The sequence below is a fragment of the Odocoileus virginianus genome, chromosome 7 (genome assembly GCF_023699985.2).
Source record: "Odocoileus virginianus isolate 20LAN1187 ecotype Illinois chromosome 7, Ovbor_1.2, whole genome shotgun sequence".
NCBI classification, from domain to species: Eukaryota; Metazoa; Chordata; class Mammalia; order Artiodactyla; family Cervidae; genus Odocoileus; species Odocoileus virginianus.
In genome coordinates, this window is record NC_069680.1 from 4,934,548 (window position 1) to 5,216,686 (window position 282,139).

The window sequence follows — 282,139 nt, forward strand, 5'->3', positions numbered from 1 at the left end:
CCCCCGAGATGGAAAAGTTTGCAAAGCTTGGAAAAAGAAAAGTGGGCCTGCTAGTCAGTCTATAAATTAGAGACTCATTAAGAAGAGGCGGGAAGGGCTTTGGGGGCCTGTGCCTTTCGATTTCTTGTTGAGCTGGTTTATTGCTATTGTTTCTATTTCATACGTTTATTGCAAAACCAATAAAAATTATCTATTAAGAGCAGGAAACTCATCTTTTGACTTGTTGGTGGAGGTTTCTACAGAATAACCTTTAACTGGTCCAACATGTCTGCAGGAGAGGAGCAGGCCCTGGTAGATGCCTCCAGAGGTCAACCAAGAGGCAATAGGGAGACCTGGTCTTGGGGGAAGGGAGAGCACTCCCTCCAGAACCTGCCAAGGGCAGCGGGTGGAACTCTACCAGTGGAAGCTATACAGTGTTTCATTCATCCCACTTTTAAAATGTTTCAACTGATTGAACACATTAAAAATTTGAGAATTTTCTCCAAAAAGGCTGATATCTGGCTTCTCTTTAAAAAATAGAAGATCATACTGGGGCCTCATTTTCACTGTTTCCAGCAGAGAGATAGCATCTTGTCTTCACAGGGCTCAGGCCCTCCTGTGCCCCCACCATGCTCAGACAGATTGCTATGTATTTATATTACATGGATATTAACATATTTATATTTATATATTGCTCAGTCGCTCAGTCGTGTCCGACTCTTTGTGACCCCATGGACTGTAGCCCACCAGGCTCCTCTGTCCATGGGATCTCCCAGGCAAGAATACTGGAGTGGGGTGTAATTTCCTTCTCCAGGGGAACTTCCTGACCCAGGGATCGAACACCAGTCTCCTGCATTGCAGACATATTCTTTACCATCTGAGCTACCAGGGAATATTACCTGCCTGCCAATTTTAATCATGTAAGCTTGCAACTCCTACTTTAGAGGATCAGGTCGAGGGAGGGGAACAGCTAAAATTTCACCTACTCTTGAAATAATAGTTTCTGAGAAGCCTTCAAAGTCAAACTGATAAAATTTTTCTTCCAAGAGTCCAAAAGAAGGCCTGAGCCTTGTTCCAGCTGGATGACAAGGGAGCTAACATGGGTTGCAAGCCTTTGTGCTGGGCTCAACACTCCTTTTTTTTTTTAACATGCAGTGCCTCCATTTCACCAAAAGGGAAGTTGAAGCTAAGAGATGTCTGTGACGAGCCCAGGGGCAAAAGATAATATAACCCTCAGCCCAAGAACACCAGTCCAAGAAGAACCCAGGAACCATCTCACTGGTTTTTAAGGAAGAACAGAAGGTCCACAGTGTTATTTTCACAGGCCCTGAGAGTCTGCCCTCAGGGAAGATTCACAACCAATTGTGGGAAAGCCCACCCAACTGTGACTCAAGTTAGAACTTGCCTCCAGAGTTACCAACACCCCTAAATCTAGTGAAAAGGAACCACAGGGTCTTTAATAATCACTCTGTCAGGTCACGGGATGGTGACTAATGGGCCTAGAGGAGGAGACACTGAAAAACACTCTAGGAAATAAATTTGGGTGATTAAATTTCAAGGCAGTTCATGGAACAGCAACCTGAGGCCTAAACTAAGCCATCAAGTTACCAAGAGAATCAAGATTTCAATTTAACCTCTGCTGCCCAGGAACCAAGTCTGAGTCTGCAATATATTAGTGGGTCATGAGAAGGTATCCCCCCTCAAAAGTTACACAGTGATCCTGGGATCTTCCCAACTCCAGCCATGCCTTCCCAAAGGCCAGCCAGCAATAAATTGGGGAAATTATTGCCTTTCCTTGGTTATTACATAATCTCAAGTCTTTAAGGAAAAAATTCATCGTTCACCAAATAAGGGAGGTGGGGGTTGGGAAGGGCCTCCAATCAGGCACAGGCCAACACCGTGCACAAATCTCTAAGAGACTCTCAGTTTACTAAACTAACAGAAGAGGCCCAAATTCCTCCAGTTCTCCTCTGTTTCAGTTGAATGCCATGTGCCCTGATTGGATCTCATCCCCAAACAGTCCCGGTCTAGAGTCTGGGGCATAATCCCCCTCTGAATGAATCACACCCCAGCTGTCCTTAAGCTTTGCAGGTGAACAGACTCTAAGGTTAAGAGCCTTTGTCGGATTCCCTGTCAGATACTGGCCATGCCTGCTGTTTATAGTCCCCGGCGCATCACTTTAACTTGTTTGTTTCTTTTCGAGTAAAGCCAGGCTGGGGAGCCTTAGAGCTGGGCTGGCCTCTGTGATGGAGGAGTCCAGGCGGGAAGGCTTAGTGACTGCAGCTGCTCCCATCTCTCTCCCTTACTCAATCTCTTCCTCTCTCGAGGTTTCACCTCTCTCTGCCCTGGCTCCACCAGCTGTTTCCTGCAAATCCAGCTGAGACAGCTGCTGGCCCACCATGCTAAATTTCCAGGGGCCCTGGAACCCCTTGACTCTCTTGGCCCAAATGCGGGCAAATCTCAGGCGTCCAGACAAGGCTGAGACTGTTCAAAAAGTACTTCACTAGGAAACTGGGGGGGAAGCCAAAAATGTAAATTACAAAAGCAGAGAAACAGACAGCTTGTGGAGCACGGATTCCTTCTCCCAGAAAGATTCAAGTCTAGACCCAGGAAACTTTGTTGCAAGAATATGTGAGTAAGCAAGATGGGGGAGAAAGGAGGCTAAAAAAGCTACAGCTTGTGGGACACCCACACCTCCTGCCCTTCACTCCTCCTCAGTTCTTTAAGGGTTGGATACAAAACAAAAATGCTCACAGTTTAGCCAGAGCCAGAGGTTAGCAGAAATAAGAGGGGATGGCCATGCCTGATAGAGCTCTTAGTTGCTTTCAGAAACTGCCACTCAGGACCCCTGTCTTTTTCTCTCTCTCTCTCTCTCTCCTTTTTTTTTTTTTTTTTTTTTTTTTGGCCACACAGCTTCAAGCCCTGTCTTGATTTGTCTCCCAGATCAGAACTATCTTCAGGTTTGCCCTGCCCATTAATAGGATCTCTTGACAAGGCCCCTGGACAAGGAAGGCACTGCACTTCTCTCTCCCCTTCTTCTTAGGCTCCAGGTTGTCCCTTCCAGGGAGCTCTGTGAATACCACCTTCTCCCCAAGGCTGCTTCTGCCTGTCCTTGAAGTAAGACCTTGGTCTCTCGGTATGCTCAGATGCTGGGCCTCTTGAGTTAATGGCCAACTGGCAAGATGGTGATGAAACTACTATCCCAGTAACCTTTCCCCTTTGAGCTTCTAACCCTGGCAACTCCCTCAGGTGCCCGTGCATGCTAAATCACTTCAGTCATGTCCGACTCTTTGCAACCCCATGGACTTTAGCCCACCAGGGTCCTCTGTCCATGGAATTCTCCAGGCAAGAATACTGGAGTGGGTTGCCATTCCCTTCTCTAGGGGATCTTCCTGACCCAGGGATCAAACCCAGGTCTCTTATGTCTCCTGGATTGGCAGATGGGTTCTTTACCACTAGCGCCACCTAGGAAGCCCTTCAGGTGCCCTGTCCTACCCAGTCCTGGGTGAGCTTCCTGCTTTCTGTCACTACAGCAGAGTTAAAAAGCACACTTACCCACTACCAGTAAGAATGTAGAAGCTATTCTCTCAGAACACTTCCAGAAGGGGTGAAGCATATGTTGGATGATGCCTCTAATTTTCATCTCAAGATCTAGGCTCAGCAGAGCTCCACTTCAAAGGTCACTTAAAGGAAATTTCCATCTGGCCAATTCATCAGCACCTCAGTATCCATTATCCAACTTGCCCCCAACCTAATTTGTCATCTCAACACTGCCAGGGAGCTGAGATCTATTAGTCCCACCATGGGCCTTGAGTTCCAACCCTGGATTTGTCACCTATTAGCTGGATGACCTTAGGTAAGCAATCTAATCCAAACTGCTTTCTTTCTGTGAAATGGGGATGAGTGTTTGTAGCTCCCTCTCATGGCTGATGTGAAGAATTAGTAGAATTACATCTATAAACATCAGGCATTTTGCCAGGCATATAGTAAGGATGGCAAAAACAGATATAAATAGGTGGCTTCCCAAGCAGTCCAGTGGTTAAAACTCCACACTCCCAAGGCAGGGAGCATGGATTCAATCCCTGGCTGGGGAACTAAGATCCTGCATGCTACACAGCATAGCAAAAAAAAAAAAAGGAGGGGGGGAAATAAATACACTCCCTTTCTTAGGCGAAATGGTGCTCCACATCAACTCTCCAATATCCTTCAGTGACATTACCGTTTTGAGACAAGTCTGCCTCCTTAGAGAGACCGTGATGCCTGCAGGAGCATCCTAGTTCCATGTGACAGGCTTCTTATTACAAATTAATAAATTCACATTCGCATTTTAGACATCAGTCTTTCAAGCCTAATTAATATGCTTTTGTTACCAGGACAAGGATCTGTTTTTAGTTGCACACAAAATGAGTTTTCTGAACCTGTAACGCTAAGGGTCAGACCCTGGACCAGGGAAAAGTCTTCAAGTTAGTGGCCATCCCCTAAGAAGCTTCCCAGAAGACTGTCTGATCACCACCCCAGGATGACTGGTCACCCCCATCTCTGCCAGCCCTGGGCTTGCCGCCTCTTCCCCCATTTGGAACTGCTCCACACTGCAGGCGTTCACGTATAGCAGGTGTTTAGGATTGACTTGTTTCGTCAAGCGTGTGGCTAAGTGGGTAGACTGTTGAGGGGGTCACCGGGCATTTGTGCCTCTTTTTGAGGCTGGGAAGAAGCAGTTGTGGCCTAGCAACAGGGGAATCTGCCTAGCAACAGGGGTGGGAGGAGGGGCCTGTTGGAATCCTGTAGAATGGCTGAGGGAAAGGCAGACAGCAAAGAGACCTTTCTGGATCTTGTCAAGCTGAGGTCTCAGGCCAAAAAGAGAAACCAGATCCACAGAGACCAGGAGAGAAGCGTGGGAGGCCAGGCAGGAATGGAGGCAGCCTATCTGGAAATGCTACAAAGTCAAACTGGAAAAAGCCCAGTGCCTTTCCCAGAGACCGCTGAAGCAGAAAGGAGCCCTCGCCACCCCCGCCCCTAGTGAACCGATGCCCCCACACGGACATCTTTGAGGAGGCTAGCCACTTTTTCTGCACTCCAGTTTGCATGGGTACGACAGGACACACTTTCACACGTGTGTCAAGTCTGGAATTTGTTCAAGTCAGAAGGCCACAGCCCACCCACCCACCACCACCACCACAGAAAGTGTAATATAAAGACCTAGATACACTTAAAAATCGATCCAGAGGGAGATTAAGCAACTTTCCAACATAGTCTGTCTAAGGCAAAGAACCATTAAGAACTCAGACCCTTCTGGCAAGAATCGCTTCCTTCTTCCCTCTTTTCCACCCATCACAGGACAAGGGCTGGGACAGCCAGCCCTTGTCCGGTGAACTTTCCAGACCCTCCCCTGAAGAGAAGAAAAATTGTCGTCAGCCTTTGACCTGATTAATAATTAAAACTGCTGAGTTTGAGCTGCCCCTGACAGCGAGGTGCTCCAAAACCCCAGCAAACTTTAACAAATAACCAGCCCGCTCAGGGGAGAGAGGAAGCTTTCTTCACTAGACAAACTGACAATTAGCCGCTATTCAAATCCCCCTCTAGTCTTAGCATATTGGTTCTCCTTTGAAAGTGGCTCGGCATGGGGTAGAATTTTTGGCCTTGAGTTTAGAACTACTGTGCATAAAATCAAAGCAAGGAAGCCAGCGGTAGAGAGAATAGAGGTTATTTGGGGATTAGTGATTTCGGAGTTAGATTTCTAATAACTTGGTGAGTGGTGGGTTAGGAATGTCCTCCAGGAGCATCAGACAGTCAACACCGTGGGACATGTCCCCACATTGAACTGGAAAGCAGTGAGTCACTACCCTAGAGGGCGGAAATAGAAAATGGCACGAACGGCAGCTCAGCAGCGCTGCATGGTAATCTGCCTTTTGTAACCGCTGCAGGCTGCATGCGATGCTGACAATCTTGGGGTTACGTGTGAAACCCCAAGTGGGGCTCAAAGTTTTCTCCCCGAAGAGCCACAAATACATGCACCCCCACATCGGGGAACCATTCATCGAGAACAAAGGGAGGAGAGTGGGTGAGATGGGAGAAGGGAGGAGGGGGCAGGCATTCAAACTGCTCATTTTCCCCTAGGAAGCATAAGGCCCAGCCACTACGGTGGGTGAGCAAAGCAAATTGGTAATGGGTGATCCAGATTGCATCGCAGAGTCTTGCCTGCTTTCCAGGCACTTACTGAACTTTATAACTCTTTTGGGGGTAAGGCACAAAAATCCAGGGTTTCTTATTGACCAGTAGGGGAGAGGGAGTTCGAGCTGGCTGCTTTGAGCTGGTCCAGGTCTGCTGCTTTTCCACAATACTGTACCGTATTCTATCAAGAGATTTTTTTAAACATATTTTTTAAAAGGGGGGAGGGAGCTGGAAAATCTTGAAGCTGACAGCAGCTGCATGCACTTCAAGACTGCAATAGCCAAGCCTAAAAAGTACTAGAAACTCAGTTTTTCAGCGATGGAGAAGGCAGAAAATGGGACTAGGCAGATGGTTGCTCACCCTAGGCACCTGAAGAGGAGGAAGGCAGTTCCATGAGGATGAATTTCCCTTTTATTTATTTATTTATTTATTGGTTTTAATTGAAGGAAGACTTAAAAACAGTAAAGTGGATGGTGCATAATACATTGCTTGATAAAAGTATATATGTATTCACGTCATCAATAGTCAGATCACCCCAGAAGTTTCCCCTTGTGCCCCCCTCATTGTCAATATCCTCTAAAAGTAGCCATGTTCTACTCTATCTCAGGATAAACTTTACCTGTTTTTGGACTTCATATAAATGGGACCATAGAGTATATACTCTTTTGTGTTCATCTCCTTATGCACAACCTAGTATCTCTAAGATTCATCTGCATTTATGTATCCATTCTACTGAAAAAACATTGGTGTTACTTCTAGGTTTTTTTCTATTATACATAAAGCTGCCATGAGGTTTTTTTTTTTTTTTTTTTTTTTGCTTGTTTGCTTTTTCTTTTTCTTGCATGAGTATTCTTGTACATGCATTTTGGTGGATTTTAGCACTCATTTCTGTTGGGTAGGAGAGTGGAATTGCTGGGCTGTTTATTTATTTAAAGAAAAAAAAACCTGAACTCAAAGAGAACAAAGCCATCTGTCTTCTTCACTGCTATATCCCCAGAGCTTGTCACAAAGTAGGTACTCAGTAAATATCTTTGGAAAGAATATTGATTAAAATGTCACTTTTTCCAAAATTAATGTACACATTTGATGCAATTTTAATTAGATAATAAAGTTCTGATTGGGGGGGGAACTGAATAAAATGATCTTAAAGTTACATAGAAGAATAAATGCTTTAGAATGGCAAATAAAAACATGGAAAACAAAAAAGGGTGAGATCTGTCTTACCAGATATGAGTGTACTATAAAACTATTGTAATTAAATCAATTCAGTATTGGCATGGAAATAGATAAATGTATCATTGGAATAAAATAGAGAACCCAGAAATAGACCAGTATGTATATATATATATATGAGAATTTACTGTATGACATAGTTGGTGTTTCAATTCCATGAAAAAGGATAGGTTATTTAATAAATGGTGCCATGACAACTTCCATCTGGAAGAAGATAAGACTGGACACCTATTTTATACCACATACAAATATAAATACCATATAGACTAAAGATAAACTAAAAAATAAGACAATAACCATCTTGAAAATTTTAGGAGACTGCATGTTCAATATAGGGGTGAGAGTTCAGGGGGCTTTGTAAACCAAGACTGGAATCCAGAAGCCATAAAAGAAAATATAGATATATTTTTCCTTGTGACTACAAAAAATTTGTATGGCAAGAGAGAAAATAAAGTCAAAAGAAAAACAATAGATTTAGGGGGAAATATAATGTATAGGACAGAGAGATAAATAAAAACAACAATAAGCAAAAAGGTTTTGTAAATGGACAAGAGGGAGACAAATAACCCAGAAGAAATATGAGCAAAAGCTATTAGGAAGCATGCCACAAAAGAGCATATTTAAATGGCCAATATGCTTAGGAAAAAAAGCTCCAAATTATTAGTATTCAAAGAGGTGCAAATTAAAGTACAATGAGATATTATTTTATAACTTTCAAATGAGCAAAAATTAAAATGAGGCTAATTTCCATTGCTAGCAGGGATGCACAGCTTTTACACTGTTGGTAGAAATTTCTACAGTCCTTTGTAATCTGGCAACATCTTTTGAAACTGAAAATATGTATTCCCTTGATCCATCAATTCTACTCCTATATTCCACAGAAGTAAAAATACCAGTACATAAGGAGATACAAGTGTACACACACATATGTGTGTGTGTGCATGTGTGTGTGTGTGCTTCAGCATTGTTTATTTGTACTGGCTCACTACACCTCCACCCCAGAAAGACAAAAACCAAAAACCTGGAAACAAACTAAAACCCATTCATAGAGATCAGTAATTTGCTAGTTAAAAAACCACTGGAAAAAGCCCTTATTCATAGCTTTTGCATATTCCTATCATGTGAGTATTCCCACCTTGCCCAATCTCAAGCGGCCATCCTAGTGTCACTGAACACCAAACTGGGAAGAGATGTGAGCAATCAACTCAAGAAAGCTGAGGTCTCCAGCACAGCCTCACCTTGAATGAATTATCACAAAGCCACACCTTACACTACTATGCAGCTATTAAAAATAACAAGATCATCCTATAGAAGTTTACTTGGTAGATTTCCAAGAGATATTGTTGAGGAAGCAAACCAAGGGGCAGAAAATTTTTCAAATGACACAATTAAATGTTTGTAAAACATCAATTGACAGACACAAAAAAACAAGTATATGTGTGCATTCTAAAATTAATATATGGTCATAAGAATATGGGGTTTCCGAAGTGGTGCTAGTGGTAAAGAACCTGCCTGCCAATGCAGGAGGCATAAGAGACTCAGGTTCTATCTTTGAGTTGGGAAGATCCCCTGGAGGAGGGCAAGGCAACCCACTCCAATATTTTTGCCTGGAGAATCCCATGGACAGTGGAGCCTGGCAGGCTGCAGTCCATAGGGTTGGACACAACTGAATCAACTTAGCACACACACATGCATAAGACTATGAGAAGAGGGGGAGGGCAAAGACAAAAACAGTAAACAAAAAGGACACACTTATGTATAATATATCTGTATAAAAGTAAAACTATTTTTAATTCACAAAAATGAATATATATATATATATATATATATATATATATATATATATATTGAGCCTCTGATACATGCTCAGTTCTATATAAGGCTCTTGATAAGATAGGAACATGTGAAACATGGTTTCATTCTAGCTAAGTGTATAAAAGCAAATAGTCACAGGGCAAGTTATTTCCTCCTATGAGGTGTGAAATAAGGGCCACAATAGAGGGATAAGTAAAATGGGGTAGGGGCAAGAAAATCCCACAGGGAAAGCTTTTTTTTTTTTCATTAAAGGCCTCCTTTGCACAAGCTTAATTCTAGGTCTGGGTTTTCTCCATCTTACAGTGGACCTAGGAGACCAGCAGGCTTTTCTCTCTTTGGGGTGGTGCCTTTGCCAGCCCCCCCAGCTCCCCACATCCTTGCGACCCCCAAAGACAAACTCACTTCATTTTAAAGCTTTTGCTGTTCTACTGCTACTGGTTTATAGCTAATCACCTGAGAAACTGACATGGCAAAATATAAATACCACACCTAGGGAAGTCACACAACAGTTCAGGAAACTAAAGTCCACATTCCTATTTGAAATTAGAACTGAAGGACAGCTTTCCAAAAATTGTAAATCCTGAAAATATCCTTGCTGACACCCTTAGAAGATTAAAAAAAATTTTTTTTAATTATAAATATTTTTAAACTTTCAAACAGAATAAAAATTACAAAGTTGAGAGCAATAATTCCCCAATACCTCTCCTAAATCTCAATCCCACAGGTGGGAAGTGGCACAATTAACTTTTTAACATATTTCCTTCCAGACACTGTCTGTATACATAAAGTGCAGATACATATTACATGCCTCACCTTATAAGGAAACACCATATAGAAATGGGATTTTTTGTATGTATACTGTTAGCGCTTTGCTTTTTTCACTAACATATCTCAGGCATCTTTTTATATCAGCACATTTATATCCTCTCCATTCTTTTTAATAGCTGAATGGTATTCCATAGTAAAGCTGCTCTATATTTAACAATCCCCTTTTGATGGACCCTTGGGTTATTTCCAATTTTCTATTACAGACAGTGTTGCTATGAGCAACCTTTGTTCACACATGAAATTGCTGCTGCTCAGCTGTTTTTTCTTGGGTGAAATGTTCCCTCCCACTATGTGCATGTGTAAGATCCCCTGGTGTAGGAAATGGTAACCCATTCTAGTATTCTTGCCTGAAAATTCCATGGACAGAGGAGCCTAGCAGGTTAGAGTCCATGAGGTCACAAAGAGCTGGACACGACTGAGCAACTGAGCATGCTTGCACATTATCATGCCAAGAAACAAACACAGAATAATAAGAGATGCAGGGTGGTACAAAGCTTATAAAGTTTTTACTTTAATAGTTTCTGGCTCTAGTTCCTGACTACCTTAAAACACAGTAAGTGGAATACCTGATTTACAAGGTTTACCAACCCTTGATCCTCCAATTTGGGAAAGTCATATTGACTCTTTTTTTCCATCATATTCCTTCTTCCCCATCCTGCAAATGTCTTATTTCAAGACAACTCTTTAAGGCTCTAAGGACCCTAGCCTGAGTTCCCAATTCAGCAAGTCTCTGTCCTGTGTGGTCACCCCTGAGCATCTGTTCCAACTATAGTTTTTAATTATTATGCAACCTCTGTAGGTAGGCTTCAATGTCCTCTGACTAATAAACAGCTTGAAAATGTCAGAACTTTGAGTCCTAAAGCCAGCTAATCCTGGGTGAGTCACACATAACCTCCTGGTACCTGTAACATAAGGCCAACAGAATGCATTTCCCGAGCCCTGCGGAGATTGGGTGATGGGAGTCAGACTGAGGGGGCAGATTTCAATGAAAGAATTCAATCTCAAGGCAAGCTTTGAGTATGAGTGCCTTGCGGGTCAGTACATCTGTGGACACCTGTTGTTTTGCCATTTGCTCTGCTGAATTGGAGCCACCCAGAATCCCCCAGGCTGAGCACTTGACTTTTACACCTGTCTACATCTGAAATTTTCATTTGTGATCTAAGCTAGCAGCACTTGAAGGGCCTCTAGAAAATCAGGCATGGCATTTCTAGGTTATGCTCTAAAAAACAAAAACAAAGCATATTTTCCTGCTCCTAATCTATCCAGAAAAGTTTTGTTTCTGTTCTGGTTATAAGAACACAAAGTGAGAATTTTGTGCTTCAAAGAGTTCAGAGAAAGAACATTATGGTAAAGACTATTTGAGGCCCTAACATGGGAAACTGGATTCTGGAGGAATCTTGGAATGGATGGCTTGGGTTTACCACATGTTGAGACCTCAGGCGGAAGCTTGCTTCATGGATGAAGAGAAGAGGGAAAGTGTGGGCTTGGTGAGTGGCTTGGAGAGGACTAGAACGGAATTAGCACAGGTTTTTAAAGTGCAAAGAATATTCTCAGATTCATTTAATGTGCTGTATTTTTTTAATGGGCTTCCCTGGTGGTTCAGTCGGTGAAGAATCTGCCTGCAATGCAGGAGACTTGGGTTCGATCCCTGAGTTGGGAAGATCCCCTGGAGGAGGGCATGACAACCCACTCCAGTATTCTTGCCTGGAGAATCCCCATGGACAGAGGAGCCCGGTGGGCTGCAGTCCATGAGGTCACAAAGAGCTGGACACTACTGAGCAACTAAGCAGAGCACAGTACATTTTTCCAATGCCTCCAGTTATTTCTATGGTAGCTAGGTGCTTGGGATGGATGAACTGGGAAAAGAAGGGAGGAGGCAGGGGCCACTACTGACCAAGACTCAAACCAGGACTGAGTGCACAGTGGGTGTCACTCCTGAATTTTCAGTTGGGGGATACCCAAGTGTCACCTAGGCTAGCAAGGCTCCTACACCAAGTATATCCTCTTGCCCTGGAAATCTCCTTCTGAGGAACTGGCCTTGTGTCAGGAAATCAGAGGAAATTAGGGTTGGACAGGAGACAGACTAGAGGAACTGACCCAGCTGTAGGAGCTAGCCCCACTTGAGGATACAATAACTCAAGGACAGTGAGAATAATGAATGATTTTTAATAATGTGTTGTTAATAAACAGAATCAGAATTAACCTTTATTGAGCACCCATTATTTACTGGACATCATTATAAGCACTTTTTTCATTTACTGTAACAAAGTATACATAACATAACATTTACCATTTTAATCTTTTTTTTTGGCTGTGAGGCATACAGGATCTTAGTTCGTCAACCAAGGATCAATCTCAGGTCCTCAGCAATGAAAGTATGGGGTCCTAACCACTAGACCACCAAGAAATTCCCTAACCATTTTTAAGTGCACAGTTCCATAGCATAAAGTATGTTCAAACTGTTGTGCAACCGTCACCATCGTCCATCTCTAGACTTTTCATCTTCCTAAACTGAATCTATATCCATTAAACACTAACTCTTCATTCTCCCCTCTTGGCGCCCCTTGGTAACCATCATTTTACTTTCTGTCTTTATGAATTTGACTATCACAGATACCTCATATAATTGGAATTATATAGTATTTGTTCTTTTGTGACTGGTTTCTTTGACTGAGCATAGTCTTCAAGGTTGATATAAGTTGTAGCACATGTCAGAAATTTCCTTCCTATTTAAGCCTGAAAAACATTCCATTGTATGTGTATATATATATGTATATATATGTATATATATATATATATATACATATATATACACACATTTTGTTTATTAATTCGGGTTTCCTTGGTGGCTCTTTGGTCAAGAATCTGCAATGCAGATATAGGAGACTCAGGTTTATCAACACCTGACTTGCTTCCACCTTTTGGCTATTAATAAGTACTTTATATTTATTAGCTGATTTAATGAAAGCAGATGAGTTAGGTACTATTATTATCCCTACTTTACAAATGAGGAATCTGACACATGGAGAAGCTAAGCAACTTCCCAAACTGTAACAGAGCTAAGATTCAAACCCAGGCAGTTTAGCTTCAGAGCCCACATTCCTAACCACTCTGATACACTGCCTCTTGAGACCAAGAGACAGAGCCCTGTGCTATCGAAGCTTCCAGTCTAGAGAGAAGACATACATACAAAAATCATTTCAATGTGAAGTCACAAAGAGTATTGTGGAGTTACTGTGACACGGAGCACAGAAAAGCTGCGTTGAACTGCTGAGAGTGAGACGCTGCTCAGTGCTTTGCTCTACACACTCCCAGCCTTTAGACTTACCTAAGTCTAAAGCAACTGGGGCCTGGAGAAAAATCACTCTTCCTTTGGGCTTTCCAGGTGGTGCTAGTGGTGAGGAACCCACCTGCCAATGAGAAGATGTAAGAGACATGGGTTTGATCCCTGCATTGGGAAGGTCCCTGGAGGAGGGCATGGCAACCCACTCCAGTGTTCTTGCCTAGAGAATCCTATGGACAGAGGAGCCTGGTGGGCTCTAGTCCATGGGGTCCCAAAGAGTTAGACATGACTGAAGCATGTAAGGATGTGAGAGTTGGAGTATAAAGAAAGCTGAGCACCGAAAAATTGATGCTTTTGAACTGTGGTGTTGGAGAAGACTCTTGAGAGTCCCTTGGACTGCAAGGAGATCCAACCAGTCCATCCTAAAGGAGATCAGTCCTGGGTGTTCATTGGAAGGACTGATTCTGAAGCTGAAACTCCAGTACTTTGGCCACTTCATGAGAAGAGTTGACTCATTGGAAAAGACCTGATGCTGGGACTGATTGGGGGCAGGAGGAGAAGGGGACAACAGAGGATGAGATGGTAGGATGGCATCGCCAACTCAATGGACATGGGTTTGAGTAAACTCCAGGAGTTGGTGATGGACAGGGAAGCCTGGCGTGCTGCGATTCATGGGGTCACAAGGAGTTGGACACGACTGAGCGACCGAACTGAACTGAACTGAACTGAAGCAAAGCAGCATGCATAGTGCATATAAGAGTTGAGCAACTAGGTCTTTTTAGGGATGTCAGAGAAATTACAGGTGGGTGCACAAAAGCCAAGAAGCATCATCGAGGCTGATGTATTCAAAGAATGGCCAATATCATTGTTCCGAATGGGTAAGAAGTATGGGGAAGAACAGGGTGATGGCCTCTCACAGGTAGAGTGGAATTGGATCATGGAGTACCTATATGGTATACCAAAGAGTGTAGGCCTTTAAAATTGGTTTGTTTGGTGATTCTGTTATGGATGGTGACGTTTTAGTTTTTGCTTCATTTCCCCATCAGTAATGAATTTGGGAGTGACTTGCTCAGATGTGCTTGTTAGAAAGATGGTTCAGGCTGCAATGTGAAAGATGGACTGAAGAACGGCAAACACAAGTCAGACAGACCAATCTGGAAGCTGTTGCAACATACTTTGCAAAGGACAATTAGGGCCTGTATCGGGGTGCAGAGGGGGAATAGAAAGGATTTTTTGAGTATTTAAAATATGCATTTTTAAAATTTTATAAACAATTAAAAAAGATGAGTTTATAAAATGGGTGAAATATAGAAATAGGTAGCTAACAAAAGAAGACTCTAAATGCCCCACTACCAAATTAAAGTTAAATTAATTTGTTAATTAATTTTGTTTAAATTTATTTGTTTGTTATTATTTATTTGTTATTTATCTGTTATTGTTATTGTTTATTTGTTAAATTTATTTGTTTAAATTTAAATTAATTTGTTGATTAATTTTGTTAAATTAAGTTAAATTAAAGTTAAATAAACCAAATTAAAATGCCCTACTACCCACCAAAATAAAGCAGTGAGAAATCATTTTCACCCTTCAGATTAGCAAAAATAAAAAAAGGATGACAATATCAAATATTTGAGCAGACATGAGGAAAACAGTGCTCTCATATATTGCTAGTGGGACTGTAAATTAATTCAGCCATTTATGGAATGCAATTTGGTAGCACACAATAAACTTGATAATGCAAATACCCCATGACCCAGCAATTTCCATTCTGATTATATAACCCATAGAAATTCTTACACGTGGGTGAAAAGAAACATGTACAGAGATGTCCATGAAGTATTGTTTGTAATGGACAAATATGAACTGCATACATAAATAAAATGAACATATTTTTAAAACATATAAAAAATCATCCTCTATATTTTTATGACTAGATATAAATACATGTGAACTGAATATCAATAACCTCAGATATGCAGATGATACCACCCTTATGGCAGAAAGTGAAGAAGAACTAAAGAGCCCCTTGATGAAAGTGAAAGAGAAGAGTAAAAAGTAGGCTTAAAGCTCAGCATTCAGAAAACTAAGATCCTGGCATCCAGTCCCATCACTTCACGACAAATAGATGGGGAAACAGTGGCTGACCTTATTTTTGGAGGCTCAAAAATCACTGCAGATGGTGATTGCAGCCATGAAATTAAAAGACTCTCACTGTACAGGAGACAGGGATTAAGACCATCCCCATGGAAAAGAAATGCAAAAAAGCAAAATGGCTGTCTGAGGAGGCCTTACAAATAGCCATGAAAAGAAGAGAAGTGAAAAGCAAAGGAGAAAAGGAAAGTTATTCCCATCTGAATGCAGAGTTCCAAAGAATAGCAAGGAGAGATTAAAAAAAACCTTCCTCGGAGAAGGAAATGGCAACCCACTCCAGTATTCTTGCCTGGAAAAGTCCATGGACAGGGGAGCCTGGAGGGCTGCAGTCCATGGGATTACATGACTAAGCATGTGTGCACGAGAGTGGAGGGAGATGGGTTGGTAGCAATAAAGTGGTAGAACTAAAAAAGAAAAAAAAGCCTTCCCCAGTGATCAATGCAAAGAAATGGAGGAAAACAACAGAATGGGAAAGACTAGAGATCTCTTCAAGAAAATGAGAGATACCAAGGAATATTTCATGCAAAGTAGGGCTTGATAAAGGACAGAAATGGTATGGACCTAACAGAAGCAGAAGATGTTAAGAAAAGGTGGCAAGAATACACAGAAGAACTGCACAAAAAAGATCTTCATGACGCAGATAATCATGATGGTGTGATCACTCACCTAGAGCCAGACATCCTGGAATGTGAAGCCTTAGGAAGTGGGCCTTAGGAAGCATCGGTATGAACAAAGATAGTGGAGGTGATGGAATTCCAGTTGAGCTATTTCAAGTCCTGAAAGAAGATGCTGTGAAAGTGCTGCACTCAATATGCCAGCAAATTTGGAAAACTCAGCAGTGGCCACAGAACTGGAAAAGGTCAGTTTTCATCCCAATCCCAAAGAAAGGCAATGCCAAAGAATGCTTGAACTACTGCACAGTTGCACACATCTCACACACTAGTAAAGTAATGCTCAAAATTCTCCAAGATAGGCTTCAGCAATACATGAACTGTGAGCTTCCAGATGTTCAAGCTGGTTTTAGAAAAGGCAGAGGAACTAGAGATCAAAATGCCAACATTCGCTGGATCATAGAAAAAGCAAGGGAGTTCCTGAAAAACATCTATTTCTGCTTTATTGACTATGCCAAAGCCTTTGACTGTGTGGATCACAATAAACTGTGGAAAATTCTGAAGGAGATGGAAATACCAGACCATCTGACCTGTCTCTTGAGAAATCTGTATGCAGGTCAGGAAGTAACAGTTAGAACTGGACATGGAACAACAGACTGGTTCCAAATAGGAAAAGGAGTATGTCAAGGCTGTATATTGTCACCCTGCTTATTTAACTTAAACGCAGAGTACATCATGAGAAACGCTGGGCTGGAAGAAGCACAAGCTGGAATCAAGATTGCGGGGAGAACTATCAATAACCTCAGATATGCAGAGGATACCACCCTTATGGCAGAAAGTGAAGAGGAACTAAAAAGCCTCTTGATGAAAGTGAAAGAGGAGAGCGAAAAAGTTAGCTTAAAGCTCAACATTCAGAAAACTAAGATCATGGCATCTGGTCCCATCACTTCATGGGAAATAGATGGGGAGACAGTGGAAACAGTGTCAGACTTTATTTTTGGGGGCTCCAAAATCACTGCAGATGGTGATTGCAGCCATGAAATTAAAAGACACTTACTCCTTGGAAGGAAAGTTATGACCAACCTAGATAGCATATTAAAAAGCAGAGACATTACTTTGCCAACCAAGATACATCTGGTCAAGGCTTTGGTTTTTCCAGTAGTCATGTATGGATGTGAGAGTTGGACGGTGAAGAAAGCTGAATGCCTAAGAATTGATGCTTTTGAACTGTGGTGTTGGAGAAGACTCTTGAGAGTCCCTTGGACTGCAAGGAGATCCAACAAGTCCATCCTAAAGGAGATCAGTCCTGGGTGTTCGTTGGAAGGACTTACGTTGAAGTTGAAACTCCAATACTTTGGCCACCTCATGCAAAGAGTTGAGTCATTGGAAAAGACCCTAATGCTGGGAAGGATTGGGGGCAGGAGGAGAAGGGGACGACAGAGAATGAGATGGCTGAGTGGCATCACCTACTCGATGGACATGGGTTTGGGTAGATTCTGGGAGTTGGTGATGGACAGGGAGGCCTGGCGTGCTGCAGTTCATGGGGTCGCAAGGAGTCGGACACGACTGAGTGACTGAACTGAACTGAACTCCTTGGAAGGAAAGTTATGACCAACCTAGACAGCATATTAAAAAGCAGAGACATTATTTTGTCAACAAAGGTCCATCTAGTCAAGGCTATGGTTTTTCCAGTAGTCATGTATGGATGTGAGAGTTGGAGTATAAAGAAAGCTGAGCACTGAAGATTTAATGCTTTTGAACTGTAATGTTGGAGAAGACTCTTGAGAGTCCCTTGGACTGCAAGGAGATCCAACCAGTCCATCCTAAAGGAAATCAGTCCTGGGTGTTCATTGGAAGGACTGATATTGAAGCTGAAACTCCAATACTCTGGCCACCTGATGTGAAGAGCTGACTCATTTGAAAAGACCCTGATGTTGGGAAAGATTGAAGGCAGGAGGAGAAGGGGACGACAGAGGATGAGATGGTTAGATGGCATCACTGACTCAATGAACATGAGTCTGGGTAAACTCTGGGAGTTGATGATGGGCAGGGAGACCTGGCGTGCTGTGGTTCATGGGGTTGCAAAGAGTCAGACGCAACTGAGCAACTGAACTGAACTGACCTGAAAAAATGAGGAATATGAGGCTTGCAGACTTGAAAACCATAGGAGTTGGAGAGAAGAGAATTAAACTGGAGTGTCAATAAAAAAAAGACTTATCTACTCTTATAAATAATGTTATATGTTGGTGGGCTGCAGTCCATGGGGTCACGAAGAGTGGGACATGACCGAGCAACTTCACTTTCACTTTTCACTTTCATGCAGTGGAGAAGGAAATGGCAACCCACTCCAGTGTTGGGGGAGCCTGGTGGTCTGCCATCTATGGGATCGCACAGAGTCGGACACGACTGAAGCGACTTAGCAGCAGCAGCATGTTTTAAAAACATATAATGTTTTATTATGAAATTAAAGAAAACCAGGAACTTGTTTGGCAGCCCAGTGGTTGGGACTCTCCACTTTCCAACCCAAGGAGTGTGGGTTCGATCACTGGCCCGGGAGCTAAGATCCCACATGACTTGCGGTCAAAAAGCCAGAACATAAACAATGGAAGCAATGTCGTAACAAATTCAATACTTTTAAAAAATAAAGGAAAACTAAAGAAAACCAGAAAAGAGAAGGAAAAGATTAAAATTTTTTAATAGTTGTGAATTCAGAATGGTGAATATGTTGTAATATTATTCTTTGTATTTGCCTATATCTTTGTTCTAAAAAGAATCAGGTGTGTGGGGGGGTTATGGCTAAATTAATTTACAGTCCCACTGGCAATATATGAGAGCACTATTTTCCTCATGTCTGCTCAAATATTTATTATCATCCTTTTTATTTTTGCTAAGAAAGGACACAAGTTATATTTAGATGGCAAAATCACTGATATTTTTTTTTAAATCACTGATTTGATGACATAACAGGTGGCAGCTGAGGGTGACAGAGGGGAGAGATTAGTAGGACGCCCAGGTTTTTGGTTTGACTGACAGGTGAGGGAAGATGATGAAACCATCCACTGAGATAAGAGATACAGGAAGAGAGAACCTTAAATCTGGAAGTCAGGGAGGGAAGATAATAGGTTCTGCTAAAGACATGCTGAGTTTGAGAACCAAACCACAAATGTTTTTACTACCAAATCCCTGGTCAGGGAAGGTAACTTAATGGTCTCCATATTGCCCTCCAATAGAGGCAGTAGGAACAAGGGTGGCAGTGGCAAGTGGAAGGGAAATGAAGGAGAAATGAACAGAAGCTAATAGAAATAGTGGAGGATATATGGTGAAGTCTTCATGGAAAGCAATTGATGTAACGCAGTGTAACTTTTCATCCAAAACCATTGGTCCTTTTATTTTATGATAGATAGACGAAAGATATAATAGATAGGGAGAGATAGGGATATGTGTTTCTTTGGAAAAGTAATATATGCACTTGATAAAATAATTTTCACAAATAGGGGAAATAGTTGCCTTCTCTCCAGAGGCAACTGCTCTTATGAGCTTCTTTACCTATGCTCAGGTTAGACACTCAAAAGTACCAATGGCTGTGGTCTATCAAAATATAAAACATACATATCCTTTGACCCAGCAATTCCCTTCCCAATGTATAGAGATATGCTTTTATGCTCACAAAGGTAGGTATAATGGTATTCATTGCATCATTATCAGTAATATAAGGCTGAAAGGGAACTAACTTAACTAAGTTATGGGCCAGTCCATACAGTAGAATACTATGTTGCATTAGGAAGTTACTTGGAAAGCACAGCATCCTTCCAGAGATAGTCTTGGCACATACATACAAATAAATCTTTTTATTTATATAAGCAATAGCACATGTATACACTGTAGTATACACTGTTCTGCAACTCAATTTTTCACTTAGGGTATCTCAGAGATTGTTCCATACTAGTTTATATTGTTAACAAGGGTTGAGTGCATGCGTGCTGCACTCCAAGGATTGTAGTCCACCAGGCTCTCAGTCTATGGGATTCTCCAGACAAGAATACTAGAGTGGGTTGCCATTTCCTCCTCCAGGGGATCGTCTGGACCCAGGGATAGAACTCACGTCTCCAGTATCTCATGCATTGGCATGCAGATTCTTTACCACTGAGCCACCTGGGAAGCCATCACAAGTGTTGAGAGTTCAGCTAAATTACTCCATTTTATTGCTACCTTAGCATCCATGTTGTGTGGCCAAGCAGGCTTTGGTGGCCTTGAACTGACCTGATTCACATACTTATCTATCTAGCCTCTGTAGAAAGAAATATGAGACCCCTCTTTGTACTTCTTGGAGCCAGAAATCTAGAATTTTCTGTGAAATCTCTTGATTTTTAAATGTTACCCCATAACTTTACGAAAGAACTCTTAGGAAGCTTAAAAAGAAGGTGATGAAAGATGGCTCCTTCAGGAGGCCATCTTGTCACACCTGGCATAGAGGGTTTAGTATTTTGGTGCTGCGCGAGTTCACAGCTTAAGGAACAGTGGTGGTAGAATGCCTCTGAAGAGGTAAGTCATAACCCAATAAAGAAAGGTCTTACAGGTGTGTTGAATTCTGGGAAGAGCATTGCAAAAGTATGAGATCAGATGTATTATCCTCAAAGAGCCTTCTTTGCAGGGTGGTAGGGTTTCACGTGAGGGGTGAGTTGGACAAGGTATATAAGGTCCTTCTACCTCTTTTGTATCATTTCCCCTTTCCTCCTATTTCTTCCTCAGTCTCAAGATTACTGAAGACAAGGAGGGGTCTGATAGGGCCACTTCAGCCACTCCTCCCCATCTTAAAGTTCTTACAGCCTGGGAGGGGTAAAGGCACGCTTCTTTGAAAAGACAGTCTGCCTCCCTCTTCAAGCCTCCCCCACTCTTGGAAAATATGGTCTTAAAAGGGCAAAAGGGGAGCCCGAGTTATGTCTCTCCACCCTCCCCACCAGCAGGAGTGACCAAAGAAAGCCTATCTTTTGCCCTCCAAGCAGCTTCTGCTATTCTATTTCACCAATACACAGAAGTGTGAAATATGAATACGGATTACAGCAACAACTTTCACAAGTTTCCACTACTGCCCACAGTAGGGCCACAGAAATACCTGTTACATCATTGCCATAGAAAATACATATGTGCAACTGAAATAAGTAAAAGTCTTGCAAAACAACACATACTCATACACTATGTGCACCCTCTATTCCGTTGTCTCTCTTTCTCTTTTCATGTGGCCTGTGACTCATTACATCAATTTCAAAACCCTCTAATGAGTGGCTACTAACCCAGTGTGAAAAACACCTGATTCAGGCTGGAGTTCCAAACCAATATTTACAGTCTCTTATTTTTTAGATAAGATGAATGATATCTATGCCTACAAAAGTAGTAAACAAGATGTCTCTAGAAAAAACAGAGACTTCTCTCTAGTTATTATTTATTAGTTTTTAGAACTAGATTTCATTTGGAAAGTTGTCCCTAAGTGGGAAAATAATTTTTAAGTTTTCTTAAAAAGTAAATGTTTAAATTTTAAGTGATTTACAGAAAAATATTAAATATTAATATAGGAAACATTCAGGTATGTCAAAAATTACAAATATGTCACTCATGTTCTAAAGTGTGGGAAACAGTATCTTGCACCATTCCATAATGAAATAACAAGACTTTATGTTAACTTTCCTTAACATTAGATCTGCTTCCGCAGTTTTTCTAATTAACTCTCAGGAAGTTTAAGTTTCAGAACATGACATGATATCATATTACATTTGGTTTTTCCCCAGCAGCCCTTTAAAACCAAGCTAGTGGGTCAGGTAGATCCCCTGAAATAGGAAATGGCACCCCACTTCAGTATTCTTGCCTGGAAAATCCCAAGGACAGAGGAGCCTGGTGGGCTATATAGTCCATGGGGCCACAAAGAGTCGGACACGACTGAGTGACTGAGCACAGTGCTTTTTCCAAGCCCTTGTTGGGCGGTTTTGAGTTCAGCATCTATTTGCAAAGTGATTCCTGCAAATCTTAAGAGGCTGGAGGTCGCCTTCTCTCCTTCAGATCATCACGTGGTCTTTCTCAGTCAAGCTTTCAAGTTAATTATTTCCTGTTTTTCAGAGCCTGCTCCTTATCCCCGTTCCCAGGTCACCCTTTATCCTCCCCTCCACACACACATTCTTGGCCACCAGCAGGCAGTTCTGCAGCAAACCCATCTTTGTCTCTCAGTCTGCCCTGGAGCACCCTCCATTAAGAGCCTTGGGGTTTCTTCCAGAGTGTAGCAATGTCAGAGCAAAACTGTGTCATTACTGTAGAATCAAAAGAGCTCCCAGCTTGTTAGTAACATTCTGTGTAACTTACTGACCTTTTGTTCTCAGAGTCCCTGCCTGCAAAGGTACTTCATAAGCCCGGCTCCCTAAATCGTTTTCTCTTTTTGTGACTTTGTATCTCTGTCATCAGCTATGCAGTCACTACTCTAAGGATTCCCACTGGGCTGGACCCTCCCAACAGATTCGATCTGTTTTGCATGAAACATTGTTTCTCTGACTGACTCTCCCTTCCCATCAAGGCCAGGGTCTGTGCTCCTCTATTGTCTTTAACAATACAGGTTGCTAAATTGTGCTGAATACCCCATAGAACCCTCATGCCTAGAAGCCACTTCCTTCCTGTGGTCTTTGTTTCCTCATCCACAGAAATATCAAACTAGCCTTTTATGGTCATTGGCCTTCAGTTCTTCATTTACTTTTCCAATCTTGGCTGAGGTTTTCTCTCTAATTCAGTCTTGTCTACTTTATTCATCATCCTCTCGCCCCAGCCGTTTTTCTCTCCCCTGGTCTCCTCACCAGCAACATCTTTCACCTAGTACAGCTTCCAGGCCATTTATGTACATAGAGATATATACACACACTAATTCAAAATAAGAGAAGGGATTAAAAACACATAATAAGACTAACACTATTTACAGGAGGCGGGAAGAGCTTCAGAAGCTCCCAGCTGTTCTGGTTGATATGTAGAGCATATTTCACCCTGCAACCTAAATCTTCATCATTCTCAAACACAGGTTTTTTTTTTTTTTTTTTTGCATGTTGCTATTACAATTGGTATTTATAGAGTATAAACACAGTTTAAACAAAGAAGAGCCTTGATGCTTATTGAGGATTTAGATAACTACTTCCCTGTTAAGAAGAGATTTTAAAAATTGTGTTTTTATTATGACTCCATCTCCATTTATTGATCAGGGGATTTCTTGCCTCACTTAACTCCATAATCTGTTGCTCAGATTAAGAAAATTCGAAAACTATTGTTTGGTAGCATAAGTACAGCCTTTAAAGTGATACCTTGGAGGCTGGATGATTCAAATACTATAATCCAAGAAAAGCAACTGATCATGCAGAACGTGCTTTTATGCATTACTCTTTTTTATGGACTGAGCGTGCAATGAAACGAATCAGATTAAATGTTTTATAGATATGTAGTTACAGAAATAGGAACTTGCTAGTGTAGTAACATCCAGAACACAGTTATACAAGAGGTTGGAAATAACATGTAAAAAACCCTTAAATATATGTCACTAACCATCCAACACATTTTGAGCACCTATTATATTCTTTTTTATCTAAGAAACAATGCTAGGTATAGTAACTTCTCAGATATTGAGAGCAGAAAAATGCCCCTTATTTCAGTAGCTCCTTTCCTATATCCCTACTACCTAGTATCCACCTATGTATATATACTTTGGGGATGAATGAGAGACCTGTATGTTCAGTTTACCTTCTACCCTCCACTTTGCCCTCCCTGCTAGCCACTTTATTCATTAATTCTTTCTCCTGAGGGCTAACAGGTGAGGGAAGGAGGTGAACTTCAGGCCAGTCAGGCATGCTTAGCTACAGAAGCAGTTAAATCTCAGTACAATAAACTTGAAAGACCTGTCTAACTTCTTCAGTGTCATTTAAGATTTTGTTCCATCCAACTGATTGAACAGGCCTAACAGTTATGGCTTGAACATCATTAAGACTGATATTTTGGTTAATAGTTATTATAACAACATCAGACCCATCTCTGGAAGATTTTATAGTAAGTTAAACAGTCTGTTTAAAGAACAATGGCAAGGGAACATTAATTCACACAGTACTTACTACATGAGAGAATCTGAGCTGTGCACTTTGCATGACTTATCATTTTTATAAGCAATTACCCAGAAAAGTAGAATGCCCATTTTATAGATGTGGAAACTGAAGCTCAGAGCTACTCAGACCAGCCTCTCAGTTTGTAGGGAAAACCCTAGCTAACAGCCTCCAAAGCACAAACGTTTTACAAAGAATTGGAGACTGCTGGCACTTTTCACTAATCTATGCTGTCCACACTTAACATGAGTAATTGAAAGCTGACCTTATGTTCCTTTCAAAAATCTCCAAGGAATCTGGCTGCAGAGACTTTATGGATAACTCATCACAGCAACTGAGAAAAAAAACGCGTTTGTGTAATTAAAAGTCTTTATTTCAATGAGGTTTTTTCCTTCTTATAAAAAGAGAGGAGGCACTCCAGCACTCAACAAGAACCCTCACACAATGAACAAGTCTTCACATTGGGTTGTGCTGACTACCGAAGAAATGGTAACAGCATCAGGACACTTCGGCCTAAGATGTTAAGAGAACGATGTAATGAACAGCTGGGGATTTCTGAGGCACAATTGTGTGACACAAGAAGACCAACTATTGACCATCTTCATTGAGGGAAACTGCTGGGCTCGGGTTTGCTTCAGCAAATCTTGTCCCTCGCCCTCCTCAAGACGGGTATGGCCAGCTACCGCAACGCCCTTGGCAGCCCGAGCCTTCTGGCCCCCGCGTGCCCGCCAGGGCGGACGCGGCCCGAACGCCGAGGCGCCCCACCCCCACTCCGTGCACGTGACGAGGGGGGGGGGGGGACAGTGTTCCTTCTCTCCTCCCCACCCCCCTCCCCCGAAACCCTGCCTTCTCTTGAGAGGCTACGGCTTTCTATTGCACCACTACTGGAATGACCCCCGTGCCGGCCAATAAGAACGCGCCGCTTCAAGTAAGACCCGCCCCCTGTGGGTCCTCAGGTTCCTTCCCGCTCGCACCGGAGTCACTTCCGAAGAGAGAGAACCGCCATGAAGAGGGAAGGGTGTGCCGCCCACCTCTGCTCCGACAGCATCCCCGAGTCCCAGCAGCAAGACGGCAACCACGCATCCAACTTCTCCAGCTACAGCTCATGCCGCCGTCGCCAGCGGCGCCGACATGACAAGGCGCTGCATGCCCGCTAGGCCAGGTTTCCCCTCATCCCCAGCCCCGGGGTCGTCGCCCCCGCGCTGCCATCTGAGACCCGGTAGTACCGTCCCTGCTGCAGCGGGAAAGAAAACAGAGAGTCCTGGGGACAGGTACCGTGCAGAGGGCTTGAGAAGGGGCCGGGTCGCGGGGGCAAGGGTATGAGGGAGGACTGCGGACGGTCGCTTTTCCAGTTCCCGCCATCCTCCGCGAGCTCAGGCCTCCGCGTCCGGGGCCTGGCAAACCCCTGCCCCGCCTCCACGCGGGGACTGCTGGGAGCTCGTGTCTTCTTTTCTGTAGTTGGGACGGTGTTCTCGGTATAGTGACCACAGCCTGGATGGCTTCGAACCACCCGCCTTAGGTAGAACGTGATTTTTGTCCTTTATTTTAGCTGGACTCTGGGCCCTAACTGCTAAATGCATACTTAAGTGGTTTTCTCTGCATTGTCAGTTCTCCTGATCCTAGTGTTGAATGGTATAAGCATTTTCTGTGTTGTGGGTGAAATTATGTAAGATGTGATGAGGGAAACACTTGCACGAATTGCTTTAAAGTCCAGTATACACGATAAGTCTTAAGTTAAAGAGCATGCAGGTTAGGAATGTGTTGTTTTCTCTCCAAGAGGCCAGGTTTTCTTGTAAAGATTTTGTTGGAGCTATGTAAAAAGATGGAGAGTTTCATCAAATGACATTCTCTGCCAATAAAACATGTTTAAATTCTCTTCGAACTTGGTACTGTCTTTTTTAAGTTTGAAAACTTGTAATGTTAGTTTAACAGTAAATTTATCTTCTGATATTGTGGTACAGGTCCACAACCCCTTATCTTAATTCTGAAAGCCAGAAACTTAAGAAAACCAAAAGTTTCCAGTAAGTTTGGCACCACATGTAACTTGGCAGCCAAACCTGATCAGAACTAGAGGAAGGCTGTAATTGGTCTTCTTCCCTTTAAATGAGAGTCTAAGTTTTTCTGGAAAAACATTTACCTATTTGCTTACAGAGTGCAATCTCAGACCCCACTGGGGGCTTTCCATAATGCGTCCAGGTTACCGCCTTTCTAAAATCCAGTAAATTCAGAATTCTAAAACGCATTGGTTCCCAAAAAAGCCTCAGATAAGGGTTTGTGTGCTGTTATAAATAATTTTGTTTAACTAGTTATAAATAAATAATGGACCTTACTGTGCATTTGAATTTAGGGGATTGTTACTTCTTGAAAGTTACATTCATGGTTATTTTACATGTTTCTTGTGTTATACCCAAAGCCATTTTTCTCCCAGGTGTAATGAACAAAAAGATGTAGTACTTTAGGGAAGAGATACGGTGTTACTTTTAGTAATTAATGTAAAAACATTCAGTATTATCTTGTTTTAAGTTAATTAGCTGCTTTTTAGCTCTTTCTCACCTCCCTGTATTCAACCAATAGCAAGGCATTATCCTTCTCCCCTTTGCAAAACCTGTAGTATTTCTTTACTCTGATGTAATTTATTTCATGAAGAAAAAAATGCATAGATTCTCCTTTAGCATTCATTTCAAGGCTGCTTAGCTTTTCTATTAATATCTCAAACAAACGTTGTAGACTGTCAGTAAACCCTTAATGATGGGCATTGCTATTCTGATGTGACTAGTAAAGAGTGCAAGATGTAAAAGCAGCATAAACTTCAGGGACTTACATTGTTCAAGTTTTCTCTGAGCAGTCCAACCTTCATAGTGGATAAATGTTTAGGGGAACTTGTCTACCGATTATGCTTATTTTCTTTCAGCTAAAGCGAAGAAATTTTAGCAAAATTTGCCAGAAGGGTGATTTTTTTTCTCTACTTAGTAGTAACACCGCTCTGTGCAGTTGGAAACTGAATAATGAACAAATCAGAGTACAAAATTCTGGTAATATGGACCTACTTTGTGTTCATTGTAGAGTGCAGAAATCCTTAAAGATTAAAAGTTTGGTTTTTGTTATCCTTTACTCTTTAATGTCTTTTTCTCTGTTTTGTTTTTTTTCCCGGCAATGTGTTGATTTTGTAAATATCTTAAGAATTCTTAGTAAATTAAGACTTTGAAACACTCCTCATTCCAGTTTTTGCTATTTAGATTAACATCCCACTGTATAGTGTATAAAGAATATAGTATAAGGTTAGAACTTTTTCTGCCTTCTGCTCAGCACACTCTTTAGCTGCCTCTCCAAACCAGCAAAATCACCCATATTTGCCATTCTACCATCTACTCTTCTTAAGAGTCTGCTCAGGTTTTAATTGGTTTTTATAATCTCCATTATTCATTCAGCAAACATCTCTAGAACAAATTTTGTACTTGTCACTGGAGATATCAAGGAATAGGATCAGATCCCTTCAGATTCTTCTCTTCTTCCACATAGCAGCAAGCCTTTCAGTGCTGAAAAGCTGTCTACCAATTCCTTAGATCCACACTCCAGTCTTATCATTTTTGTACTAAAAAGTATATAAACTTCAGTTTTGCTCTTATAAATTTACTCCTACAGGAACTATATTTAAAAAAAATTTTATAATCAGCAAAGTAGTATTGTCAGAACATGATTAAGCCAGATAGTGAAATTAAGCCTCTAGTCTGTAAATCTACTAGTATTCTCAACTTAATCTGAATTATTGAAGTTTTAATATTTGCCAGTGTGATTCCATATTAGTTATGCTTTTATTTTCAGGAAACAGTCAATTATAGATTTCTTCAAACCAGCTTCAAAACAAGGTATGTATACTGTTCATGCATTTTTTGTGGGATCTTTTGGGGAGGGAGATGGAGTCAGTTTTTAAATCTACTATAAACTTACTAATTTGATTAAACAGGGTGTTCAAAATTGAAATTATAAAGAAGATACAGTATTGTTTACAAAGATAAACAAGTTCTATACTCATGAAGAAACTCTTTGCTGTTATGCTTTCTTACATTTAAAAGATTCAAGTCAATAATGTTCATTAAGTTTACTATTTTGATTCTGGGTTAAAGTAACTTCATAAATAGAACCATGGAGAACATGATGTGGTGAAAGAGAGCTTTATGAAAGTAAGGCTTTAAAATCATGTCTTAATTTCTCCCCCCATAAAATGTGTATCATTATTTAAATATAAATTTGAAAACATTTGTGATAGCTTAATATTTTAAGTGTTAATTTATAATATTTATACAAGTGTAATAGTTTGTGCTATTTTTAATAACGTACAATGTGCATTTGTTTTAATTGGCTATTCAGATAGACGTATGTTGGATTCTCCACAAAAATCGAACATCAAATATGGAGAAAGTGGATTGTCCATCAGTGGGACAGAGCAGTTTGAAAGGAAACTATCCTCACCAAAAAGTTCTAAACCCAAAAGAGTGCCATCAGAAAAGAGCCCCGTCTTAGAGGCATTCATAAAAGGTGTTAAAAAGCACCATAGAGACCATGGTGTACATGAGTCACGTCAGCCTTGTGTGTCACTGGACACCAAATATTCAAAGGCAGTTACAAAATACGTTCCTCCTTCATATCTCTTGTCAAAAGAGACCAAGAAAAAACATCAGTCTTCAGAGGGAAGGAAGTCACATTTCATTCATGAAAATAGCAGGGAGAAGAATGATGGCAATCGAGGCAGGATCAGTGCAGATTCTAAGAAGCAGGCCACGGTGACAGAAGCTGACATCTTCAAGAACAGCTCCCGAAGTCTTAGCAGCAGGAGCAGCCTATCCAGGCACCACCCAGGAGAAAGCCCACTGGGAGCTAAGTTCCAGTTATCTCTAGCTTCTTACTGCAGAGAAAGAGAACTAAAGAGATTGAGAAGGGAGCAAATGGAGCAGAGAATCAACTCAGAAAATTCTTTCTCAGAAGCAAGCAATCTTTCCTTAAAATCTTCTAGTATAGAAAGAAAATGCAAACCAAGGCAGGAACTGAGTAAACAGAATGATGTCACACCTGGAAACAGTAATCTTTCAAACCTGGTATGTGCAATAAATGCTAAATTTGCTTGCTACTGTTTTATCATATTTAGAATACTAAATATAAAAATGTTTGATAACAATATGGTGCCTTTTGTTAGGGAAATACTGACACAGAAGCTAGTTTCATTAAGTTTCCTCCAACTGTCCATCAAAACATTTCTGATGGCTGACGTAAAGCAGTGTTTTCTGCCCTTAATTTTTTCAGACCAGGAACAAAGATGTTCCTTAATCAGGAAAATAAGCATTCTTTTTTTTTTTTTTTTTTTTTTTTAAGGTGAGTACAGTTATTTTTAAATTAGGCTGCCCTAAAGTTTGAGAATCACTGGTTTATGTTATGTATGTCTTAAATAATTAAGTATGGGCCCTGGAAAACCTACAAAATGATGGCATCTTAGAAAACTATCCGAATACATCTTAAGCTTATCAGATTTCTCTTTTGAGAATAGACCAAACTTAGATTAGCGTAAAAACTGTCCCTCTCCCCTGGAAAGTCAAGTTGTTAAGTGTACCTGTTTCAAAGAGCTTCTCTACGTATTGAGCAACTAAAGGAATATGAGATAACAAAGTGCTATGTTAATTAAGATGCTATAGTTTTAAAACCAGATGGACCAAAAATAAATCGAACTATGACTTTATAAGAGTGAATAGCTGGAAATATATTTGTAAACTCATGGGTTTATTTGCAAGGACTTTGGTGCCTTAACCAGTGAGATTTGCTAATGATCAATAGAGGTAGTAATGTTTGGTTCATTTTCATAAGATTTCAATGTTTGGTGATGCATTAGTACCTAAACAGAAGTATTGAAGAGGGAGTTGTACCTGTTTGATTGGCAAATATTAGGCTATTTCTTTATTAAAATAAATAGTACAGTGCTCTAGTTTTAACCTTGAGCTATTAATAAAAATTACTAAATTTACATTATGAAAACTGACATTTTTACATATAATACAGAAGTACTTCATTTTTCAGAAAAAAACTTGAGTTTAAAATATTTTGCTGTAGAAGTTTGGATTTATCTCCAAATTTGATGCTTACTTTATTCAGTCTAGAAATCTTTGTTTAAATATAGTGAAGAAAAGTTCATATTCTTGACTGCTCTCAACTCCTAATTAATATTTTCTCATTTTGCTAATAGGAAAACGGACATCTCTCAAGAAAAAGATCGTCTTCTGATTCATGGGGACCTGCTTCAGGTAGAATCAAAATAAATTTAAAAATTCTAAATAAATTTGTGTCTTAATGGCACTGGTTTTTGCTTTGTTTAAATGTACAGTTTCCTTCCTAGAGGTAAATTGGGCGTCTCAGGTTAAAGTTTGGGAAAGTTATATTAAGAAGGAATAATTCTTGAATTCAGTATGTATAAACAGTAGTTTGTCTTGACTCTTCTCTGCCTTCTTCAACAGTTCCTTACAATGTGTTTCTCACATTGGAATTCAGTGTTCTGAATCTTTGGCTACATTAAGAAGCATAATCTTACATTCTTGAATTATGGACTGAGGTCTTGATATTGCAGATGCTTTGTTTAAGTGTGAAACTTAATGGTTCAAGACAATGTTTCTTAATATTTCAAATATAAAGACCCCTTTTTATTATCAAATTCAAGGACACCTACATGATACTCGTTTATACTTTCAGTATCTGTTGATAAAATACATAACAAACAGCTACTGTTAATTCAGTAGTTCTTAAAGTATTCTTTTTAACTAGAAGATAAAACCCTGTGAAATTCAACCACCACAAAAGTTTATAACATAGAAAAAGAAAGGCCCCCCAAAATGCCCACTGTTAATAATAATCTGGTATATCTCATTTTTTTCTGCTGTGACTGCAAACTTTGGAAAGCGGGCTTTACAGATTTCCACAATCAGTAAGATACATTGGACGTACTGATAATAGCCAGCATTTACTGAGCACTTACTGTGTGCTTTGTGAATCATCATTTGATTCACATCCTTGCTTTTAGAGATGAAAAAACAGGTACAAAGAGACAGTTTTGACTCATTCTTCTTCTGGTTTCATGTAAAACTCTGTTTTCTGTACATTCTAGAAGTGTATTGCATTTTGACCAAGTGATCTGTGTTGTTTTAATTTTTACAACAATTTTGGTTTTAGTGATCACATTTTAGTGGATTTTAACATTACAGTAAAAGAACAATAAGTTCTCAGCCGTGAGATTGCTTGTGTACTCACTGTTAACATATTTGTTGAAGGGAAAAACAAGATATCTTTACACTAGCTCTGTTAGTATAAGGGGCCACTGGTGATGATGTTGCCAAAAAAGCTGTTCAGCATTTTTTTCTCTGATAATGACTAAGATAGTAGCTCTCTTCAGTTCATGGGTTTGCAGATTTCACTAGTGGTGACTGAAGTGATTTCCTTTTATATAATCCCATATACTGCTCTTCTTGAAAACCGCTTGAAAAAGGTTCTTTCTATTTTCAGAGGCAGGTTTAAAATTATTTCTTTCACTTATATTTTTATTTTCATAATCCCCATTAATAATTATGGTATAATAACCTTAGTATACATTTATACTTCAATTGAATATCAATAGACTATAAAGAGAATAAGGGGATTTTTTTTTTTCCTAGATAACATGAAGCATGTTTATCTGGTAGTGAATTTGTGGTTGTTCATTCAGTAAATCGTGTCCAATTCTTTCCAACTCCATGGACTGCAGCACACCAGGCTTCCTTGTTTTTCACTGTCTCCCAGAGTTTGCTCAAACTCTTGTCCATTGAGTTAATGATGCCATGCAACCATCCCATCCTCTGTAGCTCCCTTCTCCTCCTGCTCTGTCTTTCCCAGCATTAGGGTCTTTTCCAATGAGTTGGTTCTTCATATCACATGTGAGTATTCCCTACATAGTGAATAGATATTAATCCAGATGTTATGCTATATTTATGTTATTGTTGTTACACTTAATAGTTGTGATGATATACATAATCACACATTCATTAATCACATACAAGTTCAGGGACTTCAGAAATGTTGGTAGGATGGGCATTTAGCTTATTGATCTTGCAGAGCCCTGTCCTATGGTTGAATTCTGAGGATCAACTTAATCCCTCCGTAATTTAGTCTATTATATTATTTAGTAATAGCCAATCTTCTATTGAGCATTTGGATTTTTTCTTTTTACAAACTCAGTCCTTGTCTTATCTGAGTATTTTCTATATTAATAGGTATTTGAAATGTTGTAAAGCATTCATTCAACCTAAAGATTATACAGGAAACACAAAAAGAATGATGAAGACTTGTCTTCTCCAAGTCTTCTCTTTTCTTGGTTATTTGATTTGTCATCCCGCCCTATAAGGGATCCCTGTCATTTTAAGACATTTAACCCCAGAAAACTGAGAGCATGGAATGATTTATCAGCTAATAGGAAATACCTGTAGAAGAATGCAAACAGGAGCTCTTGGGGATTGAGTTTGTCTTTGTTTAAATTTATTAGCTGTACCAGTCTTAGTTGTAGCATTGTGGGATCTAGTTCCCTGACCAGGGATTGAACCCAGGCCACCTGCATTGGGAGCCCAGTCTTAGCCACTGGACTACCAGGGAAGTTCCCCTGGGTTGGTTGATTGGTTGGTTTTATATAAATTTGCTAATTTATGACTGCACTAGGTCTTCAGTGCTGTGCAAAGGCTTTTCTCTAGTTGGCAGCGAGTGAGAGCTACTCTTCAGTTTTGGTGCTTGGGCTTCTTATTGCAGTGGTTTCTTTTGTGGAACACAGGCTCTAGGGCACAGGGGCAGCAGGTGTGGCAGCTGGGCTCAGTAGTTGTGGCACACAGACTGTTACTCCACAGCATGTGGAATCTTCCCAGACCAGGGATCAAACACATGTCCCCTGCATTGGCAGGCAGATTATTAACCACTTGGACTGCCAAGGAAGTCCCAGAACATTTGATTATTAATTAATTTTTCATTCTTATATATTGATTTTCCAGACTGTGTATTGATAAGCTTATCCAAATAATTGCTTAACTCTTGAGTTTTTTTGCTTTTTAAATCCAACTTGAGATGTGAGGACATCTGTCCATATGTAGAAACTTGGTTTAGGGAAATTTGATTTTGAGTATGCTAATTATATAAATAGTGATTTTTCAGAATGAATTAATGAAACATCACATTTTAAAACGGAAATTAAAAAAAAAAACTGGTTAATTCATGTACATGTGATGTTTAAAATTAAAGTGCTTCTGGACGGAAGCTTCTGTGTTCCTAACACAGAGTCAAGTTGTATTAGTTTCCTCGAGCTGCCATACAAAGTGTCTAAAACTAGATGGCTTAAAACAACAAAAATTTATTGTCTCATGATTCTTGAAGCTAGAATTCTCCAACTAAGGTTATCAACAGGGCCATGCTCTCAATAACTCTCGAGGAAGAATCCTTCCTTCCTTCCTTCCTTCCAGCATCTTGTGTTTATCTACAATTCTTGGCATTCCTTGATTTGCAGGTGCATCACTCCGGTCATACGGCATCTTCTTTGTATGTGTCTTCATATTTTCCCTCTGCATGTCTTTCTCTGTGTCCAAATTTCCCCTTTTTATAAGGACACCTGTTACATTGGATTAGGACTCACCCTAATGACATCATTTTAATTTGATTGCCCTTATAAAAACCCTGTTTCTAATTCAGGTCACAGTCTGAGGTTCTGGGAGTTAACACTTCAGCATATTATTTTGAGTTAACACTTCAGCTGAGGATTAGAAAGATAAATGGGGAAGAATAAAATAGTAGGGGGAAATACTTACAGGAATTTTTTAATTGAGAACTTACCTTTCCTTGATACAGATACACAGCTTTTTAGTGTTTTGGCAAATAACACCTTTAATTCTATTTAGGTAATAAACTTTTAATAGCTTTTGAGTGAAAATGAGCATTTGTCATTAGCTTTGACATGAGTATGTCAAAGAAATAAATACATTATTAACTTTTTCCTCATTCCATATGTGATATGGAATATAATATAAATATAATAGTAACTTTTTCCTCATTCCATATGTGATAATCTCAGCCTAAGCTTTTAGAATTTAAATACTTTGTCAGGGTGTTCTAGACACTCTTTGAATAAACTTTAATAAGATAGAAAAGTATACTTCCACTAATCTGGCAAAAATTAAATTTTAGCAGGCTCTAAGCAGAATAAATTCCCTGACAAAAGAAAAAGGAACTCTGTGGACTCAGATCTGAAAAGCACAAGAGAATCTATAATGCCAAAAGCAAAAGAGTCGTTCCTTGAGAAGCGTCCTGATGGACCACATCAGAAAGAAAAATTTATAAAACATATTGCACTGAAGACACCTGGTGGTGTATTGCGCTTGGAAGATATATCCAAGGACCCAAATGAAGAAGCTGATTGCTCCTCTGCAAACTTGACACCAACAAATTCTGGGCACCATTCTTCCAGGAGTAGTGACCAAATCCGTGTGGCAAGTACCAAAGAGACTAAGATACCGAAACCCCACTTATCTTTACCTCAGGAAAAGTCTGCAGTTAAAAAAGCTAGCAACCTTCAGAAAAATAAAACTGCTAGCTCTGTGTCATCACAGGAGACAAAACTTCTACCTTTGCTTTCCCATGTTCCAAGTGCTGGTTCCTCTCGGGTTCCATTAAATGCTAAAAATTGCACTCTTCCAGTTCCTAAAAAAGATAAAGAGCGTTCTTCACCTAAAGAATGTTCTGGGCATTCTACAGAGCCCTCCACACACAAGGAACACAAAGCAAAGACTAATAAGGCTGATTCTAACATATCTTCAGGGAAAATTTCTGGGGGATCTTTACGTTCAGAATATGGCACTCCTACAAAGTCTCCCCCAGCTGCTTTGGAAGTTGTGCCATGTATTCCAAGCCCACCAGCACCTTCAGATAAAGCCCCTTCAGATAAAGAGAGTTCAGGAAATTCTAATGCAGGTAGCAGTGCACTGAAAAGGAAACTAAGGGGTGATTTTGATAGTGATGAAGAAAGTTTAGGTTATAACCTAGAGAGTGATGAGGAAGAGGAAACATTAAAATCACTGGAAGAAATAATGGCTTTGAACTTCAATCAGACTCCTACAGCTACAGGAAAGCCTCCGGCTCTTTCTAAAGGGCTTAGATCTCAGTCATCAGACTATACAGTAAGTAGTTCTACGACATCTATCTTTACTTGAAGAGAGAAAAATGGATTGACTAGTGAAAGAGCGATAGATTTGTTAGAATTTACTTTAAAATTCAGTGTTTGTTACAACTCAGACTGATAGCAGTATAGTTCGTTTTTGGTGAATGGGTTTCCCACATTTTTAGCTTTATAACTGTAAATCAGTGGTCTCCAAACTTCTTTGATCAGACACACTTTTATTAGTAAAACAAATTTAGAGCATGTACCCCAATATATATGTATACTTATAGATTATATACATGTACTACTATACTACTATGTACTTTCTAAAGTATATGAAAAAAACAGAATTTGAAAGGAAGAAGAAAAAGTATTTTTCTATAGAAGTTATATAGAAGTTACTATAGAGTAAGTTCTATTGGAGTTTCTATAGAAGTTCCATATAAATAGAAGTTCTATTATTTTCTTCCTGCACCCCAATGGATCACCTTGCACACCCCCTGCTTTGGAGACCACTGCTGTAAATGAAGGTAGAGTGTAGAAATGTTGTTAATTGTGGTGTGCAATTTTATTTATGAAGTGCTTCATTCTATCTTGGGAATAAGCTGAATTAAATTTTCATATGTGTGTAAAATTTGGTGGGGAAGGTGTTACTGTTTCATAGTAACACCTAAAAATTAGTAGTTTAATTCCAGTAAAGTAGAATTTAAAAATAAAGACAGGGTAGCCATGGAGCCCTTGGGTGTTGGCAGTCAGTTCCTAAGACTAGCAGGGTTTTTATAAGTAGTGCCTTTTCCTAATAGATGGTAAAATCAAATTGCCTGCACTACAAAATTCTCAATTTAAAGCATGATGGTGAAAATAATTTAAAAAATATATATATCCTCCTGGCCCAGGTTATTGAAAAAGAAATAATTTTTTAGTTTTTGAGTAACTTAAAGCATCCCAGTTCTTCTGCTAAGATATGTTATGAAGTATTCCTGAATTTTCTTCTTATTTTAGGAACATGCTCATAGTGGGACTTACACAAATACTTTAGAGCGTCTAGTGAAGGAGATGGAAGACACACACAGGTAGGTTAGCATCCTCACTGTGTTGCTAAATTTAATGTACTGTTTGTATGACTGACTTTTAATTTACCTTTAAAAAAAAAAAAAGAAATTAGCAGGTATTTTGAGCTAGTGCTATTAAAGTTTCACGGTCATTTGTGTTAAAAATAAGGTGTTTTTGTTTACAGGCTGTATCAGAAGATCCTGGTTTTTATGGTATACTGCATCAATTAGTAGTATGAATTCCTTTCTGCTTACCAGAGCTAGTATCTGGTAGCTAAAATTCTTGATCAAAAGCATGGGTAGAAAAGATTTTTTTGTATTTTGTGTGTGTGACCAAAAATAATAACACATAAAATTGACCATTTCAATTATTTTTAAATACTCACAGTCGTTACCTAGCACTCATTTGCATTGTTGTGCAACCATCACCACCATCCATCTCCAGAACTTTTTTCCCCTCCATTTTCCCTAACTGAAATTTTATACCCATTAAACAGTAACTCCCTAGTCTCTCCTTGCCTCTAGCTCCTGGCAGCTACAACTCTTTCTTTTACTATGAAGTTGACTGTTCTGGGTACCTCATGTAAATGGGATCATACAGTATTTGTCCTTCTATGACTGGCTTGTTTTATTTAGTGTAAGGTCTTCAGGGTTCATCCATGTTGTAGCATGTGTCAGAAATTCCTTCCTTTTTAAAGTTGAATAATAAAAAAAAAATAATAAAGTTGAATAATATTCCATTGTATGTATATACCTCATTTTGTTTATCCATTTATCTGTTGATTGACACACTTGGGATGCTTCTATTTTTTGACTACTGTAAATTTTTCTGCTATCAACATGGGTGGACAAATTCTCTCGTCAAGTCCCCACTTTAAGTTCTTTTGCATATGTATCTAGAAGTGGAATTTCTGGATCATTTGGTAATTCTATCAATAATTTTTTGAGGAATTGCTATGCTGTCATTCATACTGGCTGTACCATTTTGTATTCCTGCCAGTAGTGCACATAGGTTTCAGTTTTCCCACATACTCACCAACACTTGGTTTTTCTGATTTTTTAAATGATAGCCATCCTCTAACAAGTATGAAGCAGCACCTTCATACTTGTTAAATGTTTGTATGCCCACCTAGTCCAAGTTTTGAAACCAGTATAACTAGACATGGTGTTTTCACATCAAGTTACTCTTTTGAGGAAGAAGTTTAGAATTATGACTGATACCCACCACCACCCACACATATACAGAAATCAAAAAGTTTGAAAATTATAATAACCCTAATGAAATTTATGTAACTAGTTGCAAACTGCATTTGCTTATTAGAGAGAAAAAATAATATTCCTTATTAATTCAAAGACTATCCTTAAAAATAACTCAGAGAACTTCACTAAAACCTCAGCTGGCCTGAAGTTGGTATATATGTGTCTCCAAGTACCTAAGTATAGGAATTACAGACAATTAGTAAGTAAGTACTATTCCCCTTTCTGAGTTTAACAGAGAAATAAATTTGTCTCTACTGTAAAAGTCTTTTGATGAAGGAGTGGTGTGCATTGCACAGCATATAGGATCTTAATTCCCCAACCAGAGGTTGAATTGGTGCCTTCTGCAGTGGAAGCATGGATTTGTAGCCACTGGACCACCAGGGAATTCCTGTCTACTATAAAATTCTTTTAAAGTTTCATGATTTCATGTGATTTCTGAGGTCAAATCTGAAGTTTCTCATTTAAAATTGAACATTCACAGACCGAGGGAAGAGATTCTGGTTTGATCTAATGATTCTCCTGTAGTGATAAAGCAGTGCGTTTTCTCATGTACTGTGGGGCTGGAGCTAGGAATAAGGACCTTGGTTAAAATAACTTAATCTTGGCAAGCACTCTGAGCAAGGACTCCAGAACTGGCCTCTCTAGTTGAATCCCAGCTCCTTTACATTGTGAGCTTGAGCAAGTTAGCTTTTCTATATGTGTTTCCTTGTTGTATAAAATGGATAATAATAAACTACTTCCTGGGGTTGTTGTGAGGGTTAAGAGTTAATAAAGTCCTTAGGACAGTGTCATAGTAGCTGCTTAGTAAGTGTTGAGTGTTGTGATTATGACAGTGACAATGGTAAAGACTACTGCTTCCTGAAAGGCTAGTTAACTGGAAGTCAAAGAAGCATTTAAGATTAGAAGGGGTAATCAAGTCAGTAGTTTTCATTCTTTGTGATTTTTTTCTTCTCCTTTCTCTGAATGATTTGGACATCATTGCTGAAATCCTGTGTGGGTGCATGCTTAGTCGTGTCCAACTCTTTTTGACCCCATGGACTGTAGCCCATCAGGCTCCTTGGTCCATGGAATTTCCCAGGCAAGAATACTGGACTACCCGGGTTGCCATTTCCTTCTACAGGGAATCTTCTTGACCCAGGATTGAACTCTGGTCTGTTGTGTCTCCTGCGTTGGCAAGTGGATTCTTTACCCACTGAGCCATCCAGGAAGCCCTCTTAAAGTCCTAGCCATAAAGAAATAGTAAGTCTGTTAATGAGTTTTTGTAGGTACTGCTTTTAGACATAAACTAAAGATTTTTTATTTTTAGGTTAAGCCATTTATTATAACGTTCTTTTGATTCTCAGGCTAGATGAACTGCAGAAGCAACTACAGGAAGACATCAGGCAGGGCCGAGGCATTAAATCCCCAATCAGAATTGGTGATCACGACAGTACTGATGATGAAGATGGCCTCTTAGAAGAGCACAGGTATGTGGGGAATTAGTGAACAGCTAGAAATGGTGGTGCATAACTAGACTTGTCATGGTGATCATTTTGAAATGTATAGAAGTACAAAGTCACTATGTTGTGTAACAGGAAGTAACGGTGTTGTAGGTCAGTTTTACTTCAAAACAAACCACAGAAGAAGATCAGATTTGTGATTACCAGAGGCAGAGGGTTCAGAGGAGGGAGGGATTGGATGAAGGTGATCACAAAGTACAAACTTCCAATTATAAGATAAATAAGTACTAGGGGTGTAATGTTCAACATGAGAAATAAGGTTAACACTGTTGTATGTTGTAGTGAAAGTTGATAAAAGAGTTTTTGTACCAGTATAAGATGGTGGATGTTCACTAAACTTGTGATAATCATTTCAAGATGTATGTAAGTCACATCTTTATGCTGTATATTTTAAACTTATACCATGCTGTATGTCTATTATACCTCAATAAAACTAGATAAATAAATCATTCAGAGGAAAAAGCACTCAGGTAGTGTTTTTCATAAATACACTCTATTAAAAATACATTTAAAATTTTGTTTTTCATAAAATAAATGGACCATAGGTGGTGGTTTACTTTATGAATAATACATGGTGGGTTCTTAATCCATCTGGGGTGGACTTGAAAGGCAAATGTTAAGGCTAAGTTACATTTCTTTGTCTGTCTTCCTAGTTTTTCCTTTTGCACAGACACATTTAGTGGCTTTGCACTATTAACTACTAGCAAAAAGTGGGAGGGCCAGAACATGTGTTCTCACGTTCGCCTTCTAATCTAGGGTTAATAGTGGTCCTAAGAGAAGGGTTTTTTGCATCCAGTTTTTAAATACAAAACTGTATGCAGTATAACTGTTCAGTACTCAATTTTTTTTCTTTTTTCCCAGAGAATTTCTAAAGAAATTTTCAATTACAATCGATGCTATTCCTGATCATCATCCAGGCGAAGAAATATTTAATTTCCTTAATTCTGGAAAAATTTTCAGTCAGTATACTTTGGATTTGAGAGACTCTGGTTTTATTGGACAAAGTGCTGTAGAAAAGCTTATTCTTAAGTAAGTAGGCAAATAGACATTTTACTTTTCCCTATATAAGAATTAAAAGATTACTGACTTGATGCACTTCCTCTGAAAGGTTAATTTCTATTATGACTTATCCCGTTTCTTAGTCATCTTATTACTGTTGCTCTTTGTGTTTATTATTTAATTACAGGAAGCAGTGTAATAACAAGAGCTTACACGAGAAATATAGTCTTTCTTCTTCACCATCTTTAGCACTTGGTTGCTTCAGGCGCTACTGGAGCTCCAACCTTTACACTTAAATTCCCAGAAGCCCCACACAACACTTTAACTTAGGTTTAGTTGGGTAGAACTTGGTCAGCATGGCCACACCTAGTGGCAAGGAAGCCTGGGAGTGATTTATTTCAGGCAGCCAGTGTGCCCAGCTAAAAACCCCAGAATTCATTTACCAAGAGGAAGGACATGAATAGATGTCAGAAGAGGCAACTGACAGTCTCTACCACGATACCCAGACTAGTCTAATTTCTCTCATTGCATGGTTGTTCAGACCCAAAGAGAGAGAGCACTAATTCTGGTGCTGAACTTTTTGGAAGTACAAACCCAGGCTGGCAAAAGCAGTGTTCTGAGACTTGATAAGCTCTTTAACACTGCCGGCTAATGTAGATTCATCCACCAGATAAATCTGGAGCCAGGTCAACAGGTTGGTTCAGTGTGAGGGCATTGATTGAATTTTTTAATGAGTAACCTATTGACATTAGGGCAGAGTCCACCTCCACAGACTGCAGTGGTTTGCTTGTTCATTTCCCTGATGTCAGATGTGGTGGTACAAGTTTCTTGCCATGAATATAGCAGTCATATTGATTTCACTGTATTTTTTCAGATCAGGAAAAACAGATCAAATTTTTTTGACAACACAAGGCTTCCTTACCTCGGCTTATCACTATGTCCAATGTCCTGTACCTGTGTTGAAGTGGCTATTTCGGGTAAGAAAAATGTTTTTGAGACATCGTCTCTTGCTATACTTTTCAGTCAAAAGTAAACTTTTAAAATATAATCTTATTTGCATATTGCTAAAGAAAAAAAATCCAATGTATCAAACCCATGATTTTAGTGGGTTAAAAGGAAGCAAAAAGACTGATATAAAGAGGTTACCAGGACTTCTTGGGTGGTACAGTGGATAAGAATCCACTTGCCAGTGCAGGGGACATGGGTTCTGATCCCTGGTCTGGGAAGATTGCACATGCTGCTGTGCCACAACTGCTGAAGCCCACATGCCATAGAGCCTGCACGCCTCAGCTGCTGAGCCCAGGTGTGGTGCAAATACTGAAGCCCAAGTTCCTAGAGCCTGTGCTCTGCAACAAGAGAAGCCAGCAAAATCCAAGCATCACAACAAAGAGTAGCCCTTGCTCACCACAACTAGAGAAAGTTCTGCATGCAGCAACAAAGACCCAGTGCAGCCAATAAACGAATACAAATTTAAGGAAAAGGTTTGCCAAAGAAATGCCAATGTAGACCGTGTGCAGGATAGGCAGTACTGCTAGTTGTGCCTAAGACATTTCATCACACTGGTAAATCACTATTGTAGTTCACTGTAGAAAAGGTCTTCTAATGCTTATGTACCTGGAGTTTTTCTCCTTTTCCCCCTATTTTTGTGCCAGCAGTTCCATACATTGTTAGGATTTGAATTGTATGCTAATATTCCCCCCATTCATATTTGGGGAGATGCAAATCCAACTGAATATTTCTCTCCCCTGTTCATATTTAACTTTTAAATTTATTTTTGGCTGCACTGGTTCTTTGTTGCTGTGCGGGGTTTCTCTAGTTGTGGTGAGTGGGGGCTACTCTTCTTGATGTTCGAGGGCTTCTCTTTTGAGGGGCACAGGCTCTAGGGTGCACAGGCTTCAGTATTTGTGGGTCGTGGGGTCTGGAGCACAGGCTCAGTAGTTGTGATGCACAGGCTTAGTTGCTCCACGGTGAGTGGGACCTTCCTGGACCAGGGATTGGACCCTTGTCTCCTGCATTGTTAGGTGGATTCTTATCCACTACACCACCAGGGAAGTTCCATATTTAACTTTTAAATCCACTTAAATAATTACCTTAATTCTGTGATAGCCACATGGTAACTTTATAAATATCAGTGGTATCAGAGAACTACTATATGTATGATGCGAGAAGTAAGGGAAACATGCAGTTTCTATTTTGGACTTTTAAGATTGCATTTCAAAAAATCTCATATTTGGCAAGAACTAGATACTTCAGTGTAGTTTCTCATTCATTTTTCATATAGCTGGCATATTTGAATGCCAGCTGTGCCAGGTACTGGAGAGAGCAGTAATAAAAAAACTTTCTGATTTCTTGAAACCCTTGTTCTAGTATAGAGGAGAAAGACCGTAAATGTGTGTACATTTATACTAATGGATATGTCAAATGATAAATGAGAGAAGAGCATTCTAGGCAGAGAGAATAACAGGTGGGACAGACTATGGGGTAGGAACATTTGCTTCCTGTGGTGAGTTGCTCACTTCTTGGATACCAGTGATTTTTTTTTTTTTAAACAATCCTAATTAAATCAAAATTTGCCTACAAATATTTTTTATCTAGTAGTACTAATTATCTTTTCTATAGCTCCCCACAATATACCTCATCTAACAGTCCTTCAGTTATTTTAAACAACTATCATGACTCATCACTTCCCACACTATACATTCTCAAGTCCTTTTACTGGTCATCCTTCTGAATGACCTTTAGCTTGTCACTTTCACTCCTAAATTGTTCTTTGTTCTCCCCAATAATGAACAAGTGCTCCATATAAGATCTTTATTGCCAGCAGTTTCCGCAAGACTCTACACATCAACCCCCACCCCCAGATATTTATAACAATTCAGAACCTCATTTGTTGTCAGGCCAGGACTCCATTATTCTCTGTGTAATATATTTTTTCTTAAACTTACAAGTAAGACTTTGCATTCATCTGTTTTCATCATGTTGATGCGGGCCCATCATTACAGCCTTTAAAACCCTAATGATGACATACAAACATACCTTCATGTAAGCAGTTTTTTACACTTTTCATATTTATTCTTTGAAAAGCTAATCATTTGTGCTTTTTTCCATGTAAGACACTTTGTCTCATTTCTTCTTTTCAATTCCAAGTCTGTTTTTCATGATGGAGAGACTTACCAACTTATATATATATATTTTTTTTTTTTCCAGAAAATGTGTCAGAATTCATTTTAATCCTATAATCCTAATAGTTTGAATTGTTAAAGTAATTGAAATGTTTGCCTCTTCATGATCTTATCATGTGTCTAAGTGTAGTTGACCAGAAAGACAATGTGAACAGAATATGGGCTGTTTTATAAGGTTTTTTTTTTCCCAGATAACTATAAATTATTGAGTTATTTTCATCTTGATATAGACATGTTATCATTCTTATTAATCGCTTTATAAGTATTCCTTTGTAGTGCTATATCATGATTGATTTATTTAACCCAATCTCAATTGACAGACATTAGATTGTTTTTTATATATATCTCTCTACTTATTTATCTCCAAGTTCTGTATTGCCACCAGGCTTTCCTGGTGGCTCATCCAGTAAAGAATCCACCTGCAATGTGGGAGACCTGGGTTGGGAAGATTCCCTGGAAGAGGGAATGGCTACCCACTCCTGTATTCTGGCCTGGAGAATTCCAAGGGGTCGCAAAGAGTCGGACACAACTGAGAGCTTTCACTTTCACTGTATTGCCCACCTTAAAGTTCATCACCCCCTACAAAAAGGTTGTTTATCTAGAACTTGTCCTGTAACCAGGAGGCCTTTGATTCTGCCGCTGCTGGCAGAATGTAATGACTCAAACATCATAGCAGAGACTTCTTTTCACATAGGTTGATTTTGAAATGACACAAGTTATATGCCTGACTGAAACCAGAGTTTAGGCTATTCATTCTTACATTTTAGATTTAAATTTAATATAATCTGTGGTTCCAAAACAAAAGAAATAGAAGCATGATATGTGTCCTCTACAAAACCACTTTAAAATAACTTTCGATATGTTATGGTTTTTTTAATGTCTGTTAAACTTGAGATTTTATTCCCAAAAGTTGTCTTGTAGAAATGACACTAATTATATGCTTCCGTATGTTAATTTTTGTACATAAAAAAGCCTGAGTAGATCAAAGTATAAGGACAATGACTTTGCATAAACATTACCAAATTTTAAAAAAAAAAATTACCAAATAGCCTTTACAGTTTTTACCAAATCACACTTACATTGGGCATACTACCTCTTTCCTAGTACTCTTGTGAACACTGAGTATTAATTATCACAACTCCTGATTTTTACCAATCCTGAAGTCAACTAATGATATGTCTTTTTTTTTGCATTTCTTTGATTATTAGTGATATTGAGTAGCTTTTAAAAATTCACATTGACATATTAATTTGTATATTTATAGAATATTTTTTACTAGTTCATGATTTGATTTTTGCCCATGATGTGATGATCAGCTTAGTAGCCTCCTTTATGGTCTTCTGGTTTCATGGTATGATATGAACTAGAAATGTACTTTTGATCATTTTAAATATTATATTTAATTATAAGTGAAAGTTGTAAAAAAAGGAAAAGCAGTGTGTTAGAATGGAAAGGGCTCTGACTTATGAATCAGATATGTGTTTAAATTCCAACTCATATATTATGTTGGGTGGAGTATGTTAGTCTCTCTGACCCTCTTTGTTCATTCTTCTCTCTCAATACACTTTATTTACTTTCAACAGATGATGTCAGTTCATACAGACTGTATTGTATCTATGCAGATTTTAAGTACATTAATGGAAATAACAATAAGAAATGGTGAGTATACAAATTTACTGTGATTAGTAGCATGAATTTTTGGTTGCTTTCTACATGATCTCTTTCATATTACTGAACGTTAGGATATTTGGAAATATAGAATAAAAAATTATTTTTAATATAAAGTCTTTAATAATAAAATGAAACTAGTAAAGAGAGTGCATTCTAGTTGCATTGAGAAAAGAGGTATAAGATCTTACAAGTGGCAGCCCTTACCTAATTTTTACCAAGTCATGGCCTACTGTAAAGAGAAATAGTTTATTATTTAATTAACCAATTAACTTTGATGGCTTTTTGGTGAGCAACAGTATTGTACTGATTATGCCTGAGAACATTGAAAGTATCCACTGTAAGAGTATGACAGTTGCATTCTCACCTTTGGGATCCCTTATAATGAAACAGGCATTATGATTTACCTGTAAGACTTGCAACTGCATAGACCCTGTACATGATAAAATCTTTGTGTTAGCAGTATTTGGTTTCTTACTGTTGTTTTCCAGTCTTCTCAAAATGTTCCTCCTATGTTACACCTTTTTATCATCCATCACTCAACAGATTTTGTTCATAAATGTCATTTCCTTCATATTTATTTGAAAATCTATAATTCCTTAAAAAAAATCTATAATTCCTATATGATTATTCTAAATAACTATATAGTTGACTTATTACCAGCTGCCATTTCTATGAAATCATGGTAATAATCCATGTTTCACATGCAAACTATCATCTTAAAACTGAGGGTTTGTGAATGCAGGATTTGGGATAAAATATTTTCTTCTGTTAACTAGATACCTTCAGTGATTCACCAATTTGGCCCTGGATTCCATCATTGTCTGATATAGCTGCTGTGTTTTTCAATATGGGAATTGATTTTAGATCTTTATTTCCTCTGGAGAATCTTCAGCCAGACTTTAATGAAGACAATCTAGTGTAAGTGTTCTTTTCACTATTAACTCCAAAAATTATCTTTTAAACGATTTATATAACAACAGTTAATATTCATTTGATAAATTCAGTATTCTTGATTTTTTAAAAATCTCTCAAAGTTGAAATGGATCTTGAATGAGAGACATTCTTAACATCTAAATCTAAATGCCATCATCATATTTAACAGGGAAAAAATGGAAACATTTTTAAATTAAAACAAAATTTTTTTTTAATGAGACTGTGCATTGTTATTTATGACTATTTGGGGGTTACTGGCCAAAACAATTAGGCCATGAGTAGCTACTGCTGCTCAGTCACCTCAGTTGCTTCAGGCTTGGTCGCTTCTGGCTTACCCCCATCCCCACCCCAGCCACCCTCCTGTGGGCCGGCCTGAAGGCACGCCCTCTGCTGCAGAACAGGGCTGCCTACAGAGAGAAGCTCTTCACGTGGTTCCATCTACCTGATCATTTTCGTATCTGAACTCATCAAGTAAAATACATGGAGAGGCCCAGGACTTTGGAGAGGCTGAAGGGAAGATATGGTGGGAGCTGAAGGAACTGCAGGCCTAGTTGCTTGCCCACACCAGCAAGGCTCTTCTGTGTAGTGGAGTCCATGATCTATAAGAAGAAAAGGAACTTTCTCCATCAGCTCCCCTTGGAAAAATTCTGAACTACCGAATCTTCATATAAATGCTTTCTCTATTCTCTGTGGAGAAAATTGTTTAATTCAGGGGGAGAACAAGATGGCAGAGGAGTAGGTGGACATGGAGTACATCTCTCTCCACAGATACATCAGGAATACACCTTCAGACACAGAAGTACATGCCAAACACCAAGAGCGGACAGGAGTACCTGACCAGCAGAAAAGAATATACAGGGCCCCACCCAAAACTTGAGATCAAGCCCTGAGGCTTTGGAGTGGGAGCATTGACTCCAAGACCCTAGACTACCAGAGAACTAACCCTAGGAGGTATTAAATAGTGAGAATTCACACAAAGGAAACCATTGGAATACAAGACCTGGCATCACCCTACCACCAGTGTGCAGGATACCTCATCTAAACAACAAACAAAACAAATATACAAACCCAGTCATCAGCAGACAGGATTACCACCTCCCTCATCAGAGGAGAAACAAACAAACCAAAACTCAGCACAGATCTAACCCTATAAGAAGCTTACACAAACCTCTGGACCAACCTTAGAGGGCAGAAACCAAAAGGAAGAAAGAATTCAGCCTTGAAGCCTGGGGAGAGGAAAACTCAAACACAATACATCAAAATAATTAAGAAAAAAAAAAGATACAAAGATTGAAAATGGTGAAAGATTCACTGTTTGCAGAAAAGGTGATTTAAATGTATATACATAGAAGCCTAAGAGTCAACTGAAAAGCAATGACAAACTAGTAAGAAAATCTGGTATGGATGCCAGGGTACAATGTTAAAGAGACGTTACTGACCTTTGGATATATGAGCTAATTAAAAGATATACTTAATTTACAATAATAAGAAAGAAAAATATGTTAAATACCTAGGAATACGCTTAAATAGAAGTAGTGTACATGTGTGTAAAATTACTAAAGAACAAAAAAGAACAGTAGGAAAATTCATCATAAATACATTAGAGCTCCCCCTAAGGTAAACTGTGAACTTGGTAAGATCTTAATTAAAAATTAAAACTAACACAACAGTGTAAATCAACTATACTTCAGCAAAATTAAAGAAATGCCAGTCAGGTTTTTGTTGAGACAAGGGGAATTGGGACTCTACAAGTGATTCTAAAGTCATACAGAAAAAATAATACCCAGGAAAGTTTTGGGAAAGAAGTTATGAGGCAGGACTGACCTTAGCAGGTAATAACATGGGACAGGTATAGAGATTCAAAGCTGTATCAGTGGAAGAAAATAAACCGGAAAAGAAGCAAATACTTGGTAAATGCTAAAGATAGTGTTTCAAAAATTAAGGAAAAGGTGAGCTATTCAGTATCTGATACTCCCCATTATTTGGGAAATGAGGTGGCTTTCTGGGGAAAAAAAAAATGTTTCCGTACTTCAAACTGATACAGTAAAGATTTAAATGTATATAATGAAATCACAAAGTAATAGAAGAACTTTTAAATAATCCTAGAGGAAGGGAAGATGATTTTGTTTGAATGTGCAAAATCCATAAAAGGAGAAACATATTTGACTGTTTCCACTGTTCCAGTCAAATATGTTAAATACAGTGGAACTGTAGTGAGTCCCTTGAACTGCAAGGATATCAAACCAGTCAATCCTAAAGGAAATCAGTCCTGACTATTCATTGGAAGGACTGAGGCTGAAACTCCAATACTTTGGCCACCTCATGTGAAGAGTTGACTCATTGGAAAAGACCCTGATGCTGGGAGGAATTGGGGGCAGGAGGAGAAGAGGACGATAGAGGATGTGATGGCTGGATGGCATCACCAATTTGATGGACATGAGTTTGAGTAATCTTCGGGAGTTGGTGATGGACAGGGAGGCCTGGCGTGCTGTGATTCATGGGGTCGCCAAGAGTCAGACACAGCTGAGTGACTGAACATATTTGACCACTTTTTTAAAGAAAAATCTCTATGACAGTAATCACCATAGACAAAAGTCAAAATTGAGGGGTGGAAGGGAGAATATGTATATCATAATAGTACTGTATTATTTACTAGTTTTAAAAACCCACTTTTAAGTAGACCTGTGCTGTTCAAACCAGGTTGTTGAAGAGTCTGCAGTACTATACGATCATCAGTTGATTAAATCTGCAGATGTATACAGGGCCAATTATACCTAATACAAGGATTTTAGACTTTGTGGTGGGTGGGTGCCCCAACCCCTGTATTGTGTAATCATCAGCTGTGAATGGAACTCTGGTCACGGATAAAGGCTTAATTTCAAATTAATAAGAAAAAGTTCAATAACTATTAGAAAAATGGGCAAAGGAAGTAAATAGAAAAGGAAAAACAGTTCTTAAACTTCATGAAAATATACTCATCTTTATTTTTTTTAAATGCAAATTTTTGTTATTTGGTATATCCAGAACGAAAATCTTCATCTCTCCATCTCTTTCCACCACATACAAGATTCCTCTTTGTTGCTTAGATGTAACCTGTATCTGAAAGTACGTTAGATAGCAAATTTTCATATGAAGACTGTATTCTATCACTTTAAATAGAAAACATAATGCTTTATCAGACCATTTAAAAACCCCAATATTTCCCCCCCCAAAAAATGACCAAAATATTCAAATACCTATATTTAGAAAGTTAATACTATTTTATTATTTAACATTTAATGAACTGAGTAGTATGTGATGGTTTTGTATGTATGTAACAGATTTTAATTTTTTCTCTTCACTATAGTGAACAGGTACTATAGTGGGTATAGTGAAGTAAAGATAAAATGATTTCATTAAGATATAATAAATGCCAATAATAATTTTTCTGATTGATTATTTACCAACTGAAGAGTTGCCTCAGTCAGGTTTGGTGACTGCAGTCAGGAGGTGGTGGCTGTAAGTTACTGTTGCTGTATAGTGGTAGGCAAAGATGAACACAGATGAGCAAGAGTGAGCTGGTGAAGGAATGAGTGAAGCATAATGAAATATCTGTTTAAGCAGCATGGAGCACGAGACTAAATCCTGTTGAGATATGATCACAACTCACTCTTCTCTTACTGGGACTCATGTGCAACCTATCTATTTTTGCTGTTATGTGTATGCATATTCACAAATATGCATCCAAATAGTAGATTTGAAAGTTGTTAGAGTATATATTCAGATAGGGAGAGTAAGACATTAAAGGATCCAAGTAACAGTTCGTTAGCATTAGTCTGCAGGATATACAGACTTAGTCTAACCCCTTTCTATTCTACATTCCATTAATTGCCTCACATCCCTGTGTTCTCTTCCTGTACCTATCTCACAGCTATTCTTTCCTTTTCATTCCTAGCATCAGCCTTATTTAGATCCTCCTCTCATGTCTAGAATGGCAAAAATCTTCCTCCTGGGAGCGTCCCACCTCTAATATACTTAATCTTTTCACTGTTACAGGCTTCCTTTTATGAAAATTTTCTTCTCCACTTCTAACCAAATTGACTCTCTTGCTCTTCCTTCACATTAGCCATTGTTGCATTGGATCTTCCTCCTGCAAGTCCCTAACCTCCATCCTCAGTGTCTGCTTATCAAAATCTTATCTGTCTCACTTCTTGAAGCACTGTGAACATTTGAGTGGAGCTACCTATACTTCATATTTTTACTGTGTGCCAGACATGGTTCTGGGGGCTTAATATATAGTACTTCATCTGATAGTCACTACAACTACTCAGATATTTCAAAAAATAAAAAGGTTTTGCACATTGTAGTTATAGGAGTATCTCCAAGATACAAGTATTAAAGCAATGGAGAGAGGTATATTCATATTTATGTATATATATATAAAATACCTATGGGAGGAAGGACTGAAGCTAGTAGTGATTGTCCATGGGAAGGGGAAATGAGCAGCTGAGGGCCTAGACTGCAAGGACCATTCTCTTCAGCACACTGTGCCTTAGTATCTCTTAACCTTTTTTTAATCCATATGAAAGGGTTATTTATTTTAAAAAAATTAAACAAGAAAATATTACCTATATTTTGAGGGTTAGGTTCATTTGTCTCTCTGCCATGAACCTTCACTGATTTTCTCAACCAAAATTGAAATGCTTAGAATTATTTATATTGCTGTGGCAGTTTTATTGGGCCACTCATGAGTCTTCTAAGTATTTTGAGTTCTTTGTAGTCAGAGCCACCTTCTACATAGCTCTCAGACACCAAGAGCAACAGGGAGGTTGCCTTATAAAAAGCAGCTGTTTGAGGGAAAACTAATGTATAGATGGAAATCAAATTTACCTGGAGTGGGAAATAGCTGATTAACTCAGACCTGACAAAGACTCTGGGAAGTAATAGAATTGTTCTATTTCTTGGTTGGGATGGTGGTTACACTAGTATATACATATTCATCGAAATTTTAAATGTGTATATTTCTTTTATCATATGTAATTATACCTCAGTAAAATTTTTGTTGTTCAGTGCTTCTCAGAATTTTATTCCTAATTTCTCACTGCTTTATTCACTTTTCTATAGTTCTGAAACACAGGTGACATTGGGAGTGAAAGAAAATGAAGATTCATCTTATAAGCCAATTTTTTCATCTCTCCCTGAAACCAACATTTTAAATGTGGTTAAGGTAGGAAAAAAACTGTTTTGTATGTCTTTAGCACAGGACTGGAACCATTTAGTTTTTTGCTTAGCAATTTTCAAACAAAATCACTAGTGTTTTACCATGGCATTTCTAGTGTCTGACATTCCTTAGCAATATTCTTTGTATTAAAACTTGATTTTACTGTTTTTATTTTTGTTTTAATATTATGAGCAAAAGGGAACTTTAAATCAGCGTTATGTGTTTAAAATAGTTCTAGGAATACCTTTACCAAGAAGCTTTTTGAAACTAATAATTTTCTAGAATTAGAATATACAAAGAAAAATTGTTTACAGTATACCTTAGTGACCAAGAATTAATAAGTGTTAAAACATCTTTAGTGACTAAATCGAATCAATAGTGATATTGAACTGTTAAAGTCTTGAAAGTTAAAAATGGAGAAGAAAATATTTAGCAATTCAACTATTAACATGAATGTTTTTTGCCTTTTCCTAGACAGCTGATGTTTTGGTTTCTGTATAGTTCCTGTTTGCATTTTTTATCAAAAAGTTTTTATACTGTAAACTCTTCAAGCAGAATATATTTCCTAAAGTTGTTTTGTCTCTGATGTATGTCAGTTTCTAGGCTTGTGTACATCTATACATCCAGAAGGTTACCAGGATCGTGAAATAATGTTACTGATCTTAATGTTGTTTAAAATGAGTTTGGAAAAAGAACTGAAACAGATTCCTCTAGTAGACTTTCAGAGCCTCTTAATAAACCTGATGAAAAACATCAGAGATTGGAACACAAAGGTAACATTACTTAAAACTTAAGTGCATGCAGAATTGACAGTTTCTAACCTAAGTTGAGATCTTCAGCAGATGAAAACTTAACTGAGGAAAGGATTGTCTTTGCTGGAACTGTATTTAATTCATGAAACTGAATCTTTTCTAAAACTGAAGCTGTTCATTCAAAAAATGTGTTATGTTTATTGGGGATTAACTGTGAGCCAAGTGTTATTAATACAGGTGCTAGAGATAAAGCTGTGTGAAGACAAAACCCTTGCTCTCCCTGCACTTTTTAATCAAAGGGTTAGGTTATAAGCAGTGTAAATGTAGATTATAATATCATTAAGTTATAGTAAATGCTACAAATTACAGTAAAGCTGGACAAGGCAGTGATCCTCTGCTATTTGATGTGTTAGGCTTTTTAAAATTACGCTTTTCGACCTTTTTTTGGTAGAAAGTGTCAAACGTGCTAAAGTAGGGGAAACAATTTAATGAACCCCTAAGTACTTATCACCCAACTTCAGCAATTATCAAAATGTAATCAATCTTCGGCTTCCCAGGTGATGCTAGTGGTAAAGAACCTGCCTGCCAATGCAGGAGACGTAAGAGATATAGGTTCGATCCCTGGGTTGGGAAGATCCCCTGGAGGAGGCCATGGCAACCCACTCGACTATCTTGCCTGGAGAAGCCCATGGACACAGGAACCTGGCGGGCTACAATCCATCGGGTCGCACAGAGTTGGACATGACTGCAGCAACTTAGCACAGTACACAATCTTATCTCTTACCCTTATCCTATACTTCCTTTCCTTTTTTTTTTTTTTTTTTTTTTAAATTTGGCTGGCCAGTTGTGTCTGGCTCTTTGGGACCCCATTCACTGTAGCCTACCAGGCTCCTCTGTCCATGGAATTTCCCAGGCAAAAATACTGGAGTGGGTTGCCATTTCCTTCTCCAGGGGATCTTCCCGACTCTTACTAAGGGATTATTTTGAATACTGAAATAATATTTAAACTTGAGGATTCCTAAATTCAAAAAATTCCTGGTCAGGAACCTGTATTGTGCAACTCTTATTATATACCTTTGGAAACTGGTATTTGTATTTAGATTATTCTTTGAAGGACTGTTAAAATCAACGTAGATATGATGTAGCACAAAAGTTAAATAAAATTCTGATAAATGTATTTATTCAGTTTACTCTAGAGTTTAAGATAAAAGTCTGTGTGCTCTTTTTGTAATCTTAAGTCAAGAAGGGACATGGATGATCTGTTAGATACTTGATTCCACTAACTTATGTGAAGAGTTTTGCTCATGGTTTTTTTTCAGGTGCCTGAACTCTGTCTGGCCATAAATGAACTCTCCACTCATCCCCACAACCTTCTCTGGTTGGTACAGCTGGTCCCTAACTGGACATCACGTGGAAGGTATTGAAAAGTGAGAATGAAACATTAGAAAAATACATGTTTACATTAATGAAATGCTTTTAGGTCCTTTATTTCATCATTTCTTGAATGTTAAATCAGAGTCTTTTATTTGATATTAAATTTTAAGAAAAGCCATTGACAGCCTGATTCTGATTCTCAATTCAGATCACTTTGTAATAGTCTTGATTGTTAATTTTAGCTTTAGCTTATCTGATAACTTAATATAGATGGCATATACCACAAAAATGAATCAAGTTGCTTTTTTATTTTGCTTTAATAAAAAGAAATTCCAGCAGTAAAATAGATTTTCTAACAGTAAATCATCAGGGTCAAAGGTAAAGGCTCTCAATGGTTTTCCTGTACTTCAGACAACTTTAACTTTGTGTACAAATATTTTACATGAAAATGTTACTGTTCTAATAAAGTTTATATATTCTTATATAGCCTTCTCTTGAAACATTAGCAGTGGTGCAAATTAGAAGAACTTCTTTTGGCTCTTTCATTTGCTTCTTAAACAGTATTGATTAAATGCATCCTAAATACTTTAAAATTCTAATTTCAGGCAACTGAGACAGTGCCTCAGCCTAGTGATTATTTCAAAGCTTTTGGATGAAAACCGTGAAGATATCCCTAATGTGAATAATCTGCAGGTATAAATAGCACTTTTTTTTTTTAAGTAAGTGGGAGAGACGTACAGAAAAAAATGATGGGGAAAAAAAAAAAAGTGATGGGTCCTGTGTCAAAAGTCCTGCAGTTAGAGCTTAGCTCTTTGGCCAAATACTGTTCATGTAATTTTTTGCATGGTATTTAACCAGTGTGAGACCCAGTTTCTTTATCTGTGAAATGGAGATGGTATGATACCATCTACCACATAGGATGGTTATAGACAATTAGATGCATTAATTTATAAGAAGTGCTGGGAAAATCATAATATGCTATATAAATGTGACATTTATTATTTCACCTTGTCAACGTTAGCAATTTTATCACGAGATTAGAAATTGCAAAACTATTAAATGTTAATTACATCCTGTACCTATTTTTATATTAGTCTTTAAATTATGGGGCTTAAATGTGGTTGCCCTTTAATTAAGTACTTGTTCAGTAGTGAATATATCATGTATATATGAGTGTATATAAACATGTCATATAGAAAACCCATTCTGAGAAGTCCTGAAGGCAAAGTGGAGATAGAGATTCTGGCCTTGAAAACAAACTGTACTGGTTGAAACAATTAACCAATCATTGTGGTACAGTGTAGCAAGAACAGTGACAGAAGTATGCTCAGGGTGCTGTGGGACAGAGAGATTGAAAAGGACAGCTGTTCCTATATTAGTAGAGTTGAAGTAGATTTGATTCTATATTTATGGGGGGACCACACTTGAGCTACCAGGGTAATTAGAAATAGCTCTCGGTCCTTTCAGTGATATTACTGCCATCAAAAGAGAATTCTTTCCAGAATTCAGTGACTTCTGTTCACAAGGATGAAGATTCAACTTTGCTGACGTTCAAATAATTTTTCATAAAAAGTATTCACTTTGACCTGTTTGGTAATGCAGTTTGGTCTCGTCCTCAAGTTTTCATCCTCAATTAAAAGTACTAAATCTTAAATTTAATATCCCTTTTAGGGAATTTCCTGGTGGTTCAGGGGTTAGCACTTGGCACTTTCACTGACAGGGCCTGGGTTCAATCCCTGGTTGAGGAACTAAAATCCTATAAGCCTCAAAGTGCAACCAAAAAAATTAAAATTAAGATCCCATTTAAGCAGTTGACTTTTTTTTCCCCTCTCTCATTTTATTACAGTGAAGTTTAACAGTACATAAAGGACACATGAACCTTGGTGGGTCAGTTGGAGACTGTTTTTTTGGTTGCACCATGTGGCATGCAGAATCTTCCCTGACTAGGGGTCAAACCTGCGCCCCCTACCTTGGGAGTGTGCAGTTTTTAACCACTGACTGCCAGGGAAGTCCCTCGGTTGAGGACTTTTAAGTAAAGAATAAATGGATATCACTGAACTTGAAGAAGCTAAATTAAGAGACGGCAAAATGAACAGAGGACACTGAAAAAAAAAATGCCTAAGAAAGAGCAAGTGTATTGCCTAATATGTTTCATTGTCTCCTCTTTCCTTTGATAGATATCAGTCTTACATCGCTATCTTGTGCAAATGAAGCCTTCAGATTTGTTGAAGAAAATGGTCTTGAAGAAAAGAGCTGAACAACCAAATAGCACTATTGATGATAGTCTTCATTTGGAACTTGAAAAGCAGGTATCCAGGGCTAGATCATCTCAAAAGAGTACATTTGAGCACAACTTGTGATAGCTTCCTAACCATAGACATTTCTGAATTTAGACACTGGATACATTGTAGCATAGTTATATGGTGAATATTTTTGTTTATTGCTGTCATAAAATCCTTCAGTTAACTTGAAGATTGAAATAAAAGGATTGTTGGTAATTTAATACTGAGTATTTTTCGTAACCCTTTACTAGGGCAGTCATGAGGTGGTAAAAGGAATGAACTTGAAGTAGAAACCTTAGATAAATACTTGACTTTTGCTTGCTTACCAGTCTAGTTAACTTCAGCAAATCCAGTCCTTCCTGGGCAACTTCCCTAATGTTTAAACTGGGATGACATGTATTCTACCTAATTTCATCCATGGGTGTTGACTTTATTCATTTCTCTACCAGGCATATTACCTGACCTACATTCTTCTTCATTTAATCGGTGAGGTTAGTTGTTCTCACTCCTTTTCTTCTGGACAACGGGTAGGTATTTTTTCATCCTTTTTGTTTTTAATAAATGTCACTATTGATGGAATAATGATCATTTTTTGTATATGAGAAAATATAATAACTTTTATCAAATTCACTTTGGATTCACTGTCGAAATAACAGTGTACATTGAAAAGGGAGAAGTGATAGTAACCTTGCAGCCTTTTTTTTTTTTTGTCTGTACTGAGTCTTCATTGCTGTGCAGGCTTTCTCTAGTTGCAGCAAGCAGGAGCTACTCTCTTATTGCAGTGTGTGGCCTTCTCATTGCGGTGACTTCTCTTGTTTTGGACCACAGGGCCTAGGATATGTGGGCTTCGTAGTTGCAACTGGCAGGCTCCATAGTTAGAGCACACAGTCTCTAGAGTATGTGGGCTTCAGTAGTTGTGGCTCACAGGCTGAGTTGCCCCATGGCATGTGGAATGTTCTTGGACCAACCTGTGTCCCCTGTATTGGCAGGTGGATTCCTAACTGCTGGACCACCAGGGAAGTCCAAACTTAACATTTTTTTTTCTTGCCTTGCTATAAGACTTAAAAAATCTTAGTTCCTCAACCAGGGATTGCAGCCAACAAACGTTTGTTCTGTTTATTGGAGTGGAACTTAACTGTGATAACTTGGCAGAAGTGTAATATATTAATATCAAAATCACCGAATACTAAATGAGCTAGCTCTTAGCTCCATTCTTCCCATGTCTGCTCCCACTCTATTTCCTTTTTTCTTTAGAAATAATGTTTGCCTTCAAAATTAAACTGATGGTAAATCAGCCTACTCTATATATATATATACATTCCTAAATTATCTCCCTATGTTAAGATTTTCATTTTGAATTATTTATTCTTCCTGTACTATCATGTTCCTCATTTGTGGGGAAAATTCTTGTTTAATTCTCCATGTTTCACACTTTAGGTAATCCAACCCCTGTTTAAAACTTTGTATCTCCTTAGACATGATTAAAAAGGACCCACGACTGCTTCCTGTGTTTTTATAAACACTATTGTACATAGAGCTATCTTTGCTCTCCTGATTGGAACCTAATATAATCATCTGTGGGGCTTCCCTAGTGGCCCTAGTGGTAAAGAACCTGCTTGCCAATGCAGGAGACAGAAGAGACGTGGGTTCCATCCCAGGATCAGGAAGATCCCCTGGAGAAGAGCAAAGCAACCCACTCCAGTATCTTGCCTGGAGAATCCCATGAACAGATGAGCCTAGCAGGCTACAGTCCATAGAATCACAAAGAGTCGGACACAGCTGAAGCAACTTAGCATGCATGCAGTCATCTATCTGTTCTTATATATGGTCTTTAAATTTTTTAATTATTCTGATTAGAAAACAATAATCATTGTGTTAAAACTCAATTACTATAAAACCATGTAAGGTAGAAAGTGAAAGACTTTATAATCTAGTGCCCTCCTGTAAATGCTCCATAATTTATGGATATCCTAACATAATTACATTTTTAAAAATTATGTCATGCTATTCACATTATTTGTAACTTCTTTTTTGCTCCACTGTAATTTACTTAGCACTTCTGTCTAATTAAACTATAGTATTCCAGAATCTCTACTGATGAACATTCCTTTTTTGGTGATTACACACAGTACTAACATGAACCTTTGGAAGCATTTCTGTTGGGTAAATTCCTAGAAGTAGAAATGCTAAATCAAAATTTGTAAAGTTTTCAAATTTTAATTATTGTAAAATGATTGTTATCACATTTACCTCCTCAAAAGTGTCCATTTACATTCTCACCTTAGTATATATATAAGTGTGACTCTTTTAAACTGTGCACTTCTAAAACTTAGGACACTTAATTTTTCAGAAAACTATTAGTAAACCTTGTTTTGTAAAAATCTTTATTTTTGTGTATGTTTTATGCATTAACTAGCAATAAGCTATAACTGTCTGATTGTTATGGCAGTCACTACATTTTACTCATATGACTGCTACTGTGTTGGACAGTTAATATCAGAAATTGCTAAGGTAGATTTTTTTAAATGATTGTCAGTTCTAGCTACATAATCTCTTCGTTGTTCATTTGTAATGCCTTAAAGTTGTTTTCATCCTTCATATTTGTTTTACACAGAAACACTTTGTGCACCTCTGTGGAGCTTTGGAAAAGCACATTAAGTGTGATATTAGGGAAGATGCAAGACTTTTTTATAGAACTAAGGTAAGTATGCCTTTTTCTTAATAGTTTTGTTGTTTATTTATCGTTGGCTTTATTAATATTTGAGTAAGAGAAGCCTATAAGCCTCTTTTTTAAGAACATATAACATTAGAAATAAGACTTTCTCCTTTAATTACAAATTAGGTTCGTCTGAGTACTTCTAGATAGATTGAAAGTGAAGGGGAAAATCTCAAAGCAAAAACATTTAAGACAAGAAGCTGAACAGAAAAGCTGAATATAAGAATATGGAGTTAGGAAAGCAACTTTAGTATTAATAAAACAATTTGACAACTTTTCCTGAAACATAAACACCACTATTTTTAAAACATTTTCTTCCAAGGATTTTTTTTTTTTATTTTATTCTTAATCATCCTTTAGCTTTTGCAGTGTAGGGGTGATTCTTTCTTGCCATTTGTGTTTCAGTCAGTTCAGTTCAGTCACTCAGTCACGTCCGACTCTTTGCGACCCCATGAATCGCAGCACACCAGGCTTCCCTGTCCATCACCAATTCCCGGAGTTTACTCAGACTCATGTCCATCGAGTCGGTGATGCCACCCAGCCATCTCATCCTGTCGTCCCCTTCTCCTCCTGCCCCCAATCCCTCCCAGCATCAGGGTCTTTTCCAGTGAGTCAACTCTTCACATTTGTGTTTAGATAGTCATTAAAAGTGAGGTTTCGGCTTTGTAATTAGCTGTAAAGTCATTTCAACAATGCCCGTTTAGATTTAGTATCTGTATTTGTTTTAATAGATCTAAGTTAAATACCAAAAGGAGTAGCTAACAAAATTATATTAGATTGCAGATTTTCAAATGCAGGTAGGAGATAGCTCTTTGGCTTAGAGTGAAAACCAGTTTCAGAAACACATTCTTTTGAACACCGACTAGTTACTGGCCTGTAGAACTTGGTGGTGGTGGCTGCTGCTGACAGACATGCTACAGGGGACCACCCCCAAGTTTTTTGCTATTTAAAGCCAAGAGGCTGGGCATAGACTGGTGCCAGGGCTCCTCTTACTTAGAGTGGAGAGTGACACAGAGATCTATGGAAATTGCTTCAGGGGGCGGTCCTGCTGAAATGAATGAATTGCATGCCTCTCCACAAGCCTCTAGTAGAAAAAGTGCTGATTGTTTTGGAGAAACTGAATCTGCCAAACTGTAAATGGAGAAAAAAGCAGACCTTACAATTTACTTTATAAACTTAAAGCAACTGTAAAATTCCTGACCCTTCTAAGATATTTTGTTGGGACTTCCCTGGCAGTTCACTGATTAAGATTCCACATTTGCACTTCAGGGGGCACGAGGTCAATCCCTTGTCAGAAAATTGAGGTCTCACATGCTGCACAGCACAGCCCAAAATAGACATACGTAAATACGTACAAACATTTTGTCAGGCAATTATGTCCAAGAACTAATTGAGAATCCTCTAGTGTGGTAGGAAAGTTTGAGTTTCATACAAAGACTTAACTAAAGCTCCAAATGTAGGAATGCGTCAGGTATTTATATATAAAGAGGATTCATTGTGCAGTCTACCTTTCAGCAACACAGATTCTATCCAGACTATCTCAGCTTCCTGCTCTTAAGTGAGTCATTTATCACTTTCTTTGTTTTTGAGGCAGAGATAGCAGAGTTTTCTATGGTGCAGGGGCTTGGCACCACTAACCCCCACATTGTTCACGAGTCATCTATACTTTGCAGAATCCTAGAGGGACTTAACACGCAGTTTTGGATCTCCTGTTAATGTGAAAAGGAGCAAATAACAACCCTCTTTTGTGACCTTGAGTCAAATAGAACTTGAAAGGCAAGGAACAGCCAAAGCCTTGGGTCCTGTAAGTGTGGGAAGCCCACTCTTCAGCTTTCCTGTTGGGTGTTCAGAAGCCAGCGAGTTGAAAATTGGTGTCTTGAATGCAGAAAACATGGTTTTTGGATGATCTTTAGTTAACTAATGGGAAAATGGAGTCCTAAGCATTCAATATCTTAGACATGATGATGAAGAAAGGTCTTAGTTAATCACTGTGACTTGAAAACCCCTCTAGAAGTTGAGGAGTTTATTCTTTCTTGACAGAAACTACATTGAGTTGTTGGGGGTGGGTCTGTCACAATTATCAGGTCTTTTGTGTCAAGTCTTAAATTGTTTTGATCTGATCTCTTTTCCCCTTCTTTGTATTTTTAAGGTAAAAGACTTGGTTGCCAGGATACATGGAAAATGGCAGGAAATAATCCAGAACTGTCGGCCTACTCAGGTGTCATTTTATTAGACAATTTTTATTTGTTTTCAATTTGTTGTTGTTCAGTCACTCAGTCGTGTCTGACTCTTTGCAACCCCATGGACTGCGGCACGCCAAGGTTCCCTGTCCATCACCATCTCCCAGAGTTTGCTCAAACTTATCCATTTAGTCAGTGATGCCATACAACCATCTCATCCTCTGTTGTCCCCTTCTCCTCCTGCTTTCAGTCCTTCCCAGCATCTGGTTCTTTGCCAGCGAGTTGGCTCTTTACATCAGGTGGCCAGAGTATTGGAGCTTCGGCTTCAGCATCAGTCCTTCCAATGAATATTCAGAGTTGATTTCCTTTAGGATTGACTGGTTTGATAATATTATTTCTTCATACTGTTCTAAAAAAGCATGACAAAGTACTTCTAGATATCTTATGATAAACTGAAAATTCCAATATAGTCCTTTATATATGTTTTTTAAATTTTTGTTCTTACATTCATTAATTTATTTTCAAAGGTGGTTGACCCTATTTTAAAATGTTACATTGCATCCAATGGGGCTTATTTCATGTGGAGTATTTCTTAATATCTTTATTGAGATAAAATTCACATGTCATACATTTCACCCAATTAAAGTGTACAGTATTTTTTAGTATATGCACAGTTGTTCAATCATCACCACAGTTTAACTTTAGAATATTTCTGTCACTCCAAAAAGTGACACTCATACCCATTAGCAGTCACTCCTCATTCCCCAAGCACCTGCACTCCCATCCCCACTCCCCACAAGCCCTAGGCTACCACTAATCCACTTTCTGTCTAAATATATTTGCCTATTGTTTATATCTCATACAAATGGAATCATATATGATGTAGTCTTTTATGACTGGCTTCTTTTACATAACGTAATGTTAATACATGTTTGGCATGTTGTATGTCCTTTGTATTGCCAAATAATACTCCACTATATGCATATATCACATTTTATAATCTACTTATTAGTAGATTTATATAACTACTTTTATATATCTGCTTATTACGAATTGTTTCCACTTCCTGGCTGTTGTGAATAATGCTTCCATGAACATTTGTGTATTAGGTAAAGTGGTTGCACTGTTTTACATTCCCACCAGAATGTATGAGGTTTCCAGTTTTTCCACATTCTTGCCAACATTTGTTGTTATCTGTTTTTCAAATATAGATGTAGGGAGTTGGATGAGGAATGTCATTGTGATTGTAATTTGCATTTCCCCAATAACTAATGATGTTATGAGCACCTTTTTATACATTTTCTTTGAAGAAGTCTCTACTCAGATTCTTTGTCCATTTTTTAACTATGAGAATTCTCCATATGTTCTAAATACAAATTCCCCCATTAGGTACATAATTTGCCAATATTTCCTCCCATTTTCTGTGTTGTCTTTCATTGTTTTGATGATGTTATTCAAAGAACAGAAGTTTTTCATTATGATGAAGTCCAGTTTTTTCCCTCTTGTCACTTGGGGTTTTGGTATTATATCTAAGGAGACTTTCCATAAGAAAGGCATTATTTAAACACTTGCTATTGAGTTTACCAACTACAGTACTAAATGGGATTGTATGAAAGTAACAGGAACACAGAAGTCTTTGAGAAATATTATGTTAATGTTTTGTTGTTCTTGTTTTAGTTACTAATCTCCATAGACTTCTTTTAGGCCAGCCTTTTTTGCTGATGTAGCATTAAAATAGAAAAGAATTTAATACCAAAACTTTGTTAATCAGCTTAACGATTTCATTAATCTTTTTAAATACATCCCTCCACCTGTGTGTGTTGCTGACGAAAACAATTTATACTTAAATTGTTAGACTATAAAATGTGAAACTTGAATCCGATTATGATAAATTATCAGAGAAATGTACTATGTCAACATTTTATTAATTTCATTATTAAAGCCCATTGTCTGCTGATTAGCAGTTTTATAAGGATTAATTTGTAATCTGATTTTCCTTTATCCTGTTTTTTTTCTTCCCTTCCCTTTTCTAGGGGCAACTTCATGACTTTTGGGTACCAGATTCTTAACAGAAGTTGCAGCAAAAAAATTTATGAACCAAGAGAAATTCAGTAAGAGCCTTTCCTAAAGGAATACTACAGAATCCAATGGAAATCTAAGAAAATGTGCAGCAGATGTGCTACTTGAATATCTAGAATGAAGCTGGTAATGAAGAAATTGCCATTTCTGAAGCAGATATGAAATATAATCTGATTAATTAAAGCAACTGGCCTTTTAAAAGAGAAGAATTCCTTAAGAGGGGAGAGGTAGAAGCAGCTGACAGTTGCATATCTAACCTTCCCCTTTTTACTCTTGTTAAATTGTAAGCCTGTTATCTTTTTTGGGGGATTGTATTTGCAGCACTTGGATAATCACAGGAAGTATGTAAGAAAGGGCTTGGACCAACTTGAAAAGCTGGACCTGGAAACCAAGATCAAGTTCCAGTTTGATTTAATTTTCTTTTTAGTTATTTTATGACTCAAAGGGAAATCTTAGAACTGAGTTTAGTAATTGAAAGGATAAATCTTTTCTGTTACTCCTGTAAAACCACTGGGGTGTTTCAATCCATGCATTTTTCTTCACTATTCAAGATTATAAATCTGTCGGGTTTTTAAAATACATTTAAACAAACAGTTGAGAAATAAAAGTTTGGTACATTGTCAGATCCCCTTTAGGGGAAGAGTTTAAGCTATAAAATAGTGGCTTTGTTTTTATTCCAAAACATACATATGCTGTTTGTTTTGGATTTATTTTACATGCATTTATATATATTTTAATACTGGTAAAAGCTTAGCATCTTGGCTAAATCTTAGAATTCTGGCCCTTCGTAGCCATATTACAGAAGTCTATTGTAAAAGCTAAAGGTATGAACAGGTTTCCAAAAACTTTACTTTCATGAGTATATAACCTTAGCAGAGACCTGAATAACATTTATTCTTCGGTACACTACGCACGCGTGTGTATGTATGTATGTGTGTGCGTGTGTGTGCTTATATTTTAAATTTGTTGCACTTGAAAACCACAGCTGCTCTAAATTCTTAAACACTGGAAAGCCATCCTTTGGTTTCATTGGTGGAGGGTTAGGAGAAATGCACATGCTGGTCTTAGCCCAGGGCCCTTTGAAGCCTTCGGTAGTAATAGACTCTTACTAGCTAACTGAAGAATTCTTTTGTTGACTGAGTGTCCCTTTAGGAGGGTTGGTTTCTTGAAAGATGATGCCAGCTTTGTTTTTCTTTCTTTCTATATTGACTTGGATGACACTGCTCTCCTGAGCACTCTGCTGCCTCCAGTTGTGGGAAAAGGATGAAGGGAAAGGGATTTGGACTTGATGTTTATAGTTTGAGAGGGGAGAAAATAAATTTGGAAAAATAGCTTTCTACCTCTAATTGAGGCTTAGCAGTAAAAAGCATTTTATCTTAAATTTTCATTTAAAATAGTAACTTTTGAGCCCATGTCAAACATTGAGCAGTTAGAGATTTTATAGGGAAGACTTAAGTTAATCTAGTCCTTAAGAACCCTGACTGAATGAGGCTTCAAGAGTCAGACCAACAAAAGTTTTATTCTGTGTTGCGTTTACTGGTAAGAATATTATTATCTTGATACTACCTCTCAAGGGTATTGTTAGAAAATGCCACTTACGGTTAATGAGATAGATACAAAGAGTTATATTGACAGAAGCTTGAAACTCTGGCATCTATCTGCCCAACAGTGGGGGCTTTCACTCTCTGTAATTTAATATTTTGTAGATATACATTATTTGTGTGTAATTTTATAAGTGTTCATATTTTTCTCATTTTGCATTGTGTAAAGTGTACAATATCTCAAAGTATAAAATACTGCTTATTATTGCTTGTAATTACAGTGTGTAAATATTTTCTAATTGTGTACATTGAAAGGGGGAACGAGTGGGTTATTCAGGTTTTTTTTTTAAGTGACCCTTTTGTATTGCAGTTTCAACAGATAACTGCTCATCAAATTTAAAACCACTTTGATAGATTTTATTTAGGAGTTCCAATAAGAAAAGTCTCTATTTTTAATTGTCTCTCTCCATTGGAAAAAAGTTCATCATCTGTCCCTTTAAAATAAATAACTAAACATCAATTTGAACCGTTACATATATGACTTGGTAGATATCCTTAGTCTCCAGGTCATATTCCAACAGTATTTTCACTGGGGGCTCAAAAGTTTTTGTGAGTCTCTTTAGCACAAGTAGCCCATGGTTTTTCTCCCAAGTCAAGTATTACCCTTCACCCTCTGAGTCCCCATGCTTTGTCTCCCTCCTGCTGCTGTTGCCCTGTGAATGGGATGGTAGCGGGGGCGAACATGTTCGTTGCACAGAGAATGTCAAGTCACTTTTTGGACTTGGCAAACAAAGCTTGCACTGAGTGGTGGTGTGTTTGGCAATATTACTGTGTCAAAAATCACCTTGTCTAATTTTCTGGATCTGTATGTCAAACTTATTGCCCTTATTGCAAGCTGAAAATTAAGGTACTTGCAAGTGTTTATGCTTTTGTGTGTAACTGTTTGCCTTATCTAAACTGCTTTTCTTGTTATCCTAAAGTATAATTCTGTTGGTTATATCATGTTAAGTGAAGAGGCTTTCCATGCACAAAATGCATCTATGTAGCAGTAAAGTAACATTTGTACATTTTCTGTTTGTCTCCTGATGGCAGTGGTGCCTTTGTCACCTTTAAGTACAAGTAATAGCTTGCTTTTGACTTCACAAAAATCTCCCCGGACATAGAAGAAAATGGCGTGTTGTCATCCAGGCTCAGTTGGAGTATTTGCATATTTATTTCTGTCAAAATAAGGATAGTTGGTGGGGATGGGCCAGTAATAATGTGTGGAGTCTTTAAACCAAGAGTAATTTTGAAATTTAAAAAATAAAAATTGAAGAGGTGACCCATTAACGAGTGACTGAGTTGGAGAAGTAGAGGAGGACCGCTCTGGTTTGTCTCTTTAGGAGGCACGTTGGAGTACAGGTGGCTTGGGCATGTAGCGTGTGATCTGCGGTTATTTCTTACTCATTAACAGTGTTGGTGCACCTCATTATCTGTGCATTTGTTTTCCCTGGGCAGTCCTGTGAGCCAGGTAATCCACCAGCTTTTAGGAAGTTTACAAGTAATTGCAGATTTCCTTTTTCTTCCTGTTTTTTTTTTTTTAACAAATTTTATACTACGTCTTGTTTAAAGTCCTATGAATGTATGTGTCTGCTATTAAAATGGCTTTTTCCCAGTTTGAACACATGTTTGGTAATATTTGTTTGGGAGTGGGGATGGTTAAGTATCTGGATCGTCCTGTTTCTTCCCTTGCCCCACCTAGTTTTTAAACCTATTTCTTCCTCTTGGATTCGATTCTTCAGTTTTTCAGTTTGATATTTCCTGTTTCTGGAAAGGAACCATGTTGAGCCATAGTTGTACACAGTTCACTGTTACATACCCAGTTAATAATTTGCTGTATACTCTGCTATCGGGAATGTGGTAATCTCTTTATTACATCACCTCATTCAGTACAAGCATTCAACAGCTGTACTGCTACTGCATGTCAGGCACTGTGTTTAAGATTCAGTGGTGAACAACACAAACAGGTAGCTCATGAATCTTACCTTTTGAAATCCAGGTGGAGGTATTTTCCTTTATTAGGCAAAGAGGACTGGAAAAGAATACTTTTGGCCTGGCTTCCTTTTTCTGGAGCTGAGGACAAAGAAAAGGGAAGCCATACAGAGTAGAGGCAGAGCTTAGGACCACTTCCAACCTGCCAGGCAGATGCAGCTCTGGATATGCCAGCTGAGGGCTTCCCTTGTGGCTCAGCTAGTAAAGAATCCGCCTGCAATGCAGGAGACCTGGGTTTGATCCCTGGGTTAGGAAGATCCCCTGGAGAAGGGAAAGGCTACCCACTCCAGTATCCTGGTCTGGAGAGTTCCATGGACTGTGTAGTCCATGGGGTCACAAAGACTCAAGACACGACTGAGCAGCTTTCACTTTTTTCATGCCAGCCGAAGGGAGACATAGGTTGAGCTGACCTCACAGGAGAAACTGTTCTCCTGAGCTCATAGAAGGACTAGGTGTGGTTGCCAGAGGCCTCGGGTTCCAGAACCATGCCAGTGTTTCCTTCTCTCTTCTGATGGGCTGATTAAGAGGAAACTGACCACCTGTCAAACCAATCGATCCTAAAGGAAATCAGTCCTGAATATTCATTGGAAAGACTGATACTGAAGCTGAAACTCCCAATCCTTTGGCCACCTGATGCGAAGAACTGACTCATTGGAAAAGACCCTGATGCTGGGAAAGATTGAAGGCAGGAGAAGGGGACGACAAAGGATGAGATTGTTTGGCATCACCAACTCATTGGACATGAGTTTGAGTAAGCTCTGGGAGTTGTTGATGGACAGGGAAGCCTGGTGTGCCGCAGTCCATGGGGTTGCAAAGAGTTGGACACGGCTGAGCGACTGAACTGAACTGACGACCTGTGAGCCCTTTTCTCCCTCTCCTGGCATATTCAGAGCCACAGCCTAGGCAAAAACAGACAGTGCCTCAAGTACTTAACTGGGAGGCAGGCAGCACAGCCTTGTCCAAGATAAGCGCCTTGACCTTGCCCTTAGTCCTGACCTCAGATCCCAGATTCACAGTATCAGCCATGTGATCTTTGGCAAGTTACTTGTCTTCTGAGCTTGCATTTCTTCATCTGTTAGTGTGTACCTCAGGATTAGTGAGAGCTAAGTAAGCTAGTGGAGTGAAAATTGCTTAGCCAAGTGTCTAGCATATAGCAAGAACTTAAATAAATGATAGCTGTTATTATTTAGCTTTAATCTGAGGCTTTTCTCAGATGAAAATTAAAATTAATCTTGGTACTTTGGGGTTCACTGTCATCTGAGCAAACCACATCTCTTAAAATTATAGTGTATGTGTTTATTCTGATACAGGAAGCTCCAGAAGCTGCTCTGTCTTGCTTTGTCCCTGTTGGCAAAAAATTGAGATTCTCCCCCCGGCCCCGCCAAACTCAGCATGCTAAAGCTGAGGACAGGGTGGTGGGTGATGATTTTCCATCCTATGTGGACATGTCCTGATACTCCCTTTTCCTTGCTAACCATTCCCCAGGCTGGAGTCAAGAGGGCAAACCAGAAGGCCCAGCTTTGGGTTTGACTCTCAAGATGACCAGCTGGGAGGAAAAGCAACAGGCAAAACAGGCTCCTGAGGCAGTGGAATAGTGAGACTACATCATTGTTACACTGGTGATAGTGCCTACTGAAGAAGCGCCAGAGCTGTGTGCACATACAAAATAAAGGTCATGCCACCTAAAGGGAGAACGCTGGGCAAACTAGAGGTGGAGATGGCAAAACAGGAACAGAAGGGCTGCCACAGTGAACAGAGAAGCAGGACAACTTGACTAGGCAGAGTTCTCTCATCTCAGGGAAACTGTGCTCAAGTTTCAGGATTTCATACCTATCCCCTTTACCCAGGATCCCTGCTACAGTGAGTATCTTGGTCTGTGCAAATCCTGGAGCCAAACACTGTGTATATATAGGTGGCTAAGGACAACCAGCACTGGCCTCTGCCACTTTTTTTTACAGCCAAGTTGGGGAGAACTAGCAACAAGACCCACATTTGTGTTCTGTGTGAAGTACACTAGAATGTTTTCAAGTGGGGTCCTCTCAGCCACGCTTTGAAGCTATGAAGGAAGCTATGAAGCTGCCAGGGTAGTGACTTTTAAGGGTAAGTAATAATCCGTGCAAAAATGACTCCTGTGTTCCCAGATTCAGATTCATGTCTAAGCTGAGGTTAGTTTCTTGGTTTGATTTCTTGTCTCTCCCATTGTTACTATTCCCTCATTCATATTTTATCAACTTGATTTGCCGAGAAGAGTATTATCAATCAAAAGGGCTTCCTATAGAAAGTTCCATTAATTCTTGTCACACATTAAGTTCAGATATTGAAGTGGAAGGACAGCAGAGAGAGATGGAATTGGTCTGAATCTATATTATCAGAGATAGTGAAGTAACTGCCCAGCTACAGTTTAGCAAGTGCCATGCTAGAATTCAGCATTGTGATTTATACATTCTGTTTATTTGAAAATGTGTAAGATTCTGAGTTAGCCTTCAGAGCACCTTAGAGGAGAAAGGCTTGCCTCACAGAGTTTAGGTGAGTTAAATGCTGAACTGACCACCAAACTATTTTGGCCTACTTGCCACCTCATGAGGTACCTAAGTCGGCACTGAGTTCAATGTGAGCATGAGAAGCTATGTCCCTTAGCCACCTGGGCCCCTGCACTTTAATTTCTCTCCTGTCTTTACCATGAGGTGGTAGTCTTCCTGCCCTCCCTCTACTATCCCCCAGCCCACTTTCTCACAAGGACTGCAGATTTACTTTTCATAGCCATGTGTGTCTCCTGGTCTTCCCAGCTTGCACTTACTCAATCCATCAGCTCTTTCAGGATATTTTCTGTGTTCTTTTCTGAATTACTTGCTGACTTTTCCCTTCTGTTTCATACTAGGAACCGTCTTATCAAATCAAACTCACTTTTGTCTTTCATGCCCCTTCCCTTCTGCCCACTCCCCCAACACTCATCTGTGCACAAACTTGCATATTTCTGCCTTTGCTCAGACAGTTCTTTAGGTTTACCCTGCTTCTCTCTTCTCTACCTTTGCTCAGACAGTTCTCTACCCTGCTTCCCTCTTCTCAGGCTTTTCCAGTCCTGATTTCAAGGCAAGTCACTTAACGCCTTAGAGCCTGTTTTCCCATCTAATAAATAGGCCTGATAATCCATCAGGGTGGAATGAAACTACAACGAAAAATATTTAAGTTGGACACTCTTTGTAAAAGTTTGTGTACACTTTAATTTTTGGCTCCACCACGAGGCTTACAGAATCTTAATTCCTCGACTGGGGATTGAATCTGCCCCCAAGAATAGAAGTGCAAAGTCCTACCCACTGGGCTGCCAGGGAATTCCCTATGTACACTTGCATGTAAACATTTCTTCCCAGCTACCTCCCCTTCCACATACACACACATCCTATTTACGGAGTGCTGGGGGTGGTGGAAGTGGGACGTGGGCCCTGCTGTCTAGTGATATGTAGTCTCACAGCCGCACAAACTACAGACTGTATGTGATGAAGTGCCAAACTGAGCTTTGGGGAATTCTGAGAAAAGCGATGATGTGTTTTCCAGGGTCCCTTCAGTTAAATAATGACAGCTACCTCAATCTTGTTGAACCTCTCTTAGGCCAGTGCTCATCTGCCTGTCCCCCCACTCCCTGCTCCAGAGCTCAGATTCCTAGGCACATGTGAGGCTCAGTTACCTATGACCCTGTGGCTCTCAACATTTTGGTCTTATTCTTTGACCATATCAATACTGTCACGAATGAGAGAGGGAGGATAAGACCAGGTTGTGGCTAGAGCTCAGGTCTGATTTGATTTTAAACCCTAAAGGGAGATTTAATACGTGTTGGGAAGGAAGCATGACCCGAGTTGAGGGAATATTGCGGGGCCAGGGTGCATGGGAAGACTACCCTAGTTGAGTAAGGAGCTGGAGAGTTGATTCTTAGGAGGCTTCTTAGATTGCTGCTGGGTAAGGTGATCAAGTCTAGAAAGGGAGGGATATTTGCTCACCTAGGAGTTCACTGTAAGATCTGGAATAAGAATGATATTCAACATGAACTGGAAGGGAACGCAGGTGTCTCAGTGACCCAGTCCCTGAGGAGGTAGACCTCAGTTACATCTAAGAGTTGGTCTGACTACAATGTTGTAGAGTAATTGGCCTCCAATTAATAAAAAAAAAAAAAAAAAAAAAAGAGTTGGTCTGAGTGGACAAGTGCAAATGTTTGTGGCTTCTTTAGTCAGAAAAACAGCATTTTTTTGTATGCACTCCCGGTCAAATTTTTATTCATGCCTTGAAGCCTGACCCCCTCAGGCCTCAAGCTGAAAGAGCAGGCGGCTGGATACACTTGAGTTAGAAATCAAGACCCTCATCTGGGTTGAGAGCTGCCCCAACACTTGGTGTCCACCTACTCTGGCCCTCCAGCCTAGGCAGAGAGCAGAAGCAGGTGGCAGGAGCGCAAAAAGTGAGCTCCACATTAGAGGACTGGGCAGAGGGCCTTCGGAGAGTTAAGTCGGCCAGAGGACAGGTGTGCACATCCCCCGGAGAAAGCAAGCCCAAGGGGTCCGAGGTCTGAGGGGTAGGAAGGTGGGATAAGTCCTTACAGAGCGCACAGGTTGATGAAGCCACCACTAGGGGGCGCTGCCCTAGGGGCGGGGCATGCCAGACGCCCGAGGGCACTGTGTGAGCCTTGACCTATAGTATAGGGTGGGGGAGCGAAAGCCGAGAGCGCCTTTCCCCGCGCCCCGCCTCCCTGGCCCCTCCTTCCAGGCCCCTGCCCCACCCCCGGCTCCGCCTCCACCCGCCCCGCCTCCGGCCGCGGCCCCTTCCTCCCGCAGCTGGTGCTGTGGGGCCGCGGAGCCGCGCATCGCCGTCTGCATGGCCGGGGATCTCCTAGCAAAGGTGAGACAGGCGCGGAGTGCGGGAAGCGGCAAGGCCTGCGCCGGGGGCCGGGGGCCAGGCCAGGCCTTCCCTACGTCTGTTAAACCTTCCAGGCTTGGCCAGGCCTTTCTCACCGCCAAGTCCCCTGGTCCCGCATAGAAGCTCAACAGGGGCGCGGGCCAGGCCTCCGGCGGCGCTGGTCGCAGACCTGTCACCGCAGAATCGGGATCTGGAGTGGGGCGGGGGCCCGCGTGGTGAACAGTGTTCCCCGGGATCTGGGTCACGTCTCCTGGCGTCTGGCGGGATCGAAGGAGAGCTCGTCCTCGAGCTGCAGCAGTAGAGACTGAGGTTAGATCAGAAGAGAGGAGAGAACCGCGGACTGTCCAGGATGAAGGAGGGAGAGGGTAGCGGGGGAGGGGCTCTCAGGCCAGGAGAGACCGCCATCCTACTGGGCAGAGACGGATACCGCCTACACTGGGCAGGTGGGCATCTGGGATGAAGGTCGATAGCCTGCCTATCCTACATTGATCCTGGTGGCTACCCTCCTCAGTTCCCTCCTCCCCAAGATCTAACAGCGGGAAGGTGGTCAGAGTTCAGGGGGCCGGCCCTGGGGGAGGATCGCAAGCTTTGGAACCGGAGATGGTGTGTGGGATGTGGACTGGAGACCTTGAAGCCTTGTGGTCACTGGGGGAAGGGGGGGCAGCTCCACCTGTCCCCCCCGCCCCATTTAGCCCCACCCTCCTGCCCAACAGGTTAAATGCAGGCTGAGCGCTCCGGCCCAAATCCCATATCTAGAACTGCAGTAGACATGGGAGTAGAGGTGGGTTAAGTTCCTATTCCATTGCATCTTTACTTTGCTAAATCAAGGGGCCTCCTCCTGCCTGGGTTATGTAGCCCCTCCCTCCCTTGCCAGACTGGCCTTGACCCATGCATGCATCCTATTTGAGCATCTGAGATCAGAAACTTCCCTCCTCTTTACACACACACACTCACAAACACAAACTTGGATTCTAGCCTTAGAATTAGGACTATGGGGAAGGGAGGCAGGGTTCTGCTCTGCATCTCACCCCCAGTGGATACTGGTAGCCTCCAAGCCTGCCGTGAGAATTGGACCCCTGTCTGTACATACACTTGTCTCTGCGTAGATGTAATTGTATGTTTGAGGACTGTGTGCATACAAATGTAGTTGATCCTTTTGTGGACATGATGGTGCCTGACCCATGTATCAGTGGGATTGTGTGTGTGTCCCTACAGGTGCAGGACCCTCCTGTGAATAGGTGTACAGTTTTCCATATATGTGTGGGTATATAATCCTCCTTGTTAACCCCTGAGACTGGGTGCCTTGCTAATTGAATGGGCATGTGAATACAACTTTACATGTAAATATGTAAAGACAGGTGGCAGGCCCTTTAGGTAAACATACATGTACCGACCTTGCTGTGAATGTGTGTGCCTGACTCTTCATATGTATGTGTGCTCATAGCCCTCCTATGAATATGTATGTGTGTGTGTTTCTATGTGCAAGCCCATCTCCCTCCTCTGGACATACGTGACTCATTTAAACCTCTGTTGGTGGGCCAGGCACCACACTCTGAGTGGTTCCTCTGACCTGGGGTGTATTCCTCTTGCCCAATCCTAGAGACTGATCCCTCCTAGCCTTAGGGCTCCCCCCGCCCCTGCCCCACTTCTGCACTAAGCAAATAGGAGGCCCCAAAGGTAAACAGGTGTGCCTCCACAGTGAGAGATGGGGCCTGGGCAGTTTGCCTGGGGCCTCTTGCTGCCCCAGCCCCCAGACCAGGATCCAATGCCCCTCCTGTGGTCCAGGGAGCCTCTTCAGTCTACTCATACTCCATTCTCCATTTTTGGGCTCTGCTCCAGAACAGTAGTGACCTTTACCTCTTGAAAAAACCCTCCAAAGTCCTGTTCTCCTTCTGGCCAATTCCCAGTCCCTCCCCTCTCTTCAAGGCCACCTAGTTAATATTTGACCTGGAAGGAAAGGGAGAGGCCAGTGGCCCCTCTGGTTTTGTCTCATGAGATTGGGTAAGGCAGGTTTTCTCCACACCGAGCCCAGTCAAGGAACTTCAGAGATCAGGCCTGAAGTTCGGGGGTCAGATCAGACCTGCCACCTATCCCAACCCCATCCCCAGCTGGTTGCCATGGGGGAGGGTCCAGGTGTGGTAACAGTTTCCAAGATGTACCAAGGGAGGTGGCCACCATCTCAGGGATCCTGTCGTTCCCCTTTTCCATGTTGCTCATGTCTCAGCTGTGTGACCTTGCACACTTAAGCTTCCTGTACCAGTATGACAACTGCACGGCTTGGTGGGGGTGGGGGGGCAGAGGGGGCAGATACCATCTTGGTGCCTGTGAGTGCCTATTTGCAGGTAGGGGCACGTGTGGATGCTTAGCCAGAGGGTACAGTACAGACTCGCTTGGGCAGGGCAGAGATGTGCACCCCCTTGGAGAGGAATGCTGAGGAGGAGAAATATCTAATTAAAGACAAATTCCAGAGGGAGCTTTCAGGCCAGGGAAAAGAAAAAACAAAGGGAAAACAGGACAAACTAAACAAAGGCCCATTAAGCATCTCTGCCCAGGCCTTCCTGCATAAGGCACCCCCGCAGGCAGAGGGGCAGCTACTGCCCGAGTTGGGCCTCACTGCTGGGAGAAGGCTTCTTCCTGAGAACCTGGGCTTTACCAAGATGGAGGCCTAGTTGAGCTTCTGACTAGGTTACAGAAGGGCTGTCACCTGAGATTTGAGTTGAAGGGAGTCTAGGGTCTTGTAAAGCGGGCAAGCTCCACCCAGCTTCCTGCATCTGAACAGCAAGGACAGAATGATGGGGTTCATTCCTCTTGTGGGAGTTTTGTAGATGCTGGGCCTCCTCGCTTTGATATCACCTGAACTCAGAGGGGAATGCTATCTACTTTCCATCTACACACAGATGAAAGGACTTTTTTTCTGTTTGTTTTTTTCTTTTCTTCAGAAAACAGACCTCAGTGAACCAGAACTAGCCCTGCTGTTGGGGCAGGGTGACCCCACCAGTGACCTACAACCCCTGTGTGACCCCACCATGGAGTTTGTAACTGATGCTGAGAGGCAGCCTGGAATCCACCCCTCTTCTTGACCTCTTACCTGGGATTCCATGGCGGCACAATCATGTGATTCCATGTCTTCCCAATTCCAGGACCCTCCCTGGCCCCATGACCTCTGACCTTGTGAGCAACCTCCCTGGACCTTAATCCCTGTGACTGTTCTTCCCATCATCCCCCAGCCTCTGGCCCTGGCTCCCTCTGGGGGTCTTGTTGGTCTGAGCCTCCCCAGGAAGATGTGGGGGAGGCTCTGGCCCCTCCTCCTGAGCTTCCTCACAGCAACTGCAGTCCCTGGACCCTCACTGCGGAGACCATCCAGAGAATTAGATGCCACCCCGCGGATGACCATCCCCTATGAAGGTTTGACATCCCCAACCTCGAAAGGCAGCAGGAGCCAGGGGCTGAAGGTGGGGAGGCAGTCCCAGGGCTGGGCTCACAGATCCTGCTCTCCCCAGAGCTCTCTGGGACCCGGCACTTCAAGGGCCAAGCCCAGAACTACTCAACACTGCTGCTGGAGGAGGCCTCCACAAGGCTGCTGGTGGGAGCCCGAGGTGCCCTGTTCTCTCTCAATGCGCACGACATAGGAGACGGGACTCACAAAGAGGTCAGCCCCTGGAGCCTAGACCGCCCAGAGGGTATCCAGCTTCATTCAGCATCTTAGGACCTCAACTTCCCGGAAACCCTGTCAGTCTTCTGTAACCCCCTGGTCAAACAGCACTGCCTTTCCTGGCCCAGGTCTCCTTTACATCCAATTCTCCTTCTGACACTTACCTCACCCTGGGGTCCTATCACCTTGTCCCACAGGTAATGGGGAAAAGCAAAGGGATTGTGTTTGATGCATCAGCCTATTCCCTTTACCACCCCCTCCAGATTCACTGGGAGGCCTCCCCAGAGATGCAAAGCAAATGTCATCAAAAAGGGAAAAACAACCAGGTATGTGATCCACCCTGTTCCCAACCCCTTTCCTCTTTCTCTTCAGTGGGGGTTCTCACGGTTGGTGGGGATACAGAGGTACAGATGGATAGGTACAGATGGAGAGGTACAGATCAGTTCGTCAGTTGCAGCAACCACAACGGACACTGTGAGTGTCGCTGGAGTGGCAGGCCTGGGAGCAATACTTGTAATGCAAACATCTGGTGACCTACTAGCGTGGTTTTGGATATTATCTTAATCTCCTCTGGGCTCCCAAATAATAATCATGATAACAATAGGTAATCTCTAGTAAGTGCTGACTTAGCTATTATCTAATTTCATTCTAAAATAATCCTAGGAAATGGTGTTATCCTCCACTATCAATGAAAAAAATGAGGCTTTGGTCAAGGAATAGCTCAAGTACCCACTTTTCTGTAGGTATTAGTGAAGTGTCGGGCTTCCTTGGTGGCTGAGACAGTAGAGTGTCTGTCCTCAATGCGGGAGACCTGGGTTCAATCTCTGGGTCAGGAAGATTTCCCCTGGAGAAGGGCATGACAACCCACTCCAGTACTCTTGCCTGGAAAATCCCATGGATAGAGGAGCCTGGCGGGCTACAGTCCATGGAGTCACAAAGAGTCGGACAGTGGACATGACTGAGCAACTAACACTCTCTAGTGAAGTGTCAGCCCTTTCTAGCTAAAGAACAGAAAGTCTACAGGGGTCCTATGTCTGGCTATGTAACAGATTCATCTGGAGAGCTTTTTACACAGTGTTTTTGTTTTTTTATGGTGTGGCACATCGGAATCTTAGCTCCCCAACCAGGGATCAAAACGGCACCCCCTGCAGTGGAAGCACAAAGTCTTAACCACTGGACTGCCAGGGAAGAACCTGGAGAGCTGTTTGAAAATACCCCAAGACCCACAAGCTGGGGGATTCTGACTTAGTGGGTCTGCGGCACTTAAAGGCGTCTCCAGGAGATTTCATCAAAGGATGCCTCTAAGTGTAACATGGGTGGGAAATGGAGCTGGTGAAGCATATGGAGTCCAATTTATGGAGGGCTATTAACACCCAGCTGGGGGTTTGGATTTTATTCTATGACAGTGGCACCCTCACCATTTGATATTTTAGAGACTTTCAAACTTTAACATGCACTTAAATCACCTGGGTGTATTATAAATGCAGGTGCTAATTCAGAAGATCTGGGGAAGGGCATCCGATTCTGCGATTCTAATGAGCTTCCAGATGAAGCTGACACACTGCTGGTCCCGGACCATTCTTTGACTTTAGAAGAACATTTCCCAAAGCATGTTCTGAGAAGCAATAATTTTCAAAAGAGATGTTTAATGGTTAGATGAGTCTGGAAAATGCTGCATGCTCAATCCTACAATGCACAGCGATACCCTTAAGGCTTTTGAGGTGTCCCCAGTAAAGGTAGCTTTTACCTGTGGTTTTCTATTCATTTGACCACAGAACTAACCCTCCCTCCTTCCCCCTTTTTAATGGAAACATCTTGAGGAAACACTATTTTAAGAATATTTATCTGGTCTCAGGCACTAAATGAATTAAAATAGAGTGAGTCTGGAGACAAGAAAGGTAGTGCGGAGGTGGGGGGCATATGGGTCAGAGGAGGGAGGCCTGAGCAGGCTGGTGGAGAGGAGGGCTGAATGCCAAAGTCTGCACCTGGTGAGGGTGGGGTAAAGACATAGAGGCCTGAATGGACTCAAACCCTGGGTAGCAGGCAGGAAGAGGAATCATTAACAAGGCAAAGAAGTCAAGAGGGCATCAGCTTAGGGCACTTGATGGGCAAGAGAAGCCCTCTGTGGCTGCAGGAGGGTGAATGAGGCCACAGGAAGGGGCAGGGCTCTGTCATGTAGGGCCAGGAGCATGTGGGGCCCTATGTTCAGGACTCTGGTGAGTCACAGAAGGGTTTTAAATACAGCAGTGACATGATCTGGTTTACATTTTTAAAATATGCCTCGGAAAGTGGGTTGCAAGAGGGTGCTGACTGGTAGAATCTCTCTGAAAGGAAAATCCAGACAATGGTAACAGCAGTCTCCTTTGAAGGCAACAGGATAAAAAAAGAGACTGTTTACAACATATCCCTTTGTACCTTTTGAATTTTACACCGTGTGCATGTATTCCTCATTCACTGAATCAATAAACAGCTTTTGTAAAGACAGGCACAGAGGTGCGGGAGCTGGCAGGTGGTCGCTGTGGCTGTCCAGGGAAGGAATGACGGTGATGATGTGGACTAGGGTGGGGGCAGTGGAGGGGAAGTGGACCGAGTCATGGGACGTGTAGGAAAAGACCTAATCACGGAGAGAGACTGAATGTGGGGGTGAGGGAATGGGAAGCAGCAAAGATGATGCCTGGTTTCTGGACTGAGGAATAGGATGGATGGGTGAAGTGAGGTGGGAAAGACTGGAAGAACAGGTTTAAGAGAGAAGATGCACAGGACGGAGGAGGGGACGAGCTTGATTTCTGACAGCATGAGTTCGACATGTCTGTGGGCTAGCAGGTGGAGCAATGGCTGGAACCTGGGGGGTAGGTTTGGTAATGCCACCCTGAAGCGGGTGTGGGAGCTCCATGACTGGCAGATGGTGCTGAGAAGATGCAAGAGAGAAGCATTTTCAGGTGGTGAGAGCCCTTGGAGCCCCCAGACTAGGGAACTGCAGAAGATGCAGGAGAAGCCAGCCAAGTGTGTCAGGTAAGCTGAGCTAGCCAAGGGAAGAGGAGTCATGCCCCTGGGAGACCAAATGACAGTGAGTTCCCGGGAACAGTCTGTGTCCTGAGCAGTGAGAACATCCACCAGGATCTTAGAAGGAATTGTTTGTCCTGTGGGTGGGGGCAAGGGCCAGACCACAGAGCTGGCCTAATGGAAGTAGTCTCTAAGGAGGCCCAGGGCTCACAGCCTTCCTCGTCTATCCCACAGACCGAGTGTTTCAACCATGTGCGATTCCTGCAGCGGCTCAATGCCACCCACCTCTACGCATGTGGGACTCACGCCTTCCAGCCTCTCTGTGCAGCCATTGTGAGTGTGTTTGCCCCTGCTCCCTGACCCTGGACCTGTCTGACCTTTGGCGAAAACCCCGGCCTGTCAGGATCACTGACTTTGGGCCCTTCCTCCCCCAGGATGCTGAGACCTTCACCTTGCCAGCCAGCTTCGAGGAGGGGAAGGAGAAGTGTCCTTACGATCCAGCCCGCGGCTTCACTGGCCTCATCATTGGTAAGCATGCTCTCCTCTCCACACAGGCCCCTCAACCACAGGCATGCTGTCTGTGGGGCATGGATCTCATTGCTAGGACTTGTCACCCATGTAGTATTGTGTCTTGTGTGTGACATGTCTCTCACGCTAGACATGTTTGTGCCTCAGATGGAGGCCTCTACACAGCCACTCGGTATGAATTCCGGAGTATCCCTGACATCCGCCGGAGCCGGCACCCACACTCCCTGAGGACAGAGGAGGCACCGATGCACTGGCTCAATGGTTAGGGGGATGAGGCCCAGGGTGGTGGGGGGCAGGGGACTGTTTCTGCATCCGTACTCCCTTGGGCAGTTGACCATCATCCCATCCCCAAATCCCCAGGTGAGCCTATCTCTTCCTGCGTGTGGTTGAATAAGGGCAGTGTGGTGGGGGTAGGGGCGGTGGGTGGAGATCCCCAATCTATCTCAGAAGCCACCTGACCCACAGATGCTGAGTTTGTGTTCTCCGTCCTGGTGCGGGAGAGCCAGGCCAGTGCCGTGGGTGACGACGACAAAGTTTACTACTTCTTCACGGAACGTGCTGCTGAGGAGGGTGCAGGCAGCTTTGCTCAGAGCCGCAGCAGTCACCGTGTGGCCCGTGTGGCCCGCGTGTGCAAGGTGAGGAGGACTGAGGTCAGGGCAAGGATGTAGAGGGTGAATCTCTGACCCTGGCGATTGACCCCCTGCCCCTGCTTCCCCAGGGAGACCTGGGAGGGAAGAAGATCCTGCAGAAGAAGTGGACCTCCTTCTTGAAGGCGCGCCTCATCTGCCACATCCCACAGTACGAGACGCTGCGCAGTGTCTGCAGCCTGCAAGCTGATACCTCAGCATACACACACTTCTATGCGGCCTTCACGCTGACCACACAGTGGTCAGTTCAGGGATGGCGGGAAGGCGAGGGATGGGGACAGCATAGGGGCTGGAGCAGAGGTCAGGGGAGATGAGACAGGACCCCCTGGGGGGAAGCCAGCCACAGAAGGAGAACTTCAGGCACATCCAGGGGTCTGCTGCCACTCAGGAGAGGGCTTGTGGACTTGGAGCTGGGATTGGTCAGGGCAACAGTGGGCTCCAAGCTGGGCAGGCAGGCAGGCTCCTTTCAGTGTGACTCAGCCCTCTCCCCTCCATCTCATCCTCAGGAAGACCCTGGAGGCCTCAGCCATATGCCGCTATGACCTGGCCGAGGTGCAGGCTGTCTTCGCAGGCCCCTACATGGAATACCAGGATGGTGTCCGGCGCTGGGGCCGCTACGAGGGTGGGGTGCCAGAGCCCCGGCCTGGCTCGGTGAGTGCTGAGGCCTGGGGTCAGTGCTGAGTAGACAGGACCCCTAAGATGGGGAGGAGGTCTAACCTTGTGGGGAGGGTGGGCCAGTGGTAGAGTTCTAAGATTCACCACCCTATTCCCCACCACAGTGCATTACAGATTCATTGCGAAGCCAAGGCTACAACTCATCCCAGGACTTGCCATCTCTGGTCCTGGACTTTGTGAAGTTACACCCACTGATGGCTCGGCCTGTGGTGCCCGCACGCGGACGGCCCCTGCTGCTCAAGCGCAGTGTGCGCTACACACACCTCACAGGGACACCTGTCAGCACACCCGCCGGACCCACCTATGACCTGCTCTTTCTGGGCACAGGTGCTTCTGACCCCTGGCCTGAGCCCTTTGGTGACTGCTGGCCTGAGTCCTTGATCCCTGTTGACATCCAGTCCCCTGGATGACCCCGATCACAAAACCCTGGTGACCATTGATGTTGATTCTTCAGTGAACACTCACTACTGGTCCCCAAGGACCACTAGCTCTTGGTGACTGCTGACTCCTGTCACCAACCACAATGACATTTGACCCTGGTCACTAATGCTTCTAAATCCAATAATTCTTGCCATGACTAGCTTGGAGTTTCCAATCTCAGGAGAACCCACTGCTACTGGCTGAATCCTTGTCCCTGACCTCAGGACTCCAAGCTGTTCCCGTTAGGCTATTTATTGCAGGGGGCTGAGAGTAGATTCCACTGTTGGAGTCTGACCTTCTGCCATTCCCATACCAGCTGATGGCTGGATCCACAAGGCTGTGGTCCTGGGCTCTGGGATGCACATTATTGAAGAGACACAGGTGTTCAAGGAGCCCCAGTCTGTGGAGAACCTGGTCATCTCTCCGATGCAGGTAGCCCCTGACTCATGACCCTCAATATTCTGGTCTTGCCAGAGTAGACAGAGGGAGGTGGAAGGTTGGACACTGGCTGCGTGTGTGTATGTCTGTAAGTGGGAGTGAGGTGCTGCCAACCAGCTGTTCTCTCTGACTCCTAGCATAGCCTCTATGTGGGGGCCCCAAGTGGCGTCATCCAGCTACCACTGTCCAGCTGTTCCCGCTACCGCTCCTGCTACGACTGCATCCTGGCCCGGGACCCCTACTGTGGCTGGGACCCCAGCACCCATGCCTGCATGGTGACCACCACCGTAGCCAACAGATCCCAGAGTAGCAGGTGAGAGGCATGGGGGTTGGGGGGCAGAGTTCGAGGGTCCCATTTGCCCTGGGGATCAGGGCCGAAGGGGTGAAGGAGGGCCTGCCAGCTGCGAGGAGTAGGGTCCAGTGGTTAGTAACAGCTTTGCTGACCCATCCACTGGGCAAACTACAGCCCAGTTCCCCTTGTTCTTGAATCCCAATCCTCTGTCTCCAGGACAGCACTCATACAGGACATGGAAAGAGGAAACCGAGGCTGCGAGGGCAACAGGGACACAGGTAAGTGACATCATGGCCATGTGTGGGTCTGGTAGCATAGTCTGTCCTCTTTACCATTTGATGCCATTTGTATGTGCATATATATATCTGAATGACTGTTTGTGCTTTCAGTGAGAATGACCCAGCACAGAGTAAGTATTCAACAAACATTTGTTGCAAAACGCAAAGTTATAAATAGGAAAACAGATTCAAGATGTGAAGTTTTTCCTTACTACTGGAGCTTACAGCCAAGTATGTGCACAGGCAATTAAATGATCACACAATAAATTACAATTATTTTTTTGTTTTTTTTTTATATAAAAGAAATAATTACAACTATGACAAGGGTTTGAGAGATAATAGGTTCTTCCCCAAGGAAGATCAGATGACTGAGCTGATATCTGAAGCAAGAGCAATAATCATAATAATCATAGCTAATATGTACCGAGGATTTACCATGCCGCGAGCACTGATCAAACACACACATTTCATTTGTTCTCAGAGCATTCCTATGAGAAAGGTGCCATTACTACCATCTCCATGAGGGGCAACAGAAAGAATAAGTAAACTACCCAAAATCGATCAGCTCTTAAGCAGTAGGGTCAGAATTTGAGCCTAATCCCAACCAGGCTGACCGGAATCTGTGATTTTGTTCACTGTTATGCTTTCTCCTCCAAGTTAACCTGGCTAATACAGGGCACAAGGAAGGGGACGACACCCAAGTAGAGGGAAGAGCAAGCTTGGTGTTTGAACAAGAGAAGAGGCTGGAGAGATGGGCAGGACTGTGCTGAGGCAGGGGGATGGCATCATCAGCTTAGTGTTTTTAAAAGGTCACCCCACTAAAAAAAAAAAAAGTCACCCCATTGCTGTGTAAAGAATGGATTAGGTGAGGGCCAGCAGCTGGGGAAGGAGAGACGTGATGGTCTGAGAAAGATTCTGGAAGCAGAATCTTAGTGAGGGTTAGATACAAAGGTGAAGGGGAGAGAGAGACAAGGGAGACTCAAGTTTCTGGGAAATGGCTGGTGGTGCCATCAAGAAAAATACAGTGTAGTCTAAGAGGGAGGTTTTGGCCTCAGTTCCTGTGACATGTCCAAGAGGTGCACGGCACGTAGAAGAAAGTCAAGTCTATGCTCAGTAGAAAACTCTGTTGGAGACAGAGATGAGGAATCACTAGTAGATGTCAGGAACTGAAACCACTGACATGACCAACTGAACCTTGCGTGGGAGCATGAGCACAGAGGGTTTAGTCCTATAATTCGAAATTCTGTGCTTGGTGCTGGGGACCTAACAGTGAACCACCTGGCTTGCCATCTCCAGTGCCCTCCCAGGATAAGCAGGATAAACTGACCACATTCTCCTGTCCCTTGCTCCCTCCAGGGCCACCGCCACCACTGAAGACCCGTTCTGTGCTCCGGGGCGATGATGTCCTATTGCCCTGTGACCAGCCATCCAACTTGGCCCGGGCCTTGTGGCTGCTCAATGGGAGCATGGGCCTGAGCGATGGGCAGGATGGCTACCGCGTGGGTGTGGATGGGCTGCTGGTAACAGACACGCAGCCTGAGCACAGCGGCAACTACGGCTGCTATGCTGAAGAGAACGGCCTCCGCACCCTGCTGGCCTCCTACAGCCTCACGGTGCGGCCAGCCACTCCAGCCCCTGCTCCACAAGGCCCTGCCATGCCTGGGGCACAGCTGGCTCCGGATGTGCGGCTGCTCTATGTGTTAGCCATTGCTGCACTTGGTGGCCTCTGCCTCATCCTGGCTTCCTCCCTCTTCTACGTGGCCTGTCTTCGGGGAGGTGGACGAGGGCACCATCGAAAATACTCACTGGGTCGGGCTGGCCGGGCAGGGGGCTCTGCTGTGCAGCTGCAGACGGTCTCAGGCCAGTGTCCTGGAGAGGAAGAGGACGGTGATGATGGGGAGGGGGTTGGGGGCCTGGAGGGTGGCTGCCTCCAGATCATCCCCGGAGAGGGGACCCCAGCCCCGCCGCCCCCGCCCCCCCCACCGCCACCAACTGAGCTGACCAACGGGCTGGTGACACTGCCCAGCCGGCTGCGCAGGATGAATGGCAACAGCTACGTGCTCCTGAGGCAGAGCAACAATGGAGTGCCAGCGGGGCCCTGCTCCTTCGCGGAGGAGCTCAGCCGCATCCTGGAGAAGAGGAAGCACACACATCTCGTAGAGCACCTGGATGAGAGCTCTGTCTGAGCCCAGGCTCCCAGGACAAATGCTCTTTCAAACCAGCCTGCCTGTACCAGGCTGGGCTGCTGCCTCCCCAGCGGACAACTTACCCTCATCCCCGCAACTCCAGGCCCTTCTCCCAACTTTGTGATGTCCCTGTAGGGCTGGCCAGCGTCAGGCCCAACCAATGCCCCCTTCTCAGTCTCTCCACAGACCCATCTGTGAGCAGCCCAGGTCAACCGGTGCTCCTCAGAGGTAAGTGCCCCTCAGGCTCTGCAGTCCCAGCCCCCACTCCTCTTCCCTTTTAACCTAAGCACTTGGGAGGAGAGGATGCCATCTTCCTGCCCCATTCACCTGCTTACACCCTTCCTCTTTCTCCCAGGCAGGGCTCTGCACGTCCAGGTGGCCTCAAGGTCACCACCCTCTGCCTGGCCCTATGTGCTGGATGGTCCTGGAAACAAACCAGACCTCTGCCAGTCACCAGAGCCACCTGAGCCCTGCGTGCATTCACGTGCGCACGTGGAAGAATACCCATCAGCTGGGCTGCAGGGCCCCCACCCCCACCTCCTGGTGTATTCCTGCGTCTCATCCCTTCTTCTGAACTTTGGGTACCCTCTCAATTGCCACCTCCCATCCTATCTAGTCTTTTCCTGTAGTCCCAGCCCCATGTGATGACCTCTTTGGCAAGAGCTTGGCAACAGGCCAGCCTGGGAAGGTAAGACTACTACATCCTTCCCTCTTCTCCCCTAATGTGTAGCCCTTGTGAGTCAGCCTCCCTACCCCTTGGTCACTCTCAGGAGTGCCATAGACAGCTCCAGGCATGGTCTTCCTCACACACATGTGCTTACATTTCCATTCACATGCACCTTCTGAGCCCCCCCTTGCCGCACCGAACCTGTGTCTGTCAGATTTGGTCCATGAACATTTCAGAGGGAGAGCTGTCTCCCATTTAGCTGTCCTTGCAGACACTTCCTTAGGACGGGTGACCAACACTGCACTCAATGAGCCAGCCTCCCTTTTGCGGACCAAGCATTTGCTGCCCCTAGATCAGAGCAGGGGGAGGAGAGATCTGATGTCTCACCTGGCACTGATGCCCGTTCTCGGAACTATGCAAAGGGCAGAGGTTGGGAGTCTGGATGCTTGGCTCCCACCCCTGTCCTACCTCACCGGGGCACTTTCAGGGTCCAGGGGCCTCTGAAGTCTCCAGGCCCACATGGGACAATCAAAACCTGACTGAACTCCCCCATTTCCCTCGGGTGAGGATGACTGTTATTTTTGTAGCTGAGAACGTGGAATCCCACGGATTTTTACTGCCCTTCACCCAACCTCTCCTTCCTCTACCCCACAATGAATGTATTTATTGTAAACTGGCTACACTTCTTTAGAAATGCCCCTACTCACCACGAAGGTAGGCGGGACAGGCATGTGACAAGAGTGGGGAGGCTGGGCTCAGCTCCTCCCCCTACTGTTGGTTAATAAATACCCTTTTCCCCACAGCTACTATGAGTGGTCTGCTTGGTCTAGGCTGGTCTTCCCCTGATCACCAGGAGACAGGCTTCTAAGCTTATGATAAAGATGTTTCAGGGTGGGGTTTGCTTTCCATAAACCATTTTCAAGGCTTCCCTGGTGGCCCAGTGGTAAAGAATTCGGCTGCCAATGCAGAAAACACGGTCCGGGAAGATCCCATAAGCAACTAAGCCCGTGCGTCATGGCTACTGAGCCTGTGCTCTAGAGCCCGGGAATGCAACTACTGAGCTATTTGCCACAACTACTGAAGCCCCCATGCCCTAGAGTCTGTGCTTCACAAGAAGAGAAGCCACTGCAATGAGAAGGCTATGCACAACTAGAGAAAGCCAGTGTGCAGCAATGAGGACCCGACACAGCCAAAAATAAAATTACTAAAAATTTTGCAGAAGTTGGGATCCTCAGCTTTCATCCTGATTGTCCTGAATGGGCACCCAGTGGCTTTTTTAAATGATCACTATTTACTGATCATGGTGATAAGGGGATGACAAAATTAATGACAATTCAAGAATTCATACAAAAGTTTCTAGGTTTTTACCTCCTGGCTCTTTTTCTCATCTCCTCCCCTCCCTAGGTCTAGAAGATGCTGCCTATTAATCAGATGGTCTGAGAATCACTCTTTGCAAGGGTTAAACCTAGATTAATCATATTGCCTTTGATACTACACCATCCTGAAGAGTTGTTATTCATTTTGCTTCTGGTTTTAGGATAGTAAAAAAATGGTGTTACAGTTTAAAATGCACATATTTTGAAGCAAACTTCAAGTGTGACCTTGGCAAATTTATTAACTTCAGTTTTCTAATCTGCACACAAACATTCACATAGATATAAAGGGCCTAGCCCAATGCCAGGCTCACAGCAGACTCTCTTGGTCACTGGCTACAGAAACAGGCCAAAAGGAATTCTTCAGAAGCCAGCCTTGAAAGCCCTCACGGTGACTTGAGATCACTATTATTGATTTGGATTTTAGAAATGAAGACCCAGTCAAATCTCTGAAGATTCTTAGGTTTCAGGATGCCAACTGGCTAAGAATGAGGAGACTCACAGTCCCTGCCCCTCACAGCGGACATCGAAAGAGACAGGCAGCTCTTCTTTATCCCAAGCAAAAGTACCCACTGGTGGACTCCATCTGTCTCCCGTGAAGCAAACCAGGAGCAGGAACCACTTCTGCTGGAGTGAGAGTCCAAACTCTGGGTATTAAGTTGGTCTTCAATAGGCTGGCCGCTCGGTGGGGGCAGGATTCTGGACCTCTCGAGGGCGCAGCCCGCCCAGTGCTGTCGGTTTGTTGGTGAAGGGGTGCCACTGGCCCTGGATGCTAGGACTGTCTGTGTGGAAGGGCTTGCGGATGCGGATCACGTCCAAGCCCGACTGGTCTGCCAGCTTCTGCATCAGCGTGGCGATCTCCTCGACCGACTTGCAGTTGAGGCTCTCCTCGCGCACAGCCCCATTAACTGGTCGAAAGGAGATGGGGATAACAGAAGCGGAGCAGGGGTCAGACGAGCGGCAGGCAAACGGGCCGAGCCCCCCTCCGACGGTGCCCTCTAGCCCTCGCCCGGCCCCACTCACGGTATTCGGCCACTACTTTTGGCACACAGCACGGCCGCGGGTTCACATATATGACGACCCCGGGATTCCGGCGGGCGAAGTCGGCCACCTCCCGTTCCACGAACTCCCTGAGGGACCCGAGAAGGGTGAGCAAGGTGACCCCTGACCCGGGGCGACAGCGGCTGGAGTCGCACCCCCACCCCCTTCCTCGGCTCACCTGGCGCCGCGGGACGAGGGCGCGTCACGGCTGAGGCTAAAGCTGAGGCGCTGCAGCTGCTGCACGTAGCGACCCAGCCCATTGTGTAGGACGCTCGTCAGGAAGCGGCTCGCGGTCCCGCGGGCAGTCATGGCCACAGCTCTCCGGTCGCCAAGCCGGGTCTCGCGGAGTCGGGGCGGGACGAACCGGAGGCTTCCGCTTCCGGTAACACTTGCAACGCGGCAGTTTTGCTTCCGAAGTCACGGCTAGTGGCTCGCGTGTGACCCATGTTGCAGGCGATCGGGGTTAGACGAGAGTGGTGACCCGGGGTCTGGGGTCAGGAGCGGCGGAGCTCCTAGCCGTGGAGCCGAGGAAGCCACCCGGCGGAGGCACAACGGGCGCCCCCCGGAGGGAGCGGCGGAGCAACACTCTAGTTGCCTGGAGTCCCCTTGAGAGGAGCGGTGGAGCGGTCTTTAGCAGGGGGCCCAGAGGAGAGGGACCACGGAAGGGATACAGACGGCCGCAGAGATGAGGACGACGAAGAGGGGCAGTGGAGGGGCGGTAGCGGCGAGGAGATGATCGAGAGAAACCGCGTCAGGAAGGGGCGGCGCTGAAGGTGGCAGAGGTGAGATAGCTGCGGAGGGACCGGCCAGAGGGACGCGGACGTGAAAAAGTCGTCTGGCGTGGATGTGAGGTGGCAATGTAGAGGAGCTGAAGAGGATTCAGAGGGAGAAGAGAGCTGCGTGCAGGGTCCCTAGGGTATGACCTAGTAGTGAAGGCACCCGAACCAGGCACCTAAGGCATTTCAAGCTGTAACTTCCTCCGTTTGAGTAGGAATGTGGGTCCTCCTCCGAAGCGGATACCCCCTCCGCATCCTGCTGCCCCTGCGTGGGGCGTGGATGGGACGGAGAGGCCTGCCCCGAAGCTTCGCCCCTGGCCCGCCTCGCAGACGGTACAGGAAGGAGGCTCTTCCCGCCTTGGAGGCACCAGTGTTGCCTGTAACCACAACTGAAATCCGCCAGTATTTGCGGGCCCGTGGGATCCCCTTCCAGGATGGACACAGCTGCCTGCGGGCACCGAGTCCTTTTGTGGGGGCCTCAAAGCTCAAGGACCAGACTGGTGCAGCCACTTCTTTCAGCCTGTTCATTGACAAGACCACGGGCCGCTTTCTCTGCATGACCACCCTAGCAGAGGGGAGCTGGGAAGACTTCCAGGCCAGCGTGGAGGGGCAAGGGGATGGGGCCAGAGAAGGGGTCCTACTCAGTGAAGCCCCAGAAGCTGAGGACAGTGAGGAGGTCCGGAGGATCTGGGACCGAGCCATACCTCTCTGGGAGCTGCCTGAGCCAGAGGAGGCCCAGCTAGCTCGCATGATGTTTGGCCTCACCAAAGTGACAGATGACACACTTAAGCGGTTCAGCGTGCGCTATCTGCGGCCTGCTCGCAGGCTTGTCTTCCCTTGGTTCTCCCCTGGAGGCTTGGGATTGCGAGGCCTGAAGCTACTAGGGGCCGAAACCCAGGGCGGTGGGGTGCAGTATGTGGAGACCACCATTCCCCGGCCTGGTGCCTACCACAACCTGTTTGGGTTACCACTGATCAGTCGACGAGATGTTGAAGTGGTATTGACGAGTCGTGAGCTGGACAGTCTGGCCTTGAGCCAGTCCACAGGGCTGCCCACTCTAGCCCTACCCCGAGGAACAGCCTGCTTACCCCCTGCCCTGCTTCCTTACCTCGAACAGTTCCGACGGGTTGTGCTCTGGCTGGGGAATGACCTTCGGTCCTGGGAAGCTGCCAAGTTGTTTGCCCGAAAACTGAACCCCAAACGATGCTCCTTGGTGCGGCCTGGGGACCAGCAGCCCTCTCCCCTGGAGGCTCTGAACCAAGGCTTAAACCTTTCTCGTATCCTGCGTACTGCCCTGCCCGCCTGGCACAAGTCTATCGTGTCTTTCCGGCAGCTTCGGGAGGAGGTGCTAGGAGAACTGTCAAACGTGGAGCAGGCAGCTGGTGTTCGCTGGAGCCGCTTCCCAGACCTCAATCGTCTCTTGAAGGGACATCGGAAGGGCGAGCTGACAGTCTTCACAGGTAACCTTTTGGGACCTCACTGCTTGGATGGGTTTGGGGGCAGAGGATTAGATGACTAAAGCATGTGGGTTTGGGCCATAGTAAATGTTTAAAAGCAGCCTTCCCCTCCCAACTTTGAAGCTTCTTGTGGACCTTGGTTTCAAGGTTAGGGCTTTACTCCCTCACCCAGGTCTGTGTTCAACCCCTGTGCAGGGCCAACAGGCAGTGGAAAAACAACATTCATCAGTGAGTATGCCCTGGATTTGTGTACCCAAGGAGTGAACACGCTGTGGGGTAGCTTTGAGATCAGCAACGTGAGACTAGCCCGTGTCATGCTGACACAGTTCGCTGTGGGACGACTGGAAGAGCAACTCGACAAATATGATGAGTGGGCTGACCGCTTTGAGGACTTGCCCCTCTATTTCATGACTTTTCATGGGCAACAGAGCATCAGGTGAGGTTTCCAGGCCTGGGGCTTTCAAAGAACAGGAGGGCAGGAGAACAGACTCCCAACAGTCTTCAGACTGCCATGATCTAGAGATTACTTGTAACTGACTCTTGAATTCATTGTCTCTTCCTCTTCCCAGGACTGTAATAGACACAATGCAACATGCAGTCTATGTTTACGACATTTGTCATGTGGTCATCGACAATCTGCAGTTCATGATGGGTCATGAGCAGCTATCCACAGACAGGTGACATCCTCCTCTTGTCTAGCTGTAACCCACTTAAACACACATCTTCTCAGGCAGCTGGCCTCTGGGTAAACACTGTACTCTTGTTTTCTGACATATGTGCAGGCACATAGCTCTCTATATGTATTTCTGTCTTTATAGAGGTGTGCAGTATGAACAGTGTTAAGTGTGGACAGGGATTTAAATGTGAGTCCTTGGGTAAAAGGAAGTAGAGTGATGTTGTGGTAAGATGTGAACGAACCAGGAGTATGTGTTCATTCTTGTCCTTCTGTGTCTGATAACCTCTTTGCTTTGTTGGGCAGGATTGCAGCTCAAGACTACATTGTCGGGGCCTTTCGGAAGTTTGCAACAGACAGTAGCTGCCATGTAACACTGGTCATTCACCCCCGAAAAGAGGATGATGATAAAGAACTACAGACAGCATCCATTTTTGGCTCAGCCAAAGTAAGTGGACTTTAGAAGATCTCAAGCTGTGGAGAGTAGAGGGGGCAGGTATGACCAGGGACAGCCTTCATTCAGCCTTAAATCATCTTGACTACCCGTGTGGAACAGGCAGGAGGCAGCTGCCTCTGGAGTCATGACATGAAGAATACATATGCCAGAATAAGACAATGAGGGACTTCCCTGGTGGTGCACTGGTGAAGACTGTGCTTCCAATGCAAGGAGCGAGGGTTGGAGACCTGGTCAGGGAACTAAGATCCCACATGCCATCTAGCACAGCACACAAAAAAAGAAGACAGTGATTACAACTCAATATGATAATACTTGGGGCTTCCCTTGTGGCTCAGCTGGTAAAGAATCCGCCTGCATCGTGAGAGACTTGGGTTCAATCCCTATGTCGGGAAAATCCCCTAGAGAAGGGAAAGGCTACCTACTCCAGTATTCTGGCTTGGAGAATTCCATGGACTGTATAGCCTATGGGGTGGCAAAGAGTCGGACATGACTGAGCGAGTTTCACTTTCATGATAATACTAAGAACTATGATAGGCAGCACAGGTGTTTGGGGAGAAAAGGCATCTGAGTCAGCCTGGGACATCTGGGGAGACTTCTTAGAAGAGGTGTCAACAAAGGTTGGGTTGGGTTTTGGCCAACAATAGGTATGAAATAAGCAAGTAAGTGGGAGGGCCCTCTGGGCAGCAGGACTAGCCTGGGATCCTGGAGCTTCCATGGCACACTGAGTGAGTGCCTATTACATGCCAGGCCTGGGCTGGGCACAAGGAAGACAGGGCAAGGAACGCAAACTATGTGCCATAATGAAATGGACATGGAACTGAGGAAAAGAATGACAAGTGGAAAGATGCTGGTGCCTTTTTTATTTATGGGTATCAAGAATGTTCTCTCCAGGGAAGTGACACATTTAGACTGGGACCTAAATGATAAGGAGTTCAGGTTGAGTGAGGTAGCAAGCCCAAGGAGCCAGATGTGTTAGCAGCAGAGGGAACAGCATGTACACAATCTGGGACAGCAACAGGGTTGTCAGGGAACTAAAATACTCAAGTGACCCCAGCATTTTGGTCAGTAGTTTGGAGAGCTTTAGTGACAGGGGAAGTACTTTTCCCTTCCCACATTCTTGCTATTCCTGCACGCTCAGCCTTCCTATGTGCTTCTCTCATATATCTTCTTGCTCCTTTCTTCTGCCCCTTATCCCCCAGGCAAGCCAGGAAGCAGACAATGTTCTGATCCTGCAGGACAGGAAACTGGTAACTGGACCAGGGAAACGGTATCTGCAGGTGTCCAAGAACCGCTTTGATGGAGATGTAGGTGTCTTCCCACTTGAATTCAACAAGAGTTCTCTCACCTTCTCCATACCACCAAAGAGCAAGGCCCGGCTCAAGAAGATCAAGGATGACAATGGACTAGTGGCCAAAAAACCCTCTTCTGGCAAAAAGGGGGCTATGCCCCAGATCTCTGACACTTGTTCCAACCAGGCCCGCAACCCCAACCAGCCAGACTTCTCCAAGCCTTCAAGATGAAGACACTGCATAACTGGGCATTGAAACAAGCTTAGCAGGACAGTCTGGGGTAGAGACTCTTAGTCCTCTGCTAGGGCTGCCTCTGTCCTGTAGTTGTGAGCTATGGGCCCCTGTCTCAGTCTGAGGGGCCTAGCATAGGGAATGGTTTCATTGTGAGAGAATTCAATTTAGCAAATATTTGAAAACCTACTATGTGCTGGGCTTGGTTCTAGATTCTGGGAGTATAGCACTGACAAGATAGATGAGGTCCCTGCTCCCATGGAACCTGTAATCTGGTAGAAGAGACAAGCAATGAGCAAACACACACAAAACATAGTTCTCCATAGTGAAAAAATGCTCTCAAGGAGAAAAATAGAGTAATGCAATAGTGCTTACAGGCTAGTTTAGAGTAGGATTTGAAAAGGTATCTCCGAACAGAGGACATTTGAGCTGGGACCTCTAAAGAACTACGACTGAGCCATGTGAACATGTGGAGAGAGAGGAATCCAGGCAGAGGAAAAAGTAAACACAGAGGCCCTGAGGTGAGAACGAGCAAGTTGAGGTCAAAGCAGGGGGGTCAAGCTCCCTGAACCTGTAGGGGAACAGGGGAACTTCTTACCAAAACTGCAGCCCAGGCTTTCAGAGCCAAGGGGTGACATTGTAGACACCAAACTCCTCTACCCGCCACTCTGAAGCCTTCCCTGAAGTGGTGCTTACTACCATCTGATCTAGGTGCTTCACCCTTGTATTAATAATACCAGGGCTAGCTACAAAGGTGGAAGTCCGGAAGAGAGCCGTGGAAGGGAGCTGTGAGCCCAGAGTGCCTGCCACCTAGACACTCATCCCATGGTATGCTGCCTCGGACTGCTGGAGTGGATGCAATCATGACTTTTTGTAGAGCCTTTTCCAGTTTTACTGAAAAAAAGAAAATATATTTTTTTTCCCATTGCCTTTGTTACTCTGCTTTTTCTTATTTGACCACCAGGTGTCTCCCTAGTCTTTAACTGGATTTTCCTTGAACTGAATTGTCCTCTCTTTTTGAATTGGGAATGGATAGTTTCCCTCCCCCACTCCATCTGAGCTGCATGCTCCCAAGAAAGCAGGATCTGCAAGCATGCACACCCTTATACCTCTTCATGGCCCAGGGAAGACAGGATGGTGCTTCTTTATCCCTGTCTTCCCTGAGGATCTCCATGTTATCCCTGGCAGAGGTGTGGGTCACTGGGCCCCATGCCTAAGACCTTGCCTGACCAGCTGTCCCTCTGTGATATGAGTCACTCAGTGGCCTCAATCATTGTGGATTCAGGCTCAGCATATTCTTATCTGCTCCCCACCCACTTCCATTTTCCTCTCCTTGTACCCTCTCCGGGTTTCTCCTATGTTAGTGTGTGTTAGAACTCGGTCTCTTGTTTAAAAATGCAGAACCTAGGCCCTACTCTTCCCCCAATCCTGACACACAGGCATTTCTGACTCTGGAGGTTTCAGGAGAGGTGCAGGACTCCTTGTTTTTAAGATACTCTGAAGGATATCGTAAAATAACTTATGCAGAAAGAGACCATGTCAGAAATATTGCTAAATGATAACACTTTCCCATGTTACTTCCTCTGATTTTCTAAAGTCTGTTTCCCTTTAGATTTGCCTGCAAGAGTAGTGAGAATGCAAGATGTTCTAGGGCTGGGGAGAAGCCTTTTGTTAAGGGGGGTATTGTGGGGGGGGGGGGGATGTCCTGCTTCCTGGAAGCAAGGCTGCCTTATCAAGCATTCCCTGTCAACCTAAGAGGGAGGTCTAGAACCCTGTGGAATGGTTTGGGGTCCCTGGTCTGTTGTGTGTGAGAACTGTGATTACAATTGTCTCCTGAAACAGACCCTGGAACAAAGCTGTTCTTTGGGGGGAGGAGGGGGACCTCCTCCAGGGCCTCCCTTCTTGGGGGTCTCTCCCAGACTGGCTGGAGCCAGGCCTCTTAATCCCGCAGTAATCATTCCCAGCCGCTGGCTGGTCTAGGCCTCATCTAGGGTCTATAACGTTGAACGTCAGCCATGCCTTCCAGATGCACACTACCAGGTCAATCCTACCTTTAAGGATGTGGGTTCCACATTCTGGTCTTCTGTGCTCAGGAAATCCTTCAGGGATTTCCATTAGGGGACTTTTATGAGGTCTATGAATTGGGGACAGAGGGATAGATACACACTTGCCTGTCTTGCCCCACCCGCCTAGCAAACAGCCTACACAGCAAACCAGAATGGTAGCGGGGAGGGGAAGCTAATGATCCCCCCCAGCCCCACCCCCTACACACACACATTCCATTCCACACCTGTCTTAAACTCCTCACGTGAAAATTAGCCCAAAGTATTTCAGGAGCCCCTGGAGCTCAGAAAGTAGCAGTTAATCCCTGGTTCCTATGTAAGGTCCCTGCGAGTCACTGTTTCTGTACCTCGCCAAAGTGGATTGAGGCAAACTGCCTGGGCTAGAACCAGTACTCAGCCTGTGCCCAACTGGAATCTTCCTCAGAGCTGAGGGACAGTCTGGCCCAGTAGAGTCCAACTGGATCTGCAGCCTTGTCCTCAGATTCACTAACCCACTTGGCTGTGAGGGGGCAGTTTTGGTCCTCCATCCCTTCACTGGGGATGGGTGTGAGAAGAGACTCAAAGGATTCCTGCTGCCCAAGTACTCAGGCTGCAGATATGACCCAGATACCTGTAGACATCACGGTCTGCCCTCCCACAGGCTGCCTTGGGTGCCATGAAGGGAGGGAGCCTTTGGTGCAGTACAGGTCAACTTCCTGTTTGTGCCTGTGGGTGGAACTTTATAAGTCTAACAGAAGCCTGGCCACACTCTGTGGGGGGCCAGAACTGGCAAGCCTGCTCACCTGGGCAGACACCTACTCCAGGGGAGGGGGAAGTGTTGGTTCTGCTTGAGCAGCCCCAACCTCAGAGGTGTGTGAGAGAAAGGGCGGGGTCTGTTTTGGTGAAATCCGAGCTTTCTTTGTCTGCTTCCCAGGGGTTTTCCCTGTGTCTGGGGAGTGGGCCCAGAGTGGACCAGGCTGGGCTCCCCATAGACCAGAGGATAGTGGCAGTAAAGCCCTATAGCCAACTTGGTTAGGGCAGCCAGGCAGCTTAGCTTAGCTGTAGCGCCGCTAGCCCCTTCCGAAATCAAAAGCCAGTTCCAGAAGCTGCGAAGTCAGAAGTCCGAGGGGCAGTCTTGGGCCACCGTCGCGACACTGCTTGGCAGGGTACCAGATCCGCTGCTGAGGGGGTGCTGGGCAGACCACTCCCCTGCCTCGGTCGGGGGCGCGGCTTCAGCCGCCCCGCCCCCTCCACCAAGCCCGGGCCGAGCGCGCTGGAGAGCCGGCGAATCTGCGGCCAGGAGGTGCCGGCCCTGGATCAGGAGCCTGGCGGGAGCTGGAACGGCGGTTCAGGTAGCGCTGGGTGAGTGAGTGGGGGCGCCGCGGCGGTGTAGGAACTCTCGCCTCCTGCACACCCCCGCCCCGGAGTGAACTTTCCCAATCCCGGGAAGCGGGGGATTGGGGTGAAGAGACGGGTCTTCAGTCCAGGGTCCGCGGGCGAAGAGTCTGAACAGGGAACGTACACGAAAACTCACACCGACGGGCGCACACAAACGTGCACACAGACCCACGCACGTACTGGAGACACCCGAATACACGTGCACTGCGGGACGGACGCGCTCATAGAGTTTCGCTTGCTGCCGGCGGATCGACGCCGCTGGCCCGCGCGGACCCCCAGCGGACAGGGTTTGCTGCCGTCGCGTACTTGACGAGGGTGGGAGAAAAGGGCCTCCCAGTGACCGCGGACGGGGGCGGGCCAGGTGGGACGCCTCCGGAGGTTCCGGCTTCCCTGCTTCCCGCAGGTGAAGATTAAGACGTAAACAGACGTTGAGCACGTGATCGCTTCGCAGACCCATGGGCTGTACAAGGGGAGCCTCGCGGCGGGAACCTCCCTCCCCCATACTAAGCGAGTTTTAAAGATACCTTGCCGGGCTGTATTCCACTCTCCACCTGGAGGGGATAAGCCCTTCCCCAGGAATGGGAGCACAACGCCCCCTGGAGTTGGGGTAGCACAGGAGGACTACCTGGGAGGGTTGGTTACCTGGGAGGCTTGGTTACCTGGGCTCCTCACCTTCCTTCTCCGGAACATGTTGCCTCCATTCCTGAAGGTACCCGAGGGGGGGCGCAATTCTGCATGGCAGTGTACAGTAGCCTCCGCCGGGACCTCCAGCCCCGGGGAGCAGCTGCGCGAGCGCCTGTGTGTCCTCTTTCTTACTACACTCCTCCTTGCGGAACTGAGAGCTCCTCCCCTCAAAGTAGGAGCAGAAAGCCCACTCACGCAAGAGTGGGAGCCCCCATTCCCCAAAGAATGCATGACCGTACACATCCTCTCTATACCAGAGTGGGCCTATCTCCCTCTGATAGAAGGGAGCACGGCCCCCTCCCCCCAGCGAATGAGTGAGTGGGCAGCGGCCCTCGGCCTCCCCCCCCCCCCCCCCACACACACACACGCTGAGCCCAGCTGCTGCCTGAGCTTCTGGGCAGGCTGCCAGAAAGGGGAGGAGGCTCCTGGTGCCCCAGGAGGCTGGGATCAGGGCAAGGCCAGAGGAGGGGGTCTCTATGTGGGTGGGGCTCAGTCTGTACTTGTGAGGCAAGAGGGTCTAGGGTGAGCCTGAGGGTGGCTGGGCTATGTTTCCCTTTCCAGGGAAAAAGAAAGAAAACAACTCTTTCCATGGAGCTAAAAATAGAGCTGAGAGCCGGCCAGGCTGCGGCCTGGAAGGGTGGGGGGTGGGGGGGAATGCTCCTTCCTGGGGCAGAGGAGCTCTGGCTGGCCTTAGTTCTGGGGGGGCGGGGTTAGGGGGCAGGAGGCTGTCCTTGCCCAGGGATGCGGGCATCAGCTGACCTGGCTAGGTCACAGAGACCCCTATGGGAAAGTCTGTGTGATAAAATGTTTGTGAAATACGACGTGTATGTTTAAGAACTTGTCTTTGTGACTGTGAAAAACTGTCAGTGTGAAAAATGCTTGGGAGACAAGTATATTCAAGATTGTGACTGGGTGCAAAGGAACTTGAGCTGTGAAAGCTTATGCACAACTAGCCGTCACACCGAGTGTATCTCTGTGAGTTGGCCTGATTATGGAAAGAAGGGACATGGAACTTTCTGATGTACCAGACAGACTGAGTGATTGTGTCTGAGACTGAATGTGGGAAAGGTCGTGTGGGTGTTTAGATTGTGTTGTTTGCCAGAGGGTGAGAGTATCCCTGACCCTGAGAAGACAGTGGAACGTTGTCTGCTGTGAGGCTGGCGTAAGCTTGGCCTGTAGGTTTGGACCAGCTCACCCACTGGGGTGGCTTTTGGGGGCCCAGGGGACGTCTCTCTGTGAGCACTGACCTCTTAGCAAATGTCTCTGAGGGAAGGTTGAGGAGCAAAGAACCGCCTCGAGGAAGGCCTGGACTCTCCGGAGAGGGAGTACAGCACTGGGGAGAAGGGTAGGGGCCCCCCAAGGTTGGGGGTGGCTGGGTGTGTTCTCTGAACGGGCCGCCAGGTGGCGCCGCCTCCGCAAATCCTAGCGTGCCTTCTGCTAGCCGCTGGGGGTGGGGCAGGCACCCACCAAGCTTCGGCCCCCGACTTGTGCTGGGACGCAGGGCCCAGAGTTGGGTGCTGGTGACCCTCAACCTCCCTCTCTGGACTCTGAAGCCGGAGAGTGTGCCTGGGGGTGAGGCATCGACTGGAGGAGCGGAGGGGGAAGGGCGGCCGCCGCGGCGCCTGGCCCTTTGTGCTCGAACAATGACCAGCTGCCGCTGGCCCCGGGGCCCAAGTAGGGGTAGAGGGTGATTCGCCGTCGCCTAGTCCTGAGCCGACCGAGCCCCAGACACACAGTCATCGCGCCTCGGAGGGAAGGAATCTGAGTCCCGCTGCGTAGCTCCAGCGTGCGCCCCGCCGGACACGCGTGACGCCGGGTGCCTGCGCGAGTCCGCACCCCGGGGGCGGGGTCACCCCTCGGACCCTCCCCCGCGCTGCACCGCCCACTTGGGCCGGGCGGGGGCCGGGCCGGGCTGGGGGCGCCGCGGAGGCGGGGCCGGGTCGGACCCGGCCGCTCCAAGTGGCCGCGCACGGCAGGCTGGAGCCGGGCGGCGCGCCTGTGGAGCGCTGGGGGCGGCCCGGGGCTGAGCATGGAGCGGCGCGGTGGAGGTGAGGGGGGGGGGGCCGGGGCTGGGAGGCGACCTGGGGGCGCCCCCAACTTCTGCGCGGCGGAGGTCCCGTGGGGAGGCCGCATTCCACAGCTGCCCCCACTTTCTGGAAGAGGCGGAAGGAGGGGGGTGAACTCCGGAGGGAGGATTGGGGGCTCCCGGCTTCCTGTCTCGTAATGGAAACTCGTGATCCCAGACTTGATCCCGCTGGATGGTGCTGGAGTTTGGTGAGGGGGAGACTTTCTCGAACTCTTCTGCCCCCAAAACAGGTCTGTGGGAAACTCAGACCTCGGCCAGACCTCCCTCGGGCCCCAGCTGGATCCAGCCCTCAACCGCCCCCGGCCCACCGAGCAGGGCAGTGTGTGCTGTACCGGAGCGGTTTCTCAAGGATGTTGGGGAGTGCGAGGGGTTCCCTTCCCACAGCCACAAACGCATTTCTCAAAATGGAGCCTCCACTTGCCCCTCCTTTTCTCTCAGGCTCCAAGAGCGGGAGCCGGGCTGGCTGGGCCTGGCTTTCCAGGCGCCTGGCTTTGGCTCCGTGGGTGTCTGGCTCTCAGGGCCCAACTCAGCGTCTCTTCTCGGTTTAGGGGCCCCTGGCTTCGCAGGGACCCCGGCTCACTGGGTCCGCCTGACCCTGGAGCCGCTCTTCGTCTTTGTCTCTTGTCTTTTGGGTCCCTGTCTGAATCTCTGTCTCCTCCCCTCAGTTTCCACTTTCTCTGTGTTCACTGAAGTGGGGAAACACACCGAGATGCCAGCCCTCTTGGCCCCTTAGGGGAAGCCCCTTCCCCACGGTTTCCTGCATGCCCTGGATGGTCTGGGAGAGGGCAGAGGAGAGGGTGTTCTTTCGCCTTTGCTCAGGACTGGCACTTGTGGGGTGGACTCAGACCCCACCCCTGCTCAGAGGGCACCAGTCACCCCCACCCCTGGCTCCCAGCTCCTCCTCCCTCAGTGTGGACACCTTCCTCCAGATCTTTTGACTTGAGTGGGGAGGTGGGGGAGGGTGGACTTAACGGAACACCAGCAAGAATGAAGGAGAGCAGATCAAGCAAAGAATAATGTCTCTCCTCTCCACACACTCCAGTGAGTGACAAAAACCAGGCTCCCACTCACCCATTTGGCCCTGCGTGCCACCCAGACTCTCACCCTCTCACATGCACACACAACCCTCTGTACACACTTGTGCACTATTTCCTGTTCACACACTTGTGTAGGATACATAAACTCATGTATATATGAATGGACATCAAACCATTCTCTGACATAGTCACACTCATACATCACAGATTCACTAATGTATGCATTTATAATTTTCACGTACTTTCTGAGAGAGTTGCACAGATTTTTGTAAGGTATGCCCATATGAGTTCATATATATATATACATGTATATATCTGAATGTATTGATACATCTGTCCAAACATACATGCATACACTCATGTTTTCACACACAGTGCTCATGTTCATGTTCTTGTGCAGTTTCACACGCACAAATAAGTAAAGTGCATACACTCCTACTCCTACGCAGTTCTCTGTCCACTTCTTGGCCCCCGCTCTGCATGATGACTTCAGCAGATGCCTGAGTCCTGGTCTTCAGCCTCAGGACTGGGGAGGGAGTTCCGGGTGGAGGCTTGCTATCCCCTTCCAGGAAGGAGCAGGGCCTGGGGAGGTGGAGCCCTCTTCCCTGGAGCAGCTGCCAGAGGTGATGGTAGAGCCTCTATCCTCATCCCTTTGGAGTTACTCTGGGGAATGTCGAAAGCTAAAAGGTTTCATAGAGGTTGGCAGTGGGCCTGTGGAGGCTTCTTTAGGCCTGACTGACTGGGTGCGGTGAGGCTAGGAATTGTCATGGAAATAGGCATGAGCCTGCACCCACCTCTGGGAAGCAGGAGACCCCAGAGGGCACCTGTGGGCTCCCTAAGAGCTCTGGTTCTTGTTTGACCAGCTCCACCCTTGCCGCCTCTCTGTCTGGGAGAAACTGAGGCCCAGCTACATGAGGCTGGGCACTGCCTGGCCTTAGCTCTTTGTTCCCTAATTACCATTTGAGTTGCTGACTGCACCCCTGAGTTTGCCGAGACTGCATCTAATGAGTCCACCTTTCCCAGGGGGCCAGGGACCAGTGCCAGGAGCTGGTACAGAGGGCTCCCTCCATGATTCCTGGCCTCTGTGGGACCCCCATTCCCTCATCATCCCTGCTTGATAGATTCAGTCCTCACCCCTATTCAGCCCAGAATTGGGCAGTGGTCTGGGGCCAGGGAGGATGGAGGTTCTTGCCAAGATGCAAGAGGGGATATGTTAGAGGGAGGAGATCAGTGCTTTTCACTGATTTCGGGTGGACTGTTTGACCTGAGACTAAGGACCAGGAGGGACTCAGGACTTTATCCAGGGAGGGAGCTCAAGGTGGAGAGACTCTGATGCCACTTCTCTGCTCACAGGTTTCCCTGGAGGCCCTTGGCCAGGCCTGAGCCTCTGCTGCCATGGCCATTGTGCAGACACTGCCAGTGCCACTGGAGCCCGCTCCTGAGGCCGCTACTGCCCCACAAGCACCAGCCATGGGCAGCGTGAGCAGCCTCATCTCAGGCCGGCCCTGCCCTGGGGGGCCGGCTCCTCCTCGCCACCATGGTCCCCCTGGACCCACCTTCTTCCGCCAGCAGGATGGGCTGTTGCGGGGCGGCTACGAGGCACAGGAGCCACTGTGCCCAGCTGTGCCCCCCAGGAAGGCTGTCCCTGGTACCAACTTTACCTACGTCAATGAGGACTTCCGGACAGAGTCACCCCCCAGCCCAAGCAGTGACCTTGAAGATGCCCGAGAGCAGCGGGCGCGCAATGCCCACCTCCGTGGTCCCCCACCAAAGCTCATTCCTGTCTCTGGAAAACTAGAGAAGGTGAGGACCAGCCCTTCCTTTGAGGGTCTGGGTGGAATCAGAGGTCCCCTGGAGAAGCTGAAATTTGGAGACCTATTTATAGGAAGGAGTATGGGCTCCAGATTCACCAGACTTGGGTTCTCATCCCAGCTCTACCTCACTCAGGGAAATCATTTGACCTTTCTGAGCCTCAGTTTCTGTGTTTGTAAAATGGAGGTAACAGGTCAACTCTCATAGGATTGTTGTGAGAATTAAATCTAATAATATGTGTGAAGTGTTTAGCCTAGTGCCTGGCACATAATAGGTACTCAGTAAATGTTAGCTTCTTAGAAATACTGTTCTATATAACTACTGTGTGTTGGCATTTGAGCAAGGCCTGTAACTCCCTCAGCCTCCATTTCCTCATCTATGTATGCAATAGTGATAATATTTTGCTTGCATGGATTTTGTAATGACCTGAGAGGTACATTTTAAGTTGCCTGACATAAGTAAAGCTGACACAGGAGGCCCTCAGCCAGTGGTAGCAATTGTTATTACTATATGGGGGTTGGGGGCCCCGGATGGGAGGGCAGGGAGTGTGATAAGGGCTTCGAGAGATTGGGCGGCTCATCCCCATTGTCAAATGGCACCTTATTTCAGAACATGGAGAAAATTGTGATCCGCCCAACAGCCTTCAAGCCAGTGCTGCCCAAACCTCGAGGGGTACCATCCCTACCTAGCTTCCTGGGTCCTCGGGCCACCGGACCGTCGGGGAGCCAAGGCAGCCTAACGCAGCTGTTCGGGGGCCCGGCCTCCTCCTCCTCTTCCTCCTCCTCCTCGGCTGCCGACAAACCCCTGATACTGAGTGGCTGGGCCAGCGGCTGCCCATCGGGGACTCTGTCTGACTCCGGCCGAAACTCATTGTCCAGCTTGCCCACTTACAGCACCGGGGGTGCCGAGCCGGCTACCAACTCCCCAGGCGGGCACCTGCCCTCCCACGGCCCTGGGCGGGGTGCCCTGCCGGGGCCAGCCCGAGGAGCCCCCACCGGGCCTTCCCACTCAGACAGTGGCCGTTCTTCCTCCAGCAAGAGCACAGGCTCCCTGGGGGGTCGCATGGCTGGGGGGCTCTTGGGCAGCGGTCCCCGGGCCTCCCCTGACAGCAGCTCTTGTGGGGAACGCTCCCCACCACCGCCCCCGCCCCCACCACCCCCTTCGGACGAGGCCCTGCTGCACTGTGTCCTGGAAGGAAAGCTCCGAGACCGGGAGACGGAGCTGCAGCAGCTGCGGGACAGTCTGGACGAGAGTGAGGTGACCATGTGCCAGGTGTGGTCAGTGGCAGTGATGGGGGTGGCATGGCAGGACATCCACAGGTGCTGGGCATACAAGAAGCATTTCTGTCTGCTAAGAGGCAGGTGTTGGGCTGGTGACCCCCATCCCTACCCCAGCTGTCTGGTTTAAAATCTAGAATGGTGGACATGACACCACCATATACTGTCTTTCAGACTTGAGCATGCTACTCGGTTGTACTGAGTCTCAGTTTCCTCACCATAAATGAGGATATTCCTGGCCCCAGGGTTATCATGAGGATTAAGCAGGGCTAAGGGTGTAAAGTGCTTAGATCAATGCCTGGCACCTGGGAAGTGCCACACACATGCTTGCTATTATTGTAGTAGTAGCAAGTGGTTGTTACTGTCGGTCTCCTAATTATTGTCACTGTTGAATCCATCTTCCCTGAGCCCAGGACAGTGGGCCACCAGGGCAGTTGGTAACTGGGGTGCTGGGGGTGGTCAGGGTTGGAGGTGTGGGGGAGCCTCCGGGACCCAGGCCTGCCCTCTCGCCCGCAGGTGTACGAGGAGCGGCAGCGGCACTGGCCCCGTGAGCGAGAGGCTCTGCGAGAGGATGGCGTGGCCCAGGCCCAGCGGGCCCAGCGGGCCCAACAGCTGCTGCAGCTTCAGGTGTTCCAGCTGCAGCAGGAGAAGAGGCAGCTACAGGACGACTTCGCGCAGCTGCTGCAGGAACGCGAGCAGCTGGAGCGGCGCTGCGCCGCCTTCGAGCGGGAGCAACGGGAGCTCGGGCCACGGCTGGAGGAGACCAAGTGGGAGGTGAGCTGTACCAGGAGGGGCAGGGAGCAGGGCCTTCAGTGAGGGGGTAAGCCTTGAAAGGAGGGGCCCAGCCACATCCCCTCACCTGCCATCTCCAGAGGGCCTCCCCTTCCTCACTTTTGTGAGATGAGGCTCCCCCCTCTGACCTCCCTTTCTGGGTATGGGTCGTCTTGGGGGCCTTCACATTTGGTCTCCTCATGGCTCTGCTCTAAGTGCTCAGGTAGCCAGTGACATCCCCATCCACTGCCTTCCCACCAATAATGAGAATGTAGTGCTTATTCCTTGACAGGTACTGCTACTCGAAGCATGTAACGTAGAGTATCATCTAATCCTTGTAATAACCCTGTGAATTGGGTGCTGTTCACACCCTCATTTCATCAGTGAGGAAAATGAGACCCAGAAGGGATGGAGCCTGAGATCACACCTAGTCAGTGGCAGAGCTGAGATCTGAACCCAGGCAGTCTGGCTCTAGTGTCTGTGCTTTCCACCAAGACACTATAGTGCCTCCCAACTGGAAATGCAGGCACTGCCCTTTGCTGCTTCCACTCCTGCCAAACCCGCATGAAGCTGGTGCTTCATGATGGTTTAAAGACCCCAGCTTTGAAACCAGAAGATCTGGGCCTATATTCCACCATAGCTGCCTCAGTGTCTTCATCTGTAAAATAGGTACAGTGATCAAACTGGCTCTCCCCAAATGCCCAGCTTGATGTCAGGGCCTGGCCACCTGGGAGAACCTTCTCACCATCTTTTCCAACTGTCTCCTACCCCTAGGTGTGCCAGAAGTCGGGTGAGATCTCCCTGCTGAAGCAGCAACTGAAGGAATCTCAGGCAGAGCTGGTACAGAAGGGCAGCGAGCTGGTGGCCCTGCGTGTGGCACTGCGGGAGGCCCGGGCAGCGCTTCGGGTCAGTGAGGGCCGGGCACGGGGCCTCCAGGAAGCAGCCCGAACACGGGAGCTGGAGCTGGAGGCCTGTTCCCAAGAGCTGCAGCGGCACCGTCAAGAGGCTGAGCGGCTGCGGGAGAAAGCTGGGCAGTTGGACAGTGAGGCCGCCGGACTCCGGGAACCCCCTGTGCCACCTGCCACTACTGACCCATTCCTCCTGGCAGAGAGTGATGAGGCCAAGGCACAGCGGGCTGCCGCCGGGGTCGGGGGCAGCCTGCGGGCCCAGGTGGAGCGGCTCCGGGCGGAGCTACAGCGGGAGCGGCGGCGAGGTGAGGAGCAGCGGGACAGCTTTGAGGGGGAGCGGCTGGCCTGGCAGGCAGAGAAGGAGCAGGTGATCCGCTACCAGAAGCAGCTGCAGCACAACTACATCCAGATGTACCGACGTAACCGGCAGCTGGAGCAGGAGCTGCAGCAGCTCAGTCTGGAGCTGGAGGCCCGGGAACTCGCAGACCTGGGCCTGGCAGAGCCAGCGCCCTGCATCTGCCTGGAGGAGATCACTGCCACTGAAATCTAGGGCCTTAGCTCCCCCCTCTGCACGGAGGTCTACTGAAAGCAGGCAGTAGCCTCAGATCCACCGAGGGTCCCAAAGTCTGAGGGCCCAAGGGCCGTTAGTCCCTGGGATGCAGGCCTCTGGGCCTCTGCCAAGGACTCAGGGCTGCCCAATGACTTGGATCAGACTCCCTGAAGGTCCCCATGTTCACTGTCACCCAAAGGCTCCTACTCACTCGACCTATTTCATTCACTCCCCAAATACTGCCATTGCTATTTTGCCAACCCCACACCCTCCCAGCGCTCCCAGCCCACTCACCCAGGGGGCTCGGAAAAGGAAGGGGCTCCCTCATCTCCACGTTCTCCCCACCATCCCAAAGCTAGAGCGAGCCATATAGCGCCAGCTGCTCCAGATGTGCCTGCCCCCAACCCTGCCCATGTTGGGGAACAGGACTGGGACTGGGGTCTGATCCCCAGGTCCCAGCTCTGCAACCCCTCTCCTGGGGAGAAGGGGCTGTAGTCAGACCAAAGGAAGAACTCAGAAATGTTTATTTGTGTTTGTGACCAAGTGGCCCCTCCCCATATCCAGGTTTTTGGCCTCGTTTTTCACTTGTATATTTTTCACATTGTAAATTTCTTGTACAAACCCAAAGAAAAAAATTAAAATGTTTGTTTTTAAAAAAAGATGAGTGTGGTGGATAAAGATTAGGGGAACTTTGACCCCCCAAGCCCTTTTATTTGATGGCTATTCCCCTACCCCTCATAGAGATCTTAGGGAAAGGGTGATGGGGAAGGACAAATCAAGTAGAAAATCTGATGTCCTAGTGGACTACAACATGAAATGGGCCCTCAGGGTTTGAGAAATTAGAAAAGAACTTCCTCTCCCTTGAACAGAACACAGCTTGGGGCTGGATGCAGTGACCCCCTTGAGGGCCATCTCTGAGAATCCCTGTCCCTCACTGTTTCAGGGAATCATGAGAAAGTGCACACCAATCCCCAGCTCCAGACCCTGGGTATCCCCTTCCTGTCTTGGGAAGTTGGGGTCAGTGAGCTGGTGACCTTGTCCTTGACACTAAGTTTATCTGGAACGGGCAGAGCCTTAGTGACAACTGGGGAGGGAGACGTGAGGGAGGGGATCTGAGCCACCAGTGTGGAGGAGGCAAGGCAAGCAGGAGTGGAAGGTTCCTGAAGCCTGAAGAGGTTAGTAGGTGAGGTCTAGGGGATGACAGGAGGATTCTCTGAGGTCAGTGGGGAGAGTTATGGGATAGGATAGCTGGGGAGAATCTGGGATTAGTGTCAGGAGGCAAGAGGGTTGGAGAGAGGGCTTCGGGTCAGCTGGAGAAGGTAGGCATTAGCAGGAGGGGTCGGGGTTTGGGTGGGAAGGGCATTAATGGGAAGTTTGGGAGTCAGTGGGAGGCAGTTGGAGTGCCATCAAGGGGTCAGCGGGCAGGGGAATGGTCAGCAGGAAGCTGCTGTTCATTGAGGGCTGACAAGTCAGAGGGCAAGGGCAGTGGGCCAGGCTTGGGGACCCTAACCACAAGCTCCATGGGCTCCCGAGCCTTGTTTCGATAAGCCCGGCGAATGGTATCTACCGCCCGCTGGTGCGTCACCTGCTCCAGGCTCTCTCCATCCACGGCCACAAGCTCAAAGCCAGCCTGGAGTGGGGATGGGAGAGTCACAGACCTCCCTCCTCAGGTCAACCCCACCCCACCCCGCAACCTCTCACCTCCACCAGCTGGGACACTGCTCCCCAACTGGGCGGAGGGGATGGACAATGGGACTTCTGTGCCCGAAGCCCAGTGGGGGCAGGGTGGGGCACAGACAATGGCCTTTTGTTCCTTGGGGCTAGGGGTGGAACAGGATGGGCCACCCTCAGGCCCAGGCTGGCATGAAGACACAGATTTTTCCCTAGGTCTGCTCAACCTGCAGGTTAACCCCCTGCTCCAAACCTCCTCCCACGACCTGGTCTACACATGTCTGGCTGGAAGATGGGCATGCACTGGTCCTGCCCTCTGCCAAAATTCAGATCTGGGCCTAAAGAGTGGGTCTGGGTGCCCTTCACCCACCTGAAGGGCCCCGCTGAGGAAGGCAGCGCCCCCGGGGAAGATCTTTTCTATCTTCACCATGGGTTGTACCTTGGACTCAATGCCCCCAGAAATGCTGATGCCTAGTGAGAGGGAGAAACGCTGGGTGACAGTGCAGCCACACCACTAAAGCCTAGAGCTCTCTGGAGAACCCAGCACCCATCCCCAAATAGAGACCCCCCCAAGCCAACCCCCAGATCCTACTACTGCTCCATCCTCAACCCACTCTAATCCTAAGCCTCCCAAATTTAGACCTTTCCAACTATACCCTGATTCTTTCCCTTGTCCCAGGTCCCCAAGTCACACCCCAAAACCAAGCCCACCAACCGCACCCACACCCAAGCCCCCATCCCCCACCAGGCCCAGTCCTGCCAAGACTCACCCAAGGACTGTTTCATCTTAGACAGCGTGACGGTCTTCAACTCCCCACTGGGGACCTTCATGACTGTCTCCTCAGCTGTCCTGCCAGTTCCATTCTCAGAGGGCCCTTGACTGCCCCCTGCCATAGGTCGTGGCAGAGGGGGCCTGGCTTTCCGAGGCTTGTGGTAGCGCCCATTGGCTGTGCTGGGAGTGGGGATGGGTGCCGGGGATGGGGAACGCCTGCGGCCGGGGGACTTGCCTTGGCCCCGGCTGCGGCTGCGGCTGCGGCTGCAGCTGCGGCTGCGGCTCTGGGCTGGGCCCTGGCTCCAGCTCTGCTGAGGGTCCTCTAGGGTCAACGGTTCAGTCAGCAGCCAGTTAGGCCTCGGGGGCCGAGGAGCCACGGGAGGTGGCTGAGGAAGGGGTGTGCAGGCGCTTCGGCGTGGGGCGAAGGCATCTACTGGCACGTCTTGGAGACGGGGGATTCCTTTATGAGGGTGGCAGGAGGCAGAGGCACCCAGGGAGACCTGGAGGCCCCCCAGCCGCTCCCTCAGCTCCCCATCATCTTCCTCTTCTGAGAAGCCATTCACAGGAAGCAGGTAGAAGCCGCCACGACTGTCTGGGGAAGAGGGTCAAGGTCAGGCTGCCCTCTCCTCAACAGCCCAAACTGCCTGGCCAGAGCCCAGTCCTCACTGCGTGGGTGTAAGGAGACCTGGGTGCGCTCAGGCTCTTACGGCAGTGTGTCCCACGGTGAGGGACACTGCCCCAGTTCTATTGCAAAAGTATTTTAATACTTTCTATTGGAATAGTTACAGTTTTATTTTATCATATCTGAGTAAAAATATGACTCCCACACCAAGCTGGTTATTTCTCAGAGATTATTTCATAGAATGAGATGATTTAACAAGTGAGTGGGTTTTAAAACCAATTAGTAAGTAAATAATAGTACAGATGGTTAGTGGACGTGATAAAAATGGTCCTGGGAGATGAGGGATTCCCTTCAGGGAACCACACCACACATATCTCTGAAGCCATAAAGTCCTATGTGGAAACAGGGATGGAATGCCCATTCTCCCTCCCCGAGTCCCCCTGGGGTGTGCCCCCTCTCTGCACTCTGGAACTCTGACTGACCAGGCACAGGGGTGATGAGGTGACGCTTGGGTAGTGTGTCTTGTCGGGTTGGTCTCAAGGCAGGAGGCCGAACTGGTTGGAGAGGAGAGCAGGTTAGGAACAAGGCTCCCTGAGGGACACAGCTGAAAGGGCCCAGGCAGCTCTGCCCCTCTCCCCTGGGAGGCCCCCACCCCCAGCCACACCTGGGGCTCAGGAGCCTCAGTCCTGCCCCCTGGCTGCTGACCTGCCTGACTCTTGAGGGCCTCAAAAGCCTCCAGCTCCACAGGCATCACCATGCTGTCGAAGCGACCCAAGTCTGTGGGGGCCACCACACTCCTGGGGGAGGGTAAGAGATGAGGTGTGGGCAGGGCTCAGTTCCGGGGGAACCTGGAGGGGCTTCAGCCCTGGAGAGGTTAGGGAAGGTTTCGGGGGTCCCCTCCCTGCCCCCAAGCCCTCCCCACCTAATGTCCCGCAGCAGCAGCAGCTTGGCGGGCCTGTCCAGAATAGCCAGCAGGGGCCTCACTAGGTCCTCCACGCCGCCCTCATGCACGTACTGCAGAGAGAGGTACCACAGGTCAGATAGCAGCAGGGGCCTCCAGAGCCCAGTGAGGGGGCATGCGGGGGTCCCCATGTTTAGGAAAGGTTCTCCCCCAGGCCCGGGCTGTCCACAGGATTGTCTTACTCGGTGACTGGGTAGAACGTGCAATAATAATGACAGAGCAGTAACAGCAACACCAATAACAGCTTTGGGCCTTTTTCTAGGCCTTTTACACATGGTCTCCCACTTTGAGAAGTGACATCAGTTATTCTTGTTTTCCAGATGAGGGAACTGAGGCTCAGAGAGGACTTTGCCCCAGGCCACACAGATGAGGAAGTGTGAAGAGAGATTGAAAGTTGAGAAATCTGGCTCCTGCCTACTACTGTACCGGAAAAGGATATGCAGGGAGTGGACTCTCCTCCCCACCCCCACCTCCCAGGCTGAAGGAAGGAATTTGAGCCAAAGGCAAGGCTGTGTGCCTGGCTGTCCCAGCTTGTGTTTACATACAGCCCGACAAATTAAGCTTTGTTCAAGGCTGGAATGGGGACTTTGGGGAAGGGGTGGCCCTATAGAAAGCCTCTCCAGTCTTTAGCTAGGGTAGTGGAGGCATTTCTGCCTGGCACTGCCCAGATGCCTCCAGCCACACCCCACCGTCGCAACTTGGATAGCACACTGCCCCCTAGTGCCACAAGGGGCACACACAGAGCATCCCTGGCAAGCACAGGACACTGGCAAACAGCACATCCTGGTGGCCAGAGTGAGACATTCATAAAGAGCTGGAAATCAAACGTGTGTGTGTAGCCCTAAACCACACACAAAGTTGCAGGGACTCACATACACATACCGACAACACACCCCCTTTTGTCTGGAGAGAGATACACGTAATGGCAGAGAACCAGTCACATATGTGCACACACTTCAAGTCCACAATCCTGCGTTCAGCATACACTAAGTGCCGGGTCCTATCCTGGGCAGTAGGGGCACAACGACAAAGAGCCACAAGCCCCAGTAAACTACAAACCACTGGCGATGACCCAGAGGGAGTCTCAGAGGAGGGTGGGAAGATCAGAGTAAGCTTCACGGAGGTGGTGGCATTTACACTGACTCTTACGGATAAATGAAAGGAATACAAGAAAGTTGAGAAGAAAGGGTGGTATGGAGTAATGCGTTCATAGAAGTTTAACTGGGCTTCCCCTATGGCTCAGTGGGTAAAAAATCCACCTGCAATGCGGAAAACGCAAGACATGGGGGTTTGATCCCTGGGTCAGGAAGATCCCCTGGAGGAAGGCATGGCAACCCACTCCAGTATTCTTGTCTGGAGAATCCCATGGACAGAGGACACACACCCATGCTCACGGGGTACATGAAGGGGCCCCCATATAGGCTGTGCGGGTTGTGACTACAGTGCAGGTGGTGCTCCTAGAGTTGTGCGATCGTAACCTGTATAAACCAGGTTACATGTTATACCTGGGGAAGATGAAATGGTGACCATGGGAAAGCAGAGGTTAGTGAGCTGGGGAGTCAAGTCAGGGAGCGCCTTGAACGTGAGGATAAGGAACTTGTACTCTATTCTGCCAGACAAGAGACTGCAAGGGGGTTGCGGGAGTTTGTAGAGTAATCAGAGAGGTAGTTTATAATGCCTGGTCAGAAGGCTGTGGGGAGATGGCTCAGAGTGGGAGCTAGAAGGGAGGCTTGGGTTTCAGGGAGCCTACGGGAGCTTTACTAATCATTCCAGCCAGGACACTACCCCGAAGGTCTGATCTATTGGTATGGGTGGGGCTTGGGTCAGACTCGGGTGGTGGGCATTGCTCCCTAGGTGCTACAGGGCTCTGGGAGAGGCCTTCCTGGTTAGGGCACGGTGGGAGGAGCAGAGGGATGGGGGAACAGCATCCAAAGAAACTGACACAGAGCTCCACCTGGTGGCCAGAGCCTAGAGTCTCAGGCTTACAAAGACGGTACACTCAGCCCCACTTGGCACTCTAAGCTGAGCATGACACTCAAGTGAATTTAGCCCAGAGGCCTTTAGCTGCCCCCAACATGCATCTCCATATGTAGCTCTGATGTAAACCAAGCATTGGGAAAAGGATGCATGAATTATTGTGCCTCAGTTTCCAGGTGACATGCACACAGGTACAATCATACAGTGCTGTTGTTCAGTCCCTAAGTCTCGACTCTTTGCGACCCCAAGGAGTGTAGCCCGCCATGCTCCTCTGTCCTGGGGATTTCCCAGCAAGAACACTAGAGTGGGCTGCCATTTCCTTCTCCAGGGAATCTTCCTGACCCAGGGATCGAACCTGTGTCTCCTGCATTGGCAGCTGGGTTCTTCACCACTGAGCCAACAGGGAAGCCCAAATCATACAGTTAAGTCAACACAAACCCAGATAAACAAAGGTACACATCACACAGACATAACACAGCCCCACCCTGACCAAGGTGAAGGAGTAGGGGAAACCACAAACAATTTCCTGAAACTCTTCAGTTTGCCCTGGTACAGAGGAGCACGCATGCACTGATGCAGATGCAGCATAGGGAACCCATTACAGGAAACCTGGAGCTTCTTGAGACAGAAGGATAGGGGAGGGACTTCCAGTTCTCCTGGAGGGGGTGACCTGTGTCTCCTACAGTCTCCCCAACATTCAGGCTACAAAGACTCCCTTAAATCTACCCTCAACCCTACTGTGGGAACCTCTGCTTCTGTCTGAAGTGGAAAGGAGTGATCGCTTCGGCAGCACATATACTGAAGTGGAAAGGAACAGTGAGGAACAGTGTAGATATTGAGGGAGGCTTGGGGTATGTTGGGAGAACAAAAGATTACTTACTTGGATAACAGGAGAGAGGCCAGGCCTGATGGCTGACCCAGGAGTGGAAGGAGGCATGAGCTGGGGAAGGCTGAGGTTTAGAAGAGAACAGAAAACAGAGCAGGTGACTGCAGGGACTCAGGTCACAAACTCACCTATCTGGTCTGGCGCCGCCTCTCCTCAGCTTAAATATTACCTCCTCTGGGAGGCCCTGGCAGACCACACCATCTAGTTTGTGCCTCAGGTTATTTTCTCATGTCCTTTTCCTTCATAGTACTTCACATGATTTGTCTCTATGGGTGCTTAGGTTCTAGTTACTATCTATCTTTCCTTCCTGACTGTGAGCTCAGTGTGTGTGTCCATGTGTCTGTGTGCACTCTTGAGCAACCACATCACAGGGGTGACTTCTGCTTTCCTTACCACTGGGCTCACAGCATTAAACCCAGATACTGGCCAGCAGTTAGTGGCTTGAATGAATGAGGGGTTGGGTGACTGAGTGACCAAGTACTGGCGCTGAGAGTGGGCTGGAGGCTCACCCGGGAGCAGTGGCGGGTGACAGCCAGCACTTCGTCATCAGTCAGCAGTCGCCGGGCCAGGTCCTGAATTAGGGGCCGACGGCTCTCCCAGGCCTGCACCTGCTCATCCACATTGGGCAGGTGGCTGGAGGGGCTCCCAGACCTGGCAGAGAGCAGAGCCCGGCCCCTCTCCCGGTCTGCAGGGCAGGAGCAAAAGGATACAATGAAGGAGCCAGGAGCCATCAGAAGTCAAGGCAGGGACTCCCCTCAGTGGGGTCAGACTCCAGAATAGACTGGCTAAGGGTCCCAGGTTCCCCCGGTGGAATCCCAGCCTATTCCAGATGCTCCCCACCATGGTCTCCCATAGCAATCTGTCCATCACTGGAGTTCCAATTCAGGCCCTTCAGCCCCCATCCCAGACCCCTAGCCCAGTCTGCTCCTTAGTTGAGCCCTGGCCCAGAGCCCCTGTGCCCCCTGAACATGTACTGTCATACTAGTCTGTCCACATTGGAGATCTAGCAAGGCCCCCTCCGTCATCTCCCCAATAATCTGTCTTTGGAAGTCCCAGCTTAAGCTCCCAGCCCTCAAAAATGCACCCCAATATCTATCTGTAACCCTATATTCCTAGAAAGCATAGTCCAATTCTTTTAGTTGCCCCTAATGTGCACCTCTCAATCTGTCTGATACTCCATGCTTGACCACGAGTTTAGCCTAAAGTCCCTTAGCACCCCCAATATGCACCCCATCTGCAGCTCTATTGTAGACCAGGCTCACAAGGGGGAAGCAAGCATTACCGCGTTTCAGCCTCCAGGTGACAAACTTCTGCACGGGCCCCACTCCCCCTGCTAAGAAGAAGAAAGAGGCTCAGTTATAGCCCTGGTCTCCCAGCTGAAAATGGGGGTTGGGGGCTCAGAACTGGCTGGATCATGGGCTGGAATGGAGAGTTCAAGGCTGGAATGTGGTGGGACTAGGAAGCAAGAGGCCAGGCTATTAAGGCAGGTCTTGAAGGCCAAGGTCAGGCTAGGAGCTTCATTCACAGACAGCGGGGAGTCAGTGAAGGCTTTGGATCAAGAGAGGGCCCAGTCTGTGCCCTGCTTCTAGAAGTCCGTTGGGAAGCAAATGAATGGATGGAAGAATCCTAAGGGCAAATCACCTACCTTCAGGGCACAAAGAGAAAAAGAGGAGCCTTGGAAGGAGGGAGAGGAGCAGCCAGAGAAGTGGGGAGAGAACCAGGAGAGAGAAGGGCCTTGGGGGCTGTGAAAAGAGAGACGAGTTTAGGGAGGGGGTTAGGCTGCCCTGATTTGAAGGGATTGTCTCTCCCATGAGACCCAGGGAGGGGCAGGGCCCAGCCCCTCTTTGCTTACCCAACATTCATTCTCTTTTCTAGAAATGGCACCCTGATTTCAGCAGGAGACCCATCCCATCCCCCACCCCCAGCATTCTCAGTCTCCATACTCCAGGGTGGACACATGACCCAGGATGGCCAATGAGAGCACCCTCTCTCTCTCCCAGGTCACAAGCGATATGTCGGGCATGTGATCCTAGCTGGGCCAACCAGAGCCTGGGACATCATCTGGAACTATTTAAGGAGAGGCTCTTTCCCCCGGGTTGCTAAGCGACAGTGGCCTTCTTACCTTTAAGTGGCAAAGCCAGCAAGATGATGAAGACACACCAGGGGAAAGAGGAAGCAAAAGATGAAGAGTACAGATGGCTGAGGAGACTGTTTAAACCTTTAGACCCAGTTTGCATCCATAGCTGAGCCAAGAAGTGCTTTTTAAAGCTAGCTTGAATTGTTTTTCTCACAGATAACCCCAAGAGTCTCAACTCATCCACTTTTGGTCCAGCCTTTGAATCTCACCAGAGAGATGAGATGCCCTCTGAAGGGTACTCAGGAAGCCTTTGACATGAATGAAACCTGTCTAGGCCTTCCTGCCTGGGCCTTGATCTAGAAATGGCCTTGCTCTAGGTGGTTCTAGAACTGGCTAGAGCCTGTGGAGCTCTGGCCAGGGGAGGTGAAGCCAAATGCCCTAAGAAAGAAGTGTCCTGCCTCCCAAGAGCACCAAGAGCATGGGAATCTGACCCAAGGTCTTCTTGTCTGTGCTGTGACTCTTCTCAGTTTTCCCTTCTGTAAAATGGGAAGATGAGGCAGTACAACAAGGACCACTACATATTCTGAGCACCAACTGTATGTCAGACCATGGACTAAGTGATTAACATACACTGATTCACTGATTCATCATTATTCCCAAAGAAATAGTATTGTGTGTGTGTGTGCGTTAAGTCGCTTCAGTTGTGTTGGACTCTCTGCAACCCTATGGACCATAGACCACCAGGTTCCTCTGTCAATGGGATTTCCCAGGCAAGAATACTCGAGTGGGTTGCCAGACCCACTTCCAGACCCAGGGATCGAACCCACGTCTCCTGCATTGGCAGGCAGGTTCCTTACCACTAGCACCAACAGGTATTATTACTCCTGTTTTACTCATGTGGCTCGCAGGGGAAGGTGGTGGCTCACAGCTGGGATGAGGCAGTGTGGGATTTAAACTCAGAGCTGTGGAATATCAAGTAGACTTTTCCTCTGTCCTCGCATCTGACCCGCCCAGTACCTACCTTTCTCCAGGTCCAGGCGAGGGCGAGGCTTGGCTGGGCTCCTGCTGTCCAGTGTCCAGGCCTCTCTGTGCCCATCCCCTGCCAGCCGCCCCTGTCGCCCTCCCTTGAAGAAGAGGTTCATCAGGGTCTTGGAGCGCTGCAGGGCCCCCTTCTCCCCAGGGGACCCTGGCTTCTCCTTCCTCCGCTGCTGCTTCTCCTCTGCAGACAGGAGGGAGGGGTGGGCAGAAGGGAAGGACTAGGGGCAGGGGTGTGGGGAGGGGCAGAGAGAAGGGAGGGTTGGGGGCAGACAGGGTCTGCAGCCATGTGGGAAGGTGGGGATGAAGATGGGGGTGGGGGTTCCTCTTCCAACTTCCCACCCCTCCCCCACCCACAGCTCCAACTACGTGAGGATTGTGTGTGTGTGTGTGTGCTCGTGGACAGGTCTGGGAACCCAAGGATGGAAGGTCTGGGTTAGGGCTGGTTTGGGGTCCAGGACTAGTTTAAAATGGAACCCAAAGCAGGATCTGAGTATGTTCTGGAGCTGTGGTTAGGGCAAAGCCTTGTGCGAAGGAGTTTGGGGCCCAGGACAGGGTGCAAGACAGATTTTGGACCCAGAGCTTTTAGTGGGGGGAGCAACAGCCACCTGTCCCTCACGTACCCCACAAGGTCAGGTGGCTCTGGGAGCGGGTGATGGGGGGCCGGGGTCGGCTAAGGGCCAGCAACAGAGCAGTCTTGGGGGACTCAGAGAGTGCAGAGTCAAGGTGCCGGGTGGGTGGTGGGCCGTCGGAACGGATGGCAGTGTCCCTGAGGATGACCGTGGGCCGCACGCTGCACCAGGTCTCCACGAGGCTCCCCACATCAGGCTCCGTCTGCATGGCTGTGTCCGCCCGCCCCCAGCCCGGGCCCCAGCTGCTGGGCTCCTCAGGCCCCAGGCAGACATCCATGCGGTCCGAGGGCAGGGAGCCCTCGGCCGAGCTGTAGAGGGCACTGGAGGTGAAGGAGGAGACGCTGGAGCTGCTCTCCGAGGTGGGGGACAGCTGCTGCAGCACCCCGTTGCTCACTGCGGGCGGTGGAGAGGGCAGGGGCATCTCAGAGGTCTGGCTGGGTGGCTCTGGGGCCCTGCCGGGGCTGCAGACCACTCGTGGGCTTGGAGGGGGAGTGCTGGGCAGCGGCGAGGTTGTGAGCACAGGATCTCAGGAACCAACCACTACTCAGCAGTCCTGCTAACTGGCTGTGGGACCTTAGGCAAGGCACTTCTCCAACCACCCCTGGACTTGCCCCTGGGAGAGCCTGGATCAGAACCTGCAACTTCTTAGAGGGGAGCCCAGAGACAGAAGTCCTGAGGAGATTTTGGTGCCCCTCCCATTTATTCTTCAGAGATCCCAGTCCCACTTAAGGGCCCTTTCCCTCCAGCCTCGGGAAGCTGGTCACTTACGCCGGTCCAGCCAACAGTACTCAGAGACCATCTCCTTGTAGGCAGGGTACCGGCCAGTCTCCTGGGGAGGGTATGGTGGGGACAGGAGGGCAGAGGGGAGTGAGTGAGCACAGAGCAGGAAGGGAGGGTAAGAATACAGGAGCAATGGGATAGGAGTCAACTTTTCAACCCAATTACTCTGCTCTGAGCTCATCATACTCCAGCCACACCAGCCACTTCATTTCTGAATGTGCCAAGTCCCTCTACGCTTCAGGGTCTTTGCATGTGCTGTGTCTTCTGCCTGAATTCTCTTCCTTCAGCTCATCTTATGGCCAGCTCTTGAGGTGTCTCCTCCTTAGATCCCCCTGGTTAAAAGGGCCTTCCCAGATTATCCCATCCCACCTCTCCATCAATTTCCTTACAACAGTCGTCACAATCCACATGCATCTAGTCTGTCTGTTTCCCTCCAGCAGCAGAGACCTTGTCTATCTTTTTCAGTGTTGTCACCCAGTACCTGGTACAATGGCTGTCATATAGTAGGTACTCAAAAGAATCGAATGAACGAATGAGGGCAGAGTGGGAGAAGAGGAATGTTTGGGATAATTTCAGAGGAAGGAAAGGGACAAACGGGATATGGGAGAGGTGGGAAGTATAGGTGGGAGGAAAGCAGAGGAGGTACTGAATGGTGAGAGGGATGAAGGCTCGGAAAGGAGAGGACCAGGGCAGGGGTCAGGGCTGGGGGCTGAAGAGAGGGAGACATCACCTCCTGTGGGAGCCAGGGTGAGAAGGACTTGATCCTTAGGCAAGTGTGAGATCCACATGAATAATGAATTCAGCTACCTCCCCTGAAATCCAATCTCTGTCCTGCCCTGTGCCCTAGGACACCCACCATCCAGGTCCTGGTCCTACCGCGTGCCCTTCTGGGCAGAACATTTTCTCCTTACCCTCCAAGACCTTAACCACTCATACAAAGGGGCACTGACCACTGCATCTGGGTGGGGCGGGGGGGCAGGGCTGAAACCAAGTCCTGCTACTGATCAGCTGAGTATCTGACTGTGATTCCTGAGTTACTTTGCCTTTCTGAGCCTCAGTTCCTTCTTCTGTGAAGAGAGATGAGGACAATGCCTGCCCTGCCTCTCAGGAGGCTGTGGAAACTCATAAGTCACACAGCAATGGGCAGCATTAAGTGCTAGACTGGTCTGGGAAGTCCTTCCTAGAGTCTGGCCTCTCCCTGACTCCCACAGTCCTGCCCACCTTGATGGTCAGCATGATGTGCGTCTGACCCTTCAGCACCTCCACGGCCTGGCTGTGGCTGATGTCGTCGAACCTGACACCATTGGCTGCCAGGACCTGGTCTCCCACCTTGATACCATTCTCCTCGGCCAGTCCACCGTGGTCCACTCTGGGGTCAGGAAAGGGGTGATCTGATGCCTTCCCTCACCCACCCATTCCAGACTCTTCAGTTGAACACAGGGATGACCTGGTTAAACTCCTTGACCCTCCTCCTGGTGAGCCCCGGCCCCCTCCAGACCCTATCCCTAACCTAGGTCGCCGGGACATGCCTCTGGCCAGGACCCACTTGCTGATACATCCCCAGGTCCCAGCCCAACTCTGTTTCATCCCCTGCCCCAGTCTCACTTGGACACATAGATGCCCAGGCCAAACTCCTTGCCCCCGCGGATGTTGAAGCCCAGGCAGAAGTCATCGGAGGTTGTGTAGAGGTGGACAATGCGCCGTGCGCCGTCCTCTGAGCTGCTTTCGGAGGGTGTTGAGCTGCACTTTTCTACCACCAGTCGCCGATTGACTACATCCACCCTGGACAATCACACGGGGCCCTCAGCCTGGGCGCCCATCCACCACCACCCACCCCTCTCCTCCCAGCAGCCAAGACAATTGCACAGGAAAGGAGAAGCTGCTTTGGGGGGCCTGAGATCTTCACCGGGACATAGATTTCGTCAAGTTAGGGAAACCACGGAAATCTTTCTTTATTGAGCAGCTCTAACTGCCAAGCCGCATTTTACATCCTCCCCAGGCCAAGGAGGGAGAGATAATATATTGTTAGGCCCGCAGCAGCAGCAGCTTGGGCTTCCCAGGTGGCACTTGTGGTAAAGAACCTGCCTGCCAATGCAGGAGACATAAGAGATGCAGGTTTGAACCCTGGGTCAGGAAGATCCCCTGAAGGAGGGCATGGCAACCCACTCCAGTATTCTTGCCTGGAGAATCCCATGGACAGAGAAGCCTGGCAAGCTGTGGTCCATGGGGTGGCAAAGAGTCAGACACGACTGAAGTGACTTAGCAGGCACACATGAAACTGCCAGGCTCCATTTTAAACCCTCCCTGGGCCTGGGAGAGAGATACTGCCCTGTCTCCAGGTCTGCAGCAGCAACAGCATAGAGGGGCAGGGTCACTGGGGTCTGAGACAGCAGTGTTGGGAGGAAGGCTGGGAGAAAGACACAGCCTTTTCTCATTTCAAGGTCAGGCCATTAGATTCCTGTGTTTCCAGTACCAGGGGATGGGAAGAGCAGAAGCCCTGGGCTCTGGGTCTCTCCCACCATGGCTCTGGGTGGTGGTGCTGGGCTGGGGGTGGAGGCCAGGCCTGCTCACCATGTAGTCTTCTCCTTGGAGAACTTGATGCCCGGCACACGGCCCATGCGTCTCACCATCATATGTAGGCGGCTGCTGCCCGTCAGCACCTTCACAGCGCTGCCCATTGTGGTGCTCTCCAGGCTCAGCCCGTTCACCTCAGTAATCTTGTCCCCCACGCACAAGCCAGCCCGCTCTGTATGAGGGGAGAGGGTGGTGGGCAGGGGCCCCTGGGGAGAAGTCCCCCAGGTTGAGGCTGAGTCTCTCCCGTCCCTGAAGCTCCCTGGGATATAGCTTCTTCAGTGAGACTGGGATCCCCAGGTAGGGTCTGAGTATCAGCCCATCGGACCAAGGACCTATTCATTAGCCCCTTTCATCTCCCCACTGGATCAGTCCCTCCAAAATTGAGGGTCCTCTCCTCTCATCCCTGCCAACAGCATTTCCACATACCACCGAAGTGGGGGGGTCACATCCTAAGCCAGGATTTCACCCCTGGGGTCCCGCTCACCTGCACTGCTCCCCTCCTCCACTTTGCTGACGAAGATGCCCAGGCCGTGCTCAGAGCCGCCCCGCACACTGAACCCCAGCCTCCCAGCTGGACTCTTCTCCACTCGAACTGCATGGATGATGTCACTTTCATCACTGTTGGCTGATGGGGGTGGGGACACAGGCATGACTCCCCTGCTCATTCTGGGCACAGAGGGTCCCTGAGTCCCCTAACTTGGGGCCTGCAAAGGCTGGGTTGCTGGGCACAGCCACCCAGGACCCGAAATGTGGGCATAGGCAGCTAATTTCTGAGTTCTCTCTGGGTGATTTTGAGATCATGGAAGGAAGGGTATGGGAGCTGGCAGGACAGGACTCCATGCTAGAATACACTGTTTTCCTTCCCTTATAATGTAGGTGTGGGTGTGTGTGTGTGTGTGTGTGTGTGTGTCTAATCCTTACTAAACTTCCCATACCCACTGGGACAGGCCAAATTCTAGAAAACCCTGCCACTCAGAGTCAGATGGATGAAAAATATTCCATTCTACGAGGCACAGTCGAGGGAATCTGGGCTCTCTGGCTTACAGCAGAGACAAGCCTATCCTCAAATAGTTGAAGAACTATTCTATAAAAGGCATTAGATATTTTTGTCTGTGTATCCCCTAGGGCAGAACCAAGCCCACACAGTGGAGTTATATGGGGATTTAATAAGGGAAAACTTTCTCTAAAACCTTTAGCTGGCAGACAATGGAATGAATTTTCCATGAAAGATAGTGAATTCCTCATTATTTGGAGGCATACAAGCTGATAGTAAATCTCTGTCTGGGATGTTGTGGAAGGATCCCTGAGGCTCTTTTTACCTTGTAGACTCTGTGATTCTGGAGGTGAGGGTTCTAGGAGCTAGTTGACTACACGAGGAGAGAAACCCAAAACACCACCATGCCTTAGTATGCGCCTAGAGCACAGAAGTGGTTCCCTCCATCAGTGACAGGGAAAGTCAGGAGGGGAACTTTAGGGACCAGGACTATTAGGGAAGGCTTCTTGGAAGGTGGGATTTGGGTGGGTGGAGGGGAAGGGGAAGGCACTGATGAAGGGATGGAGTGAGCAAAGGCTCAGAGGCGGTCTTCTGGTTAGAGAAGAGTGAGAGGACTGGAGGGGTAACTTGGGTTCCAAGTGGGAAGGTGAGAGTTCTTGGGTGAGGCTTACTCAGAGGTGTTTGAGAGAGGAAATCTCTCTCTCTCTCTCTCTCTCTCACACACACACACACACACACACACACACGATCTAAGAGAAATTAAGTTACAGTGCATGAGCAGAGCGGCTCTGGAAGAAACCCCCAAGGGCAGCCTGTAGGCAGGGACAGTGCAGGACAGAGGCATGAGAGGCACTGGGGTTTCCTAGCTGATTCTATCTGCACAGGTCCCAGGACCTTCTCCGCCCAGACAAGGAGACTTTTGCTCTCCTGTCCTCCAATGCTCTTTCTCCTCATTCCCTCCCAGAGAGCCAGCTCCCTGGGCCAGGGGGATGTCAAAATCTGGGTTTTGAGCCTACGAGCTTGGAGCCCCTGAGGAAGGAAGTTTCTCTACCTCCAGTGCCCTAATGCTGCCAACAGGCATCTCTCCAGATACCCAGCAGCCTCACTATCTCCTCACTTTCACCTCTGTGTCCTTTAATCCATTCTATACACAGTCATGCCTTTGCCCTGATTAAAAACCTCAATGCCTGCCCCTGCTTCTAGAAGGAGCTCCACATTCCTTCCATGCCCAATAAGGCCCTCCCTGGTTTCCCTCTGCCCACCTCTCTACACTTATCCCTGGCCACCCTCCCTGGCCTCATGACCTTGGGCCACACTGACCTCCTCCCTGTTCCTCTCACCAGCCAGTCCTTTCAGTGTTCCCTCTGCCTGGGGTGCTGTTGCCCAGACCTTCATAAAGCCACCTCCTATTTCCTCTTCCTCCTGGCTCGGGAGCCACTTTCTCAGAGAAGACTTCCTGGGCGATCCTGCTGAAGAAAGGCCCCTCCCCCTCCTCCCAGGGAGTCTCAAAATTGGTCTCCAAGCGAGCTCTCCAGATCAGCATCAGCAGCCCTTGGAAAGTTATTACACATGTGAATTTGGAGTTTTACCGCAGACTCACTGAATCAGATGCTCTGAGTGCGGGATCCAGTAATCTTTTCACAAGCCCCTAGGCAATTCTGATGTATTCTGAAGTTTGATAACCACTACTCTATCCTATCATCCAAGTTAATATCTTTAAGATTATTACCATACTTTCTCACTATTTACTCATTTGTAATATTATTTATTCTCACTCTCCTTTCACTGGACTATAAGCTCAATCATCATAAAGTGAAAAAGTGAAGTCGCTCAGTCATGTCTGACTCTTTGTGAACCCAAGGACTATAGCCTATCAGGCTCCTCCATCCATGGAATTTTCCAGGCAAGAGTACTGGAGTGGGTTGCCATTTCCTTCTCGAGGGGATCTTCCTGACCCAGGGATCAAACCTGGGTCTCCCTCATTGCAGGCAGACACTTTGCCATCTGAGCCACCAGGGAAGCCCTCAATCATGGTGAAATGAAGTGAAGTGAAGTCGCCCAGTCGCGTCCTACTCTTTGCGACCTCATGGACTGTAGCCTACGATGCTCCTCCGTCGATGGGATTTTCCAGGCAAGAGTACTGGAGTGGGTTGCTATTTCCTTCTCGAGAGGATCTTCCTGACCCAGGGATTGAACCCGGGTCTCCCGCATTATAGGCAGACACTTTACCATCTGAGCCACAAGGGAAGTCAATCATGGTAGGGACTTAGTAATTCTTTCAAACAAGGTATTCCCCAGTATGTGGCACAGTGGTTGATATTTGCTAAGTCTTTTAAAGAAATTTTTTTTGGCCACACTGCACAATATGTGGGATCTTATTTCCTCAACTAGGGATCCAACCCATGCCCTCTGCAGTGGCAACATGGAGTCTTAACCACTGGATCTCCAGGGAAGTCCCTGCTAAGCCTTTTTTTGATGAATGAAATAATAAGCAGAATAATGAGTAAATGAATGAGTTGGGAGAGTGAGAAGAGGGGCTGGTTGGGATTAAAGATAATGCCATTTCTCTGGGACCCAACGAGTTTGAGGAGCTGGTGGGAACTCTCGAGGACAATGTGAGTAGCAGTGTTCCCCTTTCTACTGTGTCTTCCTCATCAGCTATGTTAGGTCTCTGGAAGGGTCTAAATAATAACATATAAAATAACATGGGGGAGGGGCTCCAGCCTGTGGTGAGTTGGGAGATGTTTGTGCTCAGGTAGAGGGGACAATTCTGAGCTCACAGGCTCCCAACCCAGACAGACCAACTGGTTGACTGATGCCCCAGTCCTTCCATCATCGCTAAGGGAGGATGCTCTCCTGACTGCACTGGAGCATAGGGTGAGGGAGAGAGCACTCATGAAACTGCTGGAAGAGGCTCTTCAGAGGGACAGTGTGCACAGGCCTTGCATCATCGTCAAGCATGGAGTGTGCGGGGGGGGGGGGGGGGGAGGTATAGGTGTAATTCTAATACAACGGGATTTGCAAGGACTGTACTGCAGTGTCACCCTTCTGCTCCTCCGTGTCTCCTAGTTCATCTGAGGACTCCAGTTCCATGTCCAGAATGATATACTGCCTTGCTGCTCACCTGAAAGTGAGGCCAGTATGGTGGATGAGCATGCTGAGCCACTGGTGTGGGAAAGCCTGCTCTCTGAGCAGAATATTCCACCCCTGCCCCTATGGCAGGGGATAGAGGGGGCCCCGTGGGTCAGAGGGAAGAGCAGGGTCTGAAAAGTCCAGTCTGATAGCCAGCCAGGGGAGCTCTGCTGGCTGAGAGAGGAGGGGAGCTGGAGATACTTATCTGGTTCTGCTCAGGGAAAGCCCAGGCCCAGGGAGGCCCCCTCCCCTGCTGGTAGGCAAGGTCCTGCCTGGTTCACTGGCTTTTTGTCGCCTCACATCTGTCACTGCACCAGGCTGTCTCCTAAGTGCCCACCTGCCATATTCCACACTTACATTTCAGCCTTGCCTGTGATATCTCTACCTCACTACCAGCTGTTACCATGGCTCTGTCTCCAAGCCCTGCTACACTGGAAATTTCTGGAAGGTGAAAATTGAGACTTAGTTCTCTGCAGGTTCCCCTCAGGACCTAATGAGAGCTGGTATAAGATAGGTGTGCCATGAAACAGCACTAAGCAACTGCCTAAGATTAGGTGCCCCCCTCCCTCAGGGTCCAGATCTGGGACTCCGTGCTGACCCTCGACCCCTCCCCATTATTTGGAGCATCTTCCAGTCTACCTCTGTCTCCATCCTCTGCACCTGAAGCCTTTAATTTTGTCTGTCCATCTGGACACTGACTCCCACAGCCCAGCCCAGAGCTGGGCACACAAAGGGCAGGCTGATGAAGAATGTCCTTCTCCATGCTCCCCCAAAAGTCATGCTCAAATGAGCCTGGAGAAAGGAAGAGTCCACAGGGGGGAGGGGGCCAATTTAATACTTGGCCTTGCTTACTTGGGGGCTAGCATACCACACACCCCTTCTTCACCTCCATGCCCAGACCTCCCAGCTCTGACCTCTCCATAATCTTGCAACACTAAAAAACCGGTCTGAAGATGAGAAAAGGATAGACAAGGAAGAGTCTATGGGTTACCAGAGGCCCTCTCTCTCCCTGCATTCCTAGGACTCCCCCACCCACACTGGCTCTTCAACTACTTAAGCCTGCTGTCCCCTACCCACTCTGGTAGTTCCCAGCCCTGCCCCCACCTTCGATAGGGGAGTTGATGAGGATGACTCGGCCCATGGGCGATGAGGCTCGGATTCCGCGGGGGGGCCCATTCAGCAGCCGTTGCTTTCTCAGCAGGTATCGCGTTGCGGAGCCCGACTCGCTGCCCAGGTGGCCTCGGGAGGAGAGGGAGCTCAGAGAGCTGGAGCTCAGGTCTCCAAGACCCAGCGGGTCGAAGCCCACTGCAAATCCATGTGCCATGCTGGCTAGATTGGGGTGGCGCCCTGCAGGTCCGAAAGGAACCTGCTGACCCTCGAGGGGAGGGCCCCCCACGCCTGGGGCTCCATGAGCCTTCTGTGCCAACCGGGGTCTCAAGGACTGGGAGCCCCAAACCTCTGCTGCTTCTCAGGAGTGTGTGCTCCAGGCCTGCACAAGGAGATCAGGGATTGGGGAAGGGGTGTAAATGCTGCCCCCCAGGACCCCCACGCCCTCCCCCTGGCTTGAGCACCCTGTTCAACCCTTAGGCCTCTCACCTCTCCCAGCTAGAGAACTGCCCATTTCAGGCACCATCGTGGACTTTGGAGCCATTTATACAACAAGCTGGGTGAGAACCTCTCTTTTACCCCTTGTTCCTGCTCTCAGCTGAGTCATCTATTCAGGTAGGTCTCCAGTCCTCAGTAGAGGCTGAGAGAGTGGAGGTGGGATTATTGCCAGTCCTTGGGCTGCAAGCACTGAGAGAGATTTGGGCCAGGACAGTTCACCGCACCACCTCTCCTGTGTATGTGGGCTGCGGCCTCCAGGGACTTCAGAACCTGGGACAGCTGCAGCCAAGGGCCCCAGAGATCTCCAAGCCCCAGGCTGCAGTCTCCTCTGTCCCCCATTCCCTTGGGTCTAAAGAGGTGTATGAACCTCTCCCAGCCTTGGGGACAGGACCTGCTGCTGAGAATCCCACAATATCCCACGCAAAACCTCGGGCCAAATCCCGCATAGCAGTTCCAGAACCCAGAATGCAGCAGCCCACCCCCGGGCTCCAACCTTCCCGTCCCCCCTCACCTGCTCGCACCTGCGGCAGTCGCCGGCCTCGCGCGCCTGCGGGCGAGAAAAGAGCGCTGCGGCCTGGGAATCCCCGCCCTCGCCCCGCCGAGTCTGCAGGAACAGGGCTGGCCAGCTCAGCCTCGGGCTCCCATTGGCTGGGAATGCCGCCAGTCACTCCCTCCCGCCACCTCTCCTGGGTGCCTCGGGCTGCCGTCTGTAAACTGGGCTAGGGCCGGTGGGTTCTACCCGCTCCAGTTCGAGTTCTGATACCCCATCCTGCACTACGAACTTAAAGCTTAGATCTCGGCTCGCCCAGCTCCCGCTACTGGTTCGGTGCAGGCGAGCCTAGAACCGCGTCGTTTCCAGGCCAAACCAGCTACTTACTAGGGTAGGGCTTATGGAATTGCCACCTCCCTGCGGTCACCCCTGAGGCCTCAGCGAGGGAATGTCACCTGGACAGAGAGAGAAGTGAGCCTGCAGTGGGCAGGAGCTCGAGCTGGAGCCTCAGTGTGCAGCATGGATGTTCTGTATGATGACTGAGTTGTGAGTGTGTGAGTGTGTGTGTGTGTGTGTGTGTGTGTGTGTGTGTGTGTGTGTTTGAACTTTGCCTTCACATGCATCCTCCTTCTATGTCAGAAAGTGTCTCTCTGACTTTCCAGTTCTGGAAAGGACGCATAGCAGGGAAGCTGGTTCCGGGCCACCAGAAGGAGGAAGAATGTCTGATCCACTTGCTTGATGCAGAGAGGTACCTTGAGCTTTCTGCTCCTTCACCTCCGGGACAGGGCCAGGGGCCAGGGTCTGTGATGCAGGGATAGGGACTGGAGTCATAAGGAAACTGGGGACCCAGCGGAGCTAGAGGTTACAGAGGGGAGGATAGAAGGGACTGGAGGATGGAGGGGAGGATAGAAGATACAGAGGAGGAAAGGTGCGGACACTGAAAAGACAGAGGCGCGAGCAGACCTGGGCTGTGAAGGGGTAAGAATGTCCAGATGCTGCGAGAGGACCTTATGGGAACCGGGGTAGGAGCCCAGGGGACCAAGTAGGCAAAGGCTACGGCCAAGGAAGCCATCAAGTAAACAAGCCTGGAGGTAACCTGAGTCCCTCTGGGCGCACCGTGAGAGGATGCCCCTCCGCGCCGCCGGCCTTCGCCGGGGGCACCTAGACCCCTTGGGCAGAGGCCGGGTGCCTCCCGAGGCCAGCCAAGGGAATGCAAGTAAATGGGGCAGCTCCTCCCCTCCTCTCTCGCGCTGGGGACGCGGCCAGAACTGATTCCCGAGCCAGGATTGGCTCTGGGAGGCCGTGGAGGGCTGGGTCTCGGTAGCCAGGGCTGGGGGCGTCGCCCTTAATGACACCCATCGCCCCCAGGCCCTGCCAATCCCTGGCCTCGTCGGGCGGAGCCCCCGCCCCTCAAGCCGGTGAGCGTCACGCGTGACGTTACGCGTGATGGATGTGAAGGCGGGGGGGAAGCCCGGGGAGGAAGGCGAGTTTGAGAGCTGCAGAACCGCGGAGCCCAGGAGTCTAGGAAAGCGTGAGTGCTCGCTGTACCGGGTGGGGTTCGGGGGTCAGGGGAGTAGAGGGTTGAGGGCTGGGAGTCAGAAAGGGAAGCTGCCCCTGTCCTATAGGATTCAGTGTCTTCGACTCTAGGGAGATCCATGGGGCAGAGGGGAGGTTGGTTAGGGAGGGAATGTTAGGGTGGGGCTCTGTGTGGTCACACATTCAAGTGTCTGCTGCTGATGGATGTAGGCTGTGTGTGTGTGTGTGTGTGTGTGTGTGTGTGTGTAAGTAACAGTCTTGGTGTACAGGGTGTGTCCACCCTGTCTGCAGGTCTGTGTAGGGCGAGTATGCTGGTGTCTCTGTGTGTGGCTATGTGAATGTGAGTGTGTGAGAGGGGAGGGTGTGTCTGCCTGTGAGGAAGTGTGGTCGGAGAGGATTAGTCATTTTGTAGGATTTTGCCCAACATGGCCAGACGGCTGCTTCAGACTTTCCTCTCTATGCTGAGTGAAGGGATCACTTACTGAATCCTGCTCCTTTAGAGGCAGGTGGCTCAGGAAGATGTGAGTGGGTGTCCATGCCAGCCCTGCCCACCTGGGGAACAAGGAGAACTTTGGGCAATTCAGTGTGGGGTTGAGGAAGACGGATCTGGAGAGGGAACTTGTGAATGCCCCTGAGTACATCTGGCTGGCTGGCATCAGTCCCCTGTTTGAGATCCAGAATAGGTAAGCCCTGGAGCTGTTGAGCCCTTGCTCACCTCCGTTTAGGGCCTGGAGTGTGGTACAGCTTATGCCATTTTTCCAAACAGCCTCAAGTGTTTGTATGTAGGCTGTGTGTGTGTGTGTGTAAGTAAGTAAGTAACAGTCTTGGTGTACAGGGTGTGTCCACCCTGTCTGCAGGTCTCTGTAGGGTGAGTATGCTGGTGTCTCTGTATGTGGGTATGTGAATGTGAGTGTGTGAGAGGGGAGGGGCCTAAATCTGACATGAACGTGGATGTGTGATGCATATAATCTGCATTTTTGTGCATACAGAGCACAAGAGTAGCTGCATGGGATTAGTTGCTGCTCATGCGTCAACCACACATGTGTAAATCCTCACTCATGAAAATCTGCAGCAGGCCAGAGCACAAGGACATCTGCTTTCCTGGCCCTGTTCTCTTCTGTCCCCTCCTCCAGGGGCTGTAGGTCCCTGGGCTGGAATATTGCCTAGAGAACAGCTCCTCCCCCGCTTGCTTACCTATCTGAAATCACCTTGAGCTCTAGAAGGACTGGCAATAGGCCCAGGGACCAGGGCAGCACCACCGAAGTCTCCCCGATGTGGAACCCTTGGACCCCCTCCTTGGAGTCCTCTGACTTTGGTCCCTGCCCTGCAGAAAATGGGTGAGTTGCCCTTAGATATCAATATCCAGGAACCTCGCTGGGACCAAAGCACTTTCCTAGGCAGAGCCCGGCACTTCTTCACTGTGACGGACCCCCGAAATCTGCTGCTGTCTGGGGCACAGCTAGAAGCTTCCCGGAACATCGTGCAGAACTACAGGTGACCCCTGACCCCATCTGACCCAGGGGCTCATTCCCTGCTATTCATACAGTACTTTTTGTACCTATCTCTCCTCACTTGAGCATGACCCTGTTCTACTCCTCCACCCCCTCACTCCTTGACTGTATCTGTCAGAATCACTGACAACTAAGACACAGAACTTCAACCCAAAGGATTTCAGGGTGTTTGGGTAGAGGAGGTGGTGTTTATATTTATGGGTAGGCGGCTGTTCTATGCTTCACACACCCTCTACAGGGACCTGTCCCTCTGCTGGGCCACCCTCTGCAAGGATGGAGGGGCTCAAAGTTGAGTCCTAAAAAATTAGGAGGGCAGCCTCCTTGTTTCCAGGAGGAAAAACCCTCAGAGTACCCCAGCCATTTTTGACCCATTGGAAACCACCATGACCCATGACCTAGCATTAGACAGAAACAGAAGGGTACCCCTCTTTGTGTGGCTAGAAGGGAAATAGAAATAGGAGCCCTCTTTCTGGAAGATTTGATTCTTCCCCAGAGACAAGGAGCTCATTTGTTCTGAGACTGGGAGCCAGAGTCCTCTGCCCAGATCACCCCTGAGCTGGGTGGGCAGGGCTTGGGAGGGTGGATCTGCCCCCTAGAATTGCCTGTCAGCTCCTTGCCAACTTCTGCAGGGCTGGCGTGGTAACCCCAGGGCTCACTGAGGACCAGCTGTGGAGGGCCAAGTACGTGTACGACTCTGCCTTCCATCCAGACACAGGAGAGAAGGTGGTCCTGATTGGCCGCATGTCAGCCCAGGTGCCCATGAACATGACCATCACTGGCTGCATGCTCATCTTCTACAGGCAGGTCCTATCTTGTGTGTCTCCTCCCTGGTACTCTGTTCAGGCTAGAGGGTAACCTGATGATTAGGCATGTCCTCTCTGGGCCAGTTTGGGCAGAAAATAGTGGGTGGCTGAGAGCTTGTATTAGAATCTCTTCCATTCCTCAAAACTCAGGTGTGTTTGTGTAAGGAGGATCATGCACAGGTCATCAGAGCAGGTTCACCGGGGCCCCTCTAGAGGGTTTGGGGATAACCTTTGGGGTTTTATGTCAGTGTCCAAAGATGTGGGACACTGTGGAAATAAGTGCCTTTGTTCCCTCAGGAAGACCCCAACCGTGGTGTTCTGGCAGTGGCTGAATCAGTCCTTCAATGCCATCGTGAACTATTCCAACCGCAGTGGCGACGCTCCCATCACTGTGGGGTGAGAGCTCACCCCAGGAACTCTTCTCCCAGCTCTCCATTTCTCTCTCTTGTCCCTCCAGGCCTGTGCAGCCAGTGGCTCAGTGCCCTCCTCTAAGCCTGTCACTTTCCTGGCCTGACTGATGGTGTGAGGTCTTCTTGTGTATGCTTGAAGAGTACCCAGCCCTCTTCAAGTGGAGGGATTGGGGCTTCCAGACAGGTCTACACTGGAGCAGGGGAGACGTTTCTTTGCAGTGAGGCCAGCCTCACATGCCTCAGTTACTGAGGATTTGGCATGTCCCTGAAGCAAACAGCCACATGCTGGGTTGTTCATTTCCACCTCATTTCCTGGCTCTTCCACCCACAGGCAGCTGGGAACAGCATACGTGAGTGCCACCACCGGGGCTGTGGCCACGGCCCTGGGACTCAAATCCCTCACCAAGGTAAATGCCGCCCCCCCATTCGCTCTTTACTTACCTCCTTCTTCCCTTTCCCCTTCTCCACTCAACCTACAGGCTCCCGGTAACTCTCCTCGGAGTTCCCCACCACCCCATGGCCCTTAGGGCCGCTCAGTGACACCTTTTCTCCCCCAGCATCTTCCCCCACTGGTTGGCAGATTTGTGCCCTTTGCAGCCGTTGCAGCTGCCAACTGCATCAACATCCCCCTGATGAGGCAAAGGTGAGTGGCCCCTGCCTCTGGCATGTGCACGCACAGAGTGCTTGGAGGCATACCAGCTGGCCTTGCAAACTGCCGGGCCTAGTCTCCATCTGGTGCTGGGGGGATGCTGGGGTGGGAGAATCAGCCTTTGAATCTAGGCTGTCTGAGGGGACCCCAGGGACCAGCTGCCTGTGATCTGATCCCCACCCCTTTCCCTTCTCAGGGAGCTGCAGGTGGGCATCCCAGTGACCAATAAACAGGGTCAGAGGCTTGGCCATTCTGTGGTTGCAGCCAAGCAAGGAATCTTCCAGGTGGTGATATCAAGAATCTGCATGGCGATTCCTGCCATGGGTGAGGCAGGAGTGGCTCTGTGGGGCATGGGAGGCTCTAAGAGAAGGGATGCCATTATCCAGGGGGTGTGAGGACTCTGGGAGCTGTAAGATTCTGGGGGGAATGGGAGGAGCTGCTAAGGGGGATCGCCCCTTCCTGAGGGTCCTGACTTTCACTCCATTCACTCCCTCCCTCCCTGCCCTGCTCTTCCCTCAGCTATTCCCCCGGTGATCATGGACACCCTGGAGAAGAAAGACTTCCTGAAGGTAGGTCACTTTCACTTTTCCCATCCTGGAAGTAGTGGTGCCTGGGGGCAGAAGTGACCAGTCCCCAACATCCTCTCCAGCCTGACCTAAGACTTGCTACCTGTCTGCACCCCTGTGCTCCGCCTCCCTCTTTGTTAATTCATTCAGCAAGACTAAATTGAACTGGAGTGAAGGAACACTGAGGGTGAAGGAGAAGGGCAGGAAAGGAAGGAAAGAGTTTCTGTCCTGAAGGAAGCTGGTGTCACTCCAGAGACACACATAGTGAGGGACCATCACAGTTACACCTGGTATCATGCTCATGCTGTCAGCTGTGAAAAGCATTGAGACACATGCATACGTACACACAGGCTCACACATGTGTGAACAGGACAGAACATCCCGTACTTTACAGCATAGGAATATAAGCTCTGACTCATTTGATGAATCCTTTATTCGCAAATATTTATTGAGTGCCAACTACACACACACACATGGAGCAACAGATTGGTGGTCTCTATGGCTGGAGCAAATCAAGAAGGGTGTGCAGAGCAGGAGGTGAGTTTGGAAATGGACAGATTCATGCAGTGGGATGGGAGGGAGTGAGTGGAGGGTTAGAGAAGGCTTCCTGGAGAAACGCTCCTGGAGGAAGTGTAAGAAGTGATTCTGAGAGGTAAGGGTTAGGATGGTATGCTAGGGTGGGTGTCGGCAAACATGCCTGGCTGGAGTGGAAGGTGACCAGTCACTGCTATGGGATAGGGGGAAAGAAAAGGGCCATATATCACAGGCTTAAAGGTAGAGCTGATGGGATAGAACCACCGTGGTATGGGTATACGGATGGGGCGGGGGGGCAGGGGACACACAGTTATATTCTCTCTCTCCCCCAGCGCCGCCCCTGGCTGGGGGCCCCACTGCAGATGGGCCTGGTGGGTTTCTGGTAAGTATGTAGGAAGATAGCTAGAGTATGTGTGAGTGTCCTTTCTGTGGTGAACGTGGGTGGATATTATTGCTTTTAAGATGTTTATATATGCCATTCATTCATACAATCAACTGGTAGGGCTCTTGGACACCTGTAAAGCACACTGTGTGTGTTAAGGGGTGAGGCCTGTTCTTGAAGGTCAAGAGTCTAGTCGAAGGGGTCCCACATCCACCGTGGAAATAAGCCTTTTGGTCCCATCTCAGAGTTTCATGCACATTTAGTTCTTGGTTCTGTCACTGGCTGGCGCTCTGGATCACTGCTCTGGAGGCTCTTTCCTGAGCCAGAACGTACTGTCATCTGTCATCTCTCATCGTTGGCTTTAATCAGTTTCCACCCGTAGGGGCTGTCTCCAGAGATGGAGTGGGGGACTGGGAGGGAACACTCTTAGATCAGCGCCTCACAAACCTCTCTAACACTCTTCTCCCTCAGCCTGGTATTTGCCACCCCACTGTGCTGTGCCCTGTTCCCCCAGAGAAGGTAAGTGCTGTCCCTGGGCTTGGCTGGGGGCTTTGGACAGGCCCATAGGGTTGCAACGAGTTGGACATGACTGAGGGACTAACACTTTCATTTCCACTTTTCCACACCTGTGGGAGCAGCTGACCTTAGGTCCCATCATTGTGTTCCAGGAAGGGGCCTAGTGGGCATTCAGCTTATGCTGGGGGTGAGGGAATGACTGTGATCTGGGCCTCTGGCAGTCGGAGGAGAAGATTCTGCAGCCTGGGAGGATGAGGGATGGTGGTCCCTGAGAGTGAGGGGTGGGCTCAGGGGACACTTAGCCAGCCTGCTCTTCTGTTACAGCTCCATACACGTGAGCAGGCTGGAGCCGGAGCTGAGAGTTCAGATTCAGGAGCAAAACCCCAGCATCGAAGTGGTTTACTACAACAAGGGGCTCTGAGGCAGGGTCAGCCCCTGGCCTCCTTCCTCGCCTCCTTGGGCTGCTGCTTAATAGAGCCTTGCTGTCCTTGCTGCTTTCCATCTGCCTGGTGCTGGGCAGAGGGCTTGGTGGGGGAGCAGCCATTGAGACCAGCGATCCATAGGCTGAGAGGTGCCCCATCAGCCTTTTACTCTCCTCTGATTTCAAAAGACAGGGTCATATAATCCCTTTCTCCTACTCCAGTACATCTGTGTATGTACATAAGTGATAACGTGTGTGTGTACAGGCTGCCCTGGGGTGTCCTCATGTCTGGCTTCCCTTCTTGGCTATCTGCCAGTCAGGGTACAGGGCTTTCTTGCCTAAACAGTTTCACCAGCCAAGTCATTTCTGATGGGACCTTGCCCCTTCTGGACATAAGAGGAGCCCCAGGATCTCATGACAAAGATTGAAGGACACTTAGCAGGCCAAACTGGGCTGAATCCTTCAGATTTCTGCTTTCTGGCTCCCAAAGCTGACTCGAGAACTGGGCTGGCGGAGGAGGACATGTGGGGATAAGGGAGGCAGGAGGCTTGTCCCATCCCCCTCATCCTGGAATGGGTCATTTCCTCTCTTCTTCTCTATAGAACAAACGAGTGTCAGCATCCTGTACTGCTCTTGCTGGCTTCCCATCCTCCCTCCCTCCCACTACAATAAGGCCATCTTAGGGCACAATCCCAGGAGTTCTTGGTTCATTCTGACTTCATAACCTCAAAGCTAAACTTAAATCCCAGCACCCTCCCACAACCAAAAAGTCATGAAGGCATAGCAAGCATTCCTTTCTAAGAGCCTCCGCAGCACCCTCTGACAGAGGGAGGCAGCTGTGGGAATGGTGCTTACACTCCACAGGTGTCTGAGTGGCTGTGAGACACCTCAGGGCGACGAAGCCTGAGTGTACAATTTTAAGACAGGGGATTTTTTGTTGCGCTGATCTTGTTAGACATTCCACAGCATCCTGATCTTAGTTCCTTCTCTTTCTTGAGGGTTGGTTCTGCTCCCACCCCCACCCCCATCTCCAAGAGGCAGAAGGGCCCAGGTGTCAATGGCTGGTCCAAAGGGGAGGTGGGCTTGAGGATGTAATATGTGCTGGTGAATTCACAGAGTGAAGAGTTGGACCTTGCCTCCAACTCCTGTGACCTCTGGCTGAAGTGGGGTGAAGGCCCCAGTGTGATCCTCTAAGAGCACCTTCCTGCTTCCTGCAACCAACCACCACCAGTAATAAAAGCTATGGGCCATTGTTACTCAGTAAACTGAACACCTGTCTGTTTCTTCATTGTCACTCAATTCCACGTCCTGAGTGCCAGGGAAGAGCCTCCTTTCTGCAGTCTTCTGTAGGGAGCCTTCTCTCCCTACCGAAGTTCGTCTTAGTCTCTTCCTTCCCCATTTGTAGGGAGCCTCAGATCCCAGCAGAGGGCGCTCTGAGATTAGAAAATCAATCTTCCATCAGCACCCAGAGTACTAAAGTGGGAAGGACGCTGGTAGATGGCTCCACCTCCTATTCCCTTGGAGGAGAGGAGAGTTAGGGTGGGGGGCGGGGATGGGAAGGGGCTGATCACACACCTACAAATCAACTCAGGCTCTGGGCTTCTTGGTTGTCTTCAGGCATGTGGCATGGGATGGGGTGGTGACCTCTAAGAGAGGAAGGCTAGAGGGCTAAAGACTGCCTAGCTCCATCAGAGAAGTTGTTAGCGTGTCACATACTTCTACACACTCTTTTTTTTTTCAGCCTAAAGCTCTCACAGTAGGTGGTCAAGAGAAATCTTTAGGAATCTTTAGGACTGAATGGTCCCACAACAGCCTCAGGTGACCTGTTCCCCCGGCCTGAGCTCACCCATTCCTTGTGGAAAGTAGTTCACTTGATGGGCAGTAGGGAGCGACACTAGCTACTGCTCATTGAGTCCTTCCAGTCATGCCAGGCAGGCTTAATGAAACTAAGTGCTTTAAGTCCATTGTGTCTTTGGAGCTCCACAACCACCCTTGTGAGGCCAGCAAGGCCATTCATAGCAAGAAAAATGCAGGAAACCCATGGTTCAATCCCTGGGTTGGGAAGATCCTCTGGAGAAGGGAATGGATACCCACTCCAGTATTCTTGTCTAGAGAATTCCATGGAGAGAGGAGCCTGGCAGGTGACAGTTAATGGGTCGCAAAGAATTGGACATGACTAAGTGACTATCACTTTCACTATAGCAAGAAAACAGGCTTATTTAAGACTTTAAGAAAGTTGCTTACAGCTACACAACTATGTGGTGGTCAAATCAGGATTCGAGCCAAGTTGAGTGACTCTGAATCATGTTATGCTTTCTCCTCACCCACCAGTTAACCTGAGGTCATTCTTCTAGTCGTTTTGACATTCCAGGGCATCTCCTCCCTGGCCCATTTTGTTTACAGGACAGAAAAAATTGACAGACCTTTTACCAAAGCCACTGAAGAGTTTCCAAGCTTGAGGGTTTTATAACAAGGAGTATAAGCAAAGATTTCCATTCTTGACTAACTATGGGATGACAGTTAGATAACCAGTTTCAGTTGCGTCCTGCCAGGGAACAGTGTCTCCCACCAAGCCCAGCTGGCACCCTGGGTTAAATCTTGAAACCTCTTTCTACAGTTACAGCTTTGGCCATTAGAAATCCCCTTGAAAAGAGGCCTTGCACTTCACTGGAAAATCTAGGCAAAAGAAATCCACTTAGGGAGTGAGGTGCAGGAATCTTTGTAAAACAAAATCATTAAGAATATTTAGTAACAATTATTGTACTCTGCAGATAAAACTAAGCCATGTTAGAGAGAAGACTGGCCAGGGCACCAGTGGGCCAGTTAGTAGGAAGGCTTTTCTGCCACCAAAATTCCTAGTTTCACACCAACTTCTCAAAAGAAAAAAAGTTTGGTTTAGGTTAACTTCACAGGTTCTTTAGGGGCAAATCCTAGTGAGGTATGCTTTCGAGACTGCTTCCACATGCTTGGAATTTTCTTTGGAAGCTAGCATTTGGGCAGAGATAGCACTTTACTCACTGGAAAGTAATCTGCCCCATTCTTGGGTCTCCTGTCTTCCTCCCAGTGCTCAGACTCTGGGTACCTTCTCTGGAAACTTGTATCAGCATCCTTGGCCTTCCTCCCCAGCCTTCTTCCTCTCTCCTGGTCCATGTTCTAGGGGAAAAAAATGGCTTGGATCTGGAGACCTGGCTTACCCTGGCTCTGAGGGGGCCAAGTAGGCATATCCTGCTCTTTTCCTTGGCCATTGGGGCTAATGAGTTCAACATTTTTTTTTAAATGTATATATTTCCAATGGAGGCCAACATCTTTTTTTTCTTCTTCTTTAATTCTTTTTTTAAATTAGAGGATTATTACTTCACGGTATTGTTATGGTTTTTGCTACCCATTAATGTGAATCAGCATTAGGTATGCATACATCCCTTCCCTCTTGAACTCCCCTCCTACCTCCCTCCCTATCCCCTTGAGGTTGTCACAAAACCCTGGCTTTGGGTTCCCTGCATCATACATCAAACTCCCACTGGCTATTTTACATATGGTAATATTATATATGTTGGAAACAGTGGCAAACTTTATTTTTTCAAACGTTATTTTTTTGGGCTCCAAAGTCACTGCAGATGGTGACTGCAGCCATGAAATTAAAAGACGCTTACTCTTTGGAAGAAAAGTTATGAAAACCTAGACAGCATATTAAAAAGCAGAGACATTACTTTGCTAACAAAGGTCCATCTAGTCAAGGCTATGGTTTTTCCAGTAGTCATATATGGATGTGAGAGTTGGACTATAAAGAAAGCTGAGCACCAAAGAATTGATGCTTATGAACTGTGGTGTTGGAGAAAACTCTTGAGAGTCCCTTGGACTGCAAGGAGATCCAGCCAGTCCATCCTAAAGGAAATCAGTCCTGAATATTCATTGGAAGGACTGATGCTGAAGCTGAAACTCCAGTACTTTGGCCACATGATGCGAAGAGCTGACTCATTGGAAAACACCCTGATGCTGGGAAAGATTGAAGGCGGGAGGAGAAGGGGACGACAGAGGATGAAATGATTGGATGGCATCACCGACTCAATGGGCATGAGTTTGAGTAAATTCCGGGAGCTGGTGATGGACAGGGAGGCCTTGGCGTGCTGCAGTCCATGGGGTCGCAAAGAGTTGGACACGACTGAGCGACTGAACTGAACTAAATATATATTTCAATGCTATTCTCCCAAATCACCTCACCATGCCCTTTCCCCGACTGTGTCTAAAATGTCTGCGTAGGACAGGTGGCTCGGGCTAGCTTTAAGCTCCTGCCCTGTGGACTTATGCCTATCAGACTATCCTAGTCTCGCCCTGGCTGGTGCCCTACTTGTTAAAACCAAGTCCCATTTCCTCCCAGTCAAGCTTGTCAGTCTTAAGCCAACCCGCCCCAGCGGCCGCTCGGCCGTAAACGAGCCACGCCCCTCGAGAGGAACATAACCAGTCAGAAGCAGAGTCCCGCCCCTGCTGTGGCTGCTGTCTGTCCAAGTTCGGTTGGCTCCGCCTCCTCCCCGTTTCCCGGGCAACGGCTTTAGCGCCGTTGGCTGAGGATACCATTCACTTCGCCTACCTGAGCCTGGAACCTGCGTCACAGGTCACAGATCCGCTTCGTAGATCATCTGGGTCCTGGGCCGTTAAACCCGCCAAATCCCCTCCCTAGTTTTCAGTTTCGAAACCCACAAGCGCCCCAGCGTCCGCCTTTTGACTTCCCGCCCAGAAATACGCGAGGTTTTCGAGGAATCGAGGCCCTTCCTGGGTTCCAAGGCCTCTTTCCCCCTCTGCCCCTCCACCCCTCAGCGGCCTGTGAGGCCGTTGACTCTGCATCTTGCGCCTTCCGCGGTCTCTCGGTCTCTACTCTTGCGTGCCACAGTTCAGTAAACTCTGCTAAGTGTGGCTCTGTGCCCAGCGCTGAGTAGAAATGGACTGTTGGGTGAAGAGTCCCGTCCCACCTGCTGGCACACAGCCAGTGCTCGGCAGGCGGTCTCCTCTTCGTCAATCTCCTTGCATGTTGCACTGATCTCGGGTCCTGAAGCCGAACAATCTTCTGCTAGAAATTGTGGAGGAACCTCGAACCAGTTGTATCATTTTCCCAAAGAGAGCCTCTGAAGCTGCCCCCTTCACTCTTTTATAAATATTTTTTCCTCACTGGCAGCTCCAGCCCAGGCTGCCAGAAGGACAATAGCAGCCGCAACTTCAGGCCACAGCCTCCTTAAGCTTTCTCCTTCCAGTCTTCCCAGCAACATTTCACAACTGAATAACAGCGACCAGGAGAATGGGGGAGGAACTGTGAATAATTTAGGCTATTCACACAACTCTGTCCTCCCCGCCTTCCCTTCACATCCAGTAGGAAAATAACTCCGTCTGTAACAGGCAACACTGCAGCTCCTTCAGGGTAAAGTGCTTATGAAACAAGAATTTGCTATTTCAATCTATAAATTAACCACTTATGCTGTTTTCTGACTGAAGACCTCCCCTCTTCTGTCACCAGCATATCTTCAACTGATAACTTTTATTTCCCAGATGGAGCACTACTGGTTTGTGTTATGGTTGAAGTTATTTGTGGACAGCAGTAGAGAATGATTGTGGATAGCTTCATTAAATTGAAAGGATTCTGCCATAGCTCTCAGAACCAGAGATGGAGCTAATCAACCAGGCCTTAGAAAGGGCAAGAAGCTGAGCAGTTCCGGAGGCCTCAGCAAGGGGAGTACTCAGACACTGTCAAAAAGGTAACAGCTTCAGTCTCTCTGTTCAAGTTTCAAAAATTAGTGCAGCTTAGATCAGTTGTCCGCCCCTAGGAGGTAGCCAGAGGTCAGGGTCAAGTTGCAAGGGCATTGTGCGTCATACTTCAGGTCCCTCTCTGTGGTTGGGGCTGTTCTCAAAGAAGGGCAATTATCGTGAGCTGGGAATTAACCTGAGTGGTATTTGCTACAATATGTTTTCCTATTGATCCTATACAAATGATTCTCTCCAATTTAAATGAAAAAGCTGAGGGCAGGCAGCCTACCTTCACCATTTTTTAAATTGTGATTAAAAAAACATGTAATATAAACCTTACCAATCTTAACCACGTTTAAGTGTACAGTTCAGTAGTGTTAAGTATATTCACATCATTGTGGAGTAGATTTTCGTAACTTTTTCATCTTGCACGTCTGAAACTCTATACCCATTAAGCAACCACTCATATCTTCACTTTCACTGCACCTGTAATAGTGCCTGATCCACAGTAGGTATATGCTACATGTTTCCTGAATAAATGAATGTGGAATCCAAAAGTGCTGTAAACCCCACTCACATATTTGTCCAAGGTTAGTTAGTTTACTGACACAGTGGCTCTCAATCTATTTTACTCCTCAACAAACTCAAAAGACATGACATATTCACAACAGAAACAGTGGCTCACAGCTTCAGGGATTTCCAGCCTATCCTCCCAGGGAGGTATGTCAGAATCTTGGGAGTAATGTGACTTGATAAGTCCCCTAGGCAAAGTGAAGCTTGTTCCTAGAGATGTTCCAACATGTGATAGCCAGCAAGAGAAGGAACTCAACCCTCCCTCTCTGTGTCTCTCTAGGAGTCCTAAATGCAGGGAGGTGAGGGACAGAATATCTAACATGTAATCAGAGCCACTGTCTCCAACTCTGCTGTCTATCTGCTTCCTTCTACACACCTTTTCCTCTTGGCAGTTTCTGTGGTGTTGACCTGCCCTCTGCCTCTGTCACTTCTTAGGGCTGGCTCTGAGCTGCCATCTTTTAAGATATGCTGGGAAAGAGACATCACCTCATTCTTGTTTGGTTTCCCACAGCAGAGTTCCTGGTCTCTGGTGATATACTTTCATTGTCATGACCTCCTTTCCAGGGTATCATGGTACAGTAGGTGGTGGGTGGTGGTGATATAAGATTAAGGAACTGCTTTTTATGATAATCAAGCCTTCTGTGTCTGGTTCATCCTGCTTGACTTGATCATCACTGCTAGTGATTTTCTTTCAGAGCCACATTCTGCATTCTGGCTTCTAACACCTGAACCCCCAGGCTATCAGACTTCCCTGTTAATATGACCCACAAGCTCTGGATAAGATTTTAGTTCTTTTCCTTTGGCTAAATCAGATGACTTCTTACCAGTCCATCCTAAAGGAAATCAGTCCTGAATATTCTTTGGAAGGACTGATGTTGAAGCTGAAGCTCCAATACTTTGGCCACCTGATGCAAAGAGCTGACTCATTTGAAAAGACCCTGATGCTGGGAAAGATTGAAGGTGGGAGGAGAAGGGGATGACAGAGGATGAGATGGTTGGATGGCATCACCTACTCAGTGGGCATGAATTTGAGTAAACTCTGGGAGTTGGTGATGGACAGGGAGGCCTGTCTTGCTACAGTCCATGGGGTCGCAAAGAGTCAGACATGACTGAGTGACTGAACTGAACTGAACTTTTCTAAGACCACTGAGAAGGCTTTGTTTCTTAAAGAAAACAGGTAGACTCTCTAAGTCTGTGGTTTCCAAACTGTATACTGAGGCACCCCAGAGTGCCACACTAAACTCAGGACTTCCAGGGAAACCCCAAAATACTCAATATTTCTGGGACACTGCACAAACTACTAGCTCAAGGTAAATTAGATTGTGCTACCTTACTTTTTTTTACTTACTTATTGCCAAATTCAGACTTAAACTGAAAAAAGTAGGGAAAACCACTAGACCATTCAGGTATGATCTAAATTAAATCCCTTATGACTATACAGTGGAAGTGAGAAATAGATTTAAGGGACTAGATCTGATAGACAGAGAGCCTGATGAACTCTGGACGGAGGTTCGTGACATTGTACAGGAGACGGGGATCAAGACCATCCCCATGGAATAGAAATGCAAAAAGGCAAAATGGTTGTCTGAGGAGGCCTTACAAATAGCTGTGAAACAAAGAGAAGTGAAAAGCAAGGGAGAAAAGGAAAGATATTCCCATTTGAATGCAGAGTTCCAAAGAATTAGAAAGGAGAGATAAGAAAGCCTTCCTCAGCGATCAGTGCAAAGAAATAGAGGAAAACAACAGAATGGGAAAGACTAGAGATCTCTTCAAGAAAATGAGAGATACCAAGGGAACAATTCATGCAAAAATGGGCTCAATAAAGGTCAGAAATTGTATGGACCTAACAGAAGCAGAAGATATTAAGAAAAGGTGGCAAGAATACACAGAACTGTACAAAAAAGATCTTCACGACCCAGATAATCACAATGGTGTGATCACTCACCTAGAGCCAGACATCCTGGAATGTGAAGTCAAGTGGGCCTTAGAAAGCATCACTACAAACAAAGCTAGTGGAGATGATGGAATTCCAGTTGAGCTATTTCAAATCCTGAAAGATGATGCTGTGAAAGTGCTGCACTCAATATGCCAGCAAATTTGGAAAACTCAGCAGTGGCCACAGGACTGGAAAAGGTCAGTTTTCATTCCAATCCCTAAGAAAGGCAATCCCAAAGAATGCTCAAACTACCGCACAATTGCACTCATCTCACACGCTAGTAAGGTAATGCTCAAAATTCTCCAAGCCAGGCTTCAGCAATACGTGAACCGAGAACTTCCAGATGTTCAAGCTGGTTTTACAAAGGGCAGAGGAACCAGAGATCAAATTGCCAATATCCGCTGGATCATCGAAAATGCTAGAGTGTTCCAGAAAAACATCTATTTCTGCTTTATTGACTACGCCAAAGCCTTTGACTGTGTGGATCACAATAAACTGTGGAAAATTCTGAAGGAGATGGGAATACCGGACCACCTAACCTGCCTCTTGAGAAACCTGTATGCAGGTCAGGAAGCAACAGTTAGAACTGGACACGGAACAACAGACTGGTTCCAAATAGGAAAAGGAGTAACTCAAGGCTGTAAATTGTCACCCTGCTTATTTAACTTATATGCAGAGTACATCATGAGAAATGCTGGGCTGGAAGAAGCACAAGCTGGAATCAAGATTGCCAGGAGAAATATCAATAACCTGAGATATGCAGATGACACCACACTTATGGCAGAAAGTGAAGAGGAACTAAAAAGCCTCTTGATGAAAGTGAAAGAGGAGAGTGAAAAAGTTGTCTTAAAGCTTAACATTCAGAAAACTAAGATCATGGCATCTGGTCCCATCACCTCATGGGAAATAGATGGGGAGACAGTGGAAACAGTGTCACACTTTATTTTTGGGGGTTCCAAAATCACTGCAGATGGTGACTGCAGCCATGAAATTAAAAGATGCTTACTCCTTGGAAGGAAAGTTATGACCAACCTAGATACATACAAAAAAGCAGAGACATTACTTTGCCAACAAAGGTCCATCTGGTCAAGGCTATGGTTTTTCCAGTGGTCATGTATGGATGTGAGAGTTGGACTCTGAAGAAAGCTGAGCACTGAAAAATTGATGCTTTTGAACTGTGGTGTTGGAGAAGACTCTTGAGAGTCCCTTGGACTGCAAGGAGATCCAACCAGTCCATCCTAAAGGAGATCAGTCCTGGGTGTTCATTGGAAGGACTGATGCTGAAGCTGAAACTTCAGTACTTTGTCCACCTCACTGGAAGAGTTGACTCATTGGAAAAGACCCTGATGCTGGGAAGGATTGGGGGCAGGAGGAGAAGGGGATGACAGAGGATGAGATGGCTGGATGGCATCACCGACTCAATGGGCATGAGTTTGAGTAAACTCCGGGAGTTGGTGATGGACAGGGAGGCCTGGTGTGCTGTGATTCGTGGGGTCGCAAAGAGTTGGACATGATTGAGTGAGCGACTGAACTGAACCTTACTTTCAGAGATGTCTTTGCAAAACTGGGTTTTTGATGGTTGCTATGACAAAAAAACAAGAACTACACAAAAGTCACTGTGGAACAGGAAATGATGGCAGTATCCAAGCTAATTCCAAGGTTTGAGAAGGTATGCAGAGTCCAACAGGCACATACTTTCCATTCATTGGTAAATAATCGGACTTAAGAATAATGTAAAACCATTCTATTTTTCTTCCAAATTATGTGTGTTAGGTTTTCAAACAGCTGCACAAAGAAGTTAGGATGTAAATATTAAGTTGTTGTGGAACTAAGTATTTAAAGGGAATTGTTAGATATTTCTTTTGGCCTAGAGTACTGTGAAAAAAATTCCTGAAAAACTAAGGGCTCCATTAATGTAGAAAATTTGGTAACTCCTGCCCTAGATGAATGAAGGAATATCACTGGGTTGCATTTGGGTCTCAGACTTGCCCTCTCTAAGCTCCCCTAGTACTGTGCCTTGGTGGGAAAAATTTCTCTTATTGAATTCCTCTTTAAAAATTAATTTAAATTTAATTTTTAAAATTTATTTTTAATAGTAAAGCTGTTTTTTTTTTTTTTAAATTTCTTGTGTGGACTTTCTCTGGTTGTGGCGAGTGGTGGCTACTCTCTAGTTGCAGTGCATGGGCATCTCATTGCAGTGGCTTCTGTTGTTGCAGAGCACAGATTCTAGGCGTGCAGGCTTTAGTAGCTGGTGTGGAGCTTAGCTGACCAAGACATGTAGAATCTTCCCAGACCAGGGATCGAACCCATGCCCCCTGAACTAGCAAGCCGACTCCCAACCACTGGACTGCTAGGGAAGTCCTCTTACTGAATTCTTAATAATTCCTTCTGGGGAGTTGTAACCTTGTTTCAGTGATCCAGTGGTTCACACTGATCAGAGGGTGGTAGAGTGTCCCTAGGGACTGGGGATGGTGCTGCTAAAGTTGGAAGCCAGAGCTGCGTTGATGGGGTCAGCTCAGATCAGAAACAAAGGAGAGAAGGGAGGCTGAAGACAGCAGGGTGCCCTCCTTGCCTGGCTCTGCTCTGTACCTTCAGCTGAGCTGCATCAGGTAGCCCAGCCTCCTTGGTAAAATCCCCAGAGACCTGCCCTACACTAAGCCCCCTGGAGGCCACGCTGGGTCCGTTGGAAGAATGGACGCGCTATCTCGCGGTCACTTGAAATCTGCTGGCCTTTAATCCGCCTCTATCCCTGGGGAGGGAGCGGGTGGATGCTGGTAAGGCCCGGTGCTGGACTACTCTTCTTTCTCCTTCCCCTCCCGCATCCTTAGGTGACTGGTGGGCGCCTTCCCGGCGCGAAGACTGCAGAACCCGCGGGTCCCTGACTCCCGGCTCATACATTAAAGATGCGGAGGCGCCGGGACTGCGGTGCCACAAACATGAAGACAAATTTTTAATCCCGAGCAAGAAGATGCCGGGAGATGGGGGGGCGCAGGAGAAAAATGAATTAGGTTTTTATTATGTGTTTTATTATGCTGTAATTGAACAGGATTAGGTGAGAATACAATATACTTCTGATGCGGCTGGAAGAGGGAGGGGGCGGGAAAGAGGCTGACAGCGAGTGAGAGACAGCGAATCCCGCAGAGAAGCGCGGCGGGCCCCTAGGGAGGGCGGAGGAGAGGCGCCCACCCGGTTGCGTGGGGGACACCTCCCCCTCCACCCCGCCCCGCTTCTCTTCCTCGGGCAGTTTGGACCAGGATGGGGGCGGGGGTGAGGAGGGCTGCATTGAAAGGATTGGGTTAGAGACAGATCCCGCTAGCAGGTGCTGGTGGAAGAGACGGGCTTGAGAGCTGGAGGACTGAGAGCTTACCAACCCTCCCCAGAAGGGAAAGTGAGTCACCGACGGGGAAGGGACACAACTATGAAAAGACCAGGAGCTCCGGAGTTATGGGGTCCCAGAGGCCCGCGAATTCACACTTGCACCTAACATCTACTTACCCGCACACGTAGGGCCCAGGCCTCCTAGGTCAACACACATCATGAGTGCCCACTTCGTGCCCAGCCGTTGCTTACGGTAGAGGTGCTTGGGCTTTCAGACCCTCCTCCTCCCCGTGTATATCCTACCCAGCTCCTGTCGCCTCTGAAAAGATTCCTATCTGCGCAAGGCTAACCCAGCACCTTCACCCCCAACACTGAGCCCCAGGAGGTCTCCTCAGCTAATGTGTGCCCAAGTGAGCCTCGAAGCTGGGTTGCCGGGCGGTAATGGGCGACCTCTTCTCTCACCCCCGGAGCCACCTCCCTCCCCGGCTCCCTCACCGTCCGCCGCCTCTCCCGCAGCTTCGTTAAGGGTCGCTGCCAGCCCCGCGTCTCACCTGCTGAAGCGCCCCTCGCTCTCCGCCAGGGACTCGCTCCTGGCGGTGATGAAGAGGCCCATTAGCTGCTTCTACCTTTAGGGCGGACTGGGCCGCTCTCCCCACCTACCAATTAGGACATTAGAAACCGTCAACCAAGATTAATAGTTGCCGGGCTCCGGGGCAGGGAGATGAGCCCAGAAATCGCTGCAGCGCCGCTCGCTCCGCGCTGGCCAACCTAGTGCCTGCTGCACCACCCGCTGCCATCCCTCTCCACCTCCTTTCCATCAAGTGAGCCCCACAAGAGGGTCAGGAGTGCCTTCTCCATCTCCGACCTGGGCAGAGGTCTGAGGCTAGGCCAATAGGGGAGGAAAGTGAGCCCTCTCCCTTCCTCCCGCGGGTTTGATTGAAGGACTTTCGATTTTAAATGATGGACTGATCTTTGCTTTCTCAGAGAGGTTCCCTTGACCCCCTCTTCCAAATAAATTCCTTTTCTTATTCTCACTCATATCCCCATGTCATATTTTTCAGTATAGGGACCATGTGTGTACTTTTACCTTTATCTGTTTATTATGTCATTGTCTCCCTCCCCTACTTGAAGCCGGCCTCCAGGTGGAAGGGACCATTGCTTTACTCACCATGGGCTCTGGAGCCTCGGCCTTTTGGCTAAGATCAAGTGTGGAGCACCTTCAGTAATTTTGTGGTCAGTGGATGAGTGGGCAACAGGCTTGTTCCGTGTGTGTGTGTGTGTGTGTGTGTGTGTGTGTGTTTAATGGAAATGTTTCCTATGTAAATTCCACCACCCTCTTAAAACACCCTCACAGCATCTGTACTCTTCTAATTCTTTTTTTTTGTACTCTTCTAATTCATATCATAATTGTGAATTACTATTTCTGTGATTATCAGTTTGATATTGTCTCTCCATTGAGATCATAGCTTGTGGAGTGTGGGCAGAAGCTGGGCACTCAGCTGCCTCCCTAGTGTCTACCTGTGGGTTCTTGTTGTTTAGTCACTGTCATGTCCAACTCTACTGTGACCACATGAACTGTAGCCCACCAGACTCCTCTGTCCATGGGATTTCCAAGGCAAGAATACTGGAGTGGTTGCCATGTCTTCTAGGGGGGATCTTCCCCACTCAGGGATTGAACCTGAATCTTCTGCATTGGCAAGTGGATTCTTTACCACCGAGTCACCTGGGAAGCCCCTACCAGGCAGGAGCTCAGCAGTTCGTTGGTCAGATCATGGTGTCTGAGGACTCAAGAGCCATAGAGCTCTTTTGATTCCATTCCTTAGAGGATTCTGTGGCCTGGAGAAGCAAAGTGACTTGTCCAAGATCACACAACCAAATTAGAAGCAAAGCTAGGATGAAAAAAATTCTTGTCTCCAACACACTGTGATTTTTCTCCAAATGTCACATCATCTGGGATCCTGAGGAAATGTCTTCTGAATTCTGAGGTTTCTAAGCATTGGGAAATCTGTGGGGTGGTCCCAGGTGTCTCTGCCTTTGGTGATGGTGGTCAACCAGAACGAAGCCTTTCCCCCTCCCTCCAGGGGCTTGGGGCCCAGAGGTGCCCTGTACGCTGTGTCAGCTGGGGCAAATTCTTTCCATGAAGTTTCAACTCTAGTTTCTCTTCCTTAGGTGTAAAACTAGGGGAGTCTCATCTCTCCAGGCCTGGAGGGTTGTGACTTACCTCTGACCTTCCTCTCCAGTCTCCACACCTACAACCACGCCCCTGGCCAGCACCAGGGTGTGAAATGATTTGGGAGCAGGAAAGGAAGGCAACTACAGAGAACGAGCTAGGACAGAGAGAGTGGGGGGCCGAGTTCTTCCTCCACCTTTTCACACCCCTAGTGTCACCTCTTAGAACCCTCATTCTAGAGGCAAGGGGTGGGACGGGGTTTGGGACCAGATCGATACTTCACTAGGTGTTGATGACCGCAGGCTTTCACCTTGCAGATAATGGGGTGAGCCGCGGTAAACTCTCGCCGACAGACAGGGCTCCCCCGGCCTTAATGAGATAATCAATACTTGTTCTCGGCTTAATTTCCATCTAATTGCTCTTTAACGACGCCGGATAATGGGCCGCCTCCTGTGAGGAGAGAGCTGGCTGGGAATCCGACCCGCCTCGGACTCCCGCGCCTCCTCCCGCGGGCTAGGTGCCCTCACGCAGGTGGGACGCGGACGCACCCGGCTCCCCAGCGGGGCTGGAAGCTCCCTCCGTCGGCCTCCTCGCCAGGCGCTGCCACCTGCCTGCGGCGTTCTCGGCTCTCGCAGGGGCCGCTCCGGGTCTCGCATGTGGGACCTCAGCCGGGCTCAGGGCTCCGGGTCACCCGCGGAACCGCTTGGTGCCCTTACCCCCAGACAGAGCCTCTTCCTGCCTGCTCCCCGCCGGGCCAGGTGTGTGGCGTCCCAGCCCCCTGGGCCGAGCCGAGGCGCCTTCGGACGTGACCTTTCCTCCCTTCCCGTCCCACTTCCATGTATTATTGCACGTGGCCGTGGTCCGGAGGCCTTGGGTAAATTGCTGTGTTTCTGCACCTAAGGAGGGCTCCAATGCTATTTTTTCTCTTGTGAGGTAGCTGGGCTGCCTCCTGCAAAGGAGCCTCCTGGTCACCACAGACCAACCACTCAAGCAAGGAGAGTAGAGAGGCCCTGAAGCCCCATGGCTCTGAGGCTCACACTGCCCCCCAGCTCAGGAAACCACCTCATTACCACTCACCAGGACCTCCAGCCCGACCACATATACCCAGGATGGTTCCTGCCAACACCAGCAGCTCAGGTATCAGCCATCTGTAAATGCTCTCACCTCCCACTTGCCTTTCCCAGCACTAGGAGGAGCTGGGGGTTCTCTCCAAGGCCTCTAACAGGGGACTAGCCGGCCTTTCCTCTATTGCCTCCCCAGAAACCCAAGCTCATCTCCCTTGTCTTCTCTCTTTTGAAAAAAAAATATTTTATTTGATTGTGCTGAGTTTTAGTTGCAACATGTGGGATCTAGTTCCCTGACCAGGGATTGAACCTGGGCCCCAGCATTGGTAGCAGGGAGTCCAAAACACTGCCTCTGGGAAGTTCCCCCTCTTGATGCCAGCTCTGAAGCACTTTGGTCTCAGGTGACCAGATGCTGTGACCAACGAGGTTCCCCATCATCTCCCCATCTCCTGATCGGCTGTCTGGGCACACACTCACCTGCATTTCTACAGCTTGGCTCCTGAATATGGGGTATTTAAATGATAAGACACCAGCTGCAGTTCCAGCTCCAGCTGCACTGGAGTGAGGCTGACAAAGATACAGTGATAATGTCAGGATAATGTGATGGTTAGAATCAGGCCTTGGATGTTGTTAGCCCCAGGTTCTAGTCTTGGCTCTGTTGCTTACTGGTCAGTGTGATAGTGGGCAAATTTACCTCCAGGTCTGTACCTCAGTCCTCTCATTTAAAAAGTAAGGTTAATAATACCACCTTTGTAAGTCTGAAACTAGCTGATGTATGTATATTGCTTGCCACAGTGCCTGAAACACTGGAATGGTTTGATAAGCGGTAACTATTGTCATTGTTATTACTGCATGTTAGAGCTGAAGGAACCATTTAGTTCGAGGATCATAAACTCAAAAGCCAGATGGACCAGCAGGAATCTTAAATGAGGGAGGTGAGCCTGGTCAGGACTGTGGTGAGCTGCGTAGGGCCAACCCCACTGCAACAGCAGCCAATGCTCATCTTGAGTGGTTGCAGGGTGGACCAGATTCCCTGGGTTTTCTTCTCTTTCCAAAAAATCTGGCAGCATTCACAGCTTAGATACTAGATCCAACTTTTCTCACTTCCTAATCTCAGCATTAGGAACAGCACTAGGAACTCTCCCTTAGGCCTCTCTGAACATCCTGGCCTGATGACTCTGGCCCCTAAATTTATACAAAATTTCTCATTATTTAAATATTGGCAGTTAAGAAGAAAACCCACTATGCCAAATACAACATGTTGGAAGGCTGAATTCCTTGTTTCTTAGAATAAACTGAGGTTCAGATGGGTCACAGCTGCTGGACAAGCTGACTGAAAGCCTGAATTCTATGGTAAAATAAGAACTTCTCAGAGGCCCTTCCTAGATTATGGAGCCTTTTAAGCTGCCTCCCACTGCAGCTGCTGCCTGCTTTGCAGACAGCACCCAGCAGCTGGGAGCTTGACAGTTCCCAAAGCACAAGACTGATGTACAGCAGCCTTCTCTCTTGTGATAAATCTAGATTCTAGATTCTTTTAAAATGTTGTAGAAGGGGCTTCCCTGGTGATTCAGTGGTAAAGAATCTGCTTGTCAATGCAGGGGGACACAGGTTCAATCTGTGGTCAGGTAAGATCCCACATGCTGCAGAGCAACTCAGCCCATGCACCACAGCTAGAGTCCACGAGCCTACAGCCTGTGCCCGGCAACAAGAGACCACTGCAATGAGAGAAGCCTGGCTACTGCAACTAGAAAGTAGTCCTGGCTTGCCACAACTGGTGAAGGCCCTTGCACAGCAACGAAGACCCTGCATAGCCATAAAAAAATAAATAAATCTTTAAAAAAAAATGTTGTAGAGGGCAGGCAGTGTGGCAGCAAATCAAGTCCCAGGGCCCCTAAGATCTCAATTCTTTAATTTAAAGCGCTGTATTTCTACACAATTCTTGAGCTCAACTTCGGTGTGAATCTACTCAACAAATTCCCCCTGAGGTGTCCCCCAGTTAGGGGACAGAACCAGCAGGAGGTTTGTGAGGCAGAGTTTGCCTGATTGTCATCTTTAGGTGCCACTCTTCCTGTATTTTACACCTGGGGAGAATGATGGAAAATATACTAAGGAATTGGGGATTTGTAAGGCTGTTTCACATTGACTTGTAAGGTTTATGGACTTTTTTTCTTTTTATGGTTTATGGACTCATGAACATGCTCTAAGGTTTATGCTGACCCTCATGTTTAGTCTTTCTAGCCCATGTTCTAACATGTTTGTTCTGTTAGTAGCAAATTGTCCACACTGAACAGAGGTGGCAATTGTTCTCTGCTCAGCATTATATATACCATATTGTGATGATCTCTGAGCCCAGGATTCTCTGTGATTTGGTTACCTAAAAGCCAAGTAGTTCCTGGCTTACTGTTAGGTCCTCTCCATTTTCCATCGGCCCGTGAAAAAGCCTCCCACCAGTTTTTCCTTGGAGTTCTAGCATACATTTCTCAGCTTCTTCCTTGGCTTCAGGGAAACAACCAGCTCAGGAGAATCTTGGATACTAACCTATTGTCTAACTTGCCACAGAAGCCAATGCTAAGCTCTATTTGAAAGTGGGACATAAGCAAGGCTATCGCCACTAACAGATGTAGTTTGGAGTCCAAGAACTTTTGCTGGTCCATATGGTCTTGATGGGACTGTTCAGTTGGCCTCCTCCCTCTACAGAACCTATCTTAATTTCGGTTCCCCAGAAAGCAGAACCTGACCTAAGAGGTTATCCACGAAAACAATGAGAGAAAGAGGAAGTGAGAGAAGTGAGGGAAAGCAAATAAAGGGTGCATCAGTGAGGGAGAACCCTTCTACATGCCTGGACAGAATACAGCATAGAATTATCCCACTGAAAGGAAAGGAAGCAGGGGTATTTATCCTCCAACTCTTGGCTTCACTGGCTACAGCTTGCTCCTGAGTTAACTCTGGCATTTTTAGCCTGCCCTGCTAGCTGAGCTCAGTCTAAGGGCCAGAGGACTCAACAGAGAAACCCATGAGATGGTACAGGAACCATCTGCAGGTAATCTTTGGGGTGGTCAGTGGTAAATGAGTGGGGCATCGACTGCCCCTGATGCAGGGGGAACAAGCTCCAGGCTGGTCAGGCCTTGGCCATGTGATTAATTTCTTTTGAGCACATCATCCCAGCAGAGTCAAGAACATAGTTCCCTGCAATTTGATGTTGTTCTTGTCATTCAGTCTCTCAATCGTGTCTGACTCTTTGTGACCCCGTGAACCACAGCACGTCAGGCTTCCCTGTCCTTCACCATCTCCCGGAGCTTGCTCAAACTCATGTCCATTGAGTCTGTGATGCCATCCAACCATCTCATCCTCTGTCGTCCCCATCTCCTCCTGCCTCAATCTTTTCCAGCACCAGGGCCTTTTCCAATGAGTCAGCTCTTCGCATCGGGTGGCCAAAGTATTAGAACAATTTGATGTACTAATGCTTTTTCTGGGGGTCATAAGTATAATGTAGGCTGGAACTGCTTATGGTCTTCTTCATTGGCTGCTTGGAAGAAAATATGAGAAATAGATTCATCAGTTTGGATATACTGGTGTGACTTTCAGTATAAAGGTCTGTACCAGAGATAGTTTGGTAATCATTTGGATGTTATATAAAATAAAGGTGGGAGAAATGAGGGATCACTGTAGAGGTGTCAGCAGGAAGGTGTCTCACTGGCCTCACACAAAATCATCAAGTAAAAAGTCAGGCAGCACTGAAGAGCCTGCTACTTTGGAGAACATCATTTGTCATCACCAGATCTTCCGTTCTGAGTGTGCCGTAACAACATGTAGTCTTCAGTTAGTGAACCTGGGACTCATCCCAGCAGGTAGATGTGGACTGTGAAATGTGTGAGAGTGTCTAGCTTTCCTGACAATTACCTCCCTTCCCTTCAATGACTCTGGGTAATAATTGGAAAAGCAACTTACATATTAAAGGACATTTTGTCTGGTACTGCAGATTCTACTGGCTTTTCCCTTAGCATGAACTTTACCTCTCAAACACCAGAAGACCCATTAACTCACCTTAAATTTTTAATTATATACACACACACATACATGAATATATGTAAAAACAGGTAAAATCTAAATTAAGGCCCATAGTTTATAGTATTGTAGCAATGTCAATGTCCTGGTTCTGATAATTATATCATGGTCATATAAGATTTATCATTGGGACAGGGTGAGTGAAAGGTACATGGGAACCTTCTGTGCTATTTTTGTAATTTCTATGCAAGTCTAAACATTTCTCAAAATAAAGGGGAGGAAATCCTTGTGAACTGGCCATCTTAGAATCATAATCTCTAATTTATTTAAGGGCTAAAATGAAAAAGACTGATGATAGCAAGTGTTGGCAAGGATGTGGCACAATGGGAATAAATTTTGGAAAAATAGTTTGGTAGTTAACTACAGTTGAATGTAAGCATATCACATGAAGCAGTGATTCTATTCCTAGGTGTATCCTGGTTTATATAAAAGTCAAAACCAGGTAAAATGGAAATACAGAGTTTAGAAGTGGTTATCTAGGAGGAAAAGGGGGGACTAATCATGATGGGAGCTTCTGGGCGTGTAAACAATGTTGTATTTCTTGACCTGGAAGATGATCATGTGAGTGTTCATTTTGTATTAATTGAACTCTACTTTGTGCACTTTTTCTCTTGTCTGTTATACTTTGAAGTGAAATAAAAAGGTTAAAAACAAAGTGAACAGAAATGTAGAAAGATTCAATGATTTTAACATCTTTTCTAAGTTTACTAATACAAAAACGTGGCCAAATTATCAGGTTAGATGGAACTATGATTTCCATCTCAACGGTGCATGGGAAAATGGGAACCTGGGGGTAGGAGTTGCCTCCCCTGACATAAGAAAAGTAAACTGAAGAAAAATTTCACCTGATTTCTTTCTGCATGTCTTAAAGCTCATTCAACTTGCCTTAATGCTTCTGTTCTCCAGATAGCTAGTCTACTGGATAGCAGCTTTCATTTGGTACCATTTTTTGCAGCTAACTTATAATGCCTACCTTCTCACCTGGTTATCCCAACGTTTTACATTTATCTTACCATCCTAATTTACCTATAAAAACAGCTTATACTTTATTATAAAAAATAATTTTTCAAAATAAAGGACTGTAAGCATTACACTCAACCATATGCCTCATTCTGAATTCTCTTAGGGTGTTTGTTGATGATATGTGTAATAAATATTTATACAGCTGTAATCAGTATTCATACACTTCTCCTTTTCACTTAACTCTATTTTCCTACACAAACTTTTATTTTGACTGAGTTCACTTATTTGTCATAGTAGGTAGCTACAAGGTGCATGCATGCGTGCTAAGTCACTTCAGTCATGTCCGACTCTTTGCGACACTATGATCTATAGCCCACCAGGCTCTTCTGTCCAAGAGATTCTCCAGGCAAGAATACTGAAGTGGGCTGCTATGCCCTCCTCTAAGGAATCTTCCCTACCCAGGGACTGAACCCATGTCTCTACATCACCTGCATTAGCAGGCAGGTTCTTTACTACTAGGTGCCACCTGGGAAGAACCAGCTAGCTACAAGGTATTCTATCTTAATTATCTATGCTGAGCCTTTTTTGACTTAACTGATTCTAATGTTCACGGGAAGCAAAATTCCTCTGTATCCATCTCTAATGGGTCAGTCTGGACCAATTGTTTCACTTCTGCTTTTTCCTCAAAGTTGCAACCCTATTATTTTCACCAGTCATGTCAAAACAGGGTTCAAGAAGTGACAGGTTAGAATGTGTGAGTCCTCCCAAGTATCTTATCAAGAAATTTTTTACCTCATTGATCCTTTAAGCCTTGTTTCATCTTATGTTGCTCATCTGTCTAGGACCCATTTCATACTGTCATTATATTTAAAAATTATCTCATGGGTCAGGGACTGAAAGAAAGTAAAGGTATGATAACCTGTGAACAGCAGGCTATGATTCACAGTGGAGAGCCCAATATATTCTATACCTCATTCCTTCTTTCAGTACAAGCATCTACAGGAAAAAGTGAGGAGGGGTAAAGAGGCAGGTTAATCTGTTCTTCAACAAATTTTAACTTAACCCTCCTCTTCTGAACTAGTCTCCCTCATGCTGATGCAAAAGGATGCTGCCACCCAGCATCCTTTGCTGTAGCTACATCATCTGAATTAAGACAATCCTTCCAGAAAGACAATCATCACATAATAACACATATATATGGAATCTAGAAAGATGGTACTGATCATCCTACTTGCAGGGAAGCAAAAGAGATGCAGACATAAAGAACAGACTTTTGGTCACAGTGGGGGAGGGAGAGAGTGAGACGACTTGAGAGAGTAGTATCGAAACATATACACTATCATATGTAAAAGAGATAGCCAGTGGGAATTTGCTGAATGATGCAGGGAACCCAAAGCTCTGTGACAACCTAGAGGGGTGGGATGGGGAGGGAGGTTTAAGGAGGGGACAGTTGTATTCCTGTGGCTGATTCATGCTGATGTATGGCAGAAACCATCACAATATTGTAAAATAATTATCTTCCAGTTTAAAAAAAAGAATCCTTTTCTTGTGGCTCAACAGTTTTGCATGGTCTGGTCAAACTGAGTCAACATTTTCAAAGTATGAGTATGCACATTTTTTTTTTTTTTTGCTATTTCTTTACTATTTATGATGCAAATAAATGTTACTGAATGTGTTTTGGAGCCTTAGTGGACAAAGTGTCAGATGATAAGGAAATGGAGAAGAATCTAAACTTTCAAATTGTGTCTTAAGCAAAAAATTTCCTTCTGAAAGGATTTTTACAATATGTGGATTTTTCCTGGAACAAATCTCTACTTAATAAAATCAGATCTCATGGGAATTCCCTGGTAGTCCAGTAGTTAGGACTCAGTGCTTTGGTGGCAGGGGGCGGGGTTCCACCCCTGGTCACCTGGTCCCATAACTAGGACCCCCCACAAGTTGCGCGGTATGAGGCAAAAAGAAAAAAGAAATAATGAAATTGTCCACTTTGACCCCTCTTCCGATTTAAATCAGGTCCCCTTTATAACCTTTAAAAAAGAGCCGAGGGGCAGGCTGTGTCCACGTCTCACTCCTGGGGTCGGGTGTCTGGTGAGCCTGGAGCCAGCTCCTCAGACTGCTGATCTTTGCATGTCAGGAATGACCCCTGTGGGCTGGGCCAGGTTGCTGGGCTTCCTGTCACTTTTAGCCAGAAGAACCCAGGTGTGTTGATACACAGATAATGTATTCATTGTCTTCATATCTGAGACAGTAGGTTAGTAGGTGGGAGACAGGACCAGGGGCCTGAAATAGCAGCCTCCCAGATGTATCATGTGTGTGCCTCCCCTCCATCTGCCTCAGGCAGCCCTGGAGTCAGAGTTCTCAGCCCTGCCAGGAGGGGCATCAGGGACCCAGTTTTTGTTACCAGAGTTCTTGAGTATTTGTCAGCGTCATTATTGTGTAATTCATGTAATAAGAGAATAATGGAAAATGAGCACTTGACAAGTTGCTGAGACTGCATGAACCTTTTTAAGTGGCTCTGCCGTGACTCCTGGGTCCCATCCTGTTTCCTGAGCAGCGGTGCAGCTCTGCCTGCGATGCGAGGAGACTTGACCACGCCCGGAGCAGCACCCCTCCAGAAACCCAGCCTCAGCTCTGTATGGGGGCCAGGTCCTGGGGCTGTGCCATCTCCGCTCTCAGCTCCTATGATGTGGCCACGTCGTGGAGCCTCTCTGGGCATTTGTGTCCTTGGCTTTATAGCGAGAGGGTCAAGTGTGTTGTTTCTAAGGCCCGGCCAGTTCTAACATTCTGTTTCTTTTGAGGTTCACTGCTCGCCATCACTTAGATTTTTCCATTCTGGAAGTCTGGGGCTGTCAGAAGTATTGTACAAAGGGGGTCATTCCTCACCCCACCGCATAAGCAGCCTTGACACTGCCTCTTATTTACCTCTGGTCTTTCCTCTGCACAGTATTGAAACACAGCTAGCATTAACACGTGTGCTTCAGAACTACACAGATTCGGCCAAGAGCATCCATGTTACTGCTGCCAGGTACCTCCTCTCTGAGCTTCCACGGGCTTAGCTGTGAATGGACATAGTGATGGGATCGCCTCTAGATTTGTTGTTTTGAAGGGTGAACAAAGCAGCTTGGATTTCTAAATCGTTCAGTCACTAAGTTGTGTCCAACTCTTTGCGATCCCATGGACTGCAGCACACCAGGCTTCCCTGCCCTTCACTGTCTCCTGGATGCTTGCTCAAATTCATGTGCATTATGTCGGTTATGCTAAATCATACCACATGTAAAAATAAATTCCAGGCTAATTAAATATCTAAACATAAAAAAAAAAAAAGTAGATAAAAGCAGATCTGTAGAGTCAACACTCTTGCCTGGAAAATCCCATGGACGGAGGAGCCTGGTAGGCTGCAGTCCATGGGGTCGCGAAGAGTCGGCCATGACTGAGCGACTTCACTTTCACTTTAAACTTTTATGCACTGGAGAAGGAAATGGCAACCCACTCCAGTGTTCTTGCCTGGAGAATCCCAGGGATGGGGTAGTACAGAGTCGGACACGACTGAAGTGACTTAGCAGCAAAGTCAACGTTTTTGATGCTTACTGTATTCACGGTCATGTTCTAGTCGCCAACCACAAGACCACCAGAGGGCGCTCATTCCCTGTCGATCCAGCCTTTGTCAGCAACTCTGAAAATTCACTGTAAACTTGACTTTTACACTCTGGAAAATTTTTACATTTAATCCATAAATATTTACCTAGAATTTATTGTGCTGCCAGGAGAAGGGCTAGGTTCCCAAGATCAGAACTGTGTTAGTCACAATTTCTAAAACCAGAAGCTAAGAGCATAGCAAAGGCTGAAAGTAAATAGCCGGCAACGAGGTGGGATAAGTGAAGTTTCTAGATCTGTGGTTTGCTATTTAAATACTGCCTCCTGGTTTTAGAAGCCAGGGGCTTCCCAGGTGGCTCAGTCGTAAAGAATCCGCCTGCCAAAGCAGGAGACGCGGCTTCCACTCCTGGGTCCGGAAAATCCCCCGGAGAAGGAAATGGTAACCCACACCAGTATTCTTGCCTAGAAAATCCCATGGGCAGAGGAGCCTGGCGGGCTACAGTTCATGGGTTTGCAAGAGTAGGACACGACTTAACGACCAGACAACAACAACAATTCATTAAGAGATCCCAGATTGCTCGCGCTCTGTAACCAGGACATCGATCTCCGCCCTCAAGGTACTTCGTAAACCACAGCCAGAGACCTGTCCTTAGGTGGCTCCAATAGTCCCGCAATTTCAAGTCCCCCATCCTCTCCTTTTTTTCAGGGCTTCCCGCAGTTCTCTTACAGTTCGCTTCTGCTCCAGACCAACACTTCAGTTGCCCCCAGGCCCAAGGACAAAGAATTACCCGTAACAGCCACACCTGGCTCCGCCCATTCTTTTTCCGATTTAAAACCCGCGGGCTTTTCCTGTTCTGCATTCCCAGACTTCCTGTTTTGATTCTCGCGACAGCTAGGAGGCCTCGCGTGAAGTTTGCTTCGCGACCCCTTCTGCATTTTATAGACCTGCATGACTGTGTGTCTGCCTACGCCCCCCCCCCCCCCCGCCCCATTAGAGTTCCTCTAGTCAGGAGTGGCGTCTACGCGGCTAAGGAACCCCTGAATGAAAGGGCTTGGCTGCGTTGAGAGTTACCGACCGCTTCCGAGAACTCGACTTCACGAGCCTTCGGTGCGCATGCGGATCCTGTTCCTCTGGGCGGTCCAGAGGCCCAGGCGGAGGCCGGGCCCCCAACCCCGGGTTTGATGAAGAGGCCAGCCCAAGCCGCTCTATCTCGGGCCAGCTCCTTCTGGACCGAGCCTGACTGAATAACGTCCCCTCCCTGGCTGCAGAGCTCAGTTTCCAACTCTACAAACTGTACAGCCGCGCAGCTTCTGTAGGCTGCTGGGGGCAGGCCGGGGCGGGGTCTGGCAGACCCCGGGTACCGCGGGCAGGCCTCCAGGAATGTTCTCTTCCCCGCCCCCAGCCCAAAGTGCCACGTTGGCGCTTGTGGCGGCTTCGAGACCGAATGCCTCCGGCGCTGCCTGCCTCGCAAGCATAACCTGTAATTCCGACCCGGAGCGCTGCCCATTGGGGTGTTGCCCCGCCCACCTCTCCCTGCGGCCGCTAGTCAGCTGGGACTTCTAATCACCCGGCTCCTGGGGTTAAAGCACCTGCCGGATGTGGGCAGGGAGGAGGCGGCCAGATGTGAGGAGGCAGAATTAAGCGCCGAGTCTCTTGGCGACTTGGCAGAAAAGTGGAGTGGACAGGCCTGCAGTTGCCCCTATGCAGCGGGGAGACGTTAGTTGGCTTTGCCCTGCAGGAGCGCTCGACTTGGCACCAGAATTCCTACTGCTTTGCCATTATGCAACTCTTCTAGCGGATGGGACTGTAAAGTCAGATGCTACAGGGCCTAGCCTTTCAACCTAGCTTCTCAACTACCCTCCTCTCCCATCCTACCCCCTAGTCCCTACGTCCATCCCAGCCCACCCCACCCCAACTCTAGTCCTTTCCAGCTTGGGTGTCCGGTTACTGCTCTTCTGTTCTGTGACTTTGGCCCACGCTAGGGGGAAGTGGCCCAGGAGGGTCCCGTGCGGCTGCATAAAATTGGCAGCTTCAGAACTAGGGGAGGGGGTGGGGTGTGCGACGTCGAGGGGGCGGGGAGAGGGGGCGGAGGAGCTGATCTCCGAGTGCAAGTCCATGGGCTCTGTCACAGATTCTGAAGTCGGAGCAGAGGTGGCTGACGGGCCCTTTCCACTGCCTGCTTTTTTGAACAGGAGACACGGCTGCTCTGAGGGACATAGTCCCGGACACTAGGTGAGCTGCTCTGGGCCCCAGGGCATCACCCCACCCCCCACCCCCCGGGCAACACACACGCGCGCGCACACACACACACAGACTCCTCCGCCCTACTCCGTTTCCACCCTTGTTAACAACTCCTTTTCCTGGGACCATCCGTCCGCATCCACCTCTGGGGCAGGAAGCTTCAGTTAGATGGGTGGTGGTGGTGATGTCTGTGTGTGCTTGAGCTTTACCACTCCTTCCTTTCACCTCTCCCCAACCCTTAAGAACAGCCCAATCAATTCCCACCCAGCATAACTGATGACCCCTTCAGGGTCACTCTGCCTCCGTGTCCAGGGTCTACTTGATTCCGAGGTAGCAGGGGAGGGGGCAGTGCTAGGGTTCAAGTTGGTAAGAGGAACAGGGAGATTGCTTCTGACCTTCCTGACCTGGCTTTCCTTCCCGGCAGGGTGCCACTCACGCACTGATGCCCCGAGTGCTCTCAGGGCTTCCAGCTAATCATGCCACAGCCGCCCGCCGCTGCCTTGGCGCTGCCCCTGCTACTGCTGCTGTTACTGCTGGTAGTGCGGACGCCGCCTCCGACTGGCGCGCGGCCACCCCCAGGTCCTGATTACCTGCGGCGCGGCTGGCTGCGGCTGCTGGCGGAGGGCGAGGGCTGCGCTCCCTGCCGGCAAGAAGAGTGCGCCTCGCCGCGGGGCTGCCTGGCCGGCCGGGTGCGCGACGCGTGCGGCTGCTGTTGGGAATGCGCCAACCTCGAGGGCCAGCTCTGCGACCTGGACCCCAGCGCCCATTTCTACGGGCGCTGCGGCGAGCAGCTTGAGTGCCGGTTGGACGCAGGTGGCGACCTGAGTCGCGGAGAGGTGCCGGAGCCGTTGTGTGTCTGCCGCTCGCAGCGCCCGCTCTGCGGTTCCGACGGCCGCACCTACGCCCAGATTTGCCGCCTGCAGGAGGCGGCCCGTGCTCACCCGGACGCCAACCTCACTGTGGCACACCCCGGGCCCTGCGAATCCGGTACGCACGGCCCAGGGCCCCGACCCCCGGCACTTGGGGCTTCTTCTGGCGTTGCTCCCGGGTCCCGGACGGCATGGATGTCTGGCCAGCGGAGTGAAAAAGATGAGGCCAGGGAGGCCTCGAGTCCATTATTAGCTTACTCTCGGGGTTGGTCCGCGGAGGCCGCCGCCTGAAGGTGGGGATCCGGAGCTTGTCAGCAAGTGGCGTGCGCTGGGGTGCGTGCAAACTCCAGAGCCACCTGGCAGAGAACAACCCTCTGAGAGAGCAGGCACATAGTTAACGCTTGGCCTCAACTTTGAGCGAGTGAAGGGAGACTATCTGACTGCCCAGGCCTCTGGAATCCAGGCAGGGAGATGGGTTCCTGTGAGACGCAATCAGGTTTCCTTTGAGCAGCTTCCTAAAGACAGTGCTTAGTTAACCTAGGCTCCGAGCCTCTCGTTTAGGGATTAGTGGGGGAGGGGGGGGCTCTCCCAGCTTCTCCTCCCCCATCCCAGGGGGCTGAGGGCCATTCAAGCCTTTATTTTTCTTTGGCTGCTTTAGTAACCTTCTTCCTGAGCCCCCTTGAGGGGTCTGGTTTGGCTGGGACTGCTGGGAAAACAAACGCTCTGCGGGAGCTTCCCCCCACAACTCTAGGCTTTCTGCCTGCTGCCCAGATCGGTTTCAGTGTCTTTGCCTTTGCCATGTGGCTGCCCCACCTCCCCAGGGTGGGGCGGGGAAAGAGCTGCTTCTCTGGCCTTTGGCAGCTGGCACCTAGTAGGAGAAGGGGGAGGATGTAGGGGAGGGAGGTGTTGGTTACGAACACATTAGGATAGGGGCCTGGAGGGTAGAATGAGGACAGGGGAGCAATCAGGGGCAGCCTGTGGCGGCCAAGCTGAGGTGTGGGTCTCTGCCTGTTCGTGCATCCTGTCTGCCTGTCCAGTTCCATCTCTGCATTCCTACCCTTGTGTGTATCTGCAGCTACATTTGTATGTACTACCTGTGTGTACTTGTCGTGTTTATGCATGTGTATTTACCTCAGCATATATTGTGTTCCTTCACAAACACATTCAAAATGGTTTGTTATATGGGGTCCTTGCTGGGCTGGGTGTGCCGTTCTATTCTCAGGCCTCCTATCTCTACCTCCAGCACCCCAGATCCTGTTGCACCCATATGACGTTTGGAATGTGACAGGGCAGGATGTGATCTTTGGCTGTGAAGTGTTTGCCTACCCCATGGCCTCCATAGAGTGGAGAAAGGACGGCTTGGACATTCAGCTGCCAGGGGACGACCCCCACATCTCGGTGCAGGTAGGGGCAGGGAGCAGAGGCCTCCCCAGGGCAGCCCAGGGTCCTCCTAGAATACTGCTGACTCCTCCTGGCTCCAGTTTAGGGGTGGACCGCAGAGGTTTGAGGTGACGGGCTGGCTACAGATCCAGGCTGTGCGTCCCAGTGATGAGGGCACCTACCGCTGCCTGGCCCGCAATGCCCTAGGCCAGGTTGAGGCCCCAGCTAGCCTGACAGTCCTCACACCAGGTAAGGGAAAGCCCTGAGCTCTGGGGGCTGGGGGAAGGTGGTAGATTCAGGCCCTTGGCCGTGTCCAGGTGTGATGTACATGTGGGTACACACACAAGCATGGCTTTTGCACAGACTGGGATACGTGGGCACTGACAGCACCTCTCTCCTGTTCTCTCCCCTTTGTCCATATGTGTTTGCAGACCAGCTGAACTCCACAGGCATCCCCCAGCTCTCATCTCTGCACCTGGCTCCTGAGGAGGAGGCTGAGAGTGAAGAGGGTGAAGATTACTACTAGGTGCAGAGCTGTGGCATGTGGGGGTGGGTGAGTGGGGGTAGTTTTCATTCCTGCTCTTGAAAAAATCTGGAAAGGCAGAGCAGGGCCCCTTCACAGATTGACTTAATGCCTTTAGTGGGAGAGATGTGATGGTGATGGGAGAGACAAAGATTGGAGGAGGGTAAGAAGAGAGCCAGAGTCTAAGGGAGGTGCGATGCAAAGGGGGCCCATTCAGGAGATGCTCTGGCCAGAACAGTCTCTTGTGTGGACCGACTAGGCAGAATGTAACAGTTGCCTGCTGGTTTGTAGGCTAGGTGAGTGGGCGGGTGGGTGGGTGGCTGGCTGGCTGGCTGGGGAGGAGCAGAGCTGAGACAAAGGCTTGCAAACACCAGGATCCTCCACTTCTTTTTAGCAGCCTTCCCTCCAACCCTGCTCAACCAGTCTTCTGACTGCTCTTCTGCATAGATCCTGCTCTTATTTTCCTAGAGCCCAGTCTTTGCCTAACCTGTTTACCCTTTCTCAAAACTCACCTACAAAATTTCCCTCTCATAAATCCCAGTTCACTTACTAAGTGTTTGGTGTTTGCCATCTGCTGTCCAGGAGAGCCTGATAGAGCATAGTTTATTTAGCTCAGTGCAGTAAGATGGGCATTTGGTCATGTCTAATTTTTCTGTCATTTTAGAAACTCCGTGAAGGCAGCACCATATCTTATACCACTTTGTACTGGACAGTGCCTAGCACAGAACTAGGCACAGTAGGCATACAATAAAGACTTATGAAACAAACTGAGCCACACAGATGGTTCATGCAGATTTGCACACAGAGACATTTCTTTAGGAGGCCTTCCAGGGTACTAGGAATCTGGCTTCCAGAAGTTGTAGGTCCTGCTCTCTAAGCACGTGCCTGCCAGATGTAGAGGAAGTCTGAGCTGCACACCCCCTCACCCTCCTCCATGGGCAGGACGGCTGGAGCCATCAGATTGGGAGGGAGGGTATCCTCCCAGTCTGCACTCCACTGGGGCTGACCTAGAGACAGATTGCCTGTGCCTCTGTCTCCTCCCCAGGCAGTGTGGGGAACCAGATCTATGTGGGTAGGACCGAATATGAAAGCATAAATTGGATGGAGGAGGGGAGAAGTTTGGTCACATGTATGAGCCGCACCCTAGGACTTCCCTACGAATCCGCCCATTTTCCAGCTGAACTCGGACAAAGTCATGTTAAGTCTGTATTTTCATCTGCCCCAACTGACATGTCCTCTCTCTGGAGGTCCCTCACAGAGCCGTACTCTTTCGCTCCCTAAAGCTCTCTCCACCCTTTGTTACCTAGCCCAGGGACACTGGTGAGGCGCAGTGTTTATTGACTGGTTGAAGGAGAAAATGAAAGCTTAAGTTCGAGAGACCGAGACCCTGTGTGTGGATGTCAAGGGCCTCCTACGCGCCTGGGCTCCGCCCGAAGCCCTGGCGCCACAACGGGAGAAGTCGTGGTTGGCTCGGTGTCTGAGCTTGTCCTCTGAGGCCCAACGCAAGGAGCCCGGCCTTTTGGGAGGGGTGTGGCCCAGACCCCAACCCAAGGGCTTGGCCTCACCTCCCGTGGAACCTCACTGCCGAGTCCTGGCTAGAGTCCGGCGTTTCCTGGAGCTGTTCTCAACAGCTCGAGCGGGTTGAATGCATACTTGGGGCAAATTCTAAGTCAACAGCGAAATCAGGAATAGGGATGTGAGCGGTGTGGCGGCGATTGGGGGGAGGAGCAGGCCATTAAGAGTCTGGAGCAGAAGGAGGTCTGCTCTGCGCTGGAAGAGGGGACGGGGGTCTGGGTCCCCGGAATCCGCCTGGGAATCCGCCCCTGACTTGTTCTTCGGCACGACTCCGGGCCAGCTGGGCACAAAGACGCCCCCTGGCGGGCCCATCAATCCTACTGCGCCCGCTTGGAGAGCAGAGGCTCTTCTAGATCCTAGAGGGTCACACGCGTCCCCAGAACCTGTACTCCCTGATCGGTTTTGCAGACTTTACAGGACGTTCAGGTGCAGCCTCCTTCTAGCCTCAGTTTTCCCCTCCGCGGCGCTGCAGGTTCAGGCCCCACAGCCTTGACTAGGAGGAACCCCTCCTGCCTCCCCCTCCCCCAAACTCCTTCCCCCGCCTCTGCTCCAGCGGAGCGGCTTTAATAACGTCGCTGGAAAGTGACACGCGATTTATTATTAAAGTAATGCGGGGATGGGAAAGGTTTAATAAACGCGCTGCAATACCGAGGATTATTTTCCGCAAATAAATGAGAGTGCGCGAGGCGTTTTAATAAATAATTTCCCGCAGCTCCCGGGGGAGAAGAGAGAAAGGGGAGGGGGAAGGGGAAGCCGAGTTGCTGCCAGAACTCTCGGCTTCGCTTCCCCTACGGGTTTCCAAGCCTTTCTTGCGGCTTTCGTCCTAGGTTGCTCACACCCGACATGTGAGGTTCCAGGAGAGCTGACTCGCGGTGGTCTAAGACTGAGGCGGGAGAGGCTCTGTCCCCTTCTCCCCCCCCACCCCCGGGATTTTAAGTCGTTTGCCTAAGATGCAGAATGCACTTGTATCCAGCCCTCAACCAGAGGTCTGGAGTCAAGACTGGACCAGAGCAGGAAGGGTTAAACCGAGACCCGCCCCTCCCTCACCAGGGTACTAAGTCTCAGGGCCTGGCCACTCCCCTCCCTGCTTTCTGCTGACCCGGGCTGGGCGTCCACGCAGGATGTGGGAGTAACCTGTGGAAGGGAGTTGTGTGTACAGGTGTGTAGGTGCTACATGTGTTCAAATGACCCTGGCTCACTCCTCAGAGCATTTGGGGAATAGAGCCACTAAAACCAGTTGCTATTTGTTAGCTCGAAGGCTTCAAGGAAATGTCCTTGAGCCGAGCTGGTCTGAGCGGTGGGAGTCCAGGGGGAATCCACTTCTCCAACAGAAGCCTGGAGGCCCGAGAGGGTGAATCTGATTTCCAAAAGGGCCAAGACTGCACACCTTGGAGACCAAGGACAAGTCCTTGGCCTTGGTAGGTAGGGGACATCTGCTCGGCAAGTTCTGTGCCTCTTGGAGAGAAGTCTCTGGCGACACCTCTGGCAACCCCGGCGGGGGCGGGGGGCGGGGGGGCGGGGTGGGGCGGGGGACGACGGGTACAGGAAGTAGTGAAAGAGTGCCATCTGGTGGTTTTTTCTGGTTGCGGCAGCCAAACCTGGGTCTAGGGTCTTGAGACAGTTAATTTGGAAACATTTGAGTAAAAAGGTGCTTGGATTTGTGTTTATATATGTATGTGAAGGTGCACATGTATATGTTATATATATATGATATCTATAATATGTTTTTAGTAGTTATGTGTGTATATGTGTGTCTACATGCACTGTATACATTTTATATACACATATATATGTATGTACGGGCTTCCTTTTGTGGCTCAGCTGGTAAAGAATTCACCTGTAGTGTGGGAGACCTGGTTTTGATCCCTGGGTTGGGAAGATCCCCTGGAGAAGGGAAAGGCTACCCACTTCAGTATTCTGGCCTGGAGAATTCCATGGACTTGCATGACTGAGCAAGTTTCACTTTCATACTTTCATATGTGTGTACATCACAGTATTTTATGTATTTAGATTATATAAAGACATATATATGTATGTAGATAACCATTTGGTGCATATATCTGTATATAAGCACTGTATATATGGATGTGCTCTTATTTGTGTTTTTGTTGTTTTTTAGTTGCTAAGTCATGTCTGACTCTTTTTGTGACCCCTTAGACTGTAGCCTGCCAGGCTCCTCTATCCATGGAGTTTCCTAGGAAAGAATACTGGAGTGGATTGCCATTTTGTCTTCCAGGGGACCTTCCCAACCCAGGAAACAAACTCTCGTCTCCTGCATTGGCAGGCAGATTCTTTACCACTGAGCCACCTGAGAAGCCTCTTGTTATGTGTATATAGGTGTATACATATATGTGTTTGCAAATACATATTCCATTATATGCCATTCTTTCACCAAATATTTATGTGCCAACACTGTTCTTGGGGCTGGAGATACACCACAAAAAAGCACATTGTCTTTGCCATCATGGAACTTAACATTCTATTCTAAGATGTGCATGTGAATTAATTACATACATGTATGTTTGCAGGATTGCATGTGCATGTTGTGTAGCTCTGCTTACATATATATGTGTGAGGAATAGAGGAGCTTAAATATTCTGGTGGGCTTGGAGATTCGCTGTTTTTTTGCTTAAACATTCAGGTCCCATTGCCTAGGACTCTTTTTTTTTTTCCATTTATTTTTATTAGTTGGAGGCTAATTACTTTACAACATTACAGTGGTTTTTGTCATACATTAAAATGAATTAGCCATGGATTTACATGTATTCCCCATCCCGGTCCCCCCTCCCACCTCCCTCTCCACCCGATCCCTCTGGGTCTTCCCAGTGCACCAGGCCCGAGCACTTGTCTCATGCATCACACCTGGGCTGGTGATCTGTTTCACCCTAGATAATATACATGTTTTGATGCTGTTCTCTTGAAACATACCACCCTCGCCTTCTCCCACAGAGTCCACAAGTCTGTTCTATACATCTGAGTCTCTTTTTCTGTTTTGCATATAGGGTTATCGTTACCATCTTTCTAAATTCCATATATATGTGTTAGTATACTGTAATGATCTTTATCTTTCTGGCTTACTTCGCTCTGTATAATGGGCTCCAGTTTCATCCATCTCATTAGAACTGATTCAAATGAATTCTTTTTAATGGCTGAGTAATATTCCATGGTGTATATGTACCACAGCTTCCTCATCCATTCGTCTGCTGATGGGTGCCTAGGACTCTTAAGTATGTAGGCAGTTGAAGGCAAAGGGAAAGAGGCTGGAGACATAGGCTGATAACCTTCTAGGATAAGTTTTGGATATTTCCTCTGAATAACCAGGTTCTTTTAAACAGGGAACAGCTATGTAAGTTCACTTAGAGTGATGGAATGTCAATGAAGATCAAGTCTCACCTTTACTCAAAGCAGAGCAACTTAGGAGGGAGGATGATGGGTTGGGGGGGTGGGGGTGGGAATGAAGTCTGGGAGACTGGAGGTAGGAATAGGATCTTAGAGGACAGTGGTAGGGGCATTTAGAGCTGCAAGGGATCTGATCTGGGAGGTAGTGATGGGAGCTCTGGGACTCAGTTGTAGATAATGGGGGTGGTTTGAGAACCCTTGAGGAGGGATGAGCTGGGGGACAGAGATGGGGTCTGAGGGGAGTAATGAGGTCAGGATAAGGGATGGGCTTGGGGAAGGGTACAGAGGCAGAGGCTCTGGTGGCAGGGAAAACCACTCTTGGGGTGGAATTTGGAGGCCCCCAGCTCTGATGGAGTCATCCTTTCCTTTCTTCCACTCCTTCCTTTTCTATGCGGGATCCCCTAATATTCTTCTCTAGTCCTCTCTCCTCAAGCTGGGTCCCAGACATGCTGTAAACAGAGGAGAAGAGCTCAGGCTCCAGGACTCTACCTGCCTTAGGTAACTCCTTGGTGGCTGAAGGAGGCAGAGCTCACAGCATCCCTGTCCCACGAAGCTCCATCCCAGCCCTCTGGGCCATTGCCTGCCCCGCTGCCATTACCAGCTTCCAGACTGGGCTCAGCCCAGGGGTTTCAAACAACTGTGACCTGGAAAGGTCATAGAACATCCCCTCACCACACACGCATTTCCGAGACTGAACTAGGAAAGGTGCTTCCGAATCATTCCTTCCTTCCCTCCTTTTGCTGGATGTTCTCCAGACACAGTCGAGGCCAGAAGTCTTCAGGTGCCATCCTCACTCTTGCTCTGTGGTAACACCTCACGCCTGACCCTTACTTCTCAGCCTCCTGTGCTGGGCTACTTCATCCTAAAGTTAGAGTTTATGTCCCTTCATTGACTCGCCTCCCCTTCTTCAGTCCTTTTCTCCCCGGAGTTGAGATCTTAGTTTCCCAGATTGTGACCTCAGGGACTAAGACACAGACTGGCTCCTGGCCTGGCTTCATTTTCGGTATTTTCTCTGCCATCTGGGCAACTGAGAGCTCTCAGAACAGGGTGAACAGTTATGAAAATCAGTTTTGGTAACAAGTGCTACCCCACAATCAAGGTTCTCCCTGTCTTGATGGGCAGTACCAAGGGAAGCAGGATGGACTTGAGGGTACTGAAATGGGGTCATGAGAAGTGAGGGGGTCTTCCAGGATGAGGGTTGAGGGCTCGAGGGAAAATTACTTCCTGCTTCCCCTCGGTTCCCCCTTTCCAACCCCAGATCATTAGGGCAGGGCTGTCGAAGGCCCCATAGGTCTTCTGGATGCACCTGGCTCTCACAGGGGCCCAGGTTCTAACTCTGGCTTCCCTGCTTCCCATGCCCCTCTCCTAGTACCAGAAGGGGTTAGTTAAATTCTGGGGGCAGTAGTGGGGATCTCTAGTGGAAGTGGTCTCTGAAGGGTAATGATGATATCGTTTCCTAGCCTTTGGGCTAAGATCAAGTGAAGGGTAATTTTAGGTCTTTGGAACATAACTGGGGTTCTGTGGGCAAGGACAGGCTGGCAAGGAAACATGAGGTAGGTGGTACTGCTTTTTAAGTGCATACCTTGGGCAAGTTCCTAAGCTTCCCTTCTTCCCAGTCCTCAGCAAATTACTGATAAAATGTCCCCTATAAGTACTGTGATGAGATTAGAGATCTTGTAAGTAGTATCTGAAACACAGTAAGTATTCAACAAATGGTCAATTTTACTATCACTTTTTCTGGGTGGGGGAGTTGCATGGAGATGAGGCAAAGTACCTAGTACAGAGATCCCTACTGAGGTGTGTGGGTAATCACAGTCCCATGACTGCCCACAGGAGGCCTGAGGAATTCCATCTTAGGAGGAGGGGAAGGGCTATGACAAGGTGGGGATGGGTAGGGACTGGGCTTCCAGAGAGCTTGGCAGCCTTCACCCTCACCCCCGCCCCCTCAGGGACCCCCTGTCAGAACCCAGGGCTCTAGCTCTGTACTTGGAGGGAGGGGCGCCCTGGAAACTCACTTCCATCCATCTCTTTTATCTGGGTTGCTGAAGGGCTGGAGCTCCAATGGGGCCTCTGATGGGGAACAGATACAGACCAGGCGGAAGCAGCCGGAACAGTGCTGAGTTGGAGTTGAGGACCAGGCCAGGGGGTCAGTGAAGACAGATAAAGCTCAGAGCAGCTGGGGACTCAGGAGACTCGTGGGGAGGGGCAGCAGGGGCTGAGGGCAGGCTATGTCGTGTCCTAGGAGGAGGCGAGGTCCGGAAGCTTCTGATGGGGGCAATGTCCATCAAGGACTTCAAATGGCCAGCGGAGGCCTTTAATGACTCTTTGGGGGGAGGGAAGGGACCGAGCCCCCTGCCCTAGATGTGGCTGCAGGAAAGCCAGGGTGCCTGTCCAGGATGAGTGTTGGTCCCGGAAGAAGCAGCCTGGGAACAGGGTCCAGGCCAGAAGCAGGGCTTCTGGGGCCTGTCTTCCCCTTAAGGCAAAGATGGTGAAAAGGTTAGTAAGCAATCCTTCGATTTTGGTTCCTGTTTTAATTAACTTTGAAAGGCTTGGGGCCTCCCTGAACACCAGGGAAAGGAGCAGAGTAGACGTTTATTTTCTTCCTTTCCTTTTTAAAGACAATTTTATTAAATTACTTTGTTTTCATTCTGGCTTGAACATGGGACATTTAAATGGAAAAGTAATTATTTTACCTCGTTTGCTAATGGTGAGAGGAGAGTCAGGAAAGGGAGGGATGCTGGTAAGAGGAAGAGGTTGGCAGCTTTGGGCTGGCACACGTGTACGTGCACACACAAATGCCCTACAGACAGGCCTGCACAATCAGGCTCACACTCACAGCAGCCTCAATCACCACATGAAGCCCCTCACACTGACACACATTGTGTACCCACAGAAAGACACACCCTCCTAAATGTGGGCACCTCAGTGCTTGCAAGCTTGGAGCATCCACCCTCCTGAAGATAAACTCCTTTACCACCGCAATAGCTACAGGCGAACGCTCTCTCTCCTACACAAACACTCCCGACACATCAGGCTCACAGCACAGGCCCCCCTCACCCCTCACAGGTACCCCCATATACCCCTTCCAAGCATCAGGGAGTATGCACGCATGTGCACACACACACACCTCCAACATATTTAGACCTTTTCAAGACAGTTGAGTTGTATCATCATCAGTACATACAGATTGAGACAAACAATTCTCCTCAAACACACAAGCCCGGGATTTCCCTGGTGGCCTAGTCCTGCCAGCCTTGTGAGGCCAAAACAAACAAACAGAAATCAAAGAGTCAAGCGCACCTCAACAAGGACACCTTGACAAGGACACCTGGCAACAAAACTGGGGGTGAGATGTGATTCTGTCATGGAGAAAGAGGGCCCCCAATTGACCTACCTGCTAGGTGACTCCATGTGCCCCTTTCTCTGTGCCTGTAACATTCTTAGACCAATCTCTCCATCTCTCCTGACCCTGATTCTGCAGCTTCTGGGACAGTCCCCCCGCCTCTCACCCGTTCCCCACCCCAGGCATGGGAGAAGGCCAACAGGTTTCTTGGGCTCAGCTGCCCTGGCCAGGACTGGGTTCTAACTCAGGCTTCCCCACCTCCTGCCTCCCTCCCCCGCTGTGTGGACTGGCGTCAGAGGGGTTAAAACTTGGGTAGCGCACCCCCCCCCTTCACTCCCACCCCTGGCTGATACTTCGAGGGCCGGTTCGCGGGAGGGAGCCATACCTGTACTTTGTCTTCATCTGTCACCGCTTCTGACAGTCAGATACATCTTGTGGGGGGGCGTGGGGGACGGGGGAGCAATAATTAACCTCTCCCGCCTCATAGCCTCATACCCGAATGCGACTGCCTGCCTGCCTGCCTGCCTTCCTGCCTGCCTGCCTGGCCGGCCAGCAGAGATGACTGCAGGGTCTGCAGAGTGAAGAAAGGGGGATCGGGGAGGAGAGGGAGGGGGTGAAGGGAGAGCGAGGGAGAAGCTGGAGAAGCATGCTGAGCGGAGGGACCCTGATGTTTTTATTGCCCTGCCAGCCTCTTTTCTGCACCCTTCTCTCCACTCTCTTCCTGGGGAACTGCGGGAAGTTGGGAGAAGTGATCAGAGGGAGGGAAGAGGGAGAAAGCCACGTGCACTCACCTCTTCCCCCCGGGAGTTCAGGCCTCTCTTGAAGGCCTGGGGGCTGATTTGGAAGCACAGTGGTGTGAGGGGGAGTCCTTCATACACTAGTGTTGCACAGGGACAAGGAGGAGGAAGAGAGTGTTGGGTGGCATAGAGGGGGCAGAGGATGCCATGCTGGGTTTTCTCATTTGTGGCAGGTGACTCCTGCTTGTGTTAAGGATGAATTATTCTTCCATTCAGTGAACAGGGATCAGTCTCATAGGGGCTACCATTGAAAAGGACTCCAGAGTTGGAGTGTTAGATAGAGGATGCTTCTAAAAAGTCAAGTAAGGCCGTCGGGGTGGGGGTGGGGGTGGCTGGACTCAGAGCTTGTACAGAAAGAAGACAAATTTGGGCTGGGTCCTGGGACGAAGCAGGTGGGACTCAGGGTCAGGCAAGAATCACCTGCAGCCAAGGAGGTGAACATGACTACAGCATTCCCAGCAGCCAGACTGCCAAGTGCTGGGGTTTGTCCAGGGAGTAGAGAGGAGACAGGAAGGAGAGGTGTTGTCACTGCTGGGCTCCCGGGGGTGGGGTGCAGAGGGGAAGGGCCCTGCCTGTCCCCTGGGCAGCCTGAAGGCCAAGAGATTCGAGCTTTCTCTATCTCTTTGAGAAGGTGTACTCAAATCTGTCATCTGCAGTGTCTGAGAAACAGGACATTTGCTCTAAGGTCCCTGATTAAGTCGTGAGCACAACGTTGTTCATGAGTCAGCATCCCTGGTTCTCACCCTGGTTCTGCCACTAGCTAGCTGTGTGACAGAAAATAAGTCATTTAACCTCTCTGGACCTCAGCTTTCTCATTTGTAAAGTGGCAGGGGTGGGGAGTTGAGGGGGGACTGATAGAGAAACTCTATAGACATTGTCAAGACTCACGTCCTGTAATCCAGCAAGATCTGAGGAACCTTAGCAGGCTCAGCTGTGCCCCCACCACCCCTCACATGTGCTGTGGACCCCTCCTACCCCGGAGCAGCACAGACACAGCCCCAGAGTGCATTTCTCTCTCTCTCTCTCTCTCTCTCTCTCTCTCACACACACACACACACACAGCCTCCTTGCCCCTTGTACTGTGCATCCCTGGACTTCCAATCATCTATGAAATGTGCTGTGGTTGGGAAGGAGCCCAGGGCCAGGGCACCCCAACGGACAAGCTGATTGTATACATTTCTGTTAAAAGAAAAACGGAAATGCCTTAGCAGAGAGTGGAGTGTGGAGCACGGAGGCAAAAGGCTAGCTCCGGAAAGGACTTGCAAGTGGGGAGAGGGATTGTTGGGAGAGGGAGGAGAGCCCTGGAGAGGTGAGGAGAGAGAAAGAAGCAGAAGCCTGGCTCAGCTGCAGGGGACTCACGCTGAGAGTGTGGAGTGAGACGCTGACAGCCCTGTCAGGAAATCACCTCAAAGCGTCCCACACCCTGGTCTGCCAGGCTCCATCTCCCCAGGGGAGGAACCCCAGTGAGTCACGCTGCTGTCTGTCCCCTTGATTCTCCTCCCCTCCCCCTAAACACACAGCCCTGCTCTAAAAGAGGGAATTCATTTCTGGCTATTATTTTCTTCACCTGAAGACAGCACCAGGGGAGAGGAGAGAAGCAGGAAGAAGTCAAGCCTGCCCGGGTTGGGGTCACCTAGGATGGCTCTGTGTTACCCGGAGCCATGTGGTGCCTAGGATGGAGCTGGTCTCCTAGGCAAGTGTGGCATTTAAGAAAGAAGTGGGTTTTTCTCTAACAGCATGGAGTCCAGAGCAGCAGTGGGTCAGCTGGGACCCGTTAGGGGCCCTGGAACAAATCTAGGCTCTTGCATAGGCTCAGCTCTGGTGAAGGAGAGGCTTGGAGTTTGGAGAGAATGGTTCAAGCAGCCTTATTTGTGGAGTGGAGAGTCTATCTCAGCTTTGGAGGTCAGAAATGAGTTCCAGTCATTTGGGGAATATTCCGGGCTTTCTTCTCTAGCCCTGCCTCCTTTCTCCCAGCTCCCCTTCTGTGGGAATAGGTCTCAAATTCCAGCCCCAACCCCCACTTCCCCCACTCATCACCTTCATAACTCCCTAGTCTGTTTTTCAAGAATTCTTTTTATTGTTCTTCACTTTTAAAATATAGTACATGAATATAGGCTTATGAAAATTTCAAACAATCCAGAAATTTGTAGAACAAGAAGCAAAAGCCCCTCTTTCCTCCTTCCCACTAACTCTTCTCCATGAGTTACTGGGATTAACAATATGGTATGTATTCTTCTAGGTCTTTTATATATTCACTACACACAAACACACACAAACTAGATTTTAAAACAATTATTGTATTGATTTATGTCATACTACTATTTTACTATTTGCTCATTTCACTTTAAAAATGTCAGACATATTAGCCAGGTGAGCACAGAAGGATATATCTTGATCCATATAGGTATATTTCACATAGTATTCCATAATAGATTTAACCAATTCCTTAGTGCTGGGCTTTTATGCTGTTTTGAAGTTTTTGCTCTTACAAACAATTCCACAGTAAACCTCCATAAACCTATGTCATTTTGCACAAGAATGAGCATATCTGAGATTCAGATTTCTTAAAGTGGCACTGTTGGGTCAAGAGATATGTAGTGTATGTATATCTAACTCTGACTTTCTCTTTGAAGCTTGAAACCCACATTTCCAAGCAAGAGTCCACAGATGCTTGAAAGACAGGCCTACTGAGTATTTACAGGCGAATGTCTCCCAACACTTCAAATGCAGAAAGTCCAATCCCAAGCTCCTGATCCCCTCCTCTTCCATCCTGCTCCCTGCCTCCCAGCCTCCTTGCTTTGGTCAGCATCACCCTACACATGCTATTGCCCAAGCCCCACACCTTGGATCATCTTTACCAAGGTGTCTGTATGTCCAGATTTGCCCATAATTGTCCAGTATATGTGTACTGCCCTGGTAAAATGATTGATAGTACCTCTTTGTACTCAAAACTGTTCTGGATTGGGCAATAAATTAAATCACCACTCTATTCCTCTTTGGGCTTTCCTTGTGGCTCAGCTGGTAAAGAATCCACCTGCAATGTGGGAGACCTGGGTTCAGTCCCTGGGTTGGGACGACCCCCTGGAGAAGGGAAAGGCTACCCACTCCAGTATTCTGGCTGGAGAATTCCATGAACTCTACAGTCCATGGGGTCTCAAAGAGTAGGACATGACTGAGCGACTTTCACTTTCGTTCCTCTTCATCTCTGATTCCTAGTCAGTCCATCACCAACTCCCACCAACTCTCCCTTCATTCTTCTTTCTGTTGCATGGCTCTAGATCCCATCATCAGGCTTGAATAAAAACAGCCTCCTAACTAACTTCCCCACTCTTCATCTCTCCTCCCTTCAGCCCATCCTTTCACTCCATTGACCATCCTGTCTTTTTAGGCCACTTACTGTGTCACAGAACTCTCTTGCTTCCCATTGCCTACAAGACTGAGTCCACTCAAGATCCATCATCACACTATAGTTCACCAGAACAGGTATCTCCCATCTCCATAGGTCAGGAATCTGTATCACCTTAGCTGGAGGAGGAGCAGGAGTCAGGCACTGGAAAAACTGTTCCATAACCCCACAAAATGATGAAGAGAAAGACTCCTTGGGATGGAGTGGTTGGGACGAAGCCTAGAAGGTGACTTGGTGTCTCTCTGAATTCAGATCTGGGGTTGTCCAAAGAGAGAAGCCCCCTTGGGCATTCTGTCTCTTCCCGCTCACCTGCTTTGTCCTCTGGCGCCTCAAAAACTCGAGCCAGTTTCTCTTCCATCTCTTGTTCCAGGGCTGGAGACTTCAGGAACATCTTTTCATGTCTGGCTCTTATCCAGCTGCCACCTGCTTACTGCACTCCATGCCACCTCTGAGCAGTGTCATATGTGATCAGAGATCATGGGAACTTCCAGCCCTTGAGTGAGAGTGAGGGTGGTGATGTATATATGTAGTGTTGTTAGAATACACCCTCAAGCCACTTTAAACCCACCCTGGGGAGAGGACTCTCAGGGAAGTTGAGGGCACACCCAGTTGGAACTCCCTATTCCTCCAAAATGATGTTAACTCCCTCCCACCTGAACCTTTGGGATAAACCTCTGGGGTGCCTAACCAAACTTCAGGGCACCTGCAGCCTCCCCACTCCCTTTCCTGGCATCCCTCCCCTCACTCAGATGTTGCCAAATGGATGGTGAGTTTGGATGGGTCCTGGTGGCCGAACTCCAAGCAGAGGGGGAGGCATCCTGGCCCCCTGCCAGCATTCCGTCCACAGTAATTTGGCAGGAAAACACCAGCTGCATATATCTGCACATCTGTTTATGCCTCTGGCTTGTTATTTATTCTCTGCCTTTCATGGGCAGCGGAGCCAGAGCACACCTCAACTCTTCCCAAGTTAGATTAACCAAGAAAGAAGGCTGAGACACTCAGTCACAACAATTGCTGATGTTCATTGAAGGGTATGCCTTCTCCGGCAGCTGCTGCCACTTTTTGTAGACACAGAGGAGAGGAGCAGAGAGAAAGGGAGGGGGAGGGAAAGGGTGGAAGGAGAAGGGAGGGGAAAGCTGTGGAGTTAGAGCCTTAGTCATGCTGGAATACTTAAATCAGGTGGACTGATCCCTGACTGCACTGTGGAGAGGGTTAGTTGGCCATTCTTTCAAACACAATCTCTGCTCTTCCTTCCTGCTAGACACAAGACTTAAGCGTGTGTGTATGTGTTCTTGGATGGTATGGCTGAGAGTAAATCATGGGGATAAGGTCTGTAATAGAGGTTAGGTAGGATGGTCTTCTTTGAGGTACTTAAATAACTCTTCTTGAGGGATTTCTAGGGCACAGACCTGGTGGTGGAGAACCACAAGCCAGGCTCTGTCCCTGGGATTAATAAAGAGAAGGAGTGAGAAGAGGAGGAGGAGGAGGAAGAGAAGGATGAATAAGAGAAAGAGGAGGAGAAGGAGAAGGAAAGAGAGTGTTAGAGAATGGAGAAGGAAATGGCAACCCACTCCAGTGTTCTTGCCTGGAGAATCCCAGGGATGGCAGAGCCTGGTGGGCTGCCATCTATGGGGTTGCACAGAGTCAGACACGACTGAAGTGACTTAGCAGCAGCAGCAGCAGACAATTCTTAAATTGAAAAGAGATTTTCACAGGGTAAAAAAAACAATCCAGGCACACCTCATTTTATTGCCCTTCACTTTAATGCACTTCACAGACACCGTGTTTTATACAAACTGAAGGTTTGAGGCAACCCTATGTGGGCCAAGTCCATTTTTCCAATAGCATTTCCTCTCTTCATGTCTGTGTCACATTTTGGTAATTCTCCCAGTATTTCAAATCTTCTCATTATTATGTTTCTTTCAGTGATCTGTGATCTTTGATGTCACTGTTTATTTTCAGGCACCACAAACTGTGCCCATATAAGATGATGAATTTAATCCATAAAAAAAAAAATAACGGAGAAACATGATTGGCAGGGAAGAAAGAGAAGTGAGTGAAGAAAGGACCTGGAACTTTGGAGATCCTTGAAATGGCTGGGGTGCTATCCTTGGTCCTGACCAATAAAGGACCCAGGAATTGCCCAGAGTATGTGTCCTGGATGGGGCTCCAAACTCCCTACACTTTCTTTTGAAGGTAACTGGATAATTCTGGAGTAAGGACAAAGAGCTTGAACCTCACGTGGTGGTGAGAACTGAATCCATAAGTCCAACTTCTTCCCCTCTAACCCTTTCTCCCTCTCCTGCCTTTACCCAAAACAACTCCCAGTGCAGTCAGTGCTCCTCGCAGGGGACAGATAGATGTGGGCTCAGAGACTCCTGGGCAGGGTTCATGGGTAGGGGTGCAGGCACTGGAACCCCTGGCATAAGTGGGGAAAAGTGGGTGTGCCCTGGGGCAAGGGAGTGCTGACCTGGTCAGATTAAAAGCAACTAGACCTTGCCAAAGCCCTAGACAGACACTTGCTTTCACTTTCTTTCCTGCTCCTTTGCAGAACTCAAACACCAACATCATTCCCAACCCCCTTTTAAAAATTATATGTAACGAGCTGTTCATAATCAGGCCTTGCACAGATGGGGGTTTAATCAGTTAGAGTCTAAGCACACAGGCATTCCAACCTAATCCAATTCCCATCAGTTCATTAGGGGAAATATTCATCACCCAGAAATTACAGTGGGGCCAAAACTGTGAAAGGATTCTAAAGAGCTGTCAGTGGAGCAGTAGCCGAACCAGCCAAGACAGGAGGCCAGGTTGTGTGGAGGGTGCCTGTCAGCCCCTGACTGTGTTCTGAGACCCCTGGTTCTTACCTGACTAGGTCATAGTTATTGTTTTTTGTTTTTTTTTTTTTAAGAATCACTGTTTATTAACCTTGGGGCCAGACTCTGGAGGGGAAAATAGGAGAGAAATGTCAACTGCCCTTGGGAGTCCCTATTTAGAGGGGAGATACATGGTACCCTGTGTCTAGGGAACCTCCAGTCTGATGGGAGGGACATGGCTCCCACCCATGTGCACTGCTTTCTGAGCTCTCTGAAGAGTGCTAACTTGTAAGTGATCATGCACTTTTGTCCTAAAATCTCTAGCAAGAGGCAAGAAATTGCCACCTCATGAAGGCACAGGTAGGAACACAACTTCTACCAGTTTCTGCAACAAATCAGAAACAGAAGTTGGGAATACAAGGCAGGGTACAGACTCCAGACCAATGGACACCATTGCTTTTCTTCTGTCATGGGGGCGCTGGGCAGAGTGAAACAAGGGATAAGGGCCTTCTCCAAGGTTGACTTCTCCCAAATAGATAAGACCCTCACTGATATTAAGGGATCTTCACCTCTGTATTGAGAATCTTGAGCATTTCCCTGTAGTTCCTGCCCATATTCCCATGTGAAATTTGGGAAGCATGTTTGTTTACCACCTCTGGCTTTCCTGATGCCACCCTCTGCCTGCCATTTTTCTCTTATTGTCCCTGGTGGTGGTGGAGGAGGTCTGTCTTAGGTGGTTCACACTCATCCCAAGGTGTTTCTGACCCAAGGGCAAGGCATTTACAGGGCTAGACTTTGGTCTCAAAGCCTGTAGTGCTTCCTATTACCTTTAGTCCTAGATACGGTCCTGTGGGCTGACGAGAGCTGGTCCTTTGCAAAGTCCATCTCCTCTGCCTGGGTCTTCTGCCTTCCTGCCCACCTGGCCCAGAACAGAAGTATAGCAGAGGGAGAATGTGGGGCATGAGGCCAGCCCTCTTCTAGGGACAAGGAAGCACTTCTTTGAGGAAGTACACTGAAGCTAAGACCTGAAGGGAAGAGGGGTACCCAAGTGTGGAGGGTAAGGATTCTCACCCTTGTTGGTCCCTTCTGCTCCCTCCACCTCTTATTTCCCAGGCTCTTGGGACCCATTCTTGGCTCATTGCCCTTCAGTTCAGTCTCCCAAAGTCATCCTCCCTTACTCACACTCTGTCCAGCATCCAGCCTTTGGAGGTGAACTCTCAACTCTGGGACCATCAGGACACTATCCTCCAGGGATTCAGTTGAAAGATTTCAGACCTGGAGGAGGAGGGCTCAGAGGCAGTGGAGTCTATATGTTTCTTAAAAAGAATGACCAAAGCCTCAAAGACACATAGGTGCTACCACTGTCAGACTCATGTGCTTAGGAAGGAATCAGACAGCATCAAGAATCTGGGACAAAGGGCCTGGAGCTTAGGTAGAGAATAAGATTCAGATAAGACATGAAAACTCAGCTTAACCACAGTGATACCTGTGAGTTATGAAGTGGGGGATCCATGAATACCTTCCCACTTGCGCACAGGTATAAGCTAATTGAGACTTAAGACCTCAGGCCAGGTCCATGGGGGGTGTCTAGCTTCAAACATTGTTTTCCCATTTAACAGTTATCACATCTTTGGTCAGCCACTGTTTTGTATCTGATTCCAGTTTTCCAACCTCTGAAAAGGGGTGTATCATTCAGGTTGAGGATGGATTGTCTGGTGTGATTATGGGGGTTGACATCCTGGGTTCTTATTGCTCTGACTCTTTCCTAAGGAGGTGGGCCTGAGAGGGGCAAGCCCGAAATCTGTAGGTCAATCAGGAAGGAAAGATCAGGAACAAGTTGGACGCCCCCTGCCCCCCGCCCTCCCAAGCACTGACAAGTCTGTTGTTCCCAGACAGTAGGGAAGGGAAGATATACTGATTGTACAAAGCAGGTGTCAGCCCAGGTGCTGTTTGCAGTCTCCTCCATCAAGAATAGCTCAGTCCCTTTTAAGGGCTCACCTGATTAGGTCAGGCCCACAAAGGACCTCTCTAGTTTAAAGGCAACTGCTTAGGGACTTTAATTACATCTTCACAATCCCTTTTCAGCAGGACCTAGGTTGCTCTTTGATTGAATAACTGGGGGAATAACCAGTGTTTGCTATGAAATGACAGCAGCCTTCTCTTCCATTCTCATAGCCTAGTTGACACATCAAAAATCCATCACACAGTGAAAATTATTTTTATGAAGGTTAACTCTTAGATACTCTTTGGGAAAGTCCCCAACATCTAGGAATCTCAGACCCATCACACGGTGAAAATTATTTTTATAAAGATTAACTCTTAGAGTCCCCAACATCTAGGAATCTCAGTATAGGTGAGTCAAACCCACCTAACAAGAATTTATACACCCAGAGGCTGAGGCTCCTCTTCCTAAGCAAAGGGAAGCTAAAGAGGTTCTGTCCTTAATTGTTCTTGGTCAGAAGGAAGGGCAGCTCTTTAAGGGTCTTGGGGTTTGTGGATGTGGTGCAGAGTGGAAAGATGTCAAGATCCACAAGGATTCTGGGGATGCCCTGCCCTGGCTGTTTGGGCCACCAGAGCCAGAGTCACAGCAGCAGGTGATGGGAACATTCTCAGTGACCGGTGGGGCTTCAGCAGGTAATTACCCGGCAGAAGTGAGGAACTGACAGGGTAATTATTAGCTTCTAATTGCAGGGCAAACCCAGGCTGAGATCCTCCTCTCCAAAGCAGAGGGCATTACTATTTGCATAGCAATTAATTACTTTGGGAGCTACGGAATTTAATTACCCACTAGTCCATGGGAGCCAATAATTAAATTACTCTCAGAAACAGGGTATTTATTTCCCAGTTAGGCCAAGCAGGTAGCTTCTACCTTGGGGAGTGAGCCTGGGTGGTGACCCCTGAACCAATGGTTGGCCCTTGGCCTGAGCAGACGTGAGTGGCAAGCTCAGTGTCCCAAGGAGGGAGTGTCCACGCTACAAGGCAGACAGATACCTGACACTCACAGAAGCAAGCCCTTGCAGAACACTCAGACTCATGGCATGCTCAGACCCAGGGCTGGCGGGTAGACATGGGGTAGCCCATGGAGCTAGGCACACTTGCCCACATAGAATCACAAACGCAGTAAAGAGCAGTGTCAAGAGACCATATAAGGCATTTGGAGCTCATTTTGCCATAACTGTTAGGCCTAACTTGTGTCAAAATATGGGGTTCCCAGGGTGGCTCTGGGGTAAAAAACCCTCCTGCCAATGTAGGACCCACAGGAGATTCGAGTTCGATCCTTAGGTCAGGAAGATCCCCTGAAAGAGGAAATGCAGCCCACTCCAGTGTCCTTGCCTGGAAAATCCCATGGACGGAGGAGCCTGGCAGGCTACAATCCATGGGGTCATGAAGAGTCAGACATGACTGAATGACTGAGCAGGCATGCAAGTGTCAAAATATTTTTTAGTACTGTGTATTTTGGTCAACGGAATATTTGGGTTCTGAGCCCATCCTGGGGTCGTTTTTCATCCCTGGTTCTTCTCATGGATAGGGTCGGGTTGGTAGAGTCTCAGGACAGAGTGGGGCTTAGGGAGGGGCTGTGGAGGGGCTGTTTTGAACACTGTTTGATAATAATTAGTGAAACGTTAATGTTCCTGCGTCAAAATGGCCATGTTGAAGTGTCATATACTTCAACATGAAGAGATCCTTCAGTAGAAAGGGGCCCCTTGGAGCCGAGCTGTGCCACATCCAGCCTTCTCCCTCTTCAGAGAAAGCAAGGTGGGGGTTGGGGCATGGAGGTAAGAAGTTGCTGAAAGTAGGAAGCCACCTGAAAAACCAAGAGGTGGGGTGGTGTTGGCCTCGCAGCCCCCACTGCTCTCCCCGAAGTCCTCCCCCCGCCACTCTCACTGCTCCCCACTGACTGCCTGGGAGGTCAGCAGCTGCCAGGTAATTGAGGGAGTGTGGCTTTCTCCTCCACTCTGTCTTCAGAGTGTGGGGTGGTATCTGGCTCCAGCATTGAGGATTCTAGAGTTAGAGAAGAATGCAGCTAGCCAGTGTTGGTGGGTCAGTCCTTGGGGCTGGCGAACCAGGGGTCTTTGGACATGTCCCACTCTGATTGAGGATGGAAGGAATAGCGCTCACTTTCTTTGCTCTTCCCTCCCTTCATCTTGGGCAGATCAAGTGGATCCTGGTTATTCTGTTCTCTTAGCTTCCTCCCTCCCTTTCCTCCAGGTGACATTAAGGAGCCCTGATGTGTACAGATCTGGAGTCAGGCCACCTCCCTACCCTGTTGCCTTTGGAGTTCCCAGCTGATAAGAGCTGCCAGCTCCCCAGCCCTTGGAATTCTCTCCCAAAGCCTAGAGCTGAGCCCCTCCCCTTGCCCCTCCAGGCTCACCTCAGGCCTCCCTAAGTGGGACCCCATAGGCTCTTCTAATGAAGTTCTCTCTGACTCTGTTCGGGGCACCCACCACCCGAGGAAGGAGCGGCCGGCCCTCAGCCCAGGCTGCTGACAGCAGCAATCCATCTCCATCACAGTAATGGCGTCCCCATTAATCGGCCATAAACTAATAAAGCAAGCACTTTCCACCCCTCACCACCCGCCCCCCCCCCCCCCGCAACTTCATTAAGTCTTTAGTACATTAATATGTCTTACTTAGTGTCAGCTAAGCCTCTTTCTCCATTTGGGGTGGAGCATGGTGGGGTGGGCGCATTGCCCAGTGGGTGGGTGAACATGACCCCTCCTCTGGCCTGGGTAGAGGGGCTGCTGACTCAGGGCCACCCACTCCTGTCTCCCTCCTTCACAACTGCCCCCTCGAGGGGCCTGAGAGGCAGAGAGGGAAGCAGAGGCAGGAGAACAGGAAATGGTGGAGAAGTGGAAGAAAGAAGAGAAGAGGAGGCTGGGAGGAAGGAGGAGATAGGATGGGGGAGGAGCTGTACACCTCCAAATTAAATTTGTGATTCAGGCATCAGATGGGCCGACAGCCAGAGATTAATTCGACTGATCGAGTTATAAAGAGCGAGAGGCCTGAGTAATCAATCTTGCAGCTGTCAGGCCGACAGGCAAGAGTATTAACCTGGCTAGACGGCACATACCGAGGACTTTTTCATTTCATTCACCCCAACCACGTCCCTGACCACCTCTGGCCTGTCTCTCCAAATAATAATAATTGTGACTGTTAACGATGACAGAGACAGGTTGAGGGGACTGCCGGGCCCTTCTCTCCCAGACTTCCCACCCCTCGCTTGGTTTGACCACTTCTAGAAAGCAGAGCAGGTAACAGCTCTTGGCCCTCTAAGAGGTGGGGAAATAGAGGCAGGGACTGCAATGAGAGCTTCAGACAGGCCAGCGGTGGGGCTGGGATCATGGAGATCATTGTCCTAGATCCCTCCTGCCTCCTGGAAAAGAATTGCTCCCCAACCAGCTGGCTCAGCCCCTGGCACTTCCGGCTCTGGTCAAGGAAGCTGTGATCCGGAAGGTCATACTTAGCTGTCCTCTGGCCTCTTCTGACCCTGGCCACAAATCTGAGTCCTGGGGGGATTGTGTGGGGGCCCTAGCTCTGGCTCGAGCCCCTGGGCTGGGTATCTGCTCTTCCTGGCAAGCCACCTCATCTCCTGCTCACTCTCCTCCTCGCCTGACAGTGTCAGTCCACACCTGGGGGTGGGGTTGGGGGTCTCCCTGCAGAGACTTGTGGAAACACCCTCCCTTGGGCAGAGAAGGGGTGGGGGTGGGGGTGCTACCTTGATGTTGACACCTCTCTCAACTAATTTTCATCCTTCAAACCTTTATATCTCTTTCTTCCTCCTTGCTTCAGGGAAAGGAAGGAACATTGTGTGTGTGTGTGTGTGTATGTGTGTGTGTGAGAGCACGTGCGCATGCATAAGAAGATATGATGGAGGTGGGGGCACCTTTAGGGCTTACTGGAAGTGAGCCAGGTCGAAGTCAGCCCTCTGAGGTTGTCATGCCAGGATGGGCTCTAGGAAGCAGAGACCTTGGAGGGCCGAGGTGAGGAGACACAAGCTCGATCCTCCTTTCTCAGTAAGGATCAGGCATGGGGTGGGCAGGGGTGGTCCCTGTAATGCTCCAACAGCACCGGTTATTATTGTTATTGTTACCACTCTAGGTACCACCTCATCCCTGGCAGCAACACAGCTCTCATTCATTGGATTTGAAGTATCTAAGCATTCTATATGTTATAACTTTAATGCTTACAAAAAAAGCACTATGAAGTAGGTTCTATTTTCAGCTCCATTTTACAGATCAAAAACTGAGGTTCAGAGAGGTTGGGAGACTTGCTGAAGCTCAAACAGCCAGGAAACTAGAAAGTCATTTCCTGCACCCTACCCAGTCTCAGCACAAGCTGATGCTCCCCCAAGGCCCCCAGACTTCACATGGCCTCCACCAAGGTTCCCTAGAGCCCCTATCAGCTGGTTGTGGATGTTTCCAGCTGAGGATCCCTGGGAAGCAGATCCCTCTGGGTATGAGGAGGGCGGGAAAGGTGGTGCTGTTTGTTCAGAGGGTGGGGATGGGGGCTTGGTGTCAAAGAACACTCATCCCAGGCCAAGGGAAGAATAGGGGCCCCACCCAGGGCCCTGCCCTGCAATAACCTCAGGGAGGAGGATTTGCCCCCTTCACCAGTTCCCAGAGCCTCTTGGGAAAGGAGAGGTCTGACTTGCCTGCATCACCCGCCCTCCCCAGGGATGAACCAGTTGGAGGGGTGCCATGCTGAGTGTGTGGTGGTGGTTGGGGGTTGTAGATCCTGACTTGGTTGAGAGAGAGGGAGAAAGCTCTCCCTCTCACCTCCTGACCCCATTTGGGGCTGGACCTGAGGGGGGCTGGGGAAGGGGGCCTGGCTGAGGCGTTGGGAGTTGGAGGCTGGAGCCAGGCCAGCCCCTCTCCCAGGCTCCCTGGGACCCATTTCAAGTGGCTGCTTCCAGGCTGGGCCAGCTAGGGGGAGGGGGGAAGGGGAGAGGGAGCCTGTTTCCAAGCAAAGGTTCAAGGGTCTCCCTTCCTGAACCCCCGCCCCCTTGCTCAGGGCAGCCATTGATTCCACTCTGTCAGTCTTGGCGGTGTTTACTCCCTATCCGTTTTCCGGGGCCAAGGCCGGTGGAGGGATCTAAGGCCACAGGACTTTATGTGCCACCCCTACCCCATCTTGAGGTCATTCCCCAAGTCTTAAGGTTTTGATCACTGGGGTGGCTGAGGACTTATCTGCTGTGGCTGCTTTCATGTACTCTTTACTTCCCACCCCCACCAGTCTTTGCATTCATGCCAGACCTTGGATCTGCAACCTGGGATCTAATAATTCAGGGGCCTTTTTTTTTTTAATTAATTAATTTATTTATGGCTGCACTGGGTCTTCCTTGTTGTGCACCGGCTTTCTCAAGTTGGGGCCAGCAGGGACTGCTCTCTCACTGCGGTGCAAGGGCTTTTTGTTGTGGTAGCCTCTCTTGTTGCAGAGCACAGGCTCGGTCGTTGTGGTGCACAGACCATTTCCCTGAGGCATGCGGAATACTCCTGGGCCAAGGAATCCAACTCGTGTTCCCTGCATTGCCAGGCGGATCCTCAACCACTGGGCCACCAGGGAAATCCAATTCAGGGGCCTTTTGTGTCAGAATGGGGATGTTCTCTGATTGCTAATTCTCTCACCCTATTGAGGTGAATGCGGGATCAGATCCCCAAGGGCTGTCTTGCCGTGATTACCACAATGGTCCTTCGAACATTCTCTGTGCCATAGTTTTCCATCCGAAGGTAACAGAATTATCTCCATGATCTCTGCTCCTTCTGCCCTAGGCTAGGGAAAGGTGGGGTGCTGTGCAAGGAGAGGAGAGATCTTTTAAGGCAAATCATGTAGGAGATCTGTTTCAAAAACTGGCTGTCTTTCTGGGCCTCCATTTCCTCATCTGTAAAATGGGAGAAATAATGCCTACTTCCTTGGTTTGGGGTGATACTCAAGAGAGATTGCAGAGAGGGCCTCAGACTGTGTCTGGCACATTGTAGGTGCTGAATAAACATTTGAAACCATCAGCCAAAGCAGAGGAAGGGCTGGGGGTGTGGCAAAGGTGTGGCTTCGTTGGGGAGATGTTGTCTTCCCCGATTCCTGGCTCTCCCATCCCTCATTCTCTGACAAGCTTGGGCAGAGGCCCTTGACTTGGACATCCCACTCTGAGGAGCTCTTGAACAGACTGGGAGAATGTCTGTGTCCTAGACAGGGCTATGTTTGAAGGCTGTGTGTGTTTCCACATCCCTGCTTTGAGAAAGGAGTTGTTTGGACATCAGCCAGGCTGTGTGTATATGTGAGTGTATATGTGCATGCATGTGTGTAGACTCAATGGCTGGCATCAAAATACTTACTGATTAATCTCTATCTTCCCACACCCAGCCCTGGTCCCTGGGAAGCTCTGGGCCTGAGCTGGTGTCCAATGGGCCTGAGGGGGCAGGATCAGGCCCAGGAAGATGGATTTCCCTGTCCCCTCGGCCCCCACCCCTCAGGGGTGGGGGGGATGGCTGCTTCATTATGTTTAATGGGATTATTGGGGGGGACAGTAGTCATGGGGCATTAGCTGCTAATTGGGTCCGTAATAAAGTTAATAAAGCTCTTATGGTCTTTGCCATTAAGTGTAATTACGGGGGTGCTCTATGGGGGGTGTTGTTGGCGGGGAAAGAGTACTGAGCTCTCCCTGGTAGAAGGAGCCAGGACAGGAGCAGGTGATGGGGAAGCTGGCAGCCACGCAGAGGCAGGGAGCTGCACCCACTTCTGGAACCCATGCCCAGCTGGGCTCACCAGCGGGTCCTCAGGGGGCTGGAGGGAGTGAGGTGGACAGGAGGGAAAGAGGGTTCACTATGGGCAAAAGGCAAGAGTCCAGGGGATGTTATTAAGCCAGGTTCAATGTGCACACACACTTGAAGGGGCTCAGAACGTGGACAAAACCTCACCTCTGGGGAGTGATGGTACGGACAAGCCATGAGCTTTGGGGCCTGATTGTGCTGGTGCCTGCTATGTGACCTCAGGGGCACTGTGTGCTCTCTCTCAGCCTCAGTTGTCCCTTTGTAACATGAGAATTGTAATGTCATGGTCACGAGGGTTCTGAAAGCTGATGTGGGAGGAAACTAAAAGAGTGACTGTGGTGCTGTGTTTATTTTTAGAAGCTTTTACCTTATTTTGTAATTATGCAAGAAATGCTTGAAGTCTTGTTGTGTTGATATATACAGAGATATACAGAGGGAACCTCCTCATCTCGTTTTCTCCCCGTCATCAACTGGTGTTTATCTTGGGGGATAGGGTTTTCCAGGATACATTTATGTAATATATATTTACACGGAGAAACAGTCTTGTTTTCTTGGTTTCTTTTACTTTTTATATAAGTGGAATGACATTTTTATGTTGTTTTGCCGGTTTGCTTTTTTCCCTAGCATTTGTCTTTGTAGTGTTTCCCTGCAGAATTCGGAGGTCTGCTTCATTTTTGTATGGCCCCTCAGTGATTATAATTTGGATATACCTTCATTTCTTTAAACATTTGCCTATTTTTAATAATTATTTATTTTTATTTATTTTGGCTGGATCAGGTCTTAGTCGTAGCATGCGGATCTTCAATTTTCACTGTGGCAGGTGGGATCTAGTTCCCTGGCCAGAGATTGAACCCAGGCCCCCTGCATTGGGAGCACAAAATCTTAGCTGCTGGACCACCAGAGAAGTCCCCCTAAAAGATATTTTCAAAGATATGTGAATGCTTATTTTTGTTTTTCCCTTATTCCCTGTCCCCCTCCAATGATGGCATCTTCTATATTCTGTTCTACACCTTGCTATCTGTTTACCTTGAAGATTATTCTCAATGGGAACATGCAGATTATTCTCTTGAATGGCTGCATACTATTCCACCTTATGGCCATGGCTTCATTATTATAGCTTGTCCTCTAGGTGGACACTGAGAATGTCCCTAGTCTTTAGCTCTTACAATGCCTCTGAGTACAACTGAGGACATACATAGACAAATTCCTAGAAGTAGAATTGCTGGGTCAAATGAGATTTCCAGCCAAAGTTTTTTACAGATGTTGCCAGATTTCACATTGAGATGATTATATATCTAGTCTCACTCCCAAACAGGTGTAGGTGCTGCCTCCCAGGCCTTAGCTGCAGCCACATTAGTTGTATTCAGGCACACTTGTGGACGACGGGTTCTGCTAGCAGCTGCTGGATCAGGGAGTCGGAAGAGAGTGCAGCTTTCCCCAGGAGAGGTGGGCAGGAGAGGAAAGGCATAAGTCCTCTCTTTGCTCCCAAGAAAGTCACGGGGTAAACACAGTTGTCAGAGGGGAGGAAGAGTTACAGTCAGGGTCAGGGGTTAATGCGGATGGAGCTACCGGACATGCTGCGCAGAGCAAACAAAACAAGTTAGGGTGAGGGAGGGGCTGGCCCTGGCAGTGGGCGCCAGCCAGCCTGGACTCGGCTCTTCCCTGGGCAGCTGCTGTCATGGGCATGGGTTCTGGGCAGCTAAGGACCTGATGGCCAGCTGCTGGGCTCTGAGACCACGGAGCAGTCCTCACCTTCCATAGGGCCTCTCAGCCCAGAGCTGGCAGGGTGGGCCTGCTGCGCAGTCCTGCTGGACTTCAGGGCCCCCTCCATGGGGTAATCCCTCTGGAGCCCCGTCTGGGAGGCTTTGTGAGGTATTAGAGGTGAGCCAGGCGGCGGGCCCTGGAGCCAAGCACAGCTTTTAGAGCATTCCTGGGCATTAGGCTCCCTGTCTCAGCCCAGCCTTGCCCTCACCCCACTGAGCCCCAGGGCCTTCTCTGCCTCAGCCACTCCTGGCCTAATTACAGGTGTCCGTGTCGGGGTCAGCAGTGGGGTTAATTTGGAGCTTGTCCTGGGGCGTCCAGGGCTCATTAATGGAGTCCCAAGGAGTCCGGGGGATGAGCCAGGCAAACAGGGGATTAGGGGCCAAGGAAGACTGTTGTTGGGACACGATGGGTTGCTTAAACAGGGCTGTGAGTGGGGCCCCAGGTGGGGATCAGCGTCAAGTATGTGTGTGTGTGTTCACCACACAGATGCTCAGGGACAGAGCAGGTGCTCAGACGTACAGACACATGCCACCTTGGAGCCAGATACTCACCAGACGCACAGATTTCATACTCATGCAGGCTCACACACAGAGGCTCACGCTGTCCTGACTCAGAACTGCTTCCCTGGAAGCTGCGGGCCCTGCAAGGGTGGGGATTTGGGGGAGATGAACCAGAGACTCTCTCTCCAGCCAGAAACCCTGGTCTGCCCCTGCCAGCCTCCTTTGATGCCCGTCTGCCTCAACCAGGGTGATGATGTTCTTTTCCCTTTTCTTTGAGCAACTCCTCCTGCCCCAGGACTGAGATTCAGAAAGAAGCATTGGCCTGTGGGTAGAGTGACTTAGAGCAGGCTCCCAGCCAGGCTTGGGGAGAGAGGGGAGTTCTTACTCCACAGCCCCTAGTCCCCCAGAGGGTCTCTGTGCCCAGCCGTCAGTTCAGCTCCCTGAAGAACCCCCACCCCCAACCCTGGGCCTCCTGACAAGCCCTTGGGTTCTGAGGGGAGGCATGTCCACATGCACAGAGGTCGCTGAAGAGGAGTAGGAGGAGGAAAGGGAGGAAGGAGCTGATAGGAGCCAGGGCTGGGAGGGGCAGGGCAGGGCGAAATCACTTAACCCCGAAGCCGCCACTGGTCCTTGGAACCCCCGGTACTGATGGGGGCCAGCTGGAGCTGGCTGAGGACGAGAGGCCCCAGTGTGGGAATCCAGGGAGGGGGTGTCCCAGGGCTTCCTGGGGTCAGCTGGGAGGGGGACACCCTGAGCCTTCGTCCACCGCCTGCCTGGCTGCCACCATCACTGCAGAGGATCTGGAGCCAGAACCTGGCTCCTCAGCTCTGTTGCTGACAGGGAACTTTTTCTAGTCTTCACCACTGCCCACCCGCCCCAGGCTGGCTGGCTGGATGTTACTCGACTCCTAGCATGGTGGTGGTGGCAACAGGGGTGGGAGTGGGGAGGGCAGATGGGGGCTCAGAAACCCAACATTTGATGCCAGAAGAGTCTGATTTTCCCAAGGATGCCACCTTCTGTCTGTGTCCCCTTCCCAGGGCATCCCCTTGACGAAGTATTTAGAGGTGACCCCAGAGGCATTGTCACTTCCATTACAGAAATAGCCACTATTTCATCCCACTAACTGAAACTTCTCATCAGTAAGGGTGCCCACAGGGCTAGGCTGCCACCTGTTGTCACCTCACTTTGGTCCTAGGAATCTACGGTTCCCTCCCTGGGCTCCCTGTCTGCCCCATGCCATCCCCAGGACCCTCCACATGCTCCAAGACCCCCCACATACTCTAGGACCATAATTGAATATAAAGGCCCAGAAGCCAGCTCAAACAGCAGCATTAATCACCAGCCTCCTGCCATAGATCTTTCTCACACATAAAATAGCTCATGTTAATCATTGCAGCTGATTTATTGTCTTCTCTGCCTTGTACATAAATTATTCACCACTTCCGGCCTTGTGGAGGAATCCTGTAATGAGGGCTTCCATCCTTCCTTCTCCAATGTGTATCCTCAGACCTCTGGGTCCTCATGGCAGCTGTGCCATTCGCTAGTTTGGTCTAGGCATGGAGCCCCATGCAAGGGGATCAAGGGGGATTGATCCCCTTGAGAAAGGGGCCTCATTCACGGGTATCTGTCCTACCCAGGAGCACTCAGAGGAAATTTTTAGCTCCAGGAAATAGAGCTAAGCCCTCGGGCACCTCTGCAGTTTTGGACAGAAGAAATGGGGTTTAGAATGGGGCCTGTTGGTGGCCCCTGGGCTTCCTAAGACTGGGCTGGGTAGAACAGTGAGACTTTACTTGGAGGTTCCTGCTCAACACCCGAGTCTCTGCTGCCAATCAAGATGAGCCCTTAGGACTTCTCGGTCTCAGGAAGCAGGATGTGGGCGTGTCCACGGAACTTAGAGTCCTGCCTGCCCCAGCCCTCTGTCCTATCCTGGGGTCTGTGCCGCTGCCTCTGGCCTCAGCCTCAGAAGGTGGTGGCAGTAGTTATGGCAATGTCCACCAGATGGCAGACCTAAAACCCAGGATGGCAGCTCCCGGAGATGGGGAAACAGCACTCCGGTGAGGAAGCGCCTTTGGAAAGGCAGCTTGCCCCGAGGAGAAGAGTGATGAGGAGTGAACGGAGATAGGGGAATTTCACTTAGGGAAAGGGCCCTGAACCTTGGCGGGACCAAAAGACAGGGCCCATTTCACATCAAAACCATTTGGTGGCATCCCCAAGTGAGATGCTCTCAGGAGAAGAATTGGGAGCCCAGGAGGTGCATGTGGGCAGTGGGACCCCTGCAGGTATGTAAGTAGCCAGTCCTGGCTTCACTGGCCCTGGCCCAGCTCCCCTGAAATGACCAGCCTTCCTACACTCAAGTCCATCAGTTCTCACTCCTTCTCTCTTGGCTGGGAGACCTTGGTAGCATCCAAGACAGGAGTTACTGGTATAATATGGTCAGCAGGTGTCCAGCAAAGCCTAGCTCTCAGCATCTGGAGCAAACCCATCACAGGCCTGTGAGCTGCTTGGACTCATTCCTCTCAAGGACCTCTGTTCCCCCACAGACCCACTCCTCTTTCCTCCTCCGAGTAGAGTGGTCAGCTGCTCAAAGAGGCAAATGCTTCCTAAGATACAAGAGACTTGTGGCTTAAACACTGGGCTTTCCAGAGACCCCCAGTCTAATCCTTCCCCAAGTCACTCAGCCCCCACATGTTCCCTGAGGGTACAGTCATAGGCCACCTACTGAGGCTGGGCTGATACTGCGAAGTGATGGTGTGCACAGCATGCATGGCACTGCGTGGCTCCTTAGTCAATGAGATACCTCCACCGGACATGCTGGGCTCTGGCCCTCTAGACTTTTCAGGTGGCTCAGGGGTTAAGAATCCACCTGCCAATGCAGGAGATGCAGGAGACTCAAGTTCAGTCGCCTGGATCAGGAAGATCCTCTGGAGGGGGAAATGGCAAACCACTCAAATATTCTTGCCCGGGAAATCCCATGGTCAGAGGAACCTGGAGGGCTGCAGTCCACGGGATCACAAAGAGTCAGACACTACTGAGCACGCATACCTGCAACATAGGCCCTTTAAACGTCCTGAGCCCTGAGGATGGAGCTGGCAGAAGGACAGCCAGGCCTCCTTCAAGCCCAGCTGCCTCAACTGGAGTCCTAGGAAAACAACTGGAATGACTGTCCCCTCTGCAGTTCTCCTGCTGTAAACCCCTCCCCCCTGTCTCTCAGCAGATGTTAGCTGGGATCCCGGGGTGCCCCTCCTGGCTCCTACCAGGGCCTTTGTGTCCTGTTGGAATCTCCCAACCAGGCAAGACCCTATTTCCTGCTCTTAGGCTCCTTGAAGACAAGGTCAGGAAGTCCCCATCAAAGAACACATGTTTCTCCAGGTGTGACTCCTGGGCCTACTGACCAAGCTGTGGGGATGGAGTCCAGGGAATGGAGCTGTCTCCAGGCTTCCTAAAGTCTGCACCAGAGACCACCCTGGAGCCAAAGGAAAGCCCTCTTAAAACCAAAGCTTCCTGAAGGTAGCTACGGGCCAGGGCAGCTGGGGAAGCTGGCCTCCAGGGCTGACTTCCCTGCAGCAGCTGCCCTGGCAGCACGCACACTGCAGGCCTCTTCACCACCCCCTCCCTTCCCAGCCAGCCTGCCATACCCGGCTCGCCTGGCTTCCTCAGACCACTGTCTTCATGTCTGTCTTCGCACTGGTTCCAGGGCTGCCCCAGCCCAGCTTGTTTATCCTTCAGGAGGTCCGAGTGGGCATTTCAATCCCAATTATGCTCTGACCACAGTCACCACAGATTCCAAAACAAATGTCCCAGGTGACAGAGATGCGGGAGGCTCAGACAGGCTGGTGCCAGGGGGGCTGATAAAGGAGGATTCACTTGGGCTTAGAGGCGTTGAGAGCCGCTTCTAGTGATGGGGCCCTGGGGAGTGGGGACTCGTGGGTAACTGACCTCCTCAGCCAGGCCCAGACTGCCAAGAGAGGGCAGTCTTGGTCTCCGGGCTCTGCCCTCCCACCTCTAGCTTCCCTTCATTCTCATCTAATAGAGCCCTGGGAGTGGTTTGGAAATTCTTGTCTTGCCCCAGTTCTGTTCAGTTCAGTTCAGTCGCTCAGTTGTATCCTACTCTTTGTGACCCCATGGACTGCAGCATGCCAGGCTCCCCTATCCATCACCAACTCCTGGAGTTTACTCAAACTCATGTCCATTGAGTCAGTGATGCCATCCAACCATCTCGTCCTCTGTCATCCCCTTCTCCTCCTGCCTTCAATCTTTCCCAGCATCAGGGTCTCTTCCAATGAGTCAGTTCTTTACATCAGGTGGCTAAAGTTTCGCCCCAGTCACCGGCTAAGTAAGTCTGTCCTTCCTCTCCAGAAGGGGAAGGCTGGACTCCTCCGCCCAGGCTGGCTCGCACAGACCTGGTGCTCAGTGTCTGAGGATGGAGGGCGCAGCCGGGCTTCTGGGTCCAGCTCTGCTGGATGCGTTCACTGGATTGGACTGTGGTCCCGAACCTCATTTTCCCATCTCAGGGTCAATTAACAGAAAACGCTTCCCAGTCTGATTGTCCATGAGGAAGAAAGTCCTGATCCTTCAAACCTTCCTGGGGTGCCTGGAGAATGCAGCAAAGCTTCTGGGGGAGCAACAGTGAGAAGGCTGGGGCTCTGGGGCCAGAGATAAAGAGGATAATGGCAGGTACTGCTGAGGGGCGAGCCTTGATTTCTATCTATTGCTTCAGAGGGATGGGATGCCAGGCAGCCAAGACTAGGGAAAGGCCCCCAGCTCTCATGGGCCTCCGTGATGGGGCAGGAACTGCCTTCCAAACCAGCTGTGCCCACCCCCAGGTGGGAGGAGCCCCTGACTCACTGCTCTCTGGTTTCTCACCCCAGTGCCTGATTTACCCATACCCTTGCCCTTCTGCTTTGCCCAGGAAAAGTCACCTTGGCACAAATGCCCATTGGGTGATCTCTACAATAGGCCACAGCTGGGACATGTTCAATAACAATCAATATCAAGGATTCTGAGCACTGAAGAATTGTTGCCTTCCATCGTGGTGCTGGAGAAGACTCTTCAGAGTCCCTCGGACAGCAAGGAGATTACTTAATCCTAAAGGAAATCAGCGCTGAATATTCATTGGAAGGACTGATGCTGAAGCTCCAATACTTTGGCCACCTAATGTGAATAGCCGACTTGTTGGAAAAGACCCTGATGCTGGAATAGATTGAGGGCAGGAGGAGAATGGGACAACAGAGGATGCGATGGTTAGATGGCATCACTGACTCAGTGGACATGAGTTTGATCAAACTCTGGGGGATAGTGAAGGACAGGGGAGCCTGGAGTGCTGCAGTCCTTGGGGTCGCAGAGAGTCAGACATGACTTAGCAACTGAACAACAACGATAGCAAGGGTAACAAAACCAGCTCCTATTTATTATTTTCCATGTGTTGTGCCAAGTGCTTTTGTAATTTGACATTCATGTCAGTCCTTTCAGGCAGGTAGACATAGCAGCCCTGATCTACACATGAGTAAGTGGAGACTTGTAGTGGGGTCAAGGTTATGATTAGAGACTCAGCCTCTGGGAAGGAAGGTGAGCCACCAGGGCCTTATGAGGGTGAGTGTGGGTGTACTTGTGCCTGTGCAAGTATGTATGCAGGCCACTGGGAGTGTGTGTGTCTGTGAGGCTGTGTATTCATCAGTGTGAGAGTGTGAATGTGTGGGTCTCAGAAAGAGCAAGTGTGACTAGGCATGTGCACGGGTAACTGTGTTGGGTATGGGTGCTTCTGAGTGTAAATGACTGTGCAGGGGTGTGGGAGCACCAACCTGAGTGGGAAAGACAGTTCCTGTCGGTATATCTTAGAGGTAAAAATTCCAAGAAGTCCAGGATCCGATCACTGCTATGTTATTGACCAGCTCTGTGGCTTGGACGTATCCCTTCTCTAAGTTTCCATACCTACAAATATGGAGGAAACCTCTCACAGGGTAATCATGAGCACCAAATGCAGTTATAGGGCAGAGAGTATTTTGTAATCCGTCAGCTGTAGGTTCTTGGGAAGTCAGTGAACTCTCTCCACCTTCTGCCTTCCTTCCCTGACTCCCACCTCCAAGACAGGCTCATACCCCAGCCAGGTTCCAAGCTGGGGTGGGGTAGCATGCCAGAGCCACAGCCCACCTGACGAGGCTCCAGGCCCAGGTTCAGGAGGGTTGGTTAGATGAGAGAGTGAGCAGGCAGAGCTGCGAAGTCTGTCCATCTCGGCTCTGCGTGCTGAACTCAGGTTCCCATCTGCACCATCCTCCTCTGCTCTGCTCCAGGGAACCCCCATCTTGCCACAGCCCATCACACTCTGGAAACTACTGCTGCCTCCCTCTATGGAGGTGAAGGCCCCAGGGTAGAGGCTCTCTCCCTGGGTCTCTCACTTAACTTTCTGCAGACCATTCCCCACTAAGACTCCAGGGTTCTAGGTCTGTGGCAGCCCTGGTCCCAGCCTTCATTGAGCTTCTCAGGTGATTCTGGTGCTACTAGTCCACACACCTGCCTTTGGAAACCATCTACTGAGTGTAGTGGTTCTCAACTCTACCTCTACATCTCACATGGATCACCTGGGGATGATCTGAACCAGGCCTGGTGCCTGGCTGCATGCGGACCAGCCTCTCTAATCATGGAAATAGTTTTACAACCCCCCCACCCCCACCAGGGGATTCTAATGTGCAGTTGAAATTGAGAAGCACTGATAATGATTCCCAGACTTTCCTGGTGAAAAAGAATCACTTGTGTATTGATAAATACAGTTTCCCAGGCCCCTGCCCTGGAAATTCTGACTTGGTGTAGCTAGGATGGGGCCCAGGAATGAGCATTTGCAATTCTAACTCTCAGGGAATTTTAGAGAATTAGCCTAGAGCTGTGCTTCTCAAACTTTAATGTGCAGGCGACTCATCTAGGGATCAGGGGAAAATGCAGATTCTGGTTCAGGAGTTCTGAGGAGAGAGTCTGAGGAACTTTAAGTAGTTCTGTCCAGTCATAGCATAAATTGTGAGATGGTGAATGATCAGAGATGAGACTAGAGAGGAAAACAGGGACCTTGACAACCTGACAAAGAGTTTGAACTTGAATTTCACTTCCAAGGCAATAAGGAACCCCAGAGGGTATTTAACAGAAGGGTAGCTTGTTCAGACACACAGTTTAGAAAGATTGTCCTTCTGGCCATGTGGGCGGTGGGTCAGAGAATTAGATTCCAGCCAGGAGGTTGTTGCGCTTCCCTGGAGGCTCAGACGGTGAAGAATCCACCTGCAATGTGGGGGACCTGCGTTTGATCTCTGGGTTGGGAAGATCCCCTGGAAAAGGGACTGACAACCCACTCCAGTATGCTTGCCTGGAGAATCCCATGGACAGAGGAGCCTGGCAGGCTACAGTCCATGGGGTTGTAAAGAGTTGGACACGACTGAGCGCCCTAGCACAGCACAGCACAGGAGGTTGTTGCCTTGGTCCAGGAGGAAGGTGCTGGCCTAGGCAAAGGAGGTGGTGAAGAGGGAGAGAGAAGTTAGTAATCCTGGGGAGGGCTTGGTGATCAGTTGGATGTGGGGTGAGGTGGAGGGTAAGGAGGCTTAAGAGTGGCCCCTGGGTCAGCTGCTGACTTGGCAACTAGTGAAGAGGAGTGCCCCATGCCTTGGCAAGATGGACATTTCCTTCCACACCTGCCGCCCCATGATCCAGTAGCTGCTAGACCTTAGGCTCCTACAGGACTAGGTTGAGGAGAGGCAACAGAAGCAGCCTTGTGGAAGTGATGTTGTGGAATTGATGTCTTAGAGAGCTCCTCTCCTCGACCTTGGGAAGCTCTGGATGCTCCCTGTCAGCAGTTGCCAAGACTTGGAGGCTGCTTTGGGGATGAAGTCTTCTGAATACCTTGTTCTCTTTATCCCTCTCTGGCTTCCTTCCAGACACAGACGCCCAGATGAAGAGAAATCCGGATCCACGAAGAACCTGGGCCCATGGTTCCTATTTGGCAGAGTCTCATTTTGGACCCGAAGTATCACAAGACCTCTCCAGTCCATACCTCCTGGCAACTCTGCTTGGCCTACTGGCCCATCCTGCTTTTGACCACAGCCCTCCCCCATCCCCCCAGAGTAAGCGCAGACTGCCTCTTGGACTGTCCACTCCAAGGACCTGTTTTCTTGTGTGGGGACTCATCTTTGTGAGGACTTACTTCCTGTTTGCAACTGGATGCCTACTCAGCATCTCCTAGAGCCAGGTGCTCCTCTACAGTTTCCAAGCTGCTCTGTCACATCTTTCTCTGATACCGCTTCTTCTATGGTATAAGTGTGCAGTAAAACTGAAATCCAGGGCTTTCCTGGTGGTTCAGTGGTAAAGAATCCACCTGCCAATGCAGGAGACACGGGTTCAATCCCAGGGCCAGGAGGATCCTACATGCCACAGAGCAACCAAGCTCATGTGCCACAACTACTGAGCCTGTGCTCTAGAGTCTGTGCTCAGCAACAAGAGAAGCCACCGAAATGAGAAGCCTGAGCCCCGCAACTAGAGAAAAGCCTACTTGAAGCAACGAAGACCTAGCACAACCAAACAAATAAATAAAATTATTTTTAAAAAAGAAATAAAAAAAAAAACACCCTGCAATTCAAGTCATGCTGACCAGAGTGGTTGGGCCGTCCACCATGAATATTTGCCATAGCATCTTCAGCATACTAGTGAGAACTAACATACTGGACTTGACGTGTGTTATCTCTGTGCATGTTCAATACAACCCTGAGAGATTCTCATATTGTTCCTATTTTATGGATGAGGAAATAGGCAAAGATGTTAAGTAACTTTCTCAAGGTCACCAGGCTAGAAGCTGGGACTGGAGCCCTGTTGCATCTAATGCTGAGTGCCTGCTCTTAACCACCACTCAGTACTGCCTCTCGTGGTCTTCATCAGCATCCCAAGGTCTCAGTTAAGTCCTCTGCCTTGGATCAGTCTCAGAGTCTGGATTATTCCCAGAGCAAATATCAGGCCAGGACTAAATCTTGGGCCCAGAAAAACTAGGCGGGGAACAGATGAGAACCCTGGAAGGGATTTTGCTGCAGCCGAAGGAGTTGGGGATTAGGATTCAAAAGGACTGAGATTGTCTTGCTCGGCCCCTTGTTGTCTGAGTGGACCTGGTCAAATCTTGAATCTCTCTGAGCATCAGTTTCTTCATCGGTGACATGAGGGTAGCAGCAGAAGCTACCTCTCAGAGTTGAACTGAGGAACAAGTAGGGAAATGCACCAACATAAGGCAGGATCCTATTGACTACAGAGGGCTGTCTGATGAAGTGACTGTTAGCACCAGCCACTGCTCAGTATTTGTTATGGGACTTGCCTGGCAGTCTAGTGGTTAAGACTCTGCTTCCAATGCAGGGGGCGTGGGTTCCATCCCTGGTCAGGGAACTAAGATCCCACACACTGCAAGGCACAGCCAATAAATAAATAAATATATAACATAAAAAGAATTTTTAAAAATTTGTCATGATTGCTGGGGCAGAATTCAGAGACTGTGGGTACAACCAGGAGCCCCTGGGCCTGGACTTATATCTAAGATGACAAGTGTGAAGTGAAAGTCACTCAGTCATGTCCAGTTCTTTGGGACCCCATGGATTATACAGTACATGAAATTCTCCAGGCAATAATACTAGAGTGGGTAGCCTTTCCCTTCTCCAGGGAACCTTCCCAACCCAGGGATCGAACCCAGGTTTCCCATATCTAAGTGACAAATTTCAGGTCAACTTGCCACTCTCCCCCTTCCATTAACCTTTTGTGATGTTTCGGCAGCTGTGTTTTGAGCCCTGGCCATCTTTCCTTACTTCTGTAAAATGAGGAATCCATGCCAGTTTGTCTGGACAGCTCCCTAATTTTCACTTTCCAGGAGTGGAATGGAAGGCGAACCTTTGTGACATTTCCAAAGCAGGATTGTTGCCAAAGAGGGCCTCCCTCTGCAGTCAGTGGCCAAGACTCTTGGTGTCTCATGTGTATGTCAAGTCTCACTGCTGACTCTGTTATTAATTCATTCAGTAAACTTTTATTAAAATTTAAATTTCAAAATTCTTGCTATAAGAAATATAGATGAAGCACCCTTTCCAATTCCAGAATCTCCCCCCAGAGTTCACAGCTGTGGTCAGTTTACTGGTTATCCTTCCAGACCATTTCTTATGCATTTATCTCTATGTTATATATACAAAGAAACACACCACTTTGGTGTGTGTTTTTATCTTTGCAGACAAGTAGTCTTATTCTTATGCAACTTGCTTTTCTAATTAAAAATATGGCTTGGAAAAAATATGTCTTTGAGATTTTCCTGAATCAATACCTAGAGATCTACTTCCTGGTTTTTAACTGTGACATGTTAAATATTCTGTAGCATGGGGTTTCACTGTTTATTTGCCATGCCTCACCAGTGGACTGTTAGGTTGCCTCTGATTTTTCATTGTTATAAACAATGCTCAGTAAATTCTCTGGTATATGGTTCTGTGGGCAGATGTGAATATTTCGTTAGGATAATGAGTATCTAGAAATAAAGTTGCTAAGACAAAGATGGCCATTGTTGATTTTAATAGAAACTGCCATAGTACCCTCTAAGAAGACTGGATCTGTTTACAGTGCTTCCAATTACCAATGAGACCACCCAGTTATGGATGCTTTCTCCAACACTGGATACCATCAGTTTTCTGAATTTTTGCTAATCTATTGGATTAAGCAAAAATGAATCTGGTGTTTGTTTTAATTTGCATTTCTATAATTAGAATTATATATGTGTAATGTTGAGTATGTTTTCCTAAGTTTATTGGAATTTTGTATTTCTGTTTCTATAAATTGCCTATTCCTATACTTTGCCCATCTTTCTAGAGCATTTTTTTTTGGCGGCACCATGCTGCTTGCTTCGGTTCCCCTGACCAGGGAGCGAACTCAGGCCATGGCAGTGAAGGCACCAAATCCTAACCATTACACCACCAAGGAACTCCCACCTAATGTGCTTTTAAAAATCTCTTTCTTAGTGTGTTAGCATTCTTTATTCTGGATGTTAACATTTGTTATGCTTCAGTTGCCTGTCTTTCTATGCAATTTCTGACCATTTGTCACATAGCAGTTTTAAATTTAGTTGTTAGTATATTTGTCAGTGTTCTTCTTTATGGCTTTTTATTTTCTTGCTTTAAACAGCCTTCTTTAATCCAAAATTATTTAATTTTAACACGTCTTCAACATTTTTGGGTCTAACAGTTATTTCCTCTGGAGGTTACTTTGTGAGTGGTGCAAAATAGAAAGAAATACGTAAAGTTTGGAGACCTCCACCATCACTGGGGTCCCTGGACTAGGAATCTGATTTGCCCAAATCAGGGCTTGCCCACTAGTGTTTTCACAATTGGAAGTGAGAGACTGTAAGCAATGGCAGGTATCTGGTGTGGGAAAGGAGGTGTGGTGGTGGAGATGGGTGGGTGGGACATGAAGGCTCCCCTCACAAGACTCAGCTGAGTGAAGAGATGTATGGGCTGCAGGCCTCGGTTCTCGATGCCCGCTCCTCAGTCTGAACATGGCTCCAGGCAAGAAAAACTGCTGGTGATCCCCTCATGGTCTTTACAGGTGCATCTTCGGTACAGCATGTGTCACACACACCACATGAATGGTCTATTTCCTTAGCACTGCCCCCATTAAATGTCAGCTACTGGAGCAGGGACTCTTCATTTTTATCTCCCTTGCACCAGACACAGAGCCGTCATCCTTGGGTGAACACACACATATTTTCTCGTGGGCACAGATGCCCTAGGGGCATGTCCCAGGGTGAGCACATGGCCCCCTACATGCATGGATGCATACTGAGGGTGTGTGATATGCAGTGTGAGTCCTCGTGTCTCTATGACTGTGAGTGCAGGCTGGTCTACCTGTGTCTGGGGCGGGAACCCATGAGGCCTCCTTTCCCTCTGGGTTCTTTCCCACCGGTTCTCCATCTCCACTTCTCTGGTCAAAGAGCTTTTTCTCCTTGCAGGTGGGAGGGTTTATTAATGGGGACAGCATTGGAGACATGTCAAGTCTTCTAGTTTCTTCTGGGAAAGCTTCTAGTTACTCTTCCCCCTTCCTTATCCCATCTTTTTTGCTCTCTTTTCCCCTCCTCCTCCTAGTTCACATCTCTCCCCATCCCCCTCCGGGAGGCAGCTCATCTGAGCTCAGCCTTTGCTGACACGGCCATTTGGGCCCATTAGCTGCCTCCTAATGAACGACTGCCTTCTTGGCCCTCCCCCCACCCCAACTGGGAGGGAGGGATCAATTAGCTACACACACACACACACACACACACACACACACACACACAAACACACACACACACACACTTACACATAAGTCTGTGCCCCTGTGTACACATTTGTGCATCACATATACATTCATAAAAACGCTCATAACAAACATACATGCTTCCTTTCTCCTTGACCAATGATGTCTTTTTAGGGGCCCCTGCCTTCCACAGTATTCCCCCTGGAGAGAGATCCTGCTCACTTCCACAAGCAGAACCCCCACTGCCAACTTCATTCACCCCAGCTCATTCCCAGATTCCCATGATTCTAAACTTAGTCCAAACCATATTTTACTGATGGGCAAACTGAGGCTCAGGGTGGGAAACTGACTAGTCCAGAGTCAAGCCAAGCTGGAAAGACTTGTGTCCTTGGATTTCAGGTCCAGCACTAGTACTATCAACAGACAGAAATGGGATGTCCCACAAACACCCATCCTATACACAACAGAGCTGTGGGCTGTCAAAAACAGTCCATGTTCAGGTGTGTGGTCGTGATCCTGGGAGTGACAGGGACCTGGGGAGGCCCTGCCATGCGCAGAGGAGGGAGAGGGTGAGCTCTTGAGGAGCCGCCTTGTCCCATGGAGTCAGCATGGCCCAGAGATGATTGAGCAATGGGTAAAGCCTCAGTGCCTCCTGTGGCCCTCGCAAGCCTCACCTTGGCTTTCTCGCCCTCCCCTCAGAAAGGACCTCAGGCAATCCTGATGGACACTCCCTCTTGTTCACATAGGAAGGGGGCGATGCGCTGAGGATTCTATCCCATGGTCTCCCCTGAGGACTGGGGAAGGGTGGTCCCATCCCCGGCCCTGGCCCACTCTCCAGATTATGTATAAGGACAGGAAATGTGGGTACTAGGTGGTAACTCCAACGCACAAAGGACCATCAGGGACAGCCTGGGCCAACTGTGTCAGAACATCTACTGGGAGTCAGAACAGCCACTTGGGAGTCTTAAAAGTCTCAGCAGTTGGGTTGCAGCCAAACCCTGGCAACTCACACCTGCCCAGGTCCCACCCTTGCAGGCTCTGTAGGAAAAGAAGTTGAGGACAGGTTGGGGGGAGGTCCTTCTGAAGGCTGACCCAGGAGCAGTCACAGAAAGCTTACCCAGAGGGCAGGGTGCTTCCAGAGCCTCTTTCACCCGGGAGCTAGGAATAGTCCTTGCTGTGTCCATGGTCAGCCTCTCCTGGAGGCAGAGCCAAGGGTTGAAATTCGTATCTAAAAACTGACATTATATCTAACATCCCTCTCCTTCCTGGGAGCCCTGGACTCACCCTGCTCCCTGCTCCTGTGAACCTGCCTGGGAGCACCACCGTGAAGACAAGGCCTGTCTCCCGCAGCACTCCGTAATCCTCAAGGCCTTGGGGAGCCTAATGTGGACTCGAGAGGGGCACCCTGGGACGCGTCCCTCTGGTGACGTGGGCCGTGCAGGGATCTCAGTCAGGTTCCCAGGCCTGCTCCGAACCCTCCTCTTAGCAGGGATTGGCCCAGCTACTTGTCCCCCGGATTGAGTTGCTAGAGGGAATGACCTTCTCCTGCTGAGCTCCCCACCCTACCTTAGAGCTCAGAGCAGCAGGGGCCAGACCTGCTTATGGGGGCGATGGAGCCTCTCACCTAGACTGGGCCATCAGTTCCAGCATGTGAAAGAGATGCAATGGCCCTGGGGAGCAGAGGGAATGAGAACACAGGTTTCAGGCCAGGTAGGTGGATTCGCAACCAAACTTGCTCGACTCCATAGCTGAGCAACCTTGGAGAGCTGCCCCACCTTTAAGAAATTTTCATCTGTAAAAGAGGAGAAGCAAAGCTTCTTCCCAAGGATTAGATCCTCATATAATCTCTAATACTATTTGCTTCTGTGTGCATTGACAATTTCTGAAATGATATACAGAGAAACTGTTAACAGTGGTTACCTCTGAAAGTGGGACTATCAGGAGGAAGAAGGTGGACTTTTACTTTTCACTTTATTCTCATTTGTACAGTTTTAATTTTACTGCTAAAATTAATTTAGTAAAATCATATTTTACCTTTATTTAAAGAGAGAAAAGAAAGAGAAGATGAACCACTTCCAGCAAATAGTTGAACTTCAGTTGATTCAGTAAGTGGCAGCTTTAATTGCTGTCTGTTTATGGGATAACAGTCCCTCCTTCAGTAGGTATTGTGTCCAGGCGTGAAAGTGATTTGTAAATGAATTGCTGTATGAATGTTAGGTATGATTAACATCTGGGTAATGGTGTATTTCTATGCTGTGTATATGAGATGGCTTGTCCTAAGTATGAGTAGGTGTGTGTATCTTTAAGGGTAATTATGCAAATGTCATAGGGTGGCAGTTAAGAGTGCAATTTATGTTGCTTGGGTTTGAACCCACCATTTACTGGAGATATGATCTTGACCAAGTTACTTAACCTCTCTCAGCCTCAGTCTTCCTATCTTTAAAATGGGGATTAATGAATGTACCTTTGCCATAGGATTGCTGTGAAGTGAAAAGAGCTAGCAAAAGTGAAAGTGAAAGTTGCCCAGTCTTTGAGACCCCAAGGACCATATAGTCCATGGAATTCTCCAGGCCAGAATACTGGAGTGGGTAGCTTTTCCCTTCTCCAGGGGATCTTCCCAATTCAGGTATCAAACCCAGGTCTCCCGCATTGCAGGGGGATTCTTTACCAACTGAGCTATCAGAGAAGCCCAAAAAGAGCTAAGTTGTATAAAACTCTTAGAACAGTCCCCGGCACATAATGAGCACTCAACAAATTGTTCTTTATTTTGAGTATCTGTGTATACATGTTAATGTTTCTCATCCCCTCAAAGGGAGGAACACTATCTTATCCTGTCTTCCGGCGAGGAGGGGGCGATGGGTGGGTCTGTCCGCCCTTTGTAGATTCCTACTGACCTACGGTGCTTCAGGAAATTGGGGTCACTGTTCCAAGGGTCCAGAGCCAGGGCCCCATCCTCAAAGGGAGCCCTGGGAAGGGGCGTGGTGACTCACAGTTGTCTCTCGCCCCTTCCATGCTTCCAGGACACTCCTGGGTGTGGCAAGTCCCAGTGGCCCCTCTGGGTCACTTAGATAGAAGGTCAGCTGAGCCCGCAGGGTGGACCGAGCCGCTGAGGGTGGGGGTGGGAAGGAGGCTACTATCAGAGTCCTGACTGGCAGGAGAGACCTGGGCAATGGGGGAGGGGGCGCTATGTAGCTGAGTTCTGGGAGAAGCATCAGGACAGCTCTGGAAGCCGCAAGCCCAATCTCCCCACCCCTTCTGAAGGGGTCAGCCCACCCGCCACCTACCTCACTCCCAGCTCTTATTGTCTCTCCTGGTTCTGTATGATGGCTGTTCCCCTGAAGAGGGGTGCAGGAGGCACCTCTGGGAGATGCTGGGCTGCCAGGCGGGTTGAACAGGTTTGGGATAGGGTGGGAGGGGCCCTGATTCAGGGAGGGCCAGGGGACTGGGTGAGGGGGGGTGCCTGGGATGGAGCTGACAGAGCCGGGTTCCTCAGGGTGCCAGGGCAGGCACCAGCCTGCGGAAGGGAGTGAATGAGTCTGCCTGGAGGAGGTTGAGAGGACTGAGCCAAGCTGACCCTCCTGCCTCAGAGGCACAGCCCCCTTCCCAGTGTAGACCCCAGGTCCTGGAGACCTGCAGAAATCTGAGGGTCTGAACCCCCAACTGGGATGTGTGGCAGGCCAGTGTTTGTGGGACTCACAAGGCAAAGTAATTTGAAAGGAAATGTACTTACTCTGTCCCCCTTATGGAGCACAAGCACTCTTGTACCCCTTGGAATCACAGGGGCTCATGTGCGTGTCCTAACATACAGCCACAAGCACATGCATGGTCACACACATCACCCACGGACACGTGCACACAATCACGTACACACATAATCACGGGGACGGTGCGGGAGCCCGGAATGCTTTCTTTCACTTTAAGAAACCAGATCCCAAGCCTAAATAGTGCGGCCAAGGTCTGTCTTTGGGAGTTTCCAAAGAGAGACCCTCTTGAGACTTTTCTCTCCTAAAAACCCACTCTGAACACATGCCCTGCAGTACCCACTCCCTCCCATGTGCATTCTGTCCCTCTTAAGAGTGACTGGATTTCTAACACTGTCACATCAGTGTATACACCTGAGGTCTGGCCCATTGCAGAATTTTGTCATGAGGGCTCCTACAGGGTGGACCCAAATCTCCCCTCATCTGAGCTCTACCCCCAGGACGCTGTCTCAGATGGGGTCACTGAGTTTTAAGGAGAGGCCAAGGAAGGTGAGATGGAGGTAGGGAGGAGGGCCATGAAGCTGGGGAGGACCTCAGACTCAGCAACCCTGACACATACACCTCTTAAACACCCAGATGCCCCCACCTTCATGGGGTATGAGGAAGGGAAGAAAGAGAATGCAGAGAAAGTGGCCAGAAGGGTTGATGGGGGCATGTGTGAGGCATGAGGGTGGAGATTCAGGAGAGTCTTCACGTACATTTTGGGGGTAAATGTTTTATTGAATTACAACATATATTCAGACAATATCTAAATTATGCACCTTATGGTTTATTATTGTATATGTGAATAGAACTCAGTGAGTTTCCACAAGGTAGACACACCCATGTAGACAGTATCCTGATCAAAATGAAGAATATTATCAGTACCCCAGCAACTCCCTCATGCCCCCTTTCCAGGCACAATACCCTAGTCTGACTTCTTATACATGGATTAGTTTTGCCTATTTTTATCCTTTATATAAGGGCTTCCCACGTGGCGCTAGTAGTAAAGAACATGCCTGCCAATGCAGGAGACAAAAGAGATGCAGGTTCGATTTCTGGGTTGGGAAGATCCCCTGGAGAAGGGCATAGCAATCCACTCCAGTATTCTTGCCTGGAGAATCCCATGGACAGAGAAGCCTGGTGGGCTACAGACCATAGGGTTGCAAAGAGTCGGACACAACTGAAGTGACTTAGCATGCATCCACACATGCTTCATACATACGGCATCATAGAGCACATTAACTTCTGTGTCTGTCTTTGCTTTAACATTAGTTCTGAGACCTTTCTAGGTTGTGCTGACACAGCCTTAAACACTACTCATAAAAAAAAAAAAAAAAGCACTACTCATACCTGGAGATGCACACAAACTTATATGTGTGCTCACACACAGGAAGGCAGGCGCATGTGTACATGGTTCTGCGACAAGCATGCACACAAACTCACACATAAGCACATGCACACACACCCAACATCTCATGCACATGTGCGCATTCTCTTACAGTCACAAATGTGACTATCATGCATACATACAAATACTCACACACAGATACTCATGCTTATACACACTCACAGGGGTTCTCACACACACAAACATGTTTTCAAGACAGATGTGTTATACTTACCTTGGTTTTCCCACACAAATGCACCCTCATACCATGCACCCCCAGGTTCATGCATGACACCCGTTTCTCACACCCCCGTGCCCACTCTCACAGGCTGAGGCCAACCCCCAGCCTCTCTGGTTCAGGCTCTAAACAGACAGAGGAATGTGATCAAATCGACAGCTGAGAACTGTCCTGAGAGCAAAGCTGTACTTTGTTGAGAAATCTGAGCCCTTATTGGAGGGATACAAGTGTCTGTGTGTCTGGAGGCTGCGGGGAGAAGGGAGGTAGTGGGGTGGTCTCCCAGGGCGCCTGTGGCCACTGGGCTGTTTCCATTATAAAAAATGATGAAAGGACGGGAGCAGTGAGAGCATGGCTGTGAGTAAATAAAGCTGCCACCTTTGACCCGTGGAGGCCAGGGCTCATCCCAGAACGAATGCTCATTAGCTGGGGAGGGGGTGCTCAGGCCCAGCCCAAGTTCTCCAGCACCCCAGGCTTAAGGCCAGACTCCCACGGGGGAGGGGGAGGGGACCTGAGCCCCTGTATGATGCTAGGGGACATGTCAGGGAGCAGGGGAGGAGAAAGTAGAGGATGTGAGGTGGAGGTTGGGGACATTCATGGGGGAGTGGTGGGGACAGGGAGGAGGCTCTGACTTCTCTCTCTCTGTACCTCTCCAGGTCTCCTGCTCCTGAGCTCTGAAACAAGCATATGTCCCCCTTCTTGTGTTTAAGGCTTGCTTTGCTTGTTTTTCTAATCATCAGGAACTACAGGCAAACAGGGGTTAGCAAAAATAACAAACACAGGCGAACTACAAAGTCACCAGGAATTCCAGAAAGGTTGAGAAGTGGTTGTTTCCGGCTTTGACAGAAATGAGAGTGTTTCTGGGCCTGCCCGCTGTGAACTCCCCCCAGGAGGTCTGTCCAGCTCAGTAACTGGTTTGGAGAAAATGTTGTTTGGGTCAGTGGCGTTGAAATGGTCGTCAGTGGTGGTCATCCCAGCTGCTGTCCTTATATGTGTTCGTCTGCACAGAGCACAGAGTTGGCTGCATGGATAAATAAGTGAATGGATGAATGAAAGAAGGTTTCATTCTGTGGGTCTGGGGTTAAAAGTCTTTCAACACGTTTGTGGGATTAGCCTCACTATGGAGTTAGGAAGGACCCTCAGCCGTTTTCAGGCTTCTTCCTTCTCTTCTTTCTGCAGCTGACCCTCTGGATGCCCCTCCTCAGGGCTGACATTCACTTTATTCTATAATCACATTGGTTCCTGGAAGGTCCCCTGGTCCAGTCCCCAGGAGAAGAAAGTGCTTTGCAATCTGGTTCTCAAAGAGCCCTGCTCTGTATGTCTCTCCATCTTGAATGAACCCAGTAGTCACTCTCTTTGCCCCTCCTGGAGGACACTAAGTAGGTCCTGGGAAGTCCTGCCTTGGCTAATTATAATAAAAGTAATAATGACAATGCCATGTAGCAATAAACACAGAAGTGTTCATCAAAAGATAAGGGTACTCTCAGGTTTATGTGTGAGGAGTATACAGAGAAACAGACCATTGTACCCCTACCCTTGCCACCCATCTATGCCTGATTTAGCAAGAGGAGCAGGGGAAGACAGTATAAGAAAAGCATCTCCATTTTCCTGTAAGACTGAAGACTTGTGGCTAGAATTGAACAGGAGGGAGGGATTACTGAAGGACACAAACATACTCCAAGCGGGACAGAGCTCGCTGGGGTGGCGGGTAGTGCCCAGTTCTTGGCTGGGAGAGCTGCCTCTGGCCAGTGAGACATGGCCTGCAGCCAAACTCCCAGAACCTGGCCCCTTTTTATCCCCCAGGAACAAAGCCTATTTCCCCCAAATCCCTGATGGTGACTTGGCTTGGTCTTTGTCCCTAGGTGGGGAGGGGAGGCCGAACCCCCATGGAGGGAGGAGGAATCTGAGGCAGCTGAGTCCTGTGTGTCAGCACTGGATTCTTGGTCTGCACTGGAGGGCCCCTCTTGGCCCAGTCTCTCTTGCCTCATCAGTCGAGATGAGGGAGAGAGCCAGGTGGGCTCAGCTTCACAACCAGCTGGAGACCCAGAAGACATAGGTGTCACAGAAATCGAATGCTGTTTTCTGACTTCTCCCTTAGAATTCCATCAACTTCAATTCCCCCAAATCATGACTGACTTTTACTGAGAAGTTACTCTGGGCCACACTATTATGTGGAATTACATGAATTAAATGATTTAATCCTCACAATGATTCTAAGAATAGGTGCTACTACTATCCCCATTTTACAGATGAGAAAATTGAGATCCTGAGAGGTTGAGTTACTAGTCTAAGGTCACCCAGTTTTGAGATGAATGACTGAAATTGGAACCCAGCAATCTAGCCTTTAGGGAGCTGGTGAGTATAACCAGCTGGTAGGAGCTGGCTTGGGGACACGGAAGCCCAAGTTCAGGAGTCAGATTTGGAAGGTAGTGAGTATCCTGTTAGCTGTCCTGAATCTCTGCTGCCAGGGTCCCCTCATCTGAACTAGGGCAGACGTAGTCCTAGCCCTTCTACAAGCAGCACAACTTCTCTGTGTTAATGGAAAGGTGGGATAACTCACACCCTCTCCTTTCCCTATTTTATCGAACTCCTATCTTCTCAACAACAAAAAATTCCATCAGTTTGAAACTTCAACTATTACAGCAATTGTAATGTTCCAACCCTTGATCCTTATCAAGGTTGTGACCTGTACTTTTTCAGCACTGTAGTCAGCGAGTGTGTGTGTTAGTCACTCAGTCATGTCCCACCAGGCTCCTCTGTCCATAGGAGTTTCCTGGCAAGAACACTGGAGTGGGTAGCCTATCCCTTCCCTAGGGGATCTTCTCAACCTGGGTTGAACCTAGGTCTCCTGCTTTGCAGGCAGATTCTCTACTGTCTGAGCCACTAGCGAAGCCCCTGTAGTCAGCAAGAACATACAATCTTTTGTGAATTTTTAAAATTTAACATTACATTGTACTTCATTTCCCTGCATCCTCTTAGTCATCATTTTAATTATTTAGTCCCTCTTGTGTTAAATTTTATGACATAAAATAACTTATTGTTCAAGTGGTAAACCTTTCCCCAACTCTGTTTATTGAGTTACACTCCCTTCTCCCTTGTGCTCAAACATCTATATTAAATTCTTATGTGTGATTGGGTCTGTTTCTGGACTCTCTTCTGTCCCACTGATTTCAATGTCTATTTTGGTGCCACACCACACTGTTTCCATTTAGTTGCTCTATAACAAAATGTTTGAACATCTAGTCAAAATTGCTCTTGTTTAGAAAGTTATCTGATATATTCACCTATTTACTCTTTCATGTGAAACTTGGAATAATTTTTTTCTGAGGTCAAGAAAATTTCTAGGGTGATTTTGATTAGTAAATCCAGTCTGTAATTTTTCTTGGGGAATATTGATATTTTTACACTGCTCAGCATCTTTACCAAGGAAGATGGTATGTTCCGCTGCTTGTCTGTGTCACAGTTAGCAATTTGAATTTGTTATTGTTCTGCTGCTAAGTCATGTCTGACTGTGAACTCATGGACTGCAGTGTGTCAGGCTTCTCTGTCTTCTACTATCTCCTGGAATTTGCTCAAACTCATGTCTGTTGAATCGGTGATGCTATCTAACCATCTCATCCTCTGCCACCCCCATCTCCTTTTCCCTTCAGTCTTTCCCAATGAGTTGGCTCTTCGCATCAGGTGGCCCAAGTATTGGAGCTTCAGCATCAGTGCTTCCAATGAATATTCATTGGGTTGATTTCATTGAGGATTGACTGGTTGTATACTATTCCTTTGTGCTGATGTTCCCTGGCTGGTTTAATCATTTCCCTAGTGTAGGGTATTTGGGTTGTTTCCAAGGCTGAGCCACTGTGAATAGTGATGCTATAAACATCTTTGTACAAATCGCTTTTTTATTTCCTTGGGCATGTGATCCCCAAAGTGGGATTATCTGATCAAAGGATAAACAGTATCATGGTTTTTGTTACATAACCCAGGGAGGACCGGACCAATTTACAGCGCCACCAGCAACATATAAAGAAATGTCTACTTTTCCCTTAAAAAAACCTCGAGCAGCTTGAACACTTAAAAGGGTAACTTGTTCCTAAGGTAAACAAACCACAGACAAAAGAGGGAGTCTGAGCGCAGGGTTCTGAAGAGAGCTGACCCTGAAGCCAAAGAGGCAGGTTGTGCCTGGCCCATGGATGTCATCCCGCCTATGATTCCTTCTCAGACCCTCATGCCGCCTATGATTCCTTCTCAGATTCCCCCATCAGCATGTGAGCCTGGCTTTATTTACTTAGCTTATGTTTGTATAGTACTTGTTATGTGTCAGATCGTACTCTAAGCACTTTACAAATATTAAGCCATTTACTTCTCATAATAAGCTCATAAGGGAGATCCTATTATTACTATCATGTCCATTTTACAGAGGAGGAAACCAAGTCATAGAGAAGCTAGCTGTAGGTCACATAGTTAGTAGGATTTGAACTCAGGCCATCTGGCATTAGATTCTTAACTACTGTGCACTGCATCCTTGATGAGAAACAGGCATTTCAGCTTGTAGCTGCCCTTCTTTTTCTGGGTCCTGCAGGAAAGGAAGACCCTGAATCTTCCTGTCCTGGGTGTCAGGCCATCTTACACTGGCCTTGTAATTACTTCCTTCTCATGTACAGCCATTATCTGTTGGATCTTGCATGTGCCAGCCACTGGGCTTAGTACTTTAATGTCTTCTCGTCTCTTTTAATCCTCACTACAATCAAATAAAGGCAGCATACCTTTATTTAATAGAGGAGGAAACTAAGGATCAGAGAGGTTAAGTATGTCTCTCAAGACCACACAGCTACTAGAGTGAACTACTAGAGCAGGAGAATTTTAATCAATGCCTTTGATCTTTCCATTATACTTGACTCCTTGAAACCCCACTCTTTACCCTAGTCCATTTCTTTTTGCCCTGATCGGTGTTCTTGAAACACACCGAAGTGGAAACCAACCCCGTTGGTGTAGCCTTGCTGCTCTTCCTGGCCACAGTCAGTCCTGGCACCACCAGAGCCCAAGCAGCCACCCCCAAGGGAAATGCCATTTTTACCTTGTGCTTTTTGGAACTTAGAGGCCCCAACAGCTCCTTCCTTTCCTGTTTTGAAGTCCACGCCCCTTTGGCATTACCCACTGGCTCCTACTTCCTGCTTCAGGATCTTCTGCTGGTTACAGAGCACAGGTGATGGGCAGGTTCTGATTCCAACGAGCAGACCACACCCCTCCACTCAGATCCTGCTCCTCCTCCAGGTTCTCTGGGATGACTCAGAGCCCAGGGACCTTCCGGGGAGTGGTTTTCGTCCATCCGGTCGCTCAACTGTTCCAGCCCCAAACATGCTGCGCACACATTACACAGATGTATATGGAATTCCCAACAGGAATAAAATATGGCAATTCCCTGGCAAACTCTGGACGATTCGGTGGCAGCATAAACTGTGATAACCGCGCTTGGCATGTTGAGTGGATGTATATTTGTGTTTGTATGTCCTTTGGTGTGAACAGGCCAATGTGTGTGGCTGGATACATCTCTGAGTGCATGCTTTTTGGGTGGGAGATAGCAGGGATGCATGTGTGCATAGGTGAACCCAGGGCTTCCATGACAGCCTGATGTCTTAAGCTCAAAGGTTTGTGTTTGTATTTTTGAGAGTGAACATCTACACATATCCCTGAATTTGTGTGTGTATTTGTGCGCACAGGTGTACAAAGTGGGCAAAAGGTCTGGTGAGGAAGATTTCCTGTACGAAGAACACTAAGAAAAGCAGCAGCAGGGAGGCGGGACAAGAGAGGCAGGGTGGACAGAAAGGGAAAAGGGGAAAGACAATCAAGTCTGATGCTTTGTAACCAAATGAAGGGATGCTGTGGGAAGTCCGAGGTGCTCCAGATTCAGACCCGTTTGCAGAATTCAGGGAAGTCACTTGTAGCCCAGGGCAGGAATGGCAGGTCAGAGTTGGTGATAAGTACGTGCTGGTCTGGCCAGGTGTAACCCTAGTTTTAAGGGGACTGGAGAATACAGTTAAGCATGACTACCCTCCCTCATCCTTCAGACCCCGGGCCCACAGACCTAATGGCCTTTTGAGGTAAAGACTATTAGGCCTTGGTGGAGAGGCTGGGGGAGAGGAGAGAGGCTCCAGGAGGCCTAGGAGGAGGTCTTGCCAGCTCCCCTCACCCTTCTACCTTCTCCAAAGGCAAAGGAACTGCCTTCTTCCAGAAACTGCTCAACGGCTTCGGTTTCGCTGACTTCAGAGTGATGGTGGAGGTGGGAGAAAGGAGAGGAGGCCTCTGAGGTGGGGAAACTTGTGCTGAGCCTGCAGGCTGCCCAGCCCCTCCCTGGTTCCTCATTACTGAGGTCCTCAGGCATGAAATGTCTTTTTAGTTGAAGGCCAAGAAGAATCCTGGGCTGTGTTAATGACCAGCCTGTACCAGGGCAAGGCCTGAAGCAAGGGGCTGCCTCTCTTTTCTATTTTATCTATCTATTTATTGGCTGTGTTGGGTCTTAGCTGCCAGATGTATAGTCTTCACTGAGGTGCACAGGCTTCTCTCTAGTGGCACACGGGCTCCAGAGCACGTGGGCTCAGTAGTTGCAGCACACTGACTCAGTTGCCCTGTGGCCGGTGGGATCTTAGTTCCCTGACCAGGGATCAAGCCCCTGCCCTGGAAGGCAGATTCTTAACCACTGGACCACCAAGGAAGTCCTAGGTTTGCCTCACCTGAAATCCTGTCCACACTTTTCTGCTATGTTGATGTTCTATTTTCCAGAACTTATCTCTAATGCCTTGATCGTGCCCTCTCAGTTGGACTCTGAAGAAGCCTCAAGAGGAGGGGAGTTAGAGAGGCAAGGAAAAGGCATCTAGTATGTCTGAGGAGTTCACCTGCTGGGTCCAGGAAACTGAGGAGGGCTTGACAAATATTCAGTTTCAATGACTCCCAGACCCATAGAGATGACAAACATTTCACATAAGTGTCAATGCAATAAGAAAGATGGTAAAGCAGAGATACACTGGATGAATTAGGACACTTACAGTGTTTCACCTTTATACTGACTCTGACAGTAGCTTGTTGAAATTGAAGGCAGAGTCCACTGTGCCTAAAAAAAAGCATGGGCCGGAGAAGTTCATGAATCTGTTCCAATTCACATTTGTAAAGCAGTGCAGGTGAGATTTCAATCCATGCCTCCGTGACTCCAAGTGAATAACAACAACGGAAAAGGTAATTTTAAAAATACACATACTATCCATCCCATGAGGGCCTCATGAATTATACCTGGAGAATGTCATGGGAGCCAGAACTTCAAAGTAGGACTGGGAATTTCCTTTCCTTTTATTATTATTATTTTCAGTGGGGGGGATGGGTGTTTTCAGAGCATAGCACCCAACAGTTGGGCGTAAGCAGGAAGGTGAGAGAATATTTATCTCTCTTAACATTTATTAAAAAGGCTAACAGGAACCAGCAACTGGGGGAGTTGATGGAGTGGAAAGTAAATTAAGGGCCTTGAATGGCAGGGATGAGGGGTTTTGAGTTTCCCATAGACAACAGTAAGAGGTTCCTAAGCCAGAGAAGAACATGCCCTGGACACCCTTTGTGTGTTTTCTGTCACTCAGTTGTATCCGACTCTTTGCAACCCCATGCACCTGCCAGGCCCCTCTGTCCATGGGATTCTTCAGGCAAGAATACTGGAGTAGATTGCCATTTCCTCCTCCAGGGGATTTTCCTGATCCAGGGATGGAACCTGTTTCTCCTGCATTGGCAGGCAGGTTCTTTACCATTAATGCCACCTGGAAAATTTTGAACACCCTTTAGGGAGAGAGAATTGGGCTCTTCCAACAGTGTGGAGTCAGAGGAGAGGGGTGGGGTGCCAGCTGGGATCAAACTTGCTGATAAAGAAATTAAGTGGAAGAAATGAAGGTGTCAAATGAGGTTCCTGGCTTGTGGGTGGATGTGAGACTGCCTCCAGACAAGGAGAGCTCCAAGCCAGGTGGCCTGGAGAGCAGGATGGTCTTGGTATCCCAAGGAGAGGGGCAGACTGGCAGAGCCCCCAAGCGCGGGCAGCCAGGCTGCGGCCATTCTTACCAAGCACGGCCGGCAGCCCCTGCGTTCTGAGCCTCAAGCCTCATTGAGAGGTTATTAATAGGGAGTTTGTCTGGTGTCAGAGCGTAGACATAAACGGCATTAGCATTACCCCATAATCTTATTTAGTAAACGCTCATGCCGCTCCGTCTTCTGTAATTGCATTGGGAAGATGCAATATTTATGAAAGGGGAGAAGGGGACGTCACTGCTCATCTTGGTGCTGCAGTAAAAGTCCCGGGAAACACGGCATGGGCTGCTGAGGCCTGGCCTCGGGCTGTGGGAGTGAGCAGTGTGGGTGCCTAGGTCTCTCAAGGTGGCCCACCCTGGGTCCCCACCCCCACCATCTCTCCCTAGCCTCAGGCAGCAGGGCAGGGGGCTGTGAACAGAGGCGACAGCCACCGACCCCCTTAGTGGCGCTCCTGTAGAAGGTCCTGGTTGCTGCCCTGCTGGACACACCGAAACTTCTGCTGGGTCCAAGCCTCCCAGATTTGACTCCCCCCACCCTTATTAGATACCCAGGAACTCTACCTTCACTGCATAGCCTCTGGGAATGTCAAAGCTCAGCAGGCAGCAGTGGAAGGCAGCAGCAGGTGGGGGTCCTGGCTGGGGTGGGGGTCCTGACTGCGACAGAGTCTCAGGGGCAGTGTTGGCCACTGGATGATCCCCAACACCAGCTGCAGACCTAGGTTCCCAGGGCGGTGGCTCTCCTCTGCTTTCCTTGGGTCCCATGGCTCAATTCCTAGGATAAACACACCCCCAACATTTGGGGCCAGCCCCAGATCTCCTATTTCTGGGTGGAGGAGGCAAGGGTGCAAACTTGTCCCAGAGGGACTTGGAAGCATGGCTGTGTGCCCCCACCCCTGAACATCCAGTCTCCACAGCTCTTGAGCCCACAAGACAAGGAAGTCTCGCTGGTGTTGGAGCACCCGTGGATGAGTGTGTGCCAGTGCTGGGGGGCAAGCTGGGACCCTGCCCACTGTACAGTTGAGGGGCAGGAGGCATGGGGCAGTTTAGGACAGACACAGAGACCTGATTCCAGCCCCAGGAGTCCCAGGCCTAGAGCAGGAGTTATTTCTCAGGTACCTGTGGGGAGGGCACTGGGAGTCAGACCTCACAAGGCTGCATGTGGGTACTGGGTCAGCCGAGATGTAGAGCATGTCAGGGTAGGAGAAAAGCTGAACAAAAAGATGCTCATGCTTGGAAACGGTTGTCCAGAAAGACAGGGGAGGGGAGCAGACCTGCAGGGTCAGAAACCACACTGTCAGTTCTGCCGGTGGGGACTCTGGCGGGTCTCTCATCCCCGGGTGAGGGTCCCTGGAAATCTAGGAGGAGAGGAAGGCAGATCCCTAGGCAGGCGCTTCCACATGGGGTCGTGGGGTCCGCGTGGCTCCCAGAAGTGGGGGCTGGGTGTCCTTACACACCCCACTCACATCTCACTCACACATAGCTCCACACTCTACCCTTAAACCCCCCACACAGGGCCAGCACTGCACCTACCGGGTGGCGAGGGCCTCACAGATATCCCTGCTCTTGCGCAGCTGGGGTGGGCTGCAGCCCTCCACCCACTCATTCACCCCACACCCACGCAGACTGCACACAGCTCCCTCACTGAGGCATCCAACTAGTCTCATTTCCAGCGGCAGGTTCCCCTCCCTCCCTCCCTCCCTCTCGGGCCCTCACTTTGAGGCGGAAGGGGCACAGAGGAAGGCAGCTGAGCACCGGGGGAAGAGTGGCGGAGGAGGGCCGGAGCCCCTCCCTGTGTCCGCTCCCTCGCCGCCATCCCATTCATCACAGCGTCGCAGTCCAGTTGGGGGTCCCGGCACCCAGTGCCCCACGTAGCCCGCGGGACAATGGGATTATTTCCAGTGGGAGAGGCTGCCTGGGGCAGGGGCTCAGGCGGGGGTGCCTCCCTCCCTCAATCCGTCCCTTGGCACCCAACAAGCGCCTGCGGCGGCTGGGGCTGGTGGCAGAGCGGACACGGGTGGTGCGGGTGGCAGGGCCTGGCCAGCCTAATTCAATTAGCTGGGTCGCCGCCGCCTGCCCGCAACTCTGGGCCCGCTGGGGCTCAGCTTCGGGCAGCTGCTCTTCGAGCGCAGAGCCCATGCATATGGATACAGTCCCTCCTGCTTCGACGTGGCTCCCCCAACCCCCTTGCCGGCACCTGCGGCTCCGTACCCCGCCCTCCCTGAGAGAGGGCGACCTTGGCCTCCCCGCCAAAGTTGGAAAACAGTTGGCTGCTGGTGGGCCCAAAATGGTCCGCCTGAGGGGGTGCGGTGAAGGGAGGGAGGTGGGTCTTATTTGAGCAGGAGGGTCTGAGAGGAAGAGACTGTACCTGTAGGTTTTAGTCTCTCTGCGGACTGGCGTCCGTGTGACCTGTGGGGTTGTGTGCACGAAGGGAGAGGTTTGGTTTGGTTTTGAATCTGTGCGAAGTGTGTCCTGTGTCTGTGGGCACCTGAATACGAATGGGAGAAGGAGGCTTTGTAAGCATCTGAGGGCACAGCGCACAGGAGTGTCTGCGTTTTGTGCGCGAGGGTGTGTGAGTCTGTGAGTCTGGGCACCGGAGGGTGTTGTGTCTGTGCCAAGGAGTTATCTGGAAAGCCTCAGGCGGTGAGTGTTCGATGTTTGTATGTAACCATCGGTGTATATGTGGCGGTCCATGTGCAGTCAGGACAGTGTGGAACGCATCACCCTACCGCTGCCACCACCAGCACCAGTGCCAACAGTGGGAGCAGCTGGGTCTTCCAGGCCCAATTCATATCCCCCTTACCCCGCCCCATGTTTTTCTGATGGAGGAAGAGCTTGGAGAGTTAACTTCAAACCTCAACTCCAGCTCAATTCATTTATTTGGAGGACGCTTCCCAAACCACCAGGCTGGCACGGAGGCTACAGCCGGGGCAGTCAGACCCTCCCACTGATGGCAGGCTTCCAGCCGGCCAGGTTTTCCTTTGCCAGAGCACCGTGGCAGGCTCCACAGATGCATGCAGTTTCTGACAACGTGCCCTGAGCACCCTCAGAATTCCCAGACCTGTTCCTGCCAAGGCAGCCCGAGCTCCTAGGGGCGACCATGAGACCCTCAACTGGCCTCCCCTCCACAGCCAGCAGCTGGGGATTGAACCCAACCCCCCGCAGGGAGTCTGGGTTTTCAGGGGCTTGGAGGTCTCCATCTGCTCTTCTTCTGAGGCCAACTCTCTGCTCCAGGAGTGGACAGGAACTGTGGCAATGAGTCTGGGTAGATCTGGCCACGGTGGTTCACAGAGCCTGCTAGCCTTGCACAGGGAGGAGGTTCTTAGAAGGTGGTGGTGGTCCTCAGACTGCTGACCTGCAGGGGGCTTGTGCCCTCTCTGCTCTGACTCCCTCCTGGGGACCTCAGCTGAGGGCCTGGCTAAGGGGATGCCCTCTGCCACAGGAAATTCCTCAGATCCAGAGGGACTCACCTGGTCAATGAATAGGTACAAGGGCAGAGGCCAAAGGTGAGGGAGGTTGGCATGTTCCCATGGCCCTGGGCCCTAGTTATTGGGGTCCACTGGTGGGAAGCCCTCCCAGGCTGTGCCTATGGAGCCTTCCCATTAGGCGATGGCAGGGCCACAAATGTCTGTCTTCCCCTGAATTTTCTCTCACACCACCTTTACCCCCATACCACCCTTTCCTCGTGAGAGCAGACAGCATGGAAGACACACCCAGTCAAAGGCACCAGTGCTGGATGATGAGACCTCAGGGTCTCTGGGCTTTCCTTGGGATGGATTTGGTCAGAGAGAGTTGAGGCCCTAGCTCACTGCCTAGAGGTGATGGGGCCAACAGCTTCCTTTTGGTCAGAAGCTGAGAGGGGGGAGTCTAGAGGGGAAGGCCTGAACATAAGGACCCCATGACTCAAGGAGGAGCTTTGGGTTGGGGGTAGGAAGAGGAGAAAGGTGCTCACCCCTAAATCAAGTGACAGCTGAGACTGTCTAACATCAGGGAAGGTCTGTCCCCTGTCCCTCAGTCTCTGACCCACTCGGGATTCCTCCACTGATGGGGAAATGTGTGCCTGTCCTTCCATGCTGGAGAGGTCCTGGGCCTCACTCTCTAAGGACTGGGTGGGGGCACCTGGGGCTGACCCTGGACAACCCCCACTCCCTGCCCTGAAAAATCACTGAATCGTGTGACTGGAACCAGCCTGACCTGCTTGGTATCTCCTCCTCCATCCTGGGTTCCCAAAGACAGCACCACCTCCTCAACCCCCTCACCCCCAGGTTCCTCAGAGGTGAAGTGCCCTTCATTGGGTTTCTAAATCTCTGAGTCACCAGCCTCACCTGCATGCTTCATGGATGGTGACATTTTCTGCCCCCTTCCTGAGGCAGGGAAGCAAGGCAGAAGGGACACCTTTGGTATTGGGAATCCAGCCCCCAACCCCCATGGTCTGCTTTATGTTACATGTCCCTTTACATAGTTCCCAGCCTGTTCCATCCTTTCCCTTCAAAATGCCTACTGGGCATACCCTGTCTCCTGCCACCCTCACCCACAGGCCAACACATGGCTATTTCCCTGACAATTACACTAGAAATAAGAAGCCCCTTCCACAGATGCACACAAACCATCAGCAGCACACATCACTGTTACACTCACACTATCACACAGTGGCTGGAGTATAGTCTTGCCCTATCAGATGTGCCCATTTTAGAAGAACAGTTACAGAAACACATTCTTATCCTGTTACAGAAAACACATTTACCTGCCTTCTCACTGATATCCAGCCTCACACAGACAAATCCAGTTGTAAAAATGACCTAGACACCTTTCCTCTCTTACAGCACCCTTACTGATGTGTTTTTCTTGCAGCCTAATAGGGTACTATCCCAACAGTCTAACACTGATACATAATAGACAATACATATTTGTTGGATAAATTAACAAATTAGTCCTGAAAGACATGCCCGGTATGTCTACACAGCTCCCCTCACTGTCATGCACTTTCACACCCGCTTTCCCCTTGTGGATGCAGTCCCACAAACACAAAGTAATTAAGTTATCACAAACCCCCGTAAGCTACAGGACAACCCCTGGCCCAGGGGTCTCTCCCAGAGCGGGCAGGGAGCCGGGTGGGATCCAAAGAGGCCTCTGCCTGTGGCTGCGCCCTCCCTTTTCTCCTCCCCCTGCCCCAGCCTCTTCCCAGCTGCTCTTCTTTTAATTGGAGGTACTTATTATCCTGCAGGCAAGGGGAGGGGATCTGGGATGGCGCTGGGGTTGGGGGTGGTGTTACCAGGGGGCCTAAGGGCTCAAAGGCACCTAGATGTGTGCAGGGTACTCCTGCAAAGCATGGACCACCTCTGCCAAGTTTGGTGTTGAGAAAGCAGCTCGTAATGAATGCAGTCAGAAAAGCAGCATTTGAGTCCAGTCTCTGCCTCATTCCAGGTTTCAATGAGTCCGTTTTCTCATCTGTAAAATGGAGAGAATAGAAGCCACATCACAGGACTATTGAAAGATGAGATGGGGTAACTGTGACTGCAGATGCCTAGGACATCACCTGTGCTTTATGCTTCCTAAAAGGACTATTCTGCAAGGTATGGAAAAGCGCTGTGGAAACACTGAAGCTGCACTCACTACAAGCTCTGTGTGAGTCTCCTCCTCCATTTCAGAAAACTTGCCAACCTGTAACATGGTGCTCAGTAACACTGGGAGGTGTGGTGGGGGGCAAAGCCCAGTGAATCCTCACCCTTTTGTTTCTAGGCAGAGATGGGACTGAGAGAATAACCCTGGCCCCTCAGCAACTATCTCAGCAGGGGACAAAGGCTGAAGTTAAAGTGGACTCAAAAACTCCAGATGTGGGGAGACCAGCACCTCAGAACTAGATTGGGATAAAAGCTGATTCATAGTAGGAGAGGTGAGTGGGAAGCACTGAAGCCATCAGGCAGGCAGGCACCTGTGAGGGCAGGGGAACTTTAGGACATCCCTGGGTTTCTGGGTTTTGATGAGTCAGTCTTAGTGGGCTACTAGGCAACTGTGACCTCTGCCACCCTTGGGCTGGGTCAGCAAGGGTAAAGTCTCCTCCCAGGTACCTTGGACAACTTGTGCCAGACCTGAGGAGGTAAGTGAGGCAGATGTACAAAGAGCTGGAACAAGCAGGGTTGGAAAGTCAAAGGGGCTGTAAAGTCCATCTGGATGGAGAAGGAAAGAGAAAGAAGAAAAGAAGAGTGTTAGAAACACTCAAGGGATTTCCAGCACAGATCAGAGAGTGGCAGAGGAGTTGTTCTGAGGGTAACCTAGAAAGACAGGGTTTTCATTGTGGCAGGCAGAACTGTGTTTAGACCCAAATGTGACTTCTTGACCAAAAGGAGGAAGGCAACTGGGACCCAGCCTCATAGGAAGCTGAAGCTCCCTCTGCATCATTTTCAGCCTCATACAGAGAAAACAGTTCAGATCTGGGGGTCCGGATCAATCCTCTTATGTCTGTGGGACTTTGGGAAAGTTTGTTCATCTCAAGCCTCAGTTTTTGTTTCCTTTTCTAATAAATGAGATATAATTTCCTATAGTATCATACAGAATATCCTTTAACTCATACAATTCAGTGGTTTTTTAATTATATTCACAAAGTTGTACAACCATTACCACCATTTAATTCTAGAATATTTCCATCTCTACAAATAGAAATGTTGTATGCATTTGCAGCCAATTCCTACTCTCCCCACCCCACCAATCCCAGCTCCACTAATCTACTTTCTGTCTCCATGGATTTGCCTATTTTGGATGGTTCGTATAAATGGAATCATATAACATGTTGCCTTTTGTGCCTGGCCTCTTCCACTAAATGTTTTGGAGGATTGTCCATATTGTAGTAGGAATTCCTTTTTATGGCTGAATAATATTATGCTGTATGGATATACCACATTTAATTTATCCATTCATCAGATGATGGATATCTGAGTTTTTTCTACACTTTGGCCATTATGAATAATACTGCTATGAACATTCATTCCATTTTCTTAATTATTTAAAACTGAGGATGTTTCTATTAATTTCACAAGATTGCTGTGAGTCTTAAATGAGATCAGTGCCTGGCACACTAGTTTCTCAGCAAAATATTTATGTTTATCTCTGCTTTAGTTTCCTCAAGATAAGAGACAAGAGACTCAGGTTCAGACAACTTCCAAAGTAAGTTCTGGAACCTCCTGTGTAGAGGTGTAGTATGCCTGACTGGGAGGGTGGAGAGGAGAGAACTGGCAAGGGAATAGAGCTTAATGTTTACAAATGACCACCAGCTTCATACTTGGCTTTGTCTTGAGGGGCCTTTGTCCACCTGCCTGGAGCCCAAGCAACGTTTTTCCCATAGAAATGTGCCACCAACCAGCAGCCAGCTTTCCAGGCCACCCCATAAAAGCAAACTGAACCCTGCTCCTCCATTGATCAAGTCATTTAGCCTTGCTGAAATGTGGTTTCCTTGAATCCATAAAATGGGAATAATCCTTGTCTTGAAGAGTTGGTGTAGAGTTTATACCCTACATAACACTTTCCATCATCTGGCTTATTGCATTTGCTTGTTTCCTCTCTCACTCATGCTATGGAATATAAGCTCCATGAGGACAGGAACTTTGTTGTGTTCACTACTGTTTTCCCAATGCCAAGAACAGTGACTGACACATAGTAGATACTCAATAAAATATGTGTTGAATAAAGAGGTTCTTTCATTCATTATTTACCCAAGATGAGTATATTTCATGCACTCCACAGGGAGGAACAGAGATGAGGAAACCATTCCCTGCCTCCATGGAGCTCTCTTCAGGTTACAGTAACACATATGGTCAAAGCAAGTAGATTGCAATGAGACTTGTTAAGTAGAATGTGAGCCACCACATTCTAGCATCTTGTCTGCTAGATAGCCCCTCCCTGAAGACCTGGTGAATCTGAACTAGACCAGAAATAGATCCCAAGTGATCTAACCTGTGCCCTTACTAGGGCTTGGCTCCTAGGAGGGAGCAGACATTTCTCTACTAGAGAGGAGAAAGAGAGGAAGCAGAAAAAGGGAGTTTCCTTCTTCTCTCCTGGGCTCTAAGCCAGTCAGCCACAGGCAAAACTTTGAAAAGGCCTAAATTTGTCCTAGCTGTATTTCCCTGATCTTGGTCCCACCATACCCAGCCCCCACTGCCTTAAGCCCCTAGGCCTCCCTTCCAAGATTCCAAAAGTAAGAAAATAATTCCTTCCCCTTGCTACAATCCAAAGCTTTCTTGCTTGGAATAATCAGCCCTGGTGAAAGCAATCTGATTGAATTCATTCACATACTGTGGAAACTGCTTCTTGGGACTTCTATTTAAAAGGAAAGGGGGTATCTTGGGCACCTCCGCAGCAGGCCCCAAGCCAATTCCTCTGACTTGTGACTGCCTTTCAGGAAGCTTCCCTTCCTCAGTTTCTCTAAATAGGCTGAGGTGCGGTTGCTGCTGACTTTTTCAACAACATATAGCCACTGTTCATAGGTCCGTGTTTTAAAAGACAATCCTGAACTCACCTTCCTGTCTGGGAGGCATACCCGGGGGAGCAGACAGCCTTCTACCTTCTAACAAGCCAGACGAAGTTGGGAGTAAATCCTCTGGTTGACAGGCTGGTGCTTCCCGGCTGAGCCCCGGGGAGGTTCTCCAGTAGCTCTGGGTGCCCCTTCCCCAGAGGCCTGGCGGGCCAGCTCCTCTGGCCCAATTCTAAGCGAGGGGGTGGCTCCCGTCCGGCGGGGAAGAGGGCTCTGACCTCCACCTCCTTGGGGCCATCTGTCTATCCGTCTCTGAAAATGCCAGCCTCCTATTCTTTCTCCTTTGAAGCCTCTGCTTCGCCTCTTCTCTCTCTTCCTGAACTACTTCGCGCTTCGACCTCAGTCGCTCCGTCTCTGGCTCCTGCATCTGTCTCCGCTCCAGGCTTTCCTCTCGCCTTCTCCGCCCCTCCCCCGCGCTGTCATTCACCCCGCTCCTCTCCGCTCACAGCCAATGGAGAGACCCGGCCGAAACTGAGAGGCTAGCTCGCACCGGGCTTTTTCGCCCGGTGATTGATGTCCCAGAGTCAACGGCGAGCGAGCAGCCTGAGAGGGGAAGGAGCCGCCGGAGAGGGGAAGAATACGGCGCCCCCTCTCTCCTCCCCCCCCCCCCCTCGCCTTTAGCCCTTCTGCGCACTTCGCCTCCAAGTCTCCACGCAGCCAGGAGCCGCTGCCGACTCCGCGCCGCCGCGCGCTGTCCCCGAGCCAAACACAGCGAGTGCCACCGCCCAGGCCCCCCCCGCGGGGCCGGGGTCGGGGGCCAGCATGGAGCACCTGGGTCCTCACCATCTCCACCCGGGCCACGCGGAGCCCATCAGCTTTGGCATCGACCAGATCCTCAACAGCCCAGACCAGGGCGGCTGCATGGGGCCCTCCTCGCGCCTCCAGGACGGAGAATACGGCCTTGGTTGTTTGGTTGGAGGCGCCTATCCTTACGGCGGCGGGGGCCCCGCAGCCGGGCCGGGGGCCGGGGGCGCGGGGGCCTATAGCGCTGGAGGCCCGAGTGGCCCCGGTGGCCCGGCAGGCGGCGGCGGCGGCGCCTGCAGCATGGGCCCGCTGGCCGGCTCCTACAACGTGAACATGGCCTTGGCGGGCGGCCCCGGTCCCGGTGGCGGCGGCGGCGGCGGCGGGGGTGGCGGCGGCGGCGGGGGCGCGCTGAGTGCTGCGGGGGTGATCCGAGTGCCTGCGCACAGGCCGCTAGCTGGAACGGTGGCCCATCCTCAACCTCTGGCTACCGGTTTACCCACCGTGCCCTCCGTGCCTGCCGTGCCGGGCGTCAACAACCTCACCGGCCTCACCTTCCCCTGGATGGAGAGTAACCGCAGATACACAAAGGACAGGTTCACAGGTGAGTCCGGCCCGCGCGCGCCCCGCCTGGCCGCGGCCCCGGCTCTCCTCTCTCCTCTGCCCCGGCGCTCCCCGCAGCCCTCTCTGCGCGCCCGGCCGCCGGGCTCCTCTGGGTGCTTCCCCCAAGTTCAGCCGTCCGCCTCCTCTCTTGCGGAATCGACTAGCTGGAAGAGTTCTCCCAGCCTGGGCCCCTCTCCGTCTCTCCCACAGGATCCCTACTCTGAGAAGTTCTCCCTGACCCCCTCTCGGAGTCCCTGGGCCCAGTCAGGCGGAGGGAAGGGGTTGTAGCTTCGGGACTACCTTCCGCCGGCATTTGTGGCTCGGGGATCTTGGAGAAAGGGGCGCGATGTGAACAAACTGTTTCATCCGTCCTGGCAGACGTTGTCTGGCCGAGGTGGCGAACCCCAGAATCAGACTCAAGGGAAACAGGTTCCCCACCTTCCTTCCCCTACCCTACACACACACACACACACACACACACACACACACACACACACTCACTCACTCACTCACTCACTCACTCACTCACTCACTCACTCACTCACTCCGCGCTCCGAGATCCAGTGCCCGTCGCGCTGCCCGACCCGGTAGAGGCCGTGAACGGGAGTTAAGCCGCAGAGCTGGCCGGCCTTTCTTCCCGGACTGCGGGCCCCGTCCGGGTCAGTGGCAGCGACTAGGCTGAGCCACCCGCTTCATTTTCGTTCTGTCCCGGCTCGGCGTCCTCCGCTCTGGGCCCAGCCTCGTTTCCTCCGGCGTGAATAATGCACCGGCCAGGCCCGTGATCGATCGGCAGCCGAAAGAACCCCTGGGACGATAACGCATTCGGCGGCGGCCGTCTGCCCTCCTCTCCGCTGCCTGCTCTGCGCCTTGCTTCTGCTCGCCTCGGCTGCCTCCGCTCCTGCTTCCGCTCCTGGCACTCAGCTTTTGCTCCTGCGCGGGTCCTTTTCCACGCCGCCTCATTTCCCGCCGCCCTTAGCGTTCCCTGGATGCGAGACTGCGATCTTCCCGCCAGGCCAGGCCCCCAAGTCCGCTGGGAAACAATCCTGAGTTGAGCCTGGGTTCCTGGCAGGGCCTTAGAGAGAAAGGAAGCAGGAGGCACAGGCGGCTGCCTAGATCGACCACGACGTGGGATTCCCGTGGGGCTCGGGCTCCAGGGCCCAACGGTAGAAGGGGAATAGGCAGTTAAAAGCTAGACCCTGGGCTAGGCTCGTGTTCCAGCCTTGAAACCTTGGCCTAGATTCTGGGTCAGTGGCAAAGAGGGGTTGGGGAAAGCATAAGATCCATTCTGCTCTGGGCCTCAAGAAGGGCCCCTGTGCCCCAGCCGAGGTCCTCTAAGTCCTGGGGAGGCAGGGCTTAGTGCCCCATCCTACTCCCCCTAGCCAGGCCAGGCTAATCTTAAAGGGCCCTGATGGAGCACCACCACCACCCCCAGCCTGGAACCACTGGGAACCCACTGGTGGGTACTCCACACAGCCTCCCCTAACCTTGCTTCAGCCCTAAAGAAGGTTCTGAAGGAGTTTATGGCTGTCACCTTATGCATCTGCCTCTGTGCCTGTGCCTGTCGCCTGTGTGTCAGCTTGTCTGGGTCTATAGATCTCAAATTTGTCCCCTGTTGTATGTGATATGTCTGTATGTTGGTGTGTGAATGAGGCCTCAGGTCAGGATCCAGGATTCCTGGCCTTGACCAAGGATGGTCTCTTACTGTTGAGCAGCTTCTCTGAGGCTGGAGGCCTGGGGCTATGGGGGGAATGCGACCTTTAGCTCTCCTCAACATGTCCCTCAAAAAGACTGCGTCTGTGTCTGGGCACATGGGAGCCCAGGGCTAGGGAGGCCTCTGTGGTGGCAGCGGCCTGGCAGCCGCTGGGTGGGGAGCCATTTCAGGCCACAGGCTTGGCGCTGAGGGCTGACAGGAGGACCACAGCCCTGCTTTCGGGGTCTAGCCTCTGGGCTCGCTGACTCGCGGGGTGTCGGGCCTGGGACGCCTCCTGACGCTCTGCCGCTTGCCTCTGCCGTCTGTCTGTCTCTCCCGCTCCAGTGGCCCTCTCACCCTTCACTGTAACACGCCGTATAGGTCACCCCTATCAGAATCGGACGCCCCCCAAGAAGAAGAAGCCGCGCACGTCCTTCACGCGCCTGCAGATCTGCGAGCTGGAGAAGCGCTTCCACCGCCAGAAGTACCTGGCCTCGGCCGAGCGCGCCGCCCTGGCCAAGGCGCTCAAAATGACCGACGCGCAAGTCAAAACCTGGTTCCAGAACCGGCGGACAAAGTGGAGGTGAGTTGGCGGGGAGTGGGCAGCACAGTCTCTGGCTCCAGGCCTCTCCTGGGGAGTTCACACTCCCTCGATCCCTGCCTTCCGATGGTTCTGGTTTGGAGGAGCGGACCGCTCTGCTAGGCTCGCGGGGAGTGTGAAGCAACCTTGACCGGAGAGCCCCCGCTGCTTTGCTTTCTGGCTTTCTGGCCGTTACACTCAGTGCGGTTGTAGACGCGGCTGGTCTCTGCCGCTGCTTGGGGGATACGTCTGGATTTAAGCACAGTCTACGCCGTCCGGGCTTCCGAGATCAGCTAGTCCTGAGGGACTTTTTGTTTGCGCAAACTTACGGGTACAGAGATGCCTTTTCTATCCTGGAGACCGGAGGCAGAATAGCACGCTCCCTGTTTCTGCGCCCCAGCCGGGGCTCCTGCTAGAGCGCCCGGGGCCCCAGACCTTGAGCCTGGGCCCTGCTGTCTCTCTCCTCCCTAGACGCCTGGCCTGGGCGCAGCGGGTGCCCCACCCGGGAAGGGGAAAATCAATCTGCGCCGCCTGCGGCGGGGTTTCCGAGGGTCCCACTGAAAGGGGGATCAATCAGGAGCAGATGGGTATGTGTAAGAGAAACATTTTCTCTTATCCCGTCACACACCCACAGCTACACTCGCTTCCCCCACAAGCAGGCGCTTTCTCCGGTTGAACCCTTTTGCACCCCTGCATCCTCCCGTACATTTGGCCCGCGTGCTGGGTTCCACACACGCCGGGAGTTTCTTGCTAGCTCAGGTCTCGGGCTGGAGAGCGAAAGAGTCTGGGCGAAGTCCCCGGCGCCGGGCAGGGAGGGCCTGGGCCCGGAGGAAGGAATTGGAGTTTCCTCTTTTTCTGAATGAAGGCGAGGAATCTGCCTGAGATTCCGCCACCGTGGCCACAAAGGAAGCTACTGCCCCGAGAGTCTGCTCCCCCCCTCCCCACATTCCTGCTGCTGGGGAAGGGGTGGGGGACGCAGCTCAGACCTCTGGAAAGCTAGGGAGGGAGCGAGGACTGGAGTGGGGAGGCGGAACGCACTCTGGTTCCCAACGCCATCCGGATCGGAGGCTACAGCCTAGGGAAGGGAGTCAGGCAAGCCCTGGGGGATGGGGGGGCGCAGAGAGAAAAATAGTATAGCAGGCTTAGAGAAACTGATACACAAGGTGGGGGGCAAAGATAAAGACCCCACCCAGGGAGAAAATAAAACAGAGAGAGGGTGGACTTCCCTGGTGGTGAAGTCTTATGTATGATAAAGAAAAGCAATAGATGACTGAAACCTTTATTTTCGTTTCAAACAAATTCCCTTAAATTCTGAGAGAAGGAGGAGGTGGGGTGAGAGAAAAACCAGAGAAAAAGACACAAAGCCTAAAGGAAGAGAAAGTTTAAAAATCAGGGAAGAACGGGCAGGCCAGAGACAGAGCGAAAAGGCAAGAAGGGGCGGCGAGAAGAAGGTCGGCGTCCGCTGCTGGGAGAGGCCCTCTCGCTGGCCTTCATCGATCGCCTACAAATTGCTTCTGGAGGCCCCGGGGACTCCCATTAGGTCTGTCCACCTTAGAGACAGACGTTTGAAATCAGTTGACGGGGTGGAGGGGAGGCATTAAATGGAATGTGAGTCATCGCCTCCCTGGACCGCCTCGGAGGAAGCCAGTCGGTCCGGCGGGAATCCCGGCCGGCACAGGGCTTGGCGCAGGAGTTCAGGAGCCTGGGAGAGGTTCGCTGAGAGAAAGGGGGTGAAGAAGTCCATCATGGCAGCTCACATCCACTCGTCCCTGCCTCTGCCCTGGACTGATGGGAAGGGTGAGACCGCTCAGACTTGGGGAGGCTCCTGGTCTTCCTCGGGTCTGGGAAGAAGCAAAGTGCCATCCTAGCTCTGCTGTGCCGTCCAAGGCCAGTGAGGGTGTGGGCCCTGCCTGGAGCCAGAGAGCCCCAACTGCTTGGGCCTAGCGGATCTCTCTACAGCTCCCCCAGAGTACCCCCTATCTACTTTTGTGGTTTCCAGTCTTTGTCGGAGTCAGAACCCTCAAGATAGGGGAGTGCTTTCAAGGGCCCCCAGCTAGAATTGGGGGCCTCGAAGGGGAGCTGCGCTCTCCCAGGCAGTCTCACGGGAGCGCACCCGAAGCGTGGGTAACGGTTTGTCCCCGGTGCAGGCGGCAGACCGCGGAGGAGCGTGAGGCCGAGAGGCAGCAGGCAAACCGCATCCTCCTGCAGCTGCAGCAGGAGGCCTTCCAGAAGAGCCTGGCTCAGCCGCTGCCCGCGGACCCGCTGTGCGTGCACAACTCCTCGCTCTTCGCCCTGCAGAACCTGCAGCCGTGGTCTGACGACTCGACCAAGATCACCAGCGTCACGTCCGTGGCGTCGGCCTGCGAGTGAGCCTATCTGCTACTCTCTGAGAGACCCGAGACCCGGGCCCAGCCAAGGGGTCTCGAGGCCCCCGAGAGCCGGGACTCTCTCGCCCGCCCTCCGCCGCAGACTGCACGCCTCCGGGGATCGCGGCGCCCCTCCGCACCGGCCCGCGCGCTCGCGCCGACGCCGTTTCCTTTGGGGTGGAAAAGAAGAAGAGAGCCCGCAGGAAAGGGACGCGCGGCCGTCTCCCAGATGCCTACGCGGTCCCGCGCCTGCTGGAACTCTTCAGAGTCCTCTGTTTGCGTCTATTTTATTCTGATTTTTAACGTGGGACTGAGAGAGGCAGAAGAGGTGGTGGAAGAAAAGCTGGTGGGGTCCCTAGAGGACAGCATGAGCTGTCATTTGAACTTGCCCTGGGGAAACCCCCTTCTCTGTTCTCCACTCCCCGTAGTAGCCGGCCCACACGGACGTGATTTCACTGTCCCTCCTGGTGTCTCCCCACAGTCACGCACAGGGGCCCTATGGCAGAGTGTCTTGCACACACAGGGTCATAGCCTCCACCCCCTTGGCCCTTACGATCAGGGGTGGCCCGGAGTCATTCTGAACAGCATGGCACTTCTCACCAAAACAAGGCCACAGTCACACTGTGACACACCATCGCACACACAACAGCCACAACAGCGTCACTTGGCCTGCCAGACCCCTATCACACACCCTAGCCGCACCCAGGTACGCACAGGCAGGTTTCCACACAAAAAGCCTATTTCTCCAGATCCTGTTCATAGGGGGGGTTTAAGTTATGCACTTATAAGGTGTTTTCTGTGTAACCTTTTTATAAAGTGCTTGTGTAATTTATGTGAAAAAAAATAATAAAACCCTCCGAATCCGGAGTCAAGGCTGCCTGCTCCTTGCTGAGCCCAGCACCTTGCAGCTACTTGGGTCAGGTGTGAACTGGTGCAGCCAGGGCCGCCCCTTGTACTTAAGTTTGAAGGACATCTTGGGGTCAGGACCTGTCAGGTTCTGGAGAGAGGAAAGGAGGAGGAGGAGAAATGAAGAGAAGGCAGCACTGAGAAAAGTTGGGAGAGCCAGTGTCTTCTGGGACAGTTAGTGCTCAAGATTTGTCTTTGGGAGTGAGAGTTATGTGTGTGCACTGTATGTTTGTGATGGTGTGGACAATCAGGATGTTATACTGACAATGAATGTTTGTATAGTAAGTGTTCAAGTGTGTAATTTTGTATGCAGTTGTGTGTGTTTATTTTGCTTAAGTTGTGAATCAAAACTACCATTATATATACAGACTTGTATTGGTATGTGTGTGATCATGTGTTAATGTGGTTTTTTGGGTAGTTGTATAATCACCCACCAACATCCGTGATTGTTAGTGAATCAGTTGCTAATATTTGTGAGAGTACATACTAGTTTCTCCTTATTAATCTATTTTTGTGTTAAATGTATGAATGTTTATGGTTGTATATCATCTATAACTGGTTGTATGTAATCATGTGTTAGAGGTGTATTTCATTGTATGAGTGATACTTATCTAGGATTGTATATAATTGGAGGAGTGAATTAATGGGGAGTATGGATCACTGTGAATGACATGTCTCTGTGGTGAGTGTGTATGGTACTGTGTGAGTGGGTATAATTGTACACTGCTGGGGTACATGATGGTGGGGTGTGCAGATCCATTGTAGGGGTATACACATCTGCTAGGAGTTTGGGGTTCTAGGACATTACCCAGCAAGCTGCAGAGATTGGAACATTCTATGAGTAATCGGACCAGTGTCTTCTGTGGTGCTTGAAGCAAGACTTCCCAGCTCCCAGACTAGCCTGGCCTAGGAGGGATCTGAAAAACTAACTTCCCGGCGGGACCTTCAGGGAGGCCCCCAGACCACTTTAGCCAGGACAGCAGCCACAGTACACAACACTCCCCATAACATTTAGTCCCCCACGTACCAGACCAATGTCAGGATATACAAAACTGACTTAAGCCTGCTTTTCTGGAAGAAGCTAGGTGGTAGAGGCTTTGGGAAACATGCCATCCTGGGGTAGTGGAGTGGGGACATAGGCTGCTCTTTCTTTAGTGTGGAAGAGTGAGAGAACTTTGTGGCTAAAAACTAACTGTTCATGTAGGCAGAGCAGTCTGAGTGTGCACCCAGACTGGGGTTGAGGGCAGGAGAGTTATGGAAACCATCAGAGCCCTCATCCTGGCCTAGACTGCCCTCTTGGCTCTGCCATATCACAGGATAAAGCACAACAACCTCCAAACCCAAAGAGGCCCAGGAGGAAATTTGGCTAAGTGGGGAAGGGGCACAGCTTGTCCACCCCTATCTGTGCTCCTCTTTGAGCAGGATCTGGGCAGGAGAGGAGGATTCTGAGTCCAAAGGACTTCCAAGATGGAGGGGCTACCCCAACCCCAGACCCACCGGGTGACCAGGCCAGACCCTGACAGTGTGTGGGTTGAGGGGAGAAAGTTCTGGTCTCAAAGCCAGGTCTGCAGTGGGCCTCCTGCCTGTGACGGCGGCGGCGGCATCCAGTACCCGGCCAAGCGAAATCAAAATCCGGAAATGGCCTCCTGGAACCGCAGAATTCTGCTCCTCCTACCTGGGTAGGTCTGGCTCTTCCTCCGCTCCTGTTGAGACTGGAGCTGCCCAGCCCAAACCATTTTCATTTGGTGCGATCTCTCCACCATTTGCGTCTTTAAGAGGCACCTTCAGGGCCTGCCGGTTGCTGTATTCCCGAGTTGCCGACCCCAGGGGAAACTGGGGCCTTCCTCCCACCTCTTGACTCCTGGGACCCTTCAGGCTGGGCGCCCGGGGGCTCCTTGATATTTTCTGGCCACAGACTGTCTAGCCGAGGCAGGAACGGGGAATGGCTGTCTGGCTCAAACTCAACCCCCAAACAGGCTCCCAAGAACCCCGACTCTTCACCAGCACGCCCTCACCCCTGCTCTGGCGAGACATAGCAGGCAAAATGAGGCATAACACACCTCCCCCCCCAAATACCTCCTACGTCCCCCGGTCTTCAACAGCTGGGGTCACACTCAAAACGGCGGGGGCCAGGCCCCTCAGCCCCTCGGCTCTCGGACCCTGTCCAGCTTATTCGGGCCTCTCGGAGAACTGGGCTTCCGCACGCTGGAATCCCGGGCGCCCATCGCGGGAGGCCACCCGACTCCTCTCCCCTCCGCGCTCCGGCTCCCGCTCGCTGTTTCCGGGGCTCCCAGGCCGCCCGGGTCGCGCGCTCTCCCGGGGCCCCTCCCACGCGCTAGGGACCCTGGGCGAGGCGTCCCAGGGGTGTGGGCATACTCCCCGGGGTACTGGGGCCCTCGGAGCTGAAGGACGGCGCACGACTCCCCTCTCTCGGTCGGGAATTCGTTGGGACCGAATCTCGGTGAATCCCGCGTCGGCCGAGAGCCGCGGCGAGGACAGGCTGGGATGGCGGCCGGGCCCGCACACCCCGTCGTCCCAAGGGGACGCGGGCTGGAAGGGAGGGGGGCTGCCAGGGTCACAATCAGGGCCAACTACCCGCCGCACAAAGAAAGCTCACAACTCCGATCTGCCACCGCTCCTGCAGGCGAGCGCCTGTCTCTGTTCAGAAATAGAAAAGGAACAAATGATCCGAATAATGGTGTGTAGAGATGCGGAGGGAGAAGAGGAATTAACGAACCTGTCTGAGCAGAAAGGGCCACATCCTTCCTTGGCTTGAGTGAGCCGACTGCACTGACCAAATTCTGCGGTGAGTGAGCCTTGATCACCCCCTCAGACATGGCTGACTGGGTGGTGGCCTTCTGGGGCCCAGAAACCCAAGCAGGGCTGGGGTCCTAGCGCCCCGTACAGTGCCCCCGCCCCCTGAGGTGGCACACACAGAATCTGGCCTAACCTGTTAACGATAATAGCGGCTTTGTGTGGCCAGATCCGTGCTTGGGAGCTCTATGGGCACGGTCTGAGCACTGCCTCATGAAGCCCCCACCGCAGTGGCAGGTATGGCATCTGCACTGGGCCCAGGACTCAGACAGGCATTCTGTTTGTGGTGTGAGTAACTTGCAGGTGGGCAGGCCAGTTCCAGGTGTATGATACAGTTATGCAGGGATCTCCAGGCTGTGCAGAATTGAGGCAGCTGGGACTCAGAGGACACGCTGCAAGGGGCAGTGGGCTAGAGCTGGGGCCCCAGAGCTGCACTAAGGACCCCTCAGGCCAGATGCTGGAGGAAACCGCCTGCCTTCTGCTCTGTTTCTCCAACTTTGCTCAGGCACACTTGCCCCCCTCCACTTGCCCCCTGCCCCCCACACATACTTGCCCCCCCCAGCCCCACACATTGCCCCCCACACACACACTTGGCCCCCACTGCTCCACACACTTGCCCCCCCCCCCCCCCGCCACTTCCCTTTTACTCCTCCCAGACCCCCGCTCAAGAGTCGGACAAGACTGAGCGACTGAACTGAACTGAGACCCCTGCTCCTAAGCAGCTTCTCACTCTCCTAGGCCTTCCTAATCAGCTCAGAGTTTGGAGCCCAGCAGCCAGGTCAAAGCCTGGGTAGCTAAGAGGAGCTGCTGGCGCGATTTTCCCGCATCGTTCGAATCTGCTGCCGGCCCTGGGAGATCTCTGGAACGGCCCACCTGCACTCACTCCTGGATTCCTTATCCTTGGGAGTCTGATAGGAACAGGCTGAGTGAGTTAGAGGTCTGCAGCCAGTTCAGATTTTCCAAGGAGCTCAGAGCAGACTCGGAATATGGTGTTTGCAACTGGGGTGTGGGGAGCCAGGGTGGAGGTGAGAGTGGGGAAAGAGGGAAAGGGAGGAGGAGAGGGGAGGAGAAGGGAAAGGCATCCGGGGGATGGTGAGTAGAGGGAGGGATGAGTGCCCATGTTGTGTTGAAGGATGGGTACAAAATCACATCCTCTCACCCTCAGCCTGCGTTGTTGTGGACAACCTCACATACCGCCTCCAACTACACAACGACTGGAGTGTGCGATGTTACACAAGATAAGCTACAGGTGTGCTGTTCTACGAGCGTGCATACACGGCACACACACACATGCACGCATACAGTCTCCACTGCTGCGTTTGCAGTTACCCTCACAAGCTCACGCGGGGCGGGGATCAAGTTCCTATGGGTGGTTACCACGCGTCTATCCCGCCAAGTGCCTTCCTTTCCTTTCCCCATCTCTCCTCCCCCAGCCTGGAGGGAGGAGGGTCTAATTCAACTACCGGTCGGTTTGCGGGTGGAGATTGCCCAGGCCTGCGTTTTGGTTTCCAGCCCCACAGCTCTGGGAACGTGACCCAGAAGCCTAAGGCTGGGCGTGGGGGCAGCAGGCCGTCCTGGATTCGGCCAAGAACCCTAGCAAGGCCCGGAAGGTCCAGCGGCCGCCGCTGGCTCCACGAAGCCTACAACAATCTGGCCTCCTTGTATGTGCGAGAAAGTGGGAGGGGTGTGGGGGGCAAAGGGGGTGCGAGGACCCCTCTGGCTGCCGTTCAATGGGGAGGTTTGGTAGGAGCTGATCCTGCCGCCTCACATTTTCCGCCCTGTGGCCCCAGAGCCCATGTATCTTCTGTTCCGGCAGGAGGAGTCCCAAGTCCGGAAAGCTGAAGGCCCAGAAGCTGCTGGAGCCGGACCTGGGCTTCCCCGAAGAAACACAGGACAAGTGAGTTCCGGGCGCCCTCTAGGGGCCGCGCGGGGAGAGGCTCCTCTAGCCAAGGCCCTGGGAGCTTGTGGTCTGAAACCCTGGAGACCTCAGGGGCGGCTGCTACCAGCTCCCGTGGAAAATAATAACGATAATAATATTAATATTATTATAATATTAATAATATTATTACTGGAATACTTGCTGTATTCCAGGCCCTGAACTAGGTTTTAAAGGTATTACTACATTCTTAACATTCTTAACAACCACCCTATGACGAGGTTTATAGACACTTTATAGACAAGGAAAATTGAAGTCCAGAGAGGTTAAGCAACACGACTCCAGCATTTGAACCCACGGTCTAACCCTGGAACCAGTTTCTTTGGAATGGATGGCGAGTCCCGGGATGTGGTGGATTTGGGGAGGACTTCTCAAGGAATGTCTTGTTTTATGGAGGGAGCTCTTAGCTCAGAAGTCCACTGGGATTTTGCTCCCTTAGGACTTCGGAAAAAATGTTTCCAAGCCACCCCAGTTCACCGGTTCCCTCCAGCTCTGACTGCTCCCCCCTCCAGGATCCCCTCTGCAGCACTGCCAGGACATGAGACCTTGCCCTCCTCCTTCCCCACACCTAACCCTTTAGGCTTTCCCAGCCAGGGCTTGCCACCTTCCAGGAGCCCTTTGGGATTGGAAGGGGGTTCCATATATTTCCACCCCTCCCTCTTCTGGGTCAGCAGGATAGGGTACACAGGCCAACAGAAGATTAAAAATAGAAGTGAATGCACCACACTTGATTAGAGGAAGTGGAAAACCAGGAAGGTAAATCCTTCCTCTCTTTTCCATCTACTCCGAGAAAAGCCTGTAGCTGGAGGAAGTTGTTCTGGGTTGGAGAATGGGGGAGCATATTGGGGTGGGTCAGAGAATTATCGAGGGCTTATGCCCTGACCTTTTAAACAGTAAAATTCAGTTAGAATATGAAAAGAAAAGAGAGCACTGTCTTCCCTTCTTCCCTGCCTTCTCCAGAGTGGTAGAGAAGGGGGAGGAGGGTAAGTAAGGTGTCCCTGGGAGGCTCTTTTATATACAATATAAGGTGTATTCAAGGCTATGGTTTTTCCAGTAATGTATGGATGTGAGAGTTGGACTATAAAGAAAGCTGAGCACCGAAGAATTGATGCTTTTGAACTGTGGTGTTGGAGAGGACTCTTGAGAGTCTCTTGGACTGCAAAGAGATCCAACCAGTCCATCCTAAAGGAGATCAGTCCTGGGTGTTCATTGGAAGGACTGATGTTGAAGGTGAAATTCCAATACTTTGGCCACCTCATGTGAAGAACTGACTCATTTGAAAAGATCCTGAGGGAAAGATTGAGTGCAGGAGGAGAAGGGGATGACAGAGGATGAGGTTGGCTGGCATCACTGACTCAATGGACATGAGTTTGGGTAAACTCTGGGAGTTGGTGATGGACAGGGAGGCCTGACGTGCTGTGGTTCGTGGGGTCGCAAAGTTGGACATGACTGAGCGACTGAACTGAACTGAACATGTACCCATTTATATATAAATTGCACCTGACAGTCTTAAAATTTCAGGTATATAAGAAACACTTGGGAACCTTGTTAAAATGCAGATTCTCATTCATTATGTCTGGGGTGGGGCTTGAGATTCCAGATTTAGAACAAGCTTCCTGTGGTGCTGATGCTACTTCAAGGATCAAGGTACCACCCCTGTCTGAGATCTAATTCTGGGTTCTCAAGCTTACCTATCAAATATGGCCTGCAGTTTTATTTGCCTGAATATTTTTCCATTTTATTTAAAGAAATTAAAAACACAGACACAACTGACACCCTAAAATTCACTCTCCAGCATGCCACAGGCCTCACCACTCCCTGATATCTTATGTCCTGCTCCTTCCCTGTTACCTGCATGGCCCCTTTTTCCAGGTGCACCTGTCCCTCTTTCTAAAATTGTCTTTCACTTCCAGGCGCCTGCTGAGATGACTTTGGACATCATCCTAGGTTTTGGGCTCTGCTTCCCTGCTTTCTAACCTCGGGCAAGTTAATTAAATTTTAGGAGCCTGCAGTTTCCTTGCCCAAATTATAGGGCCAATCCATCCCTGGATTACAGAAGGGATTAAGGAGATAAGGCAAGTAAAAGCGTTTGGCTCGTAGCTGGTGCTGCAGGAGTGGCGCCGGAGCCCCCAGGGTGGCTTGACCAAGGTTTTCTGTGCACCAGGCGGGGTGGGGCAGTAGGGGGGTGGGTCCTACAAACTGCAGGAGTCCCCTCCCTCCCCTCCCTCTCCTCCCCATCCCCAGATTCTCGATTCCTGGATTCCTGGGGTAAAGTCGAGTGGCCTCGCAGCTTTCCCTACTCAGCGCTTCAAAGGGAAGCTTACTGTGCATTTAGGTGCTGCGCTTCCCGCTCCTCCTGGCAACAAGGAACAGATTAGCGAGTCCTCCTGTCTGCAGGCGCCCAACTGTCCGCGGGGCGGGCCCTCGGGGTGAGAGCCGGTACGACCAAACGGGATGGGATGGGACGGGTGGAGACAGGCTCAGAGGCCCCGGCAGGATGGGGCCGCTGCGGAGCAAAGTCTATCACAAACCACCGCACACCTTCCTCCATGCGTGCTCACAGGCACACGCTGCCTTCTTCCTGTCTCACTCTCAGGCTGGGTCTCAGACCAACCAATGCGTCCGCAGGGCGGGACGATCCTGTCATATGTCTACACATTCATTCCAGCAGGCTCCTTGGTTACACAACAGCTGCTGTCCCCAGATCTCACCCTCACGATTGCGTCAGTCTAGGCAAACTGGGCTTGCAGGCATTCACCCACTGGTTCCCCGGTGGCCACAAGGTCACACCTGACTGCATTTAGGCTCGAAGGTGGGTCCCACAGATTCACAGGAAAACACTTAGGAGCCTCTGCAGAATCCTCTCACTAGTTCACTCGCTGTCAGGGGAAAACTGGCTCTTGTGTGTTGGCATATTTTGTTCAGGAGTCCAGCCCACAAGCTCACAGACACAGAGTGGTACCCTCGAACCCATTTCTACCCATGGGCTTCTACTTCTCTCCCTTTGGCATCTCAGACCCGAAATTGGGGGCTTCCTGGTCAGCACAGGGGAGGCATGGTTGCTCCACTGGGGCGGATTCTGCCGGCTGGTGGGCAGGATGAGTGGGGGAGGATAGTTTATTAACCCCACAGAAGCCCCAGGTAGGTCCTCGCTGCCTCCTCAAGCGCCTGTCCTAGGTGCTGGCCTGCCTCTCTGCGCAGGCGCACGGGATCACAGGGCGACTCCAGTCCAGTGTATACTGCTGGTGCATACCAGCCAGCCTCGGCGCTGCGGGGAGGCTTCTAGTCTAGAGACTGTGAAGGGTCGGGGGTCCCTCAGAGACTGGATGCTTCTTGATGGGGGTGGGGTAGATCAAAGTAGCGGAATTATTGGAAGGCCTGGGGCCTTTGAGTGCACCAACTGAGCCAAATACTCAGTTCTAGGGACACCCCCCCCCCCCCAGTTCCTGCACCTTTTGCCCAGGGGTGAGTTCCACTGTCCCTTCCACACAGCTTGTCGCGGGGTGTCCCGGCCAGTTCACCGGCGTTCACAGGACGCCAGTGAGCTCCCGTGCGGGCCTGCGGGGAACTGCCCTGCAGCGCTCAGGAGCCTGTCCAGGGCATGCGGAAGACTCTGCTTTCGTGCGGACCGCCTGGAGCTTGTGTCCAGGCCAAAAATTCGGCGGAAAGCTCTGTAGGACGATTAATGAGCGTCCCCTCGCCTCCGTCGAGGCCAGACCGGCAGGGGATGCCAGGTTGGAACTGCAAGAAATGTGAAAAGTATGAGAAACGGGCTCTCATTTTGAAGCCCGGTACCGAGAGGTCCTGGATGAGGGATATAAACAGAGAAGAGGGGCATTTTGCACTTCTGTCCTCCCAAACCAGTCCTCTAGGGTGTCGAGGGGCCGGGCGGCGGCGGAGAAAACGCAGCCTGCGTCCACCAGCTTGGATCCGATCAGTCGGTAAAGTCAAGCCTCCACCCAGCTCTTAGGTGGATCTCACGGGCCCGGGGATGCGGTCTTGTCCCCACAGGGCTGGGGAACTCGGCAAGTTGGTCCTTCCTTCAGCAGCGAGTGGCTCCACTCGGCCAAATGGACCTGAGAAGCCAGGGAATCCAGCCGCCCGGCGCTGACCTGGGCTGCGGAGGGCGGCCTGAGAGGCGGCGGCCTCGGCCCCGGGTAGAGAAGGGCCTGCCTTTTCTTCCTGCTCTCCAGGAACGCGTGCACCAGGCGGCTCCCGGCCTCGGCGAAATCTGCGATCGGCCTCTCCTGTGGGCTCTATCCCTTCCTGGGGCCCAAGATCCGGACCGGGCAGGCAAATGCGCAACAACTTGGCTTTTTCTGCCTATTCTAGGACTCCCTACCCCACCCCCGCCTCAAGAAATTGTGGGAAACGCGCGACTGAGCGGAGACCCTGCCCTGCCCAATCCGGGGGGCCGCCCTGGCTGCGGATTCGCTCCTGTGGGTTTAGGGGTAGAGTCTAGAGAAGCGCTCAGCTGCCCGGGATCCGCCCCGCCGCAGAACTGTAAACGCTGGGAAACCCGCCGGAGGAGCTGGGTACTTCGAGCGAGGATTCATCCTGTGGCCGGGAGGAGAGTTGCAGGGTGAGAACCCAGAAAGAAAGGCACACTTGCTGGTGGCCCTCCCGCACAAATAAGCACCAATGTGTGCCTCTTTCTCTCTAATCCTACCTGCGTCCTGGGCCCCGTGGGGCTCCAGGAGGACCTCAGGAGGGCGTTACTCCACTATAGAGAGATGACAGCCCCAAGAGGCCCCCATGGAATCATCCCCCAATATGTTCTCCCCTCAGTTGGTCTAGCTAGCGGTTTCCAGGAGGGATGAGGGCAAAGGCAAGGCTGATAGAGGAGTTCATGTACCCCTTATTTTTTGTTGAGGAAAAAGCATCTTGGGCTCCTGTTTTACTGGGCAGCCCCCCTTGTAGCTGTGTTTGAGGTTCATTACAGTGAACGCAGCTGTTCTTCTTCACATTCCTTGGTGAAAGTGTTAGTTGCTCAGTTGTGTCCGACTCTTTGAGACTCTATGGACTCTAGCCCACCAGGCTCCTCTGCTGGTGGGATTTCTAAGGCAAGAATACTGGAATGGGTAGCCATTCCTTTCTCCAGGGGCTCTTCCCCACCCAGGGATCGAATCCAGGCCTCCTGCATTGGAGGCAGATTCTTTATCCTCTGAGCCACCAGGGAAGCCTCACATTTCTTGGAACAGCCAGGAATCCCAGGAAAAAGGAGCTGATCAGCCCTGACTGCTCCTCCCCAGACAACTGAACCTACCTGACATCTCTGCCTTTATGGCCCTTGGATGTCAGGGCAGTGGGAAGGAGGGCTGAGTCTTTTGGGCCACAGGCCTGGCAACTGTCAATAGCCTCCTTGGCTGTCAGGACAAATGAGTCTTCTTAGTGACCAGAGTCCACAAGAGGGGCCTGTAGGAAACAAGCATTCCTCTCCAGCCAGTACAGGACAGAAACCCTTCCCACCTGTATTCGGTGCAGAGACTACTTCTCCACAGAGAATCCTCCCCTTCCTTGAAAGTGTTAGTTGCTCAGTCGGGTCTGACTCTGAGACCCCATCGACTCTAGCCTGCCAGGCTCCTTCATCAGTGGAATTCTCTAGGCAAGAATACTTTTCTCCCTGCTCAGCAATGTAAGTCTGGGTTCAGTTAACTCAAGAGAAAATTTAACTTATTACAGGGATACTGGATAGTTTATAGGAGCAACAGGAAGGTTGAAAAATGAGGAAGATTGCATCAGGAAACACCATGAGGTCACACTGCAGAAAGGCCTGGTTAGTGCATTACTGCTGGCACCCCAATCTCTAGATTCTTGTATCTAGAGATACAAGTATCACTATGTGTAATCTTTCAAGTCTCCTTCCATCCTTACTGACCTTAATCCTTCAGATTTAAATCTTGTGTGGGATCGTTTGATTGGCTACACCCAGGACACATGTAGGCAGCAGCTGTCATAGATGAGGAGAAAATGAACATAGTCCTTTAGGTTTCTATATGAAAAACTAAAATTCACCCTCCAACATTGACCTTCTGTGGGAAGAGTTTTTCCAATCAGAAAGTGTTCAGAAGCTAGGTTTTAAAAAAAGGTGGTGGGGGGGAGTGATAAATGCTGCTACAGTCCACCCCTTTGACTGCCCAACATCCACACACACACATTTCTTTCTAAATTAATAATCCTTCCCCCTACAAAATGCTCCCATCCAATGTCATGCTACTGTCATTCATACAGAGTGCATTTGACTTACCCTCAAGTGAGACATTCCAAACCCTCATAGCTCTAAATTCAGGGTCTTCCTTCTATTCCTCCTCTTATTCTTTTGCCATCCTAGTTGCAGTATTCTGCAACCTGTGAACTAGACCAAATTGTAAAGATAATTATCACCACACATAATAATACAAAAGCAAGGAAATAAGGACTGGAAGAAAATGCAAATAAGTTCAAATATATAAATGTCTGATATGACAGAAGGTCAGGAGGTAAAAGCCACTTTCTTTCTGTAATATTGGATTCTGTTTCATATTTATGACATCCCTCCTTCTTTTTCTGTTCTGTTTCTCTTGCCTTCAGCTATCACCTGCTGGTTTTCTTTTTACCCAGAGGAGGAGCAAGTCTCTACTTCTGAAGGAACTGAGAACCTTGATGATCCTGCCTAGGATGGGTTGTAGTTACTGTTAACTTTTACTTCCATTAATGTTTTAAACTTTAATTTCCATTAACTTTTACCACAGGACATAACAGCATTAGGAGGCTCCCCAAGGGAGCCCCTTGGTTCCACAAATACTTCCTTTTGCCCGTGGTGTAGAGAAAAACTCCTGTTTGATCTTGATAGTCAGAATTAATCACTCTGGCCAACCCATAATCCCTCTTTAACATGTTTATCCATTGCTGTGAGCAACTGGAAGTGACCAGGCAGCAGTTTCTGCTTATAATTCAGGAAGAATACTGTTGTTTCTCCTGGTAGGAACTTTCTTCCTTTGAGGACTCCCTAACCCCGATGCAACAGAAATAAGGGTCATAAGAAGTGAGAGGGTAAAAAAAAAAAAAAAGTGAGAGGGTCATTGGGTACTTGTAGGAAGTTCTGCCCCTCTTTGGGGGCCCATATAATTGGGTTGTTGGAGAAATAGCCTTCCATATTAATCCCTAGCCCACAACATATACCTCATCCTTGAAGTACTGTAGCACACCATGATAAAAAGCTAAATTGTTTTAAGAGAGTCCAGAAACACAATGGGTCAAACTAGATAAAATGTATTTTTCTCTTACAACCAGGAAAGAGGGATAGCTCTGCTCTATGAACATATGTCCAGACCTGAGCAAATGAGGGAGCTCTGCCATCCTCAGTAAGTGCCTTGCAAAGTTGTCGGTCCAGGCTAGCAGGAAGGAAAGGGTTCAGCAGCTCCAGGGCAGGCTTTTTAAGATGACTTGAAATGATTTCTCAGTTCCACTCACATTCCATTGAGGTAAATGAGGGAGATTGTGAAATGTAGTCCCTGTGTGGACAACTATATGCTCAGAAAAAAGGGAGGATGGATTTGATGGGACAAGCCATAGACTCTAATAGTCTTGCCTGGAGAATCCCAAGGACAGAGGAGCCTGGTGGGCTACAGTGCATAGTGTCACAAAGAGTCAGACAGGACTGAAGTGACTGAGCGTGTGCACATGCCATAGTTTCCTTTATACCATTCCATTGATCTGTAAAGCCAGCTGCTTCTGGACGATGAAATACATAAGGTCAGTCAATATCATGAAATTTAGCCTGTTTTTGAAACTACAATATGAATTCTTTTTAAATTTTTTATTAATTTATTTAAATTGGAGGATAATTACAATATTGTGATGGAATATGAATTCTTAAGACGCAAAGTTGTGTGGGAAATGGTCATAAGGCATAGACTAACTTTATGGGAGATAATATTGGCAGAATCTTGATGTTTGGTGAAGGCATATCCAAACCTTCCGCTAGATCCTGGTCTAATAGGTCCCCCTGGGGTGATAGAATAGGGGACCCGGGGTTGATTGCTGCTACTGGCAAATTGGGTACTTTCCCAATGATGGTGACCAGGTCGGCTTTGATGAGATGTTGAGTTCAGATATAGCTTTCATTCCAGTCTTGGGACCATCTATTCAACAGAAGGTTTAGCAGGCCCTGGAGTTCCCTGGCGTAAAGGACTCAGATCTAAAATGTGTTATCTTGTCCACCTGATTATTAAGAACCTGTTCTATAGTAGGAGGGTTTGGTGCTCAATGTCATAAAACATGAATATTTTCACACTCTATATCCATTCCCAAAGATTCTTCTTTATCCTTTTTTCTTTTCACTTCCTTACCTGAAGCCTTTAACATCAGTCCTTTTAAGTCGTTGACCATCTGTCTAAACCATCAACCACCACCCATACATTCACTACAGATCCTTACCTCAGGTCATCTCCTGTCTACAGACAGAGTGAGCACAAAATATACTGTTTGACATCTACCCACTGGATAAGATGTTCTTTTCTGTTGTTTTTCAGAGCTGTCCCAAATGGGACTGAACAGCAATGATTTGTTTCTGACCAGGGTCCATGTATTGCACTGTAAACTGGCCTTGGAACTTTTCTTCCTCCCTCATCTGGTGTTAGGGTATTCCCCATGAGATCACAAATGTGGAGTGAGGGGTGGCATATTGTAGTATAAGCTAGGGTGAGGCAAGTGGACTGCCTGTTGTGAAAAATACACAGAGGCATCTAGTCTCAGGATTGTGCAAGTGCTAGGTCAGCACCTGAGTGAATGCCTCCATAGATTTTACACCGTAGGCATCTTGTCTACCTCCCCCTAGTCCAGGCCCTGGTGAGTGAACTGTACTGGACACTTACTCATGCCTTCATGACCTATTTGCACCTGATTCCCTGGATTCCACTTCTACTTGATGACAGACTCTAAAGGGTACAATCAACACATGGTTAGCTAGATCAAATAGCAGCCGAGCAGCCGACTCAGTTCATCGTGGTGTCTCATGTACACTTAGTGATTTATAGCAAACTAAGCCCCCTTCTGTGAGTAGCTATTTTCTTTTTTTGGGAAAAAAAGGTGATTCTTTGCTGGACCATGAGAAGTGCCTCCTTTGTGACTATTCTATGATGACATGCCACAGGCTCCACATAGCACCCCATGTGCTGTAGTGATTAAACTTTTGTCCAAGCCTTATCCATGCTCCACTGTGTGTTGATAGTTAAATGAGATGTGATAGGAATCATCAGCCTTCATATGTATATATATATATTTGTTTATTTTTGGCTGTGCTGGGTCTTTGTTGCTATGTGGACTTTTCTCTAGTTGCCTCAAGTAGGAGCTTCTCTCTAGTTGCAGGGCAAGGGCTTCTCACTGTGGTGGCTCTCTTGTTGTGGAGCACAGATTAGGGCACAAGGACTTTAGTAGCTGCAGTACATGGGTTCAGTAGTTGCAGCTTTTGGACTCTAAAGCACAGGTTCAGCAGTTGCAGTGCATGAGCTTAGTGGCATCTCCCAGGATCAGGGATGGAACACGTGTCTCTTGCACTGGCAGGGAGATTCTTCACTAGGGAGGCACTAGGGAAGCCTCCCCACCACTTAACTTTTATAGTCCTTTATGATATAAGTTTTGCAATTTCCTCAGGATATAGCTTTTGATCTACTATTTTGGTGAGAGTTCCAGGGTCTTCCATGTTGCCTTTCCAAATACTAGATTGTCAGTGTGCGCTAGTTTCTGAAGATGGAAAGGAAGATAATCAGGAAATAGTTTATATCAGACCCTCTGTAGGGCAAATTAAGTAAAAAATGATCTCATGACCTCCATAAGCCTCTACTCTAATGGACCACAGAAGCATTCTTGTTAGCTGAAAGCCAGCAACTAATAATCTCTCTAAAGGATGAGTGTTCCTCTTTCTCTAGGGTTCAATTCCCCGTGAAATAGTAAAGGATTCCTTAAAGGAAGACCACGAGAGGAATTCAATATAGTTCTGCCGTCAGGAGCACAGGTCTGGAGTTGGACTCTGTGAGCTTGAAATCTCTCTGTATCTTAGTTTCTTTAACTGTAGAATAGGTGTAACAGTGCCTACTTCAAAGAGTAGTTTGAAGTCTAAGTCATATTTGAGATCCAATCTGCATACAGCAAAGTTCACCTTTTTTAGTGAACAGTTCTATGAGTTTTGACAAAACTCATAGGTCAGGGTAAACTGCCCAGGGGATGTGATCTCTCAGCTGGTGCTGAAGGATGAGAAGGGTACACAATCAGATATAGAACATTTTTATCACCATCCCCCCAAAGTCCCTCATACCCTTTTGGTAATCAACCTCTTCCTCATCTGAAGCTCCTGGTAACACCTGCTCTATTTTCTGTCCCAGTAGTTTGCCTTTTCTAGAATGCCATGAAATGAAATCATACTGTATGTAGCCTTTTGAGTCTGGCTTTTTTCACTTGGCATGATACAGTTAAGATTCATCCTTGTTGTATGTGTCAGTAATTCATTACTTTTTTATTGCTAAGTAGCATCCCGTTGTATTGATGTACCACAGTTTGCATATCCTTTCACAGTTGAAGGACTTTAGGGTTGTTATCAGTTTGGGGCAACTAAGAACAAAGCTAATTTCATGTTCAGGATTTTGGTGAACATTCAAGTTTTATTTTTCTTGGGTTAAATACCCAGGAGAGGGATTGCTGGGTTATGTGATAAGTGTGTAATGTATTTTTATAAGAAACTGTCAAACTGTTTTCCAAAATGGCTAAGCCATTTTTCCTTCCACCAGCAATGTGTGACAGTTGCAGTCACTCCATATCCTGGCCAACACTTGGTATGTTCACTTTTTAACGATTTTAAGGTGTGGTGTCTTATTGTGGTGTTTTGTTGTTGTTTTTGTTTGTTTATTTTTGGCTACATAGCATGTGGGATCTTAGTTCCCATACTGGGGATCAAACCCATGCCCCCTGCAGTGGAAGTGCAGAGTCTTAACCACTGGACCGCCAGAAAAGTCCCCTTACTGTGGTTTTAATTTACATTATCCTAATGATTAATGATGTTAAAAATCTTTCCATGTGACTATTTGGTAAAATATTCAAATCATCTGTCCATTAAAAAAAATGGACTGCTTGCTTTCTTTTTATTGAGTTTTGAGAACTCTTTATATATCTTGTATACAAATCCTTGATCAGATATGTGAAAGTGAAAGTCACTCAGTTGTGTCCGACTCTTTGTGACCCCATGGACTGTAGTCCATGGAATTCACCAGATCAGAATACTAGAGTATGTAGCCTTTCCTTCTCTAGGGGATCTTCCCAATCCATGATATATGTTTTGCAAATATTTTCCTCTAGTCTGTATCCTGCCTTTTAATTTTCTGAGCAGTGTTTACTGAAGAGCAGAAGTTTTAACACTTTCATGAAGTAGAATTTATGAATTTTTTCTTTAATGGGTAGTGGCTTTGGTACTATAGATAAGAAGTCTTTGCTTAACACAAAGTCATAAAGATTTCCTCCCATGTGTTTTTCTAGATATTTTATAGTTGGTTTTATATTTAGAACTATAATCCATTTTGAGTTAATTTTTGTTAATATGCCAATTTTCTTTGGTATATGGATTATAGGGTGGTTTCAAGGATTAAATAATGTATGTTAAGCATTTATAACAGAGCTTGGCACATAATGAAGTTCAATAAATGATAGCTATAGTTATTAAAGAACATTCTTTTGCTGTTATTACAGAATTCATAAGAACACTATTTTCCTTTTACTTAAGGGTGTCTATGAAATAACTCAGGTCTGGAAATTGAGGGCGTGCCTCATTCCCTATCATTGGGGTTTACCAATCTATCATCTTTACTTATTTACCTGCAAGTAACAGAGACCTAAAATAACAGTGTCCTAAAGAGATGAAAGTTCATTTCTTTCTCTTGTGAGTGTCAGAATGCAGGCTGTCCAGGGCGGGATGCCATCTCTAGTCCACAAAGACACTCAGGGACCTACACTCCTTTTTATCTTATTTTCTCACCACCACTAAATATTGCCCTTATCCACATTCCAAGATGCCTCATAACTACTTCTATATTCTGAGCAGAAGGTTGGATAACCAACAAGGACCTACTGTATAGCACATGGAATTCTGCTCAATGTTATGGGGCAGCGTGGATGGGAGAGGAGTGTGGAGCAGAATGGAAACATGTGTCTGTATGGCTGAGTCCCTTTACTGGTCACCTGAAACCATCACAACATTGTTAATTGGCTCTACCCCAATACAAAATTATACTTTAAAAAAAAAGAAATTGAACCTCTGATTTTTAGCAGAACACGTGGCTACCAAGAATAAAGACTACATTTCCCAGCCTCCCTTGCAGGTAGGTATGGCCATGTGACTACCCCTCCCATCCAGGCTGCGGAATTCCAGGTGCTATACAGTAGCTCTTTGTTGGTTATCCATTTTATTTATTTATTTATTTATTGGTTATCCATTTTAAATATAGTGGTGTGTATGTGTCCATCCCAAACTCCCCTGGAACTCATAAGTTCATTCTCTGTGAGTCTCTTTCTGTGTTGTAAGTAAGTTCATTTGTATCATTTCTTTTTAGAGTCCATATATAAAGGATGTCATACATAAGAGGTTCTATTTCACTGAGAGATAAGGGGGAAATAGATATTGGAAAGCAATTCGTAATCCTTGCCACAGTAACTCAACTCAAGACTCTGTTCACCAGCTTTTATTATTAAAAAGTACTGATTGGGACTTCCCTTGTGGTCTAGTGGTCAAGACTCTGAACTCCCAATGCACAAGGTGCAGGTTTGATCCCTGGCCAAGAAATTAGATTCCACATGCTACAAAGAAGACCTGGCGAAGTTAAATAAATAGATAATTTTTGTAAATTACTGATCAAGTGGCATCTTAGTGGCCTCTTTTGTTTCAGGCACTTAATTGGAAGAAACAAAAATAATTATAATGGTCAGTGACCTTTGTCTCTGGAGTACCTGTCTGTTCTGTTGACTAGTGTCTTATTTATGCTCATCTCCCTCTATTAAGTGTCACTACTTGGTCTAAAGCACATAGCGTTCTTCATTTTCTTTGAAACAAAGAACCCCATACCATCTTCTAATAGCACCCCTAGCCTGTAGAGAACAGATTACTAATGCTTTTTGGTGCATCTGCTATTTCCTTCACCAAGGTATTTTTTAAGTTATTTGAGAACAAAACAGCACCTTTTTAGTTGCAGAGAGAGGGGTATCTGCAAACTCACAGATGTCTGTAAGGCTGGAGAATGAAGAAAGTACAGTCTTAGTAATTTCCCTCTGGGGCAATCTCAGCCCATATTGGTGCACTCATTTTCCCCTCTCCAACCCTCCCTTGTTTTTTGTAATCTCAAAGATTGGAAACAAAAGACCATCCGTAGAGAACCGAGAAAATTATGCTATATCCATCAGTGTAATATGTGCAGCCATGAAAAGAATGAGAGGTCTAATTACACTGAGGTGGAGCAAACTCTAAGATATATTATGCGTAAAGAATGAGATGCAGAGCAGGACGTGTGCCAGGCTGCCCTCCATGTATGTGTGTAGGGAGAGAGAATATGTGGGTCTGAATGTGTATGGAAAAGCTTGGGAAGGACACAAGACAACAATAGCTCTGGTTCTCTGGGGAGAGTAGCGGGGTGACTGAGAGAGAGACGGTGGAAGGGAGGCTGACTTGCCACTGCTTTGAACTGTTTGAATCTGAGTTGTGTGAATATATTATTTATTCACACGTTTGGAACCACAGACTTGGATCACCCTCCCCGTTCTGCTACTTACCAGCTGTATCATGGTGAGAAAGACTGCATTCCTCTTGAGTCTCAGTTTCCTCATCTGTAAAATCGAACTGTTGGAAGCCTTCCCAACTCTCTGAGAGTTGCCAAAGGTGTTTTTGTAGCACATTTAAGGGAGCCCAGGGTTTCACTGGCATTGCTGCCATTTCCACCCCTACATACAGATGACCAACGAGGAGAAGCCTCTGACCAGGAGAGGCCAGAGTCATTTATCAAAACCTTACAAAAAGTAATGTGGTGAGAGATTGACAGTGTGACCCCTGACCCCACTGAACTTAACCCCAAGTTTGAGGAGCCAGCTTAAATAATGTCCTGGGATTCACCTGCTGGGTGACGTTATCCGCTGGACCCTCTTCCTCCACTTCAGTGACAGTACCCAGGACCAACCCTCAGGGATTCTGTCCCAACTCCAGCTGGTTATGTCCTAAAATTCCTCCCTTGTTTCCTCTCTCCATCTTACCAGTGAGAGAACAGTTCTAATATGAAGGAATAGAACGCTTAGTCATCTGGGACTTTACAGATTTCAAGCTTAACGTTTTTTAGAGACATTCTCCCTGAAGTGAGCTCCCACTTTGAGCACTGCATAACTCCACTGTGGTGATGCTGACCCTGTGTCCAAACCACACATGCCAGACCAGGAATTCTCTCTCATTCATCATTTATTCATCTGACAGATTAATTCAGTCCCTTATCTCTGCCAGGGATGTAATGGAGACTAAGATGGAAGTTACAGTCCTTTGGTGAAGCTAAAAAGTCAGATAAACTAATCATGATAAAGTGCAATAGCATCAGAGAGACAGCCAAGCTTTCTAGAAATACCAGCAGAGGTTCAGGACACAGCGGCAGGGGTCCCCCAGGTCTGGGAAGTGAGTTTTCAGCTTGCATCTCAAGGTAGTGGGTGGAGGACAAGACCAGATAAAGAGAAGCAGTTTTCCTCCAGCTGTTGTAAAGGTGAAACAGTAGGAGTAAGGTTCCTGCAAGGCTCAACACACTATCAGCGCTCCATCAGTTCTTGCTGGTACCTGAGGGAATCTTCCCCAGATTCCCAGGCCCGAGTTCAGGGTTGCCATTACCACAAAATACCACAAGAGGGAGCTCGTCCCCACTTATTTGTGCAATCCTGCTCCTGTCCCTGGGACAGCAATGGAGCTTCTTCTCACTAAGGACTGGTTATTTACACCTCACAAAACTGTTACAAAGCACCCTCAGACACCGGCAGCCCCTGCCAAGGCCAGTGTGTGCCTGACTCTATGTGGCTCCTGGCAGCCTTGTCCTGGTGTTTTCTCTTAAAGCCCAGAATTTGTTCCTCTGAATTCTTACCACCTCAAAATAACTCCGGTTTCCCAAAATAGCTACCAATTATGTTCTTTTCATTCTTCCTGGTTCTTCCCACCCACACTAGACCTCCCAGGGCCCATCCTCACTCCTTCCCACCCTCCTTCTCCCTCCCTCTTTCACCCATGGGGGCGAGAACCTGACCACTGAGGCCTTAGAGCCGTCTAGGTCTGCAGAGGTTCGTTTTCCTGCAGCTGTCAACCACCACCGGGTCCCCAGTCTCTCTCCAGAGGGGATGAAAAGGTATTCTTCCACAAATATCCTTCCTCAGGAATGTACTCTTTGTTGTGAACCCCACAGTCTCTGCCCTGATGGATAGGATTTGATCTACCTGCTCTGGAGTGAGCTGGCTCTGTTGTCCAGTTCTCACACTGCGGGTGACCTTGAGCAAGACCATCTCCTCCATGGTCATCACCCATGAAACAGAGATGAAAAGAAGATCTAACCTCTTCTTGTAGGATGTTACTTGTAGGGTGGTTGAAAGGAGCAGGTGTTCCCAGAGAAAGGAATATTCACAGGTGACCTTCTTGCTTTTCTCCCCTGTCCCATGGAAACTTTTTAAACACCTGCTGAGATTGACATACAGGTAAGTCCCCCAAAGGAGAGGGGCTGTTTCCTGACAGATGGCTTCGAGCCAAAGAGATAAAACGTGGGTTCAGTTGGGGGCTGGCAGGAAGTCACTCTGTTTTAACTTTCTCCCGGAGGAGTCTGGTGAGGTTGAGGACTGACAATCACAGGACCTGATGAGGTCAGAAAAGGGACAGCAGAAGGGTTTCCAGGTGAAGGAAGCACAGTCATGGGTGGACTTCACAGGTCAGTTACTGAGTACTGTCCCTGCAGGGGGCAGGAACAAGACCTCAACCACCTGTGCCCAGCTCAGTGCCAGGCACATTAAGGGAAGCCTCCTGGGGCCCAGAGTGACTGGAGCCTTCATCCCCTGGCACTATGTCCATCAGGACCGTCATAGTCAACTGACTTAGCCCCCTTTAGAAGATGACAGGCTGTCCAGAGGTGCCCCACATGGACTGCAGTTTGCCCCTCAGTGAAAGAGTTGGATCTGTTTGACTGTTTTGAAACTGTGTTCCTCAGAACCTCTCAGAGACAAGGAGACAGGGAGAGGGAGATGAGGTGGGCTACAAATGCTCAAAGCCCCCTCTGTCTACTTCACCAGAGAAGCACAAAAGAGATCATGTTTTAAAATGAGAGGGGCTTCCCTGGTGGCTCAGTGGTGAAGAGTCCACCTGCCAATGCAGGAGACATGGGTTCTATCCCCGGTCCGGGATTATCCCAGGTGCTGCGGAGCAAAGAAGCCCATGCGTGACAACTACTGAGCCTGTGCTTTAGAGCCTGGGAGCTGCAACTACTGAGGCATGCTCTCCCTAAACCCATGCTCCACAACAAGAGAAGGCACTGCAGTGAGAAGTCCGAGCACCATAACAAAGAGTAGCCCCTGCTGGATGCAACTAGAGAAAGCCTGCGCAGCAATGAGGACGCAGCATGGCCAAAAGTAAATAAATAAAAATTTTTTAAAAAGAGGGAAAAAGAATAATAAAGAAAATCCATACGACTTACTTGTGTAGTTTAACAAATAGTATAAAATGAGTATCCTATCATGCAGGGCAAGTAGTAGAACAGTACTTCTACCCCAGGGCCCCCTGAATACCCTTCCCTTGCCACCTTAGAGGCCCCAGACTTGATTTTAAGGAAGCAAACAGGTCTGGTGTAAGATGTAGACTTTAGTGTTTGTGAGTGTATGTGATGCCTGTTTTAGCTGTGATGCAGAATCATGCAACCAAATCGGGCTCACATTTGCCCTTTCTCTTATATGTGTATTTTTCTTCCCTTCACCACCACCACTGCTAGTATTTTCCCCTTTCCCCCATAGACACTTACTATGTTGTATTTGGCTTATGCCCTTGGGTATATATGGTGGTGGTTTAGTCACTAAGTCATGTCTGACTCTTGTGATTCCATGGACTATAGCCCTCCAGGCTCCTCTGTCCATGGGGATTTTTAGGCAAGAATACTGGAGTGGGCTGTCATTTCCTGTTCCAGGGGTTTTTCCCCAACTCAGGGACCAAACAAGCATCTCCTGTGTTGTAAATGGTCTCCTGCATTGCAGGCAGATGCTTTACTGCTGAGCCACCAGGGGAGCCCTGTGTATGTATCTTTGAGAAATATATTGTGTTTTGAATGTGTGTACATTTTATTTTTTATTAAACTTTTTATTTTGTAATGGAGTGTAGCTGATTAACAATGTCGTGACAGTTTCAGGTAGACAGCAAAGGGAGCCAGCCACACATATGTATGTATTCATTCTCTCTCAAACTCCCTCCCATCCAGGCTTCTACATAACATTGAGCAGAGTCCTTCCCTGGGTTATACAGTAGAGAGCATGTGTGTACATTTTATATCTCTTTTTATTCTTTCCTTTTTACTGCTTTTAAGACTTACCCATGTTATTATATATTCCTCAAACCCATTGCTTCCAACTGCTGCCCATTTACTCCACAGAATGCATTTATGTCTCATGGTTTTTCTCATCCTTTCTCCTAATGATAGATACTTAGGATAACTCCAATTCTCTGCTGAAGCGAGTAACGCTCATACATGTTCCCTCATGGACCTGAATTTGGGTTGCTCTGAGGCATAAGACCAGGAGGAGATAAGGCAAGGCAAGGCAAGCAGGTTTAGGATGGACGGGTTGAAATAATTTCAGTGAGCTCTTGGGTGCAGGGGCTGCCCCTAGTTGCCTGGTGCCTGGCCCTGGGTGATTAGAGCAGGTGAATAGCGGCCTGGAGTGAAACAGCCCAAGGAAGGTGGAGTGAGGTATGTAGACTCTGGATTGGTTAGTTTGCAGGTCAAAGGCACGCCATCTCTAGGAATTGGCTGGCCCTCAGATATCAGTCTCTCCAAGGGCAAGGCCCCAAATATTAAGGCATTGGAATTAAAAGATACTCTTAATACTATGAGTTCGGCAGAACTTAGCTACAAAGTCAACTGAGCTAAGAAAAAAAAATTTTAATGTGTTAATTTTGATTATAATTTCAGTTATTTTACTGGTTGTTGGCCTATTTTCTATTTCTTCTTGTTCAAAGCTTGGCATTTTATGTATTTCAGTAAGCATTTCTTATAGATTTAAAATCTTATTGGTATAAAGCTATTTCTAATAATCCTTTTACTTTGAACTTTATTGTATAATTATGAAATTTTCAAACAAACAAAAGAGAATAATATAAGAACATCTGTGTATCCACAATCCAACTTTGTCAAATCTTAATATTATAAAATGTCCATTGTGAATTCAGTGTTAAGGTTCTGGTTCTTCTCTGTTAGACTATTGCTAAAAAATAAATAAATAAATAAAATAAAATGTCAACTTCAGAGGTTTTATTGAAAAATACAACTGAGACTGATGGATGCCTCTCCTCTCTCCCACCTCACTCCCTCCCTTCCCAAAGGAAACCACATCAGTAATTTCAGTTCAGTTAAGTTCAGTCACTCAGTCGTGTCCAACTCTTTGAGACCACATGGACTGCAGCACGCCAGGCTTCCTTGTCTATCACCAGCTCCGGAGCTTACTCAGACTCATGTCCATGGAGTCGGTGATGCTATCCAACCATCTCATCCTCTGTTATCCGCTTCTCCTCCTGCCCTCAATCTTTCCCAGCATCAGGGTCTTTTCCAATGAGTCAGTTCTTCGCATCAGGTGGCCAAAGTATTGGAGTTTCAGCTTCAGCATCAGTCCTTCCAATGAGTATTCAGGACTGATTTCCTTTACTGGTTGGACCTCCTTGTAGTCCAAGGGACTCTCAAGAGTCTGCTCCAACGCCACAGTTCAAAAGTATTAATTCTTCAGTGCTCAGCTTCCTTTACAGTCCAACTCTCACATCCATACATGACTACTAGAAAAACCATAGCTTTGACTAGAGGGACCTTTGTTGGCAAAGTAATGTCTCTGCTTTTTAATATGCTGCCTAGGTTTGTCATAGCTTTTCTTCCAAGGAGCAAATATCTTTTAATTTCATGGCTGCAGTCACCATGGCTGCAGTGATTTTGGAGCCCAAGAAAATAAAGTCTCTCACTGTTTCCATTGCTTCCCCATCTATTTACCATGAAGTGATGGGACCAGATGCCATGATCTTAGTTTTCTGAATGTTGAGTTTTAAGCCAACTTTTTCACTCTCCTCTTTCACTTTCATCAAGAGGCTCTTTAGTTCTTCATCCATTAGCTCTGCAAAATTAAATCAAGAAGTGTGTCCCATGTCCCCATCTGCATGGGAAACACCAATTTATCTTTAAAGACTTGCTGAGTTGGTCCTATCTTTTGTACAGCTTCCCCTGACCCTCATTCCACTGTGCTCGATTCATGTCTGTGCCCCACCCCAGGCCCCACCTTGAGTACCCCCAGCCTGTCTCACTGGGCTTGACACAGCCGATACCCAGAAAATCTCAGTTGAGTTGAATCCAGTGAATCTGCCAAACTCTAACCCGGGACCAGTCCATTCTGCCCTTGCCTTTGGGTTCCAACCCACACAGCACTCCGGGCATGTGGGGAGTTGAGACAGGCTTCCTGGCTCTCTTGCACTCACAGCCCCTCAGGAGCCAACTTTTTCACTCTCTTTCACTTTCATCAAGAGGCTCTTTAGTTCTTCGCTTTCTGCCATCTTAGTTGTTATCATTCCCACGTATACTTTTGTACTTTCACTCCATTTTTGTATTTTGTTAACAGTCACGTAATTTTGGTTTCAGAAAATTAAAACTCAATAAATAGTATATGATATACATGTGTGTATGTTAGTCACTCAGTCGTGTCTGCCTATGTGACCCCATGGACCTGGGGTCTGCCAGGCTCCTCTATCCAGGGAGTTCTCCAGCAGGCATACTGGAGTGGGTTGCCATTCCTTTGTCCAGATATTGCACATATTATTCTGTAACTTCTTTCTGGCTTCATAAATCGTGTTCTGGAGACTGTCCATGTTCAAAGATCATTTAATTCCAGTTCATTTTAACTGCTGTGTAGAATTCCATCATGTGATTGTACTTCTAGTCTGCTGTTGATGGACACTTAGATTGTTTTCAACCTGTTGTTGTCAATGGTAAAGATTTTTTTTTTTTTTTTTTTTTTTGGTTGTGCCACATGGCTTGTGGGATCTTAGTTCCCCAACCAGGAATTGAATCTGGGCCACGGTAGTGAAAATGCCAAGTCCGAAGCACTGGCACCAGGGAATTCCCTCAGTGGTGAACATTTGAACACATGTCTTCTTGTGAATGCACGTAAGGGTTTCTCTGGGGTGTACGCCTGGAAGGGAAATGGGCTGTGTGCATGCACATCCTCCACTTAAACTAATATCCAAATTTATACTCCCATCAATATGTGAGTTCCTCTTTCCCTACTTCATTGACAACACTTGGTCTGGTCAGATTTTAAATAATTTTCCAGTCTAATCTTTCTGAATTGGTATCTCATTTTTAAAAAATTCACGTTTCCCTGGCTTCTAGAATGGTTGGACATTCTTTTCTTTTTTAATATCTGTGGCATAAAGTTGATTTACAGTGTTGTGTTAATTTCTGCTATCTACAGCAAAAAATCTAAAAAAGTGGATATAGGTTTATATACCAATTTACATTCCCACTAACAATGTAGGAGAGTTCACTTTTCTCCACACCCTCTCAGCATTTACGGTTTGTAGACTTTTTGATGATGGCCATTCTGACCGGTGGGAGGTGACACCTCTTTGTAGTTTTGATTTGCACTTCTCTGATAATTAGTGATGTTGAGCATCTTTTCATGTGCTTTTTGGCCATCTGTATGTCTTCTTTGGAGAAATGTGTATTTAGATCTTCTGCCCATTTTGGGGGGAGTTTTGTTTGGCTTTTACATAGAGCTGCACGAGCTGTTTGTATATTTTGAAGATTAATCCCTTGTTGGTTGCTTCATTTGCAAATATTTTCTCCCTCTCTGTGGGTTGTCTTTTCATTTTGTTTATGGTTTCTCTTGCTGTGCAGAACAAACTTGGACATTCTTTTACATTTTCCTTGGCCATTGAGTTTGTCCTTTCTACTGGGCTGTTTGTCTCTTATTGATTTGTTGGCATTCATTATAAAGTCCTCTGTGTTCCGACTCTTTGTAGGTAATGTGCACAGTATATCTCCTCTCCCAGTCTATGCTTTATCTTTCAACCTTGCCTGTGTCATTTTCATGTGTAACCTAAAATTTTGAAGGTGGGGAAATACATCAGCATTTATATTAACAATTTGAGCTTTTATTCTTTGTTCAAGAAGTCTTGCCCTACCCTAAAGTTACTAAAAACTATTCTATTTTTTTCTAAAAAATTTAGTTTTGCCTTTTATGTCTTTAATACCTCTAAATTTTGTCTTTATATGATCTGAAACAAGAATCTAACTTTTTCCTATACGGAGAGCTAACTAATTCAAACTGTGCAATACCACCTCTGTTGTATTGTATGTATCTATAGATAAGTGAGTCTTTTTCAGGGCTCCTTAATTTGTTCCACTAGATTATTTACAAATCTAATCTATAGCACATAGTATTGATTGCTTTCACTATTTTTATAATCTTTGCTGTGACTGTAGTTATTTTCCCCTACTTTTCCTTATCATTTCCTCTTTAAACCAAGAGTAATTTGGAAGTATTATTTTAGTTTACAGACATAGGAGATTTTTAAAGCTACCATTTTGTTGTAAATTTCTAATTTTATTGCACTATAGTCTGAGACATATTTTTTATGCTGATTCTTTAAAATTAATTGAAGCTTCCTTTGTGATCTACTACAAGGTCAACTTTTGCTAATATTCCATAAATATTTCCAATTTTAAGGAATAAATTTCTCTCTATACACCTATTAATTTGAGCTTATTAATATATTGTTTAAATATAAGCTTTTTGTTCAACTTTTGTCTACCTATACTATCAGTTTTGAGAAGGATCTATTAAAAATTTCTAATTACCATCATTGATTTATCTATTCCCATCCCAAACCCAAGTTTTCTCAGTTGCCACTTACATAATTTAATCTGTATCATAATTTAATCTATTTGTTGCTATTTTATCCCTTTGACTTATTCTTTTACAAATATATACTGTCCCTCTTGTCCTTTATAATACTTTTCACCTTAAAATCTTTTTGGTCTAATACAAAACTGCTACAGGGAGCTCCCTGGCAGACCAGTGGTTAGGACTCGACACTTTCACTGTCATGGCCTGGGTTCAGTCCTTCGTTGGGGAGCTAAGATCCCACAAGCCAAGCCATGGTGACACAGCTAAAAAAGAAAAAGAAAAAGAAAACTGCTACAGTGACTTTATTTTGATTGATGTTTTAGTTTATCTTTTTTCTCTTTGTTTTCAACCTTTCTGTGTCCCTTTTTAAAATAACATATTTTATTTCAATATATTATTTATTTTTATTTAATGAGATTCTTTTGATTTATAAATTTAACCCATTTATATTTAAGTTTATTTGCTGCTGTATTCAGACCCATATAAGCTATCTTATTTCATACTTCCTATTTACCATATTGAATTTTTCTTTTTTTCTCCTTCCATAACTTTCACTGGATAGATTGAATTTCTTTTTTGGTTTAAAACTTATACATTACAGTTTCATTCTTCTGGTGTTACCCCTAGCTTATGTATGATAACCCTTACTTGTGTTTATTTTTCCTTATCAATTTTGAACTTATTGATAGCTATATCTCTTCCTCCATAAAAAGCATGTGCTTGCCTTCCAATGGACTTCACAATCTTCCAGACACACAACCCTGTCATGTTGTATCATCTAGAATTTTAATGCTCAAGATACAGCTTTTTTTCTTTTTACTTTTAGACTTACTTATCTAGACAAATACATACCTTACTGTATACTTTAGTCAGCCTTCCTTCCAGTATCTTTAAGTGTCCTGTGGGATTTAATTCTCTATGCTGTGTACTTACTCCAAAAGTATTCTCAAAGAGGGCCTTTGGGTAAGTAAATCTTCTAAGAATTTGAAAGCTTTAGAGTATCTTTATTTCACTTTTATGTTAAAATTTGAGTTCTAAAGTTCTTTTTCTTGCATTCTGTATTGCTACTGAGAAAACATGTCAGTATGATACGTGTTCCTAGTGGTTAGTGTATGTTGTTTTTTTTATTTTATGTTTGTTTGCTTATTAGTTATGATTCTGTAGAAGCTTTTAGAATTTTATTAAATTTTATTTGATAAATAAAATTTTTATTTAAATAAGAGATAACTCACACTTTATTAAATTTTACTATAATATGTTTAAGTGATATTTTTAAAAAAACTATCTTGTTGGTACTCAGCCTGAAATCTTATACTTTTCTCTAATTCTGGGAATTCTTTTACTCATTGTTCTTTTCAAATATTTCCTTCCTTCCAGCTTTTTTCCCCCCATCCTCTTCTGGAACTTTCATTTTAAAGACCTATCTATCTTCCATATCTATTAACTTTACCCTTATATTTTTCCTCTTTATTCCTTCCTGATATCTTTTGGGAGAGTTCATCAACCCTGTCTTCCAGCTTATGAATTCATTTTCAGTCTGAATATATTCTGCCATTCAACTATCATATTGAATTCTTTAATTCAGCTATTATTATATTTTTCATACTTGATAGCTTCTTTATACATTCTCATTCCCTATTTCAATTATAATGTTATAATTATTATAATATCATCCATGATCTGAAAATTTTATTATGATTAGAGCTGGGTTCTTATTGGTCCATTAATTCTGCTTTAATTCATATAGATTCATTTTTTGCATTTTCTTTTACAGGTATTATATACTCAATGTCTTCTCTTTCTTTATGAGCACATGTTCCCCTGGTGGTATGTACCTAGGGAGGGAACTACTACAATCTGGATCCTTAATTTTCCTGCCCCCTCCCCAGTGATCCTCCCTCCCCCACCATGTGCTTAGGCAGGAGAGAATGTGCCTTTGGATGAGCCCATTTGGTTTCAATCTGGGTTTCAATCTCCTGAAATGCCACTCTCCAAGGTGGACCTACCTCTCCTCAGGAGATTCAACGCAGGGTGGTTAACAGGAGGAGAGAATGCCTAGCAATGAGCTAGGAGGAGCCTGGGTCCCTGCGGTGGTGTTGTACTATGTCACTTTGATTATACTGGAAGTACGCTTTAAGACACCCTTCCTTGTGTGGTTCTAAGCTAGAACTGGCCTCACGAGAAGTTTGCTTGAGATTTGGAAGGTGGAAGTAAAACAGCTCTGAAGGATTTCTGCTTCTGAAGGTTGTTGTGGGCAGAGGCAGAAAGAGACAAACATGCATGTGTCAGAGGGCTCTTTTTTTGTCCTTACTCCTCTTTATCCATTCATCTGTGATGAACACTTAGGGTGCTTCCATGTCTTGGCTATTGCAAATAGTTTATATCAGCTTTATTCATAATTGCCAAAACTTCGAAGCAACCAAAATGTCCTCCTTCATGAGGTGGATGGATAAAGAAGCTCTGGCACCATCACACAATGAAATATCACAAGCACCAAAAAGAAGCTATCAAGCTGGCATGCAATCAAGCCACAAAAAGACATGGAGAAAACTTAAGTGCATATTACTAAGTGAAAGAAGCCAATATGATTCCAATTCTACAACATTCTGGAAAAAGATCAGTGGTTGCCTGGGGTTAGAGGGGAGGGAGAGATGAATAGGCAGAGCACAGGGGATTTTTAGAGTGGCAAAATCATTCTATATGATACTATCATTGTAGACACATGACATGATACATTTGTCGAGACCCATGGTACCAAAAGAGTAAACCCTAACATAAGCTATGATCTTTAGATAATAGTGATATGTCGATGTGAGCTCATCAACTGTAACAAATGTACCACTCAGGAATGGGATGTTGATAGCTATGGAAGGAGAGGTAGGGGGTTTACAAAAACTGTCTGTACTTTATGTTCAGTTTTACTGTGAACCTAAAACTGCTGCAAAAGTCTAATTAATCAGAAAGTCATCATCATAGTCCCTTGGATTTTTAGCAGGCTGAATGCTATTGCGAGAGTCTCCTTTCTCCATGTGAGACACTCTTCCTATAAATTCATTCTGCATGACTTTTTTCACTTGTGTAAAGAAGATGTGATGTGGGGGAATTATGATAGACCTTCATAAATTCACTATTTTCTGCTTCATATTTGTTTAAAGATCTTTGTTTCTCTTCATCAGTGAGATCTCGCCTCCTATGTACTGTGCTTAGTCGTTCAGTTGTGTCTGACTCTTCATGACCCCATGGACTGCAGCCTGCCAGGCTTCTCTGTCCATGGAATTTTCCAGGCAAGAATACTGGAGTGGGTTGCCATTTCCTACTCCAGGGGATCTTCCTGACCCTGAGGTAGAACCCACATCTCTTGCATCTCTTGCATTGGCAGGTGGATTCTTCACCACTGTGACACCTGGGAAGCCCTAAGATCTCGCCCTAAGATCAATGCCAGCAATAATCTTGCCAGCTTCCCACAACTTTAGGTCAGGGTTAGAAGCCTTTACTTGGTCCCAGACTTCTCTGTTGTCCATCCTGTAGGGCATCAGTGGTTCATCCCTGGGGATTTTGAATCATAATATCAGAGGACACCACGGCCCAGCTGGTAGAGCCCAGGTTCCTCCCAGCCTTGTAGTCAAGATGACTCTATGGATTGTCTCCCATAAGCCCTAGTGTGCTGGGCATTTGTATTACAGGAGCTGGAGTAGAAGTTGGGGTCATTAGATGATTTTTTTCTTTTTGGACATTGTGAAATATAAGTTCTCAGTTCCTTTAAAGTGACTATGAGACATAGAAACTGTGCTCTCTCTGGTTTTATAGATGGAGAAAGAATGCCTGCATTTAATATCCCACTGAGGTCATGTCCAATATGAGTGGGCTAAGTTCCTATATTCATTATAATTTCTGATTTTCTATATTCCTGATGCTCTGGCGGCTAGGGCCTTACTGACTGGGGAGATACTGCTCATTTCTAGGGTTAACTAGTTCTTAGAGATTACAAACAGGCAGTATGACCATATATATATATATATATATATATATATATATATATATATGGCTTAAATTTTTTTTATTTTAAAAATATTTATTTACTTTGGCTGCACCAGGTCTTAGTTGCAGCATACAGGATCTTTAGTTGCAGTATGCGGAACCTAGTTCTCTGACCAGGGATTGAACCCAGGCCCCCTGCATTGGGAACACAAAGTCTTGGCACTGGACCACCAGGAAAGTATAGGGAATGTGACTTTCATACATAGACTAACTAACCAGTCCATAGTTCATACTCCAAAACAACGCCCCTATCTGGCTCCTACACTCCAGGAGACAATATCCCTCAGCCCTGATCATCCCAGGGCCCAGATACCACACAACTACATACCATCCTAGATCCCAGAAACCACCGAGATTCTTCAACTTTGCAAATTATAAAGCTGCTTACCCTCCCATTGCCTTGCCTTTCCCACAGAAACCACAACAGGCTTGTGCCCTGCTTTCTCTGGGCTCTTCTGCCTCCTGGGTGACCCCAGAGCTTCCCCTTGTGGCCCCGTGTGGCAGGCATACCCTCCTCTTGGGAACAGTAACAAATGATCTTTCCAATGGCAGTCATCTCCTGACCAGCTGGCCTCATCACTCCTGACGAAAAACAAAATCCAGAGTATATTTAAAAACAGTCCTCCATAGGAAATAGGGGTGCTATTAGGGGGATATAGATGTTGAGGAGCCCCAAAATGACAAATGTCCACTACAAGGTGCAAAGAGACGCAGATAAAACCAGTTGAGAGAGAGAGTATGACACACAAGTGGGTAAGCTTCCTGACATCTGGGGATAATAACCCCAGTTATCACTTTCAAGTGCCTGTATCTAGCTCGTCATTAGGTTCAGCTTCATCCCTGCAACTTGAAATCCATGGCAGGGACTTTCCTGTCAGTCTGGTCTTAAGAATCCACCTTGCAATGCAAGGGATGCAAGTTTCATCCCTGGCTGGAGAACTAAGATTCCACATGCCGCTGGCCACAGCTAGAGTTTGTTCGTCACCTTGAAGATCTTCTATGTCATAACTAAGACCAAATGCAATCAAATAAATAATAATAATTTTTTGAAGTGTACGACAGATTTGCTGCTGTTTCCTTCTAGTAAATTCTGTTTTGGTTAAGCAGGTTGAGTATGTTTCTGCTCCTTGCAGCCAGGGATTCCTCTCACAGGGAACTTTGTTCCCACACAGATGCGCCTCAACCTATGAAAAGGTTTTATCCCAGATGGTGGTCAACAACTGTCTGCCCAGGCACCTCCTGCCTCCCCTACCACCCTGCCCTCTTTGCACCCTGTCCTGGCCTCTGGCCTTCAAGATTTGAGGCCAGCGCACTTCTAGCCTTGAAGCTCCCTGCTCTTTTTTTTTTTTTTTTTTTTTTAATTTTAATTGGAGGATAATTACTTTACAATATTGTGACAGTTTTTGCCATACATCAACATGAATCAGCCACAGGTATGCATGTATGCCCCCTATCCTGAACCCCGCTCCCACCTCCCTCCCCACCCTATCCCTCTGGGTTGTCCCAGAGCACTGGCTTTGGGTGCCCAGCTTGCCTCGCCCATGCCCTGCACCACGGATGCCTGACTCCTTGTGCTCGTTTCCCTCCTCTCTCATTCAGCCCCTCTCACCTTGTCTGCCAAGCCCCCTGGTGTGTCTTCAGGGTGGGCTTTGCTCCTGCCGAGGCCCCTCCTTCCTCCTCTCTGCCACAACCCAGGCTGGCAGATGCTGGCTCCTAACTTCGGATGTCGCCCGTCAGTCTTTCTGCCTTACCTTTCCAGCCTGAATTCCAGCCCCTACCTTTAGGGACTGTCATCACGTTTAATCCCGCCTGGGGGAGACCCCCTCCACCTCCCTAAATGGAAGGTATTCCATTACACAGTAAAGAGTGGATTAAGTAGCTGTAGGGAAGTGTGACAGAAAGTCTGTCAAAGTTGGGCTGGACTTGCCAAAACTTGGTGTAATGTGGGGACGCCATCAACTTGCCCCCTAAGGAAACCTGAGTTGAGGGGAGCCTGGGGCAAGTCAGGATGTTCTAGGTAAGAGGCCGGAAACGGTGTACAGGAGGGGCAGAGAAAGAAGGACTTCCTGCGGGTGGAGGCAGGAGCTTCCTCCTCATAGCTGTCAAGGCAGTGAACCATCAGGGTGTCCCACTGCTTTAGGGTGGGGTGGTTGGGGCCCAACTCAACTGTGGGTGGGGTAAGGGAAGGGGAGGGAGGAGGCTGGGAGGTGGGGGAGGACAGGGACCCAACAAATGATTCGGCCTGAGGCCAGGGGCACCTGGACCCCAGAGGAAAGGCCCTCCCCCCAGAGATGAGGAGCTGGTGGTGTCTGGTGGAGAGGGCCTGGGCCTTGGGGCAGCTGGAGGACCCAGGATTGGCCACCAGGAATACCCAGCAGGGCTGTCTATACTCAAGAAAGCAACTGAGCGAATCCCAGAAGTGGACCCAGTCAGACTCTGAGAACTCTTGGTCTCAGTGCCCGCTGCCACCAGGCCTCCTCCCACATTTCGTTGTCCAGAATGGACACTCCAGCCGCTCTGTCCCCTGGGCTGGTGGTCAGTCAGGGCCTTGTCCAGCTTCCCTTCCTCAGCCTCATCCCTGCTGTCCTCCCCGTCATGTGCAGAAGCTGGCCCTCCTCCTTCCTCCGGGGGAGCCGAGGGCCTGCCAAGCCGAGCCACCTCGCCCCAGCAATGCTCCAGCTGGGACATTGCCTTGTCTCAGCAGGTTGAGGCACCTGAGGCTTCAATTACTTCAAAGCCTTTCTGGAAGCAGGTGAGAGATAAAGTGTAAACAAGTAAGTGAGTGAGTCATCTGGCCCTCCCAGCGCACATGACCAGAATAGCCTTCCTGCCTCAGTCTCACCTTTCTCCTCAGCAGCCTCTCCAGTGACCAACCACCGGTTTGCTCCCCGTGTAGACACTGTCCTGGGACCAGGGCCCTCCAAGGCTCCTTTGCCACCCACCGTCCCCTAGAGCATCTTCTCTGCAACACACCCCCACCGTTGATGGAGCAAAAACTCACCTGCAAAGCACTTTCCATGGATTCGTTCATTTAATCCTCACAACCTCTAGAGGTAGGTACCATAATGTTCCTTTTACAGATAACAAGAGCAAGGCCTAGAGATGTTAAATAACACACAGGTTGATGGTGGACCCAGTTCAAGTCCCAAATCAGCACTTTTTCAGCATGATCTAGCCTCTCTCCTCACTCCTTTTTAGAACTCCCAGCTATAACACACACACACACACACACACACACACACACACACACACACGTGTGTGTGACATTGCAGTGGCCCTGTAGCTTTGCCTCTGGTTCTCCTCCCACCACAAGCACTTCTTGTTCACACTGGGAAGCCTGGTCCACCCCACACGTACCCTCCCTCTGCAGCCAGATCAGGAGAGGAGAGGGCCTGTTAGCTCTGGGAGGTGTGTGTGTATGTGTGTGTGTTTTGGGGAAGGGGGCAGAATAATTGAGGTGACTTTTTTTAATTGAAGTATAGTTGATTTACAACATTGTGTTAGTTTGGGGTGTAGAACCTAGTGATTCAGTATTTTTTGCAGATTATACTCTATTATAGTTTATTACAGGTTTCCCAAGAGGTTCAATGTTAAAGAATCCACCTGCAATGCAGGAGACATGGGTTCAATCCTTGGGTCAGGAAAATTCCCTGGAGAAGGAAATGGCAACCCACTCTAGTATTCTTGCCTGGGAAATCCCATGGACAGAGGAGCCTGGTGGGCTACAGTCCAGGGGTTGCAAGAGTCAGACACGACTGAGCAATTAAACAACATAGGTTATTACAAGATAATAGGTATAATTCCCTATGCTATACAATGTATCCTTGTTACTTATCTGTTTTATATGTAATAGTTTGTATCTGTTACTCTCATGCTCCTAATTTGGCCCTCCTCCTCTCCCCCTCATTGAGTTGACTTCTTTGTGAGATTTCTGTTCTATCAGTTGAGGAAGGAACATGACGGGACTAAGAGGGAAAGGCTTCGACATGGTTGGGGCAGGGGGTTGCAAAAATGACCCTGAGGCCCATTTCTTTCCACCCAACTGTGACCAGAGCCTCAGCCTCCAGTTTAGGGAAAGAAACAGAAACTAATGTGTTTAGTGGGGCAAACAGGGTTGAGAGACCATCCCGTCACCTCCCACAGCTGATGGCGTGGAGAAGCAACAGAGCAGCAGGAGAGAAGAGGTCAGACAAACCTGCTCTGAAGTTAGGCCTGAGTCTGAATCTCACAGCTTTGTGGCCTTTCTACTTTGTGGGACAATGACTTTACCCAATGACTTGACTTTACAATTTGCTTTACCTTCAGAGCCCCAGTGGTTTAATCTGTGAAATGAGATAATAAATAGCAACTGATTCCAGATGTTGAAAGGCATCAACTCCGTTTCTCAGCTGTCACAGTAATTGCTGATACAGGAGAGAATCAGCAGTGGATGCTAAAACTATTGGGCAAGAGTTTATGGGGGGAAAGACAGTCTCAAAGCATCTCACATTAATTAACAGAGCACTTATTAATTTCAAGGGAAAAAGAGTAACCTTTGGCAGGGATCACATTAACCTGGTGACCCAAGTTAACATCACCAATAGTGGGGCCAAATGACATCCTGTGCCTCTTGATGGAGGCACCAAGGAGGCTGCAGCAGCACTCACTCGGCATCCTTGTCCAAACGCACAGACTGCATCTAACCAGGAGAAAGCTGTCGGACATCCACACTCTTCCAAAAAGTCAATATTATGAAAGACAAAGAAATGAGAAGAATATTTGCTGATTACAGGAGATTGAAGAAATATGACAACTAACCACAACATGTAATTCTGGATTGGATCCTGCACTGGGAAAAAACAAATGCTTTAAAAGACAGTATGCACCATTTTTCCGCTTCCGGTCCGGTACTGGCGTCTTTGCTGAGGGTCACATTGAGCTTCCAGCGACTTCAGGGGCATCTTTAGGAAGTCAGCACTATGGCAGAAGACATCAAGATCAAAATCAAGAACTACCAGACTGCTCCTTTTGATAGCCGCTTCCCCAACCAGAACCAGACCAGGAACTGCTGGCAGAACTACCTGGACTTCCACCGCTGTGAGAAGGCAATGACCGCTAAAGGGGGTGACGTCTCCGTGTGCGAATGGTACCGGCGTGTGTACAAGTCCCTCTGCCCCATATCCTGGGTGTCAGCTTGGGACGACCGCCGGGCAGAAGGCACGTTTCCTGGGAAGATCTGAACTGGCTCCATCCCACCTCCTCTGTTCTCCGTCCTTCTCCCCCGTGGTGAAGGGGGACCTGGGTACATGGTGATCCCCACCCTGGGATCCTGAATCATGGTTTAACTAATAATAAACGCTCGTTGGAAACAAACAAACAAAAAAAAAAATAAAAGACAGTATGGGACAAAGAGCAAACTTTGATTGTGGACGCTATGTTGGATAGTAGTGTATATCAGCCACATTTCCAGTTTGGTAGTTGTCCTAAGGATATGTAAGAAAATATCCTTGTTCTTAAGAGATATATGCTGCTGAAGTATATAGGGATACGACATTTGTATCTAATCCTCAAATAGTTCAGGAAAAAAAATATTAACATAATTACAGGGCTTCCCTAGTGGTTCAGTGGTAAAGAATCCACCTGCCAAAGCAGGAGATATGGGTTTGATCCCTGATCCGGGAAGATCCCACAGGCCACACAGCAACTAAGCCTGGGAACTACAACTACTGAAGCTGGAGCGCCCTAAAGCCTGCGCTCTGCAACAAGAGAAGCCACTGCAATGAGAAGCCTGTGCACCACAGCTAGAGAGTAGACCCTGCTCGCCACAGCTGCAAAAAAGCCCGAGCAGCAACAAAGACCCAGCACAGTCAAAAAATTAAATAAATAAAATTTTAAAATTACAGCTGTGTGTGTATGTGTTAGGGAAAGAGATGGAGAAAAAAGCCAAGGTAGCAAAATATTAGTTATCATCAGTGAATCTTAGAAAAGGCCATTTGGGAGTTTATTATACTATTCTTTTCGGTAGGTTTAAGATTTTTTTCAAAATAAAAAGGTTGTTTAAAGAGAGTTACTGATTAACACAGCCTGGCATTGGTTTAAACCTTATTAGATGCTAGTTTAGGAGAAGGAAATGGCAACCCACTCCAATATTCTTGCCTGGAAAATCCCAGGGACAGAGGAGCCTGGTGGGCTGCCGTCTATGAGGTCTCACAGAGTGGGACATGACTGAAGTGACTTAGCAGCAGCAGCAGATGCTAGTTCATATTTTTGTGAGATGGGTCCCAAAGTCAGCACCACCCCAAGCTCCCAGGGAGACCCAGGGTCAGGGTCCTCACCCTCATCTGACTTCACTGAAATGCCCTACCTTCCACTTTTGTATCCACTCTCAGAATCATCCCAACCAGAGCTGAGAGGCAGGGAATAGGAGGAGGTGGGCGAAGAGTGTGAGAAAGACAGTCCTTCCTCTTTCTTCACCTCAAGAATTGTATCTTTTGAGAGTCTGAACAGATTTGTCCACATGGACTAAGTGGCTGGTGTTGAGCGATCTGCGAACAGAAAAGATACTGACTGAGAAGCAGGAATGCTCCTCTGGCTCCGTCTCCTGCCTCTTGGCGATGCCTGAACCTCCAAGTACCAGGAAGGGTGACACACGCCCGTCGAGGCATCACTCAGCCCGGGGAAAGCCAGCCCGAGTGTCAACACTCTGGCAGAGAGAAGTGCTAAAATGCATATTTAAAGATGTCTGAACAGACTTGTTTGAGAGACAACTGGAGCTGTGAAGTAATCCGGATGTCTCCCCGTGTCTCAGTGTGGAAGGCAGGGTTTGCCTGCAGGCCTCTGACCTTTAATGTCTTTCTGTTATTGTTAGCATTTGACAGAACTTTGCTGAAGACTTGGGGATGACAGAAACAACACAGAGAGGTGCTTATAATTGCTGCTAGAAGGGCTACTCACTCTTAAGACCCTCCCTGGAACAGAAGTCAGTCCAACCTGGAATCTTCCAGGTCTAATGCCTGGGCCAGGGACACTGTGCCAGGTACAAACATTTCCCCCATAAACTGACCTCCTGTAGCCCCAGTGGCCCCTGTGAGCCAAGGTCTACTCTCCCTAGTTTGCAATACTAACCCAGACTCTCGCTCAGAGCCCTGCTTCCAGAGTCTTCCCCCAGAGTGTAAGCAAGGGTCCAAGAGCCAGTGGCTGAGTCCAGGCAGAACAGGTCACAGCGGGAAACTAAAGTTCCAGGGAGAACAAGAACACAGGAAACCAAATGGCTTCTGGCAGAACGATTCAGATCTGCAAAGGCAAGGATCTGAGGGAGAGTGATCAGAAGACGGAAGGGGAGGATCTGCATCCATCACCACAACCCAGCTTTCCCTGATGCTTATCGACCATACCCCTGGCCCCTGACGGGGGTGGGTGTCACACTGAAGATGGCGGACAGTGGACCCTCCTAACCAGCTCTATTCTTTAAGGAGCTCCCTCCCTTCCATGGGGGCATTGAGGAGCTGTCTTCACACTATCCTGGCACTCCTGGCTACAGTGATCAACCAAAGGAAGGAAGTGTGACTCTGACTGGGTTATTAGCTCCTTAACTGCAATTTTGCATACAGGTAACAGGAGACAGAAGGCCTTTGAAAAGTCTGGGTGATATAAGCCTTTATTTACTCCTGGTGATATAAGCCTAGAGGTGTCAGCCTTCCCCATACTCCACCCAAAGGTCCAGTATGAGGGGATGAGGCCAATAGAGGGCTGGAGCCCCAGGGACACTGTTGGTATTTCTCAGCCGAGTTGTTCCTGAGTCCTTTCCAGTCTGTTCATGTCAGTGATGTGAACTAATCTCTGCCCACTTTTCTTCTTGGGCTCCTTAGAGATGGTCTTCTGTGATAGAAAGGAAAGAAAGAAAGGAGTGAGGAAGAAAGGACCCCTGATTAAAATACTGTGTGAGACTCCTTGTACCCCAGGCTAAGCAGAATTTCTTTCTCATATTTAACTAGAGAGTTTCCCTCATAGCTCACTTGGTAAAGAATCCGCCTGCAATGCAGGAGTCCCTGGTTTGATTCCTGGGTTGGGAAGATCCGCTGGAGAAGGGATAAGCTACCCATTCCAGTATTCTTGGGCTTCGCTTGTGGCTCAGCTGGTAAAGAATCTGCCTGCAATGTGGGAGACCTGGGTTCGATCCCTGGGTTGGGAAGTTCCCCTGGAGGACCACTCCAGGGTTCTGGCCTAGAGAATTCCACGGACTGTCCAGTCCATGGGATTGCAAAGAGCCAGACACAACTGAGCAACTTTCACTCTCACAGAGATTACAGTCTGATGGTTGAAATTAAAGATTGCATAGATTCAGGACTAGGGCAACCATTGGGTTTGAGATTCATTGATGGAAACAGGAAAAGAAAACTGTTCCGTTGAGACAAATAGAGACAAGAAAAAGAACCAGATGGGCAGATTGAGAAAGACATGATTTTTCCAATTCCTGAGCCCCAGTACATTTCCTGCTTTTCCTTTCTGTGACAGTCTCTGAATTCCTACAATACCCTCTGTCTTAGGCTTTTTTGGGTCTAAGTGACAGAAATTCACCCAGGCTAACTTGGGCAAAAAGAGTAGTTATTATAGGATAGATGTCTCCTGGAACCTAGGGACAGGTGGCACCTCCCTCCAACCCCAGGAGGACCTAGAAGCCCTTCTCTCTCTGGGTCCCATGGTCTGAAGCATCTTAGTTGAGGCCAGCTTCCTTCAGTTCTCTATGTGCACAAGGCTGAGCATGGCGGCTTCATAGCCCTGGAGTGTACACATTCAAGTAGCCACAGAGATGTCCTGATCACCCTCCAGCCCTCGTCCAAATGAGGAGAAAGGCTCAGGCCCAGTCTGGGTCAGCATCCACCTCTGCTCTGATCAGCCATGTCTGGTGGAGGGGAGGTCACACTGTGCCCCAGCTTCTACAGCCTGCCTCTGGGGAAGGCTCAAGGAGAAGTCCTCGACGACTGTGTTATATCAAGCTGTTTTGGGTGGGTTTCCACTTACTGCCATCAGACAGAGTTGACTAAGGTGCTGATAGTCTTTGGGGTCTGTTTGCCCTTCACCTTTCCTTGTGTGTGGTCCAGCTGGATCAAAGGGCCAGTTCTTCGTAAATGAGCACAGAGAACATTTTTCCTCACTTGATTTCATGTGAGCAACCAGCATTTGTGACGGTGCCAGCTGACTGTCCCACCGCCCACCACCACAACTACCCCTGAAGGAGGAATGGGCAGTGGCATATTATGTGGACTAACAGAGTGTTTTCTAGGCTTCCCTGGTGGCTCAGTGGTAAAGAATTTGCCTGCAATGCAGGAGACCCAGGTTCAATCCCTGGGTTGGGAAAATCCTCTGGAGAAGGAAACAGCAGCCCACTCTAGTATGCTTGCCTGGAGAATTTCATGGACAGAGGAGCCTGGCAGGCTACAGGTCATGGGGCTGCACAGAGTTGGACATGACTGAGGAACTAACATATTATCTGGGCCAATCATGCATCCTGTGTAGGGTGGCTAAGATCCTACAGAACGTTCCATAGGCAGACTCCTGCCTGGCAGGTACATGACTTGCACTTTCAGGAAGGGCAGTTACCAATGTTTTACCATCTCTGGACAATCCTGGAACCATACAGACTTAGCAATGAATGGAGAATTCTGGAAGTTGAACGTGATTCTACAGATTTTACTAGGGCTGCAGGGGCTGAGGCGGGTCAGCCCAAGCCCTGGGCACCTCTCCCATCCCATGCTTAGTACTCTGTAAGAAGTCAGTTCCACCCGGAGGCCAGAGTCTGCCTTCCTGAGCACCTGGTCTGCTTGGCGGAGCCCCTGGAGTATGCTTTTAATGTCTCCATCGTCCACGACTACTTGGCAGCAGGAAGCCCTGGAACTAGGGTGGGGATGGGGGCTGCCTGATGGAGCACAGGCAGATTGAAGGCTCAAAGTGGGAAGGGCAACTGGCTGTTTCCCATTCAGTGTTGCTCTTCTAAAATGAAAATATGACTGGCTTGCTGTCAAAGCAGCAGCACATAATTACAGCCTAATAAGATCGAAAGGGATAATTCAGAATTTAGAATAAAATATAAAGACATGCAAACACTCAGGTGTGTCTGGATACCTCCCTCCCTCACTCATCTAGTACTGCCCTGTTCCCTAGCACTAATTTTCTCCTTCAATGTGAGTAGATTACACATTCCTAAATCACCTGGAGTGTTATCCTGGCTTGTTCAAGGCTCAGCCTCCAGGCCCCCATGGACAGCTTCCTTTTAGCTTTGGGGCTTCAGGCTGGCAGGAGACACGTGACTGCATGAGTGCTTCTGTTGGCAGAGGATGTGTTCTGACAGGACACCTTATCAGTAATAAAAGCATTGGAGCAACAACCTAAGTGGCACGGGGAAGAAGGCACCGGAGAAGGGGTGGAGGAGATGCTGCAGCACAAACATATCATTAACTACTGAAACGACAGACTACCAGGAAGGAAATGAGAGAGACTTGGGGAAAGAAGAAAGGGGAGGTTAGGAGAGGCAGGACCTCAGCCAGGTCACTGGGTTTAACATCATCGGTGAAGAGTCTTGTGGTTTACACGTCCCCCATGAGGTGGGATGTGAGGAGGACAGGCATGTGACCTCTCTGGTCTTCTTCCTGAAACCCAGAGCCCCAGTCTAACCAGGAGAACAGTACCACCAGGCAAACCCAAATTGTAAGTCTCAAAATACCCGACCAGTATTCCTCCACAGTTAGGGGTGTTAAGAAAGCAAGAAAAGTGTGAGAAGCTGTCACAGATCAGAAGAACTAAGATGTGACAACTAGGTGTAACAAAGTATCCTGGATGGAATCTTGGAACAGAAAAAGGAAGTTAGTGGAAAATCTAGTGAAACTGAATAACATGGAGTTTAGTTAGTTCAGTTCAGTTTTCAGTCGTGTCTGACTCTGAGACCCTGTGAACTGCAGCATGTCAGGCTTCCCTGTCAATCACCAACTCCCAAATCTTGCTTAAACTCACGCCCATAGAGTCAGTGATGGCATCCAACCATCTCATCCTGTCGTCCTCTTCTCCTGCCCTCAGTCTTTCCCAGCATCAGGGTCTTTTCAAATGAGGCAGTTCTTTGCCTCAGGTGGCCAAAGTATCAGAATTTCAGCATCAGTCCTTCCAATGAATACTCAGGATTGATTTCCTTTAGGATGGACTGGTTGGATCTCCTTGCTGTCCAAGGACTCTCAAGAGTCTTCTCCAACACCACAGTTCAAAAGCATCGATTCTTCAGTGCTCAGCTTTCTTTATAGTCCAACTCTCACATCCATACATGACTACTGGAAAAAACAGCTTTGACTAGACAGACCTTTGTGGCAAACTAATGGCTCTGCTTTTTGATATGCTGTCTAGGTTGGTCATAGCTTTTCTTCCAAGGAGCAAGTGTCTTTTAATTTCATGGCAGCAGTCACCATCTGCAGTGATTTTGGAGCCCCCCAAAATAAATCCTCTCACTGTTGCCATTGTTTCCCCATCTATTTGCCATGAAATGATGGACCAGATGCCATGATTTTAGTTTTCTGAATGTTGAGTTTTAAGCCAACTTTTTCACTCTCCTCTTTCACTTTCATCAAGAGGCTCTTTAGTTCTTCTTCACTTTCTGCCATAAGGGTGGTGTCATCTGCATATCTGAGGTTATTGATATTTCTCCCGGCAATCTTGATACCAGCTTGTGCTTTATCCAGCCCAGCATTTTGCATGATGTACTCTGCATATAAGTTAAATAAGCAGGATGACAACATACAACTTTGATGTACTCTTTCCCTATTTGGAGCCAGTCTGTTGTTCCATGTCCAGTTCTAACTGTTGCTTCTTGACTTGCATACAGATTTCTCAAAAGGCAGGTAAGGTGGTCTGGTATTCCCATGTCTTGAAGAATTTTCCATAGTTTATTGTGATCCACACAGTTAGAAGCTTTGGCGTAGTCAATAAAGCAGAAATAGATGTTTTTCTGGAACTCTCTTGCTTTTTTGATGATCCAATGGATGTTGGCAATTTGATCTCTGGTTCCTCTGCCATATCTAAATCCAGCTTGAACATCTGGAAGTTCACGGTTCACGTACTGTTGAAGCCTGGCTTGGAGAATTTTGAGCATTACTTCACTAGCATGTGAGAAGAGTGCAATTGTGCAGTAGTTTGATCATTCTTTGGCATTGCCTTTCTTTGGGATTGGAATGAAAACTGTCCTTTTCCAGTCCTATGGCCACTGCTGAGTTTTCCAAATTCACTGGCATATTGAGTGCAGCACTTTCACAGCATCATCTTTTAGGATTTGAAATAGCTCAACTGAAATTCCATCACCTCCACTAGCTTAGTTCATACTGATTCTTCCTAAGGCCCACTTGACTTCACATTCCAGGATGTCTTGCTCTAGGTGAGTGATCACACCATCATGGTTATTTGGGTCATGAAGATCTTTTTTGTATAGTTCCTCTGTGTATTCTTGCCACCTCTTCTTAATATATTCTGCTTCTATTGGGTCCATACCATTTCTGTCCTTTATTGTGCCCATCTTTGCAGGAAATGTTCCCTTGGTATCACTAATTTTCTTGAAGAGATCTCTAGTCTTTCCCATTCTATTGTTTTCCTCTATTTCTTTACATTGATCACTAAAGAAGGCTTTCTTATCTCTCCTTGCTGTTCTTTGGAACTCTGCATTCAGATGGGTGTATCTTTTCTTTTCTCCTTTGCCTTTGCTTCTCTTCTTTTCTCAGCTATTTGTAAGGCCTCCTCAGACAACCATTTTGCCTTTTTGCATTTCTTTTTCTTGGGAATGCTCTTGATCACTGGCTCCTGTACAATGTCACGAACCCCTGTCCATAGTTCTTCAGGCACTCTGTCTATCAGATCTAATACCTTGAATCTATTTGTCACTTCTACTGTATAATTGTAAGAGATCTGATTTACATCATACCTGAATGGTCTAGTAGTTTTCCCTACTTTCTTCAATTTAAGTCTGAATTTGGCAATAAGGAGTTCATGATCTGAGTCACAGTCAGCTCCCAGTCTTATTTTTGCTGACTGTATAGAGCTTCTCCATCTTTGGCGGCAAATAATATAATCAATCTGATTTTGGTATTGACCATCTGGTGATGTCCATGAGTAGAGTCTTGTGCTATTGGAAGAGGGTGTTTGCTCTGACCAGTGCATTCTTTTGGCAAAACTCTATTAGCCTTTGCCCTGTTTCATTCTGTACTCCAAGGTCAAATTTGCCTGTTACTCCAGGCATTTCTTGACTTCCTACTTTTGCATTCCAGCCCCCTATAAGGAAAATGACAGCTTTTTTTTGGGGGGGTGGTGTTAGTTCTAGAAGGCCTTGTATGTCTTCATAGAACCATTCAACTTCAGCTTCTTCAGCATTACTGGTTGGGGCATAGACTTGGATTACTGAGATACTGAATGGTTTGCCTTGGAAACAAACAGAGATCATTCTGTCATTTTTGAGGTTGCATTCAAGTACTGCATTTCAGACTCTTTTGTTGACTATGATGGCTACTCCATTTCTTCTAAGGGATTCTTGCCCACAGTAGTAGATATAATGGTCATCTGAGTTAAATTCGCCCATTCCAGTCCATTTTAATTAGTAATACACAAATATTGTTTGCTTGGCTGGGACAAATACATCATGGTAATGCAAGGCTTTAACAATAGGGGGTGCTGGGTAAGGGATATATGGGAACTCCATACTATGTAACTTTTCTGTAAATTTAAAACTATTCTGGGATTTTAAGTTTTTGTTACTATTGTTTTAAGGTAATGCAGGGATTTAGGTGGAGAGGGCACCTCTGGGTCTGGCTTTCTGGTTGGAAGGAGAAGGAAGGTTTGAAAGGAAGAAGTTCTAGGAAATCTGAAGGAGGACCAGAGAGGCTGCCTGTCTTGGATGACACAGGCATGCTTGCCTCCAGCATCCCTGAGCAAGTGGCTTCCTACAAATGAAGCTAGCAAGGCTTCCCTTACCAGAGGATGGCAGAGAGAGAGAGAGAGAGAGAGAGAGAGAGAGAGAGAGCTGAACTTCACCAATTCCTCAGGGAAATCCTGTTAAAAATGCAGATTCTGACTCAGCAGGTCTGGGAGAGGCAGATCTTCTGCTTTTCTTACTGGCTCCCAGCTGGTGTTGATGCTGTTGGTCTCAGGACCACACTTGGAGTTGCAAGAAGCTGGGGAGATGGATGCCACTGCTCACCTAATAAGGGGGGAAAGAGATGCTGAAAGTGAAGCTGGACAATTCCCACATTCTCCAGGACCTGAGAAGAGGGGCAGGCTTGTAAGGTGCTCCCCCCACCCCGTAAGCAGAGTCAGGAAGCAGGTCCAGTTCTGATGGCCTGCAAACTGCCACACTGCATGGTGCCTTAGCCCCCAGCCTCATGTCCCCAGCTGCACAAGGACATCCCAACTCCCAGCGCCTGTGTCTTTAGGTTGATCTGGGGATTGAATGGGAGGGTCTCGGCACACAGAGCAACTCCATGTTGGAATGACTGGGCCCTGCTTCCAATGACTAACAAAGACTGTGTTTCCTGTTTCTTTATTAACATGGCTGTACCCTCACGAAGTCATTTTTGCTTTATTTAATCAGTCATTCAATCACTCAACAGATACATATCGAAAGCCCGTCTCATGCTTCCAAAGACCTTGCTGTCTAAAATCTCCAGTCTCAGGGAGTCCAGGTTTATCGAAGGTTAGAGCTGAAGAAAAGGAAAACACCCGCTGGATCTCACCTCCGCTTGCCAAGTCCCCATTTGTCTTTCTCCCTCTGCTATGCTCCCTCCCTCTGACCTCCTCTGGCTGGGTCCACAGAAGGGAGAAAACTGCCCCAGTGGGCTGCCTCTCTTCCTCCAGGGACTCTCCCGCTGGTGACAGCATGGACACCACCTGTCCCAGCCTCCCTTGCCTCTGGGGTTTACCTCCCCTTTCTCTGGCAGGAGGGCTTTGGCCAAAACCTCAGCCATATCTTCACTGCTGTCCTCCCAGGGACAGGGGCTATGGAATTCCTGCTCATCCTCAAACTCAATATATATAAACATTTATATGCACTGTCACAGGAGTTTCAGAATCAGATCAAGGTGGTTTCATCACAGCAGACACAGAAAAAGAGAAATCACGGTTGTTGATTTCTGCTGACTCACGGGCCCTTTAGGAATCTGCTAACAGCGCACGATGCGTCATCACCCAGAAAAACACACTCAAGCACAGCTGCAGGGGATTCTGGGCACTGGGCGAAGAATGCTGGGTCCAGAGGCTCCTGTCAGCTTAGGGATCCATGCAGAACACAGCCAGACAACAGGCTAAGGGGGTGGGTGTGAGGAAAGCCCAGGTTTTCAGTGTCATCACATTGTCCCTATGCCCCCAAGTCCCCAGCTCCATCAGTGGCCACTCAACGCCGCCCTTCACAATCATCCCACAGGTCAGGTCTGTAGCCCGTACACCTGCCCAGCCAGTGCCTCCTGCTGGTGGCTTCTCCTGGGCCCCTGGGAATGTCAGTGCATCGTCCCTCTGGGGTGGAAACCCTGGGCCACTTGTCCCTGGCCTGTGGCTGATTCCACTCCCATTACCCAGGACTCCCCAAGCACCCTCCAGAATTAGTCTTCCTTCTCTTGAGCTCGAGCTAGCACCAAAGAATAATTCACCTTTCTCCGGCACAGAAGTCCACAGACCTTAACTCAGAACCCAGAGGCAAGGGAAGGAAATAAACAAGAAGATCCAAATGGATAACCCTGACCCCAGATCCTGGCCATCAAGCTGGTCTTGGTTTCTGCCCTCCCATATCCTTATCCCTATCTCAAGGACTTTCCTTCTTTGCTTGAGGGATCTTAGTTCCTGACCAGGGGTTGAACCCAGGGTAGAGTCCTAACTACTGCATGGATGAGTACTAAGTTGCTTTAGTCATGTCCAACTCTTTGAGACCCTAGGGACTATAGCCCACCAGGTTCCTCTATCCATGGGGATTTTCCAGGAAAGAATACCAGAGTGGGTTGCCGTGCCTTCCTCCAGGGGATCTTCCCAACCCAGGGATCAAAGCTGCATCTCTTAAGTCTCCCACATTGGCAGGCAAGCTCTTTACCACTAGAACCACCTGGGAATTCCCTCAGGAATCTTCCTTCTTAAGTGATCCCTTTATGACTTTTTTCCCTCAGTCTCCCTCTCATTCCTCCCTCTGTCACTGTCTTCCTCGGGGGCTCTATGTGAGGAAGATGTGGCTGTCCCCAGGAACAAAGAAAATGCTAGTTTTCTACAAAATTCCACGAGCCCCTTCTTTCTTTATCACACCTGGGTTTTAGCTGGCACGTGGTCACATAGCTGAAGATTATACTTCCCAACATCCTTGCAGCTGAGGTGAGTCTGGGGAAGGGAATTCTAACTGATAGCTATGAGGAGGTCAGCTGTAGACCACTTTTAAGTTTTGCTATTAAAAGAAATGAGTATGTGCTCCTCTTATCCTTTCCTTCTTCCTACTGACTGGGAGGCAGACATGATGGCAGGAGCTACAGCTGCCAATTTTAGCCCACTGATAGGAGCCACTGGAGAAGGAAAGGGTGACCCACTCCAATATTCTTGCCTGGGAAATCCCAAGGACAGAGAAGCCCCATGGGCTACAATCCGTAGGGTTGCAAAGTCGGACATGACTTAGCGACTAAACCACCACCACCACGAGAGTCACCATGGACCTCAAACTGTGACCAATACATAGGAGGTGCTCAGTAAAGAATTTTTGGAGGGGCTTAACTCATTTGATCTTCATAAAAATCCTAATAGGCAGAATTACTGTATCATTATCTATTATCATCCCAACTTTACAGATGAGGAAACTCAGACACAGAGAGGTTAACTTCGTAAGGTCACAAAGGATAGGATTTGAGCCCAGGTAACCTGGTGTCAGAATCTGCTCTTAATTGTGACAGCATATAGACTGTTATGGGGCTTCCGAGGTAGCGCTACTGGTAAAGAACCAACCTGCCCATACAGGAGACATAATGAGATGCTGGTTCCATCTCTGGGCTGGGAAGATCCCCTGGAGGAGGGCATGGCAACTCACTCCAGTATTCTTTCCCAGAGAATCCCATGGACAGAGGAGCCTGGTGGGCTACAGTCCATGGGGTCGCAAAGAGTTGGACATGACTGAAGCAACTTAGTGCACAAACAGACTATTATGTGAGGGAGAATAGACATCTACCCCATTTAACCCCTGTATTTGGGGGCCTCCTTGTTATAGCAGCTTAAATATCCCTTCATATACCCTCTATGACCTCCCAGAGGTGGCTGTGAGTCTCCTCATTGCCTAAGGCCTGAGTATGAGCCCCTCAAATGCAAGTTGACAAGGATGCAGACTCCTAAGAGGCAGCTGACGGCGGCTTTTAGGGGCTGAAGACTGCAAATTGAATACCTGCCTTTTTACTGTAGCCTTTGTACCATTAAAAATTGGCAGTCTCCCATCCTGCTTGGATCACCAGCTCCTGAAGCACCTACCCGTGCTCACAAGTCCTCCCTTACCTCCAACTTATCATCTCAAAGACATGAGCACACCCACACAATTCCCCAAAGGGTAATGTTTTGTCTGTTATTTAAATCAACCAACATTTCAACAGTTCTGCTGTTTGCATTTTACAAGGTACCACCACAAAATCTAGGCATGGAAAGATATCCAGGATCTACTGTGAAGTGGAAAAAAAAAAAAGTAAGTTTCAGAAAAAGATTCATGTTCTTTTCTTATTTCTACATACATGTGCACACATCTATATGTTGGTGAAAAAGCAACTCCCTCTTTGGAAATCACAGCTACTCAGGAGCACTCTGGAATAGAGCAGACCTGAGTGTCACAACACCCCATTTCACGGATGAAGAAACTGGCTTTAGACAGGTCAAGGCCCAGACCTCAAGGCCAGTGTGAGTGAGACCCCCGTCCCACACCTCAAAGCCCTGCTTTTTTCATCAGACCTGCCTCCTGTTGTTCTAGGTCAGTGTCATTCTAGGTTATTGTCCCCATCATCTACCTACCTCACTACTCCCTACCCCACCCCCAGTCTCTGCCATGGAAGGAAACCAGAGACAGGGGTCTCTGGGGGTCTCAGGCAGTCTCTGGGCAGGGTACCACTGCCTACTTATGACCAATAACACTAGATAGTTTAAGGCAGTGGGTCTCCCCCAGTGACAGAGGAGTCCAAATTGCCTGGAGAGAATGATAAAAATTTACCAGCCAGCACCCCCCCTCCCAACTCCTGATCCAGGCTCAGACTCCTGTGTGGTTTTTTTTTTTTTAAAACAAGTTCTCCCCAACCCCTCATCCCTGGCAGGTGAACTTAACCCAAGACCACTTTGTTAATACTGGAAACTGACTCAAGGTAAGCCCTTTCGTGTGAAGGGTAAGGACATGGCTGTTTTCCCCTTTGTTTTCCCAGAGAGATCAGTTACATTTCTTCAGTGGGAGAGGTGGGCTGGGAAGAAAATGTGGGAGCCATGTAGAGACCTCAGGACACTGCAAGTGGGATATTCTCATGTGCCCAAAAGGAGGAGAAATCTCTGAAGTGGGGGTGCAGGTTCTTCCAGAACTTATTAACATCTTACATCTCTCTCTGACATTCTTGAATAATAACTGGCATTTGTACTGAGATTTTACAAAGATCTTTTGGGAACATTAGGTTCATTTAGCCCTCAGTGCTACCCTCTGAGGCAGGGATTACTGTCCCCAACTCACAGACGGAGAAACTGAGGCTCAGAGGGATGAAGTGACTTGCCAAAGTCCCACAGCTAGGAAGTCGCAGGCATAAATCCCCAGGCTGTCTGAGCCCTAATTACAGGCATGATTTCCTCCGTGGTAAGCCATTCTGGGGGTGGGGGTTGTATGGGAAGGGGGGGGGGTTCTATACTTCTCATAGACCAGCATGCACAAGAATCCAGGAAGGGGCAGAGAGGGAGTGGGCTCCCACGCCAAAGGGAAGAGTCTCAGGTATGGTTCCCAGGGATTCCATTTGGGTGGTTCTGGAGTACCAGCCCTATATCTGCATTTTCCCAAGCTCAGATTGCCATCCAGCCAGGCACATCAGCCAAGGCTCCCCTGCTGCCTTCCCATCCTGGACCTGGGGAGAAGGGCACACGAGGTGTCCTGGAGTGAAGTGCGGTGACTCTAAGGACCCCCAAATGTCCACACTGGAGAGAGGAGGAAGCACCATGCCCCTTCATGGGAAATTATTGAAGACCCCAAGAGAGAAAGGATAAGGAAGGAGAAGGGCAGAAGCCCCCACTTCTACCACTTTCCCTATCTAAGGCTTGAGTTTAAGACATCTCATTTTCATGGGCTACTTAGAGTAACTGGAAATTCCCAATATTGTGGTTTACTTTGTTCTGTGTCCAGGTGAGCAGGAGGGGGCCTGGATCAGAGGTCTGGGAGACCTATACAGAATCACAGAGCATCACCTGAAGTGAAAGGTTGTCACCAGTCTTCATTTGGGGGGGACTTCAAAGCCCTGGACCTCCTTCTATTACACACACACACACATACATACATTGTTCCCTCTCTTCTCTAAGGATAGTGCCAAATTCAAGGGCAAAGACCTAGAGTGACCTTTACAGACTGCCTCATCCCACAGCTGACCACGGTTCCTGCCCTCTATGACCTTGCTTCTCCTAATAGTCCAGGCCTGGAGAATGTGTTGCAAGGGGTGGGAGTGGATCCGAGGACTGGGGCTCTGGGGAGTGTGGCTGTGCCAAGGTCAGGTGTTCAGTGTCAACAGGAGATGGCGGCTGCCTGGGTGAGCAGGAGGAAGTACTTGGTGAATGCGGAAATCAGTGTGTGTCAACCATGAGAGGGCCATCTTGGGGGTTCTCTGCCAGGGAATAACTGGTGGTCACTTGAAAATTCAGGAGTCTTGGCTCTTCTAGAAGTGCCAGACTCACTGTCATCACCTCTCACTAATTTTTAGATAGCTCTGAGTGGACTGACCTGCTGGTACTCATCCTTCCCCTGACTTTCCATCTGGAGATTACTACCCATGAAACACAGCCTGTTCTGTCAGGCTTGACAATCATAGTATAAAGGAAGAAATTTATAACTTGCCAGACACTGTGTCAGTTGGGGGTGTGGGCCAGCAGCAGAAAGATCACAGAACTAGCAGTAGGGGTGAAACTCTGGAGCAGAGTCATTTCTTCCTTGTGCAAACCCATAAATATCAGAAAAGCCTCTTATGACCGTTTGGGTAAGGGATCTCCTTTCTGACGGCAGAGGGATGGCTATGATGTCTGCCAGCAGATCAGATCAGGAACAGAGAAACAGATCCTGCCTCTTGCCTTGAGTTTTGCAGCCCTGCAGCACGGTAGCCTGCAGCAGTACCGAACGATGGACAGCAGAGGGAGCTCTTGCCTAACCTTTCCCGCGTGGAGGCCGTTGCGAGGGCCTGAATTTGGGGAGCAAGGAGGGTTCTGAATCTACTTCCGAAGTCCCGGGTGACTGCAGTGCAGCGCCTGGTTGAAGTAGGACCAGGGACGACTAGGCACTCATAATTTCCCCTTTAGGCACTCACCCAGAAGAAGAAGTAGCCTCTTGCGACGCCCCAAAGTGAAAGTGTGAGTCGCTCGTCGTGTCTGACTCTTTGCGACCCCATGGACTGTATAGCCCGCCAGGCTCCACTGTTCAGGGGATTCTCCAGGCAACAATACTCGTGTGGGTTGCTATTCCCTTCTCCAGGGAATCTTCCCGACCCAGGGATCGAACCAGAGTCTCTGTATTGCAAGCTCTTTACCGTCTGAGCCACAGTGAAGCCCAAGGAGGACCGTTTTTACGCTCAACGGCCCCATACCCCCGGCGCACCAGCGGAGACACGGGTTTGCGCCTTTCTCGGCCCTACTCCATATCCAATCCCTGAAAGAACGTCCCTGGCATCTGTGGATTCCAAAGATGTGCCCCTCAGTCGCACCCTTGCTCTTTTCTTGCCGTGGCCCTCTCCTAATGGCCCAGTGCCAAAAAGTGGAGGTGAAGCGTGCTCACGTAAGGGCTTGTGGTGTGAGGGTGAGACTTTGGGGTTCCAGGTGGTGTAGAGGGAAGGGGGGGAGCTGAAAAAGACCCTGATGATGGGAGGGATTGGGAGCAGGAGGAGAAGGGGACGACAGAGGATGAGATGGCTGGATGGCATCACCGACTCGATGGACATGAGTCTGAGTAAACTCCGGGAGTTGGTGATGGACAGGGAGGCCTGGCGTGCTGCGATTCATGGGGTCGCAAAGAGTCGGACACGACTGAGCGACTGAACTGAACTGAACTGAAGGGTGCGTGCTGCTGTTGCACGTCTCCACCAATGCCACTAGGTGGCACTCCAAGCCCGCGTCTCAGAGAAGCGCAGGCTTTTTGAAGAGCCTGGCTCCAGTGCTCGGGATTTAGCGTGAAGACTAGGGAGGGCTCCAGAAAGGAGCCAGCTGAGTCTGAGGGTCCTCCTCACTGCAACAGAAGGACGGACCTGGTATTTTGAGGGGGCTGTGAAGCAACCATATTTCCCAGAAGGGCTTGGAAAGGGCGAGGAGAAGGGGGTGGGGAAGCATGGCACATATTGTGGGGGATAGAGGGTGAATTCCCCAGACCTTCCTCGGGAGCTAGAGAAGGAGTGGAGGATTCTCAGTTATTTTAATGTATCTTCAGATTAAAACCTGTAAAACCTCCAGACTTATAGGTTTTGTTCCGAGGCCACTGGGAGAACTGGAGGTTTTAGAATCTGAATTCGGCCTGGGAACTTCAAAAAATCCAAAAGCATGCCTGATTCTGTCCATTTGTATGCTTTTCTCCCAGGATTTGTGGGTCTGTTTATCACCTTCTGCCCTGGTGATACCTGCCTTCCATACTCCACCCTGTGCAACCGGAAGCTGGGGAGAGAAATCTCCGGATCTTTGGCCTCTTTCTTTGCTCTTCCTTCAGAACGCTCAACGGCTTCTACTCCCTCTAAGAAATCTGCCCCAAGCTTTGAAGACCTGCCCTCCACAGCCCTCCCCCGCCCAGTCCAAGATAAAAGGGGAAGGGTCTAACTGCATCTGACTCAGACGCATTCTCTGTGTCAGAACTGGTCTCTCCAGGACACCCCGGGGTCACCTGCCCCCTCTCTGCTTGAGGTCTTCCCTGAACTGATCCATTGGGCCCCAGTTTAGCTTCTCGCTGAAGACCTGCAAATTACTGAGACACTGATGTCCCAAACTTGTGGGATCCTCCCCACATGCTGAGGCTTGACCCAGAGGTCTCATTCCCTCCGGTCTAGCCCTCCAAGTGCAATCGGCAGCCGGTGTGGAGGAAAAGGAGGACCCAAAGAGGCCGAGGGCACAGCAAGCATTAATCTCATCCCGCCGTCTAGGAAATGGAGGTCCGATGAGGGGTGCTAGAGACTGTCATGCGCGGGCAGCCTCGCCAAGTGCAGAACGAGGCCGGGCCTGGAGAACCAGGAACTCAGGTGAGATACAGACCCGCCAGCTTTCTCTCCTAAAGGGGCGGGGCCGGGGGTGGCGGGGAGAGGTTGCATTCTCCTTAAGGGGAAATAGAAACCTAGGTTCTGAGACTGTAGGGAGCCGGGACTGGGACGCGGAGAAGTGATGCTTCCCCTGCGACCCAGGCCTACCCTCCAAGCTCCAGAAACCTTCGCAACCTCAGAACTTGCCTGCCTCCTGGGATGGTGTAGATGGGCTTGAAAAGGATGCTCGATTTCCCTTTAGGCCTGCAAAGTCCCCTCAACAGTCTAGGCCCTCGCTCCCAGTCCCTGCCAGAGGCAGCGTGGTGGGAACTCCAAGGCCGGAGCGCGGGAATACGGGAAAGTGGGGGCCTGCCGAGTGGGTGGCATGGGACAAAACGAATCCAGGATTCTGGGAGAAACTGGGAGAAGTGGAGGTTTGGGTGACCGCCGCCCCAAGGTGACCCTTTTTGAAGTACCACGCGCTGCCAGGCCTCCCTGGGAATAGAGCTCTCCCCTGAGAGTCCCCTCCCCCTCCCCGAGGCCAGAGGTATTAGTGCTGCTTCATCAGAGCTCATTTCCTGCGAAAATGGAAACATATCCAGAGTCCTTAATAAAGTGAATGACGAGGCTTCGGGTGTAATTGGGCTTCCGGTTGGTGGCTATTTCCTTCAGCTGACAGTGGAAGAAATATAAACCCACACCTCCCAGATATAATTGTATGATTGTCAGGAAGACCTGGGAAGTGGGCATAAACCCTCACCCAGACCAAGGGACCCAGGAGCCCCGGACCTCTACACCGACCCTACATCCAAGCCCGAGCCTCCGCAAGCTTCTTCGGCCTCTCCTCCCATCCTGAGTTCCGCCCAGCCTCTGCCAACTGAAAACGCCGGATCTTAAGACGCTAGGGCGCGTGGGTCTTTTCTTTCCTCTGAAAGGAGTGTCCTACGGTGCCGGGGGCGGGGGCGGGGGCGGGGGGTGGGGGAGGTGGCTGAGAGTCCCCGGACCCCTGTCCCAGACCGCGTGCGCCGGCTGCATATTTCTATGCATAATCCAATTTTCTCCGTGACTATCTAGTTAAACTCTTTAACAACAGCTACATAATTAGAATTTGGATTCCCATTAATTTTCCCTGGGCCTCGAACCATTTGCAGCTCACACTGGTAATTAATGCGATACATCACTAACTTTACCCAGCGCCGGCCAGCCGGGCTCAGGTCGCTCAGCCCGCTCCAGGCGCCCTTGTGCGGCGAGTCCCAGACTCCGGACCCGGCTTTCCGAGTGGGGGCCGTTTTCCTCCCTCCAAAGCCAAATGCCTCGGCCCGCGCAACCAAAGCCTTCTTTCCAGGAAATTTCACAATTAAAAATATTTATCGGGAGCAGATTTACGTTTCTGGGTTTCCAGTCTCGGGGCGTCTGGGTAGGCTATTAAGAGTAATTAGCATCTTTTGCGCATGCAGATTTACTTCGCTCATTGCCACATAACTCATCCCTAAAAGCCAGCGTAGTCGAACACTGGCGCCGCCGCCAGAGCTACCGCCCCCGCCTGGGTCTGGCTAGGGCTCCCCCGGTCCCGAGCCCCCGTGTGCTGCCCGCTCCTAGTTAATCTGGCCCAGAGGCTTGCTCCAGGTACTGGAGGCTGCGCTCCAAGAGAGAAGTTTCCCACCCTGGAGAAGGCTGATGCCAGGGCGAC

At 48.0% G+C, this 282,139-nt stretch overlaps 9 protein-coding genes and 1 pseudogene across 28 annotated transcripts; 8 read left to right on the plus strand and 2 right to left on the minus strand.

Annotated features, from left to right (window-relative positions):
• Positions 1 to 25,099: 25,099 nt before the first annotated feature.
• Positions 25,100 to 65,422, plus strand: SLF2 (SMC5-SMC6 complex localization factor 2). Of its 6 annotated transcripts, none has more exons than XR_011488603.1 (20): positions 25,151 to 25,450; positions 28,002 to 28,045; positions 28,548 to 29,272; positions 30,409 to 30,466; positions 34,404 to 35,392; positions 36,376 to 36,446; positions 39,029 to 39,151; positions 40,046 to 40,213; positions 41,058 to 41,160; positions 44,949 to 45,024; positions 45,813 to 45,954; positions 51,073 to 51,175; positions 51,766 to 51,942; positions 53,241 to 53,338; positions 53,901 to 53,988; positions 55,473 to 55,604; positions 56,027 to 56,104; positions 58,192 to 58,278; positions 59,967 to 60,097; positions 60,443 to 60,511. XR_011488603.1 is itself a non-coding variant. In XM_020870594.2 (20 exons), the coding sequence occupies exons 1-20, from the start codon at positions 25,311 to 25,313 to the stop codon at positions 62,540 to 62,542; spliced, it is 3,507 nt and encodes a 1,168-aa protein (XP_020726253.1). In that variant the 5' UTR covers positions 25,151 to 25,310; the 3' UTR covers positions 62,543 to 65,422. The 6 variants fall into 6 exon arrangements, 5 of the variants coding, with proteins under 5 accessions (XP_070326139.1, XP_020726253.1, XP_020726254.1 ...); XM_020870594.2 differs by lacking the exon at positions 59,967 to 60,097 and adding an exon at positions 62,507 to 65,422; XM_020870595.2 differs by lacking the exon at positions 59,967 to 60,097 and adding an exon at positions 62,507 to 65,422 and having other exon boundaries at positions 34,407 to 35,392.
• Positions 65,423 to 68,629: 3,207 nt separating this feature from the next.
• Positions 68,630 to 84,611, plus strand: SEMA4G (semaphorin 4G). 3 transcript variants are annotated; one of them, XM_020870640.2, is made up of 17 exons: positions 70,901 to 71,005; positions 71,737 to 71,804; positions 73,963 to 74,428; positions 74,524 to 74,672; positions 74,939 to 75,001; positions 77,913 to 78,011; positions 78,113 to 78,206; positions 78,354 to 78,467; positions 78,672 to 78,841; positions 78,925 to 79,094; positions 79,360 to 79,504; positions 79,633 to 79,855; positions 80,265 to 80,380; positions 80,524 to 80,699; positions 80,895 to 80,956; positions 82,313 to 83,370; positions 83,498 to 84,611. In XM_020870640.2, the coding sequence occupies exons 3-16, from the start codon at positions 74,305 to 74,307 to the stop codon at positions 83,140 to 83,142; spliced, it is 2,535 nt and encodes an 844-aa protein (XP_020726299.2). In that variant the 5' UTR covers positions 70,901 to 71,005; positions 71,737 to 71,804; positions 73,963 to 74,304; the 3' UTR covers positions 83,143 to 83,370; positions 83,498 to 84,611. The 3 variants fall into 3 exon arrangements, with proteins under 3 accessions (XP_020726301.2, XP_020726300.2, XP_020726299.2); XM_020870642.2 differs by lacking the exons at positions 70,901 to 71,005; positions 71,737 to 71,804 and adding an exon at positions 68,630 to 68,650; XM_020870641.2 differs by lacking the exon at positions 71,737 to 71,804 and having other exon boundaries at positions 70,898 to 71,005.
• Positions 84,612 to 85,406: 795 nt separating this feature from the next.
• Positions 85,407 to 86,589, minus strand: MRPL43 (mitochondrial ribosomal protein L43). Its single transcript, XM_020870657.2, has 3 exons — positions 86,402 to 86,589; positions 86,206 to 86,312; positions 85,407 to 86,090 (listed from the first exon to the last, which is right to left on the minus strand). Exons 1-3 carry the CDS (start codon positions 86,530 to 86,532, stop codon positions 85,849 to 85,851), a joined length of 480 nt encoding a protein of 159 aa, XP_020726316.1. The 5' UTR covers positions 86,533 to 86,589; the 3' UTR covers positions 85,407 to 85,848.
• Positions 86,590 to 86,688: 99 nt separating this feature from the next.
• On the plus strand, positions 86,689 to 92,031 carry TWNK (twinkle mtDNA helicase). The gene is made up of 5 exons (XM_020870647.2): positions 86,689 to 88,459; positions 88,652 to 88,892; positions 89,026 to 89,133; positions 89,436 to 89,577; positions 90,786 to 92,031. Exons 1-5 carry the CDS (start codon positions 87,217 to 87,219, stop codon positions 91,104 to 91,106), a joined length of 2,055 nt encoding a protein of 684 aa, XP_020726306.1. The 5' UTR covers positions 86,689 to 87,216; the 3' UTR covers positions 91,107 to 92,031.
• A 2,375-nt stretch (positions 92,032 to 94,406) lies between these two features.
• LZTS2 (leucine zipper tumor suppressor 2) lies at positions 94,407 to 104,330 on the plus strand. 4 transcript variants are annotated; one of them, XM_020870650.2, is made up of 5 exons: positions 94,407 to 94,510; positions 99,707 to 100,156; positions 100,775 to 101,437; positions 101,959 to 102,216; positions 102,988 to 104,330. In XM_020870650.2, the coding sequence occupies exons 2-5, from the start codon at positions 99,749 to 99,751 to the stop codon at positions 103,669 to 103,671; spliced, it is 2,013 nt and encodes a 670-aa protein (XP_020726309.2). In that variant the 5' UTR covers positions 94,407 to 94,510; positions 99,707 to 99,748; the 3' UTR covers positions 103,672 to 104,330. The 4 variants fall into 4 exon arrangements, with proteins under 4 accessions (XP_020726309.2, XP_070326145.1, XP_020726315.2 ...); XM_070470044.1 differs by having other exon boundaries at positions 94,420 to 94,500; XM_020870656.2 differs by lacking the exon at positions 94,407 to 94,510 and adding an exon at positions 96,685 to 97,278 and having other exon boundaries at positions 100,775 to 101,422.
• PDZD7 (PDZ domain containing 7) lies at positions 104,181 to 124,082 on the minus strand. 8 transcript variants are annotated; one of them, XM_020870639.2, is made up of 17 exons: positions 123,901 to 124,082; positions 122,889 to 123,273; positions 118,143 to 118,283; positions 117,656 to 117,830; positions 116,690 to 116,866; positions 116,306 to 116,453; positions 115,073 to 115,133; positions 114,296 to 114,697; positions 113,659 to 113,856; positions 111,843 to 111,893; positions 111,070 to 111,245; positions 107,659 to 107,750; positions 107,442 to 107,533; positions 107,219 to 107,290; positions 106,113 to 106,706; positions 105,713 to 105,813; positions 104,181 to 105,301 (listed from the first exon to the last, which is right to left on the minus strand). In XM_020870639.2, the coding sequence occupies exons 2-17, from the start codon at positions 123,106 to 123,108 to the stop codon at positions 105,086 to 105,088; spliced, it is 2,916 nt and encodes a 971-aa protein (XP_020726298.2). In that variant the 5' UTR covers positions 123,109 to 123,273; positions 123,901 to 124,082; the 3' UTR covers positions 104,181 to 105,085. The 8 variants fall into 8 exon arrangements, 5 of the variants coding, with proteins under 5 accessions (XP_020726298.2, XP_070326140.1, XP_070326141.1 ...); XM_070470039.1 differs by lacking the exons at positions 104,181 to 105,301; positions 105,713 to 105,813 and having other exon boundaries at positions 106,580 to 106,702; XR_011488604.1 differs by lacking the exons at positions 104,181 to 105,301; positions 105,713 to 105,813; positions 106,113 to 106,706; positions 107,219 to 107,290; positions 111,070 to 111,245 and adding an exon at positions 110,555 to 110,624 and having other exon boundaries at positions 107,445 to 107,533.
• Positions 124,083 to 124,166: 84 nt separating this feature from the next.
• SFXN3 (sideroflexin 3) lies at positions 124,167 to 143,802 on the plus strand. Of its 3 annotated transcripts, none has more exons than XM_070470047.1 (13): positions 124,167 to 124,270; positions 124,542 to 124,627; positions 125,248 to 125,410; positions 126,746 to 126,909; positions 127,556 to 127,730; positions 128,031 to 128,125; positions 128,471 to 128,546; positions 128,697 to 128,782; positions 128,985 to 129,112; positions 129,308 to 129,357; positions 130,221 to 130,270; positions 130,742 to 130,789; positions 142,275 to 143,802. In XM_070470047.1, exons 4-13 carry the CDS (start codon positions 126,749 to 126,751, stop codon positions 142,276 to 142,278), a joined length of 873 nt encoding a protein of 290 aa, XP_070326148.1. In that variant the 5' UTR covers positions 124,167 to 124,270; positions 124,542 to 124,627; positions 125,248 to 125,410; positions 126,746 to 126,748; the 3' UTR covers positions 142,279 to 143,802. The 3 variants fall into 3 exon arrangements, with proteins under 3 accessions (XP_070326148.1, XP_070326146.1, XP_070326147.1); XM_070470045.1 differs by lacking the exon at positions 142,275 to 143,802 and adding an exon at positions 131,111 to 132,477; XM_070470046.1 differs by lacking the exon at positions 142,275 to 143,802 and adding an exon at positions 131,111 to 132,477 and having other exon boundaries at positions 124,262 to 124,350.
• Positions 143,803 to 155,602: 11,800 nt separating this feature from the next.
• On the plus strand, positions 155,603 to 160,401 carry KAZALD1 (Kazal type serine peptidase inhibitor domain 1). The gene is given in 7 exon segments (XM_020870626.2): positions 155,603 to 155,728; positions 156,814 to 156,853; positions 157,287 to 157,331; positions 157,333 to 157,849; positions 158,975 to 159,135; positions 159,213 to 159,360; positions 159,543 to 160,401. Coding segments are annotated over 5 exon segments (948 nt in total). The 5' UTR covers positions 155,603 to 155,728; positions 156,814 to 156,853; positions 157,287 to 157,304; the 3' UTR covers positions 159,638 to 160,401.
• Positions 160,402 to 220,719: 60,318 nt separating this feature from the next.
• On the plus strand, positions 220,720 to 227,036 carry TLX1 (T cell leukemia homeobox 1). The gene is made up of 3 exons (XM_020870658.2): positions 220,720 to 221,541; positions 223,612 to 223,813; positions 225,958 to 227,036. The coding sequence occupies exons 1-3, from the start codon at positions 220,959 to 220,961 to the stop codon at positions 226,178 to 226,180; spliced, it is 1,008 nt and encodes a 335-aa protein (XP_020726317.1). The 5' UTR covers positions 220,720 to 220,958; the 3' UTR covers positions 226,181 to 227,036.
• Positions 227,037 to 262,894: 35,858 nt separating this feature from the next.
• On the plus strand, positions 262,895 to 263,398 carry LOC110122959 (cytochrome c oxidase subunit 6B1 pseudogene; annotated as a pseudogene).
• The last annotated feature ends 18,741 nt before the right edge of the window (positions 263,399 to 282,139 follow it).

Bases quoted from the DNA above. Each gene is read 5' to 3' on its own strand.
- LZTS2 (XM_020870650.2), top strand. From the start codon at position 99,749: ATGGCCATTGTGCAGACACTGCCAGTGCCACTGGAGCCCGCTCCTGAG. The intron at 100,157-100,774 runs GTGAGGACCAGC...ACCTTATTTCAG, and splicing joins TCTCTGGAAAACTAGAGAAG to AACATGGAGAAAATTGTGAT. The intron at 102,217-102,987 runs GTGAGCTGTACC...TCCTACCCCTAG, and splicing joins TGGAGGAGACCAAGTGGGAG to GTGTGCCAGAAGTCGGGTGA.
- MRPL43 (XM_020870657.2), bottom strand. From the start codon at position 86,532: ATGACTGCCCGCGGGACCGCGAGCCGCTTCCTGACGAGCGTCCTACAC. The intron at 86,313-86,401 runs GTGAGCCGAGGA...CGGGTCCCTCAG, and splicing joins CCCTCGTCCCGCGGCGCCAG to GGAGTTCGTGGAACGGGAGG. The intron at 86,091-86,205 runs GTGAGTGGGGCC...CCTTTCGACCAG, and splicing joins AAAAGTAGTGGCCGAATACC to TTAATGGGGCTGTGCGCGAG.
- TLX1 (XM_020870658.2), top strand. From the start codon at position 220,959: ATGGAGCACCTGGGTCCTCACCATCTCCACCCGGGCCACGCGGAGCCC. The intron at 221,542-223,611 runs GTGAGTCCGGCC...CACGCCGTATAG, and splicing joins CACAAAGGACAGGTTCACAG to GTCACCCCTATCAGAATCGG. The intron at 223,814-225,957 runs GTGAGTTGGCGG...TCCCCGGTGCAG, and splicing joins AACCGGCGGACAAAGTGGAG to GCGGCAGACCGCGGAGGAGC.
- SEMA4G (XM_020870642.2), top strand. From the start codon at position 74,305: ATGTGGGGGAGGCTCTGGCCCCTCCTCCTGAGCTTCCTCACAGCAACT. The intron at 74,429-74,523 runs GTTTGACATCCC...TGCTCTCCCCAG, and splicing joins GATGACCATCCCCTATGAAG to AGCTCTCTGGGACCCGGCAC. The intron at 78,012-78,112 runs GTGAGTGTGTTT...TTCCTCCCCCAG, and splicing joins AGCCTCTCTGTGCAGCCATT to GATGCTGAGACCTTCACCTT.
- SFXN3 (XM_070470045.1), top strand. From the start codon at position 126,749: ATGGGTGAGTTGCCCTTAGATATCAATATCCAGGAACCTCGCTGGGAC. The intron at 127,731-128,030 runs GTCCTATCTTGT...TCCCTCAGGAAG, and splicing joins TGCTCATCTTCTACAGGCAG to ACCCCAACCGTGGTGTTCTG. The intron at 128,783-128,984 runs GTGAGTGGCCCC...TTCCCTTCTCAG, and splicing joins ATCCCCCTGATGAGGCAAAG to GGAGCTGCAGGTGGGCATCC.
- SLF2 (XM_020870594.2), top strand. From the start codon at position 25,311: ATGACAAGGCGCTGCATGCCCGCTAGGCCAGGTTTCCCCTCATCCCCA. The intron at 25,451-28,001 runs GTACCGTGCAGA...TTTTATTTTCAG, and splicing joins ACAGAGAGTCCTGGGGACAG to GAAACAGTCAATTATAGATT. The intron at 40,214-41,057 runs GTAAGTAGGCAA...GTATTTTTTCAG, and splicing joins GTAGAAAAGCTTATTCTTAA to ATCAGGAAAAACAGATCAAA.
- TWNK (XM_020870647.2), top strand. From the start codon at position 87,217: ATGTGGGTCCTCCTCCGAAGCGGATACCCCCTCCGCATCCTGCTGCCC. The intron at 88,460-88,651 runs GTAACCTTTTGG...ACCCCTGTGCAG, and splicing joins CGAGCTGACAGTCTTCACAG to GGCCAACAGGCAGTGGAAAA. The intron at 89,578-90,785 runs GTAAGTGGACTT...CTTATCCCCCAG, and splicing joins CCATTTTTGGCTCAGCCAAA to GCAAGCCAGGAAGCAGACAA.
- PDZD7 (XM_020870639.2), bottom strand. From the start codon at position 123,108: ATGGCACATGGATTTGCAGTGGGCTTCGACCCGCTGGGTCTTGGAGAC. The intron at 107,751-111,069 runs GTGAGCCTCCAG...CTCTCTCTGCAG, and splicing joins TCACCCGCCACTGCTCCCGG to TACGTGCATGAGGGCGGCGT. The intron at 107,291-107,441 runs GTCAGCAGCCAG...CTCTCCAACCAG, and splicing joins GGCCCTCAAGAGTCAGGCAG to TTCGGCCTCCTGCCTTGAGA.